The 243,793-nt window shown below is 39.5% G+C and overlaps 2 protein-coding genes across 5 annotated transcripts; one reads left to right on the forward strand and one right to left on the reverse strand.

Annotated features, from left to right (window-relative positions):
* Window positions 1-86,610: 86,610 nt before the first annotated feature.
* Window positions 86,611-207,700, reverse strand: LOC126412197 (deoxyribodipyrimidine photo-lyase). 4 transcript variants are annotated; one of them, XM_050081697.1, is made up of 11 exons: window positions 207,592-207,700; window positions 207,062-207,213; window positions 165,903-166,029; window positions 137,438-137,563; window positions 137,142-137,344; window positions 121,967-122,125; window positions 121,512-121,710; window positions 99,506-99,698; window positions 97,741-97,982; window positions 93,399-93,594; window positions 86,611-87,517 (listed from the first exon to the last, which is right to left on the reverse strand). In XM_050081697.1, exons 2-10 carry the CDS (start codon window positions 207,188-207,190, stop codon window positions 93,428-93,430), a joined length of 1,545 nt encoding a protein of 514 aa, XP_049937654.1. In that variant the 5' UTR covers window positions 207,191-207,213; window positions 207,592-207,700; the 3' UTR covers window positions 86,611-87,517; window positions 93,399-93,427. The 4 variants fall into 4 exon arrangements, with proteins under 4 accessions (XP_049937654.1, XP_049937646.1, XP_049937661.1 ...); XM_050081689.1 differs by having other exon boundaries at window positions 207,569-207,611; XM_050081704.1 differs by lacking the exon at window positions 207,592-207,700 and adding an exon at window positions 207,452-207,512.
* On the forward strand, window positions 207,696-242,208 carry LOC126412188 (integrator complex subunit 6-B). The gene is made up of 15 exons (XM_050081672.1): window positions 207,696-208,313; window positions 208,389-208,466; window positions 214,405-214,644; window positions 214,827-215,007; window positions 222,360-222,491; window positions 223,554-223,681; window positions 224,064-224,231; window positions 224,364-224,516; window positions 227,557-227,784; window positions 227,995-228,289; window positions 238,351-238,551; window positions 238,635-238,771; window positions 239,810-240,236; window positions 240,636-241,016; window positions 241,127-242,208. Exons 1-15 carry the CDS (start codon window positions 208,197-208,199, stop codon window positions 241,342-241,344), a joined length of 3,084 nt encoding a protein of 1,027 aa, XP_049937629.1. The 5' UTR covers window positions 207,696-208,196; the 3' UTR covers window positions 241,345-242,208.
* Window positions 242,209-243,793: the final 1,585 nt, after the last annotated feature.

The following is a 243,793-nucleotide window of genomic DNA, read 5'->3' on the forward strand; positions in this document are numbered from 1 at the left end:
TGCTCAGGTATTGGAGTTGTGGGTATGTTTACATTTTCACTGTACAACTTTCACTGGTATCTACTGTGGGACTCATGACAGTTTGTGGATGAATACCAACAGGTTATGGTTTGTCCACAGTAGCCTGTGTATTATTTACATGCATATTTTGAGATCTGGTAACATTTTCTTCTAAAATATTGTGGAGCCTATTTTCCATGGCTTGTAGGTTAATGTTTCCCTTGATCACTAATTTATTTTCTTTTTTCTGAATAGCCTTTTCTACTATATCTGTGTATAACTTGCAATCTTTTACTAACATCTCTGGGATGATATTACCCTTATCCAATGTACCTGCTTCAGCTTGACTAATGATATCACTCAGATTTTCATTGAACTTCTCTCTCTCCTACTTACCACATGCTGACTCAACTTCTAGTGTTGCTACCCTTAAAGTAAGCTCTTCTACAGCTAGAGCTACACCTTCATAGTCTTTATTTAGTCTTTTAACAAGAGTGGTTACCTTTTTTACTGTCAAACACAACTGGTTTTGTGTGGCTTCAATATTTGTGTACATATCTGTTATTTTCTTTATCTTATGCTCTACTAGATCATGATGGTTGTCAAAAGAATCTACCTTCTGTTTTAACTCCATAATGTTACTGTTAACTTCAGAAAGTACTTCATGATTTACTTGCTTTTTCATATTGTTCAATTTTTCTTCAATTTCAGTGCAAACATTTTTGTCTAAGTCATTGAATTTCTGTGAGACAGCATCTTGCAAATCCTTGAATACTTGTTTTTGTTCTTGTTTCATTATATTTAGATCTTGTGTGATGAAGATGGCGCCGATAGAGAAAGTACGTGTAGGTTCAGCTCGCAGTTATGAGGATAAAAGTAATAGTAATTATAAATTGTGTATCAGAAAAGTTCGTAAAGGCATTCAGTGTAGAACCTGCAAGTACTGGTTTCATGAAAATTGCTGCAAGATCAACTTAAAACTCGTAACTGATGACTATTTGTGGACCTGTGAGCCGTGCATAGCAGCCACGTGTGAAAGTAAATTTTCAAACATTCTCAAAAATAAGGACGAAATAATCAGAATGACACAAACCGATATTGAAGTGCTAGAAGTGAAATACGCTGTCCTCCAAGACCGATATACAGCTCTACAAAACAGTAGTGTTTCGACAGTGTGTGTAGATTGGTGTTATGTACATCGTGAAAACGTAACCGTCGACGACGCCACATTTATATACAAGAAAGGAAACCCACAAGTGAATAAAGAAGCCTCAACAGTGGACAAAGTTCAGTGCTTGATAATTCAGTGTAGAACCTGCAAGTACTGGTTTCATGAAAATTGCTGCAAGATCAACTTAAAACTCGTAACTGATGACTATTTGTGGACCTGTGAGCTGTGCATAGCAGCCGCGTGTGAAAGTAAATTTTCAAACATTCTCAAAAATAAGGACGAAATAATCAGAATGACACAAACCGATATTGAAGTGCTAGAAGTGAAATACGCTGTCCTCCAAGACCGATATACAGCTCTACAAAACAGTAGTGTTTCGACAGTGTGTGTAGATTGGTGTTATGTACATCGTGAAAACGTAACCGTCGACGACGCCACATTTATATACAAGAAAGGAAACCCACAAGTGAATAAAGAAGCCTCAACAGTGGACAAAGTTCAGTGCTTGATAATTCAGTGTAGAACCTGCAAGTACTGGTTTCATGAAAATTGCTGCAAGATCAACTTAAAACTCGTAACTGATGACTATTTGTGGACCTGTGAGCTGTGCATAGCAGCCGCGTGTGAAAGTAAATTTTCAAACATTATCAAAAATAAGGACGAAATAATCAGAATGACACAAACCGATATTGAAGTGCTAGAAGTGAAATACGCTGTCCTCCAAGACCGATATACAGCTCTACAAAACAGTAGTATTTCGACAGTGTGTGTAGATCGGTGTTATGTACGTCGTGAAAATGTAAGCGTCGACGACGCCACATTTATATACAAGAAAGGAAACCCACAAGTGAATAAAGAAGCCTCAACAGTGGACAAAGTTCAGTGCTTGATAATTCAATGTAGAACCTGCAAGTACTGGTTTCATGAAAATTGCTGCAAGATCAACTTAAAACTCGTAACTGATGACTATTTGTGGACCTGTGAGCCGTGCATAGCAGCCGTGTGTGAAAGTAAATTTTCAAACATTATCAAAAATAATGATGAAATAATCAGAATGCTACAAACCGATATTGAAGTGCTAGAAGTGAAATACGCTGTCCTCCAAGACCGATATACAGCTCTACAAAACAGTAGTGCTTCGACAGTGTGTGTAGATCGGTGTTATGTATGTCGTGAAAACGTAACCGTCGACGACGCCACATTTATATACAAGAAAGGAAACCCACAAGTGAATTAAGAAGCCTCAACAGTGGACAAAGTTCAGTGCTTGATAAACAGTGATAATTCAAATAACAAAAACAGTGCATCTAAAATTGTAGTAGACGGCAACACGTGTACACAAAACACGCGTGGTTGCGTAAGAAAAAGTTCCGATCGCGTACGTAAACAAACACAATGGAAATATAACGGAAAAATATTTGGAGACAGTCATGCTCGCAATATTTCAAGATGGTTCGTGTATATCAGCAATTGTTAAACCAGGAGCAAAATTCGTGAATGTGGTAGAAGACATACACACAGAATGTGCTAAATTCACGGAAAAAGACTGTGTTGCGATAATCGCAGGAGCAAAGGATGTTTATTGCAACGAGGCCAGCACTTTCATTAAAAAGCTACTCGTATTGCTGCAGTTATTACAGCACACAAACATAATACTAACATCTGTGCCCACGAGATATGACCTGGCAGACTGGTCTTGTGTGAACAGAGAAATTCGCCTAACGAATAGTAAACTGAAACACTTTTGCACTAAGTTTACGAATGTGACACTACTGGATACAGACAGGTATGAGAGACACTGCTTCACAAAGCATGGACTACATCTAAATCAGTTTGGCAAAAATAAACTAGCAGCAGACATTGGAAAAGCTTTTCATGAAATAATAGGCCTAAACAATAACGATCATGAAAGCAGACCAGTCATAGCCCTAACTAACTAGGGAAACTAGTGAGCTGGGCCAACTCTAGCAGGATTTGGTTCAGTAACAAAAATCTGCAACAAGTAATTAATACACAAACGAAAGTTCACTCTAACAGCAATACAATTAAAGACAAACCAAAGTTAACAGTGTTTCATCAGAACATAAGAGGCCTATACTGCAAGCTGGATCAGTTCACAGCAAATATAGAAGACACAAAAGGTATAAACAGTGCCCACATTCTGTGTCTGACAGAACACCACATCACTGCTGGTATTGAAGTGGTCCCTATTCCCAACTATGTTTTGGCAATGTCTTATTGCAGGAACAATATGGACAAAGTAGGAGTAGCTGTATATGTAAAAAACAATGTCTTGTTCACGGCAATAGATGTACAAAGATTCTGCTTTGAGCTACATTTTGAAGTATGTGCTATTGAGGTGCCAGACACTGTCTCCAGATTAACAGTTGTGGCAGTTTACAGGGTACCATCTGGTAATTTTAAAGTGTTTGTTAAACAATTAGGTACTCTTTTGTTGTACATAAGTAGAAAAAATAGGGGCATGGTAGTTGTTGGGGATTTTAACATAGATTTCTTGGTTAATTCTCCCTGCAAGGTGGAGTTTGAAAATATCATGTGCACGTACAACCTTGTTCCCATGGTTAGCTCGCCCACCAGAACCACAACATCCTCCAGTACTCTCATTGATAACGTTTTTGTTGATCAGAGTAAAGTCAACCATATTAATATTGAAATGGTTATAAATGGTCTGTCTGACCATGACGGACAACGAGTTACTTTCAACAGCTTGGGAATTCCTCTGAGTGACACCTCACTTAGATGGAAAACAGTAAGGAAAATAAGTGAGGAAGCTATTCAAACGTTCAGATCACGTCTTCAGCATACTGACTGGACACCTGTTTATCTAGCAGAAACTGCTAATTCAAAATACAATTTATTCACAAATGAGATAGCAGGTACCTTTGAAAGTGTTTTTCCAAAAAAGTCATACAGAGTCCAACCTGCTAGGTCTGCAAAAAAACCATTGCTCACTAAGGGCATCATAGCTTCCTGTCAAAGAAAAAGACAACTCTACATAGCATCAAAGACTTCTAACAACCCTGCTCGGTTAAAACATTATAAACACTACTGTAAAATTCTTGCCAAAGTAATTAAAAACTTTAAAAGTATGTGTATAGCTAATTCTGAAAATAAAATTAAAACAATCTGGAATGTGATAAAGAGAGAAACACGGACTGTAAACTACACCAAAGACAAAAATATTGTTTTAACGGTTGACAACTCAGAGATAACTAATAGTGAGGAAATTGCTGAAATCTTTAACCAACATTTTTTAACTGTCCCATCACAGATAGGTTGCCATGGTTCTGTAGATAAAGCTGCCTGTATAATGAAAAATAATTTTCCAGAACCTTTCAGTCAAATAAGTGTGCTTCCCATTACTGCCAATGAAATCAAAAAAATCATACAGTCTTTGAAAAATAAACATTCTGCTGGTATCGACGATATTTCAAGCAAGCTGTTGAAGGCTTACTGTAGTGAAGTGACCGAAGTTTTGTCTCACATCTGCAACACATCCATGCAACAAGGAGTGTTTCCATACAGAATGAAATACTCTGTTGTCAGGCCCCTGTACAAAGCAGGGGATGCTACAAATGTGTCAAACTATCGCCCTATCTTTCTATTAACAATATTTTCAAAAGTCCTAGAAAAAGCTCTGTACAACAGGATTGTGGCACACCTTGGTGACCTGAACATCATTAACAGTCAGCAGTTTGGTTTTCAAAAGGGAGTTTCAACAGATAACGCAATTTTCTCATTCACAAATGATGTTCTAGAGTCTATAAACAGCAAGAGGCTGTCAATTAGTGTCTTATGCGACCTATCAAAGGCGTTTGACTGTGTAGATCACCAGATACGCTTCAAGAAGGCCTGTCATTGTGGAATTACAGGACCTGTAGGGAACTGGTTAAAATCGTACCTCGAAAATAGGAAGCAGAAGATTATTCTAGATGTTTCAGATAGTGTATCACAATATATAGTGGACTCTGAGTGGGGAATTGTGCAGCATGGAGTGCCACAGGGATCAGTGCTTGGGCCCTTGCTGTTCCTCATATACGAGGGTCAGTCAAAAAGTAATGCCTCCTATTTTTTTTTTGCGTTTAATTGTCAGGAAATTTAAATGCAATTACATAGGTTGAAAACCACAACATTGAGGATCAGTTTGTCATTTTTCAATGTAATCTCCGCCCATCTCTACAGTTTTGGTCCATCTTTGAACAAGGGCATGTATCCCAGCACGGTAAAAATCACAGCTCTGCTTCCTAAGCCATTGACGCACGGATGTTTTGACGGCCTCCTCATCTTCAAAATGAATCCCACGATGAGCTTCTTTTAGTGGCCCGAACAGATGGAAGTCTGATGGTGCCAGGTCAGGGCTGTATGGGGGATGAGGCAAAACTTCCCATCCAATTTTGACAATCTCGTCAGAGGTGTGACGACTGGTGTGTGGTCTTGCATTGTCATGCAAAAGAAGAACATCTGCCATTGATTTTGTTGGGCGAACTCGCTGAAGACGTGCTTTAAGTTTGTTGAGGGTTGTGACGTATTGAACAGAATTTATTGTGCATCCCTGCTCCAAAAAATCAACCAGAATCACACCCTCTGTATCCCAGAAAACTGTTGCCATAACTTTCCCTGCCGATCGCACAGTTTTGAATTTTTTCTTCCTCGGCGAGCTTGTGTGACGCCACTCCATTGACTGCCTCTTTGATTCGGGTTCAAAAAAATGCACCCATGTTTCGTCCCCGGTCACAATTTTTTTCAGAAACTCATCTCCCTCCAAACGGAAGCGCTGCAAGTGTTGGGAGGCTATTGTTTTCCTTGCCTCTTTATTCTGATCGGTTAACATTCTTGGAACCCACCGTGCACAAACTTTTGAGTACCCCAATTGTTTAATAATCGTGATCACACTGCCTTTACTAAGAGAAATAATGCGACACACTTCATCTGCAGTCACCCGACGGTCACCACGAATGATGTCATCAACTTGCTGAATGTTGTGTGGAGTCACTGCACTCACCGGCCTGCCGCTCCGCTTTTCGTCAGTCAACGGTGTTTGCCCTTCAGCTTCCTTACAACGACGAACCCATCGTCTAACAGTGCTGACATCCACTGTCACAACACCATACACCTTCTTCAGTCTTTCATGAATGCGTATGGGCGTTTCACCTTCTGCATTCAAGAATTCAATCACACAACGCTGTCTCAAACGAACATCGATGTCGGCCATCTTACAAACTTCTGCTGTGCTGCCACCTGTTGACACAGAAAGTTACTACTGCAGTGGATTGCAGAAGAAGGTTTGAGGAATGGCGCCAAATTCAAATTTTTCACTTAACTTAATTTCTTTAAGTAGAAAAAAAATGGGAGGCATTACTTTTTGACCGACCCTCGTATGTTAATGACCTGCCTTTATCCATCAATAAGCAGTGTAAATTTACGATGTTCACTGATGATACGAGCATTGTGGTGGATAATGTGTCAACTACTGACTTAGAATCTGAGGTCAATGATATCCTTAAAGAAGTTCTGGGTTGGTTTAGTATTAACTCCCTTTCAATAAACCTGAAAAAAACCAATTTTATCCAGTTCCAGACAACCCACAAAAACCCAAAAGAAATAGTTATCACACAGAATGATCAGATGATAAAGCAAGTGTACTTATCAGAATTCCTAGGCGTATACGTGGACAGTAAGCTGAACTGGGAACATCACGTTCTACAAACACTAAAACGGCTGATGTTGGCAACATTTGCTTTACGAATTTTGTCACGCTTCAATGACATTACCATCTCAAAGTCAGCTTACTTTGGCTATTTTCATTCAGTCATGTGTTATGGCATCATCTTCTGGGGCAATACACCTGCCGAAAAGAAAATCCTCACAGCACAAAAAAGAGCAATAAGAATCATTTGTGGTGTACCGGTACCCCCACGAACCTCATGTCGAAATCTTTTTAAACGACTTCAAATACTGACACCAACATCTCAGTACATATATTCACTGATGTGCTTCATAATAAATAACCCCAATTTGTATGAAACGAATTGCCTACATCATGAACATAACACCAGAAGAAAAGAGGATTTCCACTGTGAGTTAAAGAACTTGACACTTATTCAGAAAGGGGTAAAGTATGCTGGAACAAAAATTTTCAATTCCCTACCCAACAGCATCAAAAGTATGAGGAGTAGTACATCAGTATTTAAACGTAGCTTGAAAAATTATTTACTTGAGACCTCACTTTATTCACTAGAGGAATTCTTTCAGAGAAATAAGTAAAACCCAGATTGGAAAGATGTTCTTAAATTTTTTTACACTGTTTACTGTTAAACTAATGTAATAATGCCCTAATGTAAAAATTCCTGTTTTTCTCATTTCCATTTTTGGGTCACTTTTAAACCCAAAGTGGGAAGTTTTGATTACTGTTCAAGGTTAAAATAGATGCAATAATGCCTTAAATATGAAACTGCTGTCTTCACATTTATGTTGACTAGTTTTTAAGCTAATAAGTATGACTTTTGTGCACTGTTATTAATACTATAACAATGTCTTGATTCTATGTATTTTATTATGTACATTGACACGTTCCACATCTGAGTGACTTGCTCACATGTACAGATCTATGGAACAAGTATATAAATAAATAAATAAATGATGTTCAGATTGTGTGTCACATCAATTTTGGTATTCATATCTCATTTCGTATCACTGAAATTGGTGTTCATATTGTGTTTCATATCACTGACATTGGTGTTCATATCATTAAATTTTGTGTTTATGTTAGATAATAACTGCCAAAGCAGTACTTCAGTTGTACTACTGTGGTTGCTGTCAGCTGTACTTTCCAAGTTAATGTCTGTGTTGTGAACAAGTGGTGTTTGTAACGTGTTGTCAAGATTTTTATTTGTATCAATCTCCGATATTTCATTCATGAGCAGTATATGACTCTGGAAGATGCATGACGTTGTCTTGTCAATGGTAAACATTGTGTCATCAAGGTTACTCTGCTGTGGAGCATTGTCACGCCTGCAACACTCATCTCTGACCTACTTAAACCTTCTGCACTAGGCCTGAAGTTCAATTGTTCGATCTCACAATTCTACGCCATCTTGGCTGATTGTGTTTTCGCTGTTGCTATCAACAATGGACATATATTTTTCTGTCATGTTGTATGAACATGTAAAAATAAAAATTTCACAAAAAATGTTAAAATTTCATATGCTAATTATTACTCTTGATAGTTATAGTTTACGCAATGTCAAAGCCTGTTTTGCATCCATTATGAAACACAAACTACTGTGTCACATAGTTTTACTAACAACGCATATCACACTGAAACATTCCTGTAAATTACCCCCCATAAAATTCAAGGAAGGGAATAATGAGGAAAAGGTTTCTATCTACATCAAAAGAGGCGCTATCAAGTGCAACCATTGAAGCAAATTGTGTAGCCATCCTACCTTTGCTGTGCCAAACAAAACTATGGAAAATTTTACATAGCCTGTGTCCAATTCTTATCTCTTTCCAAAATTTTCTCCTCAGTTTTTATCTTTTTGCTTTACATGCTACCCGCTGTGATTCTTGCAAACAGCAAATAAAGACAATTAGTTTTTATTACTAACAACAATGCCATAGAAATTTTTTACTATGTCAGTAGCTAACAAACCCTGCTCGGTGCCCTGTAGTCATGGCACTCAGGTCGCCAGTATTGTTATAATAATAAAAAAGGAAATATATATGTGAATGGAACAAAATTTGAATGATAATACAATTGCAATATTAGAAATGTTTTGCTTGTACAAAAACATAGGCTATTCGGACTTCATCTCTTACATTTCAATTGTAGATGCAGGCAGCCAACTTCAAGGACACCAATGCATGTCAAAAAATGAAGAAAATCCTCCTTACTTGGATCCAATTCACTTCAATAAAAATACTTAATACTATTGTTAAGTCTTCTCTTATTCATATAAATGTATAATACATAACACTCATGTAACTTCATACTTTAAGCAGTACATCTTAACCATCCTTCCACATACAAGAGAGAGAAAAACAAAATCATGTACAAAGAAAAATTAATGATGGTTTTTTTTTTTATTTGTCTGCATCTTACTGTGCATTCATAATTAATGTGTTTGCCGACACTTATGATTGATCCTGGGGGGTCTTTCACCATGTATCTACACAAGGGTTACTCGATAGATGGTACACTGAGATTTATCCCTCATTTTTGTGTAATCAACAAAATCTTTCCAAGCTTGTGATGTAAACTGAGAATGATTGTCAGATAAAATTGTTTTATGAATGATGATTTGCTTACTGGTAGCTTTCTTAAGAGGAAATAGCTTTATGAACATCGAAAATACATCAAACACCACAAAAACATAACAAAATCCATTCTTAGACTTGAGAAAAGGTCCATAAACGTCCATAGACGTGAGAGCTATGTTACTATTAGGAAGTATGTTTTGCATTTGGCCTCTACTTGTTTGGTTACTTACCTTCACCCTTTGACATTTGACACAGCTGGCATTCCTCTTCTTGACTCTCCTTCCTATGTCATAAAAATAGATGTTTTCCTGAATCTTTCATGTGAATCTGGGTGAACCACAGTGACTAAAACACTCATGCGTGTAAGTAATTAAAGTATCAATACATTATTCCGGCCAACATAGTTTCCAGTTATCGGAGTCAGTCTTATATCTACTGAATAAAATACCTTTGTGTGCCTTATAAATGTGCTCAATCTTTTCTCCGCCTATCTTACCCAACATGCTGTTAACCAATTTCCAATTTTGATCATGATTTTGATACCTGCGAATGTCTTTGCAAATTTTCAAGATCTCTTTTTCCTCTTTCACACCTCTCAAGTACATAATTTTAAACTCTTTCTCTCCTTCTTTAAAGTTGTTAGATTATTCACTCCCTAAAGGTAGTCTAGACAAAGCATCAGCGACTATATTGTCTGTGCCCTTAATATATCTGATTTCATAACTGAACTGCTGTAAAAATGAGGTCCAATGAGTAATTCTGTTATGGTACAGCATGACCACCTGGAGATAACATAACGCTTTGTGATGAGTATAGATGATGACTTTGTGACCTCGTAGATAATTTTTAAACTTGTTGAATGGCCAATGTATAGCTGAAAGATCTTTCACAGTTATAGCGTATGCCTTTTCATGCTTCTGCAATACTGTATTAGCAATGCAAGAGATCTATGTTCAATAACACCTTCAACTTCAACCTCCTGAAATAAATTAGCATCCAAACCAATATCACTACTGTCTGTCATTATACAAAAAGGGAGACACAAATACAGTCTGAACAATATCTGACTTTGACACAACTGTCCTTTAATCTCATCAAAAGCATCCTGACATTCCTGATTCCAGTCCCAAATGGTATTCTTCTTCAAAAGTTCACACAGGCATAATGCATTCAAAGCTTGGCTTCTACAAAATTTACTATACAATCCAGTTAACCCAAAAGTTGATTTAAGCTGTTTTTTGTTGTGAGGAGTAGAAAAATTAGCAATAGCATCAAGTTTCTCTATATCAGGTGCAATTCCTTTCTCAGATATAACATGTCCTAAAAATTTAACTTCTTCCGCATCAAATTTACACTTACCTATTTTCAAAGTCATACCTCCTGATTCCAATTTTGAAAACACATCTCTTAACAGATCCAAATTTTGTTCCCAAGTCTTTTCTGTGAGCAAAATTCCATCAACACACACAATTAATTTTGAACTCAGTTCACTTCCCAAGACAGAATCTACAGCTCTTATCAATTCAGATACAGATAAATTTAGCTCAAATGGCACCATACAGTATTGAAAACACTTACCTCCATACAAAAATGCAGTATACTTTCTAGAATTGTTTTCAAGAGTGATCTGGTGAAACTCAGAGGTCAAGTCCAAACTACTCATGTGTTTTACATAATCAAATTTGTGGAACAGCTCATCCATCTTCTCAGGATGGTCATTCTCTCTCATAAGAAACTTATTAAGATGTCTAGAGTCCAAAACAATTCTCACTTGGCATTTATCTTACTTACCACAACTAAAGGATTATTGTAAACACTCCTTCTTCTCTCAATTACCCCCTTCCCCCCACCCCGCACACACACACACACACACACACACACACACACACACACATTTCCATTTCCTGAATTTCTTTCTCAACATCTTTTCTTTTTAAAAATGGTATATTATATGGCTTGAGAAAGAACGGTAGATGATCACTAAGGCAAAGTATGCACTAATAGCCTCTCACATCCCTTGTTCTTTCTCTAAACACATTTCTAAACTCCAACAACAAATTTTTAAGTTGTTCCTTTTGTTGGTCATTAAGAGTTGTAGCTTTCCTTGCTTTAGAAACTACTACACTTTCAAAATCCCGATCCCCAGTCTCATCAATATCTATATCATCATCAAACACCTGGACTCACCTTGGTTCACAATGTTTTGCAATAGTTCCAACTTTTCCCACAGTTTAAAATACAGAAATTAGTTTCCACATCAATATTACTTCTAGGTTCCAAAATAAACAATTCTTTAGCATTCCATCCAAAGCAAGCCCCAACTTTCACTATCCCATCGATACTGAAAATTATATTTTCTTCCAGACTAGGGATCACTAAGCATCCATGTTCAAAGGTTTTGTCTTCTATACTAAAAGTTAAAAGTACCTGAGATTTTACCAATTTGCTTTGCTTACCTGTAGCTCCTCTTATCTTTACACCTACAATGGGCATTCCCACAAAATTCTCGTTATACTTAATCTTGTCTCTAAATTGTTCAGATCCACCACAAATTGGGCTACCTGTATCAATCAATTTCCTTCCCACTGATCAACCTTAATTTTAATGTAAGGAGAGCCAAAATCTAAATCACATTCTCTGTTGTCAGACACTTCATGCAAAAGGTCACTTTCAATTTCATCAAATGCTACATCCACACTGTCTAAACAGGGTTTTATCAACTTTACTGGTATCATAACATTACTTTGGTTACTCATTTTGTCAGGTAAAGACTGAACATAATGAATGGATTCTATGGCACAACTAACATCATTTGTTACAGAAGGAACACAAAATACATTACTGTCAACATTAAACTTCCTGCTCAGATCTTCTTCCACTTCATTCCACCAGTTGGGAAACAAATTTTGGCTAACCACAGCTGACTCATCCCAGAATGCACATTTATCTGTGTTATCACCAATCTGGTCCCAAACAAACTTCAAAAAGTTTTCACCTTTATTCTCTGGGCTCACAGATAACTCACCTTTACTGTTTGGATCATTACTCTGCATGACATTAATGAAAAACTGTTTTGACTGGACTGGTATTCCGTGACTCTCACTTACAGTATCACACACATCATCTAGCTTACTTGTATTGGCAACATCATTCACAAATAACTCTGAAACTTCATTATCTTTAAACTCCACAAATACTTGATACTCATCATCATCATATTACTCCACAATTACCCGATCAACATCATCAGTAGCAACACAAGTCTCATCTCCATCAAAGTCACTTACCACACCTATATCAATTTTCATTAAGCTACCCGTATCAGATAACCAGCCTCAGTTGTTTCACAGCTCTAATTAACATTTACATCAAAAATACCACCTAGTTCAGATCCAATACAGCCATCACCAGATTTACATACATCAATAACACTATTTTCTGACCATGGAAGAATTCATTAGAACATATGGCATAAAAATTCTCACTATTCTCACATTTTTGTTTGTGATTAGCACTTACATCACCATAATTAAACACAGTATCCCAAAACTTTTGATCAAAACACAAATGAGAAATTTTATATTCCTTCTGTTCAATTTCAGATACCTGTGCCATATCATTAACACAGTTATTATTGTCTAGTTGCAAGTGAAACTTGGGGGTCCTATGCTTGTAGTGTTTCCTCACCCAAAACTGTGGACCTTCATTGAGGCAGACTGCCATTTCCTGAGTACTTAGTTTCTTCTATTAAAATGCCCATGGTTATCCCCATTATTCCTATCCTTCTGATGTCGAAAATTTCTCTCTCTGTAGACACTTTGATCCTGATAGAAGTTACCGTTATTTCTGTTTTTGCAATTACTCTCATTGTGATTTCTATCATTCCGATTTTTATGGTACATACTTATTTCTACTGCCCTATCCAGCCTGTCAACATATCATAATAATTGTTCGAGGCAATCATCAGGTCCATGTACCAAATCCCACTGCTGCCTATGTGGTAATCTCCTTTTAAGTGCATCAGTCAAGGTCATTTCATCAAATGATTTGTCAAGATGTATTAATTTTGTAAGTTGGTTCTTACAAAACTCTTTCAAAGTACCGTCCCTACTCCTATGATTAGGACCATTCAAAAATTCACTTTTGATTCTCCCCTGTTAAGCTCCAACCAAAATTTATTTAAGAAGCCTTTCTCAAAACTTTGGTATGTCACCCACAGACTTAAAATTAAATGTACCCATGACAGAGCTTCCCCTTCAAGGCATCTTTTAACAAGTTTAATTTTTTGTTTGTCGTTCATGCCTGACACAAAACTATCTCTACAGTGATGCAAAAAATCCACTGGATGTAAATTGTCTGATGGAAAACTTTTTGTGGGAGTGTTGGACCATGCAATACCTTTGTCTGCACACACACTTTGGTTCACATGAATTTCTTGAAATACTAAAATTTTTTGATCTAAAATGGTTACAATAGTTTGCATATTGTTTTCAACATTTAAAACTTTTTTGGTTTAAACTGGTGATGTCTTGTTCCATTTTTCTGCTACAGCCTTCTGTTCAACTCTGATATCGTCAACATTCTTTGATTGTCTTGCTGATTCAACTATCAACTCATTTTCCAAAACAATAAATTTATTTTCTGAAACATCATCTTTTTCAGTCACACTTTTTAACCCTTCTGACAACACATATTTTAGCTCTGAAACTTGATTACTGATTTGGTCTATTTGGTCTTGTACCCTGTCCATTTTCCTATTGTTTTCTTTCTTATTCCAGTTAACTGATCATTAATTGCACTGAATTTGCTCTTTGTCTTGATTTCCTCTAGTTTTGCCAAAATTAAATGCAAAATGTCAGTTTTTACTCTTTCTTTGCTGAATATGATTTCAATCGGCTCAGAGAAGTCCTGACTGGATCCTACAGATTTCACTTCTACCTTGCTGCTACCCTCATCTCTATTCATTTTGTTAACAAGCACACAAGTCCACAAACAAACTGATGCCACATATAGTTTGTACTTGTCTTTCCTTTTTGATGTCCCTTGTTGTAGTTGTAAAGTCTTCTTCCAATCAATCAAATCTGTCATTGTTGGTAGTAAGGCATCACTGTTGATTTGATTTACTTTGTTGGGCAGCCCTCAGTCTTCTTTCTCCATGTCATCGGAAATTCCTTTATTCTTAAACTGCAAATGACACAAATCACTCTACCTTCTTCTACAATAGACAAAACTTCATTAATAGTCAACCCAATTCCACCACTTGTAATCACCCCCTCCCACAATTTGTTATTGCCACTACTATTGCCAATGATAAGGGTTTCTTTCTTTTTTTTTTTTTTTTTTTTTTTTTTTTTTTTTTTTTTTTTTTTTTTTTTTTTTTTCAAAAATTCAGGAGGAGTAAGGTTTACAATAAACTTTTTACTTATCTTCTTTTCTTGTAGTTGGCTCCAGTTCTTCATGTCTAGGGGCTGATACTTGAAGCTGACATTTTCATATTTTGGGTTCTCATGGTTCCAACCGACTTAAATAATTTTGAAGTAAGCCTGTGGAAATTTTTTGTTTTCATGATAATTTATGGACCCCATACGACTAGATGGCAGTGCCGGTAGGATTGTTTGGTGATACGATGCTCCAAAATCAGTTGAAATTAAATGGTTCTTCGTGCAGAAAGTGTAAAAAACGTGTAGTCAAAGGAATTCGATGCATTAAGTGCAACTTTATGTAGATGAGAAGTGCACAAATGTGTGTCTGAAATTTATAAATGATGATATTCAGTGGACATGCCTCGAGTGTATTAGTAACTAAAATGCGTGACTAACATCCGCACTAAGTTCTAAGGACGAAATTATTCGTCTACTTCAAAGTGACATTGATGCTCTGAAAGTAGAACTGACATTACTAAAGCAATAAAACATTGCAGTGAAACATGAAAAGCATTGTGCATGTGAAAAAACTTCAGTATTAGATGGACCTACTTCGGCAAATACGTGGAGTGATACAACTGAAAAACAACGAAGAAATTCAGCCACCATTACGAAAGAAAAAGAAACTGAAGAACCAAACAAATATAAGTGGACCAGCATAACATACAAAAAAGACAGAAGGAAGCATTATAATAAGACAGAAAGTGAGTTCTTTATTATAGGTGACTCATTGTTGAAAAACATAGTCGTACCAAACTCCAAAATTGACGTTCGACCTGGAATCAGGACGCAACAATTGTGTAAACACCTAAACAACATCTTAAATGCAAGAGAGAACACAGCAGATAAGCATAGCAGAAATCCAAAAGGTGTTTTTCCATGTGGGAACAAACTCGCTTTGAAACAACACTGAGGAAGAAATTGTAAACCACGCAAGAAACCTCATCCGACTGGCCAGAAGACTCTACCCGAATTCCAGGATAATAAGAAGTGGCATTGTGTACAGAAGTTCAGTGAGTGACAGCTATGTGCAGAGAATAAATGGCAGTATTAAAGAACAGTATAATAAAGTAGGAGTCGTTTTCATTGAGCCCAACAAATTTCTAAGTGCAAAGTGTCTTGGCAAAGATGGTCTATGTCTGAATAAGTTGGGCTCAAAAATATTCTGTAAGATGTTTGTAGATACTTGCCAGATCATAAAAAATAAGGGAAACTTGTAAGTAGTGATGGGGGTGAAAAAACTTGTGTAGCATTAAGAAAGACAGAACCAAACTGTTATCTGGTAGGAAATGTGCTAAAGCCAGTAGGTGATAGTCAAAGTAGGTATCTTATCCACTGGAATATAAATGGCTTAAACATTGATGCTTCTAACAATAAAAGCTCCAAAATAGATGAATTGGTAATCATTCTGTCAGAATGTGCAAATATTAAAGTTGTTTGTTTAAATGAGCACTGGTTTACTGAAGACACAATTAAAATTCTAAACAAAATGTGGAACTTCAGATTAGCATGTAGCTTTTGCAGAAGAAACAAGTCACACGGAGGCTCATGTATACTTCTACATAGTGATATAAATCATGAGACCAGAAACTGTTTTAATTATTTAAATGAAGAATGTGTGTTCGAGATCTGTTGCATAGAAATAGTGGACTCACTAGCAAATGTTATAATAATCTCAATATACAGAATTCCAGGGACGGCAACAACAGAACTATTCACATATAAGTTTCAAATTATGCTAGAAGACTTCTGCAGAGAAAAAAAGAAAAAAAGTTGTAATAGCTGCTGATTTTAATATTGATACGGGTCAAGTTTCACTGACGTAGTAAAGAAATATGGTTACAAATTGAATTTCTTTGAATCTACCAGAGACAATGGGCAATAAGCAACATGCATTGACAATATTCTAATTAATTATGTATATGAAGATGTGTATAAATTTTGTCTAGATCTAGGTATTTCAGACCATTGTGGTCATTTCTGAAAGTATTCGTATGGAGTGTAGCCATTTATGGAAGTGAAACATGGACGATAACTAGTTTGGACAAGAAGAGAATAGATGCTTTCGAAATGTGGTGCTACAGAAGAATGCTGAAGATTAGATGGGTAGATCACATAACTAATGAGGAAGTATTGAGTAGGATTGGGGAGAAGAGAAGTTTGTGGCACAACTTGACCAGAAGAAGGGATCGGTTGGTAGGACATGTTCTGAGGCATCAAGGGATCACCAATTTAGTATTGGAGGGCAGCGTGGAGGCTAAAAATCGTAGAGGGAGACCAAGAGATGAATACACTAAGCAGATTCAGAAGGATGTAGGTTGCAGTAGGTACTGGGAGATGAAAAAGCTTGCACAGGGTGGAGTAGCATGGAGAGCTGCATCAAACCAGTCTCAGGACTGAAGACCACAACAACAACAAAGAGATAAAACATGGCCTTTTTATTATTGTAACTCAAATGACAAAAACTTTGGGAAATTCCTAAACAGTTTTCTTGGAGACTTTAATGAAACATTTTCACCTAGACTCTGCAGCAGTAAAATAACAAATACAGTGAAGTGGATTACCCAGGGCATAAAAATTTCCAGTGTTAGGAAAAGGCAACTGCACAGAGAACTAAAATATAATAAAGATATAGATTTCATTAAATATGTTAGATTCTATAAAACCATATTTAAAAGAGTTGACAAGGCAGCAAAACAACTGTCAAATAACAGGATATTTTTAAATCGTAAAAATAAGACAAAGGCTGTGTGATCTGTCATTAAATCGGAGTTAGGTGTTAAAGCCTGTAACCAAGAAATTTGAGAAGTTGACATTGAAGGAAATACTATTGTAAATCCAACTCAAATATCAGAGTACTTTAATGAATTCTTTATAAATGCAACAGATTATCACAACAAAGTAAATCCCTTTGGTCTAGGCAAAAACTCTGAAAACTTTACAAAATTCTCAAAAGTTTCTGTGGGGGATGTAGAAAATGCTATTCTAACATTAAGAAACAAAAAATCTGCAGGTTGGGATGGAATACCCACCAAAGTTATTAAAGTGGTACACAATAGAATTGCAAACCCACTAGCTCAGATAATAAATCAATGTTTTGAAGAGGGCTGTTTCCCAGAGGTACTGAAATATGCTGAAGTCAAACCTCTCTTCAAGAAGGGATCAATAGACACCATGGGAAATTATTGTCCTATCTCGATTCTCCCTGTCCTATCTAAAATATTTGAAAAACTTGCTGTTGCACAAATCCAAAACTTCTTTGCAAAATATTCTGTTATTCTAAACAATCAATTTGGTTTTCAGCAGGGTAAAAACACCATCGATGCAGTAAATAGTTTCTTTGAGAAAATAAGCACATCATTAGACAAGAGAAATAAGGTGGCAGGAATTTTCTGCAACCTCACAAAGTCGTTTGATCCTGTAAACTGTGCATTGCTTGTTTACAAAGTTGAAATAGTATGGCATTAGCGGCAGTGCCCTACAATGGCTTAAATCCTGCTTATCCAACAGAAAGAAAAGAGTTAGCATTTCTTCAAATGGCACATATTATTTTTCTGAGTGGAAATAAATATCTCAGGGTGTTCCACAAGGCTCCATATTAGGCCCAGTCCTATTTCTCTTTTATGTTAATGACTTACCATTAAATATCAGCTCCCCATCAGTTCTGTTCGCAGATGATATTGCTGTCTTAGTTGAAGATGAGGACTCGGAAAAAATTCCCAAATCTGTGATCAGTACCTTCGAAACTTGGTTTCAGCTAAACTGGTTGAATTTAAACACATCTAAGACTCACGTGAAACAGTTCAGAATGAAACAGTCAAAATGTGAGCAGATTAATATTGTACACAACAACCAAGGTATTGAAGAAGTTGACTCAGTCAAATTCTTAGGTTTAAATGTAGATAAAAATTTGAGCTGGCAGGCACACATTGAATACCTGGCAAACAAACTGAGCAGCTTCGCATTTGCAGTGCAAATATTGTCAACTGCAACTGACATGGACACACAAAAAGTAGCATATACAAGCTACTTTGAATCCATTATTAGGTATGGTATTGTTTTGTGGGGTAACTCGACAAACATAGTGCGGATACTAAAAACACAGAAAAAAATCATATGTGCACTGCAAATCACAAAGAACCATGGTCGACCATTATTTAGAAAACTTAAAATATTAACTCTGCCATCCTTATACATATATAAGGTTATTATATTTTTGTACACCAAACATGAATTATTTTAGGGAAACCATTTTGTCCATTCACATGATACCAGAAACAAAGAAAATTTTATGCTCCCCACCCACCACCTCGGACTGTATGCCCAGGGACCTCAATACATGGAAATGAAAATTTGTAATAAATTAAAAGGGAACAAGTTGATGTAGATGAATTTATGTTCACTAGAAAGAAAGCTATATGAGGTACTGACACTGAAGTGTTATTACTCAGTGGATGAATTCATGCAGGACAAACTGGAAATTTGAGCTGGGTACAATGTGTTATCCTTATAGAGTTGTTATTTATTATAGTGCTATTATTTATTAATGTAAAAATCATTGTAACTGTTTTATAAATTTTTGACATGTGTCCTGTACGCAAACCAAATGGATTGCAAATGTATGTTATGAGATGAATGAAACACAATTCACACAATTCTCTCACATGTTTCTATATCACACTGTCTTTTGAATTTTCACATTAACAAAGGTGAAATTACATTGTTCTTCAAAAATACAAAAACATGTCAGTCACATCAGGGGCATGCCCACTACTAATTCACACTGCGGTAATAACAATATTCCAAAAAATTTACAAATTTTCTTGAGAAATGAATTTCTATTAATTTATAATATTATTTTATAAATGAATCCAGAAATAAAAATAATAAATAGTACCAAGTTTTGTAATTAATGATAGTATTTTTAAGTGTGCCAAATATTTCATTATTTCAAATGTCTCTAAAGAAAAATAATTTCAGCAGTACATTCAGAGCTTGTACATATTGATTGTAGCAAAGAAAGTAAAGTAATTTCATTTTATAGATTTTAGCTGGAAATATAACATCTTGTGTATAAAATCATATGAATTTGTGGGTTTTATGGCTGTAGTGACAGTCCACGCACCAAAAATTCCAACTTATTACGATAAAGCACTTTTATTACGGTTCATATATTTACAGAAACACAAGAAAAACAATGCACAATTTCACTACACGTGTATCACTACTCAAGTTGCAGACGGGACTGCCAAAGAAGCTCCAGTCTCCAAAGACCTTTTACTCTGCGCTTTGCCGGTGAAGTTACTGGCAGTCGACTGTCGCCACAGAGCACCCCCCCCCCCCCCAGGAGTGCGGAGCACTGGGGGAAGGACGTGGGTGTCTTCCTGTGTAGTGGCGTTGTGGGATGCTCGCTGGTTGATAGCAGCGTGTGCTAAGTGTCCATGGTGATGTGTGACGTGGGTGTGGACCCACGTGAAGTGTCCCCTATGCCGAGGACAAAGATGGATCCATCGTGGAACTGCAAGGAAAGCTCATCACGTTGGCACTCAGAGGCGTTGATTGCGATGCAAATTTCGTCGACAGTGGGTGTAGGGTGCACTAGGGGGGGGGGGGGGGGGGGGGGGGGGGCAAAAAGTAACGTAGTTCAGGAGAAACATTGGAACACTCTGTGGAGGTACTGGGTACCAACACTTGGGACGGTGTAATGTCACACGCAACATGAGGTTGGGCCTGAGGTTGTGGATTGTCACACGCAGTGCCTGTTTGGAACGAGGGTAGAATATCATCGTATGGAACCGCTGAGTTGCCCTCGGGTGTAGGCTCGGTACACATACAATCATGGTGGGACGCAGGAGGGTGGGTGGTCTGTGTGGGATTGGGGTCGTCACCATCTGATGGAAGAACACTCAACTCGGGGGGGGGGGGTTACAGATTCTTCGATCGTCCAGGCTGGTTTCATGCGTTGGAGGGAAACTGTCTGCTGGCGACCACTGACGAGAATGTTCATAGTATAGTCCCTGCGAGCCACTACTCGATGTGGGCCAGAGTAGGGTGGTTGTAATGCCGGTTTGACTGTGTCATCCCGTAACATAACGAACTCACAAGAGTCCAGTGCCCCATGCCTGAACACGCGAGGGCGGGAATGTGACCGTGGAGGAGGCGTGCGGATCGCGGCTATGTGTGTCCGGACCCGTTCAACTAGCATGGGGAGGTCGGACAGGTTGGCGATTGCTTCGTCGTTGACGAACTCTGCGGGGAGTACTAGGGTCTCGCCATACAGGAGCTCTGCAAGTGAAGCCTGGAGGTCTGTCTTGTAAGCCGTGCGTATTTATTCCTAGCATAACCCAGGGAAGGGCATCGCACCACTCACCACCGTGGCACATGAGTGCCGCTTTCAGTGTTCTGTGCCACCGCTCGACCAGTCCATTGCTCTGGGGGTGGTAAGCTGTAGTGCGGAATCTATCCACCCCACAGAGGACGCAGAATTTGTTAAACAGCAGGGATTCAAACTGTCGTCCCTGGTTGGTGGTGATGGATGTAGGACAGCCAAATCGAGCTATCCAGGAGGATACAAATGCGCGTGCTACGGAATCTGCTGTGATGTCCTGCAGGGGGATTGCCCCCACCCAATGTGTAATGCGATCAATGCCGGACAGGATATACCTGAAACCATCCGATATGGGTAATGGTCCTACGAGATCCACATGTACATGACGGAAGCGGCCTTCCGGGATGTCGAATTTACCTAGACTGGGTTGTGTGTGCCTGCCGACTTTGCTGCGCTGGCACTGTAAACAAGCACGAGCCCAAGTACAACAATCCCTCTTCACACCTGGCCACACAAAGCATTCTGTGACCAGGCGTGTAGTAGCCTTAGCACCACGATGTGCCAGGTTATGTAAAGTAGTGAACACTTGGCGGGTGTATCACACCACAGTGGCTTGACCGAGCCCGGTAGGTTGCACAAAACGTTCTGAAGGGAAGTATCTGGGTCCTGTCGGAGGTTGTGCAATTCGGTGTCACTGTCCTGTAAGTGGGCCAATTCATCAAAATTAATGGGGGATGAAATTGCAGTGACACGTGATAGGTAGTCAGCCACCACATTTTCTGACCCTCGAATGTAACGAATGTCTGTTGTGTATTGGCAAATTAAGTCCATTTGCCGGAACCTACGTGGGGGAAGGTCAGTAACAGGGTTACGGATAGCTTCCGCGAGGGGGCGGTGGTCCGTGAAGATTGTTATATTCCTTCCATCAATGTCTGTGCAAAAATATTTTACAGCTTCATAAACTGCAAGCAATTCTCTGTCGAATGCTGACCATTTACGTTGAGCTGTAGATAATTTTTTGGAAGAAAACCGGAGTGGTTGAGTCGTGTCATTGACATGCTGTTGTAGGACTGCAATGATTGCAAAATCACTTGCATCCGCTGTAATCAAGATGCAGGCATCTGGCAAAGGATGGGCGAGAGTGACACCATGTGTTCACTACTTTACATAACCTGGCACATCCTGGTGCTAAGGCTACTACTGCTTTAAGGTCTTCGAAAGCTCTCACCATGTTGTCAGACCACGGTACTCGGCGACTGCCTGAGGTTTGTTTACCGGCCAATGCATCAGTCAAAGGGGCTTGAATTGCTGCTGCCATCGGCAGGTTACGACGGTAGAAATTGACAGTTCCTAAAAACTGGCGTAATTCGCAAAACGACACTGGGAGGGGTAGCTCAAGAATGCAGTCAATCCACTCCTGCGGGAGGCATATACCATCCAAGGAGACTGTGTACTCCAGAAAAGTGACAGCAGTGCAGCGGAGTTGTGAATAGTCATTATTGATCTCGACTCCGTTACGTGTCAATAAGTCCTGTATCGTGGCCAGGTGGAGTTCATGTTCCCTGTCAGAGGGGGAGAAAATTAGTATGTCATCGAGGTGTGCGTAGCAATATGTGCAGTTAAAAAGAAGTGAGTCTATAAAACGCTGCCAAGTTTGGGCCACGTTTTTGAAACCATAAGGCATGTAACAAAATTCGTACTGGCCAAAAGGTGTGATTACTGCTATCTTTGGGATGTCACTCTGTTCCATTGGTATCTGTAAATATGCCTTGCGGCAGTCCAAGACACTGAAGATGCGTGCTCCGCTAAGTACTTGCGCAAAGTCTTGTATGTGAGGTATCGGGTAATTGTCTAATACTGTCCGTGCGTTGAGGCGATGATAGTCACCGCACAGGCGCACAGTGCCGTCCTTTTTGGGAACTAAATGTATGGGAGAGGACCAGTTACTGTCTGATGGGCGAATAATGCCTTTCCTTAGAAGTTCCTCCATTGCGGCTTTAGCAAGGCGTAGTTTATGTGGTGGCAGTTGATGCGCTTTATGGCGCACTGGAGGCCCATCTGTCGTGACAATTTTGTGTGCCATGCCATTCGTAATAGTGTTCAGCTTGGCTGGCGCACTCATTTGGGGGCCATGGTGAACGGGGACTGGTAGTACACAAGAGTCACTAACCTGATGTGCCAGGGAAGAAGTCTGCTTCGGTGTCGACAAAGTTCCACAAGGTGCATCTCTGGTGTCAGGTGGTGGCGGCGGTGGCAGGCCTTGTACGAGGCGGAGTGCCTCGGTGAAGGCTTGCGTAGCCGATGATCTGGCACGGTTCTGTTCGACGTTGTGAGGACAGAGATCGTCGACTGCAGGGCGTTCAGGCTGGAGATGGGCGGTGGAAATTGTGAGGCTGTCCGCCAATAAGAGCACTTGATGGGAGCTGTGTCCAGGTCGTCGGGCAGCCGAGGGGGACGGGGGGCCGAAGAGGCGACTGGACATGCAATGTGCGTGGACGAGGCATGGTGCAATAATGCGGCTGACTGAAGATCTGGAGACAGTCCAAAGTGGAAAAGGAAGTCAATGCCTAATACTGGATCTTCGACATCAGCCATGTAGAAGGACCAAGTGAACTGTTTACCAGGTATGAGTTCAATAGGTAACTTGGCCAAACCCTCGACACGAAGTGTCGACTTATTTGCTGCTCGAAGGGACAGTTTGGTTGGTGTCATGCCCTTTACAGAAAATGTGGGAGGTATGACACTAACGTCTGCTCCGGTATTGACGAGAAAATACCGGCGCGAACTTACATCCAAGGCGTACAGACGTCCTCGTGGGGTGGGGGACCTGAGAGAATGCAATGTCTGTGGGCACTCCTGCCTGTATCCGTGGGCCGTGGCACCTACTGCGGCCCGCGTGCGGCGTTTGGGAACGCGCAGGGCGGACGGCAGTTGCGAGCGGCGTCCCTGAAAGCGGTGTGAAACCAGCATATGCGTGAGTCGGCTATACTCTTCCTGCCAGCCGAAGCATCAGGCGGGGGGAAGGCGGGGCGGGCAGGTGCTAGCCCGGTTGGGGTGGGGAACGGTTGCAGACCCGCTGGCGGTTCCCGGTCTTGGCCGCTAGGTGGCTGCTGTTCCAAGTGCTGTCCGCAATACGCACGCGCCCGGCCTCTACCGCCCGACGGTGGAAGTATACACACAGGGTTACCAACCTCGGCGGTGTTAGACACTGTGCTGTGTCGAATAATGGCGTATGCCTGATCCGCCAGCCGTAGTTTATCATCAAGTGATGCTGCGGTATGTGGAAGCAAATGTAACTGTAGTTCTTGCGGCGGCTTCACCAACCACAATGCCCAGAGCGCTAAGTTCGGCAGGATCTCGGTACCAACCTGTGCACACAAGCGTCGCCACAGCTGTGAGGGTGTTCTGTCGCCTAAAATCTTGTCGTAAATTATGTTGTGAATAGTATCGGCCAGCAGATGAGAGAGGCGTTTGATAAGTAATGAGCGAGCAGAGGCATATTTGTTGCTCTTAGGTGGGTTCAGCAATAAGTCACTGATGAGATCAGGGTCGTCGTGCAGGTAGTTCACTAAACACACAAAACGGGTGCTGTCTGCAATACCGTGTATGTCCAACATGTTGTCCACCAAGGTAAACCACGTCACTGGGTTGTCCGGTTGTAATGGTGGCAGCTTCGGAAAACGGCCGGGGGCCAGTGTTTGCGGGGCTGTAGGAGAGGCACGAAACGCACGGGGATTCTGCACGGTGTTCACTGGTGCGAAATGTGGCTCAGTGGCAGGCGATGTGTTGCGTTGAACGTCCATTAGCTGTGTAGGCGAGATGTGGTATCCAGTCCATGTAGGCACAGAATCTGTGCGGCCACACGACAAGCACGGCGCGGCAGGCGCGAGATCGCGATTGAGTGCCGAGTGATGGGGCGGAACCACGGCAGGTGCGTCGCCCAAGGTGTGCGCGGGGCGGCAGGATGGGTAGGCATATAAATGGTCCAGCGTGGTTGGCACGAGTATCCCTTCGACCGGCGCGAAGGGGGGAACGTTAAACGGCAGCCATGCATGTGGACCCAGAAACTGGCCAGCCGCGTGGTCCCTGCTGTGCAGTAGAAACTCGGGGTTTCTGGGGTCCTGTGCTGAAGGGGCATTCTGTTGGGCGTAGAATGCCGTAGAAGGTGTCCGTGACAATGTGTACAGCGCCTGGTGTGGTATGCCGGCAGAGCGTCTGGCCAGGCGAGGGAAACACGGGAGATATGAACATTCCCGGTGTATTAGTGGCACACGGGGTGAAGCGTTGCGCTTCACAGTCGAATGTCCATTCTGCGGTCGTGGCGTCATGCACTGCCATAAAAACTGGAGGCTGCGACATTGTCTATTGGCGCAAAACCGGTGATACACAGCGAGCGACTGCAACATATTTTCGCGACTCGGGGTCACCAATGTGGGTTTTATGGCTGTAGTGACGGTCCACGCACCAAAAATTCCAACTTATTATGATAAAGCACTTTTATTACGGTTCGTATATTTACAGAAACACAAGAAAAACAATGCAGAATTTCACGACACGTGTATCACTACTCAAGTCACAGACGGGACTACCAAAGAAGCTCCAGTCTCCAAAGACCTTTTACTCTACACTTTGCCGGTGAAGTTACTGGCAGTCGACTGTTGCCACAAATTTTTTTTAGAAAAACAGCTGAAATAATATTTACCTCTTCAAAATTCGAAAATATTTCTGGTATCGATTACTTCTGTTGAGGAAAAGTAACGCTAGAGGAAGGTGTCCCTTTACAATTTCCATAGTCTGAAGTCATCCTTGACGCTACCAAACAGTGCACATTTTTAGCTAGCAGGTGGAAGATGATCTTCACTTGGTGTCTGAAGAATTCATCCTGTCTTTCCAAATAATACATCACAAAACTGAATAAATATAATAGCTGCATCCTCCCGAGCTTCCTCTTCCATTTCCATGGGTTGTACAGTTAGTGTAAGACATAGTGCATTCCAAATTTGCCACTTCTTGTCACCATTCCTCAGGAACATCATCCTTAAATTTCAAGTTCTTGGTTGAAACTCTGGTTCTCACAGAGGGTGCAAGGCCTATGTACTAATGTTTTGAGCAGCCTATTCTTCTGTATAGAGTGGTGGTGAGTGTTCAAGTTTGTATCTTCTTATGGTACACATTGTAATGGGACACCCTCCTCTAACGATACCTTTTTTTTATATGTATAGTCAATACCAGGTATACTATTGATTCTTGTATAGGTGAACATTATGTCAGTTGTTTAACTAAATGAATTTCATTTGATTTTGTGTATTATGTATTATATTTCAGGCTGAAATCTATAGAAAGAAGTTAATTTGTTACAATCAATATAGCTAAACTTTCTTTTCTTTTATAAATATTTGAAATTATGAAATATCCGGCATAGTTAAAATTCATATTATTACTTCCATAGTATAATACTAATTATTAAATTTATTTCTGGATCCATTTACAAAATAATTATACAACTTGGTGATGATTCTTCTCTTGTCAAGAAAGTTTGTAAACTCTTTTGCTTTGTAAACTCTTTGGAATATTGTGAGTACCACAAACTGAGTTAGTAGTAGTGGGCATGCCTCTGATGGAAACAGCTGTGTTTTTGTATCTGGCAATATAAATATAATTTGTGGTGTTATAGAAGTGGATATTGTAAAGTCAGAGTGATATGGAAGAATGTGTCAATAAAAAAAAGGTGCAATCAGAAATCATGCAACATGCATTCTTAACATTTATCTAGTTATCTGGAACCCACTAAGTTAAAAAAATTCTGCCCAAGAATCTATTCCTAAATGTGACTACAGCCAACAACTAGAAAATGAAGATAAATAAGAAACAGCTGTTTTTTTATTTTATATATATATGGTGAAATTGATAAATTCTGGTGTATGGCATTGAGGTGTGTGAGAATTTCTTCAGTCTCTTCTTTGGGGTATTATGACAAATGTGTCATGAAATATTGAAAAAAGCACTTGGGTTTCGAGTGAGCTAATTCCAGGAAGGAATATATATATATATATAATCTTCCTTCCTTATACACAAATATTCCACACGTCCAGGGCCTCGCTGCGATGGAGCACTTCCTTTCACGCCGATCACCTGCCACCCTACATAAAACCTCTTTACTCATTACCTTAGCCAGCTTCATCCTGACCCACAACTTCTTCACTTTTGAAGGCCAGACATACCAACAATTAAAGGGAACAGCCATGGGTACCAGGATGGCCCCCTCGTACGCCAACCTATTCATGGGTCGCTTAGAGGAAGCCTTCTTGGTTACCCAGGCCTGCCAACCCAAAGTTTGGTACAGATTTATTGATGACATCTTCATGATCTGGACTCACAGTGAAGAAGAACTCCAGAATTTCCTCTCCAACCTCAACTTCTTTGGTTCCATCAGATTCACCTGGTCCTACTCCAAATCCCATGCCACTTTCCTTGATGTTGACCTCCATCTGTCCAATGGCCAGCTTCACATGTCCGTCCACATCAAACCCACCAACAAGCAACAGTACCTCCATTATGACAGCTGCCACCCATTCCACATCAAACGGCCCCTTCCCTACAGCCTAGGTCTTCGTGGCAAATTAATCTGCTCCAGTCCGGAATCCCTGAACCATTACACCAATACACTGAAAACAGCTTTCGCATCCCGCAACTACCCTCCCAACCTGGTACAGAAGAAAATAACCAGAGCCACTTCCTCATCCCCTCAAGCCCAGAACCTCACACAGAAGAACCACAAAAGTGCCCCACTTGTGACAGGATACTTTCCGGGACTGGATCAGACTCTGAATGTGGCTCTCCAGCAGGGATACGACTTCCTCAAATCCTGCCCTGAAATGAGATCCATCCTTCATGAAATCCTCCCCACTCCACCAAGACTGTCTTTCCGCCGTCCACCTAACCTTCGTAACCTCTTGGTTCATCCCTATGAAATCCCCAAACCACCTTCCCTACCCTCTGGCTCCTACCCTTGTAACCGTCCCCGGTGTAAAACCTGTCCCGTGCACCCTCCCACCACCACCTACTCCAGTCCTGTAACCCGGAAGGTGTACACGATCAAAGGCAGAGCCACGTGTGATAGCACCCACGTGATTTACCAACTGACCTGCCTACACTGTGAAGCTTTCTATGTGGGAATGACCAGCAACAAACTGCCCATTCGCATGAATGGACACAGACAGACAGTGTTTGTTGGTAATGAGGATCACCCTGTGGCTAAACATGCCTTGGTGCACGGCCAGCACATCTTAGCACAGTGTAGCACCGTCCAGGTTATCTGGATACTTCCCACTAACACCAACCTGTCAGAACTCCGGAGATGGGAACTTGCCCTTCAGTATATCCTCTCTTCTCGTTATCCGCCAGGCCTCAACCTCCGCTAATTTCAAGTTGCCGCCACTCATACCTCACCTGTCTTTCAACAACATCTTTGCCACTGTACTTCTGTCTTGACTGACATCTCTGCCGAAACTCTTTGCCTTTGCAAATGTCTGCTTGTGTCTGTGTATGTGCGGATGGATATGTGTGTGTGTGCGTGTGTATACCTGTCCTTTTTTTCCCCTAAGGTAAGTTGTTGGTATGTCTGGCCTTCAAAAGTGAAGAAGTTGTGGGTCAGGATGAAGCTGGCTAAGGTAATGAGTAAAGAGGTTTTATGTAGTGTGGCAGGTGATTGGCGTGAAAGGAAGTGCTCCATCGCAGCGAGGCCCTGGACGTGCGGAATATTTGTGTATAAGGGAGGAAGATTACATATATATAAATAGGGAAACATTCCATGCGGGAAAAATATATTTAAAAACAAAGATGATGTGACTTACCATACAAAAGTGCTGGCAGGTCGATAGAAACACAAACAAACACATACATACACACAAAATTCTATCTTTCGCAACCAATGGTTGCTTCGTCAGGAAAGAGGGAAGGAGAGGGAAAGACGAAAGGATGTGGGTTTTAAGGGAGAGGGTAAGGAGTCATTCCAATCCCGGGAGCGGAAAGACTTACCTTAGGGGGAAAAAAGGACAGGTATACACTCGCACTCACACACATATCCATCTGCACATACACAGAGGGAAACATTCCACATGGGAAAAACCACTACCAATAATAAAGTTTGTTGATGTCAAGACAGGGTTGGTCATCACCATATCAAATTTCTAGCCAATAAGCTCCAAGGATTGTTGTAAAGGGCCTTTGGTGAAAAGAGAGACAATGTCAAAGTTCACCAGGCTCTCAGAATCACTAATCTTCAAGTTGTTAAGGTGCCCAACAAAATCCATGTAGATGCTCGCACATATGATGTGTACATGTTCTCACCTAAGCATATCCTTCAACTATTTAGCAAGTGAATATGTGGAGCATCAGTGTTGCTCAAAGTGGGGTGTGAAGGCACCTCATCCTTGTAAGCCTTCAAAAATCCTTTAACTCTTGTGGAATCAGTGTTCTCCTATAGCTTTTTAATAGCTTCATCTGGCAAGCAGGAGTCTCTGTTGGTAAGACCAGTGTCTTCCAATACACACTGTGTTCTAGGAGGCCCCCATCTCCTCAATGTAGTCCTGGTGAGATGTGGCCACAGTTACTTTGCCTGTGTCAGCCAGTAAGATCACAATATCTGGATCTTCTCTTAGTTCTTGTATGACCACTGTCTCCGTGCTAGAAATGTTCAGTTTCATATGTTTTGTTCTTGTGAATGACACGTTTTGCGCTCTGCTTTTTCAGTTGCATCTGGTGGAATTTGTGCAGACGCCTGTTCCATTGCACTGATGATGTCCATAACTGATGGAGATTTAGGAGTTCTTAAGAACTGAAACCATGTCTTTATACAGTTGGCTGACCATGAGATTGGTGATAGTTAGTCTTGCATGAAGCATCAGGATTCAGTAGCCTAACAAGTCAGCTGTATCACAACATTGCCTATAAGAATTACACACATTGAATTATGACCATACCAAGGATTTGATATGGATGTATAATTTCTGGGGCTATATCATAAAAAATCTGCAAGACTTGAGTCAAAGAAATTGCTACATCCTTGCTAAGATTTCATAACACACACTTAGTCTGATTAAAAAGTGGAATGAGATATCCTACAATGATCCGACTTTGGAAGCAGGCAGAACAACATCTGAGATATGACCAGCAGGTGTCCCTCAGTATGTAGCATAGACAGAGCACCCTGGAGGTGAGATGAATGAGGGTGGAGAAGATGTTGGATGCACACCCATATCTTGGGGTGGGCTCAATATTGATATCTGGCCATTCACCCCTGAACTATTCATCATAAATTATACTGGGAAAAGTTTAAGAATACAGTAGAATACTGAACCATTTAGTATGTTTGCATGATTCAGCTGGAGGAACACTGTAATAAAAACAGGGACCAAAGTTAGATTGTTACTGCAACACATAGTTTCAGCGTGTAATTCATAGCCAATAAATCAGATACAATGATTCTTTAAAGTAAATTTCATTTACAGGCAATGCTAATACCTTGATAATAAATTAAAATGTCCTCTGGTTTGAATTTTCTTGCAACATTCTTTTTCAGAGAGAAGTTGACAGTGATGGCATTTTAAGTTTTTTTCACCCTAAAAGCTATGTAAAACCATTTTATGAAGATGTTGATGATTCATCCACAAACAGAAATAAAGCAATAGCAAAAGTGCTACAAGAATTAATGAGAAAAAAGGCACACAGTGCCCGCACAGGATCATTACATAAAGCGCATGATAAAAAGAACATACAAATGCTGCAGAAAACTGGAGACTTCAAAGTGGTTCCTGAAATCAGCTTGGATGTATGTATAATGTTTATCATAATTTTTTGTGGCTTTTTCTTTTAAATTTTTAAGTTAAGTATATCATTTTATAATTTTTCAGAGCTCAAAATATGATGTGTGTTTTGAATGTGGTAGCAAGAAGGACAAGATGCTCATTCCATGTGTGAAATGCCAGACTATCAAGTTTTGTTCAGAAAAATGTTATAAAGCAAGTATGGAAAAGGTTACACTCCATCAGTGCAACTTATGTAAGTGAAAAAAGTTTGTGCCCCTCAAGAGAATGACAAATTTTTAAAGAATATTACCCTCAGAAGAAGTAATATTACAGTGGACGCACAAAACATTACATCCAAAAATTTAAAAAATGTTTATTACCAATATAATTTCCTTTTTATACAAATGTATTTCCTTTTTATAAAAGACTGCATTATTAGCCCAAAATCAGGCTGGAAGCACAGGTTATGTCCATTTCATACATTGTGACTGGACCTTATTGATAGCCCTTAAGGTAAAACCCCATTCACAGGGCCATTTATTATGGCTTTGTCAATTCCTCAATGTACACTGATCAGCCAGAATATTATGACCATCTACATACTACCAATATGAGTTCATCCAGGTGATAACAGTGCCACCTGGTGAGGAATGACTGCTAGTCAGACACATGCACAGTGTACATAGTATCAGTGAGCTTGCTGTCTGTGAGTAGAATGGGGAAGGCGCACAGTCTGTCTGAGTTTGACCAATGACATATTGTGATGGCCCAGAGGCTCAGCACAATAATTTCAGAAACTGTTCAATTTGTAAGGTGTTCGAGGAGCCCTGTGGTGAATGTCTTCAACATGTGGCGAAACCAAGGTGAAACCATGTACAGATCTCGTGAGGTTGGGTGGACACCTGTCATTACATATGTCGGATGTCATAGGCTGGACAGACTTGTAAAACAGGACAGGCAGTAAACTGTGGGAGAACTAACATCACATTTTAATGCGGAGTAGAGTTCAAGTGTTTCTGAACACACAGAGCACTGACCTAACAATGGGCCTCCAATGCCAACAGCCCAATCAAATGCCAATATTAACACCACAACATCAGCAACAATGACTGAAATGGACATGTGCCCATCAGCAGTAGATGTTGGCGCAGTGGCAGAGTGATGGGAGCGTGCGAAGCCATCGCCTTCCAGGGTAACAGCTCCTTGACACCTGTACTGCGGGATGGAGACAAGCTGGCAGCAGCTCCATTATGCTCAGGTGAACATTCATGTGGGCATCTCTGAGTCCAATGGAGCTCATGCAAGGCATCATGATGGCCAAGGAATATTGTACACTGGTTGCAGACTACATTCACCCTTCATGACGATCACATTTCCTGACATCAGTGGCATTTTTCAACAAAATAATACACCATGTCACAAGGCAGGAGTGTGATGGAGTGGTTTGAAGAATTCAGTGGTAAGTTCCAATTGATGTGCTGGCCCCCCCACCCACCAGGTCTGAACCCAACTGAACACTTCTGGGATGTGACTGACCCCCTCCCAAGGATCTGTGGGAATTAGGTAACCTGTTTCTGCAGATGTTGTGCCAGTTCCCTCCAGTGAAATACCAAGGCCTCATTGCTCCATGCCATTACATGTTGCCACTGTTGTCCATGCCAGAGGAGAATGTACTGCCTATTAGGTAGATGGTATTTTGTTCTGGCTGATCAGAGTACATAAGTGGAAATAGGATTCTAAAATGGAAAAATCTCTGTGGAAGTGGCAATGGGAGTGAAGGAGTATATTTGCATATTTATGTTGTATAGTAGTCACACTAAGCAGTGTAGTAGGATGTACTCTAAAAATAATGGTAGGAGCCTAGCTACTTGTTCAGTGGCATATGCTTGCATCTCCTTTTGCAAGACTAGTGGATTATATTTCAGCTCTCTTCAGATTTGTAACTAACATTACTGTATATCCTGCTTCAACTATTCCTATTTCTTCAATCTCTATGTGTAAATATAAGAAATAACAGTAGTCAAATTGTTTCTGATACATTCTATAAAATCACCTATAAACAAATTGATTCTTCAAAATTAAAACTGCAGGCTAGTAAATATGTAAAAATATAACCTAATACATGGTGACAATAACACTTTCCACACTCTAGACCTACACCAATAAAAGCTAACATGGATTCAGTACCTGTGGTTCCTTCATCTTGTTAAAATACAAAAAATGAAAGTAATAATAATAATTGTAGTTTTTATTATTGTCTGTAGTGAAGATAGATGTAATGAAGTCAAATAATTTCACTGAAAGCTTGTTTCATACATCTATCATGTTTGATCTTTCAGCATCCTTCACTGATGTAGAACAAATTTTGGAAGCTAATAAAAGGGCTTTGCTAGAACAAGAGAAGGAAAAATTGGGTACAGAAACTGACAAGCAACAAGATAGAAAAGGAGTAAATGAAAAAGAAGAAAAGGATTCTAATGGAGAAATAAAAACCATTAAACTGAAGAAGATGAAGAGTGATGAGGATGAGAAGCTCTTTGATGAAAAGAACGATAAGAAAAAAAGGCAAAAGGAAAAGGAAGAGAAGGAAGGAAAGCAACAAGGAAGTAAAATGACAAAGTCATCTCCCATAACTGATAAGGAAATAGTGAAAGAAACATTTTTGAATGGAACATCAGACAGTTCTGTTAAAAAGAGGGAAGAAAACAGTGCAAAGAGAGGAGCAGAAAGAGGCAGTGAAGATTACAAACTAAGAAATAAAGTTACACCATATGTTGCCTTAGTATTGAATTTTGGTGCTGATAGTGAAACTTCCTTTGACAATTTTCCACTTCCCTATGTAGTCCTCCGGGATGGATGCCTATACTATCGTCTTTATGGATCAAAACCACATTTACTTGAAAACTATAGTTTACTATGAGACTCTGGTACTAAGGCAGTTGTAAATAACTTAACACAAATATTGTAACGAGTACAAATAAACATAAGAAACAAATATACTTATTACTGAAAAGTTGTTTTTCTAATTTTGCAATAAACAATGTTGTAAAAACATTTCAACTTTTATGGGTGTTGATATTACATTGCTGATATTCCAGCTACAATTCAAGAACAATTCCAGAGTGAACATGCATGGCCCCTTGCTTAATAAGTACAGTTATGAATACACCCAAGAAAACATCGAATTTTATGAAGAATAAAGTAATTGTGCTCCTTCCATCAACTGTGCCAGGACTAGTTAGGTAGTAATGAAAGTCAGTTATCTTTATTATGTTATGATCATGGTGCATTTCATTATGGTAAATAGTTTTCAACAATGAAGTTCATGATTGAATATAATATTAGGTATATGACCACTAAAATGTACCAGGAGGGGGGGGGGGGGGGGAGGGGGAGCATATTTTCTTTACTATATAGTAGTTGATACCACTGATTAATATTAAACTCAATAATGTAATTATTTCATTTCGCAAATTTTATGAAAAGGATAGTTGCTACTCACCTTATAACAGAGATGCTGAGTCGCAGATAGGAACAATAAAAAGATGGTCAGAAAGTGAGCTTCCGGCCAATGAAGCCTTTGTCAAAAATAGACAACATACACACACACACTAATACAAGCACAACTCACACACACATAACAGCAATCTCTGGCAGCTGAGGCCAGACTATGGGCAACAGCACATGATGGAAGAGGCAACTGGGTGGAGGTAAGGAGGAGGCTAGAGTGAGGAGGGGGAGGGACATCAGGGTAGGGGTAGCAGATGGTAAAGAGCTGCTAGGGGGAGTGTGCAGGGATGAGGTGGGGAAAGGGTAGTATGCTTAGGTGCAGTTGGAAGGTTAGACAGAGGGTGGGGGAAAGAGGGGGTCTAGCAGAAAAGGAGGGAAGTAAAAAGACTGGGTATGTTTGTGGAACAGAGGGACTGTGTAGTGCTGGAATGGGAACAGAAAGGGACAATGTGGGTAAGGACAATGAGTAACAGAGGTTGAGGCCAGGAGGGTTTTTTGCTGTGCATATCTGTGACTTAGCATCTCAGCTATGTGGTGAGCAGCAACTATCCTTTTCATAATATTGTCACATTCCACCCTGAATTTTCCATTGTTTGATTCAGCAAATTTTGTTACTTTTAGAAGCCCTTTTTTTAGGCTGTGTCTAAGATATAGCAATAAATGAAATGTATTCACAGTTGCCAAATGGACAACCATCAGCTGCATACTGGAATGACAATAATGAAAATTTGCGCTGAACTGGGACTCGAACCCAGATTTCCCATTTATTGCAAGCAGTCGTCTTACCATTCAGCTATCTGAGCATGCTCCACGGCCACACCCAAATTTCCATTTGCCATTATTGCCACACCATAACATTATGTAATTCCTGTACAAGGGAGGACATTTTAGGGGAAAGAAGGGGAAAGTGGCCAGGCTGGGAAAAGTGGCCACTGCTTATTTGATATCTTTAACAGTGCTGCTCCCTACTGAGAAGTGACCAAACTAGGTGTAATTGACACCATTAGTGTTGTCAGTGACACTAACAAAGGAAGCTTGCTCTATTTTCTTTCTGTGAGAAGGTTTAGATTTTTCAATTGTTTGATGTAAGTCACTCATGTTCCTTTAGTTGCTTCACTTTTACGTATAGCAATAGGTTTTCATGTTGTCATGGTTCACACATTGCTTTGGCTTACAACTATAAGTCATTGTCATTCCCTTTGGTTGTATTGTTTTGCGTGTGAACAACCGATACAGACATGTCATCTCATCAGGAAAATTGGCCATGCTACATGTCAGGAAAACTGGCCAAGGTCGCCACCTTTCCTGAGGGATGGCTGCTATTCCTGAAAGTGCATTTTTGATCTATTTATTCCAATGAGAATTAGCTAATTTCATGTTTCATGCATAGTATAACAGCTGAAATTAAAACATTACTAATAGTTTTATACAAAGAACTAATATCTGTTATTCTGCCCTTCTGCAAGGATTTGCAAGCGCTTGAAAATCCCAAGAAAATAGATCTGGAACACAGAACAACAAATGTGGGATCCTGTTGTGATGCAAAAGGCAATTGAAGTAGTAAAGAATGATAACATGCCTTTTCCACTAGCACCAAAGAATTTCAATACTCCACATAATACACTAAAACAAAGAGTTCTAGGGAAAAACAGAGATGCCATTGGTAGTAAAAAGGTTACAGGTAGCTTAAGGGCAGTTTTCAGTTAAGAATAAGAGCAAGAAACCCTAAGTTACATTTTTGAAATGGGAAAGAAATTTTATGGAATTACAGTGAATGACCTGTGATCAATTAGCATTCCAGTTGGCAGAGCAGACCACGTCATTTCAACAAAGAGTCTGAAATGGCAGGCAAGGACTGGTTGTGTGCTTTAAAGAATGGCATCCTAATATTAGTCTTAGGAAGCCAGAATCTACCTCTATGGCTAGAGCACAAGCGGTTAACAAGGCAAATGTAGACAAGTTTTTTATATCCTTAAAACACTGCTAGGTAAATGATTTCATCCAGCTAATCACATTTATAATGTAGATGAAACCAGTCTTCTGACAGTTCAGTCCAAGAACAATGAAGCTTTTGCACTTAATGGAAGATGACAAGTTAGAGCCACTATTTCAGCTGACAGCGGTTTGTTCTTGACTTTTGTGGTGTGCATGTCTGTGGGAGGAACTTTCTTTGCCCCTTTCACAATCTTCCCTGGGTGAAGAATGAAGGTTGAACTTAAAAAGTGTAGCTCCACAAGAAACTGAATTTGCATGCTATCCTAGTGTGTGGATGCAGAGTGAAACTTTTTTGGATTGGTTTGAACATTCTCTAAAACATGCAAAACCAACTGTTCAATATGCAGTTCTACTAAACCTAAGTGGTCACTCCATCCCTATTAAGAACATAGGTTTCGTTGAGAAAACCAGAGAAAATCATACAACTGTTATGTGCTTGCCCCCACACAGTGGCCACAAGCTCCAGCATTTGCATGTGGCATTTAAGTCTCCCTTTAAAACCTTCTACACACAAACTTGTGAAAAAAATCTTCACAACAATCCAAGAAGAACTATTACACAGTTTCAAATAAGTGCACTCTAGGGTGGACTGTTTCTTTGTGCAGCCATTCCAGTGACAGCAATCAACAGCCTTAGAAAGTTACCAATGAAGACTATAGTGCAGCCAAGGTTACCAATATTCCTTCAGGCAGTGACATTAATATTGCGCCTTGTTCTTCTCACTGCAAAACTGCTAAGTATTCTGAAAGTGTTGATCCCTCTGGATGCCAGACTGCTGTGTCTTCTTCAAATAAGCCTATTTGTTCATTTTCAGAACCAGCTTATGAGCTATCTTCAAGTGCAGGCTGCCTTCAGAACATAGGTGATAAGCCTTCTCCAAGAGAAGGTTCCCCTCAACGTTCAGCCACCAAAGAACATCCCTCTGAATATCCAACAGGTGAGTTCTACATAATCCCAAAGGATGTAAAACCTTTGCCTAAGAAACAAAGTGTGAATCAAAGACAAACTAAGAGTAAAAAATGGAAGTCTGCCATAATTACTTAGAACCCTTATAAAAATGTGTTGCCTGAAGCTAAAAGAAAGAAAGATGAAGAGCTTTTAATGAAAAAAAAGATGTTTAAAGAAAAACAAACTATTACGGCAAATATTCTACAATGTAAGATAACACAAAATAAAGGTAGGCCTATGAAGCTAAAAGTGGGACCAAACACTAAGATAATTTCTGCTAAGAAGAAACTTTTTCAAGAAGAAATGGAAAAAGAAAATTCCAATGAGCAGTACAGTGACGCAAACTGTTTTTGTAGCTTGGAAGCATTTTCAAGATATAAAGAAAATGAAGGATGGATAAGATGTTGGAGCAGTAAATGGTAGCCTCATGACCTGTGCACTGGATGTGATGAGGATGATCACAACTTTACATGAGAATTTTGTATATGACTTAATATTGTTTCTGAGTGGATAAATTGTGAATGAATTAGAATGACAGAGGAACCAATAGTTAGTGATTGATTTCTCTATTTACATCACTAGTAATATTAATACCTCTCATTCAGTTACCTTTTTGGGCCAACAATGTATTGAAATGTGTTTCTTTCTCATTTGTCTTATTGTTCTCCTAATAATAATCAATGGTGAAATGAAAACTGTAAGCCTACCAATTTTTAAACTAAGCAGTCTATTTGGGAATGGTGGAAAAAGTACCAGACACTTTACCCCATTAGGTGTGGAAAAGTGGCCACTTGCTAAGCATTCAAAATAATCTTCATACATTATGTAAAATATACTTTTACCTTAGCTATAAACATTTGGTGTGATGCCTTACAGTATGCAGATTTGAGATGTATAAGTGACGAGCTTCTATTAATGGCCATGGTTTCATGAAAATTCAATCTCACTTAGAGTGGCCACTTTACACCATCTTCCCATAATCTAAAGTCACTGGCTGGTAAACAGCAGACAAATATGATGTTGCAGTGCCTGTGTTGTTAAGAAGATTGCAGCAGTTTTCCTTGAGACATGCACGCACAACAGCATAAACTGGGAAATCCAGGTGCAAGTTCCAGTCCAGCAAAAATTTTCATTGTCATCATTCCCTTATACAGCTGATGGCTGTTCATATTCACATCTGTGAATATGTTTCATGTATACAGGGTGATTTTTTCCACCTTTTACAAACTCTATGGATTGATTGATGAGAGGATACAGAACAAAAAAGGTCTAATGAGCTTATGTCTGGAAATGTTTGGTTTCCATGCTACAGACCTTTTATTTGATCATACTTAGTTACAGAGACTGCGGTCTAATATGTGCTCTACCACACAGCCACAGTTACAGAATGCATTTTTTCCTCCTAGAAGGGGCACTATTCTTCATACGTCAGGACCTACCGCCCTCTCCTGCCATAGTAATTGGTAATGTTGTGTCCAGTTCACTTCTCTTGCTGACACGCCTTGTAGTGGATGTGATACAGCATTGTACACAATGGTTCCATATTCGAATTGAGACCTTGCTGCCATGGTGTCTACTTACGGAAAGTCAAATGGCAATGGGCGGTGGATAGGAGACCTACCCCCGTCAACAACAACCACACATTCAATGTTTGCAACCATGTTTCACCATTTGTCTGAGGAAGCAGGAAGCAGGAAACCATCAATCAATCAGTCAATCTCTTTATTCATCCTTTAACAATATACATTGTATGGATGTAGATCTACCTTGAATTTATGAAATTCTTTAATTTTCGTTATTGTAGCAGGCAATGCACTAAAAGGTATTTTGGGCTGGTGGTTTACACTTTTTCGGTAGAGCGATCCCATGTGGCTTTGTCTGTGAAAATCATTTCTGTTCCTTGTTTCATGGTTATGAACCTGATTATTTAATGCTGAAAATTCCTGGTGAGTTTGCAGAAAGCAGATACATTCATAGATGTAAAAACTAGGAAGAGTCACTATTTTAAATTTTTTAAATATTTCCCTGCATGACACCACTTTCATTATTCTAATAGATCTTTTTTGAAGTCTGAAAGCTTGTGTTGCCATACCTGTATTTCCCCAGAAGATCACAGCATTTCTAAGCAAACTGTTCATATAATCATAATAGGCACACAGCAATGATTCAGTGTTGCAACAGTCCTGAAGCATTCTTAGCACATGGCAACATTTACTTAGTTTTTTACTCAAAACCTCTAGATGCCTTTCCCATCTCAAGTGCTCATCCACCCATATATCTAGGAATTTCATGTATAGAGCTTGTGTAGTAACATAGTTCCCTAACTCAGCTTTTACTCTGCTTCTAGCTTTACTTTTAATATTACTGAAATTCATCAATACCATTTTATCCTTATTTATGATCAAAGCATTATCACTAAACCATTTTCCTGTCTCATTTATTGTTCCATAGCCACTCTGCTGTAGATTATCCTCGGTGTAACCTTTTATGAAAATGCTAGAGTTGTCAGCGAACATCGCCATTTCTGTAACTGTCAGATGGTTTGGAAAATCATTTATATACACCAAGAAAAACAGAGGGCTTAACACAGAACCCTGGGGCATTCCATAGCTAGTTTGTTTTGAAATCTGAAAGATACTCTTTGCCTTCATGACATATTTGTACTTTCTGTTGCCTATCAGAGAGATAGGACTTGAACCATTTGAAGGTAAGTCCCCAGACACCATAAAATTCTAGTTTCATAAGCAATAAGTCATGGCTGATTAGATCAAATGATTTATCTACAGCAGTATTTATAAGAATATCCCGCAGCTTAATTCATTCTTGTCCAAGGCATTTAGAACCATTTTCATGAATTGAAAGACTGTCATTTCTGTGGATCTGTTCTTTCTAAACCCATTTTGAGCATTAGTCAGTATTTTATTTTTATTCAGGAAGTTAGCTAGCCTTTCATACATTACTCATTCAATTGCTTTAGAAAAACCTGACTGTAATGAAACTGGCCTACAATTATATATGTCAGCTGTATTATACTTTTTGTAAAGTGACTTTATTATGGAGAGTTTTAGTTTTGATGGTTACACCCCTGTCCTGAAAGAAGTATTAATAATGTCAGTTAGGTGAGTATCTATACTGGCAGAATTATGTTTGATTACCTTGTCTGGAATTCCATCAATACCACAAGACATTTTATTTTTTTAGTTTATTAACAGCATTTCTAACTTCACATCCTGTTATTGGGTACAGAAACGTTGTATTTTCACAAGATGGTACTTTTATGTTTTTGTTGTTTGAATTGCAAATATTTTTAATTAGGTTAAGTGCTATGTTCACATAATGTTCATTGAATACATTGGCTATCTGTTGATCATCTTCTATCACTTTACCCTCACTTTTAATTTTGAAATTATGGGTATTGGTTTCACATTTTCCTATGCTCTTGTTTATAGCCTTCCAAATAGATTTTGATTTATTGCTTCCCTTGTTAATGTATGAATCATTGCTTAGCCTTTTTGCTGCCTGTAAAAATTTCCTATAGACCCTTCTATATTTCCTGTAGCATAGTTTTATTGCTGTATTTATTTTAGCATGTTTGCTTCAGTTTCCAAGGGTGATTGCTGATTTTTTAATCCCTTGTGTTACCCATGTGTTTGTCTTCTCACTGATTTTAATTCTTTTCAACGGGAATGCCACATTGTAGCAACATTTATAATCAGTAAGAAAACTGTCATACTTTTTGTCTACATCATCAGTTTGTTCTATGCCCCACTGCACACTTTTTAGCAAACTGTTAAAAACCCTTATGTTGTTTGCATTAACAAGTCTTCTTTGAACATATTTTTCAGTGACTGCGCATTTCTTATTGTTCTCATTCCTTGTCATCATTTTAAAGCCCTATGTTCAGAAAAGTCTGTAGCTGTTACTTCAATATTGTACTCACAGCTTTGTTTGTTGATAAATATTTGATCAAGTGTTGTTTAAGACCCATCCCTACATCTGGTAATTTCCTGCACAGTAGGTTGCACGTTGTATGAGTTAAACAGATTTAATAATTGTACCTTGCTCTTATTACTCTGTTAAAATTAATGTTAAAGTCAGCAAGAACTATTGTTCATTTTGACCTGCCTTTCAATTCATTTAAAAGATCATCTATATTATATAAGAATTGGGTAAAGTTACCTATGGGGACGTATAGATGCAAGTAATGTTTAGATTTAACATTACTTCTAACACAGATGCATACATCTCCACATTTATAAGTTTCCCCACAAAAGCTACTTATTAAGTCAAAGTCTGGTATATTTGCTGCACAAATCTGAGTGTCCCGAAGCCAGTGCTCATTGATACACAGCATAGAAATTTCTTTATGATTACAGTTTAAAATAACTTCCAGCTCACACATTTTCTTGCCTAGTCCTTGTACATTCTGATACAGCAAAGTCAAGCCACCTAGATTTGGTGCACAGCTCACTTTAGTGTCCCCTTCAGGCTGCTTGGTAGAAAAAAATCCTTCAAGTGTTCTAAATTGCTGTTACAAGATAATTTGTGATTTACTATACTAAGTATTTTTTTGGCCAGCAGTGTCTTCCCTAATCCACTTAGGCCTTGACCATGTCTTGTATGGCAAGTTCTCAAGAGGTTAGATTCGACAGAGGGTTGATGGTTACCACTGATACATTCCTTAATATCTAAAAGAATTACATTTTTAAACCATTTGCAAATTGTTTCAAAATACTTGTCAGCCTTGGTTATTTCTCTGTTTACACATGATAATTCAATTAAATCATAACAATGATGTATTTTAAATAACATAACATTTGTGTTTGTTAACTTGCCCAGTGTTGTCCTCAGAGCTGTTGTTGCTGCAGCTGTTTCATTACAGTATACATCACTGGAGCCACCTATGAGAACTGCAAAGTCACTCCTTGACAAATTACAGCATTTTTCAGTGTTGGTGAGGATCTGGTTGAATTTTGCTCCAGGTTTCACTATGCCTTCAATTTTAATGAAGGACATACCTGAAATGTTTGGCCACCAGACTTGGAGGAGAATGTGAATTCCACTGGTACTGACATTCCACTGTGGAAGGTGACTGTCATGTCAGTACCAGGCAGCTGGCTCACCAGTACAGGGTAAGCCAAATAACCATGTAGCACGTTCTCCATGACAGTTGTTACTACCCTTATCACTTACGGCATGTGAAGGGCTTACTAGCAACAGATTTTTCACATCAGGGGTAGTTTTTCACTGGTTTCCTCAACAGGCAACCACAATTCCGGGATTTTTATCATCTATTCTATTCACAGATGAGGCCACGTTTGTGTGGAGTGGTACTTCCAGATTTCATAACAGTCAGCTGTGGGATAGTATGTAGAACCCCATGGTATGATGACAGCAAATCATTAGCATTGGTGCAGCTGGAATGTGTGCCTCAGATAACTGGCAACCATATTTTGGGACCAGTCTTCCTTCCACGTCACCTAACAGGCCAGAACTATTAGCATTTCTTTTGGATGGTGTTTGCCTTCCCTACTGGAAGATGTGCCATTGATGATTCAAATGGTTATGTGACTGCTACATTATGGTACTCCCGCCCACTTTGCCGTTAATGTCCAGATGCATCTCAGTTGTGTCTTTCCTGGTTGATGGACCAGACAAGGGGATTCCAGTTGCATGGACTGCTCATTCACTGGATCTTGACCTATGCAATCTCTGGTTATGGGCCATCTCAAAAATATCATGTATGTAGAGCGCATTCCAGACATGAAGACACTGGAGTAGCATATTCGTGCTGCCTTTGACAGTCTTCAGATCCAACCTGACCAGGCCAATGTGAATGTGTGACATAGAACATGCTATTGTGCATGCACACATGTTGAGGCACATGGAAACCATTTTCAACACATGCTGTAACCGTGGCTGTACAGCACAGTGCATATTGGGCCGTAGTCTCTGTAACAATGTGTGACTGAATAAATGGTCTGTAGCATGGAAACGATGCATTTCCAGACATAAGTTCATCAGACCTTTTTTGTTCTGTATCCTGTCATTGATCAATCCCAAGAGTTTTTACATGGTGGAGCAAATCGCCCTGTATATAATTTATTAATGCACAATATTTATAAAATTGTGGGTCAGGCTTATACACAACATAAAATAACATACCAACAAAAACAATCAGCTATTGACAAAATAATTTAATTGGATGGATAACAATCTACTGCCAAGCAGCAGTAGAACACACACATAAAAGATGGTTGTAACTGGCAAGCCTTCAGAGCCAGTGGCTCCTTCTTCAGGCAGAAGGATTGAAGGAGAAGGAGGAGGAGTGAAGGAAAAGGACTGGAGAGGTCTAGGAAAAGGCGTAGATTTCAGGTAAGTCACCCAGAACTGCAGCTAAGGGGAGACTTATCGCACAGGATGAGAAGAGCTGTGGAATGTGTAATGTCTCCCTATGCACTGTTTCTGCTAATAATGCTGGTGTTTATGCTGTGTGAAGGCCTAAAAGGCCTTGGGGATGGGACTCTGAACATGCATCATGGTGACACATTAGAGCTGTTTTTATGGCCTGAAGCCACCTTTCTACCGTACCATGACTACTGTAATTGTATCTAGCCATATGAAGATGTGGAATCCACACAACTTGGAAATTATTTAAACAAAGAGGATTTTGAATGCTGGCCTTGATCTCCAAATCATGCTATCCAGGTAGTGGTGAAGGTCTTTGCTTTTGTCACAGCAGAAATGTTGATGATACAGGGTGACAATTATTGAACTTTATGAAATAAAATTGTCATAACTTCTGAATGGTTTGCATTAAAACTGCACAGGTGGCCAAGGGGCATGATGGGAATTAGTATGAGCGTGCACGGTTTGGTTTAGTGACGAAGCCCACTTTCATTTGAATAGGTTTGTCAATAAGCAAAATTGGTGCATCTGGTGGACTGAGAATCTGCATTTCATGACCGAGGTCACTTCACCCTCAACGGGTGATTGTATACTGTGCTGTATCCAGTCATGGAATAATCGGTGCAATATTGCTTGATGGCTTAGTGACTACCAAACCGTAAGTGAAGGTTTTGGAAGATGATTTCATCCCCATTATCCAAAGTGTCCCTGATTTCAACAAGATGTGGTTCATGCAAGATGGAGCTCCACCTCATTTAAGCAAGGGAGTGTTTGATGTCCTGGAGGAGCACTTTGGGGACCACATTCTGGCTCTGGGGTACCCAGAGGCCACTGGCATGGCCCTCTATTGGCCCCCGTATTCACTAGATGTGAACACATGCCATTCCTTTCTGTGGGGCTATATTAAAGACAAGGAGTACAGCAGTAGGCTAACCCAAAGCTATTGCCGAACTGAAAACAGCCATTCAGGAGGTCATCAACAACATTGATGTTCCAACACTTCAGCGGGTCACACAGAATTTCGCTATTTGTCTGCACCATATCATCGCCAATGATGGCAGGCATATCAAACATGTCATAATCTAAATCTGAATATCTGAGGTGAGGTTTACATGTTGAATAAAGTGTGTTCATGCCATAAATAGTAACTATTTTACGTTTTTTCCATATAGTTCAATAATTTTCACCCTGCATGTGTAGTTTCTGCCAGTTGAATACATCCATCCACCACTGTGAGAAGGTATCTGTGGCCTACAAGATCAGTTTTAATGTGGGAGGAAATTGCTGTTAAGCCTTGAAGCTGCAAACTATGTCAATCCATTTTGCATTGCTGGCACTGAAAACTTGAATGAGACTATGCACAAGCTTCTTCTTTACACAAAATGGTTGGTCAGTAACTTGATGGTCATGTTTGCCCTTGGGCATGACAAATTTTGAACACTGTTGAAATCAGCTTTTTGGAGTTTTGGCAGAATGTAAGAACTTGGATTATGCCAAGAGATGTTGCATCATAGTGTCTTGGTGCCGGACACCAGAATTTGAGGGACCCAAAGCCCTGTGGAAGTGTTGGTCAATACATGGTATAGCTGGTGCGAGTTTTTTGCAGTCCATGGTATTCACCAAAAAGACAGGTGCATGAAAAGTAATTGTCATGGGCGTTTTCTGCTCCTTTTATGTGGTGCAAATGTATCATAACCTGACTGACAACTGAAATGCTGAGGAGAACCCTTAGCACTGGTGTTCTGGAAAGCAGAGAGTATTTGGTTTGTGGTCTGGTGAGCTTTGATTTGTGGGCAGAAATATTTAACAGCATAATAAATTGTGAGCGGTTCTATGTAATTCATGCTCCACTGATGCTGTGCTGGTTGCACCATTTTGGAAAAAAAGTTGGTCAATATTTTGGTGTGCTGTTTTGCTAATGCCAGGGGTGCAGATGGTACTGAGGAAACTGCAGAAAGCTTTTTTTCATCTCTGAGGTCTACTTGAGGGTTTACTGGCCCATTGTGTCATCTTGTGTGAGATGGTCTATGAGAGGCATTTGTATAGCCACCATTGCTAGAAGGTGGCAGAGATAAAAGCTGACAACTGTCAGTGCCATCATAACTGCTGATTGACTGCTGGCTTCATATGGGCTTGTTTTCTCCAGCAATGGATGAATGCTATCTTGTGAGACTATATGTCCTAGAAAGGGCACTTCTGCTTTGGTGAGGTTACACTTCCTTTCATTCAGTGTTATTCTGTGGTTATGCAACTGCTGATACATTAGCTACATATGTTGCTCATATATCCATGCATTTGGTAAGAACATAGAAATGTCATCATGGTATGTGAAGCAAGACAGAAGCTAACACTTCCAATGAGAAAATATTGCCTGTTTATGCAGAATTGTTCAGGCTAAATGGCATACATAAAAATTCAGAAAGGTTACAGGGCATAATTACTGCCAACAATGGGATGTCACAGGCATTTCATTGTACATTTTATGGATCTATGATGCCAAAAATTTTTGTGCCAGCCAACACACATGTAAAATCTTGACTTTTTGGTACAGGGTTCTGTCTGCGACTCTCCTGTTATTTAAAGCACAGTAATCACCACAGGGATAGTGAGAGCTGTCTTTCTTGTGAATAAGCTGCAAAGGCAAAGACCACAAGCAGTCAGATAGATGAATTATCCCACCTTGGAGCATTTCTTTAAATACAGCCTTTGTTACAGTTAAGTACTGTAAGGAAATTTTACATGCATGCTACAAAATGGGTAGAGCATCATGTTTGATGCTGCTATGCTGTGCAAGTGTCCATAAACTTGTCACAGACTTCACTTTGAGATCCACATATAATTTTCAAGACTGAACACTTTCAAATTGCAATTTTTCTATTTCTTTTCAGCAGTTTCCAGTTTCTTTCCTGTGGAGGACAATTTGGATTTTAAATCTTAGGCTTCATAACACTTTTTTTTTCTTTTTCTATCTTCATTCTTTTTTTCCATTGTGTTTAGACTAGATTTAAAAGAATGGCAGTTACTCTATAACTGCAAAAGATCTGTGGTGCCGATGAAATCAACACCAACATCGATATGCATTCACCTTTGGACTCCAAGCATTATCTTTGGCTGTTCCAGCATGTTCAGTTTACTTCTTTATGATCCTTGCATGTGTCAAGGTTAATAAATGAACTACTGCTAAAGGGGTGTAATTATTGGTGCAGCCAACCCGAACAAACACCTCACTGGTGACCCTGAGTTGTAACGTCTTCTGTTTTCGCCATTTTACTGTGTCCGAGACCTCCGCGTTGGTTATGTTTGTGTCTATTACAACAATAAGTGAGGTTACTGTGCTTTAAATAACAGGAGAGTCGCAGACAGAACCCTGTACCAAAAAGTCAAGATTTTACATGTGTGTTGGCTGGCACAAAAATTTTTGGCATCATAGATCCATAAAATGTACAATGAAATGCCTGTGACATCCCATTGTTGGCAGTAATTATGCCCTGTAACCTTTCTGAATTTTTATGTATGCTGGCTATCAAATGCCTTTGTTACCACCACATGTGCCCTCCCTCATTGACTGTGCAGTTACTTCTTACGGATCCCCATGCAGTGTGGGACCAATACCAATTTCTGCAACTGCTTCGTCAGACAACTCCACTCGAGCTTCCGCTACCATTCTCAGCACATCTCGATGCCTCATCCGCATTGGTCTTCCATGACGCGTCAAGCTGAACACACCCGCAACGTGTTGAGCTTCCGCAACTGCAACTGACACATTACGGTGTCTCACCTACATTGGCCTTCCGCGTTGTGACGAAACGCGCTCAACCACAACATGTCACCTTCACGCTGCCACCCGAACAGCCATCATTGCCACATCCCCTGGAGGCACACTCTCCTGGAATACTACAGCAACAACAGCTCGATTCAGGCAGTGCCCCAATGAACTCAACTCAATCTGTTCTTCCAAACATTCTACAATGCTTACCGATGCTGCCGTCGTTTAATCCCAACAGAGCAACAACCTGGTTCAAAATTGTGGATGAAGTGTTTGACCATTACAAACTCGATGAGTCAACGAGGTTTCTGTGCCTCACCACCCACCTGCACGACCAGGAGGACTTGATTGTTGACCCGGTCGATGCCCCGGACTCATCTGCCCAGTACACTCTAGTCAAAAAGACAATTCTACGTCGGCTTGCACACTCAACTGAGGCAGCAATACGGCATGTGCTCCAGGTCGAGCAACTAGGCAGTGACAAACCTTCCAAGCTCTGGGGACGGCTACATGCCCTGGTCAGCGCTGATCTATGCTCTGACACAACTCTCCTCGCCATCTGGTCAGATAAACTTTCTCCTCACATCCGCTTTTCCCTGGCTCAAAGGTCGCCTGAACCTGTCGAACAAAGGATGACATTTGCTGACAAGCAACACGATGCATCACTGCTCTATTTCGCCAGCCATTGCCTACCTAACAAGTCTCAGGTTCAGGCTCATCGTCCTGCGGCAGGACGCAGCCAGGGCCGTACTGTGCCAACCATTCTGCTCTCTCCGGGAAGCAGTTAACTAGCAACTGGGATGTCACTGGCTCCACCCACTGTCACGTCCCCTCCTGCAACTGAACCTGCTGTGACCACCGAACCTCGGCCACCGCCACTGGCAACGAACTTTCTATAGGAAATGCAACTGCACTACCCATACTCTTACTTCCACACACAGTTTGGTGAGGTGGCACGGAACTGCAGATCACCATGCTACTTCCCAAACGCCAATCGCAGGTAGGTCCGGGTGCCACCTCCTCACAACATGACAGGCACCCCCCAGTGCTCCATTCTGTCCGGGAACGACCGGATAATTGCAGACGACTTTACATTAAAGACATTTCGTCAGGATACCTTTTCCTAGTGGACACAGGTGCCGATGATTTGCTGCTGCCTACGTCCTTAGCGTCGTCGAACATCCGCCCTCATCATACTTCACTGCAAGCCATGAATTCAACTAAACTACAATGCTTGGGCTCAACTTCCCACGTCGTCTCACTCTCTGCAAACTGCAAACTCGAGTAGACTTTTTTAGTGTGTGAAATTAACGAAGCTATACTAGGCATTGATTTCTTGTGACATTACAAACTTTCACCGGACCCAGTGCAAAACGCCGTGTTTCATCATCCATCCAAGACTCACTTCCCCTGTGCTCCGTCGAGCAACCCCCCCCCCCCCCTCCCCGTGACACATCGGTCCGGGCTTATCTCACCTGTACATGCTTGTCTCTGTCGACGATGTTACAAGAAACCACGCACAAGTGCCTTGTCAAGCTTGAGCTTGAACACGTCAGTCGCCTACGCAAGGAAACCTTCAAGCTCTCCCTCCGGCTCCACAAAACACAGCTCCAGCTCGCCGATGCAGCAAAGGAATTACAGACACTACAGCAAGGACAAAGCAAGGTCAGTAAGTGTGGCGAATCTGCTTGCAATCCCAGCAATCGAGCCTCCGCGTGTTTATGTCTCACTACCCCTCGCAACTGTGCTATCAAGACTGCCATAACGTGTACTGAAAGTTCTGCGGGGCCACACCCTCCTAAGACAGTAGCGTTTGACACTCAGCTGGACATAAGTGAGCATGCACGACAAGCGTCACGTTTTCCCAAACTGACGGCTCCTATCTCACCCCCCACAGAAAGCACCTCAAACTATGCAACTTCGGCTCCTGTGTGCCACCGTGCAACTGCCACTGACAACACAAACAGTGCACTCACGAAAAGCATTTCGCCTGCAACCGTGCTGCCACAGGCCGCACCCTCAGACAATGGACTCAATAACGGCTCACGAGCTCTACCAAGCTCACCCAACCATGGTGCCACTGCTTCGGGCCGGCGGCCATCTTGTCACGTTAACTCATGGGACACTTCGCCGCCTCGGCTCCCGTCGGATCCGCCGAGTGGCTATGAACACCATGACCACGCCTCGCATGCCCCGCCCGCCACACATTGTAAAAAACTGCTTCCCATGCCGCCGGCATCATTTCCGTCGTCACTAACGGCACAGTTCACAAGCTTTGCCTCATGCCAGGTCCCCCGATCTCCAGTAAACCACGTCGACTTTGTCCCGAGCGCCTCTCTGACCTTAAAAAACAGATTTCTGAACTACTAATCTCTGGCGTCATTGAACCCTCTGCCAGTAGCTGGTCTACGCCCATAATTATGACACCCAAGAAAGACAGGTCGTGGCGCATGTGCAGAGACTGCCGTCGACTAAACGCACGAACAATTATGGACACCTACCCCATACCCAACATTGCCGATTTTACCAGTTCCCTCGGAGGTGCGACCACGTTCTCTGTCATTGATTGCAAATGGGCCTACCACCAGATCCCCATGGCACCTGAAGACATCAAGAAGACAGCAATCACTACCCCGATTGGGTTATTTCAGTTTCAATTCATGCCCTTCAGTCTGAAAAACGCAACACAGACCTGGCCACGCTTCATCAACAAAGTGCTATTCGACCTAAAATTCTGCTTTGCGTATCTTGATGACATTCTTGTGTTCAGCTCCTCTGTCGAGGACAACATTCGATATGTGCAAACTGTTATGAACACTCTCGCAGCAGCAGGCATCGAGACCAACCAGGACAAATTGTAGCTACATCAACCCACTGTCACTTTTCTTGGTTTTCGGGTCTCTGCCAATGGCATTTCACCGCCTCCTGAGAATGTACAAATAATACTAAACCTACCCAGACCTTCATCATTCAAAGAGCTCCGGCACTTTCTGGGGACGGTTAATTATTATTGCCGACATCTACCTTGGGCTGCGGAGATTCAGGCTCCACTGACGGATGCCTTGGTAGGCACCAATACTTCTGGATCTTGGCCCGTTCCATGGACCCCTTCTATGACTGACTCTTTCACTGCCCTCAAAAATCTTCTTGCTGAGGCCTGTATCATTGAGCATCCTCATCCCAATGCGCAGCTTTTCATCACCACAGACACGAGCGATACTGCCATCGGCGCTGTCCTTAGCCAGACAATTGACGGCCAAACTTTGCCTCTGCAGTTCTTCTTGCACAAGCTCACCAATGCACAACGGAAATATTCTGTGTTTGACAGGGAGTTGCTCGCCGTCTACGAAGCGATTAAGCATTTTAAGACTGATGTTGAGGGACATCCTTTCTATGTTTTAACGGACCACAAACCCCTGGCTGCGGCCATTACAAACCTACCAGCTGACCTGCCTCCTCGCCGCTTCAGATACATGGACTTCATATCTCAGTTCACCACTGATGTCAGACACATAAAGGGTGCTGACAATATAGTTGCTGATTTCCTTTCACGAATCGACATCGTCCATTTGCTGTTAAGACCTCTCTGAACTGCCTAACTTCCAACCCGCCGACGAGGACGCACGAAACCTGATTTCACACTCTATTTCTTCACTACATTTCGTCCACACCACCTTTTCTGTCGTCTCTGGTGAGATCTGGTGTGACGACAGTACGGGCACGTTACGCCCTTTCATCCCAACCACGCTCCGTCGAGCTGTCTTCAACGAATTGCATAATTTAGCCCACCCTGGTGTTCGTGCGTCCGACCACCTCGTAGTGGAGGGCTTTGTGTGGAGAAATGTCAACAAGGACTGCCAGCAATGGGCGCGCTCCTGCGTCACGTGCCAACGCTGCAAAGTACACAAGCACACCTCACCCCCCCCCCCACCCCTCCTGGCGCCTGGCGCCTTTTCGATCCCTCCTGGGCGTTTCCAGCATATTCATATTGACATTGTCGGCCCTCTCTCCCCCTCTAACGGCTCTCATTATGTTCTCTCGTCTATCAACCAAACAACTCGTTGGGTCGAGGCTGTCCCCCTCCCAAATACTACAGCAGAAACTGTTGCTCGAGCTTTCATTGAGTCATAGGTATCGCGTTTCGGATGTCCAGCTATCATCATGACCATGGCAGACAATTTGAGTCGGCCCTGTTCAACGGGATTTGTAACATTTGTGGCGTCTGGCACATCCGTACCACAGCATATCACCCGCAAAGTAACATGCTAGTCGAGCGCTGGCGCTGCACTTTCAAGGCAGCTCTTCAATGCCATGACTCTCTATGGGCAGAGGCCCTTACCCTTGTGCTACTCGGCATTCTTGCGATCTATAAGGAAGACCTGAAAGGCACAATAGCCGAGTTTGTATACAGCCAGAACATTGTTCTCCCTGACGAACTTGTGAGCCCTTCTGCTTCTCTCCCTCAGTCCGATTTACCTTCCTTCGTGGACCGTGTCAGACGCCACTTCATCAACCTCCATATCCCTCCACCTGCCAGCCATTCCCGCTCAAGGATTCACGTCCCAAAATCTCTGGAGAATTGCGAGTATGTCATGCTCCGAGATGACACTGCCCGTGCTCCCATCCAACCTCCATATACCAGCCTGTACCAAGTTCTCTGGCACTCAGCCAACACCTATGACATCCAGATGAAAGATTCAGCTGTTACAGTCTCTCTCAACAGACTTAAGCCCGCTCATGTCGAGCCTTCTTCTACCCCCTTTCAGACCACGATCACGCCACTCGCTGTCATGGCTCATGACGCTCCGACCACTCCCTCCACGTCGGACTTACACACTCGATGAAGTGATTTCCAGCTCCAATCGTCCAGCTCTCCTCCGACCTCACCCTCTACGCCAGTCCCACACACTCCGTCAAGTGACTTCCATCTCTAATCGTCGAGCTCTCCTCCGACCTCGCCCTCTACTCCAGTCTCACGCACTCCATCGAGTGACCACATGCTCCCCATGTTGAGCCTACCTACGATCACGCCCTTGCCGCCAGGCCCTTCACCAGTCCCTTTGACCTCTCCACTGTCGCCTGCCTCGCCCTGTCAAGATTTCTCACGTCCCCCCGTCTTGTACGTGCACTCGCTTGAGGTGTTTGTGGCTGTCCCCCCGGACATAATCCATGACATCTCAATAATACGGCGCAATTATACACTGTTCATTATGTGTTTCTCTTCATTCAGTGCTCATGACACAATGTCCACCATTCCCTGCCACCTGGTGAAATGTGTTCCCCTCCCACCCGATGTCGACCTGGACATGCTTCGTGTGTTCACCACGCCCACCGGAGACATTGTTGTCGTCACTCCATTCCACCCGCAAACTGCCAGCTAACCTGTCACCGCATGACCAGCATGCCCAGTACGACGCCTGGCTCGCTTCAACGACTTTCAGGTTCAGTGGCCGAACCTTCCTTCACGACATCTACCCACACAGCTCTCTGACAACGCTGTCAAGCTGACTGTGGTCCGGCTCCTGTGGACCACCCCTGCTGACACCATAGTCACTCCCCTCCCCCCCCCCCCCCCCGGCCTCTCAAGAGTACTCCGTACTTGGGGGGAGGGGGGGGCCTATGTGGCACCGATGAAATTCACACCAACATCGACCTTTGGACTCTAAGCATTATCTTTGGCTGTTCCAGCATGTTCAGTTTAATTCTTTGTGATCCTTGTATCTATGAGCTACTGCTACAGGGGTGTAATTATTGGTGCAACCAACCCAAACAAACCCCTCAGATCTTCTATATTATACAATGGAGGCCCAGGTTTCATCTTGAGTATGTTTAGCTTTTCTGTATTCATATGTAAAATTCTGGATGAGGTGACAATGTTTTCTTTGTTCATGCTCAAAACTGATATCTGATGTAGGCTGATAGAGCTGTTGGTGTTTCCTAACCTCCGTACCAAACTATAAGCAGACCATCCCCTCATACCAGTTACTGTGTATCATCAGTTGTGTTCTGTAGTAGTACCTTCTTTAAATTCACCATTAGTGCATAATGACCAAGGAAATCATCAACTACCATAAGATTTGTGACATTAGTGACTACCTTCTTCCCAACAGCACCACCACAACAGTATAGCATTCACGTCTGAATTGTTTTATGAGCTCCTAACTATAAGTGACATATTTATTATTCTTAAATTTCTTGCATGTTTGTATATTTTTTAGATTCATTGACATGTTTTCATAGCTGTGTAGTGTAGAGTTCTGCTACTTTCTGTATGGATAATAACTGTGTTTGGATGTCCACTGAGCTGATAACATTTCATTCACAGTTCCAAGTGGTGCTGGCTCTGGTCTGGCACTTGAGGTTATTTTCAATAGACACTACTGTGGGAAGCCATTGGACACCTGTATGGGGATCCAAGATATGGCCACCACATCCCATGTGTCCCCCAATTAGTCCACTACTGAGGTCACCAAAGTTGCTGCCCACAATGTGGTTGACTCCCTCATCCACGGTCAAGGGCAACATTATTCAGATGTAGCAGCCAGCAGAAAACTTTCTGGGGGACCAATCAAAAGGCATCCCTGGTTCATCTGGCAAACAGGCTTCATGCACTACCTATGACTGGTGAAGATAATGTGTCAGGTGCAGTTGCTTGCTTTGTTTCAGAGGAAGCATCTCATCCTGCAAGATCTGAGCACTCACAGGAGTGGATTTACTGGTAGTTGGTAGATCCAGTGTTAGGTATGTAATGAGGCTACTTAGGGATACAGCTGCAAATATGTGGAAGAAATCCAGAGTGTGTTCTCTGTGCATATGAGGGTAACCACGTCACATTTTCTCCCAGATGCCATGAAGAGCAAATGATGCAGCCAACTGCAATAGGTGGCTCATGGTGGTATTAGTGTGTGTGTGTGTGTGTGTGTGTGTGTGTGTGTGTGTGTGTGTGTCACTTTGGATCTGCAGAGATTCTCTGCAGATGAAGCAGTGACAACTGACAATCTTTCTGAGGAAATTAAAGGAGAGCTGTATAATCGCTGACAGCACCAGTTGTGAAACTTTGGTAAAGAGCTGAGTGTAAGATCTGCATCACAGGATCAGATGGTTCTCCAACAATGTAGGCTGCAAATTCATATCCCTGTCTTGAGGTTCACTATCTGGTATGGTGGTATGAGTTGCCACTGAGCACATGACACGATCACTTCTGGTTAACATAATCGATAATCAGACTGTCAGGAGTTACACTACTGGCCATTAAAATTGCTACACCAAGAAGAAATGCGGATGATAAACGGGTATTCATTGGACAAATATATTATACTAGAACTGACATGTGATTATATTTTCACACAATTTGGGTGCATAGAAACTGAGAAATCAGTACCCAGAACAACCATCTCTGGCCGTAATAACGGCCTTGATACACCTGGTCATTGAGTCAAACAGAGCTTGGATGGTGTGTACAGGTACAGCTGCCCATGCAGCTTCAACACGATACCACAGTTCATCAAGAGTAGTGACTGGTGTATTGTGACGAGCCAGTTGCTCAGCCACCATTGACCAGACATTTTCAATTGGTGAGAGATCTGGAGAATGTGCTGGACAGGGCAGCAGTCGAACATTTTCTGTATCCAGAAAGGCCCATACAGGACCTGTAACATGCGGTCGTGCATTATCCTGCTGAAATGTAGGGTTTCTCAGGGATTGAATGAAGGGTAGAGCCACAGGTCTTAACAAATCTGGAATGTAATGTCCACTGTTCAAAGTGCCATCAGTGCGAACAAGAGGTGATCGAGATGTGTAACCAATGGCACCCCATACCATCACGCTGGGTGATACACCAGTATGGCAATGACAGATACATGCTTTCAATGTCGCCAAACACGGATGCGACCATCATGATGCTATAAACAGAACACGGATTCATCCGAAAAAATGACGTTTTGCCATTCGTGCACCCAGGTTCGTCGTTGAGTACACCATCGCAGGCGCTCCTGTCTGTGATGCAGCATCAAGGATAACCGCAGCCATGGTCTCCAAGCTGATAGTCCATGCTGCTGCAAATGTCGTCAAACTGTTCGTGCAGATGGTTGTTGTCTTGCAAACGTCCCCATCTGTTGACTCAGGGATTGAGACATGGCTGCACGATCCATTACAGCCATGCAGATAAGATGCCTGTCATCTCGACTGCTAGTGATACGAGGCCATTGGGATCCAGCACGGCGTTCCGTATTACACTCCTGAACCCACCGATTCCATATCCTGCTAACAGTCATTGGATCTCGACCAACGCGAGCAGCAATGTCGCGATACAATAAACCGCAATCACAATAGGCTACAGTTCGACCTTTATCAAAGTCGGAAACTTGATGGTACGCATTTCTCCTCCTTACACAAGGCATCACAACAACGTTTCACCAGCAGCGCCGGTCAACTGCTGTTTGTGTATGAGAAGTCGGTTGGAAACTTTCCTCATGTCAGCACGTTGTAGGTGTCGCCACCGGCGCCAACCTTGTGTGAATGCTTTGAAAAGATAATCATTTGCATATCACAGCATCTTCTTCCTGTCACTTAAATTTCGCGTCTGTAGCACGTCATCTTCGTGGTGTAGCAATTTTAATGGCCAGTAGTGTAGATGTGTGAAGTTGATTGGCCAGTTCTTTCGGTTAGAGGGACTCAGGAAATTACTTTCAAAGGGTGAGAGTAAAAAGTTTCTATCATGAAAAAGCTACTATTAATTTATTTATAAATGGGTGTACTCATCCTCAATGTTTGATCTGCCGCTGCAAGTCATCCTGTGGTACATGATGTCTGCTGTACTTGACTGTTCAGTCAAAATAAGGAATACTTAGAATTATTTTGTTTCAGATAACTTTATTTTAACTCAAAAAAGACGTACATATTACGTGTACAAACTCATCTTATACAATGACTTCCTCTGCTGACATGGCTGCCGCTACATATATGATTCCAAACAATCCCCGTCCTCCGTATTGTTAAAAAAGGGCTCTTTAACAAAATTACAATTAAAGCTTGTAATAGTATTGGGCTTTCCGTCATATGAAAGCTGTGAGTACCCTTGGAAAGGCATCACCTCGTTGTGTATTAAATGATCAACTTATGAGATGAAACCTATTCTTTAAAAGACATTTGTTTTATATAATTTGTGTAACTGTAAAGATGCGCATCTAGTATGAACGCTAATACATCGATTACGCAGTCAAAGAAACATTTTAACAGAAGCTGAACTGAGCATTCCGCTTCTATCTAAATAGAAAATATGATGGGAAAAACCTTTGTAGATCTTCAGATTTTATCACACTTCTTCTTGTATTGTGAAAGCGTAAAGAAGGTCATCTTTAAGCCATGAAAGTGAGCGGTCTTGCCAGCGTGCAGACAATAGTTATTAATTAATAAAATTCAAGTAATTTAGGTTCAATACTGTAAATCGGCAAGTTATTGTTATGAAGGTGTTGAACGATACAAGAATTGTCTCGAAGGAAGGAGAAAAGTCCTTGTTTTCCACACAACTCAAAGCAGCCCATTTATTAATGATTTCATTTGCAAATGCAATTTTTTTTATTGCTAATTGTTAAAGGTCCCTTAGGTAATTATAAAATTCATACTGACTACATAAAGGAATCCAAGTTGTTCTTATCAAAATAATAGAAGCCTTTGGGTAATCAAAAACTAGCCTCCTTCTGATAACAATCAGGAGCCAACCAGAAGACGGATGTCTTCGACCTCTTTCGTGTTTCCTTTGGCAAAGCTGTGCCAAACTGTGAACACGACATTCTAGTATGAAACACAATACATACATACTTATCAGATTAAAATTGAAAATATTGAAATACATTTAATTTAATTTTTTTTTATGACATGGCGCCTGAGCAGGGACTTGATAACAAAAATTAATCTGTTCTTTTATTGTTTCATGACATCATCCAGTGTACATCGGAAAGCCATAAAGGAAGTACTGAACAAAACCGTGGAAGTATTAAAAATTTCGAAAAATAACTGCAGTGCACAAAATGACGGATGTAAGTACAGTTTATATTACGCTTGAAATCTCACGTCTTATTTCAAAAAACTGATTTCCGGAATTTCTTTCCTTATGCTATCACTGTTAATTTCCTTTGCAGAATTGATTATCTACGTAGTTACAATCCATTTCTGATCATCTCTTCATGCAAGGTTTATCATCTCCTCCTGCAAGGTTTATTTGTTAGCAATATTAGCATCTTCATTATTGCTATGGTTAAGAACACAAGATGGATGCCATAATAGTTGGATTCAGTGTCTAGCAGATGATTGTCACTTATTTTCAAAGCTAGGTGCCATCTTGTCTTCTACCCGGTATAGCTCTGCAATTGTCAGCTACCACCGTGTGACGTTTGTCTATCAGGAAGCATTGCCGCGTGCGCATCTGGGAGTTGACGATCGGCGTGCCGCGAAAGATTTCTTTGAGTAGTTACATCACAAACTTGAAAATAAACATGGCAGATGACAGAGGCAAGCCCACAAACAGTGTGCATGACGGTGATGACACAGTTGTCAAGTCATACCCACTATGTTCGCGAACGGGAAAAGGCAGATGCGATTCACGAATGGAGAGAACGGCAGATGATCATAGTGTGCGTGACGTATCGTCACAGCAATCATCATCACAGCAAGTGGGAGAACTTGCGATGGTTGAAATGATGACAATTTTTTTTCAAGGAAGGGAACAGGAGAAACTGTAAAGGGAAGCTTATAAATTACAAAAACAAAGTGATAGACAAGAAAGGGAACAAAAAGAAAGCGAAAAGGAACAGGAGGCAGAGCAAAAATGGTTTGATCTAAATACCACCATTGGTAATCAGACCTCTGTTACTGGCACAATAAAACTCGGTTAGATAATGTTGATGCCAACTTAGAGGCAAGAATAAGGACAGTCACGGTGGAATGTATCGGGGAATTAAGTACTAAAGTTAATGAAAGGGTAGAAGGTATTCTGCAGACGGTAGATGCATGTGAGAGCACAGTAGGTAACATGTACAAAGACTTCAAAGTACAAGTCGAAAGTTGCCAGGCAGTTACAACAGAAGTCTCAAAGAAGTCCGATGAGGTCGGAACTACAGTAAACAAGGTTGCAGACAGTGTCATCATTCTGCAAGGCCAGGTCAATGACCTGACACAGGCGCTATCCGACATTAACATTGTAAAGAGGGTGAATGATGCTGCCGCAAACGTACGTTCCACGATAGGAAAAGAATTTGTAGGATGCGTCAAGACTAAAGAACAGTACATAGAAAACAAGGTTCAACAAGACTTAAAAGAAGCCGTTAAATCAGCTACAGTTGAAGTTTTAGCTGCTCCAGGTACATCAGAAGATAACGCTTCTCAGTGAATTAGGAGAGATTCGTTGCGTTTTTCACCGAGATCTACCCGAGTGGAAACGACACCTCACTGAGGAAATCGAACAGTTGAAACAACAAGTCAGTGATTTTCCTAATGACAATAGAAGTGAGTATTCACACTTGCTTTCTTCAGAACATGAATAAAATAACAATCCCGTGTCTAGTGTAAAATTCTCTCCACTGGTCACAGTAGTAAGAACCCATTAATACTCAACCAGAATGATCAAGTAACTCTTGTCGAGCTCATTAAAAAAGAAAGCGTTCTCAAACACTGCGTTTTCCAGCTTTTTCTACCAGAGAAACGCAATATCCGCCCTATGGTTTTCTTAAGTCATTTAATGGTGTTTTTCCCGAGAGCTGGGATGACAAGCAACGTATGCGTTTTATAGTAGGTTACATTCAAGGAGAGGGTTCTGTCTGGGGAACAGAAACATAAATTCCATGATCAAAACAGGTACCACCCCATATCCAGACAACACAACAGTAATTCGGTAATTCACCCGTTAATTACAATGATCGCATCACTACAATAACGATCGCCGAGGCAATAATAGTAATGATAATAATAATTTCAATGGAAAGTGATGTTGGATTAATACCAATAGTCAACATCATTATGGTAATCAGCCTACATTCTAGCACTGTTCTCAAGGGAGAAATGCTCAAGATCCTTCCAAGCAATACAAACAACGGTATGCTCCAAACTCTAGGGATAGTCCGCCGCCTTTCACTAACAATCAACTTCAAACTCATGAATCTCAAAATTGTCACATCTACTTTTTTATGCCCGAGAAAACTAGCCAACAAACACAATCTCGGCTGAAAATCCAACAAATAGCCCACAACTTAGGTGGAATACGGAAGCAAACATCATATAGAGCGTACCGCCCGGTACTTCAAAGATAATTGCGAGCGAAATTCAACCTAATGAACATGCAGAAAACTAAAAGCACCTCCTTTTTCTTGCCTCCTCGGGGAAGCTGCGGAACATGTTGGGGGCAATTTCATTAGAGGGCAAATCAACATTATACGATATAACAATGACTGTGACTTACGGGATCACTTGTTGAAAGTGGATGACGTTTTGAATGGTGAGGATTTGTGGGAAAATCAGGTTCAGGCATCCACTATGATTCATATTCATGATGTACCACTTGTCACTATAATAGATACTTGGGCCAACATCTTTTTTTTATCTTTATGTGTATATAAGAAAGTTTGTACTGTACCAATAGTTCTGTCATTGCCAGTACAAGGGTGTACTGTATCCGGAGCTGTAGGCTCTTTAGTTCAAAAAGTGACGCTACAAATTCATGTACCAGTGAGATTTGCATCAGACACCGTACCATGTACTTTTCTAGTTGTTAAAAATTTGTCAGTACCTTGCCTCTTAGGAATGGAGTTTCTACGTAAGAACCGTATCATCATAGATTTTTATGAAGGTATATGTCCTCTCAGATGCAGTGATAAGAGTATAGTCATTCGACTTATGAGGACCAAAGTTTAGTTGTCCAGCCAAGAACATAAAGTAAAGCTCCACAAGCTCACATCTCGACAACAATATTTCAATTATTTAGATGAGTCAGGAGACACAGACGAAGACTTTGACTTATTACCGACACATGAAGAGTTATTGACGAAGGCTAATGAATCTGACAGATTAGGTGACTGACAAAGAAAGGAACTATACGACCTGTTGTCACAATTCATCAATGTGTTTTCTAAGAAACCGGGAATCATAGCCAACTATGTATTCGAAATGAAAGTAAAGCCCCACAGCATCCACTGTAAAACCACCTATGCAGTTCCGTAATCCCGCAAGGAAGCAGTACGAGAGGAAATCCACAAAATGTTAAACTGGAAAATAATTGAGCCCTCTGACTCTCCATATTCAAGCCCATTATTGTCTGTATTTAAACAGGACGGATGTGTTAGTCTTGCTCTAGACACTAGGAACATCAACAAAATTATTGTACCTGTGTGTACCCAACCGGAAGCATTGGAGGAGCAACTACAAAGGTTTTATGGCATTAAATTTCTAACCTCTATCAACCTTCGAAGTAGCTATTGGCAGGTGAAGTTGTCGCCATCTTCAAGAACGTACAAGGCTTTTATCTTTGCGGGTCGGTCATACCAATTTTGTGTCGTACCCTTTGGCTTGAATATTAGTTTAGATGGCTTTATTGCTGCTCTTGACCATGTCTTAAGTCATAATTTACTGGACAAAATAACTGTCTATGTCGATGATCTCTTAGTAGCCTCTACTTCATGGGAGGAACATCTTGACTTGATTCGGAAAATCTTCGTGAGGTTTGCTAACTTTGGCATTACTGCCAATTTACAGAAATCAAAGTTTGTAAAAAAGGAAGTAAAATTCCTTGGTCATATCATCTCTTCTGAGGGAATTTATCCCGATCCTAACAAACTATCTGCTATAAGGAACTTCCCTGTGCCCCGCACCAAAAGACAATTAAAAGGTTTTCTTGGGTTAACGTCTTTCTTTCGTCGTTTTGTACCAGATCAATCCATGAACAATCCAGTGTTGCACAATTCATTAAAGAAAAACGTTCATTGAGTATGGACCTCTGAATGCCAGCAAGCCACTGACAAAATCAAACAAGCTCTTCTGAATAGCAATATCCTCAGTCATCCGGATATGAACTCAGAATTCTGCATTTATTGTGACGCCTCATTTCAAGGCTTGGGCGCTTGTTCTTTCCAGCTAAAGAAAACTGGAGATAAAGAGGTGATTAGGATAATTAGTTTCACCAGTCGTGTGCTGACGTAGTGCGAAAGACCGTACTCTGTTACAGAGTTAGAAGGATTGGTAGTTGCATGGGCGATCCGCCGTTTCAATTATTACATTTATGGTCATCCGATCAAAGTGTATTCCGACCATCAAGCTCTTAGTTTTCTCCTTTGGTGTAAGCTCTATCATCCGAGACTTCTCGCTGGTGCCTACAGGAGTACAATTTTGAAATTGTTTACGTGAAAGCCAAGAAAGAACAACATCACTGCAGATGCATTGTCACGCATGCCAGAAGGTATGCCGGAGCCTATGAAAGATCCCTTAATCGTAGTCGTTTTCTATGTCTTTGCCGACAGAAGGGTACTCTGCAAGAAAGTGACTGTAAATGGAAGAGAGTCAAACAGCTTCTACAAGACAATCCTAATCAGCGTTTGTCGAAATTTTATAAACCACACAATGGTGTTTCATTTAATCATACATCTATGTTGATGGAGCAATTGTGTGTTTGTAATCCTGAGGAGTACATTGAATATCTCATTTGGCACACTCACCTATCCTGGGGACATTATGGCCCTGAGGAGCATTAAAGAAAGATTTCTGACTATTGCTACGTACCCAGTCTGCATAAGAGCATTCATAAACTGCTAAACACTTGTTTAATCTGTCAGAAGGCAAAGCCCTTCAATCTTTCGAATGTCATAATTTTGAATCCTATCTACACTGAGTGTCCTAACCAAATAGTCAGTCTTGACTATGCAGGTCCACTTCCGAGAGGAAGAGGAGGCGCTAAGTACCTCGCTGTTTTGCTAGACCTCTTCACTAAGCAAGTGCGTTTGTATGCGATGAAGTCTTCCAGTGCAAAATCTTTAATAAGACGAATATAAAAGAATTATGTTCGTCATTTTGGTAAGCTGGAAACCCTGTTGTCTGATAATGCTTCAAACTTGGTTGGAAAAGAGTGGAGACAGTTTCTCGCCAGTAATGGTATTAGAAAGATTCTAATTTCAAGATTAATACCCCAAAGTAACCCGACAGACAAGCCTTCAAAGAATTTAATAGTTTTATTTGCACCTTCAGAACTAATCTCCAGGCAAAAGGAAAGCAATGAATGGACTGATCCTATCCACAAGATACAAGGTCCAGAAGTCAACCTAGACGATAATGTAATGTTGTTGTTGTTGTGGTCTTCAGTCCATAGACTGGTTTGATGCAGCTTTCCACGCTACTCTATCTTGTGTGAGCTTCATCATCTCCATATAACTATTGCAACCTGTTGTTGTTGTCTTCAATCCTGAGGCTGGTTTGATGCAGCTCTCCATGCCACTCTATCCTGTGCAAGCTCCTTCATCTCCCAGTACGTACTTACTGCAACCTACATCCTTCTGAATCTGCTTAATGTATTCATCTCTTGGTCTCCCTCTACAATTTTTAACCTCCACGCTCCCCTCCAATGCTAAATTTATGAACCCTTGATGCATCAGAACATGTCCTACCAACCAGTCCTTCCTTCTTGTCAAGTTGTGCCACAAACTCCTCTTCTCCCCAATTATATTCAATACCTCCTCATTAGTTATGTGATCTACCCATCTAATCTTCAGCATTCTTCTGTAGCACCACATTTTGAAAGCTTCTATTCTCTTCTTGTCCAAACTATTTATCGTCCATGTTTCACTTCCATACATGGCTACACTCCATACAAATACTTTCAGAAACGACTTCCTGACACTTAAATCTTTACTTGATGTTAACAAATTTCTCTTCTTCAGAAACGCTTTCCTTGCCATTGCCAGTCTACATTTTATATCCTCTCTACTTTGACTATCATCAGTTATTTTGCTCCCCAAATAGAAAAACTCCTTTACTACTTTAAGTGTCTCATTTCCTAATCTAATTCCCTCAGCATCACCCGACATAATTCGACTACATTCCATTATCCTCGTTTTGCTTTTGCTGATGTTCATCTTATATCCTCCTTTCAAGACACTGTCCATTTCGTTCAACTGCTCTTCCAAGTCCTTTGCTGTCTCTGACAGAACTACAATGTCATTGGCAAACCTCAACGTTTTTATTTCTTCTCCATGGATTTTAATACCTACTCCGAATTTTCCTTTTGTTTCCTTTACTGCTTGCTCAATATACAGATTGAATAACATCGGGGACAGGCTGCAAACCTGTCTCACTCCCTTCCCAACCGCTGCTTCCCTTTCATGCCCCTCGAATCTTATAATTGCCATCTGGTTTCTGTACAAATTGTAAATAGCCTTTCGCTCCTTGTATTTTACCCCTGCCACCTTTAGAATTTTAAAGAGAGTATTCCTATCAACATTGTCGAAAGCTTTCTCTAAGTCTACAAACGCTAGATACGTAGGTTTGCCTTTCCTTAATCTATTTTCTAAGATAAGTCGTAGGGTCAGTATTGCCTCAAGTGTTCCAACATTTCTGTGGAATCCAAACTGATCTTCCCCGAGGTCGGCTTCTACAGTTCAAATGGTTCAAATGGCTCTGAGCACTATGGGACTTAAGTTCTGAGGTCATCAGTCCCCTAGAACTTAGAACTACTTAAACCTAACTAACCTAAGGACATAACAAACATCCATGCCTGAGGCAGGATTCGAACCTGCGACAGTAGCGGTCGCGCGGTTCCAGACTGTAGCCCCTAGAACCCCTTGGCCACCCTGGCCGGCTTCTACCAGTTCATCCATTCGTCTGTAAAGAATTCGCGTTAGTATTTTGCAGCTGTGACTCATTGAACTGATATTTCGGTAATTTTCATATCTGTCAACACCTGCTTTCTTTGGGATTGGAATTATTATATTCTTCTTGAAGTCTGAGGGTATTTTGCCTGTCTCATACATCTTGCTCACCAGATGGTAGAGTTTTGTCAGGACTGGCTCTCTCAAGGCTGTCAGTAGTTCCAATGGAATGTTGTCTACTCCCGGGGCCCTGTTTCGACTTAGGTCTTTCAGTGCTCTGTCAAACTCTTCATGCAGTATCGTATCTCCCATTTCATCTTCAGCTACATCCTCTGCCATTTCCATAATATTGTCCTCAAGTACATCGCCCTTGTATAAACCCTCTATATACTCCTTCCACCTTTCTGCTTTCCCTTCTTTGCTTAGAACTGGGTTTCCATCTGAGCTCTTGATATTCATACAAGTGGCTCCCTTGTCTCCAAAGGTCTCTTTAATTTTCCTGTAGCCAGTATCTATCTTACCCCTAGTGATATAAGCCTCTACATCCTTACATTTGTCCTCTAGCCATCCCTGCTTAGCCATTTTGCACATCCTGTCGATCTCATTTTTGAGACATTTGTATTCCTTTTTGCCTGCTTCATTTACTCCGTTTTATATTTTCTCCTTTCATCAATTAAATTCAATATTTCTTCTCTTACCCAAGGATTTCTACTAGCCCTCGTCTTTTTACCTACTTGATCCTCTACTGCCTTCACTACTTCATCCCTCAGAGCTATCCATTCTCCTTCTACTGTATTTCTTTCCCCCATTCTTGTCAATTGTTCCCTTATGCTCGCCCTGAAACTCTGTACAACCTCTGGTTTAGTCAGTTTATCCAGGTCCCATCTCCTTAAATTCCCACCTCTTTGCAGTTTCTTCAGTTTTAATCCACAGTTCATAACCAATAGATTGTAATCAGAGTCCATATCTGCCACTGGAAATGTCTTACAATTTAAAACATGTTTCCTAAATCTCTGTCTTACCATTATATAATCTATCTGATACCTTCTAGTATCTCCAGGATTCTTCCATGTATACAATCTTCTTTTATGATTCTTGAACCAAGTGTTAGCTATGATTAAGTTATGCTCTGTGCAAAATTCTACCAGATGGCTTCCTCTTTCATTTCTCTCCCCCAATCCATATTCACCTACTATGTTTCCTTCTCTCCCTTTTCCTACTGTCGAATTCCAGTCACCCATGACTATTAAATTTTCGTCTCCCTTCACTAACTGAATAATTTCTTTTATCTCATCATACATTTCATCAATTTCATTATCATCTGCAGAGCTAGTTGGCATATAAATTTGTACTACTGTAGTAGGCATGGGCTTCGTGTCATTCATAGTCACAACAATGTGTTCACTATGCTGTCTGTAGTAGCTTACCCGCTATCCTATTTTTTTATTCATTATTAGACCTACTCCTGCATTACCCCTATTTGATTTTTTCCTCCTGCCACCGAACTTTACTAATTCCCACTATATCTAACTTTAACCTATCCATTTTCCTTTTTAAATTTTCTAATCTACCTGCACAATTAAGGGATCTGATATTCCACACTCCGACCCGTAGAACGCCAGTTTTTTTTCTCCTGATAACGACGTCCTCTTGAGTAGTTCCCGCCCGGATATCTGAATGGGGGACTATTTTACCTCCGGAATATTTTACCCAAGAGGACACCATCATCATTTAACCATACAGTAAAGCTGCATGCCCTTGGGAAAAATTACGGCTGTAGTTTCCCCTTGCTTTCAGCCGTTCGCAGTACCAACACAGCAAGGCCGTTTTGGTTAGTGTTACAAGGCCAGATCAGTCAATCATCCAGACTGTTGCCCCTGCAACTACTGAAAATGCTGCTGCCCCTCTTCAGGAACCACATGTTTGTCTGGCCTCTCAACAGATACCCCTCCATTGTAAGGTAATACAAGCCCTGATCTCTCTCACAACTCACATTAATTTAAGAAAAAAGGCATTCGACAAGCATGTCACATTGCTTGAACAAGTGTGTTCTTCTGAGAACACACTTCATACCATCTCTCATCTTACGCAAAAATCGTAAGTGGAAACACCTACACGAAGTACCTTTTGTTATAGTGAGTAAGCCACATATTGGTTGTTACGTGTTGGCAGATCCAGTTAGTGGACGAGTAAAAGGCCTTTACCACCATGAGAAACATTTAAAAAATCATTATGTTAAGCTGCAACTTGAAACAAGAGTGTGATTTGTTTAGAAAGTATGTGAGTCAACAACATGTACATGTATTCTGCAAGTGACATAATCATTTGAGTGAGGTGGACGCAAAGTAATGATGGAGCTTGCAGGATATGAAGTGATTGAAGAAGGTACTCTATGTATTTGGAAAATAAGATTTGCCTTTGTTTTAAGGTAGTTTTAAGTTTCTTGAGCTGCAGTCGTTGAACTGAGTAAGGGATGTGCCGAAGTGCCACCCGCTGCTTTAGTTTTAAGTTTGGCAAATCTCCTTTGTACCAAGTAGTAAAGGTTTTCTATAAATTCCTCATTCAGAACAGAATGTCCGCATATATGAAGTAATAACCTAAGCTAAGCTTTCAAAGGATTGATATTTTAAGTCTCTAGAACCATGTTCGATGCAAACTGATACAGTGTAATCTGTAGATTACACCAAGTATAAGCAGCAACATATAGTTAATGTTCAAAGAAATGAATAATGGTACTCGCAGTTGGAGAGCAACTTTAATTTATTTATTACTATGAGTCAACCAGGTCAAGAAATATGCATTTATAATGATAATTAGGTCCTGTATTGGAGAAACTTAGACTATTCCTTCCATGAGTATCATATAGAAACCTTCGATACTAAGATACCTAGTTGAGGACTGAGATAATCTGCTTATATTCTACTGCTATGTTAGTATGAGGTGATTCCTCTCAACAGCGAGTAGTTCGGCTTCCATAATGTTTGCACATGCATTGACAATGCGCTGACGCATCTTGTCAGGCATTGTCGGTGGAACATGATAGCAAATATCCTTCAACTTCCCCCACAGAAAGAAATCTGGGGACATTAGATCTGGTGAACGTGCAGGCAATGGTATGGTGCTTTGACGACCAATCCACCTGTCATGAAATATGATATTCAATACCACTTCAACCGCAGGCGAGCTATGTGCCAGACATCCATCATGTTGGAAGTACATCGCCATTCTGTCATGCAGTGAAACATCTTGTACTAACATCGTTGGAACATTACGTAGGAAATCGGCATACATTGCACCATTTAGATCGCCATCGATAAAATGGGGCCAATTATCCTTCCTCCCATAATGCCGCACCATACATGTTCCACTTGTCGCAGCCATCGTGGATTTTCCGTTGCCCAATAGTGCATATTAACCCGGTTTGCGTTACCACTGTTGATGAACGATGCTTCGTTGCTAAATAGAATGCGTGCAAACAATCTGTCATCGTCCTGTAATTTCTCTTGTGCCCAGTGGCAGAACCATACACAACGTTCAAAGTCGTCACCATGCAATTCCTGGTGCATAGAAATATGGTACGGGTGCAATCGATGTTGATGTAGCATTCTCAACACCGACGTTTTTGAGATTTCCGATTCTTGCGCAATTTGTCTGTTACTGATGGGTGGATTAGCCGCGACAGCAGCTAAAACACCTACTTGGGCATCATCATTTGTAGAAGGTCGTGGTTGACGTTTCACATGTGGCTGAACACTTCCTGTTTCCTTAAATAACGTAACTACCCGGCGAGTGGTTCAGACACTTGGATGATTTCGTCCAGGATACCGAGCAGCACACGCAGCACACACCCATTGGGCATTTTGATCACAATAGCCATACATCAACACGATATCGACCTTTTCCGCAATTGGTCAACAGTCCACTATAATACAGGTAATGAATCACGAAGCAAATACCGTTCGCACTGGCAGAATGTTACGGGGTACAATGTACTTACACGTTTGTGACTATTACAGCGCCATCTATCACAAAGTGAAAAAAGTGGCCCAACTAAAACATTCATATTTCTTTACATACTACACGAATATGTAATAAAAAATGGGGGTTCCTATATAAAAAAACGTAGTTGATATCCGTTTGACCTATGGCAGCGCCATCTAGCAGGCCAACTATAGCGCCATCTGGTTTCTCCATTCAAGGTAGACAAGTTTCGTTCTTTGTAGTTTCTTCGTTTGACACTTATTTCGTGAGATATTTGGCCCAGTCACTATCAATGGACCACACTGTATATTGACGATGCTTTGGAAGCGGATTTTGTGACATTTTAATACTGAAGTCAAGTTATGCCGCGTAGATGAAATTAATAGCAGTGTGACCAAAGAATGAATTTGCTAAACTGTTTATTTCACCTATTATTTATCTTCGTATCCTTTATTTCTTTGTATTATCCTATTGTAGTTTTCTTCTTTAGCATTCTTACCTTTGTACCTTATCTGGTAGGGGAAGAAATTTGGAAACTGGTTCAAAAGACTTCGTGTATGTATATTGTGTATATTGACGATAGTGGCTCATTGGTTAATGCATGTCTGCAGTTACTTACCGACATGTGGTGAAAATCTGATTTGCTGTGATCAAAAGCAGCCTAGGAAATATGAATAATTTTGCCGATTTCTGTTAGATGAAGTTTTGAACGTGAACTGTTTGGCACATCCAATAGGGTGAATTTTACTGATAACTGATGTAACAGAGTAAATGAACAAAGAAAGTAAAAAAACAGGCTATTGTACAACAATAAAAGAAGGAAAAGAATCAGACTGAAAATACATAAAAAATCAAATGTGCTTCAGAAGCACCATTCAGAGTAGCAAACACGACTTTCGTTGGGTCTTGGACAGTAGTTGAAAAAAAAAAAAAGAGAGAGAACTATGTATATTTTGTAAATGATTTTTTTATGATAACTAATTTTAGCATTACCTGTGTTACTCTTTGGTATAAAGACACCTAGGGATTGCTGCGTGTGAATCACTTTGACAACATGATGGACACATATAGGGCCTATATATTGGTGCATGTAAAATCGTAATCTGACATGTGTATGGACACAAAAAACTAGTTATCTCTTGTGTGAATCAAAACTGTGATAAACTTTTAGACACGTGTGATATTCCACGTTTGAAGTAGCGTTATAAGTATTCTCACGTTGCAACAACGATACAATGACTATCAGACAAAGGATAGACAAGTTATTGTACTCACAGCAATAGGTAATAGTAGTCATTTTCATCGAGGACTGTTCTTCGTCGCTGGTGCAGTCAATTTACCATCCAGGTTGACCATGTCGCCTTGACGAGTTGCTCCAGTACCCAAGATTCAACAAAATGCACAATTTTACAAAACAATTGGTAGTCACTGAACTATCTGCCTCGTGCAGGACGCGGTCTGCCAACGCTGTTAAACTGCCAATTCATTACCACGTGACTGTGAAGCACTGTGGCAACATTCAATGACTAATCGCCGGCACGCGCTCAACAATAAGCATTCCTCTACATGACGGGTGCAAGCGTGCTCCAGATTTGAGATGAAAATCGAAATAAAAATAGTAAAACGTTAATAAACTACGCACGAATTTACTATATTTACATGAAAAGGACACTAATGATAACTTTTGCCTAACTATGAAAATTGCTACGGCAATATTGATAATACATTGCTTAGGAAAGACCTGTACAAGACGAAACGTGTTTTGCTAATGAAAGAGTAAGAAATCTAGACAAAAACCATGAATAATATATAATATATATGTACATAATCTGTATAGTAATTTTTATTGTCTTAAATTCTTACTCCATATTCCCCTAGATTAAGTTACTAGTTAATGAGCAAGACCTAATACAGATTTTTTCTCTGTATTTTCATGTGCTGAAACATGAATTGGAGTGAGATTAAGACAGCCACCAAACAGACTAATTCGTCACTGAACCAGTCATCAACTTTCCTCATTCCCGACGCGACCCGATGGATTGTCGAGTCAAGAAATATCACTTCCCCTTTCACACAGTGAAATTCCCAGTGTTTTCCACCAGAATGTGAAAAGGTGATCCCCAGTTATAGTACAGTGAAAAGTGAAAGGTGATAAAAGAATTCCCCTGTGAAAATCACCCGAGTTCATAAGAAATACTCTCAACCACAAAGTGAAGAGTGATGTCGCTACGAGAAAGACTGGTTCTGTTAGAAATTGCCCGAAATGCACCAATACTTCAAATGAATTACTGTAAACAAATTTCTTTTCTTCTTGTCATTATTTGTGTATATCTGTATATGTATGTGTATTTGCATTTGTATTTGTATCTATGTTAGTATTTCAATGTTCCTATTGATTGAAAGTAATTCTTGAGAATATGCAAGGTTCCTTTGTTAAATCCTTGAGCACTTATGACGGTATCAAGCCACAACCAAGACTGCTAATGATCACCCAACTTAGATGAGTTTTGACTACTTAATGTGAAACAAATATACCTCTATATGCATTATGTTATGTTTGTTTTGCTCCCTACAAGGAGAGATCCTTAAATACTTCATTCACTAAGTACGTGAATCCAATAATATTACGATTGCACGTGAGTCGTAACAATCTTGCAGAATCATTACTCCTTACGCAGGAAGCAATGTAATATTATTGGGCTTTCCATCGTATGAAAGCTGTGAGTACCCTTGGAAACGTATTCACCTAGCTGTGTATTAAATGATCAACTTATGAGATGAGATCTATTCTTTGCAAGATATTTGTTTTTACCCTTGGAAAAGCATTCACCTGGTTGTGTATTAAATGATCAACTTATGAGATCTATTCTTTTCAAGATATTTGTTTTATATAATTTGCGTAACTGTAAAGATGCACATCTAGCGCGAACACTAATACATCGATTGCGCAGTCAAAGAAATATTTTAACAAAAAGGTGAGCTGAGCATTCCGCTTGGATCTAAATAAAAAATATGACGGGAAAAACCTCTGTAGATCTTCAGATTTTATCGCACTTCTTCTTGTAATGTGAAAGCGTAAAGAAGGTCGTCTTTAAGCCATAAAAGTGAGCGGTCTTGCCAGCGTGCAGGCAATAGTTATTAATTAATAAAATTCAAGTAATTTAGGTTCGATACTGTAAATCGGCAAGTTATTGTTATGAAGGTGTTGAACGGTACAAGAATTGTCTCGAATGAAGGAGAAAAGTAATGACAGTAATTTGTGACAAAAACGTGAACCAAGAAGCTTGCACAGGACAGGCTGAAATCTGATCGCATCATACAGTCAGAAAAATACTTATGTAAGTTATACTGTTTATAAATAAGCCCTAATTGCTTGTGAGAATTATTGGAATATATTTAGAGTTTCCCAGATTTCTTATTCTATTCTTTTCCTTTATTTGTGTTTTACCTCCATGTCATATTATTTTTACAAATGTCAAATAGCCTTTACTACAGCAGAGAATACTGCAGCATCCTGGTCGTAGACAGAAGGCTGCTCCTTGTCTGTACGACTCATAGCCACCCCATTTATTAATGATTTCATTTGCAAATGCATTGTTTATTGTTCATTGTTAAATGTCCCTTAGGTAATTATAAAGTGTCCGATACCACCCGTCGGCTTTGACCAATGACGTAACGTGCTATGTTATTTTGTTTGTTCTACAGATTGCTGTCGATGAAAGTTAAATGATGTCTCTGGATTTCCTCGTTACGCGCGTATATTAAAACTTCGATGTAGATTATTTTGTTTTGGTCTCATAATTTGTTTTCAGCATCTTTTGTTAATGAAAGCAGTCGTCATTTATAAGTAGGAGTGATTTGTACGGTATTGATTTTTCACACTGTTCGTTATGGATGAGTCGGTTTTTTTTACAGCGAAAATTCTGCTTCAGAAAATGAGTGACCGCACATCAACTATAAAATTTTTGCAATCATTGGGCGTTATTGCTGAATTTTGCAAGTGCAGTGTGTGTGGGAATTATACGGTTTTGACGAAGGTTGCGCCATCACGAACTTCCGACGAATACATGTGGAGGTGCATAAAAAATAACATATGGAGATCCATACGCAGGGGGACGTGCTTCGAAAGATCGAGGCTGAATTTAGAATTAATTGTCATGCTAACCTACAATTTTTGCTATGAATATTCTGGCAAATCTGTCATGCACGAAGCATGGGTTTCTTGTGGCACTGTAGTCGACTGGTTCTCATTTTCTAGAGAAGTCTGCAGGGAATTTATAAAGTATAGAGGGTCATTGAGGGGGGAGGGAAGGGGGGCAGGGGTTATAGTTGAAGTAGATGAGTCACATTTTGGAAAGAGAAAGTACGAAAAGGGGGGGGGGGGGGGAGTTTCCTGTCTTTGGGGTCTGTCATCTTTTCTTCTTCAGCTCCACCACTGCAAATCTTGTTTCATTTCTTACTTCTCATCAGAGTACCAAACTATCCTTCCCCCTGTCCACATGCATATGTCTCTCTTGCTGAGACCCTTCTCATTTACCGTGTCAGCTGTTGTCATTGTTGACTAAAACCTATTGTATAGGAGGATACGGGAAGCAAGTCAGCATTTCTGCATTATTAAATAACCATATTTAAAACATGTATTGTGTATAGATGTATAACCATAGTTTCAAAGATGTCACATGTATAGATAATTTTTGATATAATTGATATATTACTCACTTAGGTTTCATTTTGTTGTGTGTTGCAACCCAAAATGGTGAAGAATCAAACTTCAAGAAATTTCTTGTATCATAAAGTATAATACTTTATTATAAAAAGGTTGAAACAGTCTGTGTACTATGAATTAATCAATATTTGTACATGTAGTCCAAGTGGACTCCGTGGAGAATTGTCTTTTAGTCAGCCACAGATGGCAGTGTATGGAGGTTCTGATTGTTCAGTATTATGTGTAAATGCTAGTGTAAAGTGCAGAGATTAGTGTAGTGGCACTTGAGAATTTTGTATCAGTATAAATATTAGTGATATATTATCAAAGAACAAGTTAAATTGCAAAATGAGATTTAAGACAGGCATTGTTAAAGTAGGCTTTCACGGCCGGTTAGCATGACAATTAATTCTAAATTCAGCTAAGAGGCCATGTGCAACAACACGTTTTCGGACATTTTTCTTCTGGGATGGAGTGCTCGATCTATCTCCTTTCCAGCGTACTCATTTTTCTGGAAAGCGGTTCGCAAGTGATTTAGTTCCTCTTGCAAATAAGCTGGCTCACAGATTTTATTAGCCCTGTCCACCAATGTCTTGATAATACCTCTCTTCTGCCTGGGATGATGGTTTGAATCCTTATGAAGATAACGATTGGTATGCGTATCTTTTCTGTAGACTTTGTGACCCAGAGTCCCACCTGCTCGTTTAATTACACGCTCTATATAAACAGGACCTCCACGGCCTAGCAGCCAGTCGTAGACTCACCTCAGATGATGTTGCCCGAGCTGGCAACGAAACGTCAGGGAGAAGTATTTCTACTACTGGACCACGGCCTCTTAGCCCGAAAGTTTGAACCCACCAAGAAGATTAGTGAATGCTTAAGATCGGTGAAAGATGCACGACACCCTTTATCTACTCCTGGTGTGTATAAGATTCCGTGTAGTTGTGGGAAGGTTTACATTGGAACCACAAAAAGAAGTATCAATACTCGCCTAACAGAAATAATAGGCAAAGTATGTTTCTGGACTCGTTTTCTTATTCATTATGGGTTTCGGGCTCTGCCTATCTTCAGATGACATGGTGACAAATATATTTTGTTACAATCATGCAAAATTACGCAAGTGTATAAATGGAGCCCCTATACTAAACCACCATATAGCAACAAGATGTTTAAGATACAATACATACCTGCCAAAACAAAGTGAGCATACAACTTTGACAAAGTTGTCAAGTAACGACACAAGTGACAGAAGTTTTACAATTCCACACAGTAAAATGAGATTTCAGCTAAATGTGTGTGCTACAGACACACGAGTGATGCAGCTAGTGGCCGTACTTGCTTAAGAGAACTTTTTGGTGTATGCGATGAATCCCACTTTCATTTGTATGAGTTCATCAATACGCAAAATTAGCGCATTTGGGTGACTGAGAATCCGCATTTCACAATCAAGAAGTCTCTTCACCATCGACGTGTGACTATATGGTGTGCAATGCCCAGTCATGGAATAATCGGCGCGATAGTCCTTGATGACACAGTGCAATGGGGACACTGGTGTATATAACTCTTTCTCAATATTGCCGATGCATTGTGGAACAAGCTGTAATATCAGATACTAGAATACTCAAAATCCATATTAAATTGTACTTGCAACGTCCTAATTTTGGCAGGTGCACTGAGTTCTTCTTAGTAATGCACAGCATTAGACCATTATATACCAAAGTGTTCAGTCTCCTCTGTGTGCAATGAGGAGCACTGAACTGAAGCTCAATGTAGTTCTCTGCTTGTAGGAAGTTCTTTGTTGCAGAAAAAAACCCTGGAATGTGGCTCATATTTCACTCCGTATGACCATCATATTTTGTGTAATTGATTGTTTTGAATTGAACAAGTTTTAATTACTAAAGTATGAACAGTTGGAATTTTGCTGAATTGAACCATTCAATTCTTGGTGGGTCTGAAGATTGTTTCAACTCTGAACTTGGCCAGCACTTTCCCGATACGGTGCAACAACAACCATTGGTGGGGAAAGTTTTTCTTCCATTCATACACGATATTACGGACCGTATCGGGAAAGTGCTGGCCAAGTTCAGAGTTGAAACAATCTTCAGACCCACCAAGAAGATTAGTGAATGCTTAAGATCGGCGAAAGATGCACGACACCCTTTAGCTACTCCTGGTGTGTATAAGATTTCGTGTAGTTGTGGGAAGGTTTACATTGGAACCACAAAAAGAAGTATCAATACTCGCCTAACTGAACATAAAAGGAACTGTCGACTGGGACACACGGACAGATCGGCTGTAGCGGAACATGTTTTTGAAACGGGTGACCATGAAATAAAATTTAGTGAGACGAGCGTGCTAGCTAAGACATCGCATTATTATGCACGTATGTATAGAGAGGCTGTAGAGATTTTTAAACACCAGAATAATTTTAACAGGAAAGAAGAAGGCTTGAAGTTAGATAAGATATGGCGATCGACTTTGTACCAAAGATGTGACAATTGATTACCTTAGATCGAGAGTAATGACGCCAGCCAGAGATAGTTTTACTGTTGACAACACGTGATGAGCGGTGGCGCCCTCTACATGCTCTATATAAACAGGACCTCCACGGCCTAGCAGCCAGTCGTAGACTCACCTCAGATGATGTTGCCCGCAGCTGGCAACGAAACGTCAGGGAGAAGTATTTCTACTTTTGGACCATGGCCTCTATACCACTTGGGATAGGACTTGCATTCCGTGTACCCCCCACCCCACCCCTTTTCATAAATTCCTGATTCCAAAGTGGCAGTTCCAGCATTTCCATACTGACATTGTAGGACCATTCTGCGCATCGCATGGTTACCATTATATTCTGTCAATGATGGATCATGTGACATGATGGGTAGAGGCCACACCCATTTCTGACATATCAGCCGAGACAGTAGCAAAATTGTTCATCACCAATTGGATCACCCAGCATCCTTAACCTCAGACCAGGGTCAGCAGTTTGAATCGCAATTGTTCAATGACATATGCCATCAATGCCGATGCCGCCAGTTCCACACAACCACCTACCATCCCCAATCCAGTGGCACTGGATGATGATAGCTGCTCTCATGTGCCACTCAGAAATGTGGGTGTCCTTCCATGGGTCCTCCAGGGCACTCACACGGCACATAAAGATGTCCTCGATACGCCACTTGCCGAAATGCTATACAGTGAGCCCCTCACTCTGTCCGCTGAATTCATAGCACATGAAATAGTCTCCACATGTTCTCATGCAATGCTATCTACAAAGACAGTGAAACCCATGCTACATCCACCATCACAGAGCCATACCAACTGCTGTAACACAATACAAACAGTTTTTATATTGAAATTGCTGGAAAAACAGGCAATAGTGCACATGAAACAGCTTAAACAGGTGTAGACTATAGCAGACCTGTCACACCAGAAACTCCCTAGCCCAGCATCTCTTATGCAGCTGCTAGCTAATTTCCAAGTGCATGTTAATCTCCACAATTTCCTGCCTGACGACATGTTCATCACATTATGCGATACCAACCTCATGAGTTGCACCTAGACATATCAGGTGTCCCATATCAGTCCAACTGCACATGCCCCACATCATACAGAACCTCCGCCACCTTGAACAGTCCCCTGCTGACATGCAGAGTCCATGGATTCTGACTTAGTTTCCGTACCCATACACATCCATCCGCTTGATACAATTTGAAATGAGACTCGTCTGACCAGGCAACATGTTTCCAGTCATCTACATTCCAATGTTGGTGTTGACAGTCCTAGGAAAGGCGTAAAGCTTTGTGTCATGCAGCCATCAAGGGTACAAGAGTGTGCCTTCAGCTCCAAAAGCTCATATCGATAACGTTTCATTGAATGGGTCACATGCTGACACTTGTTGATAATCCAGCATTGAAACGTGCAGCAATTTGCGGAAGGGTTGCACTTCTGTCATGTTGAACGATTCTCTTCAGTCACTGTTGGTCCCGTTCTCGCAGGATCTTTTTCTGGCTGCTGTGATGTCAGAGATTTGATGTTTTACTGGATTCCTGATATTCATGGTACACTCGGGGAAAATGGTCATACGGGAAAATTCCCACTTCATCGCTACCTCAGAGATGCTGTGTCCCATCGCTCATGCATCGACTATATCACCATGTTCAAACTCGCTTAAATCTTGATAACCTGGCACTGTAGCAGCAGTAACTGACCTAACAACTGCACCAGACACTTGTCGTCTTATATAGGCATTGCCAACTGCAGTACCATATTCTGCCTGTTTGCAGATGTCTGTATTGGAATACCAGTTTCTTTATCACTTCAGCATATGAAGAATAAGGTGTCCACACTTACAATAAGCAACCATTACCTTTTCTGTATTCCTCACCCTAAATGTTTGAGGATCATTAACTATTTCATACATTATTTGGCTTGTGCAATTATCTGTAGCAGCTATATGTAATCTGTGAAGGAAGGGGAAGTAACTGGAAGTTTACATCTTCTCTGGGTTCTTCTTTCTTCTCTAGAGTCATCTCACCTTAGAACTGTCAGTTTTGCTTTCAGAATAAAAATACTTATTCTCAAATGTAAAAGAATTAGAACAGCTGCAGATGGTGCTGCTTCAAATATAGGTCGATGCAGACTAGAGAAGGGAGGAAGAAGTGTATTGGTATAAAAAAAATCATAAAGTTCAAAATTAGGTTAGAAAGTAAAAATTAAAACAAATAATTTAAGAATAAAAATATATTAACCCATACACATTTGTTTATTTTAATTTCATTTAATTACACTAGAGAACTGAAATAATTTTTTTTAAAAAACTGTCTCTTGTGCATTTGCCCAGTATCATACACATCCTTTGAACAATCCTGCTGGCTGTCCCCATGCCAATACCAATGAAGTCTCAAATGGACAGAAAGAAAATGACATTAGGACATTAGACAATTCACAAGAAATATAAAGACGTAACTTCCCAGCCACTACTTCTGCTGTTATATTTATTTAGATTCAATAACTAAAGATTCCTGTTAACTGAATGACAAGTACTTATGTTCTCATAACACGAAAATAACAATTACTTTGCAACAAATATTGATGTTGTTATGTGGATAATACTAATAACTGAGAAATACAACAGCTATCTGGTACAGCTTTCTTAAAAAAACTGACTTTGCTATTAATTTTACTTTGTTAAACTTAGCTTGAATAAGCACAAATAATTTACGTATGTTTATGGGAATAATACTGGGTGGTGGACAGCTTTGTTGCTCTGAAGCATTCACTAAAAGATGGATAGTTGTTGCCATAACGTGAGGTAAGAGTGAAAAAGTTTTCTGATATCGATGTGGCTGAGTAAACTCGGGACATTAGTGTACTATCGAACTTTGTTCCATTAAACAGCCATAAAAAGCCAATCAGTTTCAGAACAATGATACTTCACACAAGTACAATATATTTCAGTTTAAGTTATCTTCCACTAGCTAAAATTTGACATAAGAGAGAATACTGAAAATAACTTGATACCCAAGGAAGGTTAAAAACAGCATTCCACGCACTCCTTCCACATGCTACAACTATGCACTCGCTAACCACTTAAAAAATCTCTGGTTAACTTATCTCGCGTTATTTAGGTTTGTACATGTTTCTCAAGCTATTCCAACAATAGAGCTTAACTGGAGATTGTACAACCGACCCTAAGTAAATAAGAATATTACGCTGTACCAGGAAATGCTGCAAAACGATTCAGGTCCTATATCTCTGACAGAAAACAAAGGGTGTGAATACGGAAGACACGCGTATTAAGCTATGAGTCATCATCCAACCGGGAATCAATAATGCGTGGTGTCTCCCCATGATTCCATCTTAGGGCCCTTACTTTTTATTGTGTATATATGACCTTTCATCAGTAACATTACCAGATGCCAAGTTTGATTTGTTTGCAATAAATATTAAATCAAGTATAGCCTTAGAAAGGTCAGCTAATGAAATTTTGATGGGTGTTAAGAAATGGTTCCTAGCCAATTCTGTGTCACTACACCTTAAAAACATACTACATGCTGTTCAGAACTTGTAAAAGGTTTCTGGCTGCCGTCAGCAACACCTAAATAAGACAAATGTCTGGCATAGTTATTGAATCAGTTACTGCCGCTACAACAGCAGGTTGTCAAGATTTAAGTGAGTTTGGACACGGTGATATAGCCGACGCATGAGCGATGGGACACAGCATCAAAACATCAAATCTCTGACATCATTGGGCCGGAAAAAGATCCTGCAAGAACGGGACCAACAATGACTGAAGAGAATCGTTCAACGTGACAGAAGTGCAACCCTTTCACAAATTGCTGCGGATTTCAATGCTGGGCCATCAGCCAGTGTCAGTGTGTGATCATTCAATGAAACATCATTGATTTTGTAACCAAAGGCCCACTCATGTACCCTTGATGACTGCATGACAAAAAGCCTGGGCCCGTCAACACCGACTTTGGACTGCTGATAACTGGAAACATGTTGCCTGGTCGGACGAGTCTCGTTTCCAATTGTATCGAGCAGATGGACGTGTACGGGTATGGAGACAACCTCACGAACCCAGCATGTCAGAAGGGGACTGTTAAAGCTTGTGGAGGCTCTATAATGGCTTGGGGCATGTGCAGTTGGGGTGATATGGGACCCTTGATACGTCTGGATACGACTGGCAGGTGACACTTACGTAAGCATCCTGTCTGATCACCTGCATCCATTTTTGTTCATTGTGCATTCCTACGAACTTGGACAATTACAGCAGGACAATGTGACACCCCACATGTCCAGAATTGCTACAGAGTGGCTCCAGGAACAGTTCTGAGTTTAAACATTTCTGCTGGTCACCAAACTCCCCAGACATGAACATTATTGAGCATACCTGGGATGCCTTGCAACGTGCAGCTCAGAAGATACCTCCACCCCCTCGTACTCTTACAGATTTATGGCCAGCCCTGCAGGATTCATTGTGTCAGTTCACTCCAGAAACACTTTAGACATTAGTTGAGTCCATGCAACGTCTTGTTGCGGCTGTTCTGCGTGCTCCCAGGGGCCCTACATGTAGGCAGGTCTACCAGTTCCTTTGGCTGTTCAGTGTAAATTTAACAGGGAGGAGAATACCACAGAACTGCTGAAATGCCTAAACAAATCTCTATTTGCTGTGCAAATGTTGTCAGACAGGTGATATAAAAAAGTTAGCATAATATGTTACTTTTATCCCATAATGTCATACAGGATTAATTGCTGGGGTAACTTATCAATCCAAGCTAAAGTTTTCAGAGCCCAAAAACATGCAATATGAATTATTTGTGGTGTGAAGGGGCTGTTTAGGGAACAGATAATACTAACTAGTGCTTCCCAATACATTTATTCCTTAACGAAATTTGACATTAAAATTGTATCTTTCTTTATGCCCACAGCTCACTTCTTGGAATCAATACTAGGAATAAGAATAATTTTCACAACAATTTAGAGTCACCTAATTTGGTTCAGAAAGGTGTCCATTCTATTTTCAATAACATGTCTGCTGCCAAAGAAAGTTTAACTAATAATAAAGTTCAGTTAGAGAAGAGTCCAAAGGATTTATTGGTGGTCAATTCCTTCTACTCCATTGATGAATCTGTTAGCAGAACTGATTGATGTGCGTATGTTGTTAATAATATAAAATTATGTGAATATCGTGCACAGACTGACTTTTGTAGAAATTTTTTGTAGTATGTGATCATTGTAAATAAGTGCTGTAAAATGTTATTTTACCTAAGTGTACCGAATATTTAATATTTGGTGATAAGTTTTATCCCTTTTAAATGTTAATACACTTCTTTTTACAAATTCCACATCCAAAAGGGCAATTTCATTTGAGGTCTGTGGGGCACATTAGCATATCTGTTGTTATTTTGTAAATATTTATTGTGTATTCTTTTCTGACATGTTGTGCATCTCATGATTGGAAGAAAAAGTACATCTAATCTAAATTAAAAAAAGGAACAAATAATCTGCAAGAAACTTTTGGGAAAAACAGAGAGAAATGATGATTTTGATAGTAATGTGGCAAAGGAACAGCATTGCTCTTAGGTAACTGGAAGTTGTGAAAACTGTTTAGGCAATAAAAAGCAAACAAAAGGCGGAAAAATTGTCAAATATTTTGGTTTAAAATTAGCAGCCACGTTAGGAAAGGAAGCTGAATGAATATTGATGACAAGGGAGCATGGAAACTTCCAAAAGACTAATATGAAGTAGGAGATACTTAACAGACAATAACAAAAGCAATGAAAATGAGCAGGAAGTTAAGAAAACAGCATAGTGGGGTGAAAAATATACTTATAACAGCTACTAGAAGTCTGTATGCAATCTGCCACTCTATTGCTGGTAAACTGTTTGATAAACTGTGCAGTCCCAAAAGAATGAAATGATTTCCACTTTTCAAATTTCATTCTTTCTCCACGTTTTGTATCATTAGCAAGTACCATAAGTATTATATGCCTCTGTACAAAAGAAAAATCTGAAATGCTTACCTGGAACTGACTAAACAGACTTTGACAGTAGGAATAACTGATGGAATTTTGCATTGGTTGAAAATGAAACTGAAGTAATAATAATGGTATCAGTAATAGAGAGAATAATGTGTGGGCACAGAAAACAGAATTAATATTTGTGTGTAAGTGCATTGTGTTAGGAACAACTTATTATTGTAAAAATGTTGTTAGAACAGGAGGAATCCACAAAAAGTTTAAGTGAATCAGAAATGGAGTTTGTTACTAACAGAGTTTAGGGAGTATGATGAAAAGGTGCAATATGATGAATTGTGTGTATGGGGGGGGGGGGGGGGGGGGGGGGGGGGGGGGGGGGGGGGGGGGGGGGGGGGGAGTGGAGTGAAATACATATCAAAAATATTGATAAAAGTGAGAAAAGAGTGGTGTTTCAGTAGAGAACAGTGGTGTTTGATTACCCATTTTCATCAACAAGAGGAGACATAATACTTACATATGATGCAGAATAATAGGTACAGAGAGAAATCAAAATGAGGTAGAGATGAATGAGATCATATGTGCAGATATCAGATGAGAAGTTATAAAGATAATAATTGCCAATTGTTAGCCGAGACCTTGGCCATACAACGTAGCTACAGACAAGAAATACTATTCATGAACAACTAATCTGTTTTCCGAATCATGCAAAAATAAAAGAAGTTACTCAACCTAGTTAATTTAAGAAACATCATGAAACATAATACAATGAAAAGAGCCAGTATATTGTGAAAGAATTTATCAATTACAATGTTCGAAAATTTAGAACCAAAACTAGTATATACCACGTGGATATTATAAAGCACACTGTAAAGGAAATATTTCACTAACGTAACTGCAATATCATGTAGTAATGTAAGAAAATGTCTGACTAAAGGGCAAATTGTTAGAAAAATAAAGTGTCCTAACGTCGTGCATGGATAAATAAGAACTTTCTTTCTCACTAATACTTTTAATGGGAGAACTTTAACTGTATTGCAGAATTACAACACGAGGAAGTCAGTTATTGATATATTCAATCCATTAACTTCATGTTGGAGGAGGTATGTTGTTAATAACTTTACATGAAGATAACACAAATAGGCTCTGAGTTAGTGTTATTTGTTAATATGAAACTGGAGATAAGATGTACAAGCAGCTGCATGCTATATAATGAAAGATGCCTGCAGTTATCTCTACTCATTAGTCTTCATATACAAACAGATGCTGAAAAGGGCACCACCCACTGTGATTCCTCACCTGTCCCTAAGGTACTTGAAAATGCAATCACAAGCACGTCAACCACAGTGCCTACATTCAGAGAGAAAAAAAAAAAAGAGTATTCAGCGTAGGGAGTAAATTTTTCTGTTATGGTTACCAATGATTTTAAAAGCTGAAAGATAAATAAAAAGCTGTCTCTTCTATTGTGAAAGCAGATTAATAGAAGAATTTTTGTGTGTTTGAAAATAATATGCATGTATGTACGTAGATTTACTAAATGTGGAATAGGATTTGAATCTGTAATTGTAAGACTGTGGTAATGGTAGTGATAGTGGTGGTGGTGGTAGTAGTAGTGGTAGTCGTTGTTGTTGTTGTCGAAGTATATTTGAATAGCATAAAATGATGATTTTCCAAAATGTTTTCATTAGAATAAGAGGAATTATCTTGATGAACTTTAGGTTTCAAATTAATCTCAAAATGCAACTGTTTCCACAAATATGTTTTAACTTCGTGTGAATAATTTTACCACAAAGTAACGTGCAGCGGGGAGGGGGGTGGGGGGGTGTTTGCAGGGTGCAAGTGCTTCTGCTGCGTTGTAACAGTGAGGGGGGAGGGGGGGGGGGAGGGAGAGAGAGAGAGAGAGAGAGAGAGAGAGAGAGAGAGAGAGAGAGAGACTTCTCCCACTCTGCCGACCCTGCCTCAAGGTCAAATGTGAGTTCTATGGTCGTGTACATGTAGCAGACAAAAGAATTTCACAACAATGTAACCTTCAATATTGGTATTATTAGAATTTTGTAATTTGTTCACAAAATAGAGTAGAATTATGGGTAGATGTAAGAGATACAAAGTTTGAGCAAAATCCAATAAGCATTTTCCACAAAAATCATTATTTTTTTGTAATTCCACATTCTGCATGGGACAGGGAACTGAAATTTTGAGAATTTACCGAGTGGACCAGACGTCACTACCCAATATCAGCTAATCGAATACAAACCACACAACTGGAATTTTGAAATAACTGAACACTTTATTGATGCTAAAGGATCTCAAACTGTTTTCTGTCTTTGTTGACACATTTCATCAGACCACTTAGGATGCTTAAGTATATTTGTTTACATAGTCATTTATTAGAATCAATGTCTTCAAAAGAGTTGTAAAGAGCTTCTTTTGAGTCCTGAATTGTTTACGGTTTTGTACCACAAACTTATATTTAATGCAATTCTTTGGTATACGGCCAGGAGATCTGGTTGTCATTTCTATTGCTCCTCGCCATCCAATAACTTACCCACCAAATACATCAATTTAGTTTCGCACAGTTGTTGTGTAATGCAGTGGGGCTCCGTCATGTCGAAAGTAAAGTGAGTTGAAGTCTTCATAGGTTATTTGTGGTCCCGGAATGGCATAAGTTGGCAACATTTCCACACAGGCCCAATTAGTCCACGACATGAGATACCACCCAAACAGTAACTGCCTATCAAAAGCAATTCTATGGTTCTCTGAATAGGTATCTATGGTTGTGTCACCTGAAATGTCCTGTGGCAATCTTCTGCAGATCTATTTTTCTCAAAATGTTTCCCTAAACTGTAGACAGCCTTCCTTGCAGGTGGAACAGTGTTGAAATTATTATTCCACTCATTTATAATTAAATTATAACAACCTTCCTATCACATTTTTAAAGTAAGAACTCTTTCTTCACTAGGAAACATCTTCAAAACAGATTGAAAACAACAACAAACGATGTCACAGATGTTTAACAGCAGTGCACTCTGGTATTTGTATCAATTATTATCTGGAAAAAATAACACAGGGAAATCTGGTTTTTATATCTATAATTACCACAAGCAAACAAGATTACCTTCGTGTTTTCAAGGAAAGTATGCTAACTAACTAGAAAACAACAGCATGATGCACAACTTGTGCAGACTGCTCTCTGTTCTGAACAACATATATATAATTATAGTCAACACAGTCTCTGGATAAGAGCACCACATTCTGTTTCGTGGGTATCTCATCAAACTTTCCGATGTTCTAGACCTAGTATGGGATAATGGATATGCTGAAATTTGAAGCATCAGATTATTTTTGATGCATGGGGTCTTACTTTTAAGATGACAGATGCCTGTGGTAATTAATTCCATGAGGATTAGTGTACAGAAAATTAACAGAAACAATATCATTTTCATAACTTACCACGTACTTATATATAAAAACAAAGATGAGGTGACTTACCGAACAAAAGCGCTGGCAGGTCGATAGACACACAAACAAACACAAACACACACACAAAATTCAAGCTTTCGCAACAAACTGTTGCCTCATCAGGAAAGAGGGAAGGAGAGGGGAAGACGAAAGGAAGTGGGTTTTAAGGGAGAGGGTAAGGAGTCATTCCAATCCCGGGAGCGGAAAGACTTACCTTAGGGGGAAAAAAGGACAGGTATACACTCGCACACACGCACATATCCATCCACACATACAGACACAAGCTGGATGGATATGTGCGTGTGTGCGAGTGTATACCTGTCCTTTTTTCCCCCTAAGGTAAGTCTTTCCGCTCCCGGGATTGGAATGACTCCTTACCCTCTCCCTTAAAACCCACTTCCTTTCGTCTTCCCCTCTCCTTCCCTCTTTCCTGATGAGGCAACAGTTTGTTGCGAAAGCTTGAATTTTGTGTGTGTGTTTGTGTTTGTTTGTGTGTCTATCGACCTGCCAGCGCTTTTGTTCGGTAAGTCACCTCATCTTTGTTTTTATATATAATTTTTCCCACGTGGAATGTTTCCTTCCATTATATTGTTACCACGTACTTAGATCAATACATTGATAATATCGAACGTAACAGCCTACACGTCATCCACCCATATTGTAGTGCTCGTTCTGTATTTCAGGTCTGTCAAGATAGGATATTTCTAAAAAAATTTTGCATTTTAAAACCAATGTAATCAAAAAGAGAGAAGTTTTTTATAGCGTATTTTTGTTGCTCAATATTTTCATAAATGTAGGTCTAAAATTCACTAATCAACTGTTCCATAATTATTATTAACTTTTTAGATGTTTTCAGTTTGCTGCGTTGCATTTCTGTACCGTGTAAAATACACGTAAACCTCTGGGAATGTTTTCATAGAATTTAGTAGGTGTCAGCAGTTTGGTCTTACAAAAGCTATGAACAGACACATTACTCCATGCCTGAGTAAGCAAAATACAATAGGGCTGTTGTAGATGCCCAAGTAGCTGTGATTATAAACTACTTGCCTTGTTGAAGTGTCTCTTTACATGCCGTCCTTTGTTCATCTTCCTTATTAGTACAGCATATGTTAGATCTAAAGCTATCATCATCACAAGCTTAGCAACATTTTCAGTCTAGTTTATGTGGCTACCAATTGCTCAACACCTTCACTGTAGACCAAATCCTTACCATCATACTTTCCACTATTTATATTGCACCCAGGACTCTCCATAATCATATCTGTGAAAATTTAATATAAGACAGCTACAGATTGAAATGCGCACAACTGCTATCTAAGTGAATGAACAACAGAGTACTGTGTGATCTGAAGCCCATTACCGGTAACTTGCCACTTGTATTGTGTCTGAAATGATCTAATATATACACATAAAAAACATAAAAAGACAATTGTCCAGAGGCAGAGGACACACCAAGTGGACTGAATAGAGAAGAAATATTATTGTGTATGGAGAATTGAAAACCAAAAGTGAAGAATAAACTTTTATTTCAATATATCGACACAGTACACATTTATATTGCTGGTAAAAATGTCAATATATAAAAAATACTGCATATTGTACTTTAATCTAACAGAGTGGTAAGAAGGAGAACTAAACAGTGTACTACATATAATAATAAAGTGAGAATTACGATTACCAGTTATTTTGTAACTTGATTTATAAAACAGATATGCACAAGAATTTAGCATATTCATGACAATTACTTATACAAAATTAGTTGCCCTTGACAGAAGATACAATCCCACACCAGAGAAATTGGGCACTAAAAAGAAAAAAAATTGCACTATACAATATTGGAACTGGTATTGGAGGGAATACAGATGGTTTAGACAATACAGATCAGATCCTTTTTTAATTAAAGCTTTGTGTCTTAACTTTATGCACAACATGGAACAGAAAACAATAAAAATGTTGTCACATACAGAAAGATGAATCTCTGAATTAGTGGAGCTGTGTACTCCTACTTCGAGACCATAGAAATGTACAGGTGTGAGAAGGGAGATTTCTCAAGCTCCAACGTCCACGTACTGCTGATGTTCATGACATTGCATGCTTTGGAAATCAAAATACATTGTTTTGCCCACTGGCTGCTATTTCACTCTAATATTCTAACAATTGCCCTCACAGAAATTTAAAAGTAATTAATGCAATAAATTCAAAGAGAAGAGCTGATTTGACATGACAGACATTATATAAGAAAACTGAGCTGCTGTTAGAAGTTGTCATAGGAATCTGCGAGCAGCCACATACAGCTGAAATAGCTTTTATTTCTTCATAATAACAAGTTTTGAGGCAGGATCATACTTGCTTGCATACACTGTTCCTAAGGATTTGACTGTATAAGTTTATAGTTCTAACACTGACCTTACGCCAGCTGTTAACAAAAATTCAAAATTTTAATTTTTCTGCGGTAATAAATATAAGCTTGAAACATTTTAATAATCCAAAAACATCAATATTAGGATGTGTCATGTATTCCATTTAACTAGAAAAAAGGAAGGTATGTTAACAGACACAGAGGACAAGCTCAGATTGTGAAAGAATAGGGAAGAAAATCACCAATTTCTAATGAAACATCACTGCATTTGCCTTAAGTGATTTACTGAAGATGTGGGAAATCTAAATGTGTACAGCCAGACAAGAATTTGAGCCCAACCCACCCAAATATGAGCTAATGTCTTATCAATGCACCACATTACTTGGATTCACTAAAGCAGTTGAGCCTTTTTGTTGCTTTTACCCTAGATCATACAGATAAAATATTTGTAATTGGATAGATAAAAAAATCTACTCATCAAGCGGCGGCAGAACACATACATAAAAGAAGTTACAATTAGGCAAGCTTTTGGAGCCAGTGGCTCCTCCTCCAGGCAAAAGTGTTTAAGGTGAATGAAGAGGGGTGACGGAAAAGGGCTGGAGAGGTCTAGGAAATGTCACCCGGAACTGGGGTCAGGGGAGACTTACCAGACAGGTTGAGGATTTTATTTGTGTGTTCTGCCACCACTGGAAGAATGGATTTTTTCTCTATCCAATTACCTTATATTGTCAAAAATCAAATGTTTTTGTTGTTAGGTAACATATTTGGCTGTGTTTGAGTGGATGTATCTTTAGAAAGCCTGTATGCCTTATGTCTAGGTTGGATATATTTCCAAATGCACATTTCAGTTGTAGATCAAGGCCCACAGTATGTGTGGAGTACTCTGCTCCAACCTTAGAGAGTGGATAGCAGCTAGAAAGGCCACAAATATTTCTTATAAAGTTAGAGAAGAACAAACATTGTTATTCAAATGAATAACATCAGCTGTTCTTATTCTATCCAGAACAGATGATCTTGGCAAAATTTGTAGGCCACAAATTCCTCTCATATTAGTTCTTCTTGAGGCACTGCTGATAGATTGTCGACTTTCAGCAAGTACTAAATCTGAGTTTATCTCATTCTATGCAAAATGAAAAAGATTTTTACATCACTATCAAAAGAGCATCAAGCCACTAGTGACCATCCACTCTGCTACCCATGGGCAAGGGAGTCTTAGCATGTGTGATCACAAGCACTGTCGTGCATGCCATTCCATATATTATTGTGCATAAATGCTTTATGGAAGAAACAGATTAGTAGGATAAATAATAACTGCTTTAATATACATGTTCAGGTGGAAAAGCAGGCAAATCCAGTTCCTACTGTGGGTAGTATCAAAGTGTAGAATTTTTAAGACTGAGCTACCCAACCAGCAATTATTTAAACAGCAAGCTGTTCCATTCTCTTCTTCTATTGTTACCTGAAACCATATGCTCAGTTTCATTGTCTTTGTTATTGTTTTAAGGCTACTGCGAGTGACTGTGTGTAGTATTGTCATTACTGAGTCTTGGTGGCCAGCAATACATTTTTCTTTTATTTATTTTTTCACACAAGTTGCTGTATGATGACAGTTTCTCTCTGACTGATGAAAATATCGACATACTGACATTTACAAATCATATTAGGGTACGTAAGTCACATAAAAGATTAAAAGATGCAATCAAGATGCTTAGGACACACCAGCATCAGTGAGGTAAGCCCTACAGCTGCAAATTAACATTTTTTTGATAATATTAAGGCACCACAAATGTCAAAGATATTAAATATTTTAAAAATTTTCTACCATGAAGCCCAAGAACATTACTCTTCACTTCAACACGAATGACATTTTATTATTTTTCAAATATCACGTAATGTTAAGTAATTAAAAAAAATTAATATATATATATATATATTCTTTCACATTTTTTGTAAACATTAAAAATCCCAGAATGAATAAAATGTCTTTTCGTAAATATAATTTAGTACTACCTCTTTTCCCCCTGAGCAGGCTCACATCACCCGAAATTGTTCATATAATAACTAAAACAAATCCAAATACTACTATAAGTATGCACTAATAAACATAAAAGTAGTTTCAGAAATATGCTATTTACTTACAAATCAATCTGTGTTTTTTTAACTAATTCTTCAGTAAAAATCAAATTATTCTGTATTCAACTGCTTTTTGTATGACATTACTCGCGTGATTTATTAGTGGGATGAGCTTATAAACCAAATGGTACCTTCCCAACTTATAAGCCAAGGATTAGGCTTCAAAAATGCATTTTACTGATTATATTTATATATTTATATTTATTATATTTAATTGAGAAAAAATGAAAAGGTTACAAATCAGTAAATTTCAGATTCTACTTATGACTGTCACATCAAATCAAGCATTCACTACTACATTTTCTGTGCAATAAGATACATCATATTTGTTGTAACTAAATTTCAGCAATTCACTACTGGGTGTGTTTGTTATATTGTTATATTATATATTCAAAAAATATATATAAGTCAATATATATATTGACTTTCAGGAAATTTTAGAAAATTCTGCCTGCATTATTAGAGTGAAGTAGCTTAGAACACAGCAGGCATAAAATCTTTATCTCCAAGTTCCCTTTTCAATTATGTTAGAAATTTCTCAAAATTCCTAGCTTAGTTGGTGCACACACTTCTAAAACATGAACAAAACAGAGCGAAATACACAAAAAGATAATGAAGCTTTTCCACACTAAGAAGAAATATACTAGGCCCACATCTGCGATTTTTATTGTGTAAAGGATAAAAATTCACTATGAGGCTACTAAATGTGTCTACTGTGCACGTTAGTTACAAATCTCTAAATCTCCATTTTCAATGCAAACAATTCATTAATGGATGTTCAAGTTACATACAAATGCCAATTCTGAGAACTGTTCTATGAGCAATAATCAAAATACTATATATGCTCTTGAAAAATGGTACATAATGAAAAGACAAAACATTTCTATCATGGTCAACATGATACTTGGAATTATTTGTAGTTCAGACTGGCTCATGCAATGAGCCTGTCCTGATAATTTTGGCTCTGGCCATTAGAGTTTCATCCTTTTATAATCTGTTTTGTGTATCTGGATAATCATATGCTATCTTTCAAGGGCAAATGTACTCTTTTTGGCAATTTTCAATGGGACAGTTCTCTGTCCAGGCATTAGTACAAACTCAAAATTACTTTTTTATAAATTGAGGATAAAACTATAATGCTTCTAAAGGGTATGCAAAATACCGTAAACATATTTAGCTGCTGTACGGAGAATTTCTTTCCTCTTACGCAACATAGAAATATGGCCCAAAGTTAACAATATACATTAATGTAGCTTAATTATGTGTCATGCATAGTATGTTCATTGCTACGAGTCTTGAAGAAGAAAGTAAACAGTAAGTAAAAAACCCACTGCATAAATAGACAAACACAACATGCAATAACAAACATCTCAGTAAACAGAGTTAAAATACTTATATGTCCAGAACACTAACACTGCCATTCACAAATTTACATTATGATAAAGAAAAAGGCCAAAAAATTTTTTGGAATACTGTCTACCCTTGCTTCTCAGAAATTCTGTGTCATGAAATTTTAAAAATACGGGCTGTATGCAGATGATGTGTGAAATTTCCTTGCTGAGTTATGTTCATTAGTTGATGTAAACCAGATGCACAGAAGGTTTAGAAAGGAAATTATAATGTACCTGACACATTACTATTCTCTAATTTTATTTTGCTAGTCACCTACGTTCAAATACCCTATCTTCTGTGCCTAATTCTAGATCAGTAATTTTCCGTTGGAAATTTGCTCCTCATCTTTTATCTACTTCTTCTTAACTTTTAGTTTGCAGTTAGTTCTTTATTGTTATATCATGTTTACCCTCTTTGTGATGAGTAAAGCCTTCTTTGTGGTGTTCCATTAATACCTAAATGCACTATCCTCAAAGTAAAACAATAATATTATAAAAACATCAGATATAACATGTTACAATGTTATAAAAGCCAAAAAATGCTGGATGGCATTCCACACCCGAGACTGTGTTAGCAAATATGTATACACATGCATCAAATATCCAATAATCCAACGAGGTTAGCTACGTTAATGCCCGCTAATCCAGACATGTAAGTAAATACTATCACAGAATTAGAAGAAAGTAAAATAAAATAAAATCATCATCTTCCTAAGATAGTAGCTGAAATGGCCGAGTTCACAAAATTAATAAATGAACTTACAGCCATCAAATTTTGCTACAGGTTAAAAAGGGATGTCACTGCACAGGTAATGAATAAAATTGGTCAATAATAATAACTAAGGTGACATTTAATTAAACTGTTAAACACAGATGTCAGCAACAGACCTTTGTGACAAGGTACATCCATCTTGGCGACGAGACTGGATTTTCCATTTATTAAAAAATAAAAGCAATAAATGATTTATTAGCCACTCCTGCACTTCCACACTATCCACTGTCATTTTTTTCTTTTTTCTTTGTTTATTTTTTATCCCTGAGTAGCTTAATATTTAAAGTTGGCAGTGACAAACTTTTTTTTCAAATGTAGTTATCTGAGGAAAATTGATGTAATACCCATTTTAAGAACATTTAAGCATTACAAAATCAAAGTAATACACATTTATCACATTACAAACACACATGTGCCTAATACCAGTCTCACACTATTGTGGTTTTAATTACTTATCACTTTATATGCAAATAAAAACACCACAAACATAAGATACTACAGTATGTACTAAAGCTTAATATTCTGCTCATGGAAGTTTCAATTTGTACACCTTTTTATAGTACATGTTCTAACTGTTAATGTCATTTACGAACTTTGGCATATAATATTTGATACTTAAGAGTTAAGAAAAATTACAAACCAAAAACAAAATACAAGGAACAAGACACACCTTTTCCATTGGGAAATCTGCACATACATACACACACAGAATTGCAAAGTATTTAAATCAGTTCACCCTATTACAACTTATAATTTCACTCTACAGCAAGACTCTCTAAATATCAATCATGCATTTTTTAATCATTAACTTTGTATGGCACACGCTTCAACATCACTTCACAAGTGATACATCTGCTTGTGTAACCATGCGGAACATTTCTCAGTAAAGCAATCAAAATAAAACATTACAATTTCAAATTTTAAAAACAAAAAATAAGTCGAAAACTAATAACAGGAATAGAAGTTCTAGAAGACAACGAGATTATTTCTGTATTTCTAAAAATTAATAACATTTTTACAAAAGTTTAAATAATTTGTAAACTATGAACATACGAGACTCAACAGATTACCTAGTTTAAAAAAAAAAAAAGAAAATAAATATTTTAGCTCACTTGGCGAACATGAAAAATTCATGAACATCTTCCAATTTCATATCATACAACTTTAGGAAAACAGCATGCTACAATCATAGCTTATAGACTGGCATTCAATTCTTCAGCACAGACTGGGGAAATGAGCTAAAACATTTTTAATCTCTTAATTAATACTGAAGATGAAGTCTTACCTGGCAGTGCATGCAAACACAAAATCAGTGGAGCAACTAACTACAGTCAGAAGGAACATAAAATTCTTAGGTACCTCCATCACTTTTTGAGGTTTCAAATTCACATTTTCTTTGGACACAGAAAGATTAACCAACTACAAATTAGGGTGTAAATCTTTTTTTGAAAACTACTACAATGGCTTCCCTGAGTATCTGCAGTTTCTGGAACACAACTTAAGAAATTAAATGTCATTTCTGGAAAGTGCCTGTAAAAGTTTTGAACCCTATATTGTACTTATAGTTAGCATGAGAAACAATACAAATTTGATATGTGCTCAACTATAAAGAGAAAGTTATTTCATGAAACAAAATACATACCAAGGCACTTATTTTTGATAGGATAATACCTAAGCTTTCTTTATATATTTATGACTTTTTCCTCCAAAACGACTTACATATGCAGCAATATTAAACTTTCGCTTGCAACCTTCATAATTCATGTACCGTATTTTCCCAAAAACTGGTCTCTCTAGCCATCCTTGATCGTGTATTCCACACACAGACCACATGCACCCTAAAATAAACAGAAATGTACAGTGAGCTCCAATGGTGGCACAGAAAGAAAAGAAAGAAGTAATTGATAGGAAAGAATAAATACAACCACCAACTTTGGAAATATAATTCTGGGTGAATGATGACAAGTAGCTTATTTACAAATGTCCTCACTGATGAGTGCATATCCTTAACACAGCTTTTGCAAAGATTTAAAATAAATCCTATAGAATTACACAACAATTATTGCAACTCAGACATGTGTAAAACAATTATTTCCAGTTTGAGATTTTTTTAATAGACAGTCTGATGCCCTAGCCTTGTGTTGCTCCTCAGTTCTACACTATCTGAAAATTGTATTGACAATTTTGAATAAATTTTCTTACAGAAAGAGCCACTGAGTAACAAAATTAAATACTGGTAACAAAATTAAATACTGGATCATCTAAGTAGATGATGTGCAGTGTTTACAGACCAGTACCATTCGACAGTTAAATACGCTCTTGTTCAGAAAAAGCAGAATACCTTGAAAGACTAGAGATAGGACATTCATGTTCACAAGACATGTAAATTAGTATGCTCTGCAGAAATGACTAGCATTTCAGTCATCTCAGTTCAGCACATGTCCTGTTGCCAATATCCCACACATTTTCGACTGGTGCCAAGTCCGGTGATCTGGCGAGCCAGGGCACAGGGCTGACATCATATGATACCAAGTATGCATGTGTTCGTGCAGCAACACGTGGTTGTGCATTGTCTAGCTGAAAAATGCCGTCTGAGGTGTTGTGCAAAAAGGATGTGGCTACAGTTCACAGGATGTCATTCACGCAGGTGACACTGGTCGTAGTGCCCTGCACATGCACCAACTGTGATTTGTTGTTGTACTCAATAGCACCCCACACCATAAGGCCTTGAGATGGTACTGTACATCTTGTACGAATACAGTCGATGTGATGCCATTCCCCATCTACAGCGAACCAAAATGCGGCCATCATTTTCAAACAAACAGAACCTGAATTTGTCCAAAAATGCTACATGATGCCATCCCTGTCCCTAGTGACATCATTCCATTTCCATACACCATTGCCATCTAACATGTTTGTGCACATTCATCAAAGGTAGGCGGAGAAGTGAACGACACCCACGTAATCCGTGCCATAATAAACGGCAATGGACTGTCAGCTCTGATAGTGTATGATGTGTTACACTGTTATTCCAGAGGCGAGGAGGATGCAGATCAGTCCTGCAATGCCATTCGGATGAAGTGCAGATCTCCTCAGGGGGTGGTCTGGGTGGTGTGACTGACCCATCTCATCACATTTTAAAGCCTTCCGTGAACCACTCTGCCCACAGCTGTTGCACTGCGGAAACACTTCCTCCCACATGAGCAGCAATTTCCCAGATGGGTGCATCACGTTCTCTCATGCCAATAATGTGCCATCTTTCAAACTCACTGATTTGTCAGTATTGTTTGTGCTTAGGCCTCAGAGGCAACCTGCACATCTGCTCAAGTCACATTGATACATTATCTTTGGTTTATAGCAGCAAACATAGTCACAGGCACATTTTACCGGTAGATGGTGTTTGCACTGCGATATCGATGATGAACCTGCAGGTCAACATGGTTCAAATGCTAATCATTTCTGCAGAACATACTAATGTATATGTCTTGTGATATGAATGTCCTATTTCTAGTTGTTCAAAGTGTTCTGCTTTTTTTTTCTGAAGATGAATGTAATACTTCTAAAATAAGAAAATTCAATTCTCAATGGAGCTGAGACAATAAATGTCTTGGACCTTGATATAGGTATTAGCATAAAGAAACACTCATTTAGCACTTGCAGAAAAACAATAGGTACTGATATTATGATCTCTAAAAGCTCTCAGCATCCACAAAATCACAAACACATAGCTTTTCAAACAACATTACCCAAGTTTGTCTTTCATGCCCAACGACACACAATCAAACTTACTGCCTACAGTAATGGCCATGGCTCTGAGTGGCTTACCAACACCTTACAAAAAACAAAAATGCAAAAATTTACACCACTAGTGTATGCTGGTCAACAGAAACCAGTCAGTAATTACAGAAACTGGTGCACCATCCCACATATTGACAATATTTTTGATGGTCTTGCAAAAAAGTTAAAGTCTGTGTTCGCAATAAAAACAGCACAGCTAAGGTATTGTTTAATAGTAAAGGCATATTAAAAACATTTGGCAGAGATCACCTGCAAGCACTGCCCCATAATTTGTGGGTTGATGTCAACAGCTGGTGATGCTGACCAAAGGCAGTCACTAAAAGACAGACTTAAATGTACTGTGTCTCCTAATAGCTGCTTAATTTTCAAATGATGTCATTGTGAAGTACACCAATTCAGCAAGGAACTTCCCATGCTGACAACTCTTTTAGCCAAAGGCAACAATTTGTGCACAATCCAAGCTTGAAATGACCATCCGAGGCATGTTTACAGACCAAACAGTCTAAGCTTGCAGACAGAAAGAACAGAGCATATGAGCCACACTGTTCTGTTCAAGATAGGAAAGACAGTGTACTGTATTGAACTGCACTGAAAATTTAGGTGTACTTTTACGCCATTACACAGATAGTTATTTGCTGCAATCTCCTGTTGCCCAGTGTGTATTGATAAAGAGGTTTCCAATAAAATACACTACAATTCTGCAAGAGATGAGGGTGGTGCGTATGATTTTTTGATTAGTTTACTAGGTGTACCGGTATGAAATGAGCGTTTTTTTTGTGAAAGTGAAACACTAATTTTGAATTGAAAAGTAAAAACATTTTAATCAAAGTACTGACCATTGCTTTCTATACATTTTGACCACCTTTCTGGCAATTTGTGGTCACCACGCCAATAGAAATGTTCGTCTTTTGAAGCAAACCAATCAGACACCCAATTTTCGACTTCTTCGTAGGAATCGAAGTGTTCCCCAGCCAATGGGTGTCCCATTGATGAAAACAAATGGTAGTCGGAAGGGGTCAAGTCTGGTGAATACGGCGGGTGGGGTAGCAGCTCCCAGCCAAGTGTTTTGATTGTAGCCTGAACCAGTTTTGCTTTGTGTGCAGGTGCAGAGTCGAGTAAAAAAATTACTTTGCTCTGTCTTCTGGCCCATTCTGGTCTTTTTTTGATCAATGTATAGTTCAAATTGATCATTTGTTGTCTGTAGCGATTAGTATTCACAGTTTCACCGGGTTTTAGAAGCTCATGATACATGACACCTTTCTGATCCCACCAAACACAGAGCATTGTCTTCTCGCCGAATCAATCTGGTTTTGCAGTCGATGTTGATGGTTGTCCCGGAATACCCCATGATTTTTCCCATTTAGGATTCTTAAAATAAATCCATTTTTCATTGTCAGTAACAATTCGATGTAAAATTGATTTTATTTCATGTCTTTGAAACAAAATTTGACAAATGGTTTTTCAGTTTTCCATCTTTCTTTCATTCAATTCATGTGGCACCCATTTTCCACACTTTTGAATCTTTCCCATAGCTTTCAAACGGTCAGAAATTGTTTGTTGTGCAACATTTAGCATTGCTGCCATTTGCTTCTCACTCAAAGTGTCATCTTCATCCATTACTGCTTGCAATTCGGCGTCTTCGAACTTTTTTGGTGGTCTTCCACTTTCTTCATTTCTTACATCAAAATCATTATTTCTGAACCGTTGAAACCATCTTTTGCATGTTGCTTCTGATAGAGCATGATCACCATATGCCTCGACAAGCATTCGAGGCGACTCTGCAGCATTTTTGTTTTTAAATTAAAACAAAAAATTAATGCTTTCCGCAAATCATCACTTTCTGGTACAAAATTCGCATTGTTAACATGATGAAAACATATGATGATGTCTGTTCCATGACTTGATGTATACTAAATACCTTTGACAGATGTCATACCAACCCAACAAAAAAAATTAAGGCTCGTTCACAACAAATGTTCCCTATCGACATATTTGTATCTTAATGCTCATTTCATACCGGTACACCTGGTACAGTGGCATCTTGGCATAGATTTTAAAGTATCTTACAGACGTTCATGAAACTTCTGCTACACTGAAGTTTGATGTATCAGAACCATTAATACTGACAAATTTTCCTTGATGGCAGGAATTTAAAAAAAAAAAAAAAATGAATATGGCATACAAACCAACAAATCCATTAGGATCTCCTCCATCCAATGAATATCTATCATTTAAATAAATTGCAATTCTTAAAGCTTCTTCTGGTGATGGTGTCCATTCTAATATCTTCTTTGCCCAATACATACGCATGAAGCCATGTATTTTTCCATCCTTCACTAACTGAATTTGGGCAGAATTCCATAAATCATCATGTGTTAAAGACTTCTCCAATTCTTCACAAGTGTAGATATATGACCTCTTGTCCTTTCTGGAACATAATTCAGTCAAAGGTAGTCATTTTCCACAAGGAACCTTCATATATGGGAAATTATGAAGGAAACAGTCGACATCTAGCACTGAATTTAAACATTCTTGCCTGAAGAAACAAAGGTTTATCATTTTGGACTTTTAATTCTTATTAACCATTTAATTATAATTTCTGTTGACCAACTTGGGCTGTCACATTCATAAAATATGGAACATTTTTTCCAACCAGGTACAGTACTTTTCAGTATTATTCTACTAAACTGTTTGCTATATCAGATTATGAATAAAACTGTCAGTGTTAAACAAAAGTAACACCCTTATCTCCATCAGATTAAGTGTTAGTTTCAGCACTTGGAAATGTGAATGGGCCTTACACTTTTCACTATACATTATGAAATAGGAACCTTGTTAATCTGAATCAAAGAAGTCACATTTCTGTTATGAAATAGGAACCTTCTTATTTTGAATCACAGAAGTCTCATTTCCAGAAATAATGTCAATTGAAACTTCCTGACAGATTAAAATTGCCAGACCAGAACGCAACTGTTTCACTGTTCTACTGTTAGCCATCCACTACTAAGAGCCTGACAAAGTTTCATTCTACAAGTACCTCCCCCAATATTCCTGCTCTCAATGGAGGAAAGTATCGAAGAGAGCCATTGTGGAATTCACAAAAGCATGTTGCATACTGATGGACCCTGATTATTTTGACATCAGTTGTTTATGTGAATGGCTAAGTTAACAGAGGGCTATGATCCAGTTTCAAGTCTCTGCCCAGAACTCTGTTGTTATCTACTACAGTTGTTCGTAAGCTCCACAGCAAATTAAAAGTTTTATTCTAGAAGGCCTGCAGTGTTCATTAGTCCCGGAAACTAACTTATTCAAGTGTGTGGTGATGAATAGACATTTTTATACATAGGAAGTTACAGACATTTTTAGGACACTTATGTCTCTCTTAAGTAGTTGAGAACTGTGGTCCAGTAATGCCTGCAATTTGAAGATTTTATCTTCTACTGAAATACACATGTGGATTACTCCCAAAGAGGATAATTATTCTCAATTCATATTTCTTACCACTAGTGTCTAATTTCAACATTTACTCTCTGAGATGCTACTGCTCACTTAACATACACTGCTTTCTTTGTCACATTGTTGTGAAGTCTAAGACTTTACAGTAAGACACATTCGACTTACACCATTTTCGTATATATACATTTACATAGCACACTGACAACCAACTGATTCTCTGCTGAAGTGCTGAGACATACATCCTGAAACATAAAGAGCATCTGATAGTTTTTGGCAATATCTAACTTGTATTATCCCAAAATATGACTAGTCATGTGGGATGACACAGTAACTCCAAGACATCATTCCATCACATCTACCATTTACAAGTTGTTGAAGCAGTGTTGAATTTTATCACATCTGTATTTGGAAAATACCTGCAAAAGATCAAATTGTATGCCCCAGAACAATAATTCACAGAAACTGATATGGCAACTAAAAATTATAAAGTTATACCTGTGATCATTAAGGGTCTTCAATGCCCACGCATTTGTTCCTTCAATACTGTCGTACTTGTCATTGTAAAAACAAAAATTATCTGACAGTTCTCGACGGATAATTGCTTCCTCACAGAAGGCATCTACTGACTCTGTGTATTTGGATCTGTATGCCTTCACTTCAAGAATAGCTCTCTGAACAGAAATATGGCCTGTAAAATAAAATTTGATTCTATTATTTATCTTTCTTATCTAATCCAAGAAATTGTTCATTGATAAATCTGTCATGTGAGCGTATAATTTTAAATTCCTTTTAAAAATTTCTTTATTTACCACCAATCTTCAAATACTTTGGAGATACTGTAGTAAAACTGTCAACTCTTAACTTTGATATAACACTTGAAAGAGATTTTGATTTACAATCTATTTCTTTATTTTATAGCAGAAATAACTTGGATTTTGTATTATTATTAAGTGCAAATATACACTTCCAAAATATATTAACCTGATTCTAAAGAAATAAATCCCACAATTAGAAACATATGTGCGTATCTTCAATTATGTGTGTGGTGTAATATCATTATTTTTGGTAAACTGATGTGTCACCTAAGGTCTACCTGGCTGATGAATTACGACAGCCACAGTGAAATTATATGTTATTAGTTAATTTGTTTAGAAATTTAAACTGTTGGTGCTGTAACTACCAATTTTGCGTGTGCACCGCATCATAGTTCACACCTGAAGTCTCTGCTCGGTTTGACCACTAGAGGCCACCCGGCCTGCTAATAGGGCAGCAGTTGCATGTCTATACTCCATGTTGGCACTAATGTCTATATAGGCCAAACCACAAGGCTCCACCGGCCACCTGTGTATTGCTGACAGTATTGAAACTCACCTTCCATGTGTGTGTACTGTCTGGGCAATAATTTACAGTGTTCTTGGATTAGAACAATTTTTTGGTGATGAGTACGGTTTCGATTCCACACGTTCCACTTCAGTCACTGACACTTTGAGTTTAATTTCCATAGAGGCAGTGCTTAAATCTCTTCTCAAGAAACAGTGTGTGCTGATAGTTGCTATTTCCAGTTTAACAACTACAATGGCAAACCTGTAGCTCCACCAACAACATATCTGTTACCATTCCCTGGGTACAACAATCCAGCAGAAGACTGGGGTACTTATAAAAAAAAACAACTGTGACAACATTTCCAGCCATCTGCGGTACCAGACATAAACTTCTGCAAGGCCCTTTTTAGTCTTGGATTTCACTTCGCATGCATCAGGTGCTGTGTTAGCTCACCCTGTTACAAGAACCTTCAAGTCTTTCTTTCAATCAGATGTGTGTGTGTGTGTGTGTGTGTGTGTGTGTGTGTGTGTGTGTGTGTGTGTGTGTGTGACTTTCTACCTATCACTGTAAATGTACTCACATTATTGATGCTGATGTGGAGTTTTACCACTGCCAAAAGTGGGAAAAACAGTCATTCACAGCATGGGCAGCAGAACTACATGGACTTAGCCATCATCATAATTTTGTGACAAATGTTCAAAAGAAATCCTATGCGCATCAAGTGGTTTGTGGCGCAATCATACATTTCTTGATATGGAAGTTCGAGAACAAGCTCTATAGTGTGAAAATCCTATGCTTACGGAAGTATTGAACATAGTTCAGACATTTGAAGTTTCGCGGGCTGCAGGTAGTCAGATAGAAGCCTGGTCTGAAGTTTCAGGAATTAATTCCTCTCACCCCTCCAAGCCTTCAGACAGTTCGCAAGGGAATGTGGACACTACTGCAGCAGTCCAACAGATGTCTCAGCAGAATATAGATAATTGTCATTCATGACAAAAGCAGTCTGCTCCACAACAGCAACAACCTCATGCTCCACTGCCTTTGTGACCCTATTGCTTCATTTCAACACGAACAGATCACGTGTCCCGAGTGCTGGGCAATGCATGATAGATGCCAGAAGAAAGGACGTATTGCTTCCCTATGTAACACCTTTCCAAACCTGAGTGAGGACGAAACAAACGCGGATGTGAACAATGTATCAGCAGTGATGATGTCTCAAAGCAAGTTATACATTGAACAACAAATCACTGGAATGCAGATGTATTCAGGTGCAGCAGCAATGTTGGTGAATTCTCAGATTTATGTGGACTTGCAGTCTCCCCTTCTGGCTCCTGTGTCATGGAGGCTGGTGAGTGATAATGAACAGCAGATTACCAGTCTTGGAAAAAGTTTCCTGCATCTGTGACTTACAAGGCTATGATTCGTTCACAAACATTTCTAGTTGTGGACAATGCTTACACTGAAAATCTGTTTGGTTTGGAGGCTTTTAAACCATTTGGATTGTCCATCAATGATGAAGTGCATTTTGTTTCTGATCCAAGTTCCGTGTCAACCATTAGCTGCTCCCTGTGCCGAATTTTCCTCTCATTTTCTCCAGGACTTGGTTGTGTAACAGAATTTCAGGCTCATATTATGATGAAATAGTCTGCCCACTTCCATTTTTTCCTGGCCCATCTGGTATCATTAACTTTATGGAATCAAGTAAATGAAGAATATATCTAAAAACAAAGATGATGTGACTTACCAAATGAAAGTGCTGGCAGGTCGACAGACACACAAACGAACACAAACATACACACAAAATTCAAGCTTTCGCAACAAACTGTTGCCTCATCAGGAAAGAGGGAAGGAGGGGGAAGACGAAAGGATGTGGGTTTTAAGGGAGAGGGTAAGGAGTCATTCCTATCCCGGGAGCGGAAAGACTTACCTTAGGGGGAAAAAAGGACGGGTATACACTCGCACACACACACACACACACACACACACACACACACATATTCATCCGCACATATACAGACACAAGCAGACATATTTAAATGAAGAATTAGATTGCCTTCAGATCCTTGATGTCAAAAACACTGGTAGTCAAAAAACATACCAGTAAATCACAATTCTGTGGTGATATTTAAAAAATCTGTTAATGCACAGTCAATCATTGATACCTATCCTTTGCCGCACTCTGACAAGCTGTTAGTTAAACTGTCGAGAGCCATTATTTTCTAAAGACTGGCTCAGCAGAGGCTTATTTCAGTTGCTGCTCAACGAGGAGTCTAAATGCCTGCTAGTTATCAATATCCCATTTGGGCTTCATCATACCAGTGTTTGCTTTTTGGTGTGCCAAGTGCACTAGCTATTTTTCAATGCTTTTAGAGCAAATTACTGCATAAATTTCAGCCTACATCAACTGTTCACCAGACGTAGCAGTTTCTGGTGCCTCTACAGAAATAGATCTGCAGAAACTTAACACTCTATTTCCTGTTTTACAGTGTACAGGGTTAAAGTACAATTTGGACAAGATACAGTTTCTTCAACCACCCATTATTTATTAGGATTTTGAAATGTAGCATGCTGGCATTAAACTACTGCACCAGCATACTGATGCTATTGCCACGTTGCCACACCCCATGTCCATCAAGGAATTACAGGCATTTTTATGCAAAATTGCGTACTAGCACAAATTCATACTGGATGCTGCTACTCAATGCATTATTACATAAAGGTCGGCCCCTTGTCTGGTCACTTTTTAGCTAGGCTACTGCCTTGTGTTAGTGATGGACCTGTCTCAGTTTTGGCACTGTCCTTGCTCATAAGTATGTGGACGGATCTGAATGCCCTATTGCATTTGCCTCTAAATCCTTAAATTCTGCATAATAGCATTGTTCTCAGATAGACAAAGAAGATTTGGCAACTGTGTATACTCTAAAAAAAATTCATGTTTATCTAAATGGGTTTAAGTTTCGTGCTGGACAAAGCCGCACATTGTTTACAGCAGTGGGCTCTCTTCCTGTCACAGTACAATTATGAGATACATTTTTGACCTAGTGCACAACATGTAAATGCTGACGCCTCATTACATTTGCCACTCAGTCTGGATCCAGAGTTTGACAAATAGGGATTACATTGTTTTCATTTGGATATGGAAGCTCAAAGTGTTGTGGATGGCTTCCCTATTACTAATATTGCACCTGTGGTAGCTGTGGATCTTCTTTTAAATAAAGTTGTTTCTTTTGTGCAACACAGCTGACCGGACAAACTTCCGGGACATGCTTCTGATCCTTTTAGAATTTATTTAGCATCACAAAATTGTCTTTCTGTTTGGGATGGAGTGCTGCTGTTAGCTACAGAGGGCACCGATCCCCTGGTTGTAGTCCTGTCCACCCTTGAGTGTGAGGTTATGCGTTCATTAGATGTGGACCACTGGAGTGTGTCATGTACAAAAGCGTTAGCAATCAGACTCTTTTGCCCAGACACAGATGGGCAAATAGTACGAGTTGCTGCAGCCTGTCCATGTGCCACCCATCAGGCAGCTCCCTGTGCTTTTTTGACACCGTGGCCAGACCCACAGCAGCCTTCAAAACAATGAAATTAACACAAGAAGATTTACTAATAATTGTGGAGTTCCTGTGGAATTATTAAGAGAATTACATCTAGAAAATGGGAAGAACTCAACCAGAGGAGAATAGACATCCTCTTTAATTCTTAAGGAACAGTGAGTGGATTGCTGACCTTCAAGCACTAGCAAGACTTGCAGGTTCAAGTGTTGTTTTACACAAAATTACAGTGATGTTATGCTATGTGACATAATCATGCGAAATGTGTCTGATGTCTGCTTACATGCTGCTATATAAAATTGTCAGACCTGGATCGGAAAACGGTTCTGTCAATTATAGTATCTGCAAGTTTTGTAGACAGAACTGAAGTTTATTTTGAGTCTCCATTAATCTCCCTTGTTCATAGTACAAGGCACTCAGTGCACAGTTATTGTTAGAGCGAACAAAAACCAGGCTCAGATTAAAGGTAAAGGTAAAGGTAAAGGTAAAGGTAAAACCTTTTGGACATGTTGTGCATGAGGTGTACATCATAATAAGCGAAGGAAGTCTTGCCCATGGTGCTTTTCTACTCATGAAAGAAAAGCATGTCCTTGTCATGAAGCACAGTGTTTCAAATGTGGTAAGTAAGGTCATATACAGACCATCTGTTTACTATACGTTGACAGGCTGACAGTCTAACACGAAGCCACTGAGTGGCTCTAAGCAAGTGAATATCGTAACGGCCCAGCTAGTGCAGCAAGCACAAATAAAGTCTCACTTTTTCACTTCACAGAAACTTGTGCAATAAGTAAAATGCACTTTTCCAACAAGGATTAGAAAAGGCTACATATTTTGAGGCATACACTAATGTTAAAGAAAGTGTGCAACCAAGATTTTATTGTGCTAGGCATGTGCACCCCACCCCAGCCCTGTCATTCTCAAAAAGCCTATCAGGAGGTTACCCACAGTAAACCCATGAACTATCATGGTTTCTTTTCCTCTCGCACAAATGGAGGAATGAATGGGCAGATTGGGATAGGGCATATTCTTTTCAAACTTTCATCTACGCGAGGCATCATTACAGTTACTGCTGGATGAGTGGTCCAGCAATATTTTCTGATTAATACTCACTTCGGATTGTTTGAGTTTCAAAGACCACCATCCACAAGTGCTTAGCTCTCACTATTTTTCAACACTTCCTGGAAAATTAATAGCCAAAGTACCATCATGTACGACCTATCCAGATGATACAGTTATCACAGGTTCAAAAAATGGTTCAAATGGCTCTGAGCACAATGGGACTTAACATCTGAGGTCATCAGTCCCCTAGAACTTAGAACTACTCAAACCTAACTAACCTAACGACATCACACACATCCATGCCCGAGGCAGGATTCGAACCTGCAACCATAGTGGTTGCACGGTTCCAGACTGAAGCACCTAGAACCCCTCGGCCACACTGGCCGGCTGTCACAGGTCTTCCGCAGGCTGAACATCTGGCAAATTTAGAGTGTTGATTTCAAGTTCTCACATAGGCTAGCTTAAAGAACAACACGGAAAAGTGCTCCTTCTCCCACAAAGAACTTTAATATTTACAAAATGTCATAAATTCACTGGGTATTCCTCATGCTAATTCATAATTGTCTGTGATCAAAGATTTGTCAGTGCCCCCTAACATAGGGGAGTTACAGGGTGTCATGGGAAAATTAACATATCACATTAAGCTTACTGCTAATTTTGTGCAAACTGCTGCTCTGCTGCACCAGAAATGTCAGCAGTTAAAGGATGCTCTGTTAAGTCATCATTGCCTAGTTCATTCTGGCTCCTGTTGCACTACCTGTGGCTGCATTTGTTTACAGGATTGGAGCAATGCTCTATCATCTGATGGGCCCATTGCACAAAGCACAGTTCAATTATGGTAAACTTGAAAAACTACTGTGTTGTCAAGTTCCACAAAAATTTGTACTGTTGAAAGCTCTTTTTGATTACCTATCATTGGCCTTTAACAACTTTGTTCAATCCTTCAAAGACTGTTTGACCATGGATATCACAAACATTGGAACACTAGGCTCTGTTATTGTCTAATTATCAATACAAGTTATTGTACAGGCACTGTCTTGTCATCTCAGTTACCAGTTAGCATCACCATCCGATTCGACTCAGGAATCATGTTATCAAACTGACACTCAAGTTTCTGGAATTCTTTAAAATTTTCCTCTTCATTTTTGGAATATTGCTGGAGCAACTGCTTCTGACCCAGCTCTTCATGTAGTTTTGCAATGTGTGTGTCACAGGTGACCACATAGTTTGAAAGAAATTCCCCACTCATACTGCTACTTTTTGAAGTTTGCACAAAGTAAGTCACCCAATATTATTGTACTTGACAGGACATGGACGCCCAAATTCAGCAAATGACCTCTTGTTGCACAGTTTGTGTGGGGCATCAGTCTGCTCTGCCACAATGCTTTTTTTCAGTGGCCACATCTGCCCAGAAGGTGGCAACACTTCCACATAAATTTCACAAGTCAATTCTGATACACACGAAGATTGTTGGTGGTAGATGCATACAGATAGTTTCTATTTGTAGCCCCCCTGACTTCCACCACTGCTGCCAATTCTGTATAGGCTTTGTCCTCTATTTTCTGTCTCTAATGTCTTACTGAGGTCCTTGCCTCAGACAATGGACCACAGTTCCTGTCAGCCAATGTTAAACAGTTTTGTGGTGAGAATGGCTTGCGCATCATGTCACTAGTGGTCATTTTCGTCCTCAATCTACTGGTGAAGCTGAACAGTTTGAACATTCAAAAGTCACATGGAGAAACTCAGTTCCTGCCACACCTGGGAGCAAGCTTATAGATTTTTCTTTCCTCCTACTGCTCTTTGCCACACGACGTGGAGTCGCTGGCAGAAGTACTATATGGTCATCATCATAGTACCTGATGCGTCTTCTACAGTTGCCATGGACATACAGAGTGAGCACAAAGTATTGCCCTGATTATAAAAATTTATAACAAAATAACCACTAGACATAATACAGTACATGAATAGCTATCATTGTGTTGTGCAATTTTAAATTTATGTCATCCCTCATAAGACATGGGTATCTTCTAAAGATAATTATTCTGTATGAAAGAGTTTTACTGAAACTGAACTAATAAACCACATATGTTGTAGCCTCCACTCAACCTCCCCCAGACAGCAAATGTATGGAATGTTGCCCAGGTTTGCTACAACATAAACAAAATGGTCTATGACTACTCTATACTAAATTCTTTGTATTAGATTTTGAATAACTAACTGGTGAAGAACTCCCAAAGAATGTGTGCAAATTAAAAAGCTTTCCATATCATTCTTTAACATGATGTTCAGGGTGAAGTAATGGCCAAATTTTTTACATAAGAAATGTTCTAAAATGTATTCTGGGATTATTACTATTTTATTATTATTAAACTAATTTAAAGTTAGAGGGAGACAGTTAACACTAACTTGCCATTTTGGATATGGATCTGTGCAATCTTTTCAGAGAACATGTATTATGAGCACTGGCATGACCATGGAATGTGCAACTCAGACCAACTTTTATCTTATGCTCTGCAGGTGGTTCACTACCACCTGTGAGTGTAAGCAGCAAAAGTAGTCTGATGCTGGCAACTGCTCTGGTGGACTTCTCCAGTATATATTATATGTCTCTGCATCATGAGTGTGTTTAACGATCAACAGAAAACATCCGTAAAAACATTCTATGATGTGTCTAACAACAGTGTTTTAGTACTTGACAAAACTGAAACAACATAAAACAAATATGAAAATAACAAATGCTACTTTCGGGTTTGTAGGAAACGGAATTATTCTTGGATTAAGCAGGAAAGTCATCAGGGTACCTCATCAACGAAGACATGCAACAAGAATCATCATAATCACAGTACCGGAGACAATTTAGGTTGTAAATGTCAACATGCAATAAGTTGCAGAAAGCATAGCTAACAATGCAAAAATGAGGGGTGTGGTGATGGAATGTTAATTAGTTTACAATGGATGATCCTAAAATACAGTTGTCACTTGCCAAGTAATTCATATAACTAGTTATGAAAATTTAAAGATTTTACTTTCTCGGTGTTTTAACTTTTTATGTGGTATTTAGTGCTTGTATAATCATTAAAAAAAAAAGGTGCAATATTGTGAAAAATAAATGAATGCTTTAATGTAAAAACTAGGTAAACAGGTCACCATTCTTTAACTGCAAATCCTTTCAATGGGCAACATTCCATTCAGATAAAAATATTTTCTGAGGAGAAAACATTTCGTTTGTTCTTTGATCAAATGAATGAACTAAAAATGATGTTAGAATAATGTTACAACAAAAATGATATTAAAATAGTGTCACAAAAAAAAAACAGCCATATTTATTACAAGGGAGAGATCACCAGGGATGAGATTGACTCTTCGAAACCACCTATATGGTGGTGCATATTAGGGAAGTATTACACACTGCAGCCATTCACTCCAATGGGACTGTCGTTTGCAAGTAATCAATGAAAAAAATCTTGTGATATTCTAGAGCCTTGAAAATACCATGTATTTTTGAAACAATGCTTTAACTTAAGAGCCTAATTGCTTAACAGGTATGATGAAGGATGTGGGAATGAGGCCTGCTGGGAGCCAATTATACAGAGGGGTCCAAAAAAATGTATCCACTATTTAAAGGTCCATAACTGGCAAACTAATTGACATAGTTGTCTCATCTTTGGTAGTGTAATAGTTTGTAGTTCCGGCAATCGCCACACAAGCGTTGTATTGTTCTGTCAAATGACAGTCGCCAAATGATCAGTATTTTATTCTTAGTTGCACCTAGTTACTCGAGTAAACATGGCTGGCGCAAGGCTTACATTCGATGAAAGGAGTCAGTTTTGAAGTGGTATTTTAAGAATGAAAACATTAATGAGGTTCAACGGCAATGGTGAAATCAGTATCAAACAGAGCCACCAACATGTTTAACGATTCATCGCATTCGAGAGAAATTTGAAGCCGAAGGCTGTGTTAAAAATGTACACAAACAACGATCTTGATGACCTGTAACAGCAGCAAGTCCAGCTAACTCCCGTTGTGTGTTACAACAATTCACTTGCTCACCACAGAAATCTGTGAGACAGTGTGCCCGTCAAACTGGAGTGAGCCGTTCAAGCGTTCGGCGAATTTTGAAGACAGCAAAGTGGAAGTGCTACATCCCACGATTGCTACATGCAATGAGAACCAGGATGACCCAGATCGTAGAATGGAGTGCTCTGAGTGGTTTACTAACATGGTGCACTAGGATGAAGAGTTTGCAGAGATGATTGTGTGGTCTAATGAGGCACAGTTCAAACTCAATGGTACAGTAAATCACCACAATTGCATCTACTGAGCTGCCAAAAATCCGAATGTCCATGTAGATAAAGCCGTGAATTTGCCAGGAGTAAATGGGTGGTGTGGGTTGTCTTACTGGGGCTTGATTGGGCCACTCTTCTTTGACTGCACAGTTACCAGTGAGGTGTACCTTCAGAAGCGTCAGACATCCATTTTACCTGCCATCCGAGACTTGTATGGAGACAGAAGAGTTTACTTTCAACAAGATGACGCCCCAGCCCACTACCAAAATCGTGTTAGGGCGTATCTCGATGAAAATCTACCAGGAAGATGGATATGCCATAGAGGTGTTGTGGAGTATCCACCACATTCCCCAGACCTAGCTCCTCTGGACTTTTACCAGTGGAAAATACTTAAGGACGTCGTTTATCTACAAAAGCCACGCACATTGGATGAACTTCGAGAATCCATTGTACATGCATGTTCAAATATACAATTGAACACGTTGCAGTCAGTAGATCGTGCTGCAGTTCGGCGGCATCGTTTGTGTGTGGATGTTAATGGTGGCTATTTTGAACACCTACAGTGATATCTTTAAGTTGGACTTCCACCAAAAATAAGACAACTCCGTCAATTAGTGGATACATTTTTTTGGACCCCCGTGTATTTTAATCTATTGAACTTTTTAATACTTGTATATTTAAATACACAACAAAGCTATTAAACATGAACCTAAATTACTTCAAAATAAAGATGAAAATGTAATCAAAATCCAATCAATTTCACATGGCTGGGATGGAGCAAAGTTATGTAGTAATAAGACAATATTTTACTCGTGGGTTCTCCTCCTCCTGCTGCTGCTGCTTCTTGGTGAGTAGACTTTTTTATCCATCCAATTACATTTATATTTTCAAAAATTAATTACTTTCATTGATATGTAAACAATATTTCGTAAGATTAATTAAGTGTGCTGCCTTTCGACTTTGCTAAAGAAAAAGTGTAATTGCAGCAAAGGTACTGTTTATATTTTGTCCATGGTGCAAGAGGTTGATTGATTGACTGATTATTTAATTGAGATGGGTTATGGGAGCAAACGGCGAGGTCATCAGTCCTGCGATTCCGAAGTGAGTCACAGAAGAAAGAGGTTCTGCTAAAAGTGGACAGATCCACATCAGGGGAGTCAAATTATAAAATAATGATCATCAAACACGCACAGTAAAGGCATAAAAGCTGAGACTAAATCTAAAAACTGAAAAAAAAGGAGGGTGGAAATGGGGTTACAGAGTCAGAACACTGTAAAAGAAGTCCCAACTACAACCAACCTGCCCCTGCTCCAAGACTAAAGTGAGAGCCTTATATCTGAAAATAAAAACCACTTTCACAGAGGAAACTGAGGACCAGTTCAACCATCCGTGGATTGTCTGCTAATATTAAATTTAAGGAATCGGGAAGACTCTTAACACGAAGGGCCAAAAGAAGGGACTATTCCTCCAATATGTGCGATATCATCAGTCTGGCTCCACAACCACACTGTGGGGGAGGGGGGGTTGTTACGTATGAGGAAACAATGGGTGAGCTGGGTATGACCAATGCGTAAACGGCATAAAACAGTGGGCTCCTTCCGAGAGAGTGGAAGGAAGAGCACCAAACTGCAGTAGACTCCTTGATCGTGCAGAGTTTATTACTATGAACAGTAACGCTCCAGGTGGCATTCCACTTTTGGGCACAGAGAGATTTGACATAGATCCACATATCCACAGCTGGAATCATTAAAGAAAATGGGGCGGGGGTTAAGTATCTGCTTCTCTTGCAGAATGGTCATAGTTCATTCCCTGATATGCCCACATGACTTGGGACCTACAAAAAGACAACTGAACAGACGGCATGCTCAAAGGCAGGGAGAAGGTCATGGACAGCAGAGACCAAAGGGTGAAGAGAGCAACATCGGTTGATTTCCTGCAGGCTGCCCATGGAGTCTGAACAAATTAAAACACTGTGGAGGGAGGCCTGAGAAATAAAAAGGAGGGCCCTATGAATGGCTGGAAGCTCTGCTGTGAACACACTACATGATCCCGGCAATAAATGGTGTTCGAAGCCAGTAGGAAATGTGAAAGCATATCCCACCTTATCGATTGTCTTAGAACCATTAGTGTAAAAGATGGTGCACCCTGGAACTCTGCAAGGATGGCATATACACAATGCCGGTAAACCATAGGAGCGACAGAACCCTTGAATAGGTCAGTCCTAATCCGTAGTATAGGCACTATTCAAGTGGGGGCGGGGGGTGGGGAGGGGGGGGGGGGGGGTTTATGCGAGGAAAGGCAGGGGACGGAGTCCAGAGTGTGGATTCCCGCTTCTATGAGGAGACTATCAACACGACTAATGTGAAAGGCACCAACAGCCGGATGCACCCCACAATGATGGATAGGGTCAAGGAGTTTCAAAGTGAAAGGAGTTGCTGAGCCATAAACCTGACTACCATAATCTAGTACGGACAAGACCAGAGCACAGGAAAATAGAAGAATGGAACAGTCTGCACCCCACGATGTGTGGGCCAGGAGGCGGAGAGCACTAAGCTTCTGCATACAAGTAGTCTTTAGGTGGCGAATATGGAGCAGCCACGTCAGCTTGTCATCAAAAGTAAGGCCCAAGAAATGGAACTGTGCTACAACATTGAGGAGTTGGTTGCTTAAATAAAGTTCGGGATCGGGGTGTACTATGGGTCTATGACAAAAATGCATAATGCACATTTTGGAGGGGGAAAACTGGAAGCCATGGGTGGTAGCTCACACAAAGGCCTGTCAGGTAGTGCCCTGAAACTGGTGCTCAGCAGATACTACCTAGTGGGAGCTGCACCAGATCCAAAAATCATAGACGTACAATGCCGGGGTAACCAGAGGCCCAACAGAGGTCACAAGCCCATTGATGGCAATGAAAAAGAGTGTGATACTTAGCACAGAACCCTGTGAGATACTATTCTCCTGAATCTGAGTGGTGCTGAGTGAAGTGCCAACTCGAACCCGAAAAAGACAATGAGATGAAAACTCAGAGATAAAAATGGGAAGGGGACCACAGAAGCCCCTGTCATGGAGGGTAACTAATATGTGATGGTGCCAAGCCATGTCATACGCCTTATGTATGCGACAAGGTGCTAGCGTTGAGTAAAAGCCTGTCGAATGGCTTATTCCAACTGGAGTAAATGGTCAGTTGGAAATCGCCATGCCCAGATGCCAGACTGATACGGGGAAAAAAGGCCCCGAGATTCGAGTGCCCAACATAATCTGAAGCTGACCATCCTTTTGAGAAGTTTAAAAAGTACATTCATCAGGATAATGGGGCAGTAGCTGTCTAGAGGCGTTGGATTTTTCCTGGGCTTAAGGACGGGGATATCTATACTGTCTTGCCATTGGTGTTGCCTCTGGAGAAGATCCAAGTGTTGGATCGTCTGGCTGTGGATGGAATCTGGGCCTCAGGCTGCGTCTCATGAAAAGCTAAGAGCCTGCACCAATTCCTATTCAGTGAAGGGTGCATTATAGGGCTCAACATGGTGCAGGATGAAACAGATGGGGGTTTGTTCAACTGTGTGTTACTGCCAGAGAAAGGTAGTAGGGTAGGAAGAGGACGACAATGCCATCGCAAAGTGAGTTGCGAGATGCTCTGCAAGGACCAATGGATCAGTGCACAGAGCACCTTGGAGGTTCAGACCTGGACAGTTGACTGTCACTGGCAGCCCAGAAGTTTACGGAGCTTGGACCGAACCTGCAATGAAGAGGCATATGTCCCCAGGGAGGAAACATAGCACTCCCAGCATTCCTTTTCACTCTGTTTAATAAGGTAGCGACCTTAGCACGGAGACGCTTAAAAGTGAGGAGGCTGGTCTGTGAAGCTTAAATCACTGCAGTGCCCGTAGGCAGTCCTGGACTGCGACTGCGACATCCTTTGTCCACCACGGAACCGGTGAATGACAAGGGGGACCTGTAGATAGGGGGACAGCAGTCTCAGCATCATGAAGAATAGTGGCAAAGATGCCTTGCACCACTATATCAATGGAATTTGAGATGGAGGTGTCACAGTTCACAGCAGACATATATAAAGGCCAACTGGCCCTGCGGAATGCCCAACTTGGGGGCCTGTCTGCCTGGTGGCAGCAGGGAAATGATACAATCACCAGAAAGTGGTCGTTGTCACAAAGGTCATCATGGGATGACACATGTAGGGGAGCCACGAGGGTACGGGAGGAGATCGTGAGATCGATAGCAAAGAAGGTGCCATGAGTGGCACTGAAGTGGGTAGGGGAACCATAATTGAGGAGACACAAATTGAGGTCCGTGATAAGTTGGTCAATTAGGATACTCCTACCCACTGAAGTGACACTCCCTCACAGTGGGTGGTGGGCACTGAGGTCCCCAAGGAGGAGAAACAAGGGTGGGAGATGCTGGATTAAAGTAGACGGTCCTACATAAGAAAATGGCCTACTTGGAGGGAGGTAGACATTGCAAATGGTGATTGTCAGAGTCGTTTGCACTTGAACCACTTTCGCTTCCAAGTTGGTACGTATGGGGACTCAGTCATTAATGACATCGGAGCGAATCTAAGTGCAGAGCCCACCAGTTTCGACAGAATGCCCGATAACCACAAAATGTTTGAGAGTGGCCATCAAGGAAATGTGTTTCTTGAAGAACAAGACAGAATGCAGAATAGGAGGAGATAAGACGTTGAATTTCTGGTAGGTGACGATAGTATCCATTGCAATTCCACTGGATGATTGTGTGGTGAGAGTCCAAGGTAGACATGAAGAAGCTGAGGAGGAGGTCAGGTCACTCTGTCAGTAATCACTGACAAGGATGCGAAATAAATAAGATGTCAGACTCAGGTTGCACAGAGGTCCCTTCTCTTGGGATTTATGTTTCTTCGTCTCTTTCTGAGGTGGAGAAGAATAGGGCAGAGGGGGAGTACAGGCTTCTAGAACACCTAGAACTGAAAGAGAGCAAGTGACCTTGGGATGTACATGGCCCTTTGGTGGTAAGAGTCTTCTGGCCTGAGAGACACCAGGTAGAGGGCTCCCGAGAGGGAGCCCAATTCCAGGCAAATGCCGAAGAAGGGGGGCACTTCTTTGGCCAGGAGGGGAATGGCTCCCTAATGGGAGGTTGTAGTGAACTGCAGAGGAGGGGGAGGGGAGAGAGGGACGTGGCTGGGTTAAGGACAAAGGAGGAGGAGAAAATGAAGTAACAGAGGCAAGATAGTGACACTGGATGGAGTCTCTAATACTTTTGGTGAGCCTCAGCACAAGACAGGTGGTCAAAGGACTTGTATTCTTGGATCTTCTTCTCTCTCTTGTAAGCTGGGCAATACGGCGAGCGAGGGGAGTGGCAGTCAGCATAACTGACACACACACAGGCGGCGGAACACAGGGACTTCCCTCATGGAGTGAGTGGTCACCACACACAGGGTCTGCCATACACCGGGAAGTCATATGTGCAAAACACAAGCACCCAAAGAACCACATAGGTGGAGGGGCGTACAGCTTCACATCACATCTGTAGCACATTATCTTGACCTTCTCTGGGAGGGTATCCCCCTTGAAAGCCAGAATGAAGGCACCAATATCGGTGCAGTTGTCTTTGCGACCCTTCTGCACACGTCGAACAAAATGAACGCCACGCTGCTCTAGATTCGCCCATAATTCCTCATCAGTCTGCAAGATGTGGTCCCTATGAAAAATTACTGCTTGGACCATATTCAGAGATTGGTGAGAAGTGATAGACACTGGGACATTGCGAAGATGATCACAGGCATGAAGAGCTGCGAATTTCGAAGGGGGGGGGGGAAGAAGCTTTGATCAACAGGGAGCCCAGCCGCATCTTACTAAAACACTCCACTTCACCAAACTTGTCCTCAGTATTTTCCACAAAAAATAATGGCTTTGTGGCGGTGAATGTGTCCCCATCCACCCTAGTAAAGGCGAGGTAATGGGGAGAAGTGTTTCAACCCAAGACGGCGAGCCTGGCCCTCCTCCCATGGTGTAGCCCAGAAAGGGAAAGTTGCCAGGTCATATGAAGCAGCATTCAATGATCCTTCACCATTCAAAGAGATAGCTGTTAGAGATTTTTGCAGCTCGATACGCTTCATGCGCCAATCCGCCCTGATACCAAGGGCTCTCCCCATGGGCACCACCCAGCCAAAGCAAGGGCTGCCTGGCATGGTGGTCATTGCTGGAAGTTCTGATGCTCCAAGAAAATAAGCAACCACTCCTTGGCATACGTGGAAAGGGGACAGCACAGGTAGTATCAGTAATGTGATCCCTGTGTTGTTGGGGGGCTAAGCCATATGGGTACATAACAGCTCCATCACAAAGACTGGCTACACGTGTTGCTGACCTAGCAGGGGGAAAACGCCCTACAGGGGGGGAAGGGAGAAGGGAAGGAAGAGGGGGAGCAGAATCCAGACTCCAGATGCTGGGGAGGGAGTTCTTCGCCATATGACACACACTAAAAACATGAAATTTTGAAGCAGAGGTCAAACCTCAAGTGGGGACCTAAATGACAAAAAGGCTGAAAGAACAGGCAAAAGAAACAAAATTGCAACCAATACAGGAAACCAGGTGAATAGTCAGGTCGACATAAATCATAACACCGAGGGAGGGGAAGGAGGTGGCAATGGGGAAGAAGCGAGGATCGGGAGGGAGGGCAAGGTGAAGGAAATGGAGCCAGGCAAGGAAGAATTGACTGCAATAGCTCGGGGCCCCGTGTGCGCCATGCATAAACTCACGGAAGAATCATGAGCTCCTTGGGGAGATGGTGCAAGACGATTTTATGTTTTAATTGGCTGTATGGTGATTACCATAAAAATGAATATTTTATAACAAAAAAACACGTTTTTGTGACCATTACACAGCCAATTTTGTCTTATTTTTTAATCAATAAATGGGTATTATTAAACATTAAATATTACAATGGATATATAAATATAAATAAAAACATATGGACAAAGATTCCAAAAGAAAAAAGAATAAAAGGAAAGAAAAAGAAAAATCATATACCAGTGTTGTTTTCACGATACTAGTGCAACTAGATAAATTCTTTTTCAGCAATTACTCGCAAAGTAGGACCCACCAGGGGTGAATGGCTGCAAGGTGTGATACCTGAGACCCTAACCTCTTCCTAGCGACTAGAAAAATTCACATTTTATGATAAATGCTAAACAGATGCAAATTCTACCTCAAAATATGAACTTACTTAACAGACTGTATTTCATAGCAAACTGTTTCCAGATGAGCTGTTTTATCAGACAGTTCGAAACAGATTTATTTTCTGCATATACCGTATTTTCCGGTATATTGTATTTTACCATATTATACCTTAATTTTTAAACAATTTTGTTAAAAAATAACATTTTTATTATTAGACTGCAAAGCGGACTAAAAAAAAATCTTAGTTTATAAAACTGAACATATTTTTAAATTCTCTGAAAATCTTCATCTGAACTTTCTTCTTCTTCTTCTTCTTCTTCCTCCTCTTCTTCTTCTTCTTCCTCCTCCTCCTCTTCTTCTTCATCGCCATCGTTGTCCTCTTCATATAGAAGACGGTCTCACTGCCATCGAGAGCATTACTTATGTTGCACCTCTTGAGAGATTTCACAATAATGTCTCCTCTCAGTCTAGACCACAACAATTTTATCCACTGACGCACTTGCTTGATTGTAGGTTGTTTTGAAGCTCCCTTCAGCATGAATTCATGTTGGGTTTCATCCATCATCCATTTATTCCATTTCTCTCTCATATACACTTTAAATGGCTTATTTATCGAGACGTCAAGAGGCTGCAATTGTGAAGCAAGTCCTGCCTGAATAACAGCAAGCTCTGTATTTCCCCATCTCAATTACATTTTCACAGAATTTTTCAAATGACCACTAAACTGATCTAGCACAAGAAGAGAACTCGTCTTCAATAAAGCGCCTCTCCTCCTCTCCCATACTCTGTTAATCCATAATTTCATACCAGTCTCATCCACCCCTTGTCATACACATGGACACCACCACCTGGCAGTATTTTAAAAGGTTTTGGCATTTTTTTGCACTTGTAAATGATCATTGGATTGAATTTAATACAGTCAGCACAACATGAAAGGACAACAGTGTAGTGCATTTTTTCCACATACACTTATTTTTATAGTTATAGCTTTAGCATCTTTCATGACAACAGTTCTGTTACTCAGAACATCAAATGTCAGAGGAGTTTCATCCATATTTGCCATTTGGGTTATTGCCGCACTGGTTTGCTTCGATGTTGAATAATAAAGTGAAAGACAACATTTTTTCTTCACACTCCTGTGGTATTTTCTGAGATATTATGGTTTTCGTTCATATGCTAAGTCCATGATGCTTCATAAACCTATGGCACCAAAAACGAGGGTCGTCCACAAAGTAAGATCCATTTGGTTATATAAAACAAACGTGTACAGATACAGAAAAAATATTTATTGTACAAAAATCTACAACTGTTAAACTACTTTTCGACATAGCTTTCAAAATTTTGTAGGCACCTGTCATAGTGTGGCACAAGTTTTCGAATGCCTTCTTCATAGAAGTTGCCACCTGTGTATTCAACCATGTGGTAACATGTTCTTTCAGCTTGTCATTACCGTTGAATTGTTGACCACTAAGGACATATTTTAGGTGTAATGTAGCGGGACTTTGAATTTCGCCGCGCTATACTCGCTCCCTCAGACATAAATTATACCGTCGCTGCGGTAAGAGCGCTTGACGGCAGAGAAAATACTAAAATTGTAACTCTTTTTTTTTTTTATCCGTTTCATTATTGTCTCTCGAGAGCGGAAACTTAAGGCAGACGTGATCTGATGAAGACGTAAAAGAACTTATTAGCTAGTCTTGACCTGATTTTAATGTGTAGACATATTGAGGATGTTGTTATGAAATTCGGAGGATGGAGAGAAGCAACTAAAATAAATTGCATTTAATATCAAGACGGTTTTGTGTACATTAGAAATTACTGGACAATGAAGCTTATTGCAAGATTTCGGAGCAGACTTTTCACGCAGAATTGAAGGAGATTTTTGAAGACCTGGATGCCGCACGAAACAAGACATGTTAACCTGGTGAAGGATGAAATCTTATCTGCGCCATTTCCCCCTGTCAGTTACATTTTGTTATTCTCTGTTCTTTTTCAATAATTTTTGTAGTGGAAATTGGTTTAAATTTTGCTCAAAAACGCCACAAGGACCAACCCAACAATAGCTTTTCCGAATCACGAAGTCCGATAGCTTTTCTGTAATACTAAGTCCGATTTGCATTTCATTCTCTCATTTTTTTTTTTTTCACGGTCGTTAATGATTTTAAAAAACCCAGTTTCACTTACGATTTCTTCCCACATTTTCAACCTTTTTCTTTTCTTCTCTCTTATTTTTCTTTTTTTATTAAACACTACAGTAAGAATAGATGAAAGTCAGTAGGAGCGAAGTCAGGGCTGTACGGAGGATTCAATTGTGTGAACCAGTTCATCAGTAACCACAGATGGGCGTCCACTTCATTCTTCATCGTGCACTTGAGCACATCCTCCATTGAACAGTCTGACCCATCTTCAAACCATTGAATCACTCATAGCATTTTGTTCGTAAATCTCACAGATTTGCCAATGAATTTCCTTTGGTTTAACTTTCTTTGCATTTAGAAAATGAATCACACATCTGATATCACACGTGGCAGCATTTTCAATTATGGCTGACATTATAAGGAAGCACTACAAAGCACACGTCGGCAGCAGCGACCTGAAAATGGTGTACAGTCTTCTCCTTGAGTCAGAGTAACTGCCACGCATGCTCGGAACTGCGATCGTAGCGCTGTCACGGATAGAAATAGAAACAGAATTTACTTTGTGGATGACCCTCTTATTTCCGTACTTAAAGTCAATAAAATTTTTCTGGATTTGTGACTGCATTGTCGATATTTAGAACTTCTAAAATGTCATTAGTTTTACATACTGGCAATGCAATCAAAACCCCAGAAAATCTTTTATTGACTGCGACAATGGTCACGGAAGCTTTCAGTTACATTTAATCCATCCTTAAAGCCTGTTAAGTTCCATTGCAGCACTAGCTTACAAGCATGTATTTGAATATTTTTTTTTTTATTAATTCTAATGCCATTTTGACAATGTCCTTGAATCCATTTCAATATGTCATCTAGTTTTGGCCATTTTGCATTCAATCCTGTATTTGTGCATTTAGTCTTCCTCATTTTTTTCAGTTCTTCTGTACCATGCTGCTCTATTTCCATGTCCTGCTGCATACGTCATTATTTCAATTAATAGTCTGCATCATGAATACCTTCTATTTTTTTCCATTAGGAAACTAGCTACTAACAAAAATATTGTACTGTTACCAATGACACAAATCACTTTCAATTCAAGTTCACTGGCTCCATAGACTGCAATGACCCATCACAGGTTAAGCAGTGTGGCCTCAGTTGCCTGAGATTGCAGGCATGTGTGTGTAAGTTGCGTTTGCGTGATTGTCGTCTAATTTTGACAAAGGCCTTACTGGCCGAAAGCTATATTTGTGATAGTCTTTTTGTTGTGCCTATCTGCAACTCATCATCTCTGCTATATGGTGAGGGGCAACTTTCCTTTCCACAATATTGTTACATTCCATGCTGTATTTTCCATTGTTTGAGTTCGACAGTGTTCTGCGTGCGTTTTTTTTTTTTTTTTTTTTTTTTTTTTTTTTTTTTTTTTGGGGGGGGGGGGGGGGGGGGTGTGGAGAGAGAGCGAGAGAGAGAGAGAGAGAGAGAGTTAGCAAGCTTGTGAATTCCCGCAACTCACGTCCATCACATCAGTGCACTGCTGCTGCCAGTTGAATCCAATTTTGTCAGATAGAGATAGGTATCCTGCGGTATAGAATATATGGTGATTTTTAAGACTGGCAGGAATTTTAAGTCAAACACTGAACATTTTTAGATCAATTTTGAGTAAAGGACGCACCTGAATTTTGGAGGCAATTTTTCAAGGAAAAAAGTGCGTCTTATAGTCTGTAAAACATGGTAAATATAAAAAATGCAACCAATTTTCAGTTACCGGATTTGTACTTCACCTGGTGAAGCTCAATTTGGAATGACAATGTGCATAAGAACCTATCAGCAAAATAAAAAGTGTGGGTGTTTGAACTGTAGTTTTATCGAATACCACTAGAGGTTGGACCTGAACTACATTGTCAACAATATTCTGCTAACCTCCACGAGCAACTGAGTGATGGCCGTCACCAAATGCTTTGTTGTGCATTGCTCATTGTTTTCTTATTTTGAAATAAGTGAAGCGACCAATCCTGATACATCACAAATCATGATTACGGCTCTTACAATACCAGAAGAGATCGACGACTGCTGCGAAAATCTTTCAGTTCTGCTGTAGGCTGCTTCCCCGAGAAAGGGAAGTAGGGCTTGTTTCCCCGCAACGCTCCTTTCCCCTCTGGCAGTCACCAAAGTTCTAATTCGTTTACACTAGTGGCCATCTGCCACTATAGCCTACAGTTCCCACACTCTGCGCTATAGTGATTGGAAAATAAAATCTGTAATATTTTTTGACTGGCTGAAATTCTTCCATAATGTTAAAATAGAGTTTGGTTTTACTTCTAGGTGAAGTGCCTTTTCAGTTCTACCTGGAGCGTTGTTAAGCATGGGTTGCCCATGAAAAGTCAAAATTAATAGTCTGGAGATTTTGTAATCGTCGAATTGGGCGGGAAAAGACAAATAAAGTCCAGAAACACTTTAAATCAAAGACACATTCAGTTCACTGGTGGGGAAAATGCTGCTTCTTTTCAACACAACAATCATTTTTGAAATCTTAAATACAGCCAAACGAAAAAACCAAAGGCCATTTCAGAACAAAGATGTGTTGAAGGATATTCCAGTCAAAACGTTGCCTATTAGCACTTTTATTCAACAGTCAGTTTCAAAGTTTATCTTTACTTATGTAGCATGACAGCTTTTTAAATTTGAGCATCTAATCATACAAAAACAAAACAATAAATGTGAATTTTGATAATAACAGATGCAAATTTTTCCAAAAATAGATGAACTTTTGCCACAAATAGATGCTACATTTTCCAGTCCCTATCTACTCCACTGTCTAGGTGGTTTCAAATTGTCAATCCCACCCCTGGGGACCTGCCCTTGTTAGTAAGCAAATGTTGCATGTTGGTTACAGCTCTCTGCTGGATAACTGTAGTTCACAGAGTTACTTTCATTTGTTTGTCATGGCAAAAGTATTTTATTATTTTTTTATATGTTTTTCTTACCAAAATGAAACCAGGGAGACAGGTTGCTAAGTGCATCAATTGTCGGATCATTCCGCTTGGAACCATAATTTTTTAAGCCCTTCGTGCAAAATTTATGCAACATTAAAAGACCCGCCTCAGTGCCTGCAGCTGCCCAAGTCACAGGCTGAACACTTCGATCAGCTTCTATGAATTTTTCAGCTGCTACCCAGTTAGCTTCCTGTAACACCAAAGTTCATTTCAATCATTCAAATTCAATAAAAGACATTGTACCGTTCTTTTCGAGCAATCACAATCAACAAATCATTTGTTATATTAAGCAAAATATAACCCCACATTTAAGAAGAGCAAGAACATAAAATCACAGTCACTGAATACATACACGAGAATGAAATAGTCAATATATACAATAACATAATTAATGAGAAGTAAGTGTAACAGATATACTCCCGTTGTTTATGTACAAATTGTCTTACAATAGCATGCTTCTTAGGTGAATGAGGATGTGGCACAACAGGTGGATATTGTGTTAAGTACTCCTGCAGTTTGCTATTAATTTTATTTCGTATTGTCCTGGCAGCATATTCCAATTTATCTGAGGCAATCCAGCATGGGACAATATTGTGAGCATCCACCTGAAACAGACAAATGAACTATCTTCACCCCTTATTCTCCTTGTCTACACAAGAGGATGTCTGCAACAGCATTATATAAGTCTTGGCACCATTCTACTCCTACTAGTCCACTGAACCTCCCCCACATGAACCATGGACCTTGCCGTAGGTGGGGAGGCTTGCGTGCCTCAGCGATACAGATGGCCATACCGTAGGTGCAACCACAACGGAGGGGTATCTGTTGAGAGGCCAGACAAACGTGTGGTTCCTGAAGAGGGGCAGCAGCCTTTTCAGTAGTTGCAGGGGCAAGGGTCTGGATGATTGACTGATCTGGCCTTGTAACACTAACCAAAACAGTCTTGCTGTGCTGGTACTGCGAACGGCTGAAAGCAAGGGGAAACTACAGCCTTGATTTTTCCCGAGGGCATGCAGATTTACTGTATGGTTAAATGATGATGGTGTCCTCTTGGGTAAAATATTCCGGAGGTAAAATAGTCCCCCCATTCGGATCTCCGGGCAGGGACTGCTCAAGAGGACATCGTTATCAGGAGAAAGAAAGCTGGCGTTCTACGGATCGGGGCGTGGAATGTCAGATCCCTTAATCGGGCAGGTAGGTTAGAAAATTTAAAAAGGGAAATGGATAGGTTAAAGTTAGATATAGTGGGAATTAGTGAAGTTCGGTGGCAGGAGGAACAAGACTTTTGGTCAGGTGAATACAGGGTTATAAATACAAAATCAAATAGGGGTAATGCAGGAGTAGCTTTAATAACGAATAAACAAATAGGACTGCGGGTAAGCTGCTACAAACAGCATAGTGAACGCACTATTGTGGCCAAGATAGACACGAAGCCCGTGCCTACTACATTAGTACAAATTTGTATGCCAACTAGCTCTGCAGATGATTATGAAATGTATGATGAAATAAAATAAATTATTCAAGTAGTGAAGAGAGATGAAAATTTAATAGTCATGCGTGACTGGAATTCGAGAGTAGGAAAAGGAAGAGAAGGAAACATAGTAGGTGAATATGAATTGGGGGTAAGAAATGAAAGAGGAAGCCGCCTGGTAGAATTTTGCACAGAGCATAACTTAATCATAGCTAACACTTGGTTCAAGAATCATAAAATAAGGTTGTAAGACATCCCGTATCCTGTAAGACATTTCCAGGGGCAGATGTGCACTCTGACCACAATCTATTGGTTATGAACTGTAGATTAAAACTGAAGAAACTGCAAAAAGGTGGGAACTTAAGGAGACGGGACCTGGATAAACTGACTAAACCAGAGGTTGTACAGAGTTTCAGGGCGAGCATAAGGGAACAATTGACAAGAATGGGGGAAAGAAATACAGTAGAAGGAGAATGGATAGCTCTGAGGGATGAAGTAGTGAAGGCAGTAGAGGATCAAGTAGGTAAAAAGACGAGGGCTAGTAGAAATCCTTGGGTAACAGAAGAAATACTGAATTTAATTGATGAAAGGAGAAAATATAAAAACACAGTAAATGAAGCAAGCAAAAAGGAATACAAACGTCTCAAAAATGAGATCAACAGGAAGTGCAAAATGGCTAAGCAGGGATGGTTAGAGGACAAATGTAAGGATGTAGAGGCGTATCTCACTAGGGGTAAGATAGATACTGCCTACAGGAAAATTAAAGAGACCTTTGGACAAAAGAGAGCCACTTGTATGAATATCAAGAGCTCAGATGGAAATCCAGTTCTAAGCAAGGAAGGGAAAGCAGAAAGGTGGAAGGAGTATATAGAGGGTCTATACAAGGGCGATGTACTTGACGACAATATTATGGAAATGGAAGAGGATGTAGATGAAGATGAAATGGGAGAAATGATACTGCGTGAAGAGTTTGACAGAGCACTGAAAGACCTGAATCGTAACAAGGCCCCGGGAGTAGACAACATTCCATTAGACCTACTGACGGCCTTGGCAGAGCCAGTCCTGACAAAACTCTACCATCTGGTGAGCAAGACGTACGAGACAGGCGAAATACCCTCAGACTTCAAGAAGAATATAATAATTCCAATCCCAAAGAATGCAGGTGCTGACAGATGTGAAAATTACCGAACTATCAGTTTAATAAGCCATGGCTGCAAAATACTAACACGTATTCTTTACAGACGAATGGAAAAACTAGTAGAAGCCAACCTCGGGGAAGATCAGTTTGGATTCCGTAGAAACACTGGAACATGTGAGGCAATAATGACCTTACGACCTACCTTAGAAGAAAGATTAAGGAAAGTCAATCCTATGTTTCTAGCATTTGTTGACTTAGAGAAAGCTTTTGACAATGTTGACCGGAATTACTCTCTTTCAAATTCTAAAGGTGGCAGCGGTAAAATACAAGGAGTGAAAGGCTATTTACAATTTGTACAGAAACCAGATGGCATTTATAAGATTCAAGGGGCATGAAAGGGAAGCAGCGGTTGGGAAGGGAGCGAGACAGGTTTGTAGCCTGTCCCCGATGTTATTCAATCTGTATATTGAGCAAGCAGTAAAGGAAACAAAAGAAAAATTCGGAGTAGGTATTAAAATACATGGAGAAGAAATAAAAACGTTGAGGTTTGCCGATGACATTGTAATTCTGTCAGACAGCAATGGACTTGGAAGAGCAGTTGAACGGAATGGACAGTGTCTTGAAAGGAGGATATATGATGAACATCAACAAAAGCAAAACGAGGATAATGGAATGTAGTCGAATTAAGTCGGGTGACACTGAGGGAATTAGATTAGGAAATGAGACGCTTAAAGTAGTAAAGGAGTTTTGCTATTTGGGGTGTAAAATAACTGATGATGGTCGAAGTAGAGAAGATATAAAATGTAGACTGGCAATGGCAAGGAAAGTGTTTCTGAAGAAGAGAAATTTGTTAACATCTAGTATAGATTTAAGTGTCAGGAAGTCGCTTCTGAAAGTATTTGTATGGAGTGTAGCCATGTATGGAAGTGAAACATGGACGATAAATAGTTTGGACAACAAGAGAATAGAAGCTTTCGAAATGTGGTGCTACAGAAGAATGCTGAAGATTAGATGGGTAGATCACATAACTAATGAGGAGGTATTGAATAGAATTGGGGAGAAGAGGAGTTTGTGGCACAACTTGACTAGAAGAAGGGATCAGTTGGTAGGACATGTTCTGAGGCATCAAGGGATCACCAATTTAGCATTGGAGGGCAGCGTGGAGGGTAAAACTCGTAGAGGGAGACCAAGAGATGAATACACTAAGCAGATTCAAAAGGATGTAGGTTGCAGTAAGTACTGGGAGACGAAGAAGCTTCCACAGGGTAGAGTAGCATGGAGAGCTGCATCAAACCAGTCTCAGGACTGAAGACCACAACAATAACAACAGTCCACTGAAAAAAGAAGTGTACAACATTTTTCAATTTAACAGTATCATGTAATGGAAGATAGAAAATATGATAACACTTAAAACATTTGCATAATCAAATAATTATTTATTTATTAAGAATACAAATCCTAAGAAGTCCATCAAATTTCTGAAATTTTGTTTCTTCTCTCTTGATTTAGATGCCCTACTTCTGCAATGTTACTTCCCACACGGGATATTATTTTAAATACTCCACAGTATAGTCTGTGTGTCCTCTACCGCTAGGGAATATAGTCCACTAAGAAATGCACCAAAGCAAGGGGAGACTGTAGGGCTACTTGTGCTACAGGCTCATGTTTCACATAAAATGTGAACAGCTATTTTCCTTAGGATAGCTAGTGTAAAAACACTATCTGATCACAACTATCCAGACATTCTTATATAATGAACCACTGATAATTAGATGTCAATACAGATAGACCCAACAGTATCAAAAGAGGCGGGGAGTATTGTGCGGCCCCATCTCTTTATTTTATATTCTTATTCTTTTTCAAAATATTTATTAAGCAATTAACACTTTCATATAAATCATCAAATAACAGAATGTGACAAGAATTAAACTCATTTTATAAATAATTATAATACTCTACTACTCATTCAAATTTCAGCCTTCAATATGGAAATCTGTAGGCAGTTGTCCATTGAGCTATTCCTTAGATGACACATTTGTAGAATTCATATGTCAAAATGTATCAGTTTACGTAGAGGAATCCTGAGAAAATTCATGTATGTAATCCTCTAACAGGGCTAACAAGTTACTTTCTCATGTTCATCCCATAAATATGGGATACACACACACACACACACACACACACACACACACACACACACACACACACACACACACACACACACACGATCTTTGATTTCTTGTTTAAAAACACCCTTAAGTGACAAAATATTTTCCCTCAGAGCTGTACAATTATATGCTGTCCAAAAGTTTCCCAGCAGTTTAGAAAAAGAAACCCAGAAAAAAAACAATCCATTTTGGAAAGCTCTTCGACACGTGGCAACACATACATTGCAAATTTTCGTATTATGTAAGTATAAATACAAATTCTGCCAATACAACATGGTAGCATCTGAAGCACTGAAATTGAGATTGTGATGCGCTTTATCAGCTAATCATAGCTCACATCACATGATCTCATCAGCCAGTGACAGTCGATGTTCAGAGCATAGGACACGTGTTGTAGTCAGCTGATAGCCACATCACCACTAAGTAGTGCAAACAGGAAAAGTTAATGGTTTAAATTAATATACATACAGTACAGCTATGAGAAAGGCTAAGCTTCCACATATAATACTGGTGTTTATTAGTGTGTGTTACCCTTTAAGATATATCGAACATAAATGCACCAGTAAAATTTTAAATAATGGCTGGTCGTCTCGGTCCGATATTTCTCTATGTGGCTGAAGCTCAAAGTGTTAAGTTTTGAATGAAAGTCAGACGCTCTGTGATTTAAGAAATTCATCACCACATAACATAATTTATCTTGCATAAAAGGAAATTTACTTCGAAAGTAGCTCTTCTCAAACCAACATCTGCAATATTTTTCCACAACTTGTTAGAAATGTAAACAGCTGTGAAGTCACACTCATCAAAAGCAGTTTGTTATTACGAAGTACTGCCACACATTTTGCTGTTGGCAGACACTTGTGTGTGTATTGTCTTTTGTTGTTGTAAATGGCACTTTTTCTTTGCAACTGAAGTTTTATTTTGGTGTTATTCTCCCGTTTGTGTGTTATTGCTGCAGTATTATTCTGAAGTAGTGGGCTAAACTAAAATTCTTTGCTAGAATATCAGTTCTTACTACTCAAAATTAAAAAAAAAATTAACTGAAAACTAAAACAACGCAAAATTCTTGGAGCTCTAAAAAATTCCCAGATTTTTCCTGGATTTCCTGAGTGTCCCATGGTGTACACACCTTGTAAATACTGTAAGTTGTCCTTTATTTTAAGTCAATAAATTGTACGAATTGTGTGCGCCATGATCCACGTTGTTGCATGTCACTCTGCTTTGGGAAACGGTTTCAATTTGGCTATCATAGTGTTACGGACCTGCATATTGCATGTGTCCATCCATTCTATTGATCAGTCAAATCATGTCCCTTGCTGTCTCCCATATTGCGACATATTTTAGGCATTCAAAACAATGATCAATTGTGTCTTCCAAATTACAATTTACACACATGGCTGACTGTTTTAATGGGGTGGAGTAAAGTTTGGAGTTGGTCACTACTGTCTGGTTTATCACTTTGTACTAAGTCATTACGGTACTATTTTCATTGTTAAACTGTCGCTCCCATTTATTATGAATTAGTATTCCTTGAGAGCCAAGGCTATTTTACGAACTTTCCCTTGTTTTAAGATGTCTGGTGGTATATAACTTTTATTGATATATAGTCAGACAAAGTTTAATGAGTGTGGGATATTGACAATATTAACTGGCGCTGCTCTATCTCTGATATCTGGAGATATTTGTGAAACAGTATAACAGTTATGGTCTCTTCTTTCTATTACATGCTTAGTTCTGATGATGAGTAGTACCATCCATTTTGCATGCAAGTCCATTAGTTCCAGTCCATCCTCAGTTAAGTTGAGGGTGCAGGTCTGTAGAGAAACCTTAAAAATTTCACTCATCTCTATTTTTTTTAACGCTTCAGGAGTATCTGAGCTAAGTACCATGCTTTTGTGAGCATTTGCATGTTGCTTAACAATTTCTACCTGTGTAGATTTTTATCATCAATCTTCTTTTATGTAGTGTCATTGAGCAAATGAGAGCCTCCAACCTTTGGGAATTATTTAACATAATGATACCTATCACTTGATGTTGATCTTTGGCACTAAACCAGTTCTGCTGTATATTCCACTTATTATTTGCAATTGGCAACAACAAAGTCTTTTTGTGGTTAACAACTGCACCTGTAGCTTTTTCATACTGTTAGAGGATGTAATGTAACATGCTGTACCGACACATCCCATTCCTTGAATGATAAGTATCACATCCTTAAAAGATGTTTGTGGCAGAGTAGTCAATATGTAGTGAGCACCCCACTGTTGGGAGAGGTTTTAAATCATAGGTGCTGATACCTGAGCGAATGTTCCAGTGACTGTACAAAATCAGTTAGCAGTCAGACGACCGTACCTGTCTGTTGACGTGGATATGGAAGCTCCATGAAGTGGGCTGTTCAAAAGAAAGAACTCCGTGAAATCTAAGAAGGCGAAATGTCGAAAATAATAAATGTATTGCAACCATTATTTATCAAGTTGAATATCAGATCTGTTATGTATGTAATACAGAGGGGCAGTATATGAGTTGGTAGCTGTCCTCATTTATCACGTGTTGAGTTGTAATATTGAAGATAATATAAGAAGGTAAATTGAATCTCACTTCTTATTTATGTGGTGGAGTGAATGAGAACGAGAAGTTAAATTTCAGCAGCTTTATCTGCAGCCTGTAAGGAGGCAATGTCTTAGCCAAGTTGGAGGAAGAAGAGACATGGATTCAGGGTACAGACTAGCAGGACTCTGATTAATAATACTTAATGGTGACCGATTATTAAATGAGCAACATTCACTGCATACACAAGGAGTGTCCAGATGCAAGTTATTTAAGTGTTTGGTGCATGAGGTGAAGTATAACAAACCACCACACAGCCCAAGCCAACCCAAAAATACTTCAATGCCAACATCTCTGAAGTTTCATGAAAACACACAAGTCATAGGTGTAAGCTCTATATTTGAAACATTCATTTCCTACTTAAATTCCTTGTCACTCACAGCATATAGTGCAGAAGAGAGAAATTAAAGCTACTGCATGTAACACCATAGATAACAGGCAATCTTGTCTGACTGATACGATGACCAGATTTTCTTATTCATTCAATCATCAATAATGACTTGTGACATGGCAGTGCCCAAAATATTCTGAACCCAATCAAAAGCATTTTTACAGTCTATTAATAAAATTGCTGCTTTCTTTTATATATTGTATATTAGTAAGAAATCTTGTGTTTCTGTCCATCACACGTCTAATTAGGACTAGTCACTTTCTCCATTTTTTGCTTTAATTTCCCAGAAAAGCACTATATTGTCAACACTGAGAAATCTGATCGAACGCAGAGTCTATAAATTTGGTGTTTCTTTAGTTTTTGGTACCACTGTAATAAAAACCTCTCAGAAATTATTCTGGTATGTCAACAGCCTTACACATTTCGGTACAAGTTCCCCTAAAATGTTAAAGTTTTCCATATAAAATTCAACACAATTCCTATCTCCTCATGAAGATTTTCCTTCAGAATTCATTTTGATTGCTTCCTCAATCTCATCTAAAGTGAAAGCCTCATTAAGGTGCATCCAATCACTTCTTGTAAGCATGTAAGGTGTTTGTTGAAGAAAACTGTTTATTGTGGGTAGGTTGGTATCACTCTCTTTGAATAGGGTTGTAAACTGGATGGTGAGTTTGGTTTTGATTTCATACTTATTGGTAGTTTTCTGGTCGCTAAGGTTTATTCAAGATCTTATAGCTTCTCTTCCATTCCCTGTCTAAGTAGCAGATTAAAATTGGTTCTTCCGCATTGAAACCTACCAGTTGACTCCACATAAGTGTACCTTTGGTTTTCATTCAGAGGTCACATAAAAGTTTTGCCTTAATTTGTCTCAACTTCGGCAGTAAGTCTGACTGAACTGTTATTTTACTAATGAGATCTTGCAGACAACTCTGGCAGAATTCAGAAGTTAATTGGAGCCAGGAGGCTGTAGTTGATTAATAAATTTCCGTAGCAGGCTTAGCTGGCATGAGCCACCATTCCAATACGCTTTTAATGTGGCACCGCTTTTTGAGTACCTCTTGCCACATGACTAACAGATCTTGTGTCAACTCACAATCTTCTAAATGGCTAATTTTAAGCTTCCAAATGCCTTTCTTAGGCTTAACGTGTTGTCGGGTATTTAACTTGCCAGGTGTGTCTCCAATGAGCTAAGAATATCACCACTTTTTTCTTTCCGTATTTGAGCTAGGATTGAAGGTGACATGTGTATCCTATCAAGTCTACTATACCATTAGTAAAACAAATAGGTGTACTGCCAGGGTTCAGAATTCGCAAAGTTACTTCAAGATGGTAACTGTCAACCAGTGCTCAAGTTCATTATACTAGTTTGGAAGAGATTTCTGATCATCATTAACAACCACTGATGGTAAGTCTTTACAAAGGAAAACCCAGAACTGTCCTAATTCAATCCTTGTATTACCGAAAAAATCAGTGAAGTAAGTGTTAGTGTCAGTGATGTTGACAAACAGCTGAAATTGTTAAAACTGGACAAAGCTCCCTATCAGACCCTATACTGAATTTGCAGCTGACTTCGCCCTCTTCTAACTACAAACTGTCATAAATCCCTCACACAAAGCATTGTGTCCAGTTGTTGGAAGATACACAGGTCACACCTGTTTACAAGACAGGTAGTAGAAATAATCCACAAAACTACTGTGCAATATCCTTGACATTTTGGCTTCTTGTAGAATCTTAGAACATATTCTGAGCTCAAACATACCGCAATGTCTTGAACAGAGCACGGATTTCAAAAACAGATGGTGCCAAACCCAACTCGCAGTTTTCTCACATGACGTACTGAAAGCTTTAGATCAATGCAGTCAGTTAAAAGTAGGATTTATTGATTTCTGAAAAACATTTGACTCAGTACCACATCCAAGCTTATTGTCGAAAGTATGACTGTATGGGGTATCAGGCAAAATTTGTGACCGGGTTGAGGACTTTACAGTAGGGAGGATACAGCATGTTACCTTGGATGGACATTCATCATTACGTGTACAAGTAACTTTGGGATTGCCTCAATGAAGTGTGTATGTAGGGACTGTTGCTGTTCATGTTGTTTATTAATGACCTTGCAGACAATATTAATAATAAGCTCAGACTTTTTGCAGGTGATGCAGTAATCTGTAGTGAAGTACTGCCTGAAAGAAGCTGCATATATATTCAGTTACAGCCTGATAAGATTGCAAAGTGGTGAAGAGACTGGCAACTTGCTATAAATGTTCACAAATGTAAAACTGTGCATTTCACCATATGAAAAAGCATAGAATCCTATGACAACAGTATCAGTGAGTCATGGTCGGACTCTGTCGCCTCATACAAATAACTGGGTGTCACACTTTGTGGAGATATGAAAAGGAATGATCAATTATTCTCAGTCGTGGGTAAATCAGATAGTAATACTTTACTTTATTCATAGAATACGGGGAAAATACAATCAGCTTACAAAGGAGATTGCTTACAAATCACTTGTTAATCATCATTCATCTCTGACATAATAATCAATTAAACAAGGGCTTAAATTCATGGAAAAATAGCCGAAGTTCCTTAGCGCAAGCTTAAAGTTAAAGTTTCACAACTGTGAGCTATTTGTATTTAGAGTGGAATCACTAAAAAATAGCAGTAAAGTTTTAAAGTTCAGAATAGATCACCTAATGTGAAATATTCGAAGTCTATACACTGAAAATATTTCAGAGTGTACACTATTGGACACACAAAACTCCATGACTCAATACTTAGAAAGATTTCGACTCACTCAAAATGCGACCTGTTGCTGCTCATACATACTATCTGTTCCAGATCTCCACCTAACTGCTACACAGACCATACATAAAATGTCCTAGAGCCAAGAAACACGCATACAAAGATGGCTGCCACTATTTAAACCCGCACACTGGCATGGGTCACGCCCATCACTCCTGAATCATACTTCAAACGATAAGTTAATGTTAAAAACATGTACCATATATTAATTTGTGCTCAGTTTCCTCAGCTTTCTACTGCAGTCCTTAGATTTCCTCTAAGTAAATAGTTTGTTCGCAAATAAGGATTTTCGCCCATATAAATGCTACTTTGCATTGTTATGTTACTAATAAATGTAAACAATTGAAACTAAGTACATTCATACATCCATAATTATGTCTACTTAGTAAAGCTGCCACTACTTTCAGTGTTTCACATCTTATTTACATGAAAATTAAGGTTTTTATGAGTGAAATATACATTCCGACCCGTAATTAAAAATGGGTAATATTTATAATTTAAAAAAGATCTACTGTGTGACAGTCTGACAGCACTCATTTAGACCTATCAGTTGACACTCTGTAAATATTCCTTAAGGCATTGTCAAGATATTAACTATAAAAATACATTTTGTACATAAAACATTTAATACAAAGTAACAAAAACTACATTTCATACTGAGGGCACATTTCACCTATGCAGTCATCTTAGTTTTGTCAATGTAGCCATGTTGCTGGCTTCTCTGTCACAAGTTGGGTTTCATTTTTATTAAATTTAGTTTTATTTGATATTAGTTCTGGCCAATCAATTTGACCATGGCATGGCAGCTACCCTTCCATGTTTCATACCAACAGCATGGTTTTCCCAACGGCATGGCCTGTGGTCTAGAATTCTCATACTCAAGAGCCTCTGCCAATCACTGTGCCTCAAAGGGTGCCACCACCTACTTATGACACGATAAGCCTCATGCACTACTGAGGTCCAACTGTTTCAGTTCGCCTGCCTTCCTTAGTGCCAAAACACTTGCTGGTTCAGCTGCTAATATCGGAACAGAATGCTATTCATGTCTGTTTTTTAAAGTTTCTCATCACCACTACCGGACGGTATCATCTCAACCCATAAAATTACAAAGCAATATCCTTAACATAGGTTTGCTGCAGAATTCTTTAACATATTCTCAGTTCTAATGCAATAACTTTACTTGAAAAGGAAAAGTTTCTGTCAACAAATCATCATGGATTTAGAAAGCACTGCTCATGCGAAACTCAGCTTGCTACTCTCACATAACATCCTGTGAACCATGGATTAAGGGCAACAGGCTGATTCCACATTCCTAGATTTCTGGTAAGCAGTTGACATGGTGTCCCACTGCAGACTAGTGTAGTGACCATATGGAATAGGTTCCCAGATATGTGAGTGGCTTTAAGACATCTTAAGTAATAGAACACAGTATGTTGTCCTAGACAGGGAGTGTTCGTCAAAAATGAGGATATTCTCAGGAGTCTCCCAGGGAAGTCTTGACAGGAGTGCTATTATCCTCTATGCAGGGTGATTAAAAAATACTTTTAAAAGCTCTGGGGGCAAGTTCTTTACTCCGAAAGTCATTCTTTTATGAGTTTTTAATGATGGAGCTCATCAACACAAACTAATAACACATGCTTGAAATGTTCTCCTCTTGCTTCTAAATATACTCCCTGACAATTTCAAATGCTTTTGGAGGCTTTCATTGCACATCGATGAAGAGCTCCTACATCAGGACTGTCTGCTATGTAGACCAATTTTTAAGGTGGTCCCAGAGACAATAATCCAAAGGAATGAGGTTAGAGGAATGAGCAGGCCATGGAACTGGTCCTTGTCTACCTATCCACCTGTCACAGTAGATACCAGTCAGTGCATCTAAAACACTGAGACTGAAATGTGCTGGAGCTATATAACTTTTTCCTCCCAATATTTGCAGGGGCACACATTTTAGTAGGTCTTGGAGGGTGTTCTGAATTAAGTCCTTGTAGACAGAACCTGTGAAACATGGTGGGAGAACTTATGGCCCTACCAGACCCTCACCCATAATTCCAACCAACACATTAATCTTAAACTGGTGTTGATTTCTAGCCTGAACTGTGGCATGAGGATTGTGATCAGACCGTACATGCTGGTTGTGGAAATCTGTTATTCTATCTTTTCCAGATGGCAAGTGTAAAGCCTACACACATTGAAGAGGATATGAGTAAATAAGTTGCTCATGAAGTATCCTCTCAAGCTGAACTTGCAATGTACCACACACAATGTCCATTTGTCTTATGTTGATAACTGGCTCTTCTCCAAAAGCCCGTAGAAAGTTCTCTTCTTGGTCAGGTTGTATGAACAACATATGGTCTTCCTCAATCAATGGTCTGTGGTGCTAGAGCTCCTGTCTCAGCAATGTGACAATACACAGCACCAAAGGTTGGATGATTCGGCCCGGCCGTCTCTAGTCCGGAAATGTTGTGTGATACAGCCATGTAGCCTCATGCCCATTCATGCAGCTGCACATAAAAATCACATCTGTCTGCTCATGAAATCAATATCCCGCCATATTTGAATGGAGCACTTTCAGTTAACTCACAGCTTGTAATACATTTACGTAATGGACATACTGAAGACCGAAGAATGACAAATGTACATGTCTCCTTAGCAACACAGGGCCATCTAGGATACCGAGAGTCAAACAGGTGCATGGATAAGTGAAGTAGTTGGGTTGTACGTGGAAAGCCAATGAATGTCAATTTTCATTAATAACTCGAAAACAAAGGATTTTTGGATGTATGTTTACATGAACTTTTTACCTTGCCTCAGCATAAGAATCCCGTCCCCAAACTTCGTAGATGTATTTTTGAAACACCCCACACATATAGATTATCTGATGACAGGGTGAGCAGCAACTGGCAGCTGTTTGCTGATGACGCTGGGATGAATGGAAAGATGCCATTGACTGACTGTAGGTGGATACAAGGTAACCAACACAAATTTCTAGCTGATGTGATGAATGGCAGCTTGCTCTAAAAGTAAAAAAGTATAAGTTAATGCAGATGAGTTGGAAAAACAATACCACAATGTTTGAATACAGCATTAGCACTGTGCTGCTTGATACAGTCACGTCTGCTAAATATCTAGGTGAAGCATTGCAAAGCGATATGAAACAGACTGAGCACGTAAGTACAGTAGCAGAAACGGTGAATGATCAAGTTTGATTTATCGAGAGAGTTTTAGGAAAGTGTAGTGTCTCTGTAAAAGAGGCTGCATATAGAGCACTAGCATGACCCACTCTTGTTTGGGATCCTCACCAGGTCAGATTAAACGAAGACATTGAAGCAATTCAGAGGCATGCTGCTACATGTGTTACTGGTAGGTCCGATCAACAACGGAAGTATTAAGGAGGTGCTTCTTGAATTCAAATGGGAATCCCTGGAGGGTAGACGACATTCTTTTCATGAACACTAATCAGAAAATTTATAGAAATGGCATTTGATGCTGACTGAGAAAGATTCTATGGCAACCATGCTCATCTCATGTAATGACTATGAAGATGTGAGAAATTTTGGTTCATATGGAGGCACAGACAGTGATTTTTTCCTCACTATATTTGCGAGTGAAGCAGGAAAGTAAATCACTATTAGTGGTCCAAGGTACTCTTTGCCATACACCATATCTTTGAGCCATTGCATAGCTAGCATTAAGTTATCGGTACTGTTGTCTTGGAACTATAATGTGGCATAGGTATGTGAGGAGGTGGTCACATTGGAGCAAAGAGTCAGCCACGTCATAACATTAATAATTTGTAATTTAAAATAAGAAATCTGACCATGGTAATATTTGTTAAGACACATGTATTGTTGAAAATCAGTATGATCAATATATGTAAGGCCACTAGCTACTAACCAGTCAGCTGTGTAAATATGAACACATCATAATAGTGTAAACAGTTAGGTAACTTACTTCATTAATGCCTCCAGACTGTGCAATACCTCCACTAGTCAACTATAAGACGAGTTTGTGTCTTTACTTCAGTTTTGTATTCCACTCAGATTCAACCAACACATTATTAATTTCTCTATCAATTTTATTTATAATTTTTTAGTTTTGGACATATTATTTTACTCTAGAGATGGTAAGAAGGTCCAGAACATGTTCTTGGATTCTCTCCTTCCATCTGGTACTAATTTACACCGATCTTTTCCCCCCCTCAATTCCCCATTATCTCAAGGAGTCATAATTTTTCTTTTATATTCTACATTCTGCACTACTGTTCTCTGTTTGTCACTTTTTATTAGTATCCCAGCACCTTTTAATATTTTCTTTGTATAATTTCATTTCCCTGTGACCTGTTTCCAGCCCCCCCCCCCCCCCCCCCCCCACAAGGCTTTATCTCACACTTTTTCTGTCATCATTTAGCTCTCAATTAACGATAGTACCCCATAATTTCTACCAACATTAACAGTTCTCTATGCTTTGTTAATTTTGTACAACTCAGTTTTACTAACATTATTAAATTAAAGTTTCTGATGTTAGATCATTCCAAATCCGTTCCTGCAAACTAACTTTCTGATGATCAGTAAAGTGGAATAGCTTTTTCTTACCTCCTGCACCTAATTTGTACATTTTACTCTTTCTTTTCTTGTTTCCTACCTCTCACAGAAATCTTGTGCACAGATTTAAAAAAAAAAAAAAATTGGCAAGATTCTTATTTAATGGTGTTGCTTTAAATTGTTGCCTGGAACTCTCATCCATATGTTTCTTTTCAATGAGTGGTAACTGGACACAATTCTTCTACACAGTAGTTTAAAAAAAAAATTGTCAAATAATCCTTTGGAACTGTTACAACTTTTCAGGATTTTCCCGATAGTCTGCAGGTGATTCCATATACTTTTGTGCCGGTATCTAATGCTTTCATTACATTCATCCAACCACCAAGACATGCATTATTTTTTCTTTCAAACCACTTTCTTCACATGCAAAATATAGGCATTTCACACATACTGCATGTGCTGACCTAAGTTGCTGCTGCTACTGTTAGTAAAGCAATGCAACTTACCTGACATAATGGTACATCTTTTGGGAGACATTTCTTTACATCATCCACCCATTTACGAGGCTCCCTCAATGGTGAGAAATCAGTGACAACAGCTCCTAATTTATGCTGTGTCAAAAACTGTGGCAAGGTGCTGACCGGTTCACCAAGGAGTAAATGAAATTCAACAGCCAGTTTCTTACATTCTGCTTCAACCTCTTGCAATCCTAATGCGGGGAAAAAACAAGGAAACATTTTTTTTAAGAAAATGTTAAGAACTATCTTTTTTCATTATTCTTAGAAAGACTTCTAGATCATACCTTTCAAGAGGAAACTGTAATGTCGATATGTAGTATCAAGAAACTTGGGAACCAAACAGAAACAAACATGAAGTGAGAGTGAAGTTTTTAAAGCCAACTTCTGTGCATAGAGCAAGGCCCAGTTATCTGAAAAATACAAGCACAAGATGAAAACATACATCTACAGCTGATGTTAGATTAGTCTGTAAGTAAATACTATTAAAACAAAGCTGCCCATGTAAGGGCTGTTCAAAAAGTCTCTCCGCAGTGCCGTATGATTGTTAGCTGCACGTGCCGTATGATTCTTTGCCTGTCTGGGTTACTTCCCTTCAAGTGGACTCTCCCAACATTCCACTGTTTCGTTTATCTCAGCCAGAGTCACTAGTATCGTTCGTGTGTGTCATTACCTGTTGACATGAACGTTTAAGTTTAGTTCCTTTGTTCGTTTGTCACTGTTAAAATGCTAACCATTGAAGAAGGTGTGTTTTTAATCAAACAAGTTTTCAAAGCTGGCGGTAAATACACAGTTTCAGATCGTCAAACATTTAATTTAGTTTTCCCAGAGACAACACACCCACATTGCGATACTGTGCAGGATTTGATTAACAAATTTCGAAGTACAGATTCATAGAACTTTTCCCATACAAAGTGACAGTCGTACAAGAACTGAAAAATACTGATCATGGCAAGAGACTAGAGCTCTGCATTTCGATGAAAACAACTGCTCGAGCATTTCCCATTTCGTGCTGCTACTCGACGGCTGGAAAATGCCCACGCTGCGATATTGCTGTGGCCTTCTAATACACCATGTGGCCGGTTGTCCTCCACCTCTTGGTTATCGGTTGGACTGTCGAGCACTGCTGGGAGCTCGAGCATACTCACAATCTCAGCCGGTGACAGTACAACCAACGCGCGCTCTACAGTGCCGAATCGCATTAGAAACTGTGTGCAAACGCAGTTGACGACCTGGCTTTGAGCAGCGTTATGGATAAACCAAGTATAGGTCGTAAATGTTCCATTTATGAAACAAAGAGAAGTATTATGGAGAGGATTAGGAGCGGCTCATTAGTCCTGAAGAAGAAAGACATGTTGGAAGAGGAGGCGAAAAGTGAAGCTTGGAAATTGTTTGTAGTGGATCCTGTCACACAGGCTTCTGCTGGTTTCGTGCAATGTACCACATGTGATAACATACTTTCGTACCAGTCAAGCACAACAGGTATGATTCGGCACTGCAAAAGTAATTGCGGAGCAGAAGTCCACCGGCTACTTGCAGTACCAAGTAGCATAAAGAAAGTTGTTGTTGATAGGTTGGTCAATATGAGTGGAATAGATTTGCTACTGTTAAATACTTGTAGCAAGATTGGGTTCAAGAATTATTCACAGGAGCTCATCAATGTTGGCGCCACTTACGGCAAAGTCAGTATAGAAGATGTTCTTCCGCACCCTACCACTGTATTGCGGCATATTAAAGGAAAGGCAGACAAGATACGGGTGACAATGGTGCCCAAGCTAATATGTGCCTTAAAGAACAAAATGTGCGCTTTAGAAGCTGATCTGTGGTCTGCAAGAAGAGAAATTTTTTGACTGTGAAGTCGCATTATGTGAATGATGAGTGGCAGCTAGAAACACTTGTTTTGATAACAACCGAGTTTCTGGACATACCTAAGACAGGAGAGACCATACGGCACGAAATCAAAGGGTGCATGCTTGGTTAGGAATTAACAAGAATGATCTTACGAAATGTTACTTTGTCACTGACCAAGGAGCTGATATGAAGAAGGCACCTGAATCTTACGACCGTTTGCCTTGCTTTGATCACTGCTTGATGACACATTTCAAGAGACGTTTTTAGAAGACGAAGCCGCTGAAATCCTGTCGTGTCTACTATCAGCAAGAGCTATAGTAGGCTATTTGAAGAGATCGGGTCACTCGGGGTGTCTGCGGCACTCTGTGAAACAAAAGAAGCTGTAACTCTGTGTAACAGTATATCATTAATGCTCAAATCCGTCTTAAGTCAAATCGACGATATTCGAGATCTACTAGAATCCCGGGAGCAATCGACACTCTTAGAAACCTTCCAAGAAGGGTGCATACGAGATGTCATTGCTTTTCTAGCCCCCTTTAAAGAAGTGAGTTTGGATTTGGAAACTGCAAAGATAACAATGCTGGAACATGGGCTGCCGTGGTACAAGAGTCTGTTACATCATTGTGAACCAATAGACAGTGACAATGAGGAAAGAACACTTTCTATAGGTTACGATCCTTTATACAACTGTTGAATTATCAGAGTGCAGTTATGTATATTGGGTTTCCTTTACAGCTCATGGCAAAAATAAAAAGGAGAGCAGCATACTTCATCACAGAGAAGTGCAAAATTGAGGCTGTCCATTATGTTGCCACGGTTCTATGGCCATCACGGCGGCATTTAAAGAAACTCACAGCAGACGAAAAGCAAGCCGTGTATGCTGAAGTTCAACGATTGTACTCGGAACTGCCCGTAAATGGTAAGGTTCATTCACTGAAACCAATTAGTAAACGAATGTTTGTTTGTCTAATCTGCCATCTTTCGTTAGATCATCATTTATTACGTCTACAATGTGATATTTGGGAAAGGTTTTGCAGTTTAAACATTCCACAATGCATTTTGATGTAATTTGTGCGATATAGATAAAATGTCGCCGTAAATATAGTCGTTTAGTAACCAGTAATTCTAACTACGGTGTATACATATTTGAAGGTGACAGGAATATTTTCAGATGTTTTCATTCATGTTTAGAGTCCATTCAAGCAAACAGTGACCAAGTTCTTCCCATGAAAAAGTCCAGGATGGACTGGACTGGAGTTCGAATGAGGAAGACGAAGATGGACACACAGTTACTACCAATGAACTCGACAGGTACCTTTCGCTCTGCAAATATGACTGTAGCAGTGCCGAAGGACAAATTTTGCAGTGGTGGAAAACGAATGCGGGGTTATTTCCAAGGCTGTCGGTAGTAGCCTGAAGAGTTCTCTGTATTCCTGCCACTAGTGCTGCCAGCGAGAGAAATTTTAGCCAGGCCGGTCACCTGCTGGCTGGAATCAGACAAGGTGGATGATCTCTTATTGATCCATCACAATTACGTAAGTATTGACAACATACCACACAATCACAAGGAAGGAAAAATTCCTCAAACTCTATAAAGTAGGATTCCACTTTCATTGACTTCACAGGAAGAAGTTCAAACCACCAGCTGTAGTAATAGCTCCAGGAACACAAATGACGCTTATGTATCAGGGAGCACCAATGACGAAAAATGAACTGTATAGTCATGATTCACTTGTAACGTCATTTACAAGTCATAATTTGTTCAGAAATAAACGTTCGTGCAACAAAATTTTGTGAGTATTACTTTTAGCTCCATCATTCCTTCCCGATCCTGCATTCAATATTAGTACAACTATATGTGGCCAAGTTTGGAGATAGGCTACACATAGTCCATGATTAGGCTACTGTGTTCCCATTTGTCTATCGAATGGAACAAACTACTAAATACAGACATTACAGTTTTTAATGTTACAATTACTGGAATACATGATAACCTCAAAGGCGAAACTCCAGTAGTCTGCAACATATTAACAAACATCAAATGTAACATATACAAGTGTATTATTTAGGTCATAGAACTGGTACTAAAAAACGAAAGACATCTGTAAAAGAAATAAGTGAGTGGTTAATGTGAAGCGATGGCCTCTGATCTCAAGGAGTGTGACGAAACGCCACTCGCTGGCACTGAGTCCACCGGTTACTGGTGACCGGCCGAGCGCTGGCAATTGGCTGCCCACAGACGGCAGAAGAGGATGCTCGGCCGCATACTCCCGAGAGCCAGAGGGGCGAGCGGGACTTGCTGGTAAAAATCAGAGATAATGCAGACCTCTACAAGAGACTGCATTATTGTCAATGGTTCAAAAATTTCGTTCAACAAAATGGAAGGTATATTCTTAATTGAACATTTTTCACTGATGAGGTGTGGTTTCATTTATCTGCGTAAATGAACTCACAACATTCTCGTATGTGGAGTACTTCAAATCCATCGTGTACTCATGAGGAACCATTTCATTCTGTGGAAATAGGAGTTTGGATTGCAATTTCTAGATATCAGATTGTGGGTCCCATATTTTTCAACGAAACAATAAACGCACAATGATACTGCAGTGATATTCTGTACTCATTCATAGGAGAACTTGTGTTAAGTGACATACTGAATGGTTATTTTCAACAAGATGGTGTCGCGCATACAGCTCGTGTTTCAATGTCACTGCCTGCTGATGTTTTTGGTGATCACATAATTTCACAGGTACTTTGGTCTCCAGGATCACGTGACCTAACACCACTGACTTTTTCTTCTGGGGTGCAGCGAAAGCAACTGTCTATAAAAACCATCCAAAATCCATCAATGAATTGAAAACTGCAATATCCACTTTCACTGCTTCTGTTACAGAAGAAATGTTACAGTTTGTGTTTGGAAACATGATTAGACATATTGAATTGTGTGTTCAACAACAGGGGGGACACTTTCAACATTTAATGTGAAAATTTGTGAGTAAAAATGAATATTCAAGAAATTAACAACTTTTATTTCACTGAGTTTCCTTTTGGTATATTTACCGCGGCATATGGCACATGCGGCTAACAATCATCTGGCACTATGGAGAGACTTTTTGAACACCCCGTATTTTCTTACATATGTAAAAATGCATTTGTAGCAAATATTCCTCCTTTTCTTTCTAAATTCAATGTTTTGAAATTTAATCATTGAGTATTCATGCCTACAATGAAAACTATGTCATCTGTACAGTACCAACACTTTTTCGTGTCTGATTTCAGAGGGATGCTAGGACCAGACGAACAATGCTCCTCCAGCTTCACATAAAGTATGGAGAGAGGAAAAACATGCACAGTTCACAAACACTTACACATTATAAATAATCAACAACAACATAGCTGTATAAAATTAAATGAAGTGGCTGCCTGGTGCCCTCTCAATTTGTGTCTGGACCTTTACTTGAGTTAACAGAACACTGGACAGCCCACTACAAAAACTGCAACAGTGTTGTCAAAGTTACCATGGAGCTGTGCAGGCAAAAGCAACACGCACCAACATACCGTATTTACACAAATCTAGTGCGACTTTTTTTTCTTTTTTTTACCATACGAAGTAACAAAATTGGGGAGCGCATAAGATTCGATGGCGTGTCAGATTAAAGTGCAAACTTGAATTGTTCACCTGTATTTGTTACCCTGTGTGATCTGAAGTAGCAAAACATTTATTATTAAACTCTAGCAAGAAAATATAGGTATGGTATTTGTGAATTATAGAAAGGAAGACATAAACTGGGTAAGAGGTTATCAAGTTAAAAGAGGTGATATATACTTCCAGTTCTGAATTCTGTTCATAGGCGTTTGCTCGTTGAAATTTCTGTCCTGCACATTACAACGCACTGTTATACTTCTCAACCTAGTTTCATTATTGTTGGCCTATTACAGTAGTTCGCATTGTGTTTGCATTAGGTAGTCACGAAATGGATGGCAAGTAGAGAAGAATATCCTAAGGAAGCTACTTTCAAGTGTAAAGTAATTCTTTATGCTGAAAAATATGGTAACAGAAGGGCAAAAAGAGAGTTCCATGTAGCCAAGAGTAACTTTCGCTTGGAAGAAACAGAAATTGGGATATTTGCAACCACCACTACTAGAAAGAAATTCATTGCATTTCACAAAGGAAGACATCCTGATGAAGTAAATGTTTTGGAATTTGTCCCAGAAAGGAGGAAGAATGACACTACAATAAATAATGCAAAAGAGGGGGCTGCAGCTCTTAGCATACCAAAGCAAGACTTAAATGTTAGCCGGGGATAGGTTGATCGCTTTATGAAACAAACAGACTTATCACTGCGACGCCATACAACAATATGCCAAAAGCTTCCACAGGATTTTGATAGAAACTTAAAGAATTTCAGTGGTACATTATCACACTTCGGAAAGAGAAGAATTTTTCGGTGGCCAAATAGGCAATGCTGATGAGACTCCAGTTTGGTTTGATATTCCAAGTAATTACATGACGGACAAGACTGGTACAAAAGAAGTTACCATCAAAACATCTGGGTGTGAAAAACAGGGCGTAACAGTAATGCCGGCAATCAAAGCAGATGGGAACAAATTTCCCCCTTTTTTAGTCTTCAAGCAAAAAACAACACCCAAGATGCCAATAAATGAAAAATTATTCCCTGATGACATCATTTTTCAGAATCAAGAGAAGGGATGAATGACAAACTCTGATGCTTGACTGGATCCGAAACATGAGGGAACTCCATCCTGGCGGGCTTTCCAATTAACCATCAATGAATTTGTCTTGATGAATTTTGTGGTCATCTCACTCACGACATAAAAAAGAAGATCCATAGCTTACCCAGTGACCTTGTTCTTATTCCTGGAGGAATGACTTCTGTATCACAATGCCTGGACATTAGTATAACTAAACCTTTCAATGATTACATTCAGGAACAGTACGAAAAATGGTTTTGTGAACCAAATCCTGACCTCCGACAGGAAAGATTAAATGTGCTGCACCCTACATTATTGCCCACTGGTTTCGGCTGCCTGGAAATGCTTCGAAGCACCAATTATCGTAAAATCATTCAAAAAATGCTGTACTTCAAATACTCTGGATGACAATGAAGATGATGTGCTCTGGAATGACACCGAGGATGGCGGGGAAGGAAGAAATGAATCTACTTCTGATGTAGACTCTTCCACGGATTCCAGTAATGATGATATTAGTGAATAATGATGAGTAACATCTGTAATTTACACAGTATGTTTCTTTGTATGCCATGAAGTAATCAAGTTAGGCGTTGTTCTTTAGTAATGAAAATATCACTTACTATTGTAACGAGTAACTTAAAAATAAGTTATTGTTTTTTTTTAATTCATGTATACATTCACTATTGTCTGAAATAAAGTTAGCAATGTAACATAAATTTCAACAATACAAAAATACCCTACCAGCGATGTGCCAAAATTCCTTTTTTTAATTGATTTAATTTTTAAAATTGGGGTGCACATTACATTCGATGGCACGTACAATTCACATAAATATGGTATTATAAAGCGGTGACCTGTAAACTAGTGAGGACACAGCCATTGCCACCTAATGAAACCAAACCTATGAGGGCTACTGCTTGCTTTGAGCCTGGACTGTGGTGCCTGGATGGAATTCTGTTATACCGAGAGCACCACCTGTTATCAATCACCTGTTATCAATTGTTTTTAAATGAAGACAACCTGGTGTTTGACATCTTGTGGGCTCCGTCCAGCAGCGCCTAGCACTTCCGCAACACTACTTAGGTGGTGGCAATGGACAACAATCTACTGAGGCCATTTGCCCACTGAATAGCTCAGAGGCCATCCAACATCATACCTGTATTGGTTACCCACACTGTAGTGGCACCTAGAGATATAGCTGAAATAATATCTGGTAGGAGTTGCTACAGAATTAAATCATCTTAGTTTTCAAGCCAAGTCAAACTGAAAAATTAACAAATCTCATGCTGCCAAAATCATAACTGATATGGTCATTAGCAATTAAAATATTAACTGCCAGGATTGGAACACTGTCCTCTTCTTACGAGCAAACCAAGAAGTCAGCAATTTTCCACAGCTGCAGCAAAATTAGGCACAAGTGGCAAAGATGAAATGGGCAGTGCATGGCAGATCAGAACTGCCTACAATTGACATAAAATTCATGTAGTCAGCGTGTGTATGTGGACAAGGAAAAAAATTCCCGAATTTTTCCCGGTTAAAAATACACTTTCTCCCAGAAGAAAATGCACTTTTTCCGTTTTAAGTAACAGCACACTTTCCCTCGGAACTGTAAAACTTATTAAGCCTTTCAATGGTTCTGGTTTTATACACCGGCGTAGAATTTCCTAGCAATTTAGAAAACCAAAGTCAGCGAAAAAAACACGTTTTGGCAAGATGTCTGATGTGCAGCAACATGTACGCTGCATATTTTCGTACTACGAAATTATAAATTCGAATTCCACCAAACACCACATGTTACTTCCTGAAGGATTGAACTCGAGCTTGCAATGCGCTTTTGTAAGCCAGTCATAGCTCATGTCACACGATCTCGACAGCGGATAGTCAGAGCATAGGACACGTAATGCAGTCAAGCAATAGCAACATCACTGTTAAGCAGCGCGAACACACAAATAGGAAAAGGTAATGGTTGAAATTAATATACATAGTGTTGCTATAAGAAAAGATTTCACGTATAATATTTGTCTCCAAGATTAATAAGCTGCAAGAGAAGCTAAGCTTTCACACATAATGAAGTTCTTTGCACGTGTCACACTTAAAGATACACCACACAAATGTGCCAGTAAAATTTTTAACGACATAAATCCCTGAGCTTCTTGGCTCGAAAATAATCTAAATGGTCATTCTCAACGAATTGATTTTTGTAGGAGAGTCAAATGCTCTGTGATTTAAGAAATTCATCGGACATTCGCACACAGAGTTCATCTTGCCTAAAAGGAAATTTACTTCTAAAGTAACGCTTTTCAAACAACCATTCGGAATATTTTCCCGTGACCTGTTAGAAATAGATTCGTTTCAGCAGTTGCCAGAGAGCACCAGATAACAGGCGTCACTGCGCTTGCGCAGCTACGATGACGCAGGAAGCCCGTACGTTTGTATATGTAAAACATTAAAAGACCTTACATTATGTTATAAAAGAAATAAGACATTAGAGGATACTCCAAGAGCATGTGGATTTTGTGAACTACACTAAAATGCATAATTCAGCTTAAAGTGCACATTCGTATGTCCAGATTCAGATATAAATTTTCTTGGAGAACCAGCACTGCACTATCTCATGTTTGGTTCTTTATTATGGCATAATGCCATACATGCTAGAAGATGTAAACGTGAACTTGAAATGCAGCAAACAGTGGAAACTAGCCAATAGTCCCAGCTTTAAGTGGTGTACTTTCCTTTCTGGGAAAGAATCTATTACCTCTTCAAAGTTCATCAATGTTTTGCTACATGAAAAAACCAAAATGTTGTTGTCTAATACTAGAAAAGCTGTTAATACAAACTGTACCCAAGACTGGTTGTTTTCTCGAGCTGCTTACGTGTATTTTGTCACTGTCTGCTAGGTAAAACGTAATAGGCCTGCCTAATATTGCAGCAATTGTTACACACACCAAATACACGAGACTGTTTTGGCACTTTTTTAGTCATTTTTGTAACACGGCAGAATATAATTCACGAATACCAATATCAAATGCCTATATGGCCTACTACAAGCAAAAAGTTTTATGTTAGGAAATAGTTTCACATTTCATTCATACTCTCTAGCTTCTGAAGCATGAGATCGAAAAGAATTAGTATGAAATTTTTACATAAATTTGAAATTGTCATATTCTTCCGTAATCTGTGTGTGTCCCCGTTTCTTCTCCTTCCTCATTCTAACAAACAATCTTGTCATCGCTAATTCTGTAACTACTCCTGCCAGTGTAAAAACTTATTTTCTGGTTAACTTTACCAACCCTGACACAATCACCAGTTTAGTTATCCTGCATTTATTCTCCGGTTAGGCATTATTACGTGTTTGGACAACGCCTTTTCCGCGCTACTCCCAGAATAGAAATTTAGAGGCTGCTAGCTGGAAACTGTATAACTGGCCCTTAGTAGTGTAGCGGTCTGGCCAAAAATTTTCTGTCATAATTTCATTTTCTTGGATACACGCAGAAGACAATAAATACGTAATCTTTCTTGGCTGTTATTCCTGTTAGTTGTTTATTTCCACTCTGTTAGTCTGAATCCATGGAATTCGCTAGTAATTATAACAGCACTGATAATTTGCAAACCCAGTCAACCACATAAACAGTGATTGGCATTCAACCGTTCGGCTTTATTCCGCTCAGCTCGTATAGACTCGTCCCCTTTTGTCTGCAGGAAGTTCATTTCTAGATGTGACAGGGATTCCCCTGGCAGAGACATCACATACATTATGCATGTATTCAAAAATCAACTTATGATTCATTCAGAAATCAACTTAAAATTTGTTCAAAAATGTTCAAAAATCAACAGGGATGCGTTCAAAATCGTATGAGTAATCGATAGACCAACGTGCGCTGGATGCTAGGCGCTTTATGAAACAAGGTCTTTTTCCTCAATAATATGAATCATTTTTAGATGATATGATGATATTTTTTATTAAAAATGAATAAACAGACATTACTGACAATGATTAAAAAACTTTCTTTTTTTACTTGCTTGTGCTTGTGCAACTGTTTGTAATTTGTTCTATTCCGGCAAATAAATAAAAGGATGTGCATTATTACTGCCAGTAGTAGCAATACATTGTTGTTGTTGTTGTTGTTGTTGTTGTTGTTGTTGTTGTTTCTGCTGCTAAAGTGTAAATTTTCTTTACTGAAAGCTGAGCTGAGATGGACGACGGATTAAAAATTATGTCTCCTGTACTGTAATGTGCTGATTGGTTACCAAGTAAATGGAATAAGGCAGTAACATTCCGTGATGAAGATTATGCGTATGCACAAACAACAAAAAGATTGTGCGGGGGTGCTACAGAGACAGGTGTGACGAAAGTTTGCAACCTGTATGAAGAAACCAGGTCAATCAAAACTGCTTCAAAAACTGGCACAAAACCAATACTGACTAATTAAGACTGTTGGGGAATCTGCCATCTTTCTCTACAAGATCATCGTCATACCACAAAAGACAAATACCATCTTGCAGGGATTGACATTCCTGATCAAACAGTGAGACAGAAACTTTGCAAAAGTGGTTTATGGACAAGGACTCCAAAGAAGCAGCCTCATCTGAATAAAATGCAGAGGCAGACATGTGCAATGGGGATTAGCACACAGGGAAAGGACACAACCAGACTGGCCTAGAGTAATTTGGAGTAATGAGACAAGGGTCAGCACCTTTGGAAATGATGGAGTTACGTTCATTCATCATTGACGAGGCAAAGACTTATTTCCTCAGTGCACAACTGCCATTATGGAAGCCTCCCATAAGTTTCATGGTGTGGGCCGACATGGCATGTCATGGCATTGAACGTCTGGTAGTGTCACAGGGTAACATTACTGCAAAAAAGAACCAAGATGAAGTCTTAGTGTTGAAATTGTTGCCCTCTATCTGCAATCTGTTTGAAGGTAACAACATTCTGTGCATCTTCCAGCAAGGCAATGCACCATGTGATACCACGAAAATCAATAAGAAATGGCTTGATGGCCATCAAATTAGTGTGCTGCCTGCAAAAGGCCCAACTTCATCCCAATGGAGGACTTGTGGTCAAGGTTTCACGATGGAATCACAGTAGCAAGAAGGAGCTCCTAGACACCACAATCAATTTATGCTTCAGAGTGATCAGAACAGAAGATGTTCGGCATTTGCTGGACTCTATATGCCATACAGAGTCGAGGCAGAGGTTAAACCAAAAGGATATCCCACAAACTACAAAGACACTTTGCAATAACTTTTGAGCCAAGTAACTTGTAATTTTCTGAAACTGTTGACTTTTTAAAATTTTTAATTACTTTTTATGCTTGAACTTTAATCTTCAAGTATTGGCCATTAAGGCAAGTTTTCTGAAAATTTGTAGTAAATTATATTGTATATTTCAACTAAAATAACTCTTGAATGTAATATTCAATGAATCTCTAAAAAAATGCTCAGAATTAATGCCACTACTCTACATAGATTTCAGTTTCTTCCAAAACGTTCATTTTAAATCCCTTTGGCGATACATGTAAGAGATTCGTTGCATTTGTTATGTGATCACCCTTACGTTTTTCTGTTTTCAAGTGGTTTAAGAATGTTAGGTTAGGTTAGATTAGTGTTGTTTAACGTCCCGTCGACAACGAGGTCATTAGAGACGGAGCACAAGCTCGGGTTAGGGAAGGATGGGGTAGGAGATCGGCCGTGCCCTTTCAAAGGAACCATCCCGGCATTTGCCTGAAACATTTAAGAATGTGGATTGGTTTGTGTCACTATTTCTTGTGACTTCTCTGTACTTAGTTTTGAAGTTTCTGCTTGTTTGTCATATACAGAAATTATTACAGTCTGTACAACTGATTTTATATATGCTTGGTAGTGGGGTTAGTGATGGTTTTGCCTTATCGGAATGGATCTGTGTTTTTAGGTTGTGTCCAGTTCTGTATGTGAATTTAACTGTTGTCTTCTTCAGTAATGTGTTCAGTTCAATCAATATTGGTTCTACATAAGTTTGCACTATGTATTTGAACTTTTATTTTGTGGGAGTTTCTTTTGTTAATTTTATGTCATTACGTATCTTAACGGGGTTACCGTTTGTTGTGTTTTCGTATAGTTTTCTCGCTATGCTTGGATCAAAATCTTTTGCTGAGCTATTTAAGTACGGATTGCCAATTCTTTGTGTATGGCCGTATGATCTAACGGTAGATTTCTTAGTCTGTTCTGTTAAAAAAATGCATATTTTTGTATTTCTGTAATATGTAGCTCCCTATATTGTAATAAGTTTTCTTCTATAAAGATCATTGTTTCTCTGATTGGTGTGTGTATATACACATTATAGTCCAATCCTTGGTTGATGGCGGTTCACACATGTCAAGGCACAGACAGGAACGGCATTGTTGATGATTGCAAGAGACAGTTGTGGGCAGCACATGCGCAGTGATTTCCACTTTAAGGAAGTGTATATCCTGCAAATTATGTCTCTCACTTGCTTATGCACAATTTATCACTTACCACCGCCATCAGCGATGACAACTCGCAACAAATGAAATATAAATTCACTAAACAACTCACTACAATCATGTTTAATGCTCACATTACCTACAGCATTCAGGGAAGAGTGCTCAGAACACTACTGTATGCTCACTGGCTGTCGCCATACGTGTAACATAGGTGCACATAGTTGTTCGCGACTCCAACTATACTAATGTCAAAGTTCCTGAATTTACCATTCTGTGGAACGTTTATGTCTTTTTTTATTAGTTGGTGTTCTTGAATTTATTGTGGATTGCTTTTTATATGTGTACTATTTTTTGGGCCAGTTGTTCAGCATTTTACTAATCACATATGTAGGAATATCCACAAAGTTTACCACAGGACATGTTGGTATAAAATTTGTGTGTCTCTTTGTGTGCCGGTGTAGTTTGTGTGTTTTTGGATTCACATTTATAAATGCTTTTTTTCCCCCCAGAAGCACTTAGTAGGGTGTCACTGCTTTTTATTACTTTTTTATTTTCTGCTATGTGTGTGTTAGTGGATCCCTATTCAGTTTGGTAATGTAGTTTGCTATAAGACAAGTACTGTACTTTGTTAATATAGTCATTTTTGTTTATTATCACTACGCTATTACCTTTAACTGTTTTGATTGCTATTGCACGGTATACGAGGTGGAATACAAAATTTTCGGGACTGGTGCTGACATCTGGAAAGTAGGAGTAGTAGATCTTTGCACCACTAGGTGCTGAGAGCTGCATATCTGATGAGTCAGTGTGTGGAGTGGCATTCAGCTGGGAGGACATGTGGAGTGTTCACAGTGATTTCTGAAATACTCTGCGTTTGGTGTGTGGCGATTTTACGATGGATCCGCGAACAGAACAGCACGTGTGTATCAAACTCTATCCGAATATCGGGAAAAGTGCTACGGAAGCCCTCGCAATGATTCAATAAGTGTTTTGCGGACAGAGCATGAGCCGTACACATGTGTGAGTGGCTCTCCAAGACCTAAAAAAGTGAGACAGGTGAAGAGCATGATCATCGTTTTCTTTGATACCAAGGGAATTGTGCATAAAGAATTCGTCCCACCAAACCAAACAGTGAATTCCATGTACTACTGTGACATGTTGCATGAAAACGTGCTGTGATGGCAGCCCGAACTTTGGTGTCAAGGGAACTGGCTGCTGCATCACGACAATGCGCCCCGTCACATGTCCTTGCTCACCAGGACGTTTTTGGCAAAAAACAATATGGTGGTTGTACCCCACCCACTGTACTCACCAGATTTGGCACCTTGCGACTTCATGCTATTCCCAAAACTGAAACTCAAGTTAAAAGGCCGTCAGTTCGACACTCTAGAGTGGATTCAAGAAGCATCGCTGGCGGTGATAAACACCCTCAAAGAACAGGACTTCCAGAGAACATTTGACCAGTGGCAGATGCGCTGGGACCGGTGTGTACGTGCGGATGGAAACTACTTCGAGGGTGATGGCAACCATTGGTCCAAAGGTAAGGTTTTCAACAGATGGCAGCACCAGTCCCGAAAATTTTGGATAGCACCTTGTATAACCAGTTTGTGGTTTATGTTATTAAGAGTTGCGTCCGCGTTCTTTACCAGTTTATTAAATGTGTGTTTTTGGGTTAGAGCTTTTTCTATAATTCATAATGTCTGTATCGTTATTTCTATGTGCTTTTAGTTGTGCCAATGTCCAATTTAATAGTTTTCATTACTTTCACATTTGGTTTTCGTTGTGTATTGTACTTTGTACCTTCATCTAGTAACATTTGTTCATCATTTGTGACATTAATAACTGTTAAAGTTTTTGCTCTTGTGTAGAACTCGAATGGAGATGTGTAATTCTGTACTAGCAGAGTTGCCAGGTACTATGTAATCAGTAGATTTTTTAAATTTCTTTTTATAGTTTAGATGTATTTGTTTGCTTTTGTAGTACACAACTGTCTGTAAGACTAGACAATTAATGAAATATTACTGGGCTTATGTATTTACTACGAGCTAGATGTGTTACATAAATGTCCCGACTCAGAAAGTTTCTCCGCTTAACTTAAAACCATAAGCTGGTTACACGAACTGCCACAGCAATCAAATCAAACAAAGATAATAGTCTAGTGGTAATAAACAAAAATGTCTATATTAACAAAGTACAGGAGCTCTTTTTTCCTTTACAGCAAACAACATTACCAAATTGAACAGGGACACCACAAACAAATATGCAGCAGAAGTTAAAGAAGTAATAACAAGCTGTGACACCTAACTAACTGATTTTGGAAAAAATGTCTGAGCCTAGCCTTGGAAAGCAGAGGCAGTGGTCATGTGTGTGCGAGTTGCGAATATGTGTGTGTGTGTGTGTGTGTGTGTGTGTGTGTGTGTGTGTGTGTGTGTGTGTGTGTAATTGAGGATGACACCTTTTGGTTGAAAGCTTACTTATTTAGCAGTCTTCTTGTTGTACCTGCACTATAAGGTGAGTAGCAATCCCTCCTTTCCGTAATATATATATTTATATAAACCAATAAATAGCAAACTGTTGCAAAGCTGACAACCATATCAACAGCAAAGTCATCAACTATTCAAGATATGTGGGCGATACAATAATTCTTTTCAGTGGCCCAATTGGGAAATTGACCCATTAAGGGGAGCACACCATGGTTCAGGTTTAAAAAAAAATAAACAATTTTTTGTTTTCATCATATTTCAATACATTAAGGTTTTATTTAAGTACTCTGAAAAGGATTTTGCTGATTTTTTTTTTTTTTTTTTTTTTTTTTTTTAGAATTTAAAGAGCATTTTCCTACCACATGTGTTTATGTGCCACGCCCACTTTTCTGCATGTATTTTAGATCTTTATATCCCCTAGACTGCTTGTTAGGGTTTTTAACTCCCGAGTATTTCAGCTATCCTTGGAATGCAACGGTCGGTATTCTTTTGTTTCTGCTGTTTGTAAGCAACACGCTTTCAAACACGCAGTTAGTTTTGTTCAAGTGTGATTGTGAGTAGTTGTTATACTTACAGCGCGTGTGTTTTGTTGTGTTTATTGAAGATGACGAAGCATAAAGGCATTTTCAAGAAATGATAACTTAGAGGAAACAAGTTTAGAAAGCTTTCAGTACAAGAGGCTATGTCGCCTGGCAACGATGTTTCTAATTGTAATTCTTAAACAAGTGCATCATCAAAGAATCTCTCACCATTTCAAGAGAGTTACAACGAATTTACTGTAATATTGCAAAGTTGTAAAGTCAATAAACATAAAGAACACAACTGTGTGGCTAATTTTAGACTAACAACTGGTGGTATGGAAGTTCATGGAGTACAACAAATATTTCATCGCTCCGTAGAGACAAGAGGCGTACAGTACACCAAATATTTGGGAGATGGTGACACTAAGGCATACAACAATGTGGTGAACTCTAAGCCATATGGAGATGCCATTATTAGCAAAATAGAATGTGTAGGCCATGTTCAAAAACATTTCGGAACAAGGCTGAGAAAACTAACTGATGTTACGAGAGGAAAAAAATTAGAAGGTGGAAAATTGTTTACGGACAGGGTCGGTTAATTAAAACTGAAATAGAAAACTTGCAGGTATACTATGGACAGGCAATTAGGAGAAATAAAGAAAACCTGGAGGCAATGAAGAGAGGTGTTTGGGCCATATTCTTCCATAAGTCCTCTACTGATGATAAGCCATGTCATGGATTGTGTCCATCAGGAGAAAATTCGTGGTGCAAATACAATAGGACTCAGGCAACTGGAGAATCTTATTCTCACCAGCATTCTCTTCCTGCTGCTGTTATTACAGCAATCCTGATCTTCTAAGGAAATGTCCGCATGGGCAGACACAGAACCCAAATGAATATTTGAACAGCATAATTTGGAACGGCCTTCCTAAAACTGTATTTGTAGGCATGCATACAATGAAACTAGGAGTTCATGATGCTGTTATTGCATTCAATTGTGGTAATATCGGAAAGTACTGGGAACTGAAAACGCTGGGAATTAATCCTGGTGAAAATATGATAACTGGGCTACAACATTGCGATAAAATGAGGATAGCCGATGCAGAGAGGTCTGCATCTAATATGGCCAAGAAAGCAAGACAAACATCCAGGAAGGTGCAAAAGAAGCTGGAAGACCTGCTAGAGGCCAAAGAAGGGCCATCATATGCAGCAGAACAGTTTTAATTAACTGTAAGTAACAAATTTCATAAGTTTTTTTCTTTAAAGTCAATTTCCCGCAAACTAAAATTTTCAGTACATATGCCCCATTATATCGGAAACTGTCATAGATAAATGAATGAAATTTTCAGAGACTCTGCATAACATAAAAAGCCACCTCTGGTACTACATTCATTAATATTCCCCCATTAGGAAGTCCACAAAAAAAAACGAAGATGTGACTATACGGGGAGAGATAAGGGTGAACTAGAAAGTAACTGGAGATCTGGTATGAAAAAAGGTGAAAAAGTGTTGGTTAAGTTGATCCTGTGGTGAACTTGGGTTGGTAGACAGCGATGTGCATGAAGATTAGGTGGTAAAAACAGAAAGAGAAAATAAAGAGAAAATAAGACGACAGGAAAGATTTCGAAATGCAACAGCGACAATAACAAATGTATAAAAATCTTTGACGAGGGCTGTTTGGTTGAATCTGGGAGTGGGGCTGAAGGTGAGGCCTTTGGATAGGACAGAGGTTTCGGATTGGGAGAGAGGTTTGGAGGAAAGGTTAACTACTGAATTAGGGTGTTGTGGTGCCAGATTGTGTTGATTGGAATTTTGAGGTTTTGGAGGGAGTGGAGCTGGAAGTGGGAGACTGAGTAGATGGGAGAGACTGGGTTTGTGCAATGAGAGGTGGTTGAGGTTTGCTGGAAAGGTTGTGAAGGGTGAGTGAGTTGCCTTTCCGGAGGTGGGAAACCAGGAGATTGGCTGCAACCCTTCTTTCCATCAGTCCCTATACCAGTTCCAAACTTAACAATCCATTGCCCTCACCCACCTAATCCTTCACTTACACATCAACTCAGCCAATGAACACACCCGTCAACTCCTATCCTTAATAAAAGTCCTCAATCTTTCCTCTCCCACATCCACACCGGCTATTCAGAGCATCCTCCTACAGGCCAACCGCAAATTAGAACAGCATGCCACCCTTCACCTCAAAAAACTATCCAATCTCCTGGTTTCCCACGTGCGCGCAAGTGTATACCTGTCCTTTTTTCCCCCTAAGGTAAGTCTTTCCGCTCCCGGGATTGGAATGACTCCTTACCCTCTCCCTTAAAACCCACATCCTTTCGTCTTTCCCTCTCCTTCCCTCTTTCCTGATGAAGCAACCATTGGTTGCGAAAGCTAGAATTTTGTGTATATGTATGTGTTTGTGTTTCTATCGACCTGCCACCGCTTTTGTATGGTAAGTCACATCATCTTTGTTTTTAAATATATTTTTCCCGCGTGGAATGTTTCCCTATTATATAACTAAATATTTTTTGCTAATAAATTTTAAAAAGTATTTCTTGAAAAGTATAAAATGGATAAAGTAGAGTTTAGTACAGTTGAATCTATTAGCATCATGTAACATACAGTAAAAATATTAAGGTCCTGCATCAAATAGTTTTTTTCAGAAATGGGTCAAACACTTGCCTAAATTAACATGGGTTGGATAGGCAGGGTGTGGTCCCCTTAACAACAAATCTGAGCAGCGTGCACAAACTCATTGAATTTGGCACTGAACATGATACCAGTAAGAACATCAACTTCTTACAGTTAAACCTTCTCCAACAACAACAGTAAATACCATTTCGAGATCTACAGAAAACCAACAGCCATCGATGTGTACATCCACATCTCATCTTGCCATCCAACGCAGCATAAGATGACATAATCACACCAGACACCCATGCAGCTAACGCAAATGGTAATAGAGTGCAGCAGAAAGTACGTTAAACTTCCATTTTTAGGGGGCATATTCTACAAAATAAGCAATATGTTTAAAGATACAAACAGAAAATTATCTTCCACACAAAACAACAAACTTCAGCACCAAGTCATTCATAACTTATGAAAAAACTACTGGGATCCAAATATATGTTGCTGTAAGAACAACAAAAATACCATTCCACAGAAGGTTCTGCTTTAAAAGAGCTAATAGGCAGAGTAAACTGAGGAACTGTAAGGAGAAACAAAAAAATCTCAATCCGATCCCAGAAAATATCAAATCTTTGTAGAAACCCTTCAAATGACTTCTAGAAGACATACCATGAGGCTGCAGAGAACATTTTACCCTATGCCTTTCCAATGAATCAAAGAGCATCCTGGAGAAATATGAAACACTTTAAGAATAGGACCCTTTTAGTGAAGAGGTAGTCTTATGTGGGGAAACACCAATAAAAATGGTGAACAAGTCAAGACAAAGGAAATGGGTCAAAAACCAGAAAATAACGGATATGACCCACAGCAGCAAAGTGGCCTGGAACTTGGCCAAAAAACTTAACTGTGACCCTAGGATAGTCAAATAACTCTCTACATTAGCTCCTAATCAAACTGCCCACTAACTCAAACAAAATGAAAAACAATAAATGTCAGGCAATAAAGATCATCAGAACCCAGAGCCCTGAATCAAACATGTCCGAAACATCATTTACCATAAAAGAACTTGCTCTAGTGCCAAACAATAGATTTTACAACTCTTCAACCAGATCCCAGATCCCAGTCATATGGAAGCTTTGGAGATCACTGAATTACATCAGAATGGGTGGGGCACCAGTCAAAACAAATCTAATTAAATGGGGCCTGAAAGACAAAGCAGACAACAAATGCGACTGTGGTGAAGTTCAGAACATGACATCATCCACAATGTCCCAACTGCACCAGATGTACCTCTGACGACCTGTAGTTTGAGAAGAAAGAAGCTCTGAGCATTGTCCAATATTAGTCTGGAAAACTTTAAAATAAATTTTCCTATATAAAAAGCACATAAGTAACGACTAACAGTCTCCCATATATAAGATCTGGCTTATACGAATTCAGGTTTCCAAGTCTATTATATAGTACAAATTGGGAGAAGCTTTGACACTCAGCTCAAATAGCATGCAGATGCCATATGTTTGAACAACACATCAAAATCCACATTTGCAATGCACACAATTATCAACAGACATGGAGTAAAAAGCATTGAATACCACATCCAGATAGTGCATCACTGAAAAAGGTAGCCTCGTGAATCTAGTAAAACAAATGATATCACCTCCTCAATGAAAAGACTGAGTTAGCTATGTAGCCTTTCTAGAATATTTCATTCACCTGCTTTCCAGTTTTCAACATAAATAAGCACAACTCACTTTGACAATAACAACATGTAGACACTAACTCAACATAAATACTACACTAAAATACAACAGCCTGCTAGTCATGCAATAATACAATGTTGTATATTTGAAACTCCACAAACAACTACATTTTAAGCAATTTTTTATTAGGCAGTACTGGTTAAAATGGGGTCAATGACATGACGAAGAATACAATGGAACATCGCACAGCAAGCATAATTCATTCCAGAATCTTACTCGTACTGTGAAACACTCATTAAGTGAAATAATTTATCCCATATAAATTAATGTAAAATACGATAATGCTTTCCATGCAGAAAAAGCACTAAAAGTTTGAACTTATTCATGGCATTAATTATAAGACAGTCATACATACAGTATTATGTACTTTATTATTCACAATAAATGACTAATTCTTTTTTACTAGGAAACTATCTATTGGCATTCGTTTCTGCTGACACTTCAACAGTTGGAGAAAATGTGGCGCAGCATTATTGTAAAATGAATTTGTAGCGCATGTAGCCACTGCTTTACTGGGGTGATGATTTTCAATGTACGATGCAACCGATTCCCATGCTTTCAGAATTTCTCTTATAGCGGCAAAATATTGCTGCTTTGCTGTTACCACCACCTCCTCCTCCTCCTTCACTGAATAACTCCTCTCCACAACTTCCTGCTGTGAAAAACATTGCAACTCCATAAGCACTTCTGTGGTCATTTCTTGACTGGATCTTTCACAAGCTCATCAATGTTATTGTTATCGACTTCTAGTCACATGTTGCACGCTGCTCATGAGTGCTGCACGTGTGCTGCTCGCATGCAATCGTACCAAGCTAAGTGTGGACGTTGATGCGAAGCGACCATTACGTAGTTAACGTTATATTTCAAGAACCGGAAAATGCAGAGTGAATCAAGGAAACGGAGAAATGTAGATTTGTTATCTTTTAAAAAGGAATGGGAGAATCAATTTTTATTTGTACATAAACGTGAAAACTCGAAATGTTTAATATGTGGCAGTATTCTCGCTGGTCAGTGGAAGTTTAGTATTGAACGCCATTATAATAAATTTCACAAGGACGAGTACAATTTATTGGCGGATTCTGAGTGGATGGGGAAATTGACTGAGCTTAAGAAGAGCGATCTGACGATACTAGATGAATCTGACTTAAGTTGCTGTTCAAATGGTTCAAATGGCTCTGAGCACTATGGGACTCAACATCTGAGGTCATCAGTCTCCTAGAACTTAGAATTACTTAAACCTAACTAACCTAAGGACATCACACACATCCATGCCCGAGGCAGGATTCGAACCTGTGACCATAGCGGTGCACGGTTCCAGACTGAAGCGCCTAGAACCACTTGGCCACACTGGCCGGCTAAGTTGCTGTTGTCACGAGAGATCTGCAACTTTCTTTCATCATATCTCTCATCTAAGTGATTTAACATTTTATGGAGCACTGTTTTCAATTTTTCAGGACAACAACAATACCCCAGCGGTACGTGCAAGTTATAAGATTGCGCTTAATATAGCGAGAGTTCGAAAACAATTTGCTGAAGGTGAGTTTATAAAGGAGCGCATCAATGACTCTGCTGATTTACCTTGCCACTGAATGCAAATCAGTTTCGAGCTATCACTCTTTCTCAGCAGGCTGCAAGTCATCGTATAAGTGCCATGGCAAGTGACGTTTACATCTACATCTACATGATTACTCTGCAATTCACATTTAAGTGCTCGGCAGAGGGTTCATTGAACCACAATCACACTATCTCCCTACCATTCCACTCCCGAACAGCGCGCAGGAAAAACGAACACCTAAACCTTTCTGTTCCAGCTCCGATTTCTCTTATTTTATTTTGATGATCATTCCTACCTATGTAGGTTGGGCTCAATAAAATATTTTCGCATTCTGAAGAGAAAGTTGGTGACTGAAATTTCGTGAATAGATCTCGCCATGATGAAAAACGTCTTTGCTTTAATAACTTCCATCCCAACTCGCGTATCATATCTGCCACACTCTCTCCCCTATTACGCGATAATACAAAACGAGCTGCCCTTTTTTGCACCCTTTCGATGTCCTCCGTCAATCCCACCTGGTAAGGATCCCACACAGTGCAGCCATATTCTAACAGAGGACGAACAAGTGTAGTGTAAGCTGTCTCTTTAGTGGACTTGTTGCATCTTCTAAGTGTTCTGCCAATGAAACGCAACCTTTGGCTCGTCTTCCCCACAATATTATCTATGTGGTCTTTCCAACTGAAGTTGTTCGTAATTTTTACACCCAGGTACTTAGTTGAATTGACAGCCTTGAGAATTGTACTATTTATCTAGTAATCGAATTCCAACGGATTTCTTTTGGAACTCATGTGGATCACCTCACACTTTTTGTTATTTAGCGTCAACTGCCCCCTACCATCAGTTAAGGAGAGCAGTGCAGGAGTTTATTGCATTTTCCATCGCACTTGTGAGTCCACAGATATTTCTGACACAGAGCAATTAGTGATTTATGTCCGCGGTGTGGCCACTGCTCTGCACATAACAGAGGATTTTTTAGATATGATATCTTTAAAAAGCACAACCACCGGTGTGGACATCCTAAAAGCTGTTGAAGAAGCTGTCGATTCAGCTGGCTTAAACTGGGAATGTTTGGTGTCTGTGACAACAGACTGAACACCAGCAATGAAAGGGGAACAAATGGGACTTGTTGGATTACTAAGGAAAAAGCTCCAGTGTACAGAAAAATCACTGTACAGCATCCATTGCATTTTGTACCAAGAAGTATTCTGTACAAAATCAGCAAAGCTGGGGGATGTCATGCAAGTGGTTATTCGTGCAGTTAATTATTTGAGATCCCACTGGCTTACACATAGACAGTTTCACACATATTTAGCTGAAATTGGGGAAGAGTTTGGTGACATACCATACCACAGAGAAGTCCGCTGGCTTAGCCGCGGTAATGTACTCAAAAGACTTTTTGAGCTGAAATACCAATACCTCAGTTTTTAAAGGACAAAGGAAGGTACGACCCCAAGTTAGAAGATCCAGAGTGGGTTGCCGACCTTGCATTTTTAGTGGACATTACCATACACACGAATGCACTGAACACAAGTTTGCAAGGAGAAAATCTGCTAATTTGTGAAATTGCTCAAAAGGTGCAAGCTTTCACTAGCAAGCTTGAGCTGTGGGAACGACAGCTCTTGTCAGGGAACGCAGTGCATTTCCCTATTCTGTCTACTGTGCGAGAACAGAATCACAAGAAATATGTTTCTGTACTTAGTGCAATAAAAGAGGAGTTTCTCATGCAATTTGGGGATATATCATATTTACTCCAAGCTTTTGAATGGTTCTCGAGACCATTAGCTGTTTCTGTAGACGATATTCATCCCAATTTGCAAATGGAATTGATAGATCTACAGTGTAATTCTCGTCTGAGAGAGAAGTTCCTTTTGGCAATACAGGTAATAGACTTTTATCACAACTTTCCACAGCAAGAATTTCCTCGTCTCCATCGTGAAGCCATGAAGATAATGTCAATGTTTGGCTCGACATACGTTTGTGAGAGATTTTTTTTCTGTTATGAAATTAAGAAGTCTCGGTTAACAACAAACATCAGTGATGAAAATTTAAGTAACTGTTGGCGTTTGTCTGTATGCAAAAATTTTGTTCCAGACATTAAACGTATTGTAAACTCCACCTGTGATAATTAAATAAAACGTATCGTAGGTAATAGGTACTCTTTCAAACCATGATCTCTTTCAAGCACTCCTGCTAACTTTATTCCTTCATTCAGTAAAGGAAGTTAGGAAACAAGATGCATTACAGAGGAAGGAGCGGAGAGACGGTATGGTGGGGAGGGGAGAGAAGCGGGTGGCCAGCTTGCCCCGGTGTGCATGCAGAACACCTGTTAACTGCATACGTGCAAGTGCACCGCACATGTGCAGGATTCCTGCCCACCCCTGGACTATAGGCTCCTCAGGTACTGACTCATATGCCTCAGAATCACAATCGACAGCGCACTTCGGTCACAGCTTCTTCCAAGTAGAAGTAAGAGTTCTCTTGGTAACATCTTCCCACATCTTTTCAATCACCTTGACAGAGAGAGGCTTGAAGTGATATTTCCAAAACTCTCAATGAGTGAGATTGGTAGCTTCACTCAACTCAAGGCAATGCTCAAAGAGTGCCTACATGTAGAGCTTCTTAAAATTAGAAATAGCCTGCTGGTCCATAGGCTGGAGTAAGGAGTGGTGTTGGGAGGCAGAAACTGGATCTTGACGAACTGAAATTCTTCAAGGAGGTGGTCTTGTAGGCCTGGAGATTGGGCAGGAGCATTGTCCATAACAAGCAAGACATGGAGTGGCAGATTCATCTCAAGCAAATATTTTACTACGTTTTTTATTTTTTATTCAATCACAAAACATATCACATCACCCAAGCCTTGTTGTTGAACCTCCACATCACATTTAACCTGCTGTTCTGGACTTTACACTTCTGGAAGGCTCGTGGAGTTTCTGAATGATACACAAGCATCAGTTTAATTTTAAAATTGCCACTTGCAATGGCACAGAACAGCAGTGTGAGATGGCCTTTCACTGGCTTGTGATCGGGCAATGCATTCTCCTCCACTGTTATGAAGTTATGCCTCAGCATCTTTTTCCAGGATAAACTCGTCTCCTCACAGTTAAAAACCTGTTGCAGTATATAATCCTCAGAATCTAAGAGCATCTTGAAGTTGCTGATGAAGTTATCTGCTGCCTTTGTGTCGGAGCTGGCTGCTTCGCAGTGCCTCACAACACTATGGATGCCGGTTCTTCTCTCAAACTCCTCAAACCACCCACAGCTTCCCTTAACCACTTCTTCAGCCACTGATGACCCTGGCATCTTCTTAAGGACGTCAGCGGAAATCATTCTCGCCTTCTCACAAATGATGTTCTCGTTCATAGTGTTACCCTGCAATTGCTTTTCATTTATCCATATGTGGAGAAACCTTTCAACATCGTCCAGAATATGAAACCATTGTTCACATACTCTTGTCATTGCTTTTGAAGCATCTATCTCATTAATCTTGTTCTTGAGGACAGTGCAAATAGTTGATGTAAACCGATTGCATGTACACCCAAATCAGCAACACTCACACCATGTTCACGTTTTTCAGTGATTTTACCTTTCATTTCTAAGGCCATTTTCCTTCTCTTGTGGTCGTCTCCTTGCGGTTTTATCTTCTTACAAAAATGTGTGATCTCAAGCTGCACTAAAATGGTAGCAGAAAGAGCGCTACTCCCAGACTGCAGTATGTACTAAGGACATTGTTCATAGCCTGCTGCCAGCAATGAAAGGTGATCGTATTGTTGAATGTTTCCCCCACCTCATGTGAACGGCTGGTGATGTCACACTAAATAGTGATCACTCGTTATGCAAAACATCACTCATTAAGTCTTTTTTTTTTGCTCAGTATGAGAATTGCACTTTATGGGAGGTGCTCATTAAGTGAGGTTCCAATGTATAGAAGGCCCACACATAATTAAAACCATTATCTCTGCAGAATGGATAGTCAATGACACAAATTTTTGATGAGGGAGAGCATCTATGTAAACATTAAAAGACAGTATACAATATGGCTGAGAATACACAACACCTAACCTTCATAGTTAAACCATAATCTCCGCAGGATGGATAAACAACAGAGTTGGGCAATGGAAAACATTCAATGCTACGTGACAATGACATGCCAGTAAGATAGCATGATGCAGTTACCCAGGTAAATCGCAGCATCTGGTGGCCACACAAATCGAGAGGCCAGTTCACCAAGTGAAATTCAAAGTGAATGCAACTGATGATGTCGCCATACACCATGAAACTTGTAGTGCATAGTGAAAAATTGGTTCAAATACAGCTGTTTGTGGAGTTTCAAATATAAAATGTACTACCACAGCTGTGGATGCCTTCATCACACAGTCATTTGTAATTAATACAATAGTTAAATTAATTTAAACTTTCAACTAACTAACAATTGTTAACGTAATGGCCACCATCATAATATTTACTTATGAATAATTGTTTTTCATCATTTAATTTGTTTCCTCTCGTACTCCACACTATTTACATAATATTCATTTCAGTAATTTTAATGACTAATGAAAACTACCTCAGCTGTAGTATTACACGTCCATTGTGTTGCAGGCAGTTTCGTTCTTAGGACATCTTCAGATTGCCAGACTGTGCTAAAGTCAAGGTATAAATAGTTATTGTTGTTGTTGTTGTTCTGGTCTTCAGTCCACAGACTGGTTTGATGCAGCTCTAAAAGCTACTCCATCCTGTGCAAGGTTCTTCATCTCCAAGTACCTACTGCAACCTACATCCTTATGAACCTGTTTAGTGTATTCATCTCATGGTCTCTCTCTGCGATTTTTACCCTCCATTTTCATGTCAGTTAAATTGTTTGGTACAGGAGGAACATACACACACTTTTAATGATATCCCAGAGAAAGACATCCAGTGGCTCGTTTCATGAAACCAAAACACACCACAGCCATGCTCCACACCAGTGAAAGTAACTATTTTAACTGTGCGCTACGCTGACATTCTTGGTGGTGGAATGGGGTACTGATACTACGTGAATGAAACTTGAGGGTGTTTGCTACAAAATGACACATCTACCGATTCTGTAAGTTAGTTCAACAAATTTCTATATCGTTCCAAAGTTGTGAAGTCCTTTTTGACTCACCCTGTATAACTTTAAAAACCAAATCCAGAAACAACATAACTGCCTGGCGAAAGTATGGCATGCAGAGACAGAATACTTCGTACAGTAGAGTCTTCATGAGCAAAGGTTTCACATTCGATCTTTCAATCAACAGTTTCACAGAATTTCATTACCAATTATTCCTCAATAATCTGAAGTGTACCAAAACCGGACATACTTGTCACAGAGAGTTACTTGTGATCCTCACTTGTAGGTAATAAACTCATTTCCTGTTTGTCGATTGCATTTTTATTACTTCAAACTGAAGGTTTTCGGCAGATCGCTTTGCACAATTACTGGATAACAGGCCTTAATGGAACTAAGAGTTTCAGTGTCATGAGTATATGACACTGAAACTAGTAGTTTTGTTTGGACTAGTAACAGTGTAACTAAGATAAAGTATATGAAGACAAATGGCACTGCCCAAATCGATCAATCTGAAATAATACAAACAGTGATCAATAGACAAAAAATAAGTCTATTTTCTATTATTTGAAGTGTGTTTTCCTGATTGTCAGAATGCCTCATCACTAATAAAAACAACACAACATGCTCCAAACTGCACATGCACTACAACTGATGATGAGTAGCTGTTAATGGCCAAAGAGCACACTTAAACCTCACAAAGAGAGAACTCACCTTAAATTCCTGCATGGTTGAAAACAGCAAGAGAATTTGCTAAGATGGACAGAAGAAACTATGTAGATGCAACAAATCAAGAAGCAAGTTAAATGGAATAAATTCAAAGTGAATTATAGAATGAAAAAGAAGAATATTATGTACACATTGTGTGAGGATACTTAAGATTTATCAAAGAGCATACTGTGCCTGAAAAATTTACAGCGACCAGAAAAAGAGCTCTATCATATAGGTGATGAGAAAGAGAGAGAGAGAGAGAGAGAGAGAGAGAGAGAGAGAGATATTGTGAAAGGTAGGTAAGGAATAAAAGCTACAGAGAATACTAAGGGGAATAAAAGGGGAAAAAAGTAAAAATGAAGAGGATTTAAATCAACTAATACAGTAAAAGGAGGGGCAGTGGTTAAAGACAATGTTTTCTATTTGCAGACAGCGTTGACCAAAGTATGAAAGCAAAGATGTTCATTATGAAAGCACCAATGTCACATCTGTATTCATTTCTAAGTACCAAAAAGCAGGCATGAGTTCCTGAGGCAGCTGTACCCATTTCTTCCTTTGACATTCTCTCTTCACACCACGTATTTCAATATCATCATATATTTACCAGTTTTTTCTGTAGTTTCTGATCCCAGAAGTAAAATTAAGAATCACATACATAAGCAATAGCACAGACAAGTAATTACCTCTGCTTTGAGTACATTTATACATTTAGTGGAACTACAGAAGTTACAAAATTGCAAATATGTGGCATTTCGAATCCATCAGTCTAATGGGATGAATTTTCTTTTAATTTACCTAACAAAGTAATTTAGCACTCAGTCAGTCATACATCATTTGCCCAAATTTCTAGAGTGAAATCTGCTTACTTCTACGTGCAAATTATACTATGTTTCAATACTACTTAGGTATTATAATCTCATTTTCTTCCATGTATGATGAGCAGAAACTTGTACAAATACTAACCTACACAGAAAGATTTCATCTCTATGGTAAATATACAACGAAAATACCTTGAACTCGCTGGTCTCTTGACATCCAATACACAACACCCTCTGCCCATTCTGGCACTTCACTTGCTTTTGATAATATTTGTACTCGCTTCTTGTTGAATTTAAATTCATTTATTGATGGAGCTGCCTGAAAATAATCATTTATTTGACCTCATATTACTTTACCACTCAATTTAACTCATAACATATAAGAACTAGAAGATATTCAAAAGTGGCAGCAGTACTGGCAAACATTATGATGGTTCTGATGATATCTGGCCACGCAAAAGGACAGTTTCAGTGACCTAATAGAATATAAAAGAAATTCTTTTAGTAAAATGAACCACGTCATTCTTAACTAGCACCTTGTTATGACAATGTTCCACTGAAACAAAGCAGCAGGTTTTTTGAGAACATTGGCAATGCAAATGCCCAGAAGGACAAGAAAGACTGTTTCTCTGTAACAGATCTAATGGGAGAGCAAAGCCTCCTGGCTCCCCACCAACACCAATACTCCGATGCTAGTGCTGTCATCACTTCAAAACAAAACTTCTGAAAAAAAAACTGTGTTATGAATTAAGAAGAGTAATCAAACAGAGTCTGAAACTGTGTGTGTTTGTGAGCAACAAATAAACAAGTCTTTACCCCCCCCATCAGTCTACTGACTGGTTTGATGCGACCCACCACGAATTCCTTTCCTGTGCTAACCTCTTCATCTCAGAGTAGCACTTGTAACCTACATCCTCAATTATTTGCTTGACGTATTCCAATCTCTGTCTTCCTCTATAGTTTTTGCCCTCTACAGCTCCCTCTAGTACCATGGAAGTCATTCCCTCATGTCTTAGCAGATGTCCTATCATCCTGTCCCTTCTCCATATCAGTGTTTTCCACATATTCCTTTCCTCTCCGATCCTGTGTAGAACCTCCTCATTCCTTACCTTATCAGTCCACCTAATTTTCAACATTCGTCTATAGCACCACATCTCAAATGCTTCGATTCTCTTCTGTTCTGGTTTTCCCACAGCCCATGCTTCACTACCATACAATGCTGTACTCCAGACGTACATCCTCAGAAATTTCTTCCTCAAATTAAGGCCGGTATTTGATATTAGTAGACTTCTCTTGGCCAGAAATGCCTTTTTTGCCATAGCGAGTCTGCTTTTGATGTCCTCCTTGCTCTGTCCGTCATTGGTTATTTTACTGCCTAGGTAGCAGAATTCCTTAACTTCATTGACTTCGTGACCATCAATCCTGATGTTAAGTTTCTTGGTGTTCTCATTTCTACTACTTCTCATTACCTTCGTCTTTCTCCGATTTACTCTCAAACCATACTGTGTACTCATTAGACTGTTCATTCCGTTCAGCAGATCATTTAATTCTTCTTCACTTTCACTCAGGATAGCAATGTCATCAGCGAATCGTATCATTGATATCCTTTCACCTTGTATTTTAATTCCACTCCTGAACCTTTCTCTTATTTCCATCCTTGCTTCCTCGATGTACAGATTGAAGAGTAGGGGCGAAAGGCTACAGCCTTGTCTTACACCCTTCTTAATACAAGCACTTCGTTCTTGATCGTCCACTCTTATTATTCCCTCTTGATTGTTGTACATATTGTATATGACCCGTCTCTCCCTATAGCTTACCCCTACTTTTTTCAGAATCTCCAACAGCTTGCACCATTTTATATTGTCGAACGCTTTTTCCAGGTCGACAAATCCTATGAAAGTGTCTTACTTTTTCTTTAGCCTTGCTTCCATTATTAGCCGTTAACGTCAGAATTGCCTCTCTCGTCCCTTTACTTTTCCTAAAGCCAAACTGATCGTCACCTAGCGCATGCTCAATTTTCTTTTCCATTCTTCTGTATATTATTCTTGTAAGCAGCTTCGATGCATGAGCTGTTAAGCTGATTGTGCGATAATTCTCGCACTTGTCAGCTCTTGCCGTCTTCGGAATTGTGTGGATGATGCTTTTCCGAAAGTCAGATGGTATGTCGCCAGACTCCTATATTCTACACACCAACGTGAATAGTCGTTTTGTTGCCACTTCCACCAATCATTTTAGAAATTCTGATGGAATGTTATCTATCCCTTCTGCCTTATTTGACCGTAAGTCCTCCAAAGCTCTTTTAAATTCCGATTCTAATACTGGATCCCCTATCTCTTCTAAATCGACTCCTGTTTCTTCTTCTATCACATCAGACAAATCTTCACCCTCATAGAGGTTTTCAATGTATTCTTTCGACCTATCTGCTCTCTCCTCTGCATTTAACAGTGGAATTCCCGTTGCACTCTTAATGCTACCACCGTTGCTTTTAATGTCACCAAAGGTTGTTTTGACTTTCCTGTATGCTGAGTCTGTTCTTCCGACAATCATATCTTTTCCGATGTCTTCACATTTTTCCTGCAGCCATTTCGTCTTAGCTTCCCTGCACTTCCTATTTATTTCATTCCTCAGCGACTTGTATTTCTGTATTCATGATTTTCCCAGAACATGTTTGTACTTCCTCCTTTCATCAATCAACTGAAGTATTTCTTCTGTTACCCATGGTTTCTTCGCAGCTACCTTCTTTGTACCTATGTTTTCCTTCCCAACTTCTGTGATGGCCCTTTTTAGAGATGTCCATTCCTCTTCAACTGTACTGCCTACTGCGCTATTCCTTATTGCTGTATCTATAGCGTTAGAGAACTTCAAACGTATCTCGTCATTCCGCAGTACTTCCGTATCCCACTTCTTTGCGTATTGATTCTTCCTGACTAATGTCTTGAACTTCAGCCTACTCTTCATCACTACTATATTGTGATCTGAGTCTATATCTGCTCCTGGGTACAACTTACAATCCAGTATCTGATTTCGGAATCTCTGTCTGACCATGATGTAATCTAATTGAAATCTTCCCATATCTCCCGGCCTTTTCCAAGTATACCTCCTCCTCTTGTGTTTCTTGAACAGGGTATTCGCTATTACTAGCTGAAACTTGTTACAGAACTCAATTAGTCTTTCTCCTCTTTCTTTCCTTGTCCCAAGCCCATATTCTCCTGTAACCTTTTCTTCTACTCCTTCCCCTACAACTGCATTCCAGTCGCCCATGACTATTAGATTTTCGTCCCCCTTTACATACTGCATTACCCTTTCAATATCCTCATACACTTTCTCTATCTGTTCATCTTCAGCTTGCGACATTGGTATGTATACCTAAACTATCGTTGTCGGTGTTGGTCTGCTGTCGATTCTGATTAGAACAACCCGGTCACTGAACTGTTCACAGTAACACACCCTCTGCCCTACCTTCCCATTCATAACGAATCCTACACCTGTTATACCATTTCCTGCTGCTGTTGATATTACCCGATACTTATCTGACCAGAAATCCTTGTCTTCCTTCCACTTCACTTCACTGACCCCTACAATATCTAGATTGAGCCTTTGCATTTCCCTTTTCAGATTTTCTAGTTTCCCTACCACGTGCACGCTTCTGACATTACACGCCCCGACTCATAGAACGTTATCCTTTCGTTGATTATTCAATCTTTTTCTCATGGTAACCTCCCCCTTGGCAGTCCCCTCCCGGAGATCCAAATAGGGGACTATTCCGGATTCTTTTGCCAATGGAGAGATCATCATGACACTTCTTCAATTACAGGCCACATGTCCTGTGGATACACGTTACGTGTCTTTAATGCAGTGGTTTCCATTGCCTTCTGCATCCTCATGTCGTTGATCGTTGCTGATTCTTCCGCCTTTAGGGGCAATTTCCCACCCCTAAGAAAAAGAGAGTGCCCTGAACCTCTATCTGCTCCTCCGCCCTCTTTGACAAGGCCGTTGGCAGAATGAGGCTGACTTCTTATGCCGGAAGTCTTCGGCCGCCAATGCTGATTATTTATCAAAATTTAGGCAGTGGCGGGGATCGAACCCGGGACCGAAGACGTTTTGATTATGAATTAAAGACGCTACCCCTAGACCACAGTGACACATCCATTACACATCTTTTAACTACAAATTCCACATTTAAAATGTATGAAATTAAAGAGAGAGAGAGAGAGAGAGAGAGAGAGAGAGAGAGAGAGAGAGAGAGAGCTGCTCCCAAAATTAGGCTAACTGCCATACTCTAAAATTTCATTGTTACATCTTTGACCAAATAAATGAAAGATACAACAACATTACAGATCAACATGACTTGCTCGTCCCATGATAATTCATTGACCCATCACTGTTAACATCAAAATCAACATCTAATGAGTTAGGAAGTCCAATTTTAAAACTTTTACAAACATTTGTGTGGTTGTCAGATAAAAGTGATAGCCAATTTTCAGAAGTCCAAAGTTGTCCCACTGTTAGCAAATACAAAATATTAGGTCAAGATATAGTGTAGAGACACAGCTATCTTGTAAGACTGCATAGTTTTGGGGCCTTTAGCCTAAACAAGCAACTTTGGGTCATGGGGCAGTTTCCTGTTCTAGGTCTGGAGTATACCAGTTCCTTCTATCTCTGTGGTTGGATGGACGTGCATTATCATCATATGTTGAGCCTAATGAGTCTAAGCTTCTTGTCTGCTACTAATAATCAATCATTTCCCCACAGAACATCACCACCCTGTGTGATGCTTGTCTTACCATGAGCCTACTTTGTATGGAAGAGCAATTTTTAAGAACAGCTGGAAGACGTAGTCATGGGTTCCGTTGTTGTCCATTTTTTCATGGAGCATTGTGGAAGCCAAGAATTGTACTTAGCACACTGTAAGCCCAAGGTGTGGTACAGGTATGCTGATGACACCTACAATGTGCAGAGCTGGGGTGGGGAATAGGTCGACGACTTCATACAACACCTGAACAGTCTCCATGCCAACATAAAATTTAATACAGAAATAGAGAAAGAAGTAACTGCTACACTTTCCAGATGTGCCAATTCCAAGAAATGGTGAAAACCTGGGCCACAGTGTGTATCGAAAACCACCAAACATGGACCAACACCTGCATAAACTTTTAATCGTCCACATAGACTCAACACACAATGCCTGGTATCCATTCTGAGGAACAATGGATACTCCATCAGTTATATAAGAAGTGTCACGAAAACACCTGGTGAGGTAGCATGTCAAATGAAGAAATTTCAGGTATGGCCTTTCTACCAAACATTCCCAGAGTGACAGAAAATCTGCAACATGCTGCTCAAACACAGAAAACTAAGGATTGCGGTTATTGCTGAAACAAACAGTTTTTGATTATACCTTTTTTCCTTTACCTCTCGTTTAACCTCATTGTTAAAGCAGCTCAAAATAACAGGTTTCTGAAATAACCGATATTCGGTTTTTTATTGCTGCTATTTCCAGTAATAAACACAGATACTGAACAAAAATTTAAAAATTATAACCCAAAGACATTTGCATTATACACCTCAATCATCATCATCATCATCATCATCATCATCATCATCAGGATTTCCTTCCAACGAGCGGAGTAGGAACTTTGTGAACGATATGCCTCCATTGGCTTCTGTCCTGGTACAGCTTTTCCCCTCTCCACTACATTCCACGTTGCTACTCTCCTCTTGAGATCTTCCTTAACCTGGTCTGTCAATCTCTTTCTAGGCCACCCAATTGGTCTCCTTCCTGGTATCTCCATCTCCAAATACTGACATGAAGTTCGAGTCGTGTGCATTCGCTTCACATGACTGAACCACTTCAATCTCAAAGCACTCATCCTCACATCTGTAGTCAATGTCACCTGTAGGTCTCTCCTTACATAATCATTCCTGACTCTGTCTCTCCTAGTTGTTTGTAGAGCTGACCTGTTGTTTGTTGTGGTCTTCAGTCCAGAGACTGGTTTGATGCAGCTCTCTGTGCAACATACAGTAAAGCTGCATGCTCTTGGGAAAAATTACAGCTGTGGTTTCCCCTTGCTTTCAGCCGTTCGCAGTACTAGCACAGCAAGGCTGTTTTGATTAGTGTTACAAGGCCAGATCAGTCAATCATCCAGACTGTTGCCCCTGCAACTACTGAAAAGGCTGTTGCCCATCTTCGGGAACCACGTGTTTGTCTGGCCTCTCAACAGATACTCCTCCGTTGTGGTTGCACCTACGGTACGGCTATCTGTATCGCTGAGGCACGCAAGCCTCCCCACCAACGGCAAGGTCCATTGGGGGAGGGGGGTGGGGGGGGGGGGGGGGGGGGAGGAGCTGACCTAAGGAACTTCATTACATTTCATTTGCTTGTATTTGACTATCTTCTCTCTTATTTATGACACAGGCCTCTAGACTATACATCATGATTGGCAGGAGATAAGTTTTATACAGGGTTTGGCTCTCTGAGGGCTTTCTTATCCCAGATTAGATTTCATACTTGGTGGAAGAAGCTAGATCCTTTTGTTATTCTGTTTAAGACTTCGAGTTTGGAACTTCCACCACGTGATATGATGCTACCCAGATAATTGAAGCTTTTCACACATTCAAACTTCTCCCCCTCCAGTATGATGTGAGGGTGTGGGTGTCCTGTTCATGTTCATTGCCACTGTCTTGTTCCTACTCACAGTTAAGTTGAATTTTTTAAATTTTCTGTTCCAGTAATCTGTTCTCCTCTGAACCTCCATTGCCGTCTCTCCCCAAATGGTGATGTCATCAGCAAAAACAAATGTGTTGAGATCTTCATTTTCTTTTTCCTTGATTTCTTTCATGATTGTGTCCATAAGTGCAATGAAGAGTAAAGGGGAGAGCGAACTGCCTTACTGAACACCTCTCTTTGTCTCAAACCATTTTGATCTTCCTCCTCCTACTTGTAATCTGCTCTCACAACCATGGTACAGCATCTGGACCTTTTTAATTACTGAATCAGGAACATTATGTTTTCTCAAGCATTCCCATATTTTATACCTTGGTACACTGTCATGTGCTTTTTCCAAATCCACTAATACTACTATCCAGTCCTTTCCTTTTTCCCAAAACTTCTCCATTAACTGATGGAGGGAGAAAATGAGATCTTTTGTTCCCCTATTACTTCTGAACCCATGCTGTTGTTCCTCAATTGGTGTTCTAGAATTTTCCGCAATCTTTTCTCTACAACCTTTTCCATTATCATAAAGCACTGTGATAACAGTGTGATTCCTTGGTAGTTGCTGCATTTCTTTCTACTACCTTTCTTGAACAATGGTATTATAATTCATTTTTTCCATTCATCCGGCACTTTGTTTTCTTCCCATATCATCCCCAGCACCCGGTGTAACCACTGTATTCCATGGATTCCTGCGGCTTTCATCATATCTGCTGTCAGCTCATTCACTCCAGCCACCTTCCCACTTTTCATCTGTTTGAGGGAATTCTCAGTTTCTGACCAAGAGATTGGATCCTGCACCTAGTCTAATTCAATAACTTCAGTGTCACTTTCTTGTGCACCTTCCCCATTTAGTAAGATTTCAAAATAATTCTTCATCTCTTCTCCGATACCTTCCATGTCCCTGATAATATCCCCATCCTCTGTTTCAATCGCTTTTATGTCTTCTCTATCAGATCTTTTACTTTTCAATAACCCATATAGCAGTTTTTTGCTCCTTTTGCTATCCTGCTCTAATTTCTGGGTGAATGTTTCCCAACTCTTCTCCTTTTCTTCTTTCACAATTCTCTTTGCTTGAAGTTTCTTTTGTCGGTATTCCTTCTCCAGTGTTGTCACCTTGTGTTCATCTTTTGGTACCAGCCTCTGGTTCTGATTTCTTTTTTCAAACTCCATGTTTTTCTTTGCCATATTATGTTTTTTAATTGCATCTTTTACTCTATCGTTCCACCACCTGATTTCTTTGTCTTTCACTTTACCCTTTGTTTTGCCGCACATCTGCAAAGCATTGTTAACTACTGATGTTTTAAATGGGCATTGTACGCCTCAAGACACATTGTATCAAAATATCAAATAAAACAATAATCAAAAGGAAACTTAGTCCGTCCACAGTTCGCTGCTCCTTGAAAAGTAATGAGAGGTTAAGCACTACAGAAAATCACCAGTCGATTCTGATTTTTTGAAACTCTGTTCAAAAATCATGTTGTAATCAAGTGTCACACCACTATTTGCCCACTATGAATCATCAGTGCCAAAGGGTGAAAATTAAAGATGGAGAACTCTTTTTTGTCATGTTAAGTTGTCCATTTCTAATGGCTACAAGCTGGTAAGTCACATTATGTAGATGCAGGCAGTAGATCAGCTACTTCCTTCCTATTTTATTATGAACTAGAAAGTAATTGTTAAGCTTTTAACTTACTACTGTTGCCACAACTTCCTTTTCTTTTTATAATTTCACAGAAATGGTGGACAAACAATGAGCTTTTGTGTAAGACTTGTAGTATTCTTTTTCTTTATTTCAAATTAAAAACTTGTTTTTTGCCAAATGTATTTATTTGCTTTTTAACAGGAATATGAATACAACTGATTTTAAACAGACAAAAATAAAAATGTTCTTTCAAAATATTCAAATGAACAATTTAGATTGTAGGCAAAATATAAGATTTACGAAAAACATTTATATTACAAAAGTTAAAATTTCAATAATGAATTAATCTATTTGCCGATATTTATTGTCCATTCTGTTCATAAATACTCTTCCTATGATGTACTGATGTGTAAGACGACCCTTTTCATTCAAAACAGTACAATTTGAAGGCGGCATAAATCTTTCAGATGCCACAGAACTTCTTACTAAAGATAAATACTTTCAGTCCACAAATACTGGCAAGCTTGGTTTACATTTTTTACTATGTACCCCACCCACCCAAAGAGAAAAATACTCTCACAGCTTCTGGATAGCAAAGGGGTGCTTTCTACAGCTCTGTTTCCTTTGGTAACAGACTTTCAAGCTCCACTACACCACTCTTGTCTACTTCCTGATCATGCGATGACAAAAGAGGGTTTGCACTTGTTTTGACCTCCTCCCATTTGAAGCAAAGGTGAAAGTAACCAGTTTCATCCAAGTAGTTATTTACCTGTTGCAACACAGTCATGAAAACTGAGTCTCTCTACGCGTGCAGTATGTACGCTTCAATTGTGCTATTCACAGTCCGTAATTTTATTTGCTTGAAAAGCAGAAATGGCTGCACTATTACATGTAGTGGAGTGATATGTATAATGAAATACATTTCTACTGTAATCTGAAAGTGGCGATTACCGGCCAAACCTAATTACAAATAAACATTGTGAGGCAATACTGGAATTATAACAAAGCAGTTATTTATCTCTTGGGTCAGATTTGTACTGGCTTTGTTGGCAGTGTGGGGGGATCAGGCACATTTGTTTTAAAATCGTAATCTGACAGTATAGTGAGCCGTGTGTACTTCCATCTTTCCACGGCTCGTTTCCTGAACGTCGTGTGGAGCCAATATTTTTGGTAATCGACAGTGTTTGGGCGCGATCGGGCTCTAGTATCTCGTTGCTGTCTTTTATTGCTTCGCTTCTATTTCATTTTTCCTCGGTTGTTCAGGGTTGGTCTTTTATGAAGCTCTTTCGTTTGAACTCCCGCCTGTAGTGATCCCACTATCGATTGCAAGTTCTGTCTTTGGTGTACTTAGAAACTGTAGGTTGGTAACATGACCGACTCACGTATTTACTGCAACAGACTCTTTGGCCTGTACTATTTATAGGCAAGCGCGGTCACGCTGGAGGAGGTTGTCACGCAGTGGCCTTCGTGTCTGGTCTGGTGATGTCAACATCCTGCCTTCCGCGTACGGGTGTTGTTATCGAACCTGCACTTCTACCCACGGAGGAACGCCGGCCTGGTTGGGACCCTCTGTCCGCTCTTCACTGGTTGTCCGCGGGAGGCGGATGGCAGTCTAGTCACTGCCTGCGTCGACGAAGCCAAACAAACAGTAACCATCATGGGGTGGTGGAGCCACCATTCGGCGAGATGTTGAGTCTGGGAGCAGTTCGGCTGGGTCGGTGTCTGCCGGGACGACTGGGGACAGCTCAGAATTGTGCACAGCAGTCCCGGACAAACGACAAAGTGTACCGAGGGAAAGGAGAAAAGAAGTTAAGTGTGAATGTTTCAAGTTGATCGTCCTTTGGGATTGAGTTCATCCAGTCGTCTTTCCCGCCTTGTGGCCACCGCTGTCGCAATCCTCTGTTCTGTTCACTGGTGCAATTCTGACAGTGCAGATTCCTCCACGCATCGTTGCCAACCAGTGTAGTGGTGTATTTTGTTAGTTATTTGTGTACGTTTGCACTTCTATGTTCTGGTAGTTCATCCTCCCGCCCTGTGGTTGCAGAAATTTCTGGTGGGGAGTTAGTTCCTTGTCTCCCAAGATCTAGTGCTGTATTATTAAGGTTAATTCTAGTTCAGTCTAGTGTTCTGTTAATCCCTGGGTATGTGTGTCCGCCATACTACTTGCGCTGTATTTATTCTAAGTGAGTTGCACTGACAGTAGTTGGGGGTTCGAGTCCTGTCACGGAGCTGATAAGTGGTCACATTGGTTTCAGCTTGTCAGTTGGAGGGTGTTGCCTTAGAGGTTTGTTAACATTGGCATGTCAGCGTTGTCTAGCGCTACCGCGACCTAAAGAAGAACATTGTGCTGATTAGGGAATATTGTTACACGTTCTTGTTTTCGTTTCGATACCTGTATTTGTGAAGGCAACTGCATGAAGTAAGATCTGTTCTCAAGCTATGCTGGATCTTGCGCTCTTGGGATTTTTGGTTTTGTTTTGATCCCGACTATTTGGGTGTCAGGAATATGGAACTGTGTTGTTAATGTTTGGCTTGAACAGCAGATACGCGGCTAGTTTAGTACGTGTGTAGTGGCATGGTGTCCTCGTGAAGGCGTGCCCACTAGATTGCTATTGCATCTCCTCAAAGTGTAATTTCCACCTTACTAAAACCCCCTTGTTAAAAGGGAGGAAGGAAAAATAAAAACTTTAGAAATACCTTCTATTTGCATTAACTATCTTACCTGTCGCGTAAGTAAATATCTGCTCAGTGATTAAGCTAATCCTAAAAGCAACTAGCGCACTTCTGTTATGGTGGCCCCCGTGCCTATTTTGGTCTGAAAGATTGTACAAACAGGCTTACAGGCTCCGTATCGAACTTCTGATGTTGTTTTTTGAGTGATTGGGGATTATTAAAATTGATTATAGTGCAAACGTTTGTATTTTACCAACCGTGTTCACAAGTTATTAATGTGATTGGCTGGAATGTAATACGAAAGTTTTAGGACCATAGGTTGTCCAGGTAGAAATTTTAAAGGTATGCTGTGTTGTGAATTCATGTATTTACGTTTTATACTGCAATGAGAATTTAAATGTGGTAAACCCACGCTTTGTGTTTGATAATTAAAGATTTAAGAGTGCATTCACTTGGCTTATTTTTAAAAATTATAATAGGCGTTTTAGTTTCTTAAATTAAAGCCTTTCCAATTTGAAAGTTGTGGCACTCCCATTCTGGGCAATCGTAAGCATCAAAGCAGGATTTATGTAGTTGGTGTTATGTATTATATGTTATGAATAAATTATTTGTGTGTTAAATCACGTCTGATATGTCAATTCCTTGGCCCCGTCCACACCTTGGTCGTAGTCTTTTAATATTAAATGATCAGACCACTGTTCCGTATAGAATTGCACAGCAGAGAATTGTGTACTACGTTTGCACTTCTGTCTTTTGCTTACAAGCTTTTTGAGGTAGATCTGCAGCTGTCTCTACATTTAGAACTGAGATTTCTGAATCCATTTTCGAGAATTATCAATAGGGGTATTGCCGCCACGCCAGTCACCTAACCACAGCCACCGCTTATACATATGCCTGCAGCTGGCAGGTTGCTGTACTTCAGGCATCATCCACCAAAGCCAGTCTGCACACAGGCAATCTAAGTTCTGACCGAACACACCACATGCTTACTAACATTGGCGGACAATCATAATAGCGACACACCAATCTGCGTAAACGCCAGACGACAACAGAAACACATCGCTGTGTACACGGCAGACTCCAGTGTGCTGCACAAGAGGCTTCAGCATCAACCATGAGCAGCATGTGCATCCGAAACCACAGCATTGCAAGTAGGACGCTACCTTGTGCCCGCACATCACACGCCACCTCAAGGCAATCCTTCCGCCCAAATATGTAAGACACTGCGCGACCACTACCTAATAACATTCACTCGTGGTGCAAGCTCAAAGCTGGCTGCATCAGCAGCCATCTATCTGAAGCATTCAACCCTGTCCAGCATAGCCCATGACCCTGATCAGATGCCAACCCTGTGCAGCCTTGGACTTCAAACTAACTCCAACCATAACACTGCCTAGGACGTGGCTGACCCATCAGTACCCACATTTCCAGTGACCACCATTGATTCAGGAACTGCTCTCCCACCGGCGTCCAGCAATATGCCTGCACCAAACTGGCTGGACACATACCCGGACACTAGCTGTACACCATCCAGGACATCGACCAGTGGTCAAGCTGGACTCCTCTCTCAAAGATTTTTAAATTCTACCCAAAGTAGCTATATTTTCTATTTCATGTCACAGCTGTGAACTGTTCATTTATGTGTTTACCAATAAATGTGCTTGTTTCATCGTACCCCCCAAGCCAGCTTTATTACATCCTGTCCTCGCCACCATGCAAGGGCAAAAGACATAAAATGGGAAAAATAAGAATTTGTGTAATATAATCTCTTCCAGAATCACCTTTGTGGACTTAAAATATTAAATTAATTCATGGGATTAAAATATTCAATATTTCTGACAATTCAATGCTTCCTTTCAGACTAGGGATGGCGTCATTCTATAATACAACCATGTCCGCAAAGGCAGCGAGAAACTAACATATAGGCCAGGAGGGAGCAAGTTTTGCACACTGCATGTACACGCATATCGTGTGTAAGGTTACGTCACACATAAACAGGTACATTTATTGTCTTAGCCCTGTTGTACAGATTCTTATGTCACGTGTTTGTTGCTCATTTCTAACTATTGGTGTTGTTACTAAGATGGCACTGACTGCTTTTCCCCATTTTCTATAATAAGTAAAAATTTCAAGGCAATGGAAATGTTACAAATAAATACTACTCCTTTTTTTAAAGTTTTATTTAAAAACCAAATATTTTAGCACCACAGCTGTGGCAAACTGTCCTCTTTGTCCTTTCATCTCCCTCTCCTCCCCTCTCCCTCTCTCTCAGAAGATCATTAGTAAAAAACAAAAAAGTTGTTATAACTGAGCCCAAACAAAGAATGAAAATAGCAGTTACTCAGAACTAAAACATTGGTATTGATTTTATCCTGTCAGTTTTCCCATCCCTGTGGCAAACCAACCAAGATGACAGAGTGTCTCAAATTGGAAAAAAAGACAAAAGAAACTCACTCCCAATGCTGGGAATATACCACATATTGTGTATATGCAGAAAAATCCATGTTGGAATGACCAGATGATCCACCAATGACAGATTCACTGAACTTAAGCAGTACTGCAGGTTGGGATGGGCAGAAAAATCAAATGTGGTAAAGCACGCAGTGTGCAAGACCCACCCCAGAATAAAATACTCTGACATGCAGGTTCATGCTGTGGACAAGAGCTACTGCACTGGTCTTTTCAAGTACGCCATTGAAATTCGTACGTACAATAGTTTTAACAAAAGCCTTGTGATAAATGCATTGTGGATTCAGGTGCTGCAGTGAATGAGTGTTGCAAACAACAAAGGGAGAACACAACAGTAATGACTGGGGAAAGGGCCTCTGATGTTAGCGCAGCAAGCATACGTAAACTCTACCCACAGGCTTGACTCCAGTCTGACACCATCAATAAAGGTGAATCTTTTGACAACAGATATCTGTACTGACAAAATATCAGACAAATCATTAAACAAAAACAGCTGCTACAGATCCTGAGAGAAAATCCAACAAGCAATATCTTGGCTAGCAATTCTTGTCCTCCTCCTCAGTGACAGGAGAGCATGAAGGGGATAGAAATGGTCAGCACACCACTATCCCTAAAGGTACCTTTGGCCACTGTGTGTGTTATATTGTTGTCCATAATTTCCACATTTTCTGGCTCCCTGCAAACATACAGACTTCCTTTTGTTCTCAAAGATTGGGGAAGGAGGGGGATGTGGGGTCTTAGATACTTCAAATTCCCTTTGTAGGGTAGATTTCCACTACTGACTGGAATGCATTGAAGAAGTATGAGCAGTTCAGAAATTTCTTACTAGGATGACTAACCAAATTCAGGTGCCTTTTACATACTGAAAAGTTCTGTGTTATTCACATTACACGTGTTAGGAACACAAAACTTTAATACCTCATGGAAGAGAACAATGTAACAAACTGTTCAGAACCATCAGTATAAGGAAGTGTAAAACCATTATGTTTGTTTAAAATAGAATTAAAAATATTATAAGAGGTACACCATTCCTTATAGGTACTTTTTTTCCTATTCTGTCTGCCATTCTAACCAGACATGGGCAAACTCATTCAGCTTTGGGAACCACTCATTTTTACTCATTCACTGTTCCTTGTTTATTTAACTGTGCATGCTACATGGGTTCTAGGTAAATTTCCAGAAAAAGTATCAAGTATACACAAGTACTATATCTGCATGATAAATTTATTGATTGCTTTATGTAGATAGGATGTTTACCTCAATTTCCTTAACCGACGCATCCTTAGAAAATATCACATTAGTCAGCTGATGTGATCGGCCAGTGACTGCCAGCCAGACAGAGAGAGGCCACAGCAGCCAGAACAGAATTACAGATTACAGGACCTGTTTATGACCTAGTGCGGACTACAGAGTTTCAAATGATGCATCATCTTTTCTGGTCAAAATTAGTGACAGTATCAAAGAAGATACATTAACAACATCAGACCTCCAGCCAAGACAATATGCTACACACATTTATTAAACAGAGCGATGGACTGGAAATATCTGTGAGACTTCTGCTGAGCAGATCCTGTTTAAAGAAATCCACATGTGGTTGCTGTTGCATAGCTATCAGGCATGGCCCCAAAGGCGATGGGGATGCTGGTTTTCTCACTTTTAAAAGCAACCAGTACTGGTTGTGCCATCATGGGCCATAGCAATACAGTATGATTTTTGATCAGTACACTGAACATTCAGCACAAACCACAAACTATGTGAACATAAACTATGCTATACTTTAAACTGGAATTAAACTAGCATGTCAATAGTACTGCACAATAAAAAGACATACTCAAATTTCTCCATAACATATTTCCAAAAAATGTCAGGCAGACTGCTATGGAACTACACCAAAATTTACATGTCAATGGTGTAACACCTGAAGGTAGTTTATACAACGTGTGTTGCAGCTGATATGCAACACTTTTCCTGCCATGATATCCAATATATTAATAATGCAAAGTTAAATTTCAAAGTTCATAACCAGTTTGGTTCTGTAGTTATTATAACAGAAAAAAACGGAAGTCATAATGAGTCTTGATAAAAGACATCCATTTTGAAGTTTTTCAAGTTGTTCTGACTCAATCTAACTTCCTAGTCATCAGAACTTTCCATGTTACCTTCCCCAGACAGTACTAAACAACTGTATAACATAATAAAAAATGTCAGATTTCATCTGATTCCCAGTGGAACATGGGCATACCGTGTCATCATTTTTTAGGGCCTTGTGTTCTCACATTGCAAAACAAAACAATGTTATTTGGAGGTTTAGAACATAGTCTTTCTAATGAAAATGGTTTAAGAGAGTTTCCTGCAAACTCTTTTTTGTAAAAGTGAGTTAAAAATACCCATTTTTGACATTTTTACAAAAATCGTCAACTTCACTCTTAATTTGTAAATTATTGAGAAGGACTAAAATAATGAAATTTTCTATTCAAACAAAATTCTACAGGTAAATTATTACACGCAAAGTTTCAGGTTTATCTCATGATTACTTCCAGAGATATAAAAAGCTTAACTTCATTTTTTTCCACACATCTATTTTTTGGCTGGCTTTGCTTCAAACTTATTATTATTATCTTCTTTCCTTTCTCAGACCTTAGGTCTGGTTAAAAATGGAAAGTGACGCGGACCTTCATCAAGCGTCACTTCCTTTTAACTGTACGGTATATGTTATAGTGCATTTAGGAACTTTCGGGTAATTGAACATGTATCAATAATTACGGATTTCTGTAGTTGTATATGTAAGTTTGGATGTAGCTGTATTGCATTGATGTACTGGTGGATATTGCGTGGTATGACTCCTGTAGTTGATAGTATAATTGGTATAATGTCAACTTTATCCTGATGCCACATGTCCTTGACTTCCTCAGCCAGTTGGATGTATTTTTCAATTTTTTCTCCTGTTTTCTTTTGTATATTTGTTGTACTGGGTATGGATATTTCAATTAGTTGTGTTAATTTCTTCTTTTTATTGGTGAGTATGATGTCAGGTTTGTTATGTGGTGGTGTTTTATCTGTTATAATGGTTCTGTTCCAGTATAATTTGTATTCCTCATTCTCCAGTACATTTTGTGGTGCATACTTGTATGTGGGAACATGTTTTATTAGTTTATGTTGTATGGCAAGTTGTTGTTGTATTATTTTTGCTACACTGTCATGTCTTCTGGTGTATTCTGTATTTGCTAGTATTGTACATCCGCTTGTGATGTGATCTACTGTTTCTATTTGTTGTTTGAAAAGTCTGCATATATCTGTTGTGGTATTGGGATCTTTAATAATATGCTTGCTGTAATATCTGGTGTTTATTGTTTGATCCTGTATTGCAATCATGAAACCTTCGATCTCACTGTATATAATGCCTTGTCCTAGCCATGTGTTGGATGCGTCTTGATCGATGTGTGGCTGTGTTAGATGATACGGGTGCTTGCCATGTAGTGTTTTCTTTTTCCAATTTACTTTCTTTGTATCTGTTGATGTTATGTGATCTAAAGGGTTGTAGAGGTGGTTATGAAACTGTAGTGGTGTAGCCGATGTATTTACATGGGTGATTGCTTTGTGTATTTTGCTAGTTTCTGCTCGTTCTAGAAAGAATTTTCTTAAATTGTCTACCTGTCCATAATATAGGTTTTTTATGTCGATAAATCCCCTTCCTCCTTCCTTTCTGCTTAATGTGAATCTTTCTGTTGCTGAATGTATGTGATGTATTCTATATTTGTGGCATTGTGATCGTGTAAGTGTATTGAGTGCTTCTAGTTCTGTGTTACTACATTTCACAACTCCAAATGAATAGGTATTTATAACTTTCGTCTTGTTTCTTGCTGTCAATTCTGTTTTCAGTATTTTTGTTAGTATTTGTCTATATTTTTCTTTTAGTTCTTCTTTAATATTTGTATTATCTATTCCTATTTTTTGCCTGTAACCTAGATATTTATAGGCATCTGTTTTTTTCCATCGCTTCTATGCAGTCGCTGTGGTTATCCAATAAGCAATCTTCTTGTATAGTGTGTTTTCCCTTGACTATGCTATTTTTCTTACATTTGTCTGTTCCAAAAGCCATATTTACATCATTGCTGAATACTTCTGTTATCTTGAGTAATTGGTTGAGTTGTTGATTTGTTGCTGCCAGGAGTTTTAGATCATCCATGTATAGCAAATGTCTGATTTTGTGTTGGTATGTTCCAGTAATATTATATCCATAATTTTTATTATTTAGATGTTGGATGGTGGGTTCAGGGCAAGGCAGAACCAGAAATGACTTAATGAGACTCCTTGGTATATTCCATGCTTAATCTGTATTGGCTGTGATGTGATATTATTTGAATTTGTTTGGATATTAAGTGTGGTTTTCCCATTTTTCATTACTATGTTTAGGAACTGTATCGATTTAGGATCTACTTTGTATATTTCCAATATTTGTAGTAGCCAAGAGTGGGGTACACTATCAAAAGCTTTTTGGTAATCAATGTATGCATAGTGTAGCGACCTTTGTTTAGTTTTAGCTTGATATGTCACCTCTGCATCTATTATCAGTTGCTCTTTACATCCTCGTGCTCCTTTGCAACAGCCTTTTTGTTCTTCATTTATAATTTTGTTCTGTGTTGTATGTGTCATTGATTTCTGTGTAATGGGGCGATATTTAGCTGGGTTTGCTGTGTCTGCTTGATCTTTAGGTTTCAGATAAGTTATTTCATGTGTAAGTGTATCAGGGAATGTGTATGGGTCTGCAAAGTAACTGTTAAATAATTTAGTTAGATGTGAATGTGTTGAGGTGAATTTCTTTAGCCAGAAATTTGCAATTTTATCTTTTCCAGGGGCTTTCCAATTGGGAGTAGAATTAATTGCTTGGGTGACTTCATGTTGCAAAATTATCACTTCAGACATTTGTGGTATCATCTTGTACGTATCTGTTTCTGCTTCTATCCACCGCGCATGCCTGTTATGTTGTACCGGGTTTGATCATATGTTGCTCCAGAAGTGTTCAATGTCTGTTATGTTTGATGGATTGTCTATTTTAATGTGTGTGTTATCTATTGTCTGGTAAAATTTCTTTTGGTTTGTGTTGAATGTTTGGTTTTGTTTCCTTCTATTTTCACTTTTTTTGTATCTTCGAAGTCGTTTGGCCAATGCTTGTAACTTCTGCTTCTTTTCATCTAATTGCTCTATCACTTCTTGTTGGAAGATTTTACCTAACCTTTTTCGTTTTTTTTTTCTGACATTTCATTTCTTATAAATTGTGTTAGCTGTCCGATGTCTTTTCTCAGTTTTTCTATTCTGATCTGTAGCCTATGTTGCTATGCTAGTTTTGTGGGTTTCTTCTGTGTGTTGGTTGGTTCTGATCTCTGCCTAGTGTGTATGGTAGTGAGTGCTCCTGTATAAACCAGTAGTTGTAACTCTTCCATAGTTGTGTTTTCATTTATTTTGTTGTGTATGATTGTGTTTATAGTTTTTATTCTTGTTTCGACTTGTGGGTTATTTGGCGGTCTATGCAAGAATGGTCTAATGTCTGTATTTGTGTCTTTGTATTCTATATATGTCAGCTGAAATTTTTCTTCTATATCTAACATGTGTGTCACTTCATGTTCTATTTGTGCTTGTTCTGGTGGCTGTCTTAAGATTTTGTTTTCCTCTGACTGTTTAATTGATGTGTGTTGTTCTTTGTTTGTTTGCTCTGGGATGTTTGAGTCCATTACTGTATTTTCTTCTTCTTCTGATTGCACATTATTTTGTTCCAGTATTTGTTGTACTTGTTGTTTGATGTTTCCTAATTCTGACTGGGGTATCCTGTTATTTTTGATTATTACACGGATCTGATCAGCTAGTCATTGTTCTGTTAAAAATTTTAATTCTGGGTATCTGGTAATAAATGATGTGTATGCTTGTGATCTGTATCCAGTTGTGTTGGTTCCTAGGTTTGTTGCTTGGTAATAACAGAACATGATGTGTCGATTGACTTCATCTGACCATCTCATCCTCTGTCTTTGTTTTCCTTCTAGGAAAACACCTCTATTTGGATTTGAATCATTTTCCAGTTGGCTAGCAGTGTCGTTACCATTGCGGGCGGGCATAGGGTTCAAGCGTCGTCCCCGACCATGACGGCGCTTGTCCGAGGCTTCTTTAGTTCTGTCCTGAACCAACTAATCACACTAAAAGGGGGGTTAGCCCTATTAGTGGTTTGTTCTTTTCGTCGCCTTTTACGACTGGCAGAACATACCGCAGGCCTATTCCTTCCCCGGGCCTCCACGGGATATCATCATCATCATCAGTTGTATTGTATTTGTTCAGGAGTAGTGGTGTATGTATTTTCGTCATGAGTAAATGGAAACATACAATGTTAACTCTGAAAGAAAAACTGAATGCTTTGAAGTGGATAGACAATGGTGAGAATGTATCTAATCTGGCAACAGAACTGGGTGTTGATAAGGCAACCATTTGTGATAAGACGAAGAACCAAGTTCAGCTTGAACAGTCCTGTGCAACATCTTCAGGAAAAATAGTCGAAATTCAGCAGACTTTGAAAACAGTCCCAGTACGATAAAGTGGATGAAGCTCTTTTCCTTTGGTTTACACAGGAAAGATAAAGGGGACCTCCTTTGAGTGGAGCACTGGTTCACGAGAAGGCTGTTTACCTGAACAAGTTAATGAATGGCGATGAGTCTTTTAGTGAGAGTACGGGCTGGTTGGACAGATTCAAAAAAGTCATGGAATCCGACAGCTAAAAGTTACTGTAGAGAAGCTTTCTTCTGACTGTGATGCAGCAAAGGAATACTTGGGTGAGTTTGAAAAAATAAGAGAGGGAAGTATTCTCCCAAACAAATTTATAACGCTGACAAGAAGCCTTAATTTTTGGGCACTGCCAACGAAAATCCTGGCATCAAAAGCAGGAGACCACGATCCTGGTTTTAAAATGTGCAGTGATCGTGTGGATTTATTAGCATGCAGCTACGCTGCAGGTAATCGCAAGCTGCCTTTAATGCTGACCGGCAAATCTGCTAGGCCCAGAGCTTTTAAAAACTGCAACATGAAGTCCCTGCCTGTATACTATAGCAGCCAGCAAAAAAGCATGGATGGCTGGTAAGCTATTCAGTGAATGGTTTCACGTCCAGTTTGTTCCCTCTGTTCGGCAGTTTTCTAAGGAAAATCATTTGTCTTCCCATGCAATCATTTGATTGATAACGCACCATCTCACCCCAACACTGAGGAATTATGTGATGGAGAAATTGCAGCAAAGTTTTTGCCACCGAATGTTACACCACTTCTACAGCCGATGGACCAGGGCGTACTGCTAACATTAAAACTGATTTACAGAAAACAATTTTTAAGAATGCTGATCCAAGATGATAGCATTCCTTTAGTGGACAAAGTAAAAAAGACCAATATGAAGGATGTTCTTTATTGGGCCGCTGAGGCAGAATATTTCAGAAAATAATCTGAGAAAGTTGTGGAGATAACTGTGGACGTCTCTTGAATTTCAGAACAACCTAGTTGAAAATGAAGAGGAAAATCTACTACAAATGATATAGACAATCCCTGGATGTGAAGAAGCTAGTGAAGGAGAAGTAGATGAGTCGATGGCAGTGGATGGGGCATGTCTGGAGAACCTTACTGATGCTGATTTAGTTGCTGCTAAAACTCAAGACCAGGAAGAAGTGGACTGCTGTGACAGAAGTGACAATGAGCCTGAAAGTGACAAAGGAGAGCTAGTGCCACACAGTGACGCAGCAGAAGCCCTAGACATCGCGCTACATTATTTGGAGCAACAGCCCACTGCTACATCTGCAGATTTCATGTTTATGAGACGACTGCGCAACTATGTGTCATGTAACAGATTGTCTTCATTACGCCAAAAAACAATGACTGAGTTTTTGTCATCTAAAAAGTAGGGATAAAATGTCCACTGTAAGTTTGACATTTTTTCTTTCATTGTTATGCATTGTTTGAACCTAAGGTTTTCTTGCCAATTTTTCTAATACATGTTTATTGTACTGTGTAAATTAAAATAGTGTGTATGTACAGCAGTTTACCACACACTTTTCCATACTTAAACTAACATTTTTCTATGTTCGGATTAGCAGGACTCTGCTGTATTATTATTATTATTATTATTATTATTATTATTATTATTATTATCTTTCCTTTCTCAGACCTTAGGTCTGGTTCGGAATGAAAGTGACGCGGACCTTGATCAAGCGTCACTTCCTTTTAACTGTACGGTATATGTTACATTGCGTTTAGGAACTTTCGGGTAATTGAACATGTATCAATAATTACGGATTTCTGAAGTTGTATATATAAGTTTGGATGTAGCTGTATTGCATTGATGTACTGGTGGATATTGCGTGGTATCACTCCTGTAGTTGAAAGTATAATTGGTATAATGTCAACTTTATCCTGATGCCACATGTCCTTGACTTCCTCAGCCAGTTGGATGTATTTTTCAATTTTTTCTCCTGTTTTCTTCTGTATATTTGCTGTATTGGGTATGGATATTTCAATTAGTTGTGTTAATTTCTTCTTTTTATTGGTGAGTATGACGTCAGGTTTGTTATGTGGCGTTGTTTTATCTGTTATAATGGTTCTGTTCCAGTATAATTTGTATTCATCATTCTCCAGTCCATTTTGTGGTGTATACTTGTATGTAGACATGTTTTAAAAGTTTATGTTGTAAGGCAAGCTGTTGATGTATTACTTTTGCGACGTTGTCATGTCTTCTGGGGTATTCTGTATTTGCTAGTATTGTACATCCGCTTGTGATGTGATCTACTGTTTCTATTTGTTGTTTGCAAAGTCTGCATTTATCTGTTGTGGTATTGGGATCTTTAATAATACGCTTGCTGTAATATCTGGTGTTTATTGTTTGATCCTGTATTGCAATCATGAATCCTTCTGTCTCACTGTATATAATGCCTTGTCTTAGCCATGTGTTGGATGCGTCTTGATCGATGTGTGGCTGTGTTACATAATACGGGTGCTTGCCATGTGGTGTTTTCTTTTTCCAATTTACTTTCTTTTCATCTGTTGACGTTATGTGATCTAAAGGGTTGTAGAAGGAGTTATGAAATTACAATGGTGTAGCCGATGTATTTATATGAGTGATTACTTTGTGTATTTTGCTAGTTTCTGCTCATACTAGAAAGAATTTTCTTAAATTGTCTACCTGTCCATAATGTAGGTTTTTTATGTCGATAAATCCCCTTCCTCCTTCCTTTCTGCTTAATTTGAATCTTTCTGTTGCTGAATGTATGTGATGTATTCTATATTTGTGGCATTGTGATCGTGTAAGTGTATTGAGTGCTTCTAGGTCTGTGTTACTCCATTTCACTACTCCAAATGAGTAGGTCAATATTGGTATAGCATAAGTATTTATAGCTTTTGTCTTGTTTCTTGCTGTCAATTCTGTTTTCAGTATTTTTGTTAGTCTTTGTCTATATTTTTCTTTTAGCTCTTCCTTAATATTTCTATTATTATTATTATTATTATTTCTATTATTATTTCTATTTCTATTTCTATTATTATTATTATTATTATTATTATTATTATTATTATTATTATTATTATTTCACTTAACAAGAGTTGTACAAGATGGCCTACTTTTGTTTCTTTCAAGAAAATATTGCTAGAGATACTGTCTCAAAGTGGACAAAAACTCAGTGATGCACTGCTGAAAGCTGAGCTAATATTTGCACAAACAACGTGGACACTCAGCGCAGTATCTGATGGGAGTGACTGTAAATGAGAAAAGCGTTTATGGTTGCTTCCCTCAGCCACCACGCCGAGTGCCTGCTGCGATTTTTTTCTTAATTTTATTGTAACTTTATGTGAATGGTAATTGTTTCATAATAGCATTTCTAAATTTCTCAAACTTTGATCTTTGTAGGGCTTTGGTCAGTATGTCTGCTAATTGTTCTCCCGTGTTACAATATTTTATCTCTAACAAACCTTCTCTGTATTGTTCGCTGACATAGTGAAATTTTACCTCTATATGTTTGCTTCGTCTAACCAACTGTCCTGATTTGATCATTTGGATAGCACTTTGATTGTCTACATGAAGAATGATTTTCACTTTTCTTCAGGTTAGCTTTTGTATTAGGGTATTGATGTGATTTATTTCTTTGGTGCATTCTGCTGCTAAAATGTATTCTGCTTCAGTTGATGAAGTAGCTGTCACACTTTGATTCTAGGAACACCAACTACTGGGAGCACCATTATAAAGAACTATGTATGCACTTGTACTTTTTGTGTCTCTTAAATCTTGTGCATAATCGGCATCAAAATAAACATTTAAATGAATACTGTCATATTCTTCACTTTCTTTTTTCTTATAGAAAAGACCATAATTCTTGGAACCATGTAGATATCTAAGAGATCTTTTTACATTTTTGTAATCCCTTTTCTTGGGGTCTTCTGTGAAGCGACTCTCATAATTTACTGTAAATCCAAGATCTGGTCTGGTTTTACATGACAAATAAAGGCGGCTTCTTATGGCTTCACGATATGCAAATTCAATGTGTTCGTTATCTTGATTTTCTTCACTTGTCTTTCTCTCTGGAACTAATGGAGTCTTCATGGCCTTACAATCAGTCATACTGAATTTTCTAGTACTTTCTTTGCATACTGTTCTTGGTGTAAAAATATTCCATCCTTTGTCTTCATTATTTGTATCCCTAAGTACATATCTGGATTTTCTACCACAACCATTTCGAATTTCTTCTTAAGTTTCTTTAGTATATTTTCAATTTTCTCCAAGTCTTTTCCTATTATGATTCCATCAGCAACATGTATAGCCACGTACATTTCTTCAGTTGCATCTTTAAATATGCACTGATCCGATTTCAATTGAATTAGTCCTTCTGATTTTAGGAAATCTGTCAAAGTTTTATTCCATCTGGATGGGGATTGTTTAAGTCCATACAGAGCTTTCTTCGAAACACAGATTTTTCCAGCTTCTTTGTATTCTTCAGGTACCTTCATAAAAATTTCTGCATCCAGTTTCCCATAGAGAAATGCTGTTTTGACATCAAACGGTCTCACAAGTGGAGGCCGCCAATTGTGAAATTCAGATTCGATTCACACTGCGCATAACTAAAGCTCATGGCCAGAGGTGTAATGTGGCAAAGCACCAAGATGCACTTCTCAGCCGTTGTCGAGAAAATCGACAGTTAAAAGAAACCGTTGCCGTGAAATACTCTCTACGATTAGTAATTTTCTACAGCGTGGTGGTGCAGCGGTAAGCGCTCGGGTTCGTAATCCGAAGGTCGCCGGATCGAATCTCGCTCCATGCAACTATTTTTTTTAGTATTTGTTTTTTGTGTGTGTGTATATATATATATATTCCCGGCAATCAGTTGCAATTTGTTCTTATTCATGGACCTACTTTATTTTGTGGTGCGAGGTTAAATTTTTCTTTAATGAAAGTTTCTTCTTCTTCCAGTTTGGGTAACGGATGGATAACTGTTGCTTTCGTTGCTTGTAACAATGCAGGAAGAGCCGGTTTGGAATCCTTTGAAACTCGTGAAATCTTAGCTTACCGTACTATACCTGTTTCAGAGATTATTATTGCTAGTGAGGGTTCCTACCTTTTACCGCTAGTGGTCCTTCTTTTTTGGAAGATTGTCGCATTGTGGGTGATTGTACTTTATATAATCATTGAAGAAAGTTGTGAATAAACGGCCCTTTTAAGGGCCACAAATACTACACATTGATCTTGCCAAAAGCCGAGAAGCGATTCTTCTTGGTGTTTTAGCTCTCTGGGGCGCTCTGGGATGCTCTCTGGGGCACTCTGAGTACTCTCTGGACAGCTCAATAGATGTCGAGCACAGTCTCTGATTGGTTGTCTTGTTTTTGGCGCGCGATTCAAACTACGTTGGAGCAAAATATTTGAATTGCAAAAAACTAATAATAAAAAAATATTGCATGGCGCGAGATTCGATCCGGCGACCTTCGGATTACGAACCCCAGCGGTTACCGCTGCGCTATGACGCTGTAGAAAATCATTAATCGTAGAGAGTATTTCACCGCAACGGTTTCTTTTAACTGTCGATTTTCTCGACAACGGTTGAGAAGTGCATCTTGGTGCTTTGCCACATTACACCTCTGGCCATGAGCTTTTATTATGCGCAGTATGAATCGAATCTGAATTTCACAATTGGCGGCCTCCCCTTGTCAGATGGAAACTTTTCTCTGCTGCCAGCACAAACAACTATATCAATGAACATATATCTACTACTAGGCTGAATAATTCCTTGAAATCTACATCCCTTTCTTGTTGACAACCTCTGATAACTAGTCTGGCCTTGTATCGTCCATCATCTTTGACTTTAAAGATCTATTTGCTTGTTAAGAAGTTGAAGAGATATCTCTTCTTCTTCAATTGCTTTTAACCAGTTTTCTTTGTCTGGACCACTCATACATTCTTCATAGGTGAGGATAGGTGTTTCATAATCATTATATTTTACTGGTTTTTTCAAACTAGTTCTTTTCCTAAGGTTGTAGTTTCTTGTGTCTTCATTGCATGTTATTACTTCTTGATTTTTTTTCTCCTTGATTTTCATGGTGTTCTATTTCATTTTCTTGACTGCTAGTATCATTTGATAGTTCACCAATAACAAGATTTTTCTGTAGAGTTTCTTTCATCACTTTCTGCTCAAATTCAACATCTGACACAACAATATTTCTTCTTTCTGCATCAAACAGTCTGTAGCCATTTGGTGCATAGCCAGCAAAAATGTATGCATTACTTCTTACATCTAGTTTCTTCAAATAGCATAAATTTTTGGCAAAAACTCTTGATCCAAAAATTTGAAGTCTTGACAGATCTGGTCTTTTCCGAAACCATTTCTCTGCAGGTGTGGCACTTCGATGGATAGTTGGGCTTCTATTGATTAAGTATGTAGCTGTGAGCACTGCCTCTCCCCATAGCTCTTTCTGTAGTTTGCTATCGAATATCATAGCTCTTGCTTTGTTCATTATTGTCAGATTTAGTCTCTCTGCTTTCCCATGGAGCTGAGGGCTATAAGGAATACTATAGTCTAGCACAATTCCTTTTCCTTCACACCAATTCTTAAACTCATGGCTGGTGTATTCAACACCTTTATCACATCTTATTTTTGACACTTTTGTATTTAACTTATTTTCACTTTCTAACACATATTTTCTTATGAATCTTTCAGCCTCTGACTTGTATCTTAACAAGTAGGTTACACAGAAATGAGTGAAATCATCTAACACTGTCATGTAGTACCTATATCCATTAAATGTTGGGGGTTCTATCTCTCCACAGATATCAGTATGTACGATTTCAAGAGGTCTTATTGCTCTTTCTCTCACAGTAGAAAATGGTTTTCTTGTTAATTTAGCTCTCACACAAGCTTCGCACAATTGTTCTGCTGAGCATGAACTGTTAGGAACTCCTTCACACGTTCTCCTGATCTTTGAAGTACAGCGTATGCCTGGATGACCTAGTTTCTTATGCCATTCTTGTTTTTCTTATTGTATCAGTAGTGATTGCATTCCTGATTTAATGTTCACTTCATACAACCCATTTCTTGTTTTTTGTCCTTTCAAAACAGGTATTTCACCTTTATAGATCTGAACAGAATGTTTAGTAAATACAACTGTACAATCTTTTACAGTGATTGCATTTACAGACATCAGATTTCTGCTCAGTTCAGGAACATACATAACATCTTTTAAAACACAGTTATCTCCTACAAAGTTTCCTGTTGCAACTATTTTCATTGATCCACCTTGTTTGGCAACTTTTACAATACTATCATAATGTCTCACATTTGTTAACTTGTCCACTTCATTACACAAATGTCCTATACATGCACTATCAACAACCATGACCATATCATCTTTCTCATTGGCTTCTTGTAAAATCTTTCCTTTGTTACATTCATATGCAATATGTGCAGTGTATTCAATCTTCTTTTCTTCATCAATGTCTTGTTTCTTATTTTCTTAAGTGACCAGATCTTCTTCTGTCTTCAAAAGTGCAAAATGATAGTCTTTCGCGGTCTTTGTTCTTAAAATAACAATCTTCTTCTTTGTGGTTAGTCCTTTTTCTATGAGGACAGGGCTTGAAAGATCTCAATTTCAGTTCTTGAATTTTATTTTTACTTTGAAAGATCTCAATTTCAGTTCTTGAATTTTATTTTTACTTTTAAAGTAACACTCTTCTTCTTTGCGATTATTCCTCTGCATATAGAATAGTGTTCTTTCTTCTTAGGCTTCTTGCATTATCTCGCAAAATGTCCACGACCACCACCATTTTTACAAATTATATCTTTTATTTTTGTTAAACCCGACATCAAAGGCAATACTCGCTTCTTGATAACCATTTTTCAGTCATTCCTCTTCTCTTGTAAGCCCTGCAATTAGATTTTCCATAGTCTTCTCACCGCTGGGTGACAAATCCCATGCTGGAGAACAGTGTTTGTATTCTTCTGGTAAAATAGACAAAAACTTAGGTATGATCACAATATCTGTCATATTTTCTGACTGGAGACGATTCAGTTCAAATACTATATTCTGTAGTGCACTTATATTATATGTCTCTGGTTTTATTGTACTTGAAACTACAAAATTCTTGAAGGAACTGCCGAGTTCTTTGAGACACATCTCTTTTATAAATTGCTTTAAGTTTATCATACATTGCCTTGGAAGTTTAACAACACAACACATGTAGCTTTACCTTTTTCTCAATTGTTCTCATTATAAAATGTTTTGCCTTGCTGTCCATTTTCTGCCATTTTTCTGTTTCTCTAAAGTTTTGCAATTTTCCAGTGTTTCAGTTACATTCACAATACCACACAGGTCTCGCGTATTAAATAATATTCTAATTTCAACATACCACAGATTGAGCGTTCTACTATCTTTAAGCACTTGTATATCATGAAATTCTTCGTTTTCTTGAAACATCTTTAACTATCTTTAACTGTTTTTCTTCCTTATTCATGCCTTTTATTTTTAGTTTTTCTATTTTCTTATTGCTCTGGGCCCATAACCTGCTGTGGTTTTTATCTTAATTTTATTGTAACTTTATGAGAATGTAATAACATACATACATAGACACAAAGTAGAAAAACACGATACACACTCGATATGTTGCTATGTCAAGCTACCTTAAAGATATACTTTATTTTTATACAAACTCTTAGATGTTACACACTATTCTTTTAAGAACATACAGTAAACATTGTATTTTACTTGCTCTGCACCTTTCAACAGTGTCAACTTTGTTTGCGCATACAGTATGGGATCAAAGAAATAACTGTATCTTCCCATATATTGAATTGCTATGGCTGTATTTCTGCATATATTAAACTAGTTACCACGAAATTCTACCAATGTCTGTTGGGAAAACGTGCAGATGTTCATACAAATTTTATCAAAATCCATTATGGTCATGCAAGAACCTGCAGACCACTTTAAATGGAATGACCCCAATAATGAACATCTCACTGAAATCAATTTGGAGAACACAAATGTTAATCAGACCATTTCCAGCTTTTATCGTTTCAAAAAAGGGATTTTCCTTATTTCTGATAAAACAGTGGATAAGGAAATTTGCTAATCTGTTCTGCAACATTTTGACAACATTATCTATAGAACACTCTTGCAGCACTTTAACTACTCTTCCTGTCTCATTATTCCACTGATACCAGCTGATGAGTTTTGCTGAGCAATGAAGCAATGAGTTCAGGAATTCTTCATACTGCTTTATATTTCCACATTTCTGGAATGGGACAAATAGCTTTTTGAAAAATGTTTTGGAATTCCTATTTTTCATTAGCAAAAAATCAAATGTTACATGTGTAAAAGCATTTTTGGCAACTGTGATATGCTATAAAATAGTTTTTTTCCCCATCAGAATTTTTGTAAGTCATAGCAAATCAAAAAGTAGTTACTACAATTTTTGTTTTATCAAATATACACTCCTGGAAATTGAAATAAGAACACCGTGAATTCATTGTCCCAGGAAGGGGAAACTTTATTGACACATTCCTGGGGTCAGATACATCACATGATCACACTGACAGAACCACAGGCACATAGACACAGGCAACAGAGCATGCACAATGTCGGCACTAGTACAGTGTATATCCACCTTTCGCAGCAATGCAGGCTGCTATTCTCCCATGGAGACGATCGTAGAGATGCCGGATGTAGTCCTGTGGAACGGCTTGCCATGCCATTTCCACCTGGCACCTCAGTTGGACCAGCGTTCGTGCTGGACGTGCAGACCGCGTGAGACGACGCTTCATCCAGTCCCAAACATGCTCAATGGGGGACAGATCCAGAGATCTTGCTGGCCAGGGTAGTTGACTTACACCTTCTAGAGCACGTTGGGTGGCACGGGATACATGCGGACGTGCATTGGCCTGTTGGAACAGCAAGTTCCCTTGCCGGTCTAGGAATGGTAGAACGATGGGTTCAATGACGGTTTGGATGTACCGTGCACTATTCAGTGTCCACTTGATGATCACCAGTGGTGTACGGCCAGTGTAGGAGATCGCTCCCCACACCATGACGCCGGGTGTTGGCCCTGTGTGCCTCGGTCGTATGCAGTCCTGATTGTGGCGCTCACCTGCACGGCGCCAAACACGCATACGACCATCATTAGCACCAAGGCAGAAGCGACTCTCATCGCTGAAGACATCACGTCTCCATTCGTCCCTCCATTCACGCCTGTCACGACACCACTGGAGGCGGGCTGCACGATGTTGGGGCGTGAGCGGAAGACGGCCTAACGGTGTGCGGGACCGTAGCCCAGCTTCATGGAGACGGTTGCGAATGGTCCTCGCCGATACCCCAGGAGCAACAGTGTCCCTAATTTGCTGGGAAGTGGCGGTGCGGTCCCCTATGGCACTGCGTAGGATCCTACGGTCTTGGCGTGCATCCGTGCGTCGCTGTGGTCCGGTCCCAGGTCGACAGGCACGTGTACCTTCCGCCGACCACTGGCGACAACATCGATGTACTGTGGAGACCTCATGCCCCACGTGTTGAGCAATTCGGCGGTACGTCCACCCGGCCTCCCGCATGCCCACTATACGCCCTCGCTCAAAGTCCGTCAACTGCACATACGGTTCACGTCCACGCTGTCGCGGCATGCTACCAGTGTTAAAGACTGCGATGGAGCTCCGTATGCCACGGCAAACTGGCTGACACTGACGGCGGCGGTGCACAAATGCTGCGCAGCTAGCGCCATTCGACGGCCAACACCGCGGTTGCTGGTGTGTGCGCTGTGCCGTGCGTGTGATCATTGCTTGTACAGCCCTCTCGCAGTGTCCGGAGCAAGTATGGTGGGTCTGACACACCGGTGTCAATGTGTTCTTTTTTCCATTTCCAGGAGTGTAAAATTATGGTTGTAGGGCAAACTTTTCCATTTCATTTGTTACAGATTTAACAATACTTGATTTCCCTAAACTATTTTAAAATGTAAAAATTATCTCCAAATATTATTTGAAATTGTTTGGAGGTGTATATACAATTTATTGAAAAGAAAATTTTTGTAACAAAATATAATGTACCAAAAGTCATCAGTTTCTTCTACTATTTGAGTAAATATTTGTCAGTTGTTTTTTCAGCAAAAACGTAATTAATATGTAACACTATGATGGGAAGTATTGTATAACGTGAAGTACTGTGTAACTTCAGGAATTATACATTATGACTTTTGAATTTTCACGGAATGACCAATGAGAAAACCATCCATTATATGTATTTAAAGCTGGTCTGAAGTAGTAGCATAGCACAGAATCGCAAGATTGAGGTAGTTATACAGGTTGTGGCAAATTGGTCCGCATTCAATGATAATTTTATAAGTACTAAGTGTCTTTTTTGTTACAAAAATGTGGTAAAAGGAATCTGAACAATGCCCAACATTCCAGAAATTGTATCATTCCAAAAGTTTCTCGCGAGTGGACAAAGAGAAAATGGTGTGCGATTGTGGAGGAAAATGTACCGGTCATGAATCAGCAGTTCAAATGTGCATCAAAGGAGTAGAACTTTCTGTGACAGGATCACTCCTAAGTGAATTAATGGACTCAAAAAGTTACGTGAAAATGCTTTAAGATTTGCTAAGGGATATTACTCAAACTCCTGTGAAGTCAACAAATGATGAGGTATCTCAGATCAGTGAGTACAAAAAAAAAACTTTATATCCCATGCCTAAATGGACGAACCGTCATGTGCTGCCAATTAACAAATACAATAGTTTGATGCCAAATATAACAAATTCAAATATTATTCAGAATGGAAAATTAATAATGGAGGCAAATAATAAATGCAAGAGCAACACAGAACAGAAAAATAGTGAGGACTGGATTACAAATGCTAGTGTACACACCCATAATACAAGAAGGAAGAATGAAGTACGGAGCATACCCCACCGACTGGCAATGCTAGAAAAAGGATCCCAGTACTCTGGTATCAGACTACTAAGAAATCTGCCTAAAAACCTGCAAGATAGTGTACCTGACAATGACTTTCCAAAGAAACTTAAAGACTATCTCATGGAAAAAGTGTTTTACAGTGTTGCAGAATACTTACGCCGTTAAATTTGTATATATTGTTATTCATTATCAATTATGTAAAAATGTAAGCTAAAGGTGTAGAAAAATAAGTGATAATGAATATTAATACTTTGACATGTCCTATCTTACACGTACATTTACTGTACACAATGTAATCTTACAGGATCAAATAAAATTCAATTCAATCACTCCCATCACTAGATGCAGCGAATAAACATTCATTCATTCACTATACGTGCAGTAAACAAGACAAAAGCAATTAGTAGTGCCAATGAAACACTATGTGAAGACCTGATGAATAACAGTGAATCTGTGTATACTCCGACAGTCATGGTAGAGAAATCACAAACATCTTAAAATTTGATCATCATGTTAACACCACTAGTCTCGTTAAATCAGGAGCTCCTATATGTGAAATCATCAAGAACTGCTCCAATAACAAACACTGCACAGTTCTAATGTTGTTGTTGTTGTTGTGGTCTTCAGTCCTGAGACTGGTTTGATGCAGCTCTCCATGCTACTCTATCCTGTGCAAGCTTTTTCATCTCCCAGTACTTACTGCAACCTACATCCTTCTGAATCTGCTTAGTGTATTCATCTCTTGGTCTCCCTCTACGATTTTTACCCTGCACGCTGCCCTCCAATACTAAATTGGTGATCCCTTGATGCCTCAGAACATGTCCTACCAACCGATCCCTTCTTCTGGTCAAGTTGTGCCACAAACTTCTCTTCTCCCCAATCCTATTCAATACTTCCTCATTAGTTACGTGATCTACCCATCTAATCTTCAGCATTCTTCTGTAGCACCACATTTCGAAAGCTTCTATTCTCTTCTTGTCCAAACTATTTATCGTCCATGTTTCACTTCCATACATGGCTACACTCCATACGAATACTTTCAGAAATGACTTCCTGACACTTAAATCAATACTGGATGTTAACAAATTTCTCTTCTTCAGAAACGCTTTCCTTGCCATTGCCAGCCTACATTTTATATCCTCTCTACTTCGACCATCATCAGTTATTTTGCTCCCCAAATAGCAAAACTCCTTTACTACTTTAAGTGCCTCATTTCCTAATCTAATTCCCTCAGCATCACCTGACTTAATTAGACTACATTCCATTATCCTTGTTTTGCTTTTGTTGATGTTCATCTTATATCCTCCTTTCAAGACACTGTCCATTCCCTTCAACTGCTCTTCCAAGTCCTTTGCTGTCTCTGACAGAATTACAATGTCATCGGCGAACCTCAAAGTTTTTATTTCTTCTCCATGAATTTTAATACCTACTCCGAATTTTTCTTTTGTTTCCTTTACTGCTTGCTCAATATACAGATTGAACAACATCGGGGAGAGGCTACAACCCTGTCTTACTCCCTTCCCAACCACTGCTTCCCTTTCATGTCCCTCGACTCTTATAACTGCCATCTGGTTTCTGTACAAATTGTAAATAGCCTTTCGCTCCCTGTATTTTACCCCTGCCACCTTCAGAATTTGAAAGAGAGTATTCCAGTCAACATTGTCAAAAGCTTTCTCTAAGTCTACAAATGCTAGAAACGTAGGTTTGCCTTTCCTTAATCTTTCTTCTAAGATAAGTCGTAAGGTCAGTATTGCCTCACGTGTTCCAACATTTCTACGGAATCCAAACTGATCTTCCCCAAGGTTGGCTTCTACTAGTTTTTCCATTCGTCTGTAAAGAATTCGTGTTAGTATTTTGCAGCTGTGACTTATTAAGCTGATAGTTCGGTAATTTTCACATCTGTCAACACCTGCTTTCTTTGGGATTGGAATTATTATATTCTTCTTGAAGTCTGAGGGTATTTCGCCTGTCTCATACATCTTCCTCACCAGATGGTAGAGTTTTGTCAGGACTGGCTCTCCCACGGCCGTCAGTAGTTCCAATGGAATATTGTCTACTCCAGGGGCTTTGTTTCGACTCAGGTCTTTCAGTGCTCTGTCAAACTCTTCACGCAGTATCATATCTCCCATTTCATCTTCATCTACATCCTCTTCCATTTCCATAATATTGTCCTCAAGTACATCGCCCTTGTATAGACCCTCTATATACTCCTTCCACCTTTCTGCTTTCCCTTCTTTGCTTAGAACTGGGTTTCCATCTGAGCTCTTGATATTCATACAAGTCGTTCTCTTATCTCCAAAGGTCTCTTTAATTTTCCTGTAGGCAGTATCCATCTTACCCCTAGTGAGAAAGGCCTCTACAACCTTACATTTGTCCTCTAGCCATCCCTGCTTAGCCATTTTGCACTTCCTGTCGATCTCATTTTTGAGACGTTTGTATTCCTTTTTGCCTGTTTCACTTACTGCATTTTTATATTTTCTCCTTTCATCAATTAAATTCAATATTTCTTCTGTTACCCAAGGATTTCTACTAGCCCTCGTCTTTTTACCGACTTGATCCTCTGCTGCCTTCACTACTTCATCCCTCAAAGCTACCCATTCATCTTCTACTGTATTTATTTCCCCCGTTCCTGTCAATTGCTCCCTTATGCTCTCCCTGAATCTCTGTACAACCTCTGGTTCTTTTAGTTTATCCAGGTCCCATCTCCTTAAATTCCCACCTTTTTGCAGTTTCTTCAGTTTTAATTTACAGGTCATAACCAATAGATTGTGGTCAGAATCCACATCTGCCCCTGGAAATGTCTTACAATTTAAAACCTGGTTCCTAAATCTCTGTCTTACCATTATATAATCTATCTGATACCTTTTAGTATCTCCAGGGTTCTTCCATGTATACAACCTTCTTTCATGATTCTTAAACCAAGTGTTAGTTATGATTATGTTGTGCTCTGTGCAAAATTCTACCAGGCGGCTTCCTCTTTCATTTCTGTCCCCCAATCCATAATCACCTACTATGTTTCCTTCTCTCCCTTTTCCTACACTCGAATTCCAGTCACCCATGACTATTAAATTTTCGTCTCCCTTCACAATCTGAATAATTTCTTTTATTTCATCATACATTTCTTCAATTTCTTCGTCATCTGCAGAGCTAGTTGGCATATAAACTTGTACTACTGTAGTAGGTGTGGGCTTCGTATCTATCTTGGCCACAATAATGCGTTCACTATGCTGTTTGTAGTAGCTTACCCGCATTCCTATTTTCCTATTCATTATTAAACCTACTCCTGCATTACCCCTATTTGATTTTGTGTTTATAACCCTGTAGTCACCTGACCAGAAGTCTTGTTCCTCCTGCCACCGAACTTCACTAATTCCCACTATATCTAACTTCAACCTATCCATTTCCCTTTTTAAATTTTCTAACCTACCTGCCCGATTAAGGGATCTGACATTCCACGCCCCGATCCGTAGAACGCCAGTTTTCTTTCTCCCGATAACGACATCCTCTTGAGTAGTCCCCGCCCGGAGATCCGAATGGGGGACTATTTTACCTCCGGAATATTTTACCCAAGAGGACGCCATCATCATGTAATCATACAGTAAGGCTGCATGCCCTCGGGAAAAATTACGGCTGTAGTTTCCCCTTGCTTTCAGCCGTTCGCAGTACCGGCACGGCAAGGCCGTTTTGGTTATTGTTACCAAGGCCAGATCAGTCAATCATCCAGACTGTTGCCCTTGCAACTACTGAAAAGGCTGCTGCCCCTCTTCAGGAACCACACGTTTGTCTGGCCTCTCAACAGATACCCCTCCGTTGTGGTTGCACCTACGGTACGGCTATCTGTATCGCTGAGGCACGCAAGCCTCCCCACCAACGGCAAGGTCCATGGTTCATGGGGGGGACAGTTCTAATAGCATGTGCAAATGATGTTCATAAAAAGGATCTTAAAGGAGCTACAAGATGCCTAAGAAAAACAATAATGTTATTGGAAAATCAAAAAACGATAGTGATAGGATTCCCACACAGATTTCACCTTCAAAATTTCTCCTGTGTAAACAAAGAGACAGTACAATAAAATCTGCAGAGCCTTTCAGAAAACATTCTTTCTCCACACAGGGGATATGCACTGTGATCTCTTCATCAGACATGGTCTGCATCTTAATGGTAGAGCAAAAATTGCCATCCGTAATAAAATCATGACAATTATGAAGACTATTCACGACACATTTAGTTCAACTGCCATTTCTCTATCTCAGAAACACACAACAGTTCCACAAAATGCTAACCAGTTTCATACAAGTGTAGTGATGTATCCCAAACCTCAGAAACAGAACCAACAGATCACTCAGAGATTGACCGCACATATAGAGTCAACAGCAGATACCATAGAAGGAATATGTCGCAGGAAAAGTTATGCTAGTACCCTAAAAACAGCAGCAGCAGTTCCAGCCTCTACAGTGGAAATAAGTGAGGAAAAAACCAGCACCAGTTGCAATGTCTAATGAAGTGAGCCAAAGGAAAAAAAAGCAACGAATAATGGAAACTACATCAATAACAACAGAGGCAACAGGAGGCACCTGTCTCCTTAACAATAGAAGAGTCTCACCACCAGCCCATCTGATGGATATTTTTTTATTATTAACCGGTGTGAAGAAAATACTGAGGTAAGAAATCTATGAAAATCTGTACTTATCAAACAATGGAAAAATCCAGGATGGAATGTAACAATATTATGAGAAGGAAAATTGCTACCCACCATACAGCAGAGATACTGAGTGGCATCATTCCAATGACTGCTTCAAAGCCTGTGCCATATGGATGCTTCCCACCAACACCAGCTTTTCTGAATTGTGAAGGTGAGAACTTTCCCTGGAATACATCCTATATTCCTATAACCCTCCTGTCCTCAACCTTCGTTAGTTGCTGCCCTCAACCATCCAGCCCCTTCCTTGCTCCCATTCCAGCACTACACAGCCGTCATTTCACCGCCACCACACCCAGTCCTCCCCCCCCCCCCCCCCCCCCACTTCCCCTCTCCGCCCCAACATTCCCCTGCCTAACCTGTAGCATTTTACTGTCCACCATCCCCACCATACTATCTGACCCCCTCACCACCCCAGCCTCCTCCTTATCTCCACCCAGTCGCCACTCCCATCATGCACTGGTGCTGCTACTCACAGTGTGGTTACAGTTGCCTGAGATTGCAGTTTTTTTTTTGTGTGTGTGTGTGTGTGTGTGTGTGTGTGTGTGTGTGTGTGTGTGTGTGTGTGTGGGTGGGTGGCTAACTAGTGTGTAGCGCAGGAATTTGTTTGTGGTAAGTAGTTGTTTTTTTGGGTCTATTGTTCCCGAGTCGTTATGTATTGTGTGGGTTTTGATGTGTTATGGGTTCGGTTTTATTTATTGCAGTTGTAGGTGTTTGTTTTTTCATATCATTAGCTGTGGTTGACCTCTATATGTTAAGGGAAGTATCGGATTCCAATTTTTGTCGTCGTAGATATGTGTGTTTTGGTATTGTCAGCTGTGGTTGACCTATATAGGTTAAGGGAAGTGTGATTCCAATTTTTGTTATTTTAGGTGTTGGTTTTGTGGTATCAATAGTTGCGGTCTGATTCTAATTTTTGTAGTTGTAGGTTTTTATGTTGTGGTACTGATCAAATGCGGATGACCTATATAGGTGAAGGGAAGTGACCAATTCCTGTGAATTTTGCGGATGTAGCGGAATGTGGGAATTTTGCGTTGTTTTTCACAGTTCTTTTGTCATTGTCTTGTGTGGTTTGGGAGCGTTGTGTGCATTTTTATATGTTTATATCTAGCTTGCTCCCACCCTAAAACCCCCAATGTCCTGCGCCTGTCCCATTAGTTTGATTATATTTTTGGAGAGAGATGTTATTGTTATATTTATATGTATTTTCATGTTTGTTGTCACGTTTGCGTAGTGACATCATAGGCGCCATATTCGAAATGTGGAGAATGGTCATTTCCCCCATACTGATGACATCATGGGTCAAAGCAGATGGGTGGAATCGGGTGCTTCTGTAATCCCAATTTGTATATAATAAAAAAGCACACCCTCAGTCCGCAATAATCAGTCAGTCATTTGAGCAAGACAACCTCTCTGGTGTGCTAAAGTATGCAGAGGTAAAACCACTACACAAAAAAAGGAGCAAGAGAGGATATAGGGAATTACCGCCCCTTCTCTATCCTCCCAGCGCTATCCAAAGCATTTGAAAAAATAGCTGCAGTCCAGATAACAAATTTTATCATGAAACATGGTGTTGTTCTTAAAAACCAATATGGGTTCCAAAATGGGAAAAGCACCACAAGTGCTATTAAGAATTCATTGAAAAAATCTGCACATCACTAGACAAAAGCAACAAAGCAGCAGGTATCTTCTGCAACCTTACAAAGGGATTCGATTCTGTGAATTACTTCATGCTGCTTCATAAACTAGACAGATAAGTCATCAGACAAAATGCTCTGCAGTGGCTCAGGTCTTATCTGACAAACAGGAAACAAAAGGTAATCGTAACATCTAATACCATAAATTATTCATCTCAGTGCGATACAATATCAGAAGGAGTCCCTCAAGGCTGAATTTTGGGGCCAATATTGTTTCTCTTTTACATAAATGATTTACCTCTTAATACCAATGCCCAGCCAGTCATGTTTGCTGATGACACTTGAGTACTCCTTGAAAAACAAAATTTGGGAGAAATTCTGCATGGTGTTATAAACACACTAAACAACCTAGATACATGGTTTCAACAAAATGGCCTTAAACTTAACTTTTCAAAGACCTTGTTTACACAATTTAGAGTCAAACAATCAAAAATCAGTGACATCAGCACTGTACATAAAAATCAAGTTGTGGACAAAGCTTAGTCCATTAAATTCTTGGGACTAAACATGGATGAAAATTTAACCTGGCAAGCACATATAGATTATTTAACTACAAAATTAAACAGCCATGCCCTTGCAAGGCATATGACATAACCTGCAGAAAAGTGGTGTACCACAGTAACTTTGAATCCATAGTTAGAAATGATTTAATTTTTGGGAAAATTTGAGCTACATGTCACAAATCCTGCTAGTTCAAAAAAGAATCATTAGAAAAATGTGTGCAGCCCCTCCAAGAACGTCCTGCACCCATCATTCAAGAACCTAAAAATATTACCTATCCCTGCATTGTACATATTTGAAATTATCATATTTTTATATAGTAACCCTGAGCTAAAAGAAGAAAACCATTTCATATATATATATATATATATATATAGACACACACACAGGGTGTTACAAAAAGGTACGGCCAAACTTTCAGGAAACATTCCTCACACACAAAGAAAGAAAATATGTTATGTGGACATGTGGCCGGAAACGCTTACTTTCCATGTTAGAGCTCATTTTATTACTTCTCTTCAAATCACATTAATCATGGAATGGAAACACACAGCAACAGAACGTACCAGTGTGACTTCAAACACTTTGTTACAGGAAATGTTCAAAATGTCCTCCGTTAGCGAGAATACATGCATCCACCCTCCGTCGCATGGAATCCCTGATGCTCTGAAGCAGCCCTGGAGAATGGGTATTGTATCACAGCCGTCCACAATACGAGCATGAAGAGTCTCTACTTTTGGTACCGGGGTTGCATAGACAAGAGCTTTCAAATGCCCCCATAAATGAAAGTCAAGAGAGTTGAGGTCAGGAGAGCGCGGAGGCCATGGAATTGGTCTGCCTCTACCAATCCATCGGTCACCGAATCTGTTGTTGAGAAGCGTACGAACACTACGACCGAAATGTGCAGGAGCTCCATCGTGCATAAACCATATGTTGTCGTACTTGTAAAGGCACATGTTCTAGCAGCATAGGTGGAGTATCCCCTATGAAATCATGATAACGTGCTCCATTGAGCGTAGGTGGAAGAAACTAAAATGAGCTCTAACATGGAAAGTAAGCGTTTCCGGACACACGTCCACATAACATCTTTTCTTTATTTGTGTGTGAGGAATGTTTCCTGAAAGTTTGGCCATACCTTTTTTGTAACACCATATATATATATATATATATATATATATATATATTTTATAACACACACACACACACACACACACACACACACACACACACACACAAAGAAAATTTCTCATGCTTCCACCACATCGCTTAAAACTCTACCAACAGATACTCCAGTGCATGGACATGAAAATTTAAAATAAACTCACAGGTAGAGATGTACTGAGGATTGAGGTAGGTTCACTGAAGAGAAAACTATATGATCTCCTGGTGGAAACATGCTACTATTCAACTGAGGAATTTATGAATGATGAAATCAGCATTTGAATAGTGTGACTGTTTAATATTATAGCATTGTATACAATATTGTACATAATGTATTGTTACATCATAAGAAAAACAATTTAATAATATTACTATGTCCAATATCAATCTGTACTGGTAAAAAGTAGTGTTAGGGAATTAAGTATATCGTAAGGCTAAAAATTGATGTCTCTCCTATACAGCATGATCGGATGATCTGTAAATGTATGTTAAGAAACGAATAAAATACAAACAGGGCACAAAAGTAACACCAAGTGCTGTAGTCTTCTTGCTAAACTTAAATATTTATTTGTAAAATAGGAAAGCAGTTCTGAAAATATTAGCACGGAAAGCATTTCAGTCAAAGAGAATTTAGGTGTTACGAAGTCTTCTTCAAAGGTATTTTCCTGGGATGTAGCCTTGTACATAACTGGCATGTGGACGAGAAGCAGTTTAGACAAAATAAGGCAAGATTCTAGACAAAATAAGGCAAGATTCTGACATGCACACAACACTGAAGATTACTTGATAACTAATGAGGAAGTACTGGATCGAACTGGGAAGAAAAGAAATTTATGGTACATCTTGCATACAAGAAGGTATTGCTAATAGGACACATCCTGAGGCACCAAGAAATTGTCACTTTGGTAATGGCGCAAAGTACAACGTTGTGGAAAGGGAGTGGAGGAAAGTGTCCATATAAGACAACAAATGCTCAACAACTAAGCATATTAAAATACTTGTAGGCTACTGTAAACATGCAAGATGAAGAGATTTGGACAGGATAAATAAGCATGCATCAACCCGGTATTCGGCCTGAAGACCACACCACCATTTGTAAACATACTGTGTAGGCCAACCTATTCCTTTATGTGCTATGTCATACAAGTGCAACAATATTAAGCTGAGTATGGACATAAATGAATACTTTCTATGAAACTCATCATACAGGTGCTGTGACATTCAAAATCATATCATTCAGAATCGTATTGGAGACATAAATGTGCGCTTATGCTTGACATCTAAAACCTCCATTAGCGAACTCCACAGCTACCAAGTCATGGCACTTGACTATAAAACATTTATATTAGGTACTTACTTTCACTCTGTCGTTGCGAATCTTTTCTATAAATTCTGTCCGTTCATCAGACGTGGACTTTTTCAATTCTGACTTGTTTACTGATTCATGTGTTGTTTTCAGTTTCTTTGACGGACTGCCAGACGACATTTTCACCACGATTTCTGAAACGGCTGAATTGGTACGAATTACTAACAATGGGCGGACAGAAAGGTTGTAACTGTACATGCCCCTTCCACATAATTTCAACAATAACAATGACTTATGGCCAAGGGAAATATCGTTTGCACATAGGATCTCTCATGCAAGCTTATTCCCGGTGCCCATCACCTTAAGATTATATAAACAATTCCACGTGCTATTTGTTTGTTCTGTCATGCGCAGCGCCAAATTTTATAGAGAAAAATTAACCTGAATATCAGAGCCACACTTCCCATGCATATGATTTGTTTTTGTGTTAAGGTGTTCCTGTTTGCAAAACCAAACCGAAGTATGTTTTCTTTACATAAATAAATAGTAATAACAAACCTTACAAACACAAACCCACTTACGCAATTTCACGCTTCGTGCTTCTGTTTATGACGTCATTAGAAAAAATGGAATTATGGGATGTCAGTACGCTATCATTGTTTTATCGTTTCGTTCGCGTGATGGAATTGAGTGTTATGCTAGAGGACTGGCTCTTGTCAACACACCTTCAAGACAAGTTTTACGACAGAAAAAACGGATCTGTATCTACTGAAAAAGGGAACGAAGTTATTTCTTAAAGAGGAGAAATATGTGTTCCAGATTTTTATTGTCGGTTTTGTGAGGTTATGAGGTCCCAAGTGATCGGTAATTATGCACTCGGAGTATTGGACTGTGTGTTCGTAGATTCAAAGTCTCGACAATATCTTATTCTTATTAATCATTTCATGCTGTAAACCACTGTTCGAAACTTTAATTTACAAACCAGTATCAACCAACCAATCATGGCGAGGAAGGTCACGTGGTACAGGTCGTCGTGGCGTTTTAGCTTTCAGCTGCTCCGAGAGGCAGCTGCAGGTCGGCTGCTGTGATGGGAGGTCGGAAGTGTCGCGAAATCTCTTAGTTTTTTTTTTATCTGTTTAAATATTGATTTAGATGTCTCTTGGAGCACCTTAGAACGTTCCGTAAAATGACCATAATAGTTTTTTTGATAGATACCTCAGCTTCTATGAATCAAAGAGCTTATTTAGGTGGACGCCCAACCTTACTCGATGTTGCTAAAGGCGCTGTAGAGACATTCGTTAAGGTATGTTTCCCCTTGTAAACAAATTATTCCTCACGTAGCGGTAACTCGAATTTCAGTAAATTTTATTGTCTCCAGGTACGTCAAAGATCTCCAGAAAGTAGAGGTGACAGATACATGCTATTAACGTTTGAAGAACCGCCTTCAAATATAAAGGTAAGAAAAAGAAAATATTATCACTTGGCAAAATCATATATCGCTAGTTTTTGCATGCTGTTGCTCTATGGGAGAGTGGTTTGCCTTTGATGAATGGGTACATGTTGTCTAAATTTGTCAGACTCAACTTGACATCCGTATTCTAACTTGTCGTATCATTGCATCTTTGAACGTTGATATTCTCTGTAATTGAATGAGATAGGCATTTGTTCTCACCGGGATGCGGAGGGGAGTTGTTTTCTGCTGTAAACAAATTGAAATTTTGCTCGAAACGCAGTTGTTAAGTTTATTATACAGTCTGTTTTCGCTGTCAAATAATAAACGGGGAAAACATCAAAAATGGTCATTTGTATTGCAACAGCGCTCCTTGCATAAAAAATATTCAGTTTTTTTCATCGGTGTTGGACTGTATGTGAACGATTGTATTCATCAGAAGAAAGCTCTGCGGTTTATCTGCTAGGGAATGATTAGATCTTAGGTTATGTTTCCAACAAATCTATAACATTGGTAACCAATAATGACTGGTGTATGCATTTATCAACATAAAACGTGTGCACATGTAAATTTGAAGTGTGTTAAAGTGTTGTGATAAAATGATAAAAGAACTGTCTGTTTTTCCTGTATATTTCACGCACACCCCATAAAAAAATCATAAAATTAGATATCTGGGATCAGCAGTACGACATATACAGAAGGCCCAACTTATTAAATGTAAACATTCTGTTACTCTGTTATGGGCTACTGCCCAGCCATTGTTAAGGTTTAAAGTTTATGGACCTTCAACATAGGTGTTGGAACTAATGTCAAGGCAGTTTTATTTACATGTAGACTTGTACCCTTTGAAGAACATAAGAGGGGTACTTGTTTGTGTACTGTATGTTTGTATCTTTTTGTACCATTCACAAATGTAGTAACTGAAGAATGACTGCTCATTGTGTGCCTTATTTTCCTTGTGCTGGCAACATGACCTCTGTATATGGTGCTAAAGAATGTGCTTAGTTTTTTCTGTGAAATAAAAATCTTGATTTTGAGGTGGTTCTAATAAGGTGTATTTATTCATTCATTCATTCATTAATCTGTCCATTGACAGTTTTCATAGTCTAGGTGTAGTCAGGACATGGGCCCTAAACAATTTGTACATACAAGCTACTATAACACGGACAAGTCTGATTTAGTCCAAATGTAATTTATCACCATTGTATAAACATGTATAGCATATTTTCATTGAGTGTCTACTAGATTTATCAACATGTCATTTTGTCATGAGGCTTGTTAGCTTGAAATAACCATTCACACTACCGTTTGTGTATGGTTGATATCCCTTGATAGAATGAGCTGATATGTGTCCAACAGATTTGAACAGTATTCTTGTAAGACCATAAAATTTTTTGCATGCAGTTTCTTTTATAAACAAAACAGTGGTTTCCTGTAATGCTAACAATGAATTATAACCTGCTCTTTGCATTACTGTTAGTTTATGTGGGTGTTCCGATAGTGTGTATGTCTGTTCACTAAACATACACTCCTGAATATTATTATGAAATAACTGCCTTTAGTTGTGACTTGTTAATGCTGTAGTCAAAGGATAACTGTAGCCTGAAAAAAAGCCGGAGACCACATTACCAAATAGGTCATTAGTCAATAACATGAACACTACTACAGTCCTCACTGCTACATCAGGTGTTACTTTTGTCAACAAATGATGTAAAATTAAGAGTCCGCAATCATAATTACACCAGACAATGTAATACTCAGTCTTTATTGCTTTTTTGTGATAGAAACTGGTTTTAAAGTTTCCTATACAATAAAAGATGATCATGGTTGGGTATTATACTGGTGTGTGTGTGTGTGTGTGTGTGTGTGTGTGTGTGTGTGTGTGTGTGTGTGTGCGCGCGCGCGCATAAAGACTCTCAATTTAGAATAAGATTAGTGATCAGTTTTTATTGTCAAAAGTAATAACACATTCACCCTTAATCATACACACATAGGTGTTGTCAGCATCTTTGCGTGGATGATCTAGTGTAAACTTTAGCAGGAAATTTTCAATCCTGTCAAAACTGGATAGGCATCAATATTACGAAAAGTTGAGATTGTTGCTTACCGTATAGCAGAGATGCTGATAGGCACAACAAAAGAACTGTCAAACAATTAAACTTTCAGCCAAAAGGCTTTCAACAGAATTTTACACACATACCACATTCTCTGGCTGTTGAGGCCAGACTGCGAGCAGTAGTGCATGATGGGAGAAGCAGACTGAATCTGGGTGGTGGGGGTAAGGAGGAGACTGGGGCAGGTAGGTGGAGGGGTATTGTGTGTGTGTGTGTGTGTGTGTGTGTGTGTGTGTGTGTGTGTGAAGAATGCAATTTTGCGTTATCTGTGTTATTGAAATACATGCACGTTTCCATGGTGAAGCTTACTTTGTTGCACTCTGTAGTTCCAATAATTGAACTCCAAATATGTTATTGGATTGTGCCACAAATAAATGAGTGAAATACGGCAGTAGTTCTGTGGACCAGCTCTACATTTTTTAATGAAACAAATTTCTTACAAAAGGGTCATAGTTCCTTTAAGGCAGTCTACCTAGTTACTGTAAGTTCATGCCTAGCCAGAACTGCAATATTGTACACAATTTCATGAAGCCAAAATACAAGCTTTAAGGCACCTGATTTTCCTGATGTTGAGAATAGTGTGCCAGTATCAACTCTCCCCCTTAACCCCACACAAACTCTTTCTATGAAATCAGTTGGATATTGAAAGAAAATTGCTAATAGAAACAGATCTAGTAGCTGGACTGGTTGAACATCACAGTTCCTATTTTATATACTTCCCGCCAATCTTCCTCATACCTATGAACTGACTTACTGTGGTAGAACTAGGCTTCCCTACATTTACAATTTGTTGTGAGTGGCAAAAGATGTGATAGGCCTAAGTGAAAGGAAAAAAATCATTGAACCCACTGAGGAATGAATACCACATTTTAGGAGTTATAGTAAGATGCAGTCACTATCTCATACTATGAGAACTTTTTGAAAAAAATCATCTTATAAAAATTCATTTCAGTTAGCAGCAATTTTTCACAACTGTAAGTCATTTTATTTATTTATTTTTTTTTTTTTTCACTCCAATGTGTAGTCAGTGAAACACAGCTGACTTGCATTACATACACTTGAGCTTAGAATATTATTCTCGTATACAGTATTCTTCCGTGTGAATATTTTACGAACTATTTAATGGTGTGTGCTGGGTGTTACATCTGGTGCAGCTAGCTTTTCCCCCAGCTTCATTTGTATATGGCGCATGGGTAGGTAGAGTTAATGTTACTAGACTCTTATTGGAACATTCACTCTCAGAATGTCAACAGTAAACTTCTCAGTGAAGGGCCATGCCTCCCTTGCAGTGTCTGCCACTGGAGTTTGTTGAGACTCTCCTTATTTCTCACACCCTGTGACGAAACACTTGGATCTTCTCTATCTCCTCTACCTCTCCTGTTAATCCAACCCTGTAAGGTTCTCAGGCTAAGAAACAATACTGAAGAACCAGTCTTAAGTTTTATGTAAAGCCCGGTCCACACGCAACGATCTGTCTGTGCAGACATCGGCGCAGATGTCTGTACATGCAAAAGATCGCTGCAAATGTGGTGTGTTCACACGACACAAACCCCAATCTACTACTCGCCCGCCATCTGTCGGTGTAGAAAAGAAATATCAGTGGCAAGCGACTAAGCTCCCCGAAAACGTCAAAATTTAATTCAGTTATTTTGAAAAATAGAAATGGAGGAAGTTCTGTTGTGGTCTGTGTTCGCAACTTGTGTTGCAAAGAACATTTAGACCAACCGCAGGAAACAGAGAAAGCGGTCAAAATGGTGCAGACAGTGGCTGCTAAAGCGAAAGCAGTTTTGTCATGTAAATTTACTGCGAGAGTTGCAGGGCGAACCTTTTTTGTTTTACATAACCTCGTGTTCCATTTCCTCACACATTGGCACTCCAATTTCATCTTCAATTGTACTCCTGCTTGGTCTTGGCGTTTCTTGATCACTAAGAAAGCCAAGTAGATCAAAATACCATAACGTTGGCTGGTATACTTGATCTACTCCTACACCAGATCTTCTAGATTTCTGAACTTTGGATAACTCTTTTCGGTAAACAGTTCGCTGACAGACTAATTTACTTGACTTGCCTTCATGAACTCATCTTTCAGGAAAGCGTAAATAAATGTTGATCGTGTTAGGACAGCAACCAGCCACAAATTTACTTTGAGCTCCTTTATTCAAAGGAAACCGTTACCGGTTTCGAATCGTTGCGATTCATCATCAGACGGTTTACACGCTTTCTTTCTACATTTGGTGTGTTGGGTATTATTTCACTCAATGCTTGTTTCGATATTGCAGATGAAAATTCCAAATCATTGTAGCTCCTTCCTGTTGCTAGGAATCTTAATGTTACTGCCAGGCGTTCATGAGGAGAAATTTCCCTTCTCATACAAGTATTTTTCTCATAATATGAGGGGTTACATGCTTTAAGAGATAATTATAAGTTTCGACATCCATCCGCAAATAATTTCGCCAGTTCGCAACGAAATTATTTTTTATATTACCGTTTCTCTGTTTGCCGAGGCGCCAACTGCCCGCAATTTTTCAATTAGAGCATTGTATGCTGCTGTCTTTTTGTCTCGGTCACTATATTCTTTACTTTTAATCTTCCACAAACATGGGTGGTTTCTGTATATTTCAATGAATTCACTTACAAACTCTCGAGAACACTGACGAGTATCAGCCATTTTAATGCCCTGTGCACACAAATACAAACACTAGACTGAGCAAACAGCTGTTTCGCGCCAGATTTGCGACGATCTCCTGTCCACACGCTCCAACTTGTCTGCGCAGATGTGGTTTGAACCGACAGATTTGAGAGGTTTCGCTCAAACCTCCAACTCCAACTTCCAGGTTTGCACACACCTCAGGTTGGTGCAAATCTTCTGTTCACACGCAACGATCTGTCTGCGCAGATTTGATGTGCGCAGACATTTGCGCAGACAGATCGTTGCGTGTGGACGGGCCTTAAGGCACCGCTTTCATGGGTGAATTTCCTAAATATACTGTGAATCCCAGCCTTACAGTTGTTCTATGGTCATTCCTCTTTAGGTCTGTCCAGATAGTTTCTACTAAGTACTTTACACTTGGTACTGTTTCTAATGGCTTGTTACTGCTAGTGTAATCAGACAGTAGAGGATTTATTCACCTATATATGAGCAAGACATTACATTTATTTACGTTCAGAGTTAGCTACCAATCCTCGCACCAATAGTAGAGCCTCTGTAAATCTTCCTTAGTTGATTGTCAGGGAGTTATTTTTCTCCATCCATGCCCCCTCATACCCTTCTTATATGGTTTTTGTGCCGTCCGATTGAAAGTGGTATGGGAGAGAATATGGTACATTGACATAATTATAGAATATTTTTATGTAGATATAAATTTTCATCAACGCTGGGTTTGTAGATAAGTCTTTAATGTTCGGTATTGTGTCCTGTTTCTCAATTGCTCATGTGCAAGTAAGAACAGTCATAAATTAAATGCGATTATACTGTTGCACAAAAGTGTAATCCAGTCTGAGCTGCTGGAGATGATGGGCCTGTGTGCATGAGGTGTTACGTTTAAGTGTGTTTTTGTTGTTTCTATCAGCAACTCAACCTGTCATCTTTACAGTGAGTAGCAATCTATCTTTTCTTTTTATTGTTGTTTGATAAATACCTCAAAATATACAGAAACATAGTCTATGTAACTGTGCTTTGAGAGGTTAGGATAGGTGGTCTGATGTTTTCACTTCACCACAATTGCATTTATCACTAGGAAATAAATATTTATCATACTGCTTTTGCCAATTAACTGTATGATGTATATGTGTTAAAGCAAAATCAATTTTGTTTTCTACTTTTTATTTAGGCTGGATGGAAGGAAAATTTAGCAACATTTATGAATGAACTTAAGAATTTAAACTGTGTGGGAATGACCACAATGGGTGCTGCCTTAAAACATGCATTTGATGTATTGAATATTAATCGAATGCAGACTGGCATTGATACTTATGGACAAGGGCGTTGTCCTTTCTTTTTAGAGCCTTCAGTGATCGTAGTCATCACTGATGGAGGAAAACTTTCAAACAACAGTGGTGTCCAAGAGGATGTAAGTATGCACCCCACCCATCTACCTGTCCTCACACAAATAAAAAATCTGTACAGTTTTCATTTTGTGTCTACTTTAATGAAAGTGAATGTTACATGTACAGAACCTGCTTATCGAGTTTCCTTGTACCGAAGGTTATTTTAGTTCATTTCATACATTTGAAACTTCCGTGTCTATTACAGTTCAATTTGCCTATGCATTCCCCTATACCTGGCTCTGAACTGACAAGGGAACCATTCCGTTGGGACCAACGGCTATTTTCACTTGTCCTTAGACTGGCAGGAACCCCTGCTATTGACAGGGATATTGGACTCGTGCCCAGTGACTGCTCTCCAATAGATGCCATGTGTGAAGTAACTGGAGGTATGTGACTTCTGAATATTCTGCTACCGTTTATTTTGCATATACTGTGGCACATATAAGAAATTATGTTTGTTGCTGTTAGTAGCGAGTATGCAACTTTGAAACTCTCATTACCAGAGTAGCTTACTATTAGGTGTAACCTCCAAGGTGTACAACTTTGCTTCTGCCGTTTTTTTCCCCCCGACATTTGAGGCCTTAATGAAACAAATTGGTTACACATGTATCATTCAAAGTATTTTCAATCTCTGGCCACAACTTTCTCCAGTCCTTCGGGCAGTGTACAAATCCCATGTCGAAAAAATTGTTCATCTTTTGAAGCAATCCATTAATCAGTCCAATTTGTGACTTCTTCATAAGATCGCAAGTGTTGGTCAGCTAGGTCATGCGCCATTGATATAGGTAATAGTCAGAGGGAGCAATATCCAGAGAATACAGCGGGTGAGGTAGGACTTCTCATTTACATGTTTCCAAGTACGTTTTGATCTCTTTCGCAACGTGGGGTCGAGCGTTGTTGTGCTGCAAAAATCACTTTATCATGCCTCTCACAGTATTGCGGCCATTTGTCTTTCAATGCTATGCTCCAACGCATTAATTGTGTTTGATAAAGAGCGCCTGTGATTGTTTCACTTGGTTTTAACACTTCATAATACACGACGTCGAGCTGGTCCCACCAAATACAGAGCAAGATCTTGGAACTGTGACTATTGGGTTTGGCCGTCAACATGGGAGCATGGCCGGGATATTCCCATGATTTTTTGCATTGAGGGTTATTGTAATGAACCCATTTTTCATCCCTGGTCACAATATGATGCAGAAATCGTTTCCGTTTTTGCCTCTGAAGCAACTGTTCACAAACACACAAACGCCGTTCAACGTCTCTTCATTTAAGCTCATACGGGACCCAAGTTCCTTCCTTCTGAATCATGCCCATAGCCTTGAGACATTTTGAAATGGCTTGCTGTGTCACTCCCACTAATCGGGCCAATTCTTCTTGAGTTTGATGCAGAGTCTCCACTCTGCAATGTTTCCAATTCTGCATCTTTGAAAACATTCTCTCTTCCACCACTATGCCGGTCTACAATATTAAAATCACCGTTCTTGAAGTGTTGAAACCACTCAAGACACGTTCTTTCACTAATAGCGTCCTTACCATACGTACTTGAGAGCATGCGATGAGACTCGGCCACTGTTTTCTTTATATTGAAACAAAATGGTAACAACTCCCACAGCTGACAAGAATTGTGCTCGTAAACTGACATTTTCAATCAAGAACAACTTTATGATGCAGACACAAATCAACTAATGTTTTAATGAGGTTATGTTGACTGAGGTCCAAGCTAATTGCCTGACGTCTGCAATCTCTTTCTTTCGACCACTGCTTACCGTTGTCGCCACCTATCGCCAAACGGCGGAAGCAAAGTTGTACACCTTGTATTGAGATACTACATGTTATTAATGTCTTCAACCTCATGCCAAATATTGTAAATGCAGTTTTTTTTGGAGTAGTGAAAAAATTTAATAGAACCCACATTAAATGTAGTAACTATACAAGTATTCAGATCACTGTGTATGTTAGACAGTCATCTGTTTTATTAATATAAATCGTAATACAGTAGACTAACATATGAAGCACTGACTTCTGTTACTGATGCAAAAATAAATATCACTGTAATAAGAGATCAAATAAGTACCATACTGTTTTTAGAAGCTTGTTTTACATAAATAGTATCAAAGCAATCCTGTACCTATACACTGAGGTGTCAAAAGTTACAGGATTCCTCCAAATATCATGTTGGAACTCCACTTTCCCAGTGTAGTGCAGCAGCTCATTGGGGGATGGACACGGCAAGTCTTTGCAAGTCCCCTGTTGAATACTGAGCCCTGCTGCCCCTATAGCCCTTCATAATTGCAAGAGTTGCAGATGCAGGATTTTGTGTACTAACTGACCTCCGATTATGTTTCATAAATGTTCGATGGGATTCATGTCGGATGACGGTTTGCCAAATCATTTGTTTGAATTGTCCAGAATGTTCTTCAAACCAATCGTGAAAAAGTGTGGCCTGTGACATGCTACGTTGTCATCCATAAAAATTCCATCATTGTTTGGGACATGTAAGTCCATGGATGGCTCTAAATAGTCTCCATATAGGTGAACATAACCATTTCCCATTAGTGATTGGTTCAGTTGGAGCAGAGCACCAAGTCCACACCATTATGGAGGCACCACCAGCTTTCAGTGCCTTGTCAACAAATAGAGTCCATGGTTTCATGGGGTCTACACCGCACTTAAACCCTACCATCAGCTCTTACCAACTAAAATCAGGACTCATCTGACGAGGCCACAGTTTTCCAGTCATCTAGGGTCCTACGGATGTGGTCACAAACCCAGGAGAGGCACTGCAGGCAATATCATGCTGTTAGGAAAGGCACTCATGTCGGTCATCTGCTGCCATAGCTCATAAATGCCAAATATTGCTGTGTTGTCCTAACAGATACGTTTGTCATACGCCCCACAGCTGTTTCACACAGTGCTGCTTGTCTGTAAGCACTAACAACTCTAGGTAAACACCAGTGTTCCGTCACTAAGTGAAGGCCACTGGTCACTGCATTGTCCGTGGTGAGAGGTAATGCCTGAAATTTGATATTCTCAGCACACTTTGACACTGTGAATCTCTGAATATTGAATTCCCTAACGATTTCTGAAATGTGATCTCACGTGGCTAGGTCCAACGAACTACAATTCTGCATTAAAAGACTATTAATTCTTGTTGTGTGGCCAGAATGTCATTAGAGACCTTTTCACATCAATCACCGTAGTACAAATGATAGCTCCGCCAAATCAGTGCCCTTTAATACCTTTTGTGTGCAATACTAATGCCTTCTGTATATGTGCATATTGCCATCCCATGACTTTTGTCACCTCGGTGTATACCATGACCAGCCATTCAGTATCCATTTCTGTATGTACTCATTCCTTCTGATGGTTCCATTCATGAAGATCTTCACCTACGCACATCCAAGCTGTTACTGCATGCTTTCTAATGCCATCCATCCACTTTCCATTAGGTCACTGTATCTCTCTCTTAATTTATCTCTGGGAATCCAGCTAAGAACCCTTTGATTCATCTGCCAATAATTCATCTGGTTACATGTGTGACCAATCTCCGTTTCATTCTCTTTATGGTCATGATTACCTCTTCCTTCGTCTATTCATCTTTCTCCCTTTCCTAGCTATCACCAATTTTAATATATTGGTATGCTTGCGACAGCATGAATACCTAAAATGTTCAAAGGTGCCGCAAATAAAAATGGGGTTTTCCCGTGCTCATACCTCGAGTTTTGTTGGTGATAATGAGGTACGATCAGATGTTTGGGTTAGCCCTAGGCTAGGAACCATTTGTATACCCAACAGAAGGATCGTCTTTGTGTTACTATCGTACAGTACAAGGTCAAAGTATTAATATTACTTACACACTTCCTCCTGTTTAGGCAAATGGAGCAAATCAGTTGGTTCTTTCTTTATTTGTTGTGATGTAAAAAGACAGCTATGCACACCAAATGCGCAAAATTTTTACAGTGTATTCCTAAGATCCTTATCTTAAACAACACTGAAAATTTCATTGATGTATTTCTCCATTTCTAAGATATGTAGGGTCAAAGTAACCCTTCTTCTACATGAAAAATCCGCGATGAGGCAAAATCCAAGTAATAAGTAACTGCACAAGTTGCTCCAATTTGAACAGTATATTTTCTGAGCTATCTCCCAGGGTTTCAAAAATCTTTGTCCGGCATTGAGAAACACCCCAAAAACATTTTTTTAACTAAAATCTGGCCGCAGATTCCAAGACAGCTATACACTGCAAGTAGCTGTAATTTTTGTGACGTATTCCTGAGATTCTAAGCTTGAACAACCTTTAAAATTTTCTTCATTATTTATCCGTTTCTGAGATTACAGAGGTTCACGTTTATCCACTTGTACAAAAAAAAAGAAAGAAAAGAAACTGATGTGAGGCACAAATGTAGTTTATAAGGTGACATAGCACAGAGAAATATACTGTAAAGTTTGCCTGTTATCATCTGGGAACCCCATGTTGTTGTACTGAAGCACAAGCATAATTTTTTTGCATGTGGAATTCTGTCTGAGGTTTAATATTGGTTTTACATTATTTCAATTCCACATAAGTAAGCTATCTCAGTTTTACTGACCAGTACATTTGTTTTCTTTTGAGTTACATGCTCTGCTGCCACAGGGAAGAGGAGGGAACCAGCAGAAAAATGCCCCTATTGGAGTGCAAAAAATGTGGATTTTCCTGTTTATTTAAAAGTCTCTGACTTAAAAGTGTGGTAACAGCTGCTTCACTCTACCTTCCTCAGCACCTTTAGAAACTTTTTCAAAAATTTTGGAATGCAAATATACCCACACTTTTTTGTGCTGTGAGAGGAGGAGCCAGTGGCAGTGGGAAAAAGACAAAGAAATAATAAATACTGGAATATAGCAGACAGTGGTTGTTGCAGAAAGAACGAAGGAGACAGTGGCATTGTGAGAGAAAGAGAGGCACACAGTGGCAGAGGAACATAATTGAAAATGACAGTATAGTGCTAGGAAAAAAAGTGGAGACAATGGGGGGAGGAGATAAAATTAAGAGAAAGTGGAAGGGGGTGAGAGCCAGTGATGAGAGACAGAGTATATGATAATAACAATGAGGAAGAGAGAGATAGTGATAGAGAGAAGCAGTGGGAAGAAATGCGATAGTAGCAGTAAGAGAGAGCAAAAGGGAGACAGTGACAGTGATAGGAGAAGGAGACTGTATTAGTAGGGCAAATGAAGGGGACTGTGACTGACAGACAGGGACACAAAGAGATAATGACAATGAATTGAGCTGAATGGGCGAGAAAGAGCAACTGGGAGTGGATGGATATGAGCGACTTAGAGTGATGGACTAGTGTGTGAGTTGCAGTGGGGGAGCTTGTGGGAGTGTGACATGAGTTGAATGTTAAAAAAAGTGTGAATATATTCACATGCCAAAATGTTTGGGAATTTTTTGAAGGTGCTGAGGAAAATGTAACGAGATATCTGGTACCCCACTTTTCAGTCATTCTTCTAAATAAACAGGAGCATATTCACATTTTTTGTGCTCTGATAGGAACATTTTTTTCTGGTCTTTATTCTCCTTTGGCACACAGTTTCAAAATAGTTTCATGGTAACTTTTGCCTGTCACTGCCTAAGATCAACTTGGTAATATACATTGAGTATAAGCTTAAAATTTTAAATGCAATGAAAGCTTGATGCTGAAAACCTATTCAGTAATTCAGGCTTTTCCAACTTTCTGTTTCTATTTTTGTGACTGCCCATCTTCACTGTCCTTGAATTCTTTTTGCTATATTGTTCATGCTATACAGAATTATTCCATTGTTGTTGCAGTCTATTTGCACTGGAGGTAAACTTCACAATGTCATTAGCAAGATGATGATGATGATGATGATGATGATGATGATGATGATGATGATGATGATGCTGTGTGGTTTGTGGGGTGCTCAACTGTGCGGTTATCAGCGCCCGTACAAATTCCCTACCTTTGCACAGTCCAAACTTGCCACTTTCATGAATCATTAGCAAAATGAACATGGTTTATTATTAACGAAAATGTCTTCATTATTTTCGTAGTTCAAGGAGCTGAAAACTTCCTTGATCATCACTGAGAAGAGTTTTGGTGGTATAGAATCTTATGTGATTACTCCTTCCATTATGAATTTGTCACTATTCTGGTTAAGTGTAATGGAAGTTAGCACACAGCAGTGTATATCGTTTGTATGCTAACACAGGTTCAATTAATGCCTCATTTTTCGGGAATTGTCAGTTTTGTTGAGATGCATTTCAGACAAAGTGGCAATTCTTGCTTATTACTCCAGTCTATGATTTTGTTCATAACTTTCAAGTCATTTGTTCTGTAGTGACTTCTGAATGGACAAGTCTTATCTTTAAGCAAGGTGAATGTGGAAGAAGTTGGGCATACCCCAAGGCCTAAAGTCATTGCCATAGTCCCCTCAGTCCACTATGCCAATAGTCTTTCACCCACATTGGAATACATATGTTCTAGGAACTATGAAATTGCAGAAGGGCCTCTCATAAACCTAAACTGCAGCCAACGCACAAGGGTGTGAAGAATTTGCCAAAACACATCAGCAGTGCTAAACTTTGACAGTTTTGCAGAGCTACTCACAACAGTCTCAGTTCAATCCTGAGTACTTCTGGTACTTCTGTCTGTCAGAGCATGAGATCAACATAAGCAGTTTCCTTATTCATTACCTTCTAGCAGAGACCTTAAGTCTCCAGTCAAATGATTCAGTAGTGAGTGTGTTGCCCGTAATACATGGTCAAGGAGGTAGCAGACAATCATTTGTTACACTGTCTGCAGTGAGGGTTGGTGTGCACCAGTTTGTGACTGTTGATGATACTTGGCTCCATCATTACATACCAGAGTCGAAATGACAGTCAAAACAATGGACAAATGCTGATGATAGTGGACCAAAAGAAGGCTAAGACCATTTTGTCACCTGGTACGGTGAGGACCAGTTTCTTGGAATTCCCAAGTAATAATCCTCATAGCTTACTTGGAAAAAGCTATTATGCTTCATTGTTGGAGCATTTGAAATTTACTTTGGCTAAAAAAGACCAAGATTGGCATGCAAAAAAGTACTTTTTCACCAGAATAATGCACAGTCCTGCACGTCAGTGATAACAATGGTAATATTGCGTGAATAGAGCTTTGAATTGGTTCCTTAACCCCCAGTGAATTATTCCTGTTCCCCAAGTTGAAGCTTTGGCTTGCTGGGAAGTAATTTTCATCAAATGAGGAAGTGATGGTTGCAGTCAACAATTATTTTTCAGAATTTTACAGTATCTGTTTTTTATTTTATTTTTTTTATGGATTGAAAAAGCTGGAGGATCACTGTACCAAATGTGTATCGCTCAAAGGAGACTTACGCTGAGAAGGAAGATGATGAGTTTGTGAAACAAAATTTTTTTCCCCCACTTGCTTTTGTACACGATTTATCAAACCACCCTTGCATATTGGAATATATATAATGTAGTTTCGGTATTAGTTTGCAGAAGTCACCAGAAGTAGATACCCCATTCTAAATTATATAATTAGGACTCAAACACAAATTTACACAGATAAAATACGCTTGTTTATAAATGCAATAAAATGTCGATGTGCCTGTCATTCATAATAGATTTCTGCAAACATTACAACTAAGAAATTTATAGTAGTATAATGAAAATTTTGCTGTATAAATCTACTTCAAAAACTGTTGTTTTTTCTATGTTACTTGTTTGCTATGTTTTCAGGGCGCTCATACTGTATAACATCACATCGTATGTTAATGCAGTGTATTGACAGTCTGGTACAAAAAGTACAAAGTGGTGTCGTTATCAACTTCGAAAAGATTGGACCTGATCCACTGCCTGTTACAAATGAAGGTAATAAGCATTTGTATGCAAATGTGGAAGTGTAAGTAAACAGTTGGTCTGTGATGCTCTCTTAAAAAGTTGCGATGGCTGGAGAACTGGTTTGTGCCCTGCATTAGCTGTGAGAAATGTGATATGAAATGCCTGTACTGGATGGGTAAGAGTGGAGCAGAAGCAGGTATTGGAATGTATGTACTGTATAGGAGTGATAGTAGTAAGGGCACGATAGATTTCAGAAGTTAACAGAATGCCACTATGGGTGTGGTATGATGGAACTTGGGGTGGATATTTCTGTTTACAAAGGATGGTGACATGAACTAGGATATCAAATGTTCCAGTTCAAGGTGGTAGTTTAAACTGCGGAGACAGACAGTGGGCAGGGGGAAGGTAGTGTTGCAGCTAGTGGGATTCTGAGTGTGAATGGAGAGTGTCTTTGGGGGAGCTTTGCGAAAGAAAATGGGGGAGGGGGGGTGAGATAATAGACAAAGTGGAAATATTGTTGCCGGTTGGAAGTTTACAGTTAACTAAGAGATTTCGAATGTAATGAATTCAAATAATTTCTTTTTAAGCTTTACACATATTTGTTGCGGTTATGGAATTGCTGGGACATGCTATGCGTGTGTGTATGCACAAACTTCTTTCTTGTGGTGTAAATTACATTAAGATGTTTCTTTTGAACTGATGTATACACACTGATTATGCTTGATCATTCACTGTGAACTGTGACAAATTAATACTTTGCTCGGCTGTGACGCAAGATACTACACCCATCCAGCTCTCTCCTTAAGTCAGCTTTCACACACTTGCATCTTGGCATATAATAGTCACATTTATAATATGGTAGAGCCACTAATACACTGGCCACAAGGGTTGAGTGACTGGAAGCCGTCTGTGGGACATTAAAACAATTACTTCCTGTCATGCCACAGTGGTCAGTGTATTAGTGGCATCACAAGACTGAGAAAAAAAAGAAATATATACTGAATGTTGTAGCATGTTGTCAGAAACATGAGCTGTATTTGTGGTGATTTGAAAAAGACTCATGTTCACTTGAAATGTTTTTCTCCAACTTAGGTGGTAAATCAGACCAGTCAGACATAATACTGTTAGATGGTGATGGAGACAGTAGGAATGGAATGGAAAAGGATTGGGATAGAGAATATTCATCTCTATCTGAAGAGGAAAATGCAAACAAAAGTGGAGTAAGTGTAGTTTGTGATTGCATTTAGAGGTTAATTTTTACTGATGATCAAATGAAATTATCTGTGTTAACAGATAGAAATATTTTTATATGTACAATTTATGCTTAACAAAAATGGTCTGTTGTATTATAGGAAATAATTATAAATAATATGAAAGCAGAGCCATGAATCTCTAGTGATAATAGCATTAATCTGAAACAATCAGGATTTTATCCAAATGTTGACTTGCATATGTTATTAAATAACATTCGTGATACAGCCTTAGAGGAAATTCCAAAGCTGTGTATAATCATTTTAAAGTGTATATAAACTGATAAGAGTTCCAGGAGAGTTAGATGAATATTTTGTGTAATGTTTCCCATTGTGTTTTACATTTTCATAGATAAGGCCAGGGAACAACCTGATGCCCGCACTACCCCCTGCTAACAGCACTGCTTGGCATTCCTGTAGAAGACTGATTTATGTTCCACGGTCTGCTCAGAAGGGATTTGCAGTTGGATTTTGGCCAATACCAGAGTCGTTTTGGCCTGATGTTAGTTCTTCAGCACTGGTATGTTTAAGCACATAAATTGAAGTGGGCTAAACTTGTTCTTTCATATTTTATTCAGATTTGTGTTAACATATGTATAAATTGAATGTTGCACAAGTTCTTCACATTATATGTTTTATTTTACTCTGGCAGCCACCAAGATCTGCTCATCCAAATGTGAAATTTACATGCACTAGTCAAGAACCAATGGCCATAGAAAGCCTTCCATTTGATAAGTATGAATTAGAACCTAGTCCATTGACACAATACATACTAGCTCGGAAGCAGCCAACAATATGCTGGCAGGTAAGTCACTTTTTCCCCCCAGTGTTAATTTGCTCTGTGTGGTTCCAGTCACAAGAGTGATGTAATAGTAAAGGATAGCTATAGAAATGACATTGTTAAGAAGTTGAAGTTTAGATTGGGGACAATGGTATACTTAGTGTTTTGTGCAGCAATGTTATCAGCGCACACCACAGGGTGTGATGGAAAGGAAAGAGGGTGTTTCAGCCTGCTTAGGTCCAGCCAATGATGGATCAGAGGACAAACTACATGTTTTGAAGGACTGCTGTCACATTCTCGTGTCAGTATATCGCACGCTCGAAAATCTTCACACAGGAAGAAATGAAGGCTCTTGGAATTCATTACATCTTTAACATCTGCTCCCATCTTCTAAGTGGTGTTCCTCATTTCCTTCACTCAGATGGTGTCAGAGAATCGATTCTTTTGTGGCCATGTGTTGTCATGCATCCATTGGCATTGGCCATATCAAATTAATATTTTGCTATCTATTGCATCAAGAATGGTATCTCTTTCTTGTGTAATTTCCCATATTATGTTGTTTCTGGTGTGTTCCAGTTTGAAGAGGGGACAACTTCTGAGCTGGAAATATAATCTCAAGTATCATGACTTAATTTTTCTCTGAATTGGTTAGCTTCCCACATTTCAGTGCCATATGTGGTGATACTGTTTGTTTACAATTGACTTGTACAGTAAGACTTTCATTCTCTTTGTAATTTTGTCATTCTGTAGCAAGAACTTAAGTTGGTAAACTATCCCTCTTCTTAATGTAATTTTATTTTTGACATGCCTTGCACTTCTTACATTTGTTGTGAAGGTGATGCCCAAGTAATTTAATGAACATACATTTTTTAGAATCGTGCATCCAGATCTTCTTGGTCATCTTCGTCCACTATCACGTATTCTATCTCTTGTGTTTTTCAGGCCCCATTTTCATATTCTTAGTGCAATTTCTTGCACGTGTTACAGAAATCCTCTTTGTTTCCTATCATGTCTGGTCACTGGCAAAGAGTAAAGGTAAAAAGTTCTTGTCCCATAGGGATTCCCATTCCATGACATTTCCACTTCCAATCTTGCAAAAAAGTGTGTCATAGTGAGCACCCTTGTCTTCTACCCTTATTTATGGAGAATTCTTGAAGTGTTGTTACCTACTTTAACCACACTGTTGCCGCCATCATATAAGTTTCTTATTGCCTGGATGTCCTTAACTACAAACACACAAATTTTGCATCGCTATCCACAATTTACTATTGGGGCTGTGTCATATGCCTTCTGCAGATCAAAAAAGTTTAGTGAACTATTGTTCCCGTTTCCAGCTTCTTTGTAGTGAGGTATTGAGGTGATAGTGCAATTTTCACATGAGCATGCTGCTCTAAACCCATTTTGCTCCCCCAACTATGTTATTTGTGCTTCTATTTTATGCTTTATTGCTTTACCATACAGTTGGACTATTGTACAAATAAAAAATAATAATAATAATTATTATTATTTAATTTTTGGACTAAAACGGCCATATTTCAGTCTAATGTTATTTCGGGCTAAGCTACACATCAATCTGTGACTAAAACCAGGTGTTTCAACTTTCACATTCGTTGGCCTCACCAACGCTCAACCAAATTACCACATTCTAGTCTAACCAAGCACAACCACACCCTTGTAATTCATAACTTCCTCAGAAAAGGTCAAATATTTGTGACAATAAACATTACAAATTTAATTTCTTGTTCTTTCACTCACAACAATTGAAACTGTGCCATTGGGTCCTAACCTAACCGCGCTAAAGTAATTTGTGGCACATTAGGAAAAACATCAAGTATTTGTGACTACAGTGAAGATGTGAATGATTTCTATATTAGCTCATGAAATTCATTGCCTCATTTCTCGCCTTTCATTGGTTATGTGAAAGTATCAGTCAACTGGCTCCACAAAGCTGACGCATTGCCAACCTATGAGAAGTAGAGAAACACGGCCATTACTGCTGCTGGCCTGAACTAGACTTCAGCCCTGTTAACATAATAAAACAGCTATTGCATCTTGAATTAGAAATTATATTAAAGACGGAAAGAACATACAGTTTGTAAGTCATATTTGATTCTGATTGTGTAGGCAACCACATCCTTAATTTAGATTCCATCCACTTTGGACAAGCAGTTTTTATACATTTTGTTGAATCAGCTGGAGTTTCTGACTTCTATATTAATTGCATTTTTTCCAGACATTTCACATTTGCAATCTTGTCTTTCATTGTTTAGTGGGCAGCTCTATATTGCGCTACATGATATTAGGGTGAATGGTACACAACATACAATCAGTTGAGAAATATATTTCTTCAGTTAAAAAAAATTCAAAAAGTGTCCTGAATGGTGTTCTGTTAACATGTGAAGTAACAGAAATATTCAATGTTTGAAAAAGGATTCACAGTATAAATTAAAATTACTATTCCCATGCTTTCATCAGTTATCAATTAACTACTCTTTGATGTCTCAGGATGTTTGGTATCAAAATCCAGTCTTTCAGCAAACTGGCTGACAAAACTCTTCCCCCCCCCCCCCCCCCCCCTCACCCCCCACCCTCCCAATTGATCCAGTCCCAATTAATAAGACACACAATCTACACATATAATCTTCTATGTTCACCACATTATGAAAGGGTCTATTTCATTTTTATATTAATCTTGCTCACGAACGTTCATTTCCGTATGTCCTACATGAATAATTTCAGAAGAGATTGCCAGACACTAAAATTTTATTTGGTGCAATCTGGCCTGAGCTGCCGGAGTTGTTGGTCATGTGCGCTTGAAGTGCGCTTGCTTGCTTTTGTGTATGAATGGTGATAAAGGCAGTGGTTGAAAGCTGTGTGAGAGTGTCTTTCAGTTGTGCCTGTCTCCAACTTGATGTGTCTTCTTTGCAGTAAGTAGCAGTCTTATCTTTACCAACATTATTGTTATTAGATATTAACATATTCCTTGATTCTAGATATTATTCATTTATTTTCTAGCCTGCATTTTATATTGTGTTTGTTAATTTATCTTGTAAATTTTTTGCAGGTGTTCGTAGCAAACAGCTACAAAAATTCAGAAGTTGGTCATCCATTTGGGTACCTGAAAGCAAGTACACATCTTACATGTGTGAACTTGTTTGTCATGCCTTATAATTACCCAGTATTGTTGCCTTTATTGGACGAGCTAATTAAAGTACATCGAATGAAACCAACAAATGAATGGCGCATACAATTCCAAAGCTACATGCGCACAATGCCTTCGTACTATGCTGGCGTAAGTAACAGAGTTGATTTTTGTTGTTGTTGCCATTGTAGTGGAGTTCTGTATCAGTTTCTGTCTTTGTTTTTATAGTCTTACTTCTTTTGTAATTATCTGTTACCCATTGCAGAGGAAAATATGTACACTTTTTATGAGGGTTGGTTGATTGATTGTCTTTTTTGTTCAATTTTCTTATGGTTCTAATGTATTTACTTTTTTCTTTAGCCATTAAGAAGAGCATTAACTCGGATGAATGTACCAGGCAATCTTGTACAGACACTGATTCCAGATACACTAGACAATTCACTTAGTTATAGTGTATTGAATTACTTGAAACGACTAAAGAATCAAGCAAAAATTGAGTTTGATCGACTTTGCAGTGAAGTTGGAAGTAAGGCAGCAAATGTAAATAATAGTGGGAAAGGTCTGTCTTCTCCGTCAGCGTCAATAACGGAGGGAATAAGAGTTACCGCTAGATCTTCTCTCAAGAAGGATCTTGTATCACATCCTCTGCTTCAAGGTAATATTTCCAATTAGGTTTACACTAATGGATAAAGTGTCACCATACCAACTGTTTGAACAAGTTGGAAAATGATTATTTTTTCCTTAGCAGTGCGTGTTTCACATAACAAACATTAATAATTCATTGTTGTTGGCATGAGGTGAACTCCTATCAGTGTTGAGTAACTGATGCTTACAGTTATTATTTAGTTGGCTTGCTTATTGTCACCCAGTTTTGGATGGCAAAATTTGTAATTAAATCCTGTCAGTACTTTATTGCTGAGCTATGAGTTTGTTATATCAATTACAAAGTAAATAATGCTTCTGAACTATTAAAACAGATAGGCTTACAGTGACAATGTGAAATTTGGAGTATTCATCCAATCTTTCATATTTTCTGTTACTTTGTTCTCTCTCCAGAGGAAGTATTTTTGCTACATCAATCTTACAGCTAGTGTAATCATTGTTTTGTCAGTTTTTTATTGCCCGTAATTATTGGTTGTATATAATCCCTAGGAAAGACATTTAATTTAATTTTCATTTTTCTGACTCTCACCTTTCACAGCTTATTTTATTGGGATATGCTACAGGAAACACGATTATTTCTCACGGTGGTTTTTTTAAACATGAAGTATGCTATAATGAATATTTGAATCATCTGTAAAGGAAGTATAGCAACATAATCAGGACAGATCTGCTGTTAGTAGTTGAGTAGCTGAAAGCTAATGATAGCTAAATTTTACATAGGCTTTTCTGCTACATCCAGGAGGTGTTCTTTAAGCACTGAAGTAGCTCTTTATTTGGCTTAAGGAACCTGGGTAGAATCCGCTCTGGTCTTCTTGTGCTAATTGATTGGGGAGTGACTGACAGACAGGGAAGGCTATCTTGGGTAGGGCCTAAATATGTGTTCCATAAATTAAGATTAATACAGCTGCAAAAGCTATTGGATGGTGGGTTTAGTAAAGTATTTTGTTGTTGTATATGTGCACATCATCTAGTTTAGTACATAAATGACCCCTTAGTATAATGTAGTCCATATGCTGCTCATTCTCCTTCATTTTGTGAAAACACAGTGCTTGTAGAATATAACTGTAGTGTGTGTCAGTTGTACTAGAATTTGCTCTTCACAGTATGTGGTTCACAGAAGGGTTTCCTGCTTTTTGTCTGTGCTATTTCCAGTAGTTTTAGTATTTTGCGCATAAAAGTCTTAAAAATTGTGTTTACTCTGAAATACTGCACAATTCCATAATTGTGCCAATAATTCTCACCTAATGTTTTTTGTAAAAGCACATCTTCCCAAAGGGACTTTGGAGAAGGAAGAACACATTTCAGCATTAGTCATTGTAGTGTGCATTGGCACATACAGTTTTATAAATCTTCAGCTTGTTTGAAACACCTGAAAAAAAAAATTATGCTTAGAAACTGTCTTTCCCTGTTCTGTACCGAGCGAGGTGGCGCAGTGGTTAGACACTGGACTCGCATTTGGGAGGACGACGGTTCAATCCTGCGTCCGGCCATCCTGATTTAGGTTTTCCGTGATTTCCCTAAATCACTCCAGGCAAATGCCGGGATGGTTCCTCTGAAAGGGCACGGCCGACTTCCTTCCCCATCTTTCCCTGATCCGATGAGACCGATGACCTCGCTGTCTGGTCTCCTTCCTCAAACAACCCAACCCAATCCCTGTTCTGTCGGTGCAAAGATTAGTTGCTCTTATTATTTTATCATATTTTACAGATCAGGTAAAATTAGTGGATTCTATTTCTTAAATCGGGCATCCACAGAAGTACATTTAGCATTTCCAGGCAAAGCGTGTCTTATGATCAGATCTTTTTTCTGTAGCGCGCACGTGCTCTAGAGCATCTTCAACAGAGACCCTTTCTTCCCCTGGATGTGAGAAGTTCTTGCTAGATCCCCCTGCATCACCTCCAAGTCTTCATTTTTGATGTGGTGGTTGATTCTTCTTTTATCTTTTGTGTCGTCTCGTTGCCCTTCTCAAGTATTTCAGGTCTTCTCTGTTGCCCGCATGTGCGGGCAACTGTGCTGGCTTCTCCCGGCGCGGACGGTGCGCCTCCTGTGGCGGCTGTTTGGCGGCTGCTGGTGTGGCCGTCATCATTGCCTCTGCAACACGCTGCAACGTGTTGGCAAGATGTGCGACCTTGTCGATTGCCGCAGACAGTGCAGTGACAGCTGCAACCAGGGTTTCTTCTTGCGCTGCAGTTGCAGCGCCTTGCCTTGGCGCAGCAGAGTGACAGGCAGTGGCTGCCGTGTTGCCACTCCTGCCTTCACCCGTTGTTGTGTTGTCTTCTTTGCGCATTTTCCCCTTGAGGGAGTCCACGCGCTCGTCCTCAGGTGTGCCCTCGCAAGCACGTTTGCCGGCGCGGATGCGCCTTCTTCTGTTCCCCACAGTGGTGGGGGCGTCGTTGGCACCTGCAGCTGCCATCGTCGACCTCGCTGTTGCCTGCTGCCTCGCCGGTTTTGCACCTGGGCGCGAACAGCTGAGGGAGAGGCTGGCAGACTTCTGTGCCTTCTGCCCGTGCTGGTGAGCAACCGCGGCTTTGAATACTTCACAGCCGCGATTCTCGCCACATGCGGGCTGCCGCAGTTCGCACACTTTGGTGTGCGCGTCCTCGGAAGTGGGTAGAGCTTACTTGCGTGGGCGCCAGCGCACTTCACATATGCCTCGGGAAAAGAACAGTGGCGAGCCACGTGTCCCATCCCGTGGCAGAGGAAGCACTGGACCCCCTCCCCCTCTCCCTCCCCGCCCCCCTCAATTGTGGTTTTCTGTGTACCGAGTTTCTGTTTGCACCCAGTGCCTCCATCTTCATATTTTTTTCTCCTTCATTTAATTAAGTTAATATTCCTATTTGCCCTTACGTACACTTAACCTTACAGGAAATTTAATATAAACAGTCATTTACAAGCAAGTTTATTAGTAAATACTCATTGATAATTGAAAAGTCATAAAATTTTTTTCCATGCAACAGAATTATTTTAAAAGTTTTGTTGCATAATTGCACTGGGTTCACCAAATCTACTATGGAAGAGAGATATTGGGGACAAGGAATGTGTAAAATGGCTCTGTGGGTGTTGGAGGGACATAGGAGAAAATGGATGTGTTTACATAACCTAACATGGTTTTTGATGTTTGAAAGATAATAGAACCAAATTTTGCATTTGAGGTAATTATGTTTGGGGTACATTCTGGAATTTTCTCAAATTTTTCCTCAAAAAAATTGGAAAATTTTTGCAACACATGCTATCACACAAGGAACATTTTCACAAAAATTACTTTACTTATAACTTTCATATTGTTGTAGGTAGTTCTTAGTAATCAGATAAGCAAACATATGGAACAAATTTTTTAATATCAGTTTTAGAGCTCTTAACAATTTATTTTAAAAAATTGTGTATGAAACAAAACCATTTCAGTATCACAGAAAAGTAGATAATTTTGACAGAATACAAGTAGAAAAAATTTGTAACACAGGAAGTTGTGTTATACTATGAACAAAGTGTGCAGAAAATTTCATTTTTCTGTCTCCAGTGGTTCAGAGGAAAATGTTCCTTATACACTGAAGAATGAAAGTTCCAGGAAATGCACATAAAAGATTTTATAAGTCAAAAATTTGAACATGGCTGAAGCAGCAACTGTTGAAAATCTTCACGGTAAATGGTAACAGCCAAACAGTTGTAGGATAAAGATTTATTAGAATCCTTGACCACAGTTTCAATATATCTAAATATACCTTCATCAGAAGTGAAAATACTCCTGAACAGGGAGATACCTTCATTAGCAAAAAGGTCAGCAACATAACTGAGATACAAGAAAAAATGAAACACTTATAGCTTTAAGTACCATGAAAATTACCAAAGTATTACAAGCACAAAAACTTTTAGTCACTTAACCAAATTCACATCCTGCAATGGAGGTGCTTAAAACAATCGTACCAAAGGTGTCGTCAATAGTTAAAATTAAAATATCACCTCCATTAGTACAGCATATTTATGAAGAGATGGTAAATGCAAACATGCAAACTACATACTATCAGTACTTAGCCTGTGAACTAGTGTGAAGAGGGTGCGGAAGCACTAGGACTCTTAACGTAATATAGTCTGGCTGACTAAAAGCTAGTTTTCTTGTCTGTTGATGCTGGTGAGATGCTCCTTTCCAGTCTTGTTGGGATTTTACGTATTTTTGATGATTGTTGTTCGCAGTTTTTGATTTGTTTGTGTGGTTTAAGTGATTCTGTTATGTTTTTTATTCATGATGACAGATGGTTTCGATTTACTTCAACATTTTGTTCGTTTTCGCTAGTATATATCCTAGCCTTTAATTTGCACAAGATTCTCAGGCATAATACTAATGCCCTCTCTCGTTGGATATGTTCCTTAGTGCAAGCTTCACCTGCTTGACACTAGGACACAGGCAAATTGGTGTTCATATTTTCTATTGTATGCAGGTGTTTTAAATGATTCTGATATGTTTTATTTATTAAGACAGAGTGTTTGAAGTAGCATAACCTTTAAAATTTTGACACGCATGAGTACGTATCCCGGGTTTTAATGTGCGCGAGTGTCTTACGCATACCGCAAGTGCCCTCTCTCGTAGAAACTGTCTGCCCTAGTGCTTCCACACCCTCTTCACGCTAGTGCACAGGCTAAGTACTGATAGTATGCCATGTTCTCATCGACTATATCTTCATAAATATGCTGTACTGATGGAGGCGATATTTTAATTTTAACTACTAACGATGCCTTTGGCACGATTCTTTTAAGCACCTCCACTGCAGGATGTGAATTTACTAAGTGACTAAAAGTTTTTGTGCTTGTAATACTGTTCTGGTTATCACCTTTCTTAAAGCTGTAAGTGTGCGTTTTTTTCTTTTATCTCAGTTATGTTGCTAAGTTTTTTGCTAATGAAGGTGTCTCCCTGTTCAGGTGTATTTTTCCTTCTGATGAAGGTATATTTAGATATATCGAAATCGTGGTCAATCATTTCAATAAATCTTTATCCTGCAACTGTTCGGCTGTTATCCTTTACCGTGAAGATTTTATAAGGGTTTATACCTTAATGTTGACCATAACCATACCTTTGGTCTTCTTGCCCTTTTGGCCATATCCTTCACAGTTCAGAACATGCAAGACGCACCGTATCTATCTTCTTCAGTAACTTCTCAGTGAAGCAGCTTGCCACAAATCCTAGTCCAGCAAGGGTCCTTATTCTTCCAATGTTACCATCATTGAACACTGGACATGCATCATATGTGGCAATTTTTACAACAGTAGGTAAGCTAAATTTTGTTTTTGGGCATCTCTTCGAAATGAGACTGTTAAAGCTCTCATTCGGGTTTTGTGTTCCACCATGGGTACATTTCTTTAACAAATCTGGATAAGCTAGAAACTGGAATGTTAGCTTTATGGTATTTTAAGACTGCTTCAGGAAGACGATTTATGTGAGTAGGTTTTGTTTTCTGCTTTTGTCTGCTTATATTTGCACCAGGATATATCTCACAATTCATGTACTGGCTCCTCATCAGTTGACAACTTGTGAAAAATTATTGCCCATGCTGCCTTCTGCATTGCCTTAAATCTAGAGTGTTTGGCCTTATTGCATTGCCATAATATATTTGCAAATTGTGGATCTCTTTGTCAGTCAGGTGTTGTGGCTCACCCAGTACTTTCTGTCTTTGAGTTTTACACCTTTTTGTTCTTATTTCAGTTTCAGAAGTCTCCCGCCCATCCTCTTCTGAATATGCCCGACACACACTAGCTTTTTAATGTTCCATCCATTTCCATATGACTTGCTTTCTACAACAGATTTGAAAGCATGAGAATCTCTGTCACCAAGATATTTCACATATCTGACTCCATGCCTCATTTTGCTCCAATGAAATATTAATTTCATTCTTGTTGCAAATTATTTGGTGTTTTATTTGCCATTGCCTCTCTCTTTCTGTATTGTGTAACGTCTTCCTCTTTTCACAAATAGAACAATATTGGGACATCACCTGCAAATCCAAAACTTATCCTGTGTCAACACTTACAACTGATGAAACACCAAGATGTCTGCTTGTGTCTGTATGTTTGGATGGATATGTGCGTGTGTGCGAGTGTATACCTGTCCTTTTTTCCCCCTAAGGTAAGTCTTTCCGCTCCTGGGACTGGAATGACTCCTTACCCTCTCCCTTAAAACCCACTTCCTTTCGTCTTCCCCTCTCCTTCCCTCTTTCCTGATGAGGCAACAGTTTGTTGCGAAAGCTTGAATTTTGTGTGTCTGTTTGTGTGTCTATCGACCTGCCAGCGCTTTCGTTCGGTAAGTCACCTCATCTTTGTTTTTTTTATATATATATATATATATATATATATATATATATATATATATATATATATATAGGCACAAACACAAACATACACACACAATTCTAGCTTTCGCAGCCAACGGTTGCTTCGTCAGGTAAGAGGGAAGGAGAGGGAAAGACGAAAGGATTTGGGTTTTAAGGGAGAGGGTAAGGAGTCATTCCAATCCCGGGAGCGGAAAGACTTACCTTAGGGGGAAAAAAGGACGGGTATACACTCGCACACACACACATATCCATCCACACATATACAGACACAAGCAGACATATATAAAGACAAAGAGTTTGGGCAGAGATGTCAGTCGAGGCGGAAGTGCAGAGACAAAGATGTTGTTGAATGACAGGTGAGGTATGAGTGGCGGCAACTTGAAATTAGCGGAGATTGAGGCCTGGTGGATAACGGGAAGAGAGGATATATTGAAGAGCAAGTTCCCATCTCCGGAGTTCGGATAGGTTGGTGTTAGTGGGAAGTATCCAGATAACCCGGACGGTGTAACACTGTGCCAAGATGTGCTGGCCGTGCACAAAGGCATGTTTAGCCACAGGGTGATCCTCATTACCAACAAACACTGTCTGCCTGTGTCCATTCATGCGAATGGACAGTTTGTTGCTGGTCGTTCCCACATAGAATGCGTCACAGTGTAGGCAGGTCAGTTGGTAAATCACGTGGGTGCTTTCACACTTGGCTCTGCCTTTGATCGTGTACACCTTCCGGGTTACAGGACTGGAGTAGGTGGTGGTGGGAGGGTGCATGGGACAGGTTTTACACCGGGGGGCGGTTACAAGGGTAGGAACCAGAGGGTAGGGAAGGTGGTTTGGGGATTACATAGGGATGAACTAAGAGGTTACGAAGGTTAGGTGGACGGCGGAAAGACACTCTTGGTGGAGTGGGGAGGATTTCATGAAGGATGGATCTCATTTCAGGGCAGGATTTGAGGAAGTCGTATCCCTGCTGGAGAGCCACATTCAGAGTCTGATCCAGTCCCGGAAAGTATCCTGTCACAAGTGGGGCACTTTTGTGTTTCTTCTGTGGGAGGTTCTGGGTTTGAGAGGATGAGGAAGTGGCTCTGGTTATTTGCTTCTGTACCAGGTCGGGAGGGTAGTTGCGGGATGCGAAAGCTGTTTTCAGGTTGTTGGTGTAATGGTTCAGGGATTCCGGACTGCAGCAGATTCGTTTGCCATGAAGACCTAGGCTGTATGGAAAGGACCGTTTGATGTGGAATGGGTGGCAGCTGTCATAATGGAGGTACTGTTGCTTGTTGGTGGGTTTGATGTGGACGGACGTGTGAAGCTGGCCATTGGACAGATGGACGTCAACGTCAAGGAAAGTGGCATGGGATTTGGAGTAGGACCAGGTGAATCTGATGGAACCAAAGGAGTTGAGGTTGGAGAGGAAATTCTGGAGTTCTTCTTCACTGTGAGTCCAGATCATGAAGATGTCATCAATAAATCTGTACCAAACTTTGGGTTGGCAGGCCTAGGTAACCAAGAAGGCTTCCTCTAAGCGACCCATGAATAGGTTGGCGTACGAGGGGGCCATCCTGGTACCCATGGCTGTTCCCTTTAATTGCTGGTATGTCTGGCCTTCAAAACTGAAGAAGTTGTGGGTCAGGATGAAGCTGGCTAAGGTAATGAGGAAAGAGGTTTTAGGTAGGGTGGCAGGTGATCGGCGTGAAAGGAAGTGCTCCATCGCAGCGAGGCCCTGGACATGTGGAATATTTGTGTATAAGGAAGTGGCATCAATGGTTACAAGGATGGTTTCCGGGGGTAACAGATTGGGTAAGGACTCCAGGCGTTCGAGAAAGTGGTTGGTGTCTTTGATGAAGGATGGGTGACTGCATGTAATGGGTTGAAGGTGTTGATCTACATAGGCAGAGATACGTTCTGTGGGGGCTTGGTAACCAGCTGCAATGGGGCGGCCGAGATGATTGGGTTTGTGAATTTTAGGAAGAAGGTAGAAGGTAGGGGTGCGGGGTGTCGGTGGGGTCAGGAGGTTGATGGAGTCAGGTGAAAGGTTTTGTAGGGGGCCTAAGGTTCTGAGGATTCCTTGAAGCTCCGCCTGGACATCAGGAATGGGATTACCTTGGCAAACTTTGTATGTGGTGTTGTCTGAAAGCTGACGCAGTCCCTCAGCCACATACTCCCGACAATAAAGTACCACGGTCGTGGAACCCTTGTCCGCCGGAAGAATGACGATGGATCGGTCAGCCTTCAGATCACGGATAGCCTGGGCTTCAGCAGTGGTGATGTTGGGAGTAGGATTAAGGTTTTTTAAGAAGGATTGAGAGGCAAGGCTGGAAGTCGAAATTCCTGGAAGGTTTGGAGAGGGTGATTTTGAGGAAGAAGAGGTGGGTCCCGCTGTGACGGAGGACGGAACTGTTCCAGGCAGGGTTCAATTTGGATAGTGTCTTGGGGATTTGGATCATTAGGAGTAGGATTAGGATCATTTTTCTTCGTGGCAAAGTGATATTTCCAGCAGAGAGTACGAGTGTAGGACAGTAAATCTTTGACAAGGGCTGTTCGGTTGAATCTGGGAATGGGGCTGAAGGTGAGGCCTTTGGATAGGACAGAGGTTTCGGATTGGGAGAGAGGTTTGGAGGAAAGGTTATCTACTGAATTAGGGTGTTACGGTTCCAGATTGTGTTGATTGGAATTTTGAGGTTATGGAGGAAGTGGAGCTGGAAGTGGGAGATTGAGTAGATGGGAGAGACTGGGTTTGTGTGCAATGAGAGGAGGTTGAGGTTTGTTGGAAAGGTTGTGAAGGGTGAGTGAGTTGCCTTTCCGGAGGTGGGAAACCAGGAGATTGGATAGTCCACCTCAAAAAACTATTGTTTGTTTTGTGTGTCTATCGACCTGCCAGCACTTTCGTTTGGTAAGTCACATCATCTTTGTTTTTAGAATATATCATTTTTGCCCAATTGTGCCTACATCCCTCCTTTAGAATAGGGTATGTTACAAGGTGATCTTTCCGGAAGTTTGTGATTTTGCTTATAATAATTTGAAGATACATATTACTGTCATTAGCTGTAATGATCATAAATTATTTTGTGACAAAATTATTTAATTAAATGGATAAAATATCTATTCACGAAGTTGCGGCGGAATACATACATAAGACGGTTGCAATTGGCAAGCTTTTGGAACTTTCCTTCTCATCCTGTACGGTAAGTCTCCCCTGACCTGCCATTCTGGGTGACTTCGCTAGATCTACCCCTTTTCCTAGACCTCTCCAGTCCTTCTCCTTCACCCCTCTTCCATCCCCTTCAACCCTTCTGGCTGAAGGAGCAACCACTGGCTCCGAAAGCTTTCCAATTACAACTGTCTTCTATGCGTAGTTCCTACAGCCGCTTGGTGATTAGATTTTTTATCTATCTAATTAAATAATTTGTTTCTTGTCTTCTGGGTCAGCAGCACCGGACATATTGTGAGATGCCTCGTTACAGGAGAAGATACAGATATTCTCGTCCTACTGTGTATAAGGCATTGGAAGACTGGGTTTTTTATCGTGTTGATGTAAAAATTAGTACTTTTTAAGTGGTAGAAGCTAAACTATTGAGCAGAGAGGATTTGAGTCATGTATCAACTGTATTATTTTGAAAAATTTGACTAATTATTCCAGATCAACAAATTCATGTCCTTATTGCCTTCTACTTTTGTTTGGTTAGGTTGTAAGTAGTTGCTTCTGAATCTACTGACATAATTCATTTATATCGCTATTCCACAGATAAATTTACATCATTACGGGAGCAACTAAATGAATTTGGTGGTTTTGTTGTTGGTTTGGCGAGGGGAAAGAATCAAAAAGGACGCCAAAGTTATCGAAACCCTTTCGATGTGCCTCGCCACTGTTTGCTGGAACAAGTGGTTCGTATGAGAGCTAATTTCCTTCAGTCTTCCCCTGCACAGACAAAGCTTGTGGATGATGGTAAGTAGGTATGTAAGCTGTATTTTACTCAGCTGTATTAACCCCCATATCAGTTAACAACCTATTTCTCCTGCACCTTCTAGATTACCTCCATAGCATGCCTGTCGGCCAGATGGGAAACTATCAGGAGTATTTGAAACGTATGCAACCACAGTTGAGAGAAATTGAATCGACACCTGTTCGACAGCATATGTTCGGTAATCCCTTCAAGATTGACAAGGTAATGTTTGACTCTTTATGACTTGAAGATACTGTAATAAAACACCTTGCATTTTGTACCTACCTGGGACGGAGATACTACTTGATTATTGTCATGTGGGTGGTCACCACAGCCTCAGTAAAATTGAAAGGCCAGGCTGTATAGTAAATTACAGTATTCTGCCCTGCCGGTTTTGGGCATGGCCCATTGTTGAGCACACTTATAGCAACAGCTGTAAATACAACCTTCTCTCCTCATCAAAAAGTTGCATGCCATGTGTATGTATGCACAACATGGTCATCAATGTTGGCCATTGAGAAATGCTTTGCTATACATCACACTTATACACACTTGCTCATTTAACTGACACGTAAGTGTGATTGTGCAGTAAATCGTAACTGTCAGGTGATGAATGAATGTTGACAACCTTGTTTTGCACATGCATGGCACACAATTTTTTGATGAGGCAAGGACGATTATCCACATCTGTTGCTATAGGTGCACTTAAAAGTAGGCTGTATCTGAAACCCTGTAGTGTAGAATAAAGAACTTAATATACAGCCTGGTAGAACAATGTCCTCCTTCAGATATTGCTTTCTTTTACAGTTAACATTTCCAGATACTTTACAGCATTGTTTATGTTCGTGTATTGAGTTACAGTGGTGCTAATAATGTATGAATTTTACTTAGTGTAACCAAAAGCTGAGGTAGAAAGTATGGTGGTGCAAAAAGGCATTGTGTGAACATTTCTTTCCATTAGTAGCTTAGGCAAAAATATCTTATTTGTAATAAATACCAAAATCTGTTTTGCACAGCTTCTGCTTCCTAAGGAAATATTTTCTTTAGTCTCATGTGTTAATCTAGTTAGAAGAGCTTTATCTAGTTGTAGGTAATTAGAAATTTTGTTTTTGCTCCTTAAGTCTAATCTTTAATTGTTGATTGATGAACTAGTGAGAAGTCATCCTGTATTTCTGAAAACAAATAATTTACAGTATGTTTGTAAGAACATAATTAGATGATAAATTGAAAATTAATAATTTTTAAATATTTGTAATGCAGAGAATGATGGTGGATGAAGCTGACATAGACCTTGTTGGAAGTGGCAGTGGAGGACATGGTGCAAGTGGATCTCACCGGAGTGGTACAAAAAGAACTGCTTCTCATTCTGGTATTGACCCTGGATCACCTAGACCTCCCAGTAAAAGGAAACCTGGTCCGATACCAAAAGATGTGGTTGTACGCAGACCATCTTCACCATTGCCATCACTATCTCCTTCTCGTAGCCCGCCATCTTCTCCAGCACATGTTTGGTCAACTCCGGGGTTTGCAGCAGATCCTTTACCACCCGTTTTAACACCCATGTTACCTCTCCCAGACCGCCCATCATCTGTGATATCTGACTCTGAAAATGATGACTCTAATCTCTCCAGTCAGGATATTGGTGCATCAGGGCCACCAAAGCTAGTTATGGTGAATGGTGACATCGGTAAGTTGAGCTGTGTAACTGTGCTGTTGATATTTAGTTATAAGAAATTCTCTCTCTCTCTCTCTCTCTCTCTCTCTCTCTCTCTCTCTCTCTCTCTCTCTCCTCTCCCCTGGTTGCTGTAGTTGCAAAACAAGCTCCTAGGCATGCAGATGAGCAAAGGTCTGCTTTCCTTCACATGTGTAGTAGTACCATGTATCTTGTTAGTAAATGCCAGATACTAAATAACTGCAGAGTGCAGAAATGCATCACTGTTCATGATTTTACAGCTAGTAAATTGTAAAGTGCATGATAAAGCAGACAAGTGTTTCAATAAGTGCAAAGTAAGTCTCAGTTGGTCAGAAGTTACAAATGTTATGTTGAATTATGTCTTATAAATTAAAATCATTTTTCATTTTGTAGGTGAAAATGGGGGACCACCACACTTGGGACCACGATGCGTTTCACCTCCTATGCAGGAAACTTTACCTCCTCCTGTTCTTGTGCCATTGACAAACCATTTATCAGAACAGTTTCCATTGAGTAGGCGACAATCTCCCCCTTCTAGCCCATCATTTACAAATCACTTGACATTTGGAGATACAGATATGAGAGATCAAAACTTCAGCAGTGCTAATCAGATAGGTAGCAATCACTTTGGTACTATAGGGCCAGAACCATCAGTCAAAGGACAAAAAAGTATTGCATATTCTGAATTGAGCAAGAAGGAACTGGCTGAAATAAAGAGACATAATATGAAAGTGCGGACTCTGGCGTACAAAGAAGTGCGTAGGCCAGGAAAAAGTAAGTATGATAGTTACGTTAATATTTGAGTGGCTTCTTGCCTCCTATAACAACATAAAGCATAATATATAAAGGACTTACATTTTTACTCTTTATGACTTCTGTTACAGATTTTGGTCCCCTGTTTAACCACCTAAAAACTATGAAAGGTGACTTAAATGTGAAAATGAAACTGATGCGGGAAGTGATCCATGAATCATTGCGTTTTAAACGACGGACATTAGCAAATTTGCTTGAAGAATTCTTGCACACAATGGTTGCGAACTCTAATCATAACATGTTATTGATTCATCCTCAGAATAATAACGGTGCGACAAAATTAGGATGAAAAAAAAAAAAGTTTTATACAGATCTATTACACATTTTCAGATGGCAGTAAGAGATCTATTTTGTGAAGTATGTACTCCATTTATTGTAGGGAGTAAACTGTTGCCTTTGATGTTTAGTATTGTAGTATTTGGAACAGAGATCTGTCTGCTCAGTCACTATGGATAAAGTTCAGTAGCCTCCAAAATTGATTTCCCAAGGAAAAGTTGTCTTTCTGGGCATTATTTTTGCAGTAGCACAACAAACTAGGACTGATATGTTATCACACAAATCTAATTTGTTCTAAATACAGAAGCAATTCTACATAATGCCTGTGAAAGAAAAACCAAAAGAAAATTTCAGTATTTATGTATTTCAGATCCCTCAACGTGAAGTTACATTGAAAAGCAGCATTAAAAACAGTTCATCTTTCCTCAAACACTGCATATAACATTAAACGGGTATTTTTTGTAAAAACCACCAGTAGGATGTACGTAGAAAAAGATTGTCTGATAACATAGATTTTTGTGGGCACTCAGTGCCAAACCTGTACAAAAGTGTGTCTGTTGTTGTTTTTGATAGGTTTTTAACTTGTTGAATTTACTATTTTGTTGTGCTGTTCTGAGGTCATGGTGAGATTGGACATTGTTATAGCGATCTTTGTGTTGTGTGTTTCAACAATGTTTAAAATCGAGATGTCACCCCCGATCATGCTTTAAACAAGGGAGAGTGTTGAAGAAGAAGTAATAGGACTCTTTTTTTTTTTATCAGTTGGCTGATAGTTTTAAAAGTGCTGGATCACACTGTCTTTCAGTACCGAGAATTTTATTCCAGTGTGAATATTTGTTACAAATGTATTAAATTATTATTTTACACATATAGAATGGAGTGGTAAGTTATTTTTCAGATTTGGCATTATTGGTCTCCCACTTCTAACAACAGGTAAGTTCGCTGCTGTAGCAAAATTAAGCCATTTTATAACCAAACACACAAGTATCATAGAATATTTTTGTTGTTGTTGTTGTTGTTAGGGAGTTGTTGCATAAGACCTTATTGTAAATTACAGTAGTGTTATCAGGAAGATCAGAATATCTTCTTGACATATTCTTGTTTTACTAAGTATTGGTTGTGAATTTGGACTGAGCCAAATCAAGAAGTGAATGAATACATCACTCTCTATCATCGAAACACTTTCTGTTAAGAAAACTAGATTTTATTTCTGATGGAATCGTAAAGTTATAGGCTAGAAATTCTCTGATACACATAGCATTTTGCCCTGATGGAGGTAGCACTGATCTCAATGAAATTTTATTTTTCCTACATTGGTACATGTTGTACAAGTTATCAACTTGATATGTTGATTTCTGTTCATACAGATTTTAAAGTAGACATATTTCATTCTAATTGATAACGTGACATCCTGTGTAGTCACAATTTTTGGTCTGCATTGGTTTAAGGGCAATAGAAATTCATTGAATGTGTGTTAATAAGGAGCTGATATTCCATTTTTAACAGTCAAAATATAGAGGCCAAGTTTAAATGAGCCCATACTACTATTGAAGTACATCCAAATAAGGAATGTTCTTAAACTAAAATCATGAAGACATTAAGTGCACAGTTGGTAGTGCAGAATTGGCAGTTACAGGAATACTAAGTAGCATAACACGTGTATGAGAAGAATGAGTATGGTACATTTTATGTGAATAATAAGTATTAGAAAGTTTATTATGACATGGATGTCATCTGTTGAATACCTACTGAAAGCAAATGCCAAAACACTTCTTGGCCATGTTCGAACTCTTTTGAATCACACATACTTTGCATAAAATTATTACTGTGGATTGTGTGGGGTCAGAGTCCTCACACTACAAATTAGAGAGAGGTCAAAGCTCTGGGTAGATAACTTTCAAAATGTAAAACAATATAACCACCAAATACTGCACAAAGCATATGAACTATTGTAAATGAAAAAAGTTAAAAACGCTCTTTCATGAGGAGAATGTCACTTATGTTAAAAATGCTTTGCCGAAGAAACAACTTCAGAGATTTGAAATACGAATTGTTCATAAAGCTTACCAGATAAAGCAGTCTATTACTTTTACTTTCTTGCTGGGGAATTCTGGGTCCAATGAAGTGGATATGACAGCTGTAAAGTATTTTGTTTCCTGTGTTGAATTTAAGGGATGAATGCCCCACTCAGAAGATGCGTAAGTAAGTTCATAAATTCCAAACAGAAAAACGTTAATTCCCCAGCAGAAAACAATTCACCAAACTGTTGTAACTAATTACTGTGGAACTGGTGTGCGCATGTGTACGTGTGTGTGCGCGCGTGCGTGCGTGGTGTGCAGAAACTTTGTGACAAATTAAAACTGTTTTCTGATTGAGCTCATGTATACAGTTTTAATTTGTTAGAAAGTTTAATCTTGCTTAGCCTTGCAACAGGTGGATGTGTCTCATCCTGGTGCTTGGGT

This window comes from Schistocerca serialis, chromosome 1 (genome assembly GCF_023864345.2).
Source record: "Schistocerca serialis cubense isolate TAMUIC-IGC-003099 chromosome 1, iqSchSeri2.2, whole genome shotgun sequence".
In the NCBI taxonomy this organism is placed as follows: Eukaryota; Metazoa; Arthropoda; class Insecta; order Orthoptera; family Acrididae; genus Schistocerca; species Schistocerca serialis.

Bases quoted from the DNA above. Each gene is read 5' to 3' on its own strand.
- LOC126412197 (XM_050081683.1), bottom strand. From the start codon at position 207,268: ATGTACAGTTACAACCTTTCTGTCCGCCCATTGTTAGTAATTCGTACC. The intron at 99,699-121,511 runs GTAAGAAAAACA...TTTATTTTACAG, and splicing joins GTCTCCCTGGTTTCATTTTG to GCCATATTTCTGTTCAGAGA. The intron at 93,595-97,740 runs GTTTGTATGCCA...TGTTTATTTTAG, and splicing joins AGATCCTAATGGATTTGTTG to GGTGCATGTGGTCTGTGTGT.
- LOC126412188 (XM_050081672.1), top strand. From the start codon at position 208,197: ATGACCATAATAGTTTTTTTGATAGATACCTCAGCTTCTATGAATCAA. The intron at 222,492-223,553 runs GTAATAAGCATT...TCTCCAACTTAG, and splicing joins ACTGCCTGTTACAAATGAAG to GTGGTAAATCAGACCAGTCA. The intron at 240,237-240,635 runs GTAAGTTGAGCT...TTCATTTTGTAG, and splicing joins TATGGTGAATGGTGACATCG to GTGAAAATGGGGGACCACCA.